General features: G+C 36.8%; 3 protein-coding genes and 3 long non-coding RNA genes across 8 annotated transcripts; 4 read left to right on the forward strand and 2 right to left on the reverse strand.

Annotated features, from left to right (window-relative positions):
- The first annotated feature begins 21,228 nt into the window (after positions 1–21,228).
- Positions 21,229–29,301, forward strand: LOC149923276 (PI-PLC X domain-containing protein 1-like). Its single transcript, XM_090163263.1, has 4 exons — positions 21,229–21,332; positions 22,452–22,599; positions 24,230–24,734; positions 28,458–29,301. The coding sequence occupies exons 2-4, from the start codon at positions 22,476–22,478 to the stop codon at positions 29,299–29,301; spliced, it is 1,473 nt and encodes a 490-aa protein (XP_090019389.1). The 5' UTR covers positions 21,229–21,332; positions 22,452–22,475.
- A 29,073-nt stretch (positions 29,302–58,374) lies between these two features.
- LOC149923277 (uncharacterized) lies at positions 58,375–65,976 on the forward strand. Its single transcript, XM_090163546.1, has 3 exons — positions 58,375–58,397; positions 59,762–59,945; positions 64,859–65,976. Exons 2-3 carry the CDS (start codon positions 59,763–59,765, stop codon positions 65,879–65,881), a joined length of 1,206 nt encoding a protein of 401 aa, XP_090019672.1. The 5' UTR covers positions 58,375–58,397; position 59,762; the 3' UTR covers positions 65,882–65,976.
- A 24,176-nt stretch (positions 65,977–90,152) lies between these two features.
- On the reverse strand, positions 90,153–91,889 carry LOC149923278 (uncharacterized). The gene is made up of 3 exons (XR_016477276.1): positions 90,445–91,889; positions 90,313–90,374; positions 90,153–90,247 (listed from the first exon to the last, which is right to left on the reverse strand). It is a non-coding gene; the product is annotated as an uncharacterized LOC149923278 (long non-coding RNA).
- Positions 91,890–92,326: 437 nt separating this feature from the next.
- Positions 92,327–98,711, reverse strand: LOC149923279 (uncharacterized). The gene is made up of 3 exons (XR_016477277.1): positions 98,635–98,711; positions 97,381–97,533; positions 92,327–92,528 (listed from the first exon to the last, which is right to left on the reverse strand). It is a non-coding gene; the product is annotated as an uncharacterized LOC149923279 (long non-coding RNA).
- A 30,080-nt stretch (positions 98,712–128,791) lies between these two features.
- LOC149923280 (diuretic hormone receptor-like) lies at positions 128,792–225,000 on the forward strand. The gene is made up of 14 exons (XM_090163530.1): positions 128,792–129,338; positions 207,025–207,306; positions 208,474–208,596; positions 210,926–211,023; positions 211,571–211,671; positions 214,979–215,096; positions 215,447–215,597; positions 216,155–216,239; positions 217,237–217,303; positions 219,193–219,278; positions 220,756–220,888; positions 221,829–221,870; positions 223,023–223,306; positions 224,687–225,000. Exons 2-13 carry the CDS (start codon positions 207,129–207,131, stop codon positions 223,296–223,298), a joined length of 1,458 nt encoding a protein of 485 aa, XP_090019656.1. The 5' UTR covers positions 128,792–129,338; positions 207,025–207,128; the 3' UTR covers positions 223,299–223,306; positions 224,687–225,000.
- A 4,540-nt stretch (positions 225,001–229,540) lies between these two features.
- LOC149923281 (uncharacterized) lies at positions 229,541–233,828 on the forward strand. Of its 3 annotated transcripts, none has more exons than XR_016477441.1 (3): positions 229,541–229,694; positions 229,766–229,885; positions 233,482–233,828. It is a non-coding gene; the product is annotated as an uncharacterized LOC149923281 (long non-coding RNA). The 3 variants fall into 3 exon arrangements; XR_016477443.1 differs by having other exon boundaries at positions 229,541–229,691; XR_016477442.1 differs by lacking the exon at positions 233,482–233,828 and adding an exon at positions 232,831–232,910.
- The last annotated feature ends 19,135 nt before the right edge of the window (positions 233,829–252,963 follow it).

Here is a 252,963-nt window from a genome sequence, read left to right on the forward strand (position 1 = left end):
TTGCCTGACATATCACTTCTTCCATACGTGTCAAGAGTCAGTGATTTTGTGATGTACAAGTATGTGAAATGGTCAAAAACGAGTTTTTCTGGTAATGCACTAAGTAAATAATAACAAATATAGTACGTTTCATTACAAGGAATTCATTGTGCCTAAAACGTTTCCGAAAACTCGATGACAGAATTAATTGGGGAAGAAAGTTCACTACAGTAAAGATTTGGAAATCTTTCGCAATGAATACCAAAGCAGGTCCGGACTGGGACCTAAAACCGGCCCGGGCATTTTAGAAACTTCGGCCCCTACTTCCCACAAAAACACTACATTGTCATGCTGGCTAGATGGCCTCACGGCCCTTTGACCACACCGGCCCATCGGGCATTTGCCCGATCTGCCCTATGGCCAGTCCGAGCCTGTATCAAAGAAAATAATGACACTCAAAATTAGGTGATTTAGTTCGAGGGAGTATTAAAAAAAGGAATTTAATATGTTATCTTTACAGTTTATCGAAGCATGATTTAAAGAAAACTAAATTAGCTTCAAAGGAAAAATCTAAAAAAATTGTTAAGAGAAAAGATGCAATAATAAAACTAGTAAAAAACCAGAACACCACTCAAACAATGGCCTGTTCAGCTAATGTGATAAGCCCAGACAAGAGCTGAGAGAAATCTAAGAAGGAAACTTCAAGATTCTTTCATTTTCTAAACAATAAAACCTGTTTTATTTTTATTTTTGTTAGAAATGAATAGCAAAACCAAAATAAAAATTTGATATTTCTTTCTTCGGAGAAGTATATAAAATATAGATGAATATTTTTTTGGGTGAAGAAGAAAGAGCTTCCGAAATTTAGAATTTTTACGATTTCAAAATCTAAAATGTCAAGGCCTACTTTTCTATATTTAGACTCCGCATTTTGAGATGTATTTGTACATGCTTTGATGGCCATTTTAGTACTTCAAACTAGTTAATTTTCCTCCAGATATATACTTGGCTTTACTGAATACGGTTTCAACAGCTAATCCATTAATTCTTACGAGGTACACATATTTTGTTTGATTTCTTTCAGTAAATCCAATTTAAAGCCATTAATTGAAATTCGTAGCAATTCCCAGGTTTTCCAGGCCAAAGAATGGTCAGAATTACCCCTGTTTACCCTTTGAGCAGCCCACTCATTGAAATACTCTAAGCCTTCGAGCGCTACCCGTTAAACATCGCTCTTGATCTTTAAAAAAGTCATTTTGTTGAACATGATTTTTCCAAGCTTTTCTGAACGCTACACCATAGTGACCAAACAGCTTGTTTTTGGAACTTGCCATTTCAAATATGTCATCTAAATCTGTTTTCCCTTTCGAATTTATTGTGGTTACCAATCCTAGCATTTCCTTGTTTTTCGCAAAGCTCAAGCGTAGTATCTATTCTAATAGTACAATTTTTCTGTTTAGATTGGTGTGCGCGACAACGAGAACCACGTTAGTGGGTTTGTTCCTTAGTCGAACAGAATGCAGCTGATAATCAGAAATTTGAACCAAGCCATTTAGTTTAGTTATTTCCATCTGTTCCGCAGATTTTTGGAATTAAGTTTTAACGTTAATGGTTATATTTTCTGAAAAAAAACCAAATATTTTAAATAATTTTTTTATTGTTTATAAACCCATGGTATAACTTAAACGTTTGGACATACCTATGATTGAAGTTTCGTATTATATAAAACATTATTTTAATTAAAAAGACAGAAACTTTATTCGTTTTTCTCCTTATTCATATAATCAAAATCCGTTGTTTAGCTCTGTGGGTCCATCATTACGCCACTGTAACTAAATTTAGTAAATTATTTTACGCAAAGCTAGCAGGCGCGGTTCTAGGGGCTGGCCCAATGGGCCATTGGGCTATCCTATTCACCACCGAAAACTACAGCTGAGCCACCTAGTCACACTGCCTAGAACTATATTTGGGTGATACGAGTAATGGCGTTATGCGAAAATGCGCGTTTTATAACATCAATTAAAACATTTTACTAACGATTTTAGCATATTTTTTAAAGCGTGTTCGAATATTTCGTATTAACAAAGGTGTATATACTATGATAACTAAGGGGAATATTTTGAACTGAAAAAATCTAAAGGTCTATCTCTAACTGAATTCGGTTAATGTAACAACGCGTAATGACGAATGCGAGATACAATTAATACAAACTTTATTTACAAAAAGAGGAAACTAAAATGTTACAAAAGGGGTCTACAAATTAATTCGCCGCGACTGGTTTTATTAACGTACAATAATACTAGTTGCAGTTTTCATTCCGAGTTCGCGGGAGAGAATTTTGGGCGCTGTTGGCCTGTTGCTGTTTTAGCGTGATTCTGCCTTTTTTCCTCTCCAATTTAACAAAAGGTAGCTCGTAAAAGATGCTTTACAAAAGGTGGGGCAATATTTCCAAGAAAAGCGAAAGGGAAAAAAACCGAAGCCGGACTGAACGCTACTGAAGCTACTTCGGGTGGTAAAGGGGAACGAGTGTCCGATCGTCACCGTCGGCTAAAGAACCTGCCCGCGAAAACCGGCGTTGGAAAATGCACGCTTGTAAAATACAATGTGTAGGTTTTTGTCGCAAACGTGTAAAGGGTGATATATGTATATAGATTCACAAATCAAATTTAGAAAAGAAAAATAGTAAAAAAAAGGGGGGGTTTGTTTTAACATATACGACATTTATTTATTAATTTTGACCTGTCAATAGGTATTGAATTCGTAATAGAGAGTTTAATAACACTATGAGTAGGCCTTGGAGAATTCATACACGGGATCAGTTTGAATTTTAAAGTTTTAGAGGTATGTAGGAAATTTATTATTATTATCTTCTCATTAGAACAAGCCCAGATTGTTCTAATTTCATTGACTACACTGTTAAAAAAATTCGTTCAGAAGACGTTCAACTTAGAACAGTCTGTTCAAAAATGAACGATAGCGTTCTAAAGGTTTGTAACAGAGAACGTTGTGTTCAAGATATTTTATTTCGTTCAAATAAGAACGAATGCTCTTTCGCCCTCTGGAGGAAGGCTTGTAAACTACACAATAAAATAAATTAGTTTCAATAGCTAGGAGATCGTTCCCCTTAGAACAGGTTTTACCATAAGTTAATGGTTTTACACACAATCCTATATGGATTTCTTTGTATTGTCTTCATGTACATGTACTAGCATATAAGCGTGACACTTTCAACGTATGACCAAAAGTAACAAATAAGTGTGACACTATTTTGCGGAAAACGTCGTAAGGCCAAAATTAACAAATAAATGTGACACTATTTTGCGGAAAACTTCGTATGGCCAAAAGTAACAAACAAGTATAACATCCATATAGTAATAAATGAGTGGTTCAGAGTGCGCTTTGTTATAGGTAGTTGTTGTTTTAAGTTAGTGTACTGGTTAATTAAACTATTACTCGTAGTTATTTATTTACAGGGTGAGTAAGAACATGTTGTAATGAAGTTGTTTTTGTAGTTGTATGTACAGTATGTTTGTAAATTTACCGAAGATTCAATTTCATTGTTAGAGCGTAGCTCCTTTTTTTTTAGTCGATTGTGACGTGTGGGACAATTCAGACCTCTCGTCCATTTGATTAATCAGGGCGAGATAAGTGAAACGGCCACGCCAACGGGGGGGATACGTGGGGACAGGGGTGAGGACACCCGTGGCGGAAATATTCCGATCACCCGTTGGGGGATTGGTGGTCTTCCTCAAACGGCCATCCACAAACTCTGCCTCCCAGACGCTTGGGATAACAGGAGAACGCCACTACTCCCGGCAAGCGTAGCGACTCAAATGGAGTTAGGTCTGTAACGCTGTTTCTCAGAAACTACCCCACCTATTGAAAAGAAACTTCACACAAATAACGAAATAAATAACCTCCGTGTCCTAACGAAGTGGAAAACGAAAAAGGGTTGTGAAAGGTCCGAATTTATAGGACACGCACCGTTTTTTTTAAGTATATTTTTATTTGATTGGCAAGGTAGACGAAATTCGTTCGTATATGTAATTGCCCAAGTTCCAGAATTAAAATTTACAGAAAATATTTCGTAACATACTGCAATTTGGTTTGACGTTTTTAGCATAGAAATAAATTCTAACATCGTTTGTCACCAGTTCTGGGCCTTTAAGCTGAGAATAGAATGTAATACCTTATGCGCGTTGAAAAAGGTTTTATTTATTTTACGCATATCGCTTACGTGGTAGATATTTTTAGCTTAATAAGATGATTGTAGTTGAGGAAACTTGAGGTTGGAACTCAATTCAAATAATCTAGTTTTATGCCTGGTTTTCCAATTCGGTGGGCAATGGGTTAGGTTAGGTTATTTTCATTAATTTAGCATGATGAACTGCCGACAGGAGACATGAGCTATAATTTAAAAAGCAATAACGATAAAGCATTCCAAGTCGAAAATGATCCACGGCGAACGACAAAACGTTCTAATTTGAACAAAGCAGGTTTGTTCAATATAGAACATCTAAGTTCAATATTGAACCATCAACCATCGTTCTTTATCGAACGAATATTTTTTGTTCATATTAGAACAAAATGACGTTCTGTTACAGGGACAACCTTCTGAACGGCAATTTGTTCAAATAAGAACAATTTTTTTTAACAGTGTAGTAGCTTCAGCATTTTCAAATATGATGTATAATGTATTTTAAATAATTTTATTTGGTATTTTAGTGAATCGCTCCATGCTTGAAATTTTTAAGTATATTGGAGAGTAGTCTTGATCCATAGAAGGTGTGCGGATGCTTAAACGAAGTCTGAAAGGATCTTTGAAATTTTTTCTTTCGAACGAAGAAGATGGACTTGTTATTATTGAAGGATACGCAATACAATCGAGCCAAACAAAAGGGGAGCCACATTCTTCAAAGTTAAAAATTGAAGTCAGTGATGGAAAACACAGCATTGAAAGTGTCCATTGTTTATGCAATAGAGGGTAAATATATTTTTTTTATTAAAACCCAATTCGTTAATATAACCTGTTTTACTTATTATTCTAGAAATTCAGGCCTTTGCAAACATGCAGTTGCTGGTCTATTTTATATATAAAGATACTGAGAGCTATCCGAACTTTCTGACTTTAGAAATGGGGTAAAATAAAGGAAAATAACTAACTGTGCCTTCGGTTTTGTACGGAAATAAAATGGTTAGAGTTGTGAGGGTTAAATTTGCCTGGCTTAAAAAGGTGGATGTACTCTTATTTGGTCACTTTGTTAGTCTCAAACATTTATTTCTAGCTTTTAGTCGGGATGAAATATTTGTGGAGGGTCCATTTGTAGCGAAGATAAAATCAATTGAAGAGGCACAAAAAAAACTAAGTTGGAAAGGAAGGAATTTATCTACCGGCTAACGACTCTAGAGGCTACTATGGAAAAATTCCGCTAGGCCTTTTCATTTTTTTCTATTCTCTCAAGGGCTATTTTTAATTGATATTAAGAAAAACATTGTCCAAATATATAATTTTTATTTTAGATTTTAGTTAAGGTAAAGTTATATTTAAATTTACACTTCTAGTCAAGGAAAGTTATATTTTTAATATGTTAAATTAGTTAGCCAATTAGTATTTGTAGATAACAAATGAACTGAACTATTTATGTTATGAATTTTCTACTCAAAGTCAAAAGTGTTAACTAAAAAGGCAAAAACAAATGTATTATAGAATTCATTCGAAGTTAAAAGCAATTTAAATTCATTGAAGAAACCACTTAATTAGAAATTACAATAGAAGTTATTATAATATCAATAAAAATGTTAAGATATGCAAATAAGTATTAAAAATAAAACCATTTGAATTGACAGTATTATTTTTAATCTTATTAGGATCTGCGGCAATAGCTCGAAATGTTATTAATCAACTCGAAAACTCATACCGAATCATCAGGGTGGCAAAGATAGGAAAATTGGGGTCCAATACAAAATAGAAAAATATGCCCTTTTAACGCATAATTTTGTGGGCCTCAATGTAATATTTTCCAGCGATAATGACAATCTAACGGCTTGACATAAAATTAATTTAATTCATTAGCATTTCCTTATTTTGCAGTATATAATAAAACAGATCACCTTTAAAACGATTCACAAAACGTAGGGTCCTCTCTTTTCATTTAGTTACAGTGGATTTGTAATAAGTCTACTTGGTAAATTATTGCTTGGAATGGCACTGCATTTCATGCGTCTCTTGAACTCTCTTCATCTAAATGACAGTTATTATGATAAATATTTAATAATATTGACTTTAAAATCCGTAATAAGTAAAATTTGTGTCTCACCATTTCTTTCTAAAAAGTCTATCTTTAAAATGGGCGCTGCAAATCTGTGCCCACTAACTAGGCATCTTCCCTGATTTTATATTAGTTAACCATACATTAAAAAGATTTTTGCATTTCGGAAAATTGTGAAACGATAACTCCAACGTTCTTTTCTCAGTATTACTACAAAAAGGTACTTCACCTCTGCACCTACAATCCGCCATATTATTCGTTTGTTTTGATCAACAAAGTACTCAGACAAACCAAGCTGCAGGGGTAGCGACTGCGGCGCCGCCAATACCCGTTTCGCTAGCGAATAGAACCTTGCCGACCCAAAAATTTATGTTTTTTATAAATTTCCATTAGATTTCCTCCCCTAACCCCTGTTACTTTCTGAAGTATGGGCCCACCTAAAAATAATTGTCTAGAACCGTGCCTGAAAGCTAGTTTTTCAATGTGCTCTTTCAAAATAGCTATTGGAAAAGTTGAAGGTTAATCAACGCTCTTTAATCGGTTAATAACTGCTAACAAATCATCATTGCCCTTTGGTAGACCTTCCTCGTCTCTTTTCCTTTATCATTAGATTGCAACAGTGGCGGATACAGAAAAAATTCAAGGGGGGGGGCGCTAAAAGACAACTTGAGCTATGGGTGTAATAATAAATCATCAATTCACATGCAAAGCTTAAGCCTCAAGGGGGAGGGGCGCACCCCCGCATGTATCCGCCACTGGATTGCAAAGTTAATACATTGGCACCTACACCCTTATTGGTTTTCAAGTTTTGGAAAGGTTTTTCCACATATAGTAAGTTTGATTGAACTTCTGTTGAGTTTGTTAGTTTAATGGTTAGGTAGAAACATATTCAACAGAAATTGGCTTAGATTTTTCTATTAAAGCCTCGCTAGTACCACATTTTACGCCATAGCTTATTGAAGATTTGCTGTCCCTGCTTTGTTATTAGCTAAAAAACATTTGTCGCTATTGGTCAAAACTAATAGGTCACTATGTGTCGTCTACACAACTTTCTGCTCAAGAAATCTCATTAAACACATAGCTAAAGGTACGAGAGCAAACAAGAGTGACATTTTTGGGGATACTTCAGAAGGATTTCGGAGTGTGAAGCTTAAGGGGAGATTTCCAAGTCAACTTCGATTTGCCAACTAGTCAAAAAGTTGAAGGGAATAAATTCCATGTTAAATGAATATCTTCAGGCCAGTTTATCTCCCCCGCAGTAATATATAATTTGCATTTTTCATTTAAACTTTTCAGATATATTGCTTTTGAAATAACCCCTAGAAAGAATACTTTACATAAATTTTCTATATACAGATTTTGAGGTTCAATTATTGTTGGTATAAAAGGTTGTTAGTTTCAAAATAGATTTCGATTGCTAAGCTAAATTTGCTTCAGCATTTTTACGGACGCTTTTACAAATATGAAAAAGTTATTATTTTAAACATTATTATCAAATTAAGTTGTTTTTCAGTAGTCTATTACCCAAGAGTTCCGCGGAAAGGCCACCGGGGTTCGGAGAATGCGCAGCGCGGCCATCTTTGTTTGTGTCAAAAGTCTTTTAAATTAAGTAAAAGAAATGAGTTGGGGTTCCGCCAGAATTAGGCGGATAATTTAGGGTTCCGTAGCAAAAACCAATTGGGAACCACCGCTCTAGGCTATCAATCTATCCATAAAACAAAAACCAATTTAATACAGGACCTGTAAAAGTAAATAAATAGCGCAAGGAGTCACAGGTCCATAGGACCTTTTTTCAAATCCGAAGAGCTGGGGATCATAGGCCCTTAGGACTAGTTAGAAAATAAAACGTATTTACAAGACTGCCCCTAACTTCAAGGGTCCCAACACAGTCGCGGATTTGCTGCACCAACGCAATTTAGAAACCTTTATCAACTTTAATTTTGGATTCTTCTATTTTTACCTTAATATGCGTCTGTTGGTCATTAGAAATAGTAAATCTATTGCATGCTCAAGCCTATGTTCTCCTTACATCTAAGTCATACCATAAGTAGCCAAATGGCTATGCTGCCTATGGCGGATATGCTTGTCCAAATAGACCTCTAGAGATATTTCAGTGGGGGAAAAAGGGGTATCAAATTTGTCGGATGCTTATATATGGCAAACTGGGCGCCTCGGAGGATCGGGTAGCCTGCTGTGGGGCGGCGGGTCTCCGTACGAGGCACAGTGGTCCTGTTTCCCGGCCTTTTGGGGCAACGTCCGGTGCCAGCTGTGCCGGGTTATGCGGACCGCTGTGTGCCCGTTGTCCCCCTTTAGACGCTCTTTCTGAAGGGTGTGGCTCTCTACCTCCGTAGTTAAGGTGTCGGTTGTAGTTGCTTTTGCATCCACTCTTATTCCCACTGCTTTGTGCGAAGTGAGGGGTTGGTCATCCGATTGTTGCACCTTCTGCTGGGTTGATGGTGCGACCGTCAGCGGTAGGGTTATCTCGCTGCCTTGGCTGTTCTGTCACCTGTCCGGGCTGTGGACGCTGTAGTAGGGCATTATGATGAGGACCTCCGGTGGTGCGCACTCTGTTTGCGGTACACCGGGCTACAAATCTGATACACATTTCTAAAATATGGCCAGTTTCGAACTGGTAATGGTTTGCGGAACTTGACATACAGAAAAAGCAGTTTACGGTCACCATTTTGTGCGGGTTATTTAGCTCGTGTTTATGTATTAACTTTTAGCAAGTTTTAGTAGTTGTTTTTTTTAATATGAATATGGCAAAACAACAGTTATCATATTACTTTGAAAATTTAAGTGATGATGACTCCAAACATACCTGAGCAAAAATTCTCGAACATACTTTTACTTTATTAACATCATCAAAGGAGCTAATCCTTAGCTTTATTAACCAGAGCCTTAGACTCTCGGACGATAATTCTTCCGTTTTTTCGTCTTGGTGTTTTAAAACGGATGGTATTTTCAAAAAACCCTATAACATCACGAATTTTAGCACCTTTTCTTTCGCCCTCGCAATTAATAACGCAACACCTTCTATGTTTACTCATTTTTAATAGTTAACTGCCGAGTGGCTGCACCCGCACAATATGGCGGCACCAAAAGAAATATTATAAATTCCCTAGATAGCAGCAGTATAGAGATTTTTATTTCCGTAAAAATTGTCAACCCCTTCTCCAATATGACGTTTCAAAAATCCGCGTTGAAATATCTCTATACTCTCTCCGCCATGTGTGTCAACGTAGCCTTAATATAAACCTGAACTGCCGGAGCCGACGTTTCTCTAATTCCGTTTGGTGCAAGGCTAGTTTGAACTGCCTCAAAAGAAAGAAATTTTGATATACCCTCGGAAAATCCGTTCCACCCGCATAGGAAAATAACCCTTTTTTTCCTTTGGTTTATTGGCCAATGAAAATAGCAGACAGTTTTAACGGGCGAAGGGGAGCGATGTTTGCATTTGATGTGTTGGAAGCAGTGCTTCCATATGAGGGGAAATTTTCCCTTTTCCGGGATTTTTCAACCTTCCAAAATGCTATAAGGGAATTTTTCCCTTTTCCGGGATTTTTCAACCTTCCAAAATGCTATAAGGAAATAATGCAATTTAAGAGGGAAAACGTGAAAAGTGAGGGAAAACACCATTTCTCGGGGGAAAATGTGGGCACGGGAAGAAAGGGAATTTTTAGCTTTTCTGATAACATTGCCGGTTCTAGTCTACTCTAATTGTATATTTAGTCCATGGATATGTTATGAGTCACAGATGTAAAAAATATTTTCTAGGAAACTATCGCAAAAGGGAAATTTTAGATATCAAATGTGGAAGCCCTAATTCAGGCTGGTTGGAAGTTTAAATTTTTCAAGTTATAATAATTTTATTATGGCTAAATGGTGTGTTAAACAAACTCAGTGCAATGTTGGAAAAGTCATCCCAAGTCGATTTGAAAGTGAAAACTTCAAAGAAAGGCACTCAAATGCTAGCGTTAAAGTTTTTAGAGCCAAGGCTTATAACTAATAAGTAAACTTTGCATAAATTTCTCATTAATTAAATGCGGTATTTCCGCCATAATTTTGTCTCTCTAATTCCCTTTCAATAGAAAAGACGGTTCTTACTCCACGCGAGCAGACGACACTAAAATTATCGTAATTAATTCTCTCTCCCGTTCCACCCCACTAAGCTCCGCCTAGTAAAATTAGCCCCTCCCAATATAGTTTCACTGTCGACCGCCCAGCAGCGCAGGCTCCGAGAGTATTTAAAAAATTTCATTTTAGCGGGAATAAACCATTTTGACCGTCGTATGGGGTAAAAGGGGAAATAAACTGATTCTGCGCAGACCGACTTTTGTATCAACTTTCGCCGTTTTAAATTGTTTGTAATGTTATTTCACGTAGAAGCTATACGGTACTATTTTCAATAATCAATTTAAAATGGTTGTATGTTGTGGTAAAAGTAAAATTATGACGGCTGGTATTAAGTTTCATCGATTTCCAAAGAAAATAAAACATCTTAGGACGAAAATAATTAATCGTAGGGATTTGAAACCGACTGGGGTTACACGTATATGCAGCGTTCATTTGGTATCGGGCTTCCCTGGATGGGAACCAGATGACCCAGACTGGGTGCCGACATTAAAACTAACAACAAACTGTAAGCCCCTTTCGGAAATAAAAGCTACTAACATCGTCAAAAGGAAACAACGTTCAGTTGAAAGAGATCAAAGACAGGTAGGTTTACAAATTAGCCCTAAAAATGGAGAATGCTTATTTTAACGTTAAGCCTTTGGAAGTAGAGTATGCGGGTTTCATCAAGGACAGCTAGTTCAAGGCCGGAAAAGATTGAAAACACCTTTAGGATTTCATGATTATTCATCAAGAACTATTAGTATGGAAGAAACTACCTCCCATTCTAGATCCATTAACTGCGAATGCTTCTGATTTGCTGAGCAACGTTGAATCAAATGGTAATGCAGATAGTATGTTTCAATAACCAACAATTTATATAACTCGCATCAATTTTTCTTACGCATGAAGGAGAACATATCAACTACAAACATTTGGTTTCGGTTGGGACGCAAACTGATTACATCGGCTTGGAAATTGAAAATAGAAGTTTAGAGAGTGAAATTAAATCTCTGAAGAAAACCATAAAAAAGATGACATGGAGAGTGGATACAATTGCGGGAAATGATGAAATGACAAGATTCTTCACGGGTTTGCCTACATATGTTGTTTTCATGTTGTTTTTTAGGTAATTATTCATAAAATTCTAGTATAATTATTTCAAAATAATAATTTTATTTTCATTACAGCTGAAAGGAGAACATATTGACCATGCCGTTTTCTCTGAATTAAACATAATTTCTACTAATATTCGCCATGGTAAATAATAAGTTTAATATATAACATATTGACCAGTTTTATGCAGTATTGGTTCGGATAAAAGTATATCAGCTTTGGCAATTAAGCGTTTTCCCAAAATTTTTTATCAAAAGTTATTTTTTCCCAAAAAATTAGGTGCTTCGGTATATATCACAAAGTCTGCCCATTTCAAATTTTTACACCCGCTTTCTCCTAGCACTTGAAAGTAATAATTTGATTTTCGGTCCAATTTAACAGTTCCACTAACATAAATTAATGATCTTCCATTAAAGTCCAGCCATTTTCTTTTACCATTAATTTGTAGGTATCTACATAAAATTTAAGAGCTATTGGCTCTAACTCTCTTCCCCTCAATAATGCGTAAGGTAATCTTGCATATCTGGAATAGGAAATATATTTCAATCTTTATAAAAAAAATTAAATTAATGTTAACTTACCTATTCATTTTCATGGGATTTAAAATTGTATCAACTAGCGAGGCTGGAAATTTTTTTCTTTGCAGCGTAAAATTTGTACCCTTAAGTGCTACTATCAATCATTCAATGCCTGACTATAGTTGTTAGTTCGTGAATGAAATTGACTAGCTCTTTAAGCACCAACTGACCTTTGACAAAGGTTTCCGCTACAGTCGGGTCAAAGTAGCAATCTTATGTCAGAGCTAAAAAATGGGAAGATAAACGTAATATTTTTGACATGTTTTCTTACATGGGGTGAAAATCAGTTTTGTAATTTCCATTTTGTTATCTTGAGTAAATTCGCAATTTATTTCCATTTGTACTTCGTATTATTATTTTTATTATTATTATTATTACTATTATTATTATTATTATTATATCATTCGTATCATCGTGAGCTATAGCTCTATTGAAACCAGTTTCAAATATCATCAAGTTGCGTTGCATCCAGAACCGTCCCTTGAGTAGGGCGAGCGGGGCAGTGGCCCAGGGCGCCAAAGTTTTAGGGGCGCAAAATCAAAGATTTTCATTTAAATTGGATATTGAAAAATTAAAAATTTCTACCTAAGGTTCGGGCGCGCCATTTTTTTTTTTTTTTGCCCAGGGCGCCATTTGGGCTAGGTACGGCTCTGGTTGCATCGCCACATCATTTCTCTGAAAATTACATTATTAATATTCAGCTACACTATAATTTATTGTTAAGCTTACCTCGAAAATATTTGTCGATTTCATTATTGAATTTAAGCTCTGCCTTTCATTTTGCCTTAGGGATTCGCTTTCGAGTCAATGTAGTGAAATTTTGCATGGACGGACCACAGTCGTTACTCAACGTATTAGCCATTACGTTCGTTTCTAACCCATGGTCGTAGCTAAGGCTTGCAATACTTTCTTCGTTTTCGGTTGTTATATCACCCTCACCCTTTTAGTTTTCGCAAATCCTATTTTTAAAGTCAATTTTCTTCCATTTAGACCTAAACTTTATATTTAAATTTAAACATAACCCTTTTAACTTCTTCACGTTAAATTTCTTTATACGTGCTCTATGGTTATCCAAATACATTTTTTTCGTCGAGTAGTCTGCTTTTGATACTACTTACATCGAAAACGTCTATCGGAGAGACAAGTTTTGACATCACGTTTGCTAAACAAATATTCAACCTTGAAAGGGCTTATTTGACTACTTTTGGGTATCATAAACTTATTTTCATACTGGTATTGGGTAGCTTAGGCTCTTATCAAGCACGTAGATATAGAAAGTCTAAGGTGGGGGGCGGGGGGGGACGGGTTATAACACAACCAGATGAAATCGCAAGCGCAGCGAGCGCGAAATTTTTCGTTAGCAATAACGCCTATTTAAAGTACTGGCTAGACTCGGGACGAGTGACAATGACATTTCCGTATCAAACGAAGTTTTTTAATACATTTGCGAGAAAATGATAATACAACAAAGAACAAAATGGATTTTGTTTTGAAGTTAAAAAATACAAAAAAAGAACAAACTAACGATAAAAGTCAGAAAACTTTATAATTCGACCCGTGGCGCCATCCGCTTTTAATATGACAAATATGTGATTTTCCAAAAGATAGATGGCCACACGGGTGAAATGACAAAGTTTTCTCGCCATTTTAGAGCAAACGGAACAAACTTATTTTTTGAAATTTGTTTCGCGAAATACTGACCGAAATTCCGAATTCGTAGTATTGAATGTACCTTCAGATTAATATTCCCAACTCAATGCTTCTACCTAATTACGGTAATTAGTACCACCGTTAGTTACACGAAGATGCCGCGGGACTCGTGCGTAATATTTTTGTATAGACTAGTATAATCTCTAGATTTTTCAATATTTTTGTTTTAAATTCTAAAGTTTTGGCTTTGCTACAAATGTTCTGGTCTAGGCGCAGTGCGGCGGAGGGCCCCGATCCTATTAATATATTTAATATTTTAATATATTTTACTGTGCTGCGTTGCGGATATTTCAATTCATTTTTACGTCTTACTGTTTATTTCTTAATGTTGCGCTCTTTTCGTAAGAAAGGAATTGAGTTCTAAGGGGGGGGGGGTTTGAACCCCCTAACCCCCCTTATATACGTCCTTGGCTCTTACGTGTAGAAATAGATTGGAATAGATAAGCATGTGCGAATATTTATTTTGGGTTTTCGGGTCGAGTATCGGGTATTAAAAATTTTGCTTTTCGAGTATCGAGTCGAGTATCTAAATTTTATCGGGTTTTCGAGTATTTAGGCTTAGATTAAAAAGTGGTTTTGAGTACTCGTGTAACCTCGGGTACTTGAGTAACTTCGAGTACTCGAATAATTATGCTTAGCTAAAAATTATGGTTCGAGTATTCAGTTCTAAATTTTATTAGGAAAAAACAAAGTTAACTTTCAAAACTGGTGAATTAACACTGAGTCATATTTAAAGCTTTTAAATATACTACACTACTGAGCCTAACTTTCCAAACTAAAATTAAACCGCCTACAAAAGGTTCGTGACTAGTGATTAACAAGCTACCAAAAAGTAATGGGAGGTGAGGGTACTTTAAGTTATGGTTAGGCTTTTAATTTCAGTTTCATTTTGTACCTTTACTTGCTTTTAAAACAATATCCAATCAGGAAGAACCTAAGAATTTATTCTGACTCTTCGACCAATTAGAGGGTTTAAGGCCAAGCCAAAAATATGTTTTTTTTTGGGAAAAAATCCATAAAACGTAACGGGTTTTTTTTTTCGAATATCCCGCCGAAAAATCGCGGGTAGGGCCTTTGCAAAAATTGGCCTATCGGGTACCCGAAAATCTAAGCCTATGCTTTTTCGGGTTTTTTAATAACGATTTTCGGGTATCGAGTCGAGTACCCGACTCGATACTCGATCGAGTACTCGATTAAAATCGGGTACTCGCACATGCTTAGGAATAGATAATCTACGTGTTTTTGGCGAGGGAACATTGGTGTTTGTATGTTATATGCGACACATATTAAAAATTGTAAATTTTGATAAACGTTTATGGTCCTTGTTTTTTAATTATATAATTTTGAGAGTATATTTATTCATATTATTTTATAGTATATTTCTTTTAATTATTTTTTATTTTATATGTTTTAATTAGTTCATAGTATATCTATTTTAATTATTTTATTTTATTATAATTATTTTATTATATTTATTTTATTTTCATTATTTAATTATCATTATTTTATTTTTATTATTTCAATTTATTTATTTTATTATAATTATTTTATTTTAATTTTTTTCTTTTCATTATTTTATTTCCATTATTTTATTTTCATTATTGTATTTTCATTATTTTATTTTCATTATTTTATTTTATTATTTTAGTAATTTTTTATGGTAATTTCTTTTATAGTAATTTATTTTATAGTATTTTATTTCATAGTAATTCATTTATTTGTAATTTATTTTTTTTAATTTGTTTTAAAGTATTTTATTTTATAGTAATTTATCAGAAATACATGAACCGAAATTATCAGCGACCTATAGGTGGTATTCACGAGAAGATGCCGGCTATTGCTCTAACGCTAGACCCAAATTCTCTTTTTTTCCCTTACTTAAACGAGGTATGTCATCCCTCCCTATTCAAAAAACGAGAATCTCCGTCTCCGGCGTGAGCGTTTGAATACGCCACCTGGTGTTGCCTAGGTAAACCTTTGTGATAATGAATGAGAATTTTCTTTTTATAAGTTATTAAAATTTAATACGAAAACCTTCAAAATGTCGAGTTTAGTGCAATTTTTTCTACAAAACAAGCCGAATATAATTAAACGACTAGAGATGTCAACGGCATTGAGTATACTTCAGAAGCTCTAACAGATATTTACATACATTTTCAGACTTCAATAAAACTAAAAATAACTCTCTTATTTCCAAGATAAACGGACGCGTAAGGTTTCCCAAATAACGGATTAATTTCTGTACGTTTTCCATTATTATAAAATAACAGACGTTGAGCTTACATACACTAAGCCTCGGTTGACAGACGACGTTTCTCGTAGTTTTTTCTTAGAAAAACAGAACCTTTTTACCTCACTAGATGGCGAACTAGACGAAATAAATGAAGGTAAATGTTCTAATCTCCCCCTGGCGTACAAAGAAAACTTATCCCCCGAAAAAAGCGCTCGCTGATAATTTCGGTTCATGTATTTCTGAATTTATGTTATAATCATTTAGTTTATAGGAATTTATGTTTTAATCATTTAGTTTATAGGAATTTATGTTATAAACATTTATTTTATAGGAATTTACTTTATAGTTATTTAGCTTAATGTAATTTACTTTAAATTACTTTCAATAACTAGAGATGTGCAAATACTATTTTGGGGATCGAATCAAATATTAAATTTTTATCTAGCCATATCACATATCAAATCGAATATATAAAACGTAGAATAGTTTAATCAAATATTACAGATGAAGAATCAAAATAGGGCCAATTAACCGATCAAATACCAAGTAGTATTTCGAATACCAAATAATTTGACGTATTGGATTTTTAACTATCGGATAAAAACCAAATGGTTTGCAAATTTGTAAAAACCAAACCCATTATTTTAAAAATAATAAATAAATAATAATAATAATAAATAAATATTATTTTAAATACCCAAGGCACCACCTAAGTAAATTTTATTCTATGCAATAGTTTCAATTTCATAATTTAGTAAACTCTGACTTACCATTGAAATCAAATCATCAAGATAGTATACGCCCTGCGATCTTTAAAATGCTATCAATTGTTGGTTTGCTTCAACCGTTTTCGCAGCTTGAGATTTGATTCAGTTTTTTCGGAAGTCGAAATTCCCATTAATTCCCACACCCCTATGTAGCCCCACCCCCAACGGAATCCAACGGAAAACATGCCATTATTTTAAGAATGAACTTTTCAAATTTAAATTTTATTGAAATTACAATTTTTAAACATTTCGGTTGTTAGGCCAGTACATTGTTTGATTGAAGTATTAGGAGGCGCCTGCTTTATGTTATTTCTAAAATCCCGAGATACACCAAAATACACTGCTCTGAATATTTTTTAGATTTCTATTGATAGTCAAAATGAAATATAGGATAAATACCCACAATCTGGCAACGCTGGTAAGAGTTGGTTTTAGTTTTAGTTTTATTTTACGCTTCTAGAAACTTTCAAAACACAGGCTGAACATAATTATCTAACAGCTGATAGTGTATACAGCCACAAACACAGCACCCCACACAAGGAGCATGCAACCATGAAAAGTCGTGCATTTTCTTGTGTACAATGTTCATTGGTTTGATGCTTTAGCGCCTGCTGCCGTCGGAAGGGCGAAATTCGGAAATTGTCTTCCCCCTTTCCGTAAAAAGGTTCAGCGTAAAGGCTCGTCGAATGACTTTTGTACACAACACTGTGTTAGCGTGTTTAAGGCTAGCTGCGTTGTCCTTGTGCTTGTTGCTCCTATATGTATAGGTACATACGACCTTACGCTTCAACACGTATTTGCTCCTCCAACGACGATTTTCAACGCCAAGCTTTGGAAATGCGCGATAGTTTTATGAGAAGAGGCTACAACGAGAATGTGTTAACATCGGCTCTCAATCGTGCATCCAAGACAACTAGAAACGAAGCTCTCGCAAACAAAATTCGTCCTGAACCAACAAATCGTCCCGCGGTGGTTCTAACTTACCATCCACAAGTTCGACAGGTCGAAAACATCCTTCGTAAGAACTTTCACCTACTACAGATCGACCAAGACACGAGGGATGTTTTCACTGAACCGCCCAGGTTCTGTTACCGTCGCGACCAGAATCTTCGGTCGATTCTCGTTTCTAGTTCGTTACCCGAAGATGATCCATCCGGCACTCATTCCGGCACCACGAGATGCAATCGCCCTCGTTGCTTATGTTAGTTCCGACTTGGTGGTTACAACCCCTAAATCGAACTATCATATTAAAGGATCCTTTTCCTGTATAACATCCAACCTCGTTTACTCTTTGTCTTGTAAAGTTTGCGACAAAGTTTACGTCGGCGAGACTGGTTGACGCCTCGCTGATCGTTTCCGCGAACACTTACTTGATATCAGAAGCAACCGCGACAAAAATCATGTAACTAGACACTTCAACGACGTCCACACCATATCTGCCGTTTCTATCCGCGTTCTCAAGGTTCTTAACGGTGACCGACCTTTTAGAGTTACTGAAGAAAACCGACGATTTTCAAATTCGGAACGGAATTCCCAGCCGGACTGAACGAAAAGCTTTCGTTCCGTTAAATTTTCTATTTCTGTAATATTTTTCCCCCTTTAGTTTTTCTGTGTAGTTATTTCTAGCTCTCTTTTTACGGCTCGCGTTCATTAGGCATTCCACCGCGCGTGCTTTTAATTTTTCAAATCTTAGTCTTCTTTCAAATCTTGTACCGCCTTGAAGGCATATTTTGCCGAAGTACTGCGATTTATTTTTATTAAATATACGGTCTTTTTTACCAGTTTTTTCGTTTAATTCTTACGCTTCAAAAACGGAACTGAATGCAGGTATCCTATTTTAAGCAATTGCAGCGCCAAACCACGCGTCATATTTTGGAAAATTACATTGGGTTATTTTACCAGTTTTAAAACTATTCGAAATACTTAATATTTCAACCCGCCTTTTCGAATATTCGACCGTTTATCAGGAAAATCGAATATTTGCGAATATTTTCAGGCTCTATTCGATTCGACGTATCGAATATTCGATTTGATATTCGATCGTATTATTTGGTGTTACCTAATATTTGGCACACCCCTATATATAAATTTAAAATAAATAATTTTAAAATAAATTACTATAGAAGAAATTCTTATAAAAGAAATTACTATAAAAGAAATTACTATAAAAGAAATTGCTATAAAAGATAATTACATTATTGTCCTGATCGACAATAGGAAAAATGGATGTCACGTGAAACTTCTAAATGTGGCCGATATTTAACGTTAACAAACATCCGCGGAACTTCATTAACTGGCCAATAGAAGGCCTTGTTTCAGCGGCGCTATTCTTAAATAATAACATCCACAAGTGCTGTAACCACAATCTCACTCAAGCACGATTAATAAATTACTGTTTTAGTATACGTAGAATAATCAAAAGTTTAAGTCCAATCGTTAGTCTTTGCTTCCAAAAAATTACGGCAATGTGTTACTTTATAATTTGAATTTTAAGATTGAAAATATTTGTATTAATATTTTAATTATTAACGAGCCCCTTAAAGCTCGTGCAGATAACAAAGAAAATGGTACACATTTGGCCTCAATAGACGGTAAAATAAATTCCAACGGCTTCCCAGCCTCTGAAGGGTTTTTGAATTTGGGGGTAGGAAAAAAGGGGAAACGTTTCGTGACAGCATGGCTGCCAGCCTCCCCACTTCACGACTTTAATTGTCACTGAAGTCAATTCAATCGTTTTTCACGTCTATTACGATTGATCTCAATTAATAATTTGTATTTTAATTTAAAGAATTCAAGTTATAGGTGAATTTACAGTTAAACAACCATTTTGTCTAGCTTTTATTCCCAAAATATAATGGTCAGTTTACTTAGATGGCGCCACGTGCTCTACGAAGAATCATGATTTAGATATTTTTTACTCGGCTACAGTTAAAAATTGGTCTCTGCGCATGCTCCAATACCAACCAATCCGGTGTTCCCTCCCTGGCTAGTGTCCAGTTTTTAAGTGGCAATGACGGTTTAAAATTCCACCCCCATTTATTTTACTGTCTATTAAAACTCTTGGGTGAAGAACGCATTAATACTTTTTTTTTATATCCAATGAACTCTATTCTAAGTGATGTATCGTGATGAAACTATAAACGATTTAGGCATGCAAAGAAAAAAGGCAAATATAATAATTTTCTGGGATTTTATATTTTTAAATTTCCTACGTTCAAAGCTGCTGGCGCCATCTGGTAGGGCACCGCGTATTAAACAATCATCCTTTAATGGCATTACCCCTGTGAAAGGAATTTCTCACTTTAGTGTATGTATAACCTAAATCTCACCTAATATTAGTTATGCTTAGGTCACAGTCCTTAAAAACATGCCAGATTGAATGCCAGTTTTGACCAATAAAATTGAAAGAAACCTGACATAAAATCTAGTTTAAAGCGATATGGTTATTGTACCTTAAACTTCAACATAATAACAGATAATTTAGGTCAAATTTTAACTGTGTACTATATAGTAAATTTATTTTGAAAAAGGCATATTAAATCTATATATCGGTGGCCGAATAATTGATTTAATTTTTTTTACGGTTTCTTCTTTACAAAGGCCCCGTATTTTGAATACCTTCTATGCAATTTCTGGTAAAAAGCCAAAGCCGCTGACGTCATCTCGTCATGTGACTCACAAACGGTGTCACGCGGATTAGTGGTTCGAATTAAATTTAGTTGGTCACGCTAGGTTTGGTTATAACAATTTCTTTAATTCAGGATAAAAAAGCTGTACACTTATTGGACCCTGATTCGCGATACAAAAGATACTATAATGAGTGAAACAAGAAACTATTTATATTTATATTTATACAATGATAGTGCCCGGAAATCGAAAATTAAAAACAGAATTACACAAAAATAAATAATAATAATTGAAATTAGTTTTGGGTATTATAATTTGGACTGCTAATCTAGTCTTTGGAACGTAATTTGATTTTAACAATCTGTATCATCAATTTGAATATACATGGGCTTCATAAATACGCCTTATCTTAAAGCAGGGATATTTACACGACCCCAACATATTTCAGTTATCATTATCAATTGTATACCATCACGCATTTTTTTTACTTTTATCAGTGTAGAAAATAAAAGTTTAAATATCAATAAACAAATATTTGGAAATATTTCAAGTATTTATTTTCCTTATTCCAGATGGTTCCACAAGGATTACTATTTCTATGGCCAATGGTTGATATGAATTGTAAATTAAATTATCTCTTGGTCAGATTTGGTCAATTGCGAATAAATTCCTAGCTACTCTATCTTTGTCTTTAGCGATAGTAAGATGCTTGTCTTTATCCGCGTTGTTTCAGAGTTCAAATAAATAATTCGAAAGTTCACGTGTCAACTTCTAAGGGCAGATTGCAAAAGTAAATCTTCGAAGAACTATTTGATTTAGAGAGATATACGAGAGTTGCAGTTTTTAAGACGTTCAGTGTTCAGGGAGAACCTTAAATCGGCAACGCGTTAGTTGCTGAACAATAATTGGTTTGGAGCCAGTTATTCAGAGCGTCTAAAAGGTAATAAATCAATTTTAACTTATTTCTTAAAGTTTTTACAAAGAAAATTTAGCTAATTTAAATTAATAGTACACGTGCTAGGTTTTTTAGGGTTAGGTAAGCCCCTATTTTAACTTTTTGACCCTGTTAGAAGGATTTTGCTTCTAATTTCTTATTTCCTAAAGTAAAGAAATGAATGAATCCCCAAAATATCTAAGCTTAATTCTTGCAATTAATTTCAGTAAATTTTAAAGTTAAGAAGTTAACTCCCCAAAAGTGTTCGATATTTTGAAACATTATTGGCCCTTTGAATTGAGGAAGCAAAATATGGTTATTTATCCTCAAAATATCAATTCTATGCTCCTTGTTATTAATTTCAATATAATTTTAAGTAATTTAGAGTATAACTCATCAGATTGTTAGCTAATTTTATATGTTGGAAGGATCAAATAGCTTTTATTAGCTAATCCACAGACTAGGTTGATCAAATTAAACTTAAGATTAGACCTACCGTATATTACAGTCATAGCAGACGAAATTTTATAATAACGTTAAAGCCAGTGTCGGCTCGACGTCATTAGCTCTTTTTCAATAGATGTCGCTGTAGTCGAAACCAGATAGTTAAGCTACATTTTGACCCAAAAGGAAATACTTATAGGTACTCCTCGCGTTGATTAAATAGTTAATAAGTTGGTCAATAACATAAATTACAGTAATTTAAACAATATTTTTAGATGGGATACATTTTTTAGGTTAAATCCCACTAAAAAGTGTTTAAGTTGTTTAAATATAATACCCTACAATGGCTCTCTGATGACGTTATCATTTGGATATTTCGAATTTTAGCTTCCTTTGCCATAATAGATGGCACCACGCTCTCCATTAAACTCATTTTTTCTCCGAAGAATTTGATAGATTCGTGGCCATCTCTAATAACAGGGGCCTTTTCATAATACAGGTGGCAATGATAGAGCCAACAATTGCTTTAATGTCATCTTAGATTTTTTCGTGGAACCACCGCTTAGCAAACGATATTTTGTTTTAGTTCATGGTTCAGTAATAAATCTAGAGATGGCGCCATGACATAGCGGGATCGACTATTGCGTTTCATATTTCGTTATTGTTTTGTCTTTTTCTCAGGTACGAATCGTGAACAGCCTTGCGATGTTGCTAATCACTAGTTGGTGGACGAAATTGATCTTCCATGTTCTAATTTTCGTCATACTCAGCGAAAATATTTGTTGCACGAAATTTAAATATTATGGGAAACCAGTTGTAGTTCAAGATGGTAAGTGTGAATTTAAAAAAAAGGTTTTGTGGGGTCCGTTCGGGGTTTGAAATATGCCATCTAGTTTCGACAATGATTTGAAGGCTTTTAAAATTAATTTTGCTCGTAAAAATTTGTCTAAATCCTATCGGCAGCTAATACACTTTTCAGTTGAGGTATTTAGAACCGTGTTAATTAATACAAAGTTAATTTTTCATAGATATTTCAATATCAAAATTTTGGTTTTATTTTACTAATTGGAATGTTTATAGGCCTCGTTAGGATATTAAATATTATTAAATTTAATTAACTTAGGTCTCAGCTCCATCAAAATATTTTAAATATTTTGTGAAAAGAGACTTGACTGCCATCTCTTGGTGGCAGAGTATACTAAAATATCGAATATCGAAAGTAATAATTATGCAGAACTTATTCTCGGGATCGAATCCTAGATTATATTTAGCATATAAAACAAAGAATGAATTTATAAATAATTAGGAAGAATCTTAGCTGTCAATTTTTTTAGATCAGGTAGGTCTAAAAAAGGCCCCTATTTTATTTTATTTTAGTTACTTAGAATGATTCTGGTGCCCCATTTTGTACTTCCTAAAGGTCGCCAAACTTTCAATTTCTAGAACCAGGTTCACACTTACCCCTAAAATCGCTTCGTTTTAGATAACTAGTTTTTAAAACCAGCGTGAGAAATCGCTGGTTTTTAGTAAAATTGCTCGTATTTTCCAAAATAATGGGAATAAAATTCTAAATAATGTCCAGTAAAATTACTGTAAGTTTAGTAAACATGATTAACTAATTGTTTTGGGATACATTTTAGTATTTTAAAATTTTTTGTCATAATTTGAAATGATGGTAAGCCTTGGCTATAAGCGAACCGGGGTGAAGCGATTTTGCACGTGTGAACCGTATCGTTGGTGGTCAAAACTGGCATTCAAACCGACCTAAACTGGGTTTTAAGCTCTAGTGTGACCTGTGTCCTGGGATGAATTTCAATTGAATTTGAGTAATTTAAAAGTTAACCTTCAAATTGTAATGCTTTTGGACCCCTTTAAGATTTCAAGGTGGACCAAGGCGTACCCCACTGGCGATTTTCCAATTTTCTGCTTTTGTCCGAATCCAGCTAAAGTTCTAGCAGTAAACTTATCCCCTTAAAGAGACTTTCAAGAAGGGTTCGAATATAAAAAACTCGTACCCATTTCAAAAAACCCACTAAAACAACCCACTTTTAAAAAGTGGATGGTTTTTTTATTTAAGAAAGACTCAGTGTTCACACTCTATCGCCATCTAATGGTAAACTTTAAAAACATTTTGATATATTTTGGCGCGATATTGAAAATTTTTAAATATATGGTTCATAGATTTTACTAGAAATGTCCAAAATAATAATAATAATAATAATAATAATAGTAATCAGCTCGGCTAATACCAAGGCACCACCTTAGGCCTAAGTCATCAAGCGACTTTTGAAGCCATTAGTTCAGGTGGCCGAGTGACAATGCGTAAGAGCGTGGTGGCAAGCCCTTCATGCCACGCGAGCCAACAGCTCCCTACACTAACTATTATCGTTAACCTCAACAAATTTTTTTATTATTAAAATATAGCTTTTCAAAAATCGTAATCCTTTTCTCTTTTTCAGAAATCGACTGCAACGCGTTAAGTAAGCCGCACCTGTACTTCAGCGTGAGTTCCCTGGCCGAGACGACCAAGTCCGGCCGAATTATTCAGCGACAACTAGAACTGAACTGGCGCAAGATCCTGGGCACGAGCCGGCTGTCTTCTTTACCGGGAGACACAGTCGCTATCTTCGACAAAGACCCGCTGATTTCCATGATGAACCCGATTGAATACTACACCATCCAAAGTTTCAACGAGACCTTCCACCGATTCGACATGCAAATGCCATTGGTCACTTTCGGCAAAGGGAACTTGACCTCCGACTGCTTGGGTCTTTGGGGCGCCTACATCCAGCCCAAGAACCACATCGTGGCCACTACTTGCGTGCGAGCCAGACCCTTCTGGATGGCGGAAACGAGGCCGTATATCGGGAAGTTCAGTCTCACCAACCTGATGATTCCTGGAACGCACGATTCTGGAAGTTACATCCCATACGAAGGCGCAAAGAGTGAAAAAGTTTTTATCAGGTAAATGGACATACAATATCTTTTTCGATCCTTATGAGGGAAGTAGACAGATAACAGTGAAAGAACCGCTACTGTTTTAGGCTAATTATTATTACTTCATTCGTCCCTAATGGACGCTTCAATAAAAGATACTCGGTTTCTACTCCCCTCTCCAAATTCTTCTGGGAAGGAGCTATTTCCGGTCGGTCAGTTAAACGGTTAGAATGGCTAGCCACAAAGTCATATTTAAGCCAATTGGAGACGCGTTTTTGCCCTCATGAGAATTTTGCGTCCGATAAAAAACGCGTCGGCTCACGTGTATAAGGAACATACTAATGTTAATTTTCGATAATATATTTTAAGGTAACATATATAATGTTTTTAAAACTAAGTATAAGAAGATAATATTATTATTATAATCATCCTCTTATGGTATAAATAATTAAAATTATATGTAATATTTTTATAATACCAGGCAATTTTAAAGATTCTCATGGAGGCAGAGTTAATTCATTTCGTATAAAATTATCTTTTGGAAAAAGATGAAAACTCATTCCTTTAGAACTAAACATATTTCGTTTGCAGTACGGTATGCAACAAGTGTTTCCTTTTAACCAGGTAACTTTTTTGGCATGTTAAGGCTTAGCAAAAAACTTATGTTACGTTCGAGAAAGTTTCCAGCTTTCTAATATTTCACCAAGCACTATATAAATAATAACTGGCTGTCGGAAATATTACTTCTTGGCAATTTCTGGGAAGATGTTTTATTTAAGCGCCTATTGACCATTCTATAAAATACTACTTATGTGGTTATGTACTTTGGTGTATAGAGTAGCAGAAGGTTTGGCCCAATTTTTCAGGGAGTCTCAAAAAAGCATAATCTGGCAAACCTGCCAATCTAGTTGTCTGGATAAATAGTGGATTTTTGCTAAAACTCCTACTCATTTAAAGGTTATAAATAGTTAATTAACTATATCTCATTTTGTAAATAGTTCAGTTAATTACTTAATTACTATATTTTGAAATATATTATATTTATGTAGGCTACCTAAGCTATATTTGAAAACAATCTTTTTGGATGACGCTTCAATAAATATTAAAAAATAGGACTGACCAAAGCAGAATTTTTACAACCAAAAAATTAGTAAATTTGCAAGTCCAAATGAAATTGCGCTATGTGTTGTTGGTGAGAGTGCATGGCCTGTTAAGCTAAGAATTTAATTAATTAGAATATATCCTATTTCGCTAACGACCACAACAATTTTTATATTTATGGTCATAAGTAACATAAATAAAACAAGTATAGCAATTAACAAACATCACTTAACTCATATTCACAGCTATTTTGAGATCAAAGTTTAGTTCAGCACAAATACCCCTAGTGTCTTTTTATGCAGCAAATAAGGTTCAGTAAGAAAATTACAATTATAACAATAGCAAGCTTCATACTTATGGTTTTTATGTTACTTATGATACGTTATATATTTTAAAACACTTTTCATAAGCTTAAGTCAAAAACTGTAGCGGTAAACTAATAATATATTAAATGATAGGCTTGAATGACCAGGGTTTGCATTTCAGGGAAAACTGTTTAAAGGGAATATTACCTTCAATGTGTTGTGAGTTGTAAGCTAAGAAAGACAAAATAAATAGTACAATCGGCGCAAGGATGCCTCAGATCGTTTCCGGTCATTCCACCGCGCGAAATTTGAATTTGGCCATTTTACGGTCAAATTCGAATTTTGCTCTTTTTGTCGTCTTTTAGCGCCATCTAGAGACCGAAATTGGAATCTTTATTTTTTAATTTCATAATTGTGGTGGCGAGCAAATTTAAAAGATAAGGCATTCCTCTCATCCTTAAATTTAAAATAGTATGTATAATTATTTAATTTTGTAAATTTATTTCTACGTCTTACCAGTTAAATCGGCAGTTTCTTTTAAAATAGTTACCACGCTTTCTTGGGGGTAACGTTGTCTTAATGAGCTATAGACGTTTAAAATTATATTTTTATCTTTACCTGTTATCATGCTTTTTATAGAAACCTCTTGGGCTATTTAAAATATTTGGAGCTTCAATTATCGAACCTTCTTTAGCTGCATTCAGTATTGAAACTCATGACAACATGAAATTAAAAAAAAGATTCCTATTTCGGTTCCTAGATGGCGCGAAAAAACGATGAAACTCACTACTAAGCAGCGCTAAAAATGCCAAAAGCCACTGGAGAGAGAAATTGGAACTGTAAGAGTTGATAGTCAGATAAGCTAATACCGAAGGCACCACTCTAGGGCCATCTATTTAGGGTGCTTCAGATAAAGCAAAATGAGAGTAAACTGCTGTCAAAAAATTGTAATTCAATTTCACATAATTAAAATTTTTTAATTAATTCATAATACGCATTCAGGGTGCCCTATATATGTGATGTCCCGTCCGCTGAATGCGATAGTTGTAAAGAATTTCACTATACATTGCGATGAACTGTTCACAAATTAGATTTACCATACGTAACATAATAACAATAAGTTTGCAACTTCCTATTGCTTTAATGCTAATTTTCTAACCGAACCTATTTTCGGCACTGATACTCTCTTGAAGCTGTGACTTGGACTCGCGATTTACCGTTTTGGATGACTAGTTTTTGATAAAAATTTAAGCCTAATATCGGAGAGCGCGTTCGGAAGTCACGAGGGGCTTTGGCTTTATTTGGAAGCGCGCGTGCGAATCACGCGTGATAAAAAACATGAGCTCGTGGCGCCGAGAAAAACTATTTCAATTTTTATAATTTTAGCCTAATATTCCGCCTATCTATCGGAAACCAGATATTTCGGCTTAGCGGAAGTCTCGCGTATTTTAGACACTAGAGGGCTCTGTGCTGAGAAAACATCTTGATTACGCAATAACTATGAAAATCAGTTTGATTGTAAATATCGTTTATTGTCATACTTATTGTTATTATGTTACTTATGGTTTTTCTGATATCGGCAGAATTTCGAGAAAAGCCAGAGTTCCTACACAGTACTGTAAAGGCGGGTTTATAAAGGAGCGAAAAAATCAAAAGAAGCTTGTGCATAAAGCCGAAAGCTAATCGACGCTATCGGAAAAAGCTTTCGGAATCTGCCTCTGCGCAGTAAGCTACTATTTACAAAAGCGCTTGTTGTGCTGAGTCCGTTGCGCAACTTGACGTGATCACGTGGTTGGTTTAGTATTCATGGCGGCTACGAAACAAAGTCGAAATAGTGTCGTGCTGAATACAATTTTTTTACTATTGCTTCAAAAACGAAAAATGCTAATGTTAAAAAAGATATATAAATTAAATAAAAAAGGCAAGAAATCCACGAAGGTCATAGAAAGGGTTGCCTTATTATTGGTTAAATACGACCACGTGATTTCAAGCGAGAGCCGAGACCTGAAAAACACGCGAGAATATCAAACGGTGATTGATGCCGCCAGCGTCGGAATTCGGCGTAAGCTGTCTGCTACAGTAAGTAGGAAATCGGCTCTCGCTTCTTTGTAAACCGGTCTACTGTTGGAATCTCTGGCTGAAATTTTTACTTTTGATATCGAAATTCATCAAATATATTAAAATATAAATTATTCCAATATTGGTAAAATTATTTTTGATATAAGTTTTTATTATAGAGGCAATTTGTTTTTTTTTATGAAATCCCTTAATGCTACCCTTTAAGCCTCTTTATAAACAATATTTTTAAAATTTAACTTAAAATTTATGATGATTTAAATTGCAGGTATATGTACGCCCAAGACGAAGACATTTTTAACCAGTTAGTTTACGGTATCCGTCACGTGGATCTACGCGTTGCGTTCTACGAGAAAACTCCAGAGCGATTTTGGATTAACCACGATATTTTCCAGACGAACAACACCGTGGTCACGGTCCTCAATGACGTCAGACGATTTTTAACCCTAACCAAAGACGAAATAGTAATTTTGGACTTCCATCGATTCCCCGTCGGTTTTGAGCACGAAGAAGTGCACAACGAATTCATCACCATCGTTGAGCGGATCCTTGGACCGTGGCTCATACCGAACTCAATGGGATACTCGGCTACGGTCGACCAAATACTGGACAGTGGGAAACGCGTTTTAGCGGCTTACAACAGCCAGGCTCGTCAAGGACACGATCTGCTCTGGCCCGATGTGCGACAGAAATGGGGAAACGAACGGAAACTCCCGGCTTTGAAGGAGTATTTCGAACGCGTCTTCAGCTCGCCCTTACCGACCACGCCGTGGTCCGCCATGGCCGAGCTGACCCCGACCACTTCGGACATTATATTTAATCCCAAGAAAGGACTTCGACATTTCGCCGATGTCGCCAACAGAGAAGTCAGCGAATGGTTTCGCGGTGATTGGGGACAAAGGGCCAACATTGTCGCCACGGACTTCTTTCTGGGAAACAGCATCGTCGAAACGGCCATCGAAAGGAACGTCATGAAAGCGATCCGATGCCCCCGATCGGACGTCTTTCTAAACAGGATCAAGTGTTCCGATTTGTTAAAAGCATTGGGCACTGGTAGATCTGCCGAACTCAAGTTTAAATATTTTATTTATAAATTTCAATGGTGTTGGTAAACGACTAATGATTGATTGATTGATTGTAAAGAAAAATCTACCATTTTATTTCAAAATAAAGTCTTTAAATTCTTTATTTTTTGTGCGTTCTTTATAGCGTTGATTAATTAACTAGTTTCACTTAAGGTTTTACCTGAACGTGGAAATACGTTAAGCTGGTGTTTCGAACGCCAACTAATGGAATGTGGAATATTTAATTTTGATCATAATGGTTACGAATCCACTTCCGTTAGCTTCAGCGATACCACGGGTGGTTAGCACTTTCTCCTGGTAGCAAGAGGAGCCGGGTTCGATCCCATCTTGTAGCACTGGGTGAAAACTCGGAGTTACTTCTTCCGCATTGAGTTTGTAAGTTCCTAGATGACTTGGGCCTAAGGTGGTGCCTTGGGTATTAGGCCAGCTAATTATTATTATTATAAAATATGACCCAAAAAAATATAAATTAACAGTAGAAGACTATTATTTGAGGTACAATATTAAGTGAAGCTTTATTAATTTATTAATTTCTTCTATGCGCTTTACAGACTAATAAAGAGAACTAGCTTTGATCATCGTCATGGAGAGAAAGTAAGGAGTTGTGGTAGCAAGCAATTTTAACGGGTCACCAACGTTTGCAGCTCTTGCCTTTGACTTTAAAATTTTAAAAATTGAAAGGTTATATTCCCTATAAAAATGTTATTTATCTTAAAATAAAATGTACTTTGAATGTTCAATTGTTGTCAGGTGTAAGATGCAGAATAGGTCAACAGGATCACAATGGGTAAACCGATATACCGAATTAAACATTCCATATAAAGCAATGTTACTAAATATTTTGCATTTATTTTTGATATAATATTTTATTACAGCTTTGAAAAATGGCTAGCCTGGAAGCTCAATTTGATAGCCATAAGATATGATCCTGTAAATACAGCAATGTTTTCTCTTTTTTTATTGAGAGTTTAAAAATAAATTTCGTTGAATAAGTTCCGTCGAGCTGTTAGCATAAAACGATTAACTCAAAAAGCATTATGGAATGCATTTTATTTTATTTTTGGACGAGTATTTGATAAAAAAAGAACTGAAAATTACAATTTCACGTTTTCTCAATTTTTAGAAAAGTTCAAAAATTATATTTTCCAAACTTCCCATAATTCGAATATTACAAGCTAAAACAGCACTACGCAAAAAATATTTTTAAATTCAAGATATTAAAATTAATTTACTATTCGCTAAATTTTATAAATAATATTTGTTTAGAAACTTCTCCCGTAGGTTCACTAACGCGTGCCAAAAGATACTTGAGATAATAAAATTTTAACAATTTTAAGGTAGAAATTATTACCCCACTTAACTTCATTGGGTTCAAATTTAAATAATCAAGAAATTATTATTCCAGTGGCCAGTGTTACAGAGATAGATTTTTATGGATTGTAAGACATTTTCCTCAGGATATTTCTAAAAATTAATTATTTTAATTTTATTTATGATAATCAGCTAGGCTAATACCCAAGGCACAACCTTAGGCCTAAGTCATCAAGCAACTTTTAAAGCCATTAATTAATGTGGCCGGGTTACAATGCGTAGGAGGGTGGTGGCAAGCCCTGCATGCCACGCGATTGAGCCAACAGCTCCCTACACTAACTATTACCGTTAACCTCTACAAGTTTTTATGGAAAGGGAAACCGATGAACTCGGGGGAAAACCCCTTAAATCAGTGGGGAGAGTCAACCCAGTGCCACAAACTGGGATCGAACCCGGCTCCTCTTGCTGCTAGGTCAATGTGCTAACCACTCCGCCACCCCACCCTAACTTGAAGCATTGGGGGAAAACATGGAAAAACTCCTTCCGCATTGAGTTTGCAAGTTCTCTCCCCACTGCTTAAAGGGGTTTCCCTACGAGTTCTTCGGTTTCCCCTTCCTATGAAATTTGTAGAGGTTAACGGTACTAGTAAGTGTTGGCTCGCATGGCGTGAAGGGCTTGCTCCGACGCATTGTAACCCGGCCACCGGATTAAAGGCATTAAAAGTCGCTCGATTACTTGGGCCTAAGGTGGTGCATTGGATATTAGCCTTGCTGGTTTTTATTATCAATATTATCGTTTTTAAAAAGTACGAAACCAAAATGAGAGAAAAGCAGTTTTCGATTCTCATATGAGCAAGTTTATATTTATAAATAAAATATAAATTATATGTTCATAAATTAAAAAATATAAAGTATTTAAATCTTTAGTTTTGGCTTAAATGTAAAAACTGTAAGACCTGTAGCAATGAAGAAATCCAGACCTTGATTACAAAACCAATTAAATTTATCTACTCGCATTTGATTTTGGGGGGTTTTCCAAAAAAATAATTTCAACCTTCAATTTAAAAAAAAAATATCGTAAAAGCGCCGATACAGTTTTAAAGCAGAGTGGTGAATTTTTTTATTTAAAGTTTTTTTTTCTTGACAAATTTTATAATCACGTGAGTTCAACGTAAACTAAATTTTAAATTAATCATCTTTAAATGTAATTACTAATTAAAAACCAAGTATTGACACAAATGACGTAAAGCGGCTCCAAAGTTCGGTGGCAAAAAAAGAAAATTGAGCATGCTTTTCCTTCCCCCAGCCCCTCACTCGGCCTTGGCAGAGGCGGGCAGAGTTAACCGTAAATTTCGCACTTTACTGACTTTACACACATTTTGCCACCGAACTTTGGAGCCCCTTTAACTAAGTGTTACAGGGGGGAAGTGGTCTTTCAAATGTTACGTCACATATCATAGTTCTTTAAAGGGAATATAACCTGCAAAGAAATCTGTATGGAAAACCAGTGGCGCCCATCGCTTTTTTCCCCAATGGGGGCCGAAACTCACTAATAAACTTGGAATGAGGCTGCTGGCAACACTTTTTTGCTACGGATGCTTAAAAGTAAATGGCCTTTAACAATGGCGGTTTTACCAATGGGGGCTTCAGCCCCGCCGCCCCCATGGGATCGGCGCCACTGTGGAAAACCCCTTCAATTTTTCAAACATTTCTAAAGCCAAAGGCCAGATCGGCCAGAACTGCAAACGTTGGTGTTCCGCAACAAATACCTGAGGTTATATTCCCTTTAACCCGAACCCACATTATCAACTATTGTAACTTGCAATAGTTCCTGTTTTTCTCATTTATATAACAGTATGATTAGTTTTCTAGAGCTAAACCCATAAATTATTTTTGAAATAAATTTAATAATTTTTGTTTATTTTATTTTCGAGTAACCTAATTAGTGAACAGCCCCATGTTAGATGTTTTGTTTCTTTTAAGAGTACTGATTACTATACGTAGTTAAGCTAAATTTTGACCCAAAAGGAGATACTTATAGGTACCCCTCGCGTTGATTGAATTGTTTGTAAATTGGTCAAGAACGTATAGATTACAGTAATTTTAAACAATATTTTTAGATGGTATATATTATTTGGGTTAAGTCCCACTAAATAGTGTATAAGTTGACTAAATATAATACTCTACAATGGCTTTCTGACGACGTTATCATTTGGCTATTTGGAATTTTAGCTTCCTTTGTCATTAATAGATGGCACCACGCTCTCCAGTAAAGTCCTTTTCGAAGAATCGGATAGATTCGTGGCCATCTCCAATACCAGGGCCCTTTTCGTTGTACAGGTGGCAATGATAGAGCCGACAGTTTCTTTCATCGACGGTAAAATAAATTCCTTTAGCTTCCCGCAGTGGAGTAACCAGGAACTCCGGGGGGCCCCCGCGAAAAACGACTCGGGGCCCTTTTAAATAGCACAGATTTTAATCATAAACGTTTGGGGCCCCCCTAGTTCTCGCTCCCCCCCCCCCCCGCGCCGCGGGGTCTTCGGGGGCGCTATTTACGCCACTGGATTCCCGGCCTAGGAAGGTTTTTGAAGTGGGGGGGGGGGGTAAGAAAAAGGGGAACATTTCTTGACGACATGGCTGCAATCCTCTTGGCTTCGCGTCTTCAATCGTCACGGTTGTAATTTCCACCGTTTTCCACGTCTATCATGATTCATTCAAATAATAATTTGCGCTTTTAAATTAACGAGTTCAAAGTTACAGTTAAATTTCTAGTCAAATGAGTAATTTTTCAAGGCTTTATTTCCGATATATAACGGTCAGTTTACTTAGATGGCGCCACGTGCTCCACGAGGGACCGTTACAGGTAATAAAGGTCTCTGCGCATGCTCAAACATCAACCAATCTGGTGCTCGCTTCCTAGATAGGGTCCAGATATGAAGAATCAACGATTGTAAACTGTTTAACATTTCACCCTCATTTATTTTGCCGTCGTTTGTTTTAAAATAAGAATTTTTTTAAAGATATGTATAAAGTTCTATTTAAATCAAATACATACAAATACGAAACAATATTACGCTTGAGACAATAAAAATAAATTTGCCTTTTATAGCGAAACACCTGGAAGGCTTGCTGTAAAATCAAAAATGACAAAAAAAATATCTATCCGTCAAAAATGGCAATGCGCATGTGGAGAAGGGGCGGATATCGAAATATCAAGCTATCGATTGTTTAACTTGTAAGTTAAATTTTAAGTAGGGGCAGTATGTTACGCTATATCCGGTATTTGAGTCAAATCATAAACTAAATGCTTAAGCGGACGACAAATATCTGTTTATTTTTGGTGACCAAGGCTTAAATTGACACCATCGACCGTATGTCAAAACATTTCATTAAAATTATTAACATCGGTATTACAGATCACCACGATTTTGAATTTGACCAATACTATCGATGGTTTAATATTTCGATAGCAGCAGCTTCTCCACCCGCGCACTGTTATTTTTGACGAATTATGATTTTTTTTGTCATTTTGGAATTTTACAGAATAACCTCCCAGGAAATAAAAACTATTTTAATATAAATTTTAGATAAAAATAAATTACTTAATATTAATTAATATTAATACTTTCAAACTACACATGTTGCAGCGCTCTATAACGGCCGAAATAAAGCTCAGTTTCCTGCGAAATCTTTTTATACTTTGTCGCTTTTTATATTGATTTACGAGCTTGGTAAATATCGTTACACCTTCAAGCTCCATTAAGAAAAATAAATATCTTAAATGAACCGAAGATTTCTCGCCATTCGAGAGGTTAAGAAACCAAATTATATCCTGGATACACGGCGAGCATTTCAGATTACGCGAAAGCATTTTGTTAAGCCTAACAGATGTAGGGATGGAAATAGTTAGGCTTCGAGAATGCTTCGATAAAACCTCGAAATAGTCGACGTATTCTTAAGCGTATTTCGCGTTCTTCGCTTCTCTAATTTAGCGTACGAAATTGTCGAACAAACACTCAATATCCTTGGAAAATAGCAATTTCGGAACAGAAGCGCGACTAAGGCCTAAGTAAAACGATCCTGTTTCAACATCATCTCGGCTGCCACGGCTTCAACGGCACTTTTAGGTTTGCTTTTCTGTCTGACAAACAACGATATATTTCACTGCCTGAAGAAAGAAAAAGCAGAAGGAAATATTACACCTCTGCGTCTCCCCGAAAGAGGGCGCCACTATATCTCCATCTTCACTCAACTTCACTAAATTGCGTTGAAATTTAACTATAGGGGAGTTATAGCAGTTTTCTCGAAATAATTTCCGTCCTTTCGCAGCGTGATCTAGGACTCCTAATATACCTAAAATGGCTTCAAATGGTGTGCTTCGTCTAACGTTAGATTACACCAACAAGTCGGCCCAGGCCGTAATATTAGTTCCACATCAGTGTATTTGAATGGGCAAAGCCATACACCCTTAGTAGACACAGGTAGGCAAACGAATACAAAGCTTTTGAGGCTTTGTGATTTCTTATCGTTGGATATATAAATTGCCACCCTAAGTGAAAGGGTGGATGCCGCCCACCATCAGGAGACCCGGGTGGACAAACTAATATAAAAACTGTTGAGCCCATGTGATTTCCTATAGTGAGATATACTATTTACCATCCTATGTTAAAGAGAGGCCACCGCCCACCCTCAGGATACATGGGTGGGCAAACCAATTCATAAGCTGTTGAGGTCATTTATTGACTTAACTTGCAAGGTAATTTGACAAAAAGCTATATTTTAAATTTCGATCTATTTGTGGTAGAGCTATAAACGGGTAGTCTTAAGTGAACTTGTAAGTTAATATACCTAAGTTTTGCGAATGGTATACGGCAAAGATTATCGTAATAAAAATTTACCTTCATAGATATAAAACTACATATGCCCGAATGCCCACTCACTTTCGAGCGAGGCATCTTAAGCGAGTGTGCCCACCTACCACTGCTCACCACCCGAACATTTAAAATTTCCGAGCTCGTTTATTCGAGTACTCACTTTCGAGCGAGGCATCTTAAGCGAGTGTGCCCACCTACCACTGCTCACCACCCGAACATTTAAAATTTTCGAGCTCGTTTATTCGAGTACTCACTTTCGAGCGAGGCATCTTAAGCGAGTGTGCCCACCACACACCACCCACCACCCGACGCGAAGTTTGAGGTTCACTTGACCTTAAATTCCGAAAATATACGTAAAATAAGGCGCAAAAACGGACAAGAATTTCGACAACTTAACTAACCAACTCCCCCCGCGCCGCTAAAACTGACGAGAATACAGTAGAAGTTCCGAACATATTTTGGGAAGCTTCCAGTGGCCGAGAGCGTAAAGGCGTCATTAATCGTAGTTTTTGACTGTGAGTTCGAATCCCGGATTCGCCAAAGCTGCAAATTATTTTCGCAGCGCCATCTGCCGTGTCGTTGTTTTCCACACCAAACAAACAAACAAACAAACAAACACACAAACACACAAACAAACACACAACACTTAACGACAATCCGTCCATAACAATAGTCCCACTTCGATATATATATATCTCGATGTGGAACTAAAAAGGTTGATGATTTTCCAATACATCAATGGATATAAATTTTTTGTTTAGAAAATTGAGGGATAAACTTTTTCAATATTTCGTTAAGATCCAAGTGTAGTATTTTTTGGCAACATTGAAATATTTAGGTTTGTAAAAATAAATATTTTCGTCGTTTGGTTTAGATCAAAGTGTAGTATTTTTCGCAGCAAAGAAATATTTAGCTTCGTAAAAATTTTCAAACTGGAAGGTGTTTTTTCGTCTTTGGTTAAGATCGAAGTGTAGTATTTTTCGCATCAACGAAATACGAAACTTGAAAGTTCGTAAAAATTATTGTTTTGAAATTGAGTTATAAACTTCATCATCATTTGGCTAAGATCAAAGTGTAGTATTTTTCGCAAAAAAGAAATATTTAGCTTCGTAAAAATTATTATTATTATTTATTATTAAGGTATTTTTTCGTCTTTGGTTAAGATCAAAGTGTAGTATTTTTCACATCAACGCAATACAAAACTTGAAAGTTCGCAAAAATTATTGTTTTGAAATTGTGTTATAAATTTCTTCATCATTTGACTTAGATCAAAGTGTAGTATTTTTCCCAACTAAGAAATATTTAGCTTCGTAAAAATAAATATTTTCAAACTGGAAGGTGTTTTTTCGTCTTTGGTTAAGATCAAACTGTAGTATTTTTCGCATTAACGAAATACTAATTTCGTAAAAATAATTATTTTAAAATTAAGTGATAAGTTTTTTCACAATTTAGTTAAGATCGAAATGTAGAAATCTTTCCGCATCAGCTGATAAACTCCACCATGAAATTTGTATCGATCGATACGACGCATACTCTCAGAAGATTTAACTAAATTTTTGGGATAAGTGAGTATTTGGATATAGATTATAAAACTCTGGTAATGATTAGTACTGATGTCAGACACTAGATGGGGTAGCCGCTCCCACAGCTGTATCGCTATATTAGGATGGATTCTAGTCTAATATCTCTTTGTGAAAATAAATGAAAACCCATTTTTAAACAAAATAAGAACTATCCAGTGCCAATCATTTCTCTCTTAATTTAAGGCTTATAAGCACCTACAAAATGGTTGAAAAATATTTTCTAGCATTAACGTGTTGTTAATAAACTAAAACCCTCATTGATTTAAAAAAAGATTGTTTACTTTAAAGCACTTTGAAGTCAGTGGAGATTCTTCAGATGCCGTTAATAGTTGTTTAAATAAACAATTTATTCTTTTAGTTTTCAGCTTTTTAAAATAAATGCCAAATTACACGTTTATTTCTTGTTGAATTTTTACCTCTCCGAGGGGACAAAGACATGTAACGCTTCATTGAAAATTACAAACTCACTTTAGCGGAAGAGTATATTAAAAGTTTTTATTTATGAAATTTTAAAGGTCAAATCTTGTTTTTGCGCAGTCAGCAGAGATAAGAGGGTTAAAGGGTAGACCTGGGGTGGTCCACTTACAAGGAGACGACCCAAGGTGTTACACACCGATTTTGTTCAAACTCGAGGGATTGGTAGACTTTCATGTAACTTGAAAAATGCTTAAGGGATTTTATTCAATGGGCAACGGTTTTGCCATGGCAAAGAAAAATGTCTTTGACAACATAAAATGGAAATTTTCCCATTTTAAATAACATGGGATTTTGACCGATTCCAATGGTCCCCCCAGTAAAAACTTTTAAAAATTGAAAAAAAAAAATAAAATTACAAAAACTAAAAATTTTTTATAAAAATTGGCGAAAAAAAATCGAAATTGATTTATGAGGTTTTTTGAAGAACAAAATATTTATTTTGGTCAATTAGATCAAACTTGAACCAAATTGGAAAATAATAGATTTAAATTAGCCCAATTTTAAAGATTTCTAAAAATTATATAAAATAAACTTAATTCGACCAATTATATTGTTTGAAATATTTTTTTTTCCGAAATTGAAAAATGTTAATAACACTGAAACTATTGATTTTTATAATTTTCTTTAGTGTTATTAACATTTTTCAATTTTGAAAAAAAACTATTTCAAACAATTTTGAGATAGTTGGTCGAATTTAGTTTTTTTTTATATAATTTTACAAAACTTTAAAATTGGGCCAATTAGATCTATTATTTTCCAATTTTGGTCAAGTTTGATTATATTAACCAAAATAAATACTTTGTTTATTAATCCAATTTTACACAACTTATAAATTTCCGTCACTTAGTATCAATTTTGATCGAAACTACTACTACTACTATCAATATTTTTTCAATTTTATATATTTTTTTCAGTTTTGAAAATAAAATTATTTTAATCAATTTGGAAATAATTTTCTCAACGTTTGAATTTTTTATTTTTTTCTCACATTTTCCCAATTTTAGCCCTATCGTTTCATTTTCACCCATTTGGTTAAAACTGATCAAAATGTGATCAATTTTGATTTTTTACTCAATTTTTATAAATTTTTTAAAATTTTGGTATTTTAAATTTTTAAATTTTTTTTTAATTTTTCACAGGGGACCCAAGGAATCGGTCAAAATCCCGTGTTATTTTCAATGGGAAATTTTCATTTTATATTGTCAAAAACATTTTTCGTTGCCATGGCAAAACCGTTGCCCATTGAATAAATTCCCTTTAGGATTTTTCAAGTTACATGAAGGTCTACCAATCCCCGAGTTTGAACAAAATCGGTGTGTAACATCTCGGGTCGTCTCCTTAATTGTTAATTAGTTTTTGGTAATTTATTTACGGGTTTTATTATCGACTTAGATATAGTCGTTTATTGATATACGAGCTGTCGTGTAGTCAAGTGGCTTTCTGTGCTTTGTGATGGTAAGTTTTTCGCTTCTTGTTAATACATTTTTTATTGGTGTGGATATTTGGACATCTACGATTCCTAATGCAGTCATTGATTTCCTGGGTGTGCGAGTCATTATATGATATTGGAAATTAAACGGTATTGGTCTTTTTCATGCGGTATGTCTACAGAAAGTCTACGTGTCGTTCACTACCAGATGTCGAATATAGCTATTCTACCTTATCTTCATCAAGGGCGAGTGTTGAAATAAAATGAGCGTTAAAGATGCGGCAAGTATTTCGTAAGCGAGAAAAATACTAATACCCTCTGTAGATATTTCTTTCATTAAAATTGGCTTCGTATTATATTTAACAGATAATTTTGTACTGTAAATAGGGTTAAATTAAATTGTGCATTGTTTTAGTACATCTAACTCATTGTTGTAACTAATTAATTTATAATATTCTGAATAAATTAAGCTCGGTTGTTTCGTCTCAATTATTTTAATTAAAATTAAAATTTTATACTGGGCGGGATCGAACCAGGATTACGTTTTAATAAATAACTCTGAATTGCGGAGATATCTTTAAGGGTCATCTCGAGAAAGTAATACGGTTAGGGACAATTCTTCCGAGGATAGGTATATTTTGACTTGCCAACTTGTTATTTGTAGCTTGTACCGAATGGCGGGGAAGACACGTTTTGCCACGAAACAAAGTTTAAACCTCCAATTATATTTATATTCCCTTTGAGAACGCGTTGGAGATTATATTCCCTTTAAGAAAGCATTGGAGATAATATTCCCTTTAAGAAGAATTGAAGGTTATATTCCTTTGAGAACGCGTTTGGGGTTATATTACCTTTAAGAACGCGTTGGAGGTTGTATAACCTTTAAGAATGCGTTTGGGGTTATATTACCTTTAAGAACGCGTTGGAGGTTGTATAACCTTTAAGAATGCGTTTGGGGTTATATTACCTTTAAGAATGCGTTTGGGGTTATATTACCATTAAGAACGCGTTGGAGGTTGTATAACCTTTAAGAATGCGTTTGGGGTTATATTACCTTTAAGAATGCGTTGGAGGTTGTATAACCTTTAAGAATGCGTTTGGGGTTATATTACCTTTAAGAACGCGTTGGAGGTTGTATAACCTTTAAGAATGCGTTTGGGGTTATATTACCTTTAAGAATGCGTTGGAGGTTGTATAACCTTTAAGAATGCGTTTGGGGTTATATTACCTTTAAGAACGCGTTGGAGGTTGTATAACCTTTAAGAATGCGTTTGGGGTTATATTACCTTTAAGAATGCGTTTGGGGTTATATTACCTTTAAGAACGCGTTGGAGGTTGTATAACCTTTAAGAATGCGTTTGGGGTTATATTACCTTTAAGAATGCGTTGGAGGTTGTATAACCTTTAAGAATGCGTTTGGGGTTATATTACCTTTAAGAACGCGTTGGAGGTTGTATAACCTTTAAGAATGCGTTTGGGTTTATATTACCTTTAAGAATGCGTTGGAGGTTGTATAACCTTTAAGAATGCGTTTGGGGTTATATTACCTTTAAGAATGCGTTTGGGGTTATATTACCTTTAAGAATGCGTTTTCGGTTATATTACCTTTAAGAATGCGTTAGGGGTTATATTACCTTTAAGAATGCGTTTGGGGTTATATTACCTTTAAGAATGCGTTTGGGGTTATATTACCTTTAAGAATGCGTTTGGGGTTATATTACCTTTAAGAATGCGTTTGGGGTTATATTACCTTTAAGAATGCGTTTGGGGTTATATTACCTTTAAGAACACGTTGGGGGTTATATACTCTTGAAGAACGCATTGGAAGTTGTATTAACTTTAAGAACGCGTTGGGGGTTATATACTCTTGAAGAACGCATTGGAAGTTGTATTAACTTTAAGAACGCGTTGGGGGTTATATACACTTGAAGAACGCGTTGGAAGTTGTATTACCTTTAACAAAGAATTGGAGGTTATATTCCCTTTAAGAACGCGTTGGAGGTTATATGCTCTTGAAGAACGCGTTGGAGGTTATATACTCTTGAAGAACGCGTTGGAGGTTATATACTCTTGAACAACGCGTTGGGGGTTATATCCTCTTGAAGAAGGCGTTGTAGGTTGTATTTCTTTCAGGAACGCGTTGAAGGCTATATTCCCTTTAAGAACGCCTTGGATGTTTTATTCCCTTCCAGATATTTTCAATTTATAATAAACCATTTTCACTCGGTCTTGACGACAAGCCTGCAACAGCCGCATCCATGGCATCATCCATATTCATTGCTAAACTATTATTTAGCAAAGCTCTTACGATTATAGAATTTGTCGTCTGCTAAGTGGTAGTTCAGCCACAAATCTAGAGATGGCGCTAGCGTAATTTCCCATTTTCGTTTGCTATGAGAGAAATTTCCAGTTGAAAGCGTTTTGTTGGTTTGAGTAGAGCAGGTACAAATGTAAACTGACATTGGAAATACAAAAAAAAAAAAATATTTCCATAATTTTGCAATATTAACTTATTCTCCGTTTTCGAACGACCAACTTTAAAATATTCAAGATCGGCAGTTTGGTGGTCGAAGACCCGAATTCAAGGTAGAGATCACGCTGATCATAGTATTTAATAAGATTTTAAAATATTTTCGAGATCACCTCTGAAATGGTAGGGATAAACATTTGCAAAAGATCGAACATCCGGCCACGCTGTATTTAAAGATGTACTGTTCTTACTTGATGGTCTAGTGTAAATATGCCCAAAGCAAGGTGGTAAGCAATTTCACCTCCCAGCAAGAGGAGCCGGTTTCGATCCCAGCTTGTGGCACTGGCAAATCGAATGGGTAGTGCAACGTCTCCTTTAGAGGAATTTCATATCTCATATAGGTCTACATTAAGCCTGACTTTGAACAAAATCGGCAATAAACACCTCGGGTACTCTCCTTGTTAGAGCAAAATAAACAAATAGTAAGACAATGCGACTGGGTGAAAACCCGGAACAACTTCTTCCGCGTTGAGTTTGCAAGTTCTCTCCCCACTGGTTTAAGTGGTTTTCCCCCGAGCTCTTCGGTTTTCCCTTCCATAAAAAAAAACTTGTTGGGGATAAGCGTAATAGTGAGTGTAGGGAGCTGTTGGTTCGCGTGGCATGCAGGGCTTGCCACCACTCTCAAACGCATTGAAACCCGGCCACCTGAATTAATGGCTTCAAAAGTCGCTGGATGACTTAGGCCTAAGGTGGTGCCTTGGGTATTAGCCTAGCTGATTATGATTATTAAAAAACTACTAACAAGAATGACAAGATACTACTTAGAATAATAAATCACACGAATTATTCGGATCGATAGACGGGAAACTCGGACCAAATAAATACCCAGAATTTCTAGCGTTAGAATAATCCGTAAATTTCGGTATCATTTTAAATTTGTCTATGGTTTAAGTTTTTTACCTCTTTTCATTACGGTCATCTCTACCTTTTCGCGTAATTTATCGTTCTTGGAATTATAGTTCATAGATGGGCCTTATTATATTAAATATACTACTCAGTTCGCTTGCAAGTCCAAGTGAGAGCTGGGTGAGAGAGTCAGTGTCGATTAAGATCGGTGTATTAAATCAATAACGAGCGTCATACTTATTTCTATTATTTTACTATTGGCTCTAGATATTGCCGTTTAGAAAATGATCTGTATGTCGAGAAAGTCAGAGCCATTTAGTTTTAATACGAATACCCTAGTTACGTACGTTAAAACAGACGCGCGGGCTGCTGGCACGTGCTGCTTTACTCGGTAGCCGAGTCGCCTTGGTTACAGACGGAATTCAGAGATGATAGCGTTGCCTACGGTATTAGAAAGGCCAGTGCAGGCCTCCCGACCGGAGGGGCGAGTTTATATTTTAACCACGCGTTTCGTTGCTTCTGGAACACGAAAGATAGCTCTCCGATCTCGACTTAAAAAGTGGGGTTTCAAAAAGTTAACCTTCAAAAAACAACATTTTTTATTAAAATCATTTAAATTAACGAAATGTGACTCATCGGCGTCAGTGATGGGCACCGCTCCTCTCATTGAGAGCCCTTTTATTATAATGAGCGAAATTGAGCGTCAAAATGGTTTTTTAAAAGAGCGCGAAACGAAAATGAGAGGAGCGCTTATTTAACGCTCAAAAAAGAGTGGAAAGAGAGGAGCGATTATTTTACCGCTCAAAAAAGAGGGGAAAGAGAGGAGCGCTTATTTAACGCTCAAAAAAGAGTGGAAAGAGAATAGCGCTTATTTTACCGCTCAAAAAAGAGTTGAAAGAGAGGAGAGCTTATTTTACCGCTCAAAAAAGAGCGGAAAGAGAGGAGCGCTTATTTAACGCTAAAAAAGAGTGGAAAGAGAATAGCGCTTATTTTACCGCTCAAAAAAGAGTTGAAAGAGAGGAGAGCTTATTTTACCGATCATAAAAGAGGGGAAAGAGAGGAGCGCTTATTTTACCGTTCAAAAATGCGGGAGCGTGAGCGGATATTATGCTAGCGAGTGCGAGTGGTGAGTGAGCTGAGCGGCTCTTCAACAAAAATGCCCAACACTGCTCGGCGTTTTATTACTTAAATTTTCTACAACGCGACAGATGGCACTTGGTGAAATTGAAACCTCGTTGTTGCCTAGGCAACGGGGTTCAGAAATAAATAGAAGATGTTTCACGTGCGCGGGCGTTTATAGTAACCCCCAGAATCAATTTATTCGAGGAATTTTATTTACAAGTAGTGTTACTATTTTTTTAATTTATCTTTTAACGGTCACATGGCGTCATCTAGTGAGCAGAATCGAAAGTATTAATAATTTAAACTTTCCTGAATACAAAATTTTCTTAATTTATAAATACTTGCTGTTACGAAAATTTTTATAAACTGGGTTAATTTTAAAATATTTATAATTAATAAATAAAATAAAATAACGTTATAAATAAACAAGTTGACCCAAATTCCACATCGTATGGGTTAAAATACTTCCCCAGACATGTTTAAAACATTATTTATTTTCAATTTTATATCGCAAAAAAGAACCAAGTATTGTGTAAACACGCTAACAGATTCATGTTACTAATGGTTGTGCGTTACAAAGGTTAACTTAGTATCATACTTATGATTATCGTTACTTTTGATTGTACGTTACACAGCTGCAGTTAATGTCATACTAGTGGAAATTCTTACTTATGATTTTACCATTTAGTGGCGTACTTATGTATATTTATAACTTATGTTTTACGTTACACAGTTTCATTTAATGTCATACTTATGTTAGTTATGATTGTCCTTGCATGTTACGAGTCATTGCTTAGGCAGACAGATACTGTATAAAATCTTTCTCAAATTATTTACTGAGCCCAAAGCTATCAGCTTCTTAAAACGTTGCAAACATTAATAAACAACGCTTTGTTTGTTTGTTTCAGTTTCGTTTTTAGCCCTCTATAGGGAACTAACACTCCATAGCTTTGGCTGTGGCTGGCATGTTGTTTAGAATGTTTTTTTCAATAGGAAAAAGCATGGGTCGCATCGTGTGACGTAGAACTGTTAGCTCCCTCTATGAATGTAGCACACCCCATCGCGGCTGCCCCGAAGGCGGAGAGTAGGTAAAATCGAAACGTAATCATAATTATAATTTTACGAACCGTAATCAACAGCCTGAAATTAGAAAGCGGACCGCTCTAGGCGTCTACCAGGAGATAAAAACATCTCGCGCCTCGCAAATGGCCTTGAAGCTTTATTATAAGAGATTTTAAAGAAACTTCACACCGCGACGCACTACCTCCATCTCTCGGGCTGTAAAAACACTCATGATAATAAACTATGCTATAGTTATAACGCGTTTCAAGGTTAGAGTTCCATGGCCGTTCGCGATCAGCGGAGAGGCTCGGGATCGAAACCCGCTGAGTCTAGTTAAGAAAAATTATATTCACTCGTCTCTAACGTTGTCGTGGCACAAGACTTCTACTACTACTACTACTACATTTCGATCATACCAATAGTCCCACTTGATATACAGGGCGTCTACATTTGATCGGCCCAGGCATTTTTCTCAAAAACTATATTTTCTAGAAATGTGAAATTTTCAGTATGTACTCTCTCGGGGGAGATCGTTGTTATTTGTAAATTTCTGAAAAATCGTGAAATATTTCTTGGTTTTAGAAGTGTTAGTTTTTGAACGCTACGTGGTAGACGAAAAGTTTCAATAGGCAAGTTGTAGAGCATACTCGAAAACTTTTAATGGAATTAGTATGGTGGAAATCGGACATTTCGTCACTGAAATAATTGGTCATGAAAAACCAACAAAATTGAAACGCCTGGGCCGATTAAATTAAGACACCCTGTATATATCAATGTGCAAATAGATATAAATTAAAATATTAAATTATAAATTTTGTTTTATACGTGATATGCAAAAATTATAATATATAACGTATTTATAAAAACTTATTTTAATAATTAAAATAATAATAATGAGAGGAATGTATCGTGTTCCATTCAAGAGATGGTACTCTAGACCTAAAATCCTGATGGACGGAATATCACCGAAGCTATAAGCTACAGTTTCAGGCTCTTGGTAACGCAGTCAACGATTATAGATTAATGGCTAGGCCTAAAACCATTTTATTTCGCTATTGAAAACCAGCCTTAATCTTCGGCTCCGAATGTCTATGAGAAAACTACACTTAAATGATTTCCAAATAGTTTTCTGGCCTTTTGACCTTTCAATTTTTGGATGTTTGCTTTGGTTTTTTTTTGCCGTATGATTTATTTTCGATATGCTTTTCTCGCTAACGTATTTTACGATGGGGCACCCTAATATCTCTAGCAACGCGATTTTCTACTTCAAAGAGACTATTTTTTTATTTATCCCTGAAAACAAACGGACCTTAAATCGTTTTGCTATAAGCTATATATCAACAGATTCTACTTTTGGCCCCTCGCAACTAGATTCTAAACGAGGGGCTGGTTTCCATTACACCAAAAACAAAGCGACGGCAAGCGCTGACGCGAAAAAGTATACAGCTTGCGCGCGTCAAAACGTGTCCACGTTCCATAGTTGAGGCGACGCTCCGTCACGCGCTAGTGGAAACCAAGGCTTAAGTTCAGTTTTCACTAGCGCACGTACCGATTTTGTTGAAACTCGGGGGTTAGGTAGACCTTATGGTAATAGGTAAATTGCCAAAGGGAAAAGTTGCAATGGGCTTTAGTTTTCCTATGGCAACCGAAAATAATTTTGACCTCTCCATTTAAAAAAGCATGGGATTTTCTCGGTTACCCAAATTTTGTTAAAATTTAACCAAAATTGATCAATTTTATCCAAATTAGGTCAAATTCATCTTTTTGGGTAAGTTTTGAAAATTTAATTTTTTAAAATTTTTTAAGTTAGTAAGTACCCTGTAAAACAGAGAAAATCCAATGCTTTTTTAAATGGAGATTTTTTTAAATTTGAGAGGTCAAAAACATTTTCGGTTGCCATGGGAAAACTAAAGCCCATTGCAACTTTTCCCTTTGGGACTTTTCATACTAATATAGGGTATACCCGAGGGGCAGATCACTTTGTTACAAGGTGTCCTAATAATTATGATTAAAAAGTTAGTCATTATTTAATCATTTTTAATCTTTGTACAGCCAAAGCTACAGATTTAATTTTAATCTAATCTAATCATGATTTAATCATACGAGGGGTGTCCTAATAATCATTGGAGTTAGCTACCCCTCGGCTTTACCTAACCCCGAGTTTCAACAAAATCGGTGATAACCACCATGGGTAGTCTCCTTGTTAGTGGAAGCTACACTTTAGGTGGATAAAATTTTATAAAAAAATTATATCCAAGTTGGATTGTGATCAACATTTGGATCGAAAAATGTATTGTATTTGATTCAATTACAATCCATAAAATTCAACTTTATACCGGTTTCATCAAAAGTATTTGATCTAAATAAGATTGGATTGGTCTTAATTCAATTTGGTTTAAAATTTGGACATTGGATTAAGTATTTTTGTGAGGCAACGACGATTTTAGAAGTTGACTTTCGTTTTTGTCCAGCCCTTGGTGCGAACTCAGCTCGGAAATTTCATCTTTTTCAAAACAGCGCCCTCTGTGAATCGATTTCCAAGGATATGAAATGTCTGTCGTTGGCGTCATAAACGGCTTACAGCTTTTTATAGATTCGACTTAGCCACCTTTAATGCACTGGCAAAATACTCATCCCGGAACATTTTTTTCTGCCGTGAATATTATTCGACGCGATAAATACTTTTCGGCTATTCTGGGATTTGGAGGTAGATTAGCTTCGTGTGTATGACAACGAGCAATTATCACCTAACTGAGTTATGGCAGTATAGGGCCCCTAGTGTGTCAAATATTCCAAAACCGAAATATACTATTCACTTGAAAGCGCAATTCGAAGTCTAGGACGGTGACATAACGGTTCTAGCTTCTCCTATGATCTAGCGTCTGCTACAGATAAATTAAAAAGTCATAAGAATGTTTTCCTTAAATAAAACTTATCAAAATATAAACGATGCAAAAATTATATGAAACGCAAGTGTCATTATTTATTAAGTCAATTTTACGAATAACGACGAGGAAAAACTAATCGCGTCTGCTTTAGCCGCTACCTGTTTAGGTTTCAATGGCGAACCAAAGTGGGCGTAGCGATAGTTTTAGGTCGCGAATAGGCGAGAGTGTCGAAAGGGTTCGGTCTGAATATTAGCATTAAAACAGTCGGGAGTTTGATATTTATGGTTATTTTGTTACTTATCGTAGCTATGGTGCAACGCTTTGACGTCATTTACACCAGTTCTGTTCTTAATTGATAATAGTATGGATTTGGTGTAACTTAATCGAGGTAAAAATGTTTAAAAAAATTGTTAATTATTTTTGCTTGTTCCGGGACAAACAGTGTACACTCGTTACTCTTAATGAAATTATTCGGCTGTTAATCTACATCAATAGAGCATATCCAAAATGGACTTTTAAGCAGAGAAAACTCTGACTTCACAGACGGCCAAATCGAATTACTTCTCTTTACTGTTGCTTTTGGGAAGCAGTCGAAAATGTAGCGCAAATATACGGTGAACTTGTTATGATGAAAGTTAAAAGTGTGCACTTTTACACCAAGAATGAGTGTCCACCTGATATATTATTCTTCGTTCGTTTGTCCCCTTCATCCACGCATTAAGAATTACTGGTGCAATAAGAGTTACTGGCGCAATAAGAGTTACTGGCGCAATAAGAGTTACTGGCGCAATAAGAGTTATTGGCGCAATAAGAGTTGCTGGCGCAATAAGATTTACTGGCGCAATAAGATTTACTGGCGCAATAATTAGAGTCACTGGCGCAATAAGAGTTATTGGCGCAATAAGAGTTACTGGCGCAATAAGATTTACTGGCGCAATAAGATTTACTGGCGCAATAAGATTTACTGGCGCAATAATTAGAGTCACTGGCGCAATAAGAGTTATTGGCGCAATAAGAGTTACTGGCGCAATAATATTTACTGGCGCAATAAGATTTACTGGCGCAATAAGATTTACTGGCGCAATAAGATTTACTGGCGCAATAATTAGAGTCACTGGCGCAATAAGAGTTATTGGCGCAATAAGAGTTACTGGCGCAATTAGAATTATTGGCGCAATAAGAGTTACTGGCGCAATAAGAGTTATTGGTGCAATAAGAGTTACTGGCGCAATAATTAGAGTCACTGGCGCAATAAGAGTTATTGGCGCAATAAGAGTTACTGGCGCAATAAGAGTTACTGACGCAATAAGAGTTATTGGCGCAATAAGAATTACTGGCGCAATAAGAATTACTGGCGCAATAAGATTTACTGGCGCAATAAGATTTACTGGCGCAATAAGATTTACTGGCGCAATAAGATTTACTGGCGCAATAATTAGAGTCACTGGCGCAATAAGAGTTATTGGCGCAATAAGAGTTACTGGCGCAATAAGAGTTATTGGCGCAATAAGAGTTACTGGCGCAATAAGAGTTACTGGCGCAATAAGAGTTACTTGCGCAATAAGAGTTACTGTCGCAATAAGAGTTACTGGCGCAATAAGAGTTATTGGCGCAATAAGAGTTACTGGCGCAATAATTAGAGTCACTGGCGCAATAAGAGTTATTGGCGCAATAAGAGTTATTGGCGCAATAAGAGTTACTGGCGCAATAAGAGTTATTGGCGCAATAAGAATTACTGGCGCAATAAGATTTACTGGCGCAATAAGATTTACTGGCGCAATAAGAGCTAGTGGCGCAATAAGAGTTAAAACGCTTTTATGATCTAAAATTTCAAAATTAATTCAAACAATGTGACCTGCATGGTTGTTTATGACAAGACAATATAAATGTCACAGTATGAAAAGTATCGTTTAATTGCGTCTGTTCTTACTCTCCAGCCAGAAGATAGATATAAAAGATGAGCTACGTGAATAAATAATTTTTCAAAATATACTGATAGGGCCTATTATAAATGGGATAAAAATATAACAATGGTTGGTTTAAAAAAATTAATCGATAAATGAATAGGATTTCATACCCATATCTGCATAAGCGATTCAATCTATAAGTATCTACGTTTGGGTCAAAATGTGGACGATAGTGACATCTGATGAAATAAGATGATTAAGATCTACTTGACATCGAGCCTCCTCTTGCTAGTAAAGCAACTGTCGGCTCTATCATTGCCTTGCCACCTGTTTTATGAAAAAGACACTGTTAATGCAAGGATCCTATATGTTAGAAGGATATGAGGCGAGGGACAAAAAATGGCAGCGCCGTCGGTGGGTCATGCGCGATAGAGAATCCGTCTTTAGATTCCGTCAAGGACAAAACATGGAGGAAGCACCGCCCAAATTTGTCCTTGAGGGAATAGAAACAAGACGTCCCACGTTTAGAGGCTCTCTTAATATCGACGGCGCTGCCGGCGTTTTGAAAACACGCCTGGCCGGAGGGCTACCTATCCTTCTAACATATAGGAAATAGCCAATTGATAACGTCGTCAGAGAGCCATTGTAGAGTATTATATTTAGACAAATTATACTAGATTAAGTGGGATTTAACCTAAATAAAATATCCCATCTAAAAAATTGCGTATTTACAAACACTTTTAACCATATTACAGGGTAATGATGGATTAAATCGGTGTATCCGAAATGAATGACTTTGTTTATCATAAGTTCAATTTAATTTTTACATAATTTTTAATAATAGATTAGTAATAATTAATAAATAAAATATCAATTAAATTAGATTATAATGTAAATATTTTCCAATTCAATTTTCAGGGTTAAGATATCAAGGCTTAAGTGGGCACTGTAAAGTGTAAACATGGTCATTTGCATTGTTCCTAGTTGTCACGAATTTGAAAAAATTGGTAACGGACTCTTGACGATCGAGGAGAAAATTAGTTTTCATTTTGTTCCTAATAACACTGAATTAAGGAGAAAATGGATATGCTCATTTCTTGGAAAACAAATTGTTGAAGACATTTCTGAATATGAACTTTTAATTTCAAATAAGGGAGATGCAAAAGTTTGTAGCCATCATTTTTTGAAATCAGATTTTAGTGTGTCGACAAAGAAAAAAGACTCTCCTAAAAAGTTCAATTCCATTTACAAATACTGAAAATGTTTGCAACAAAATAATTTTTTTTTAAATCTGGTCCTTCTAAACTACAAAATAAAATTGTTATCTCCCCTATTGGGAATATAACTGAGCAAAGATGATTATTTTCCAAAGATAAAGTAAAGAAAACCCTTTTTGGGTTTGCAAGTGAAGAAAGTTTTAGAAGCACGCGGAACAATCAAAAAAGCACTGTTCAAAATATAATATTAAAAGACAGTGATTATGGTTATTGATCAAAAGAATGTGATGTAAATAACTTGTCCAAAGAAGTTCCTAACTCATCAAAAGACTGTGATGTTCCTAACTCGTCCAAAGTCTGTGATTAGAATCGTATACTACAACTATTTTAATATATTTTTCTGTGCCATTAAAATGTCACTGTGGTAATGAGGGCTTCTTAAAAATTATCCTTGAAAAATATTTAAGAGCGCTTTTAAATAATCATGCCAGAGATGCTACGGATCGAAAAGAGCGCGTTAAAAAACTAAACAAAACACCTTTATCCACGAAAGTTTTGAAAATTTAAAGCACTAAACCATTGTTTTTTAATTGTATAATAATTATTGATTTTAATATAATTTTATTTATATAAACCTCATTTTTATATTCATGGGGGGCACCCATCTCGTTTTTCCGTGTTTAAGAAAAGCGCGCGAACTTGGAGCGAAATATTTGAAAGTTCGAAAAAAGTGCGAAAGGGAGACAAACTACTAGGGGTGGTAGACCGTCTTACTGTCTACTATTGCTGATATAGCGCGCGCCGGCCTTTATGTATTTCGGAGGCACCGATTAAATAGAAGCTATGGACGCCTTAACAATCGACCGCCATTACCTTACAGTCTACGGGGATGGTGATGAAAAAACCGGTTTTGGGGGGATGAAATTCTGCGGTAGAGGGCTTGCTCGTTGGTTTTCTGTACGATAATGGCGGCGCCCAGTAAACGTTTCTAAAAAGAGTATAATCGGTTCAAAAATTAGCGGCGGCGATCGGAAAGAAATTCTGTTGGGGGCTCGGGCCTTTATTTTTTATCCAAAAATGTACAACTCTAAATTTTTATTATATTATTTTTCTAATATCTCGTCCGTCAATGAATTCAATACATTGATAACAAAAGTTACGTCGATATAGCTTCAGAAAAATCTCTAGATCATTAAGCCTTTCTTGGCCACAATCATAATTTACGCAGGTATTTTTGGCTTTTAGCATAACTTAAGATAATTGGGTAAAACAGGGTACACGACGTGGCGGTTTTCTGTTTGGACGAAATTAACGAAATCAATTTTACGCTTATTTTATCCGCAATCTCAAAATAACTTCTGTAAAAAGACTGAATTCGGACCAAAATAAATTCAGTAAGATTAGAAATTTTTCCCTGATTGCAATTTTTCGTTATGAGAAAGAAAAGTGAATTAAATTACATATTCATGTTCCAAATCAATATACAAAGATTTTAATTTTAAAGATTTAGCGCGATTTTTAAACAACTTAAGGTTTTTAGTTAAGGGTGGATACAGTTTTAAAGTTTTTAGTGAATACTTTTCTCATAAAAGATACGTTGTAATTTAAAAAAAAAAGTTTTCATTTCGAAATATTACTAAAAATGTTTAAATTTTATTTTTTGAAATACTTTACAAAGCTTTTAATCTAGAGTTACTTCTCTCGTAAGAGACACGTTATAAGCTTCTGGTAACATTAAATATCACTGTCAATCGAGTTACGTTGATTCTGATTTAAATAAACTTATCTATTCCATTTATTTGTTTAACAATCGCTTTCGCTTTCAGCAGAATCGAGGAAAATAAAATCGGAAAAATTAAAACCTCCGCCTCCCGCGCGCATCAGCATCTCAAATTTGATTTCTTTTCTGAAGTGCTCTGCAAAATCTCTCGAGAAGATAACGACAGAAATCCGGTGGTCGAGGGGGGCGAAAACTCGAGAAAGTTTTTCGATTTCCTCTGAGCAAATAAACGCCCGAAATACGAGCAGTGCCAGAATAAACACGAGAGCGAAAAAGCCCTTGAAAAAGCATTCCTGGATGCGTATGATATTATTGATATATATATACTCGCGAGCTAAGAAGTTTCGCCGCAGCCTGCAGCCAGTGATCTGTACTCTTCGCTTCGAACCGCGTCCGTTAGGCATATCTTTTCCGCCCGCCGATACCAAAAACGGGAAATTTTCCATAATGTCCGCTTGGTCAAACATTAATTACGGCAGAAGCTCGGCACGCCCGCGGGATAGACCAAATTTGATGTACAAATTAAGAGTTCACTTAATTCTTATCAACTTCTTATTTCGTACGCTTTGTCAAAATGATTTTGGTAAGATCGAGTTTCTAAAACTAATACATCTCGAAAATGATTTATTAATTATTTCATATTCCAACGCAGTGTGATGTTTACATTTTACATGGTTATTCTCCACCACACTCCCCCTTTTTAGGCTTTCCGTTGCTATGCAACGCGTTTTGAAATTTTTAATGTTTAGGCTTAGTTTCTCTTTTAGATATAACAGTCGCCAGCCAGATTTCCCGCACTGTACTGATGAGTTCCAAATAGAACGAAACTGGTCAAACGTTGGAATTTCTGGCTATTTTATTTAGTTTTTATTTAGGTATTTTGTAGTTTATTACTCGAAGATCTATTTGTTTTCTCGGAGACCGATTGGTACGAGTTATTAGTAAGTTTTTTAATTTCTTCAAATTTGTTTAGGATTTAGCTATATTATCCCTTTTAATTATGGACTAATCTACTTTTTCGCGTATTTTATCATCCTTCGCACAGTCCATAGGTGGTTTCTTCTAACTTAGGTAATGTAATGCTCCAGGGAAACTTTGAGCGCGGTTCGGCGGGGCTACATGTTTCATGTTTATGACGTAGGCGGATACTTTTCGTAAGAGATGTTTCATGAATTTCTGATAATTGTTTCATAATTTGAATTCCACTACCCATAAATTATCTTATTGTTGTTAAAATGAGCGTTATTTTTAACTAAGTGTTATTTTTAAGTAAGCATTATTTTGAAGTAAGTTTTTTGATGTAAGTGTTATTTTGAAGTAAGTGTTATGTTGAAGTAAGTGTTATGTTGAAGTAAGTGTTATGTTGAAGTAAGTGTTATTTTTAACTAAGGATACTTTTTAAGTAAGAAATATTTTAAAATAAGTGTTATTTTAAAGTAGGGATGTTAATTTTCTGGAAAAATAAAATGCGGAAAATTTTCCAGAAACGTTTCCGGAAAATTTTCCGAATTGCGGAAAATCAAAAAAATAAAAATTTGAAACATAAATTACCTTTTAAGGGTTTTTAATGTTTTTAACTTTTTATCGATATAAAATGTCTAATATCAGTAAACATACTACAAAACATTAATAGCGTTACATTGTTAATCAGTTTAAACAAAATGAGGCGAAAATACCGCTTTATTTCAATTTGCAAACAATATATTAGACTAATCATGGAATGAAAACTTTTTTTTATTTTTTTCGGAAAAATACGGAAAATGTTCCGGAAAAAAGGTCTCGGTCATTTTCCGGAAAATTTTCCGAGCGGGAAATTTTCCGCGGAAAATTTTCCGACGTACAACACCCCCTGTAGCAAATTTGAGTCGGGCCGACGTCGACGAATGTACTAAAATTTCGAAGTCGGCCAATATCGCTATTAACCGTCGAAATGTCCTAGCGCGTTTTTGGTCGGTCCGACGTCGACCGGCCTTAAAATCGCGACAATTTACCGTATCCAATCCGACTATAAATGTTCTGAAAACGTACTCCAAAACGTCGTCGGGCCGACTTCACAAAAATGATCATATCCCACTATTCAAATTTTACTTTAGGCTAATTCGTGTATATAGATATAAAAAATGTATGCACAATCTTTAACATATTAAAATATTTTATTATTGAAAATAGTTGTTTTATTAAAATATCTTTATTATTACATTTTAATAATAATCAGCTAGGCTAATACCCAAGGCACCACCCTAGGCCTAAGTCATCGAGCGACTTTTAAAGCCTTTTAATTCAGGTGGCCGGGTTACAAATGCGTAGGAGGGTGGTGGCAAGCCCTGCAAGCCACGCGAGCCAACAGCTCCCTACACTAACTATTACCGTTAACCTCAACAAGTTTTTATGGAAGGGGAAACCGAAGATCTCGGGGGAAAACCCCTCTAACCAGTGGGGAGAGAACTTACAAACTCAACGCGGAAGGATTTGTTCCGAGTTTTCACCCAGTGCCACAAGCTGGGATCGAACCCGGCTCCTCTTGCTGCGAGGCGAAAGTGCTAACCACTGCGCCACCCCACATCTTTCTTTAAAAAAAAATGTAAGAATTAGAGATGGCAATACTTACTTTAAAGCGTTACACTAACAATATATTCAACGGTTGTAACTAAACCTATTTTATAGAGATTAACACTCAATATTTCAACACTGAAATGTGGAGTTCTTACAATAAAATAGGCGGAACAACTGAGAACGTGCCAAAACATAATAATTCAGACTGAAATGGTTACCAAACTGATGCATAAATGGCGCAGCGACATTTGATGGCGCGTTTTTCAATTTATTTTTTAAGTTTTAAGACATCAAAGGTGAAATTATTTCTAAAAGAAAATAAATAAATAAATAACAACCTCTTGTTTTTATTAATAGAATTTATACAAACTGTGTATACCACGCGATGCTTTATTGCAGGGGCGCTAGAAATACAAGAGATTTACCGCAATGAAAAATCAAAAATTAAAAAGAAACAGATTGATATTATACCTTTCTTTTTCATATTTTGTCTTAATAAAACCTGAAATTTAATATATTAGGTTCTATCATATATTAAAAAGATATAAGGTATTTTTAACGTCGGAAAATGGTTAATTTATGGTCGGCAAACCGACTCAAAATAGTCTTAAAAACGATTTGCGAATTTATGGTCGGCAAACCGACTCAAAATAGTCTTAAAAACGATTTGCGAATTTATGGTCGGCAAACCGACTCAAAATAGTCTCTAAATGATTTGCGAATTTATGGTCGGCAAACCGACTCAAAATAGTCTCTAAATGATTTGCGAATTTATGGTCGGCAAACCGACTCAAAATAGTCTCTAAATGATTTGAGAATTTATGGTCGGCAAACCGACTCAAAATAGTCTCTAAATGATTTGCGAATTTATGGTCGGCAAACCGACTCAAAATAGTCTCTAAATGATTTGCGAATTTATGGTCGGCAAACAGACTCAAAATAGTCTCTAAATGATTTGCGAATTTATGGTCGGCAAACCGACTCAAAATAGTCTTAAAAACGATTTGCGAATTTATGGTCGGCAAACCGACTCAAAATAGTCTTAAATGATTTGCGAATTTATGGTCGGCAAACCGACTCAAAATAGTCTCTAAATGATTTGCGAATTTATGGTCGGCAAACCGACTCAAAATAGTCTCTAAATGATTTGCGAATTTATGGTCGGCAAACCGACTTAAAATAGTCTCTAAATGATTTGCGAATTTATGGTCGGCAAACAGACTCAAAATAGTCTCTAAATGATTTGCGAATTTATGGTCGGCAAACCGACTCAAAATAGTCTCTAAATGATTTGCGAATTTATGGTCGGCAAACCAACTCAAAATAGTCTCTAAGTGATTTGCGAATTTACGGTCGGCAAACCGACTCAAAATAGTCTCTAAATGATTTGCGAATTTATGGTCGGCAAACCGACTCAAAATAGTCTCTAAATGATTTGCGAATTTATGGTCGGCAAACCGACTGAAAATAGTCACAAAATCGTAGCTACAAATATATCCGCAAACTTTATTGAAAATATTTTGTAACTTTTTTGAGTCGGCATATGGTCGTCGACCTTAAAAAGACTTTGCGACCACTACCCGACCTTAAAGCGAGTTGTTTGTGCTACAGGGGAGTACTATTTTAAAGTAAGTGTTATTTTAAAGTAAGTGTTATTTTGAAGTAAGTGTTATTTTTAACTAAGGATTATTTTTAAGTAGGTGTTATTTTTAGGTAAGTGTTATTCGTACTTAAAAGCGATTACATTTTCAGTAACCCTTGTTTAATACTTGAACTAGGTTGTTGGCGGCGATTTCTAGGGCTTCATGACCTGGCTGTTCCAACGACTACTAACGACGAGTCGTCAGTCCTGAGCCACGTATTAGCGACAGACTGTCAATAAAAATTATCGTTGGGAGGATAGAAATCATCATACTTAGGTTGTTAATTTACTTATGCCTATACTGGAAATCAAAGTTTCTACCTGAAACGAGAACAATGGGAATAAATTATCAATATTACGCATCGGCGGAGCTTCATCAACTGATCGCTAGATGGGTCTATAGTTGGATGGCAGCGTTTTAAATAAGACTTACTTTAAATTTGAATTTTAAAGTTGAATTTTTTTTATTTGAATTACAATATTATATTTTTTAACACTCCTCTTAGAGTTTGTACTCCAGTTTTGTATCTGACAATATATTTAACCTAACTCTGATCCAATATTACATTAGTTTGATATCACATTATCTAGCTGATTATATTACCGGCAAAGAACGAAACATCCCAGTCTGTATAACTGTCTCTACTTTAATAAAATTTGTTTTTATTAATTAGCAATTATATATTCAATTAAGATTTACATATTAGTTATAAAGTATAGAATTAATTTTAATTTAGTACTACATATTTTAAAAATAATTCATATTAAATATATTAATTTTTTGATAATTATAATAATTATAGTTATAGTTATTATAATTATAGTTTGAATTACCCGGTATCGCTGTTAAAAGGGCCCCGGGTCTGTTGCGATGCAGGTTATAAAAAGTAGATTATATTATTATTATTATATATATAATTAAAATAATATTACACTGTTACACAAATTTAAATCGGAATTTATGGTGTAGGGGAATGGTAAGCGCTTTCGCCTTGTAGCAAGAGGAGCTGGGTTCGATTTACTTTTCAACACTCTTTTCTTGTTCAACAATTTTTTTAAACAATTGTTGCCGTCATATGTTTTAAAAGGAATTGAACAAAGTGCAGTGAATTAAATAATTATATAATATATTTCGTACTTAAAACTAGCGTTGCTAATTTTCCGGGAAAAAAACGCGGAAATATTTCCAGAAAATTTTCCGCAAATCGGAAAAATAAAAATTGAAACAATAATTACTTTTTAAGGGTTTTTAATGTTTTTAACTTTTTATCGATATAAAATGTCTAATATCAGTAAACATACTACAAAACATTAACAGTGTTACATTGCTAATCAGTTTAAAGCTGGTCTAGAGGTTTAGTTTTACTTTCAGATTCGAAAAAATTAGGCGACAATGCCGCTTTATTTAAATTTGCAAACAATTTATTAGACTAATCATGTAATGAGAACCTTTTTTTATTTTTTTTGGAAAAATACGGAAAATTTACCAGGAAAAAGGCCTCAACACAACTAAAAACTATTATAATTAAAATGAATGCTCTTAACAATAATAATAATAATAAGATCGAAAATGTGACGCAAAATACATCCAGGTTAACAGAGAAGAAAAAGCCGCAACTACAGTCTTTGTTCTCCTTTCACGCGAATACGTTCTTGTTTAACTGATGCTAAAACGAAAGTATTTCTCAATCGAATAGCGGTTACTATTTTATCGTTTAAATTTGATTCTAAAATGAAAGCAAATTTCCATTGTTCCGTCATGAACCGTTATTCGCCAATGAGTCGCGGATAAAATCGAAAAGAGAGATTAACTGGAGATTAGTAGATTGATAGGTATATATAAAACAAGGTCGGGAGGATTTCAAATAGGAGCCGTTTCGGAACCGGATCAAGTTGATATAAGGTAAGCGGAGTTTTAATTCATTAATTTCCTTTAATTTCTGTTATAATTCGTAAGAAAATAATTAAACATTTCGTAGAAATGCTAAAAGCACTGTAACCGATTTAACAGTGATTGGCTGATTAATAGATTGATTTCAAATTTATTGTTTTTTTACCATTGACTTTTATATTATCGATTAATTTAGTAAAATCACCCCTACCGATTAATCGAAGCTAATTACCGCTACTAATTTTTGCCAATTAATAGTAGCCAATTTCCGCTACTAATTTTGGCTGATTAAAAGTAGCCAATTTCCGCTATTAATTTTGGCCGATGAATAGTAGGAAATTACAACTAACGATTTAAATTATTTGTATTTCACCAAGTCATTTCAACAAATTATAATATTTATCGAAACGAAACACCGAAATCTGCATTGTTTAATATCTCAACTCTTAATTGGTGTTACTTTTGATTGAAAACAATATATTTTTGTCAGAAATCATAATAATTTTGATATCGTTACTTCATTAGAATGTTTATTTTAGTCCAACACCGATTGAACCAAGAACCCGTTTAAGTTACCCAGAACGTGCGAGGCTTAGCTTTTACAAAACTTTGGAGTAATACCAGCTGGGTCTGACTGAAAATCGTTGACTTGTTTATTATCTCCGCGATATTTGATAATCAACACCTAAGCCTAATCAGTTTAAAAACAGCCACGAAGCGGCCAAAACGATAAGTTAATAAGCTGATGATTATCGCTTCTCAAGTTGGCCGCTAAGTGGCTCACTGTCTGCTATTTACGATAAGTTAATTTAAGGAGATCGAAAAATGATTATAGATGGCACTGTTGAATTGGCAAAATTTAGTTTTCATTTCGACATGAGCTTAGTTAGTAAATCACGCAAGTGGTCCTAAATTTGGACTGGTATTGTTCCGCAACCTAACTAACGTTCCACTACGATAGCCAATAGACATAAACTCTATTTATGTCTAATGTCTTTTTCAACTTGTTAAAAATTCCACGCGCGTCTTGATATTTTAGCGTAAACGGGCTCGAGCGATTTCGCGCGTGCTCCCTGAAATAATAAAAAAGCGCGAGCCTTTTACGCTTAAATAGTAAAGAGCGCGTGAAATAATTTAACAAGTTGAACAAGACACGAATTAATATTCGACGAGTCGCCCTTTTTATAAAGATCTAACCTTCAAAACTGAACTGAACTTACTAAGTTCTTAAAGGGGAATTGTCACCAAAACCAAACTTTACGAGGTTTTTTTACAGAATGATAGAAAATATATTTATTATGTTTATGTCCCTGAAATTTGTTATTGGAAAAGTATATAAAAACCCCGTGCGTTCAAAATTCTTTTCCCGTTCACAGGATGGGGAAATCAAGTGCGGAAAAACGACAATGGAAAACGGACATGCAACTGGTAGAAGCGGCGCAAGACGGGGACAACGGGAGAGTGACAGAGTTGCTGGCCCAGGGCGAGGTCAACCCGAAAGCGAAAGACCAATATGGGTTCACCGCCTTGCACTGGGCCGCACGGAACGGATATTTGGAGGTACAACCAATAATGTATACACTCTTTTTCGCGCCTTTATTTTACCCCTCTTACTCGCCTCCCGCTCGTCGGCCATTGCCTCTGCCCTCAGCGGGGAGTCTAGCATCCACTCTTTCGGTATCCGTAATGGAGGATGGGGCTGAAAGCCTCGAAAGGGGGAAAACCAAACATGAACGCGCCCAAGAAAATACCCCGAAAAAGATTGTACACACGGAAAAATAAATAGGGGTAGAATTTTAAACGGTCACTGCTACTTTAAAACTGAACGCTAGCTACGTAGGGAATACTGGATTGTGTGCAATTTGAGCATGCGCAGAGACTGATCGTAAGAAAACTCACCGTAATCGTTATATTTCGGAATTAAAAGCTTGGCAAAAGATCGTTTAACCAGAAATGTAGGTAGAACTTGGAATTAATTAAATAAAAACTTAATTATTTATTGAAATGAATCATGATAGACGTGAAAAACGGTAGAAATGAGACTGGCTGCCACGCTGTCAAGAGATGTTCTTTCCCCCAACTTCAAAACACCTTCCGAGGCTGCTAATACGTCCAAAGACCAAGGTCTTACATTTGACGTTGCTTAAAGCAAGTGTCGGTTCAACGGGTAATAGCTCTTTTTTCAACAGATGTCGCTAGCTTCGAAATAAAAACAAGATAGTTAAGCTACATTTTGACCCAAAAGGCAGGTACTAATAGGTACCCGTACCCTCCCGTTGATTGGCTCGTTTGATCAATAACATAATTTACAGTAATTTTAAACAATATATTTCATATGGGTTACATAATTTAGGTAAAGTCCACTAAATAGAGTATAAGAGGTCTACATATAATAATCCACAATGGCTTATTGACGACGGTATCATTTGGCCATTTTAAACTTTAGCTTCCTATGCCATAAATTGATAGCACCACGCTCTCCGGTAAAGTCGTTTTTTTCGGAGAATCGGATAGATTCGTGGCCTTTTCTTCTTAATACAGGTGGCAATGATAGAGCCGACAGTTGCTTTAAGACACGCCCGTTTCTTCAAAGATCATCGTGGCACGGTACCAATGGATCTCTTGACACGATATTTAAAGTTCGTCTAATCCACCTCACGCAAAGTCATTCAAGTCTAATTTGTTTTCTAAAACGGTAGTCACACACGGGTGCCATTTTTCCTCCCCCCTCTTCTTCCGTGGGAACTAGACAATGGTGACCCTTTTTTTAACGGAGTGGCTATTCCGGCCGCATTAGCTCCCACTCTATTCCCGCCGAAACTTTCGGCCGGAATAGCTGAAGAATTGTTGGAGGCTATTCCGGCTGAAATTTTCCAAACCGAAAGTTTCAGCCGGAATAATCTTCCATCAGCAATCAGCTAATTCAGCCGACATTTTCCCGAAGTAAAAGTTTCGGCCGATTTATCCAGCCCAGTGAGGGCCGTCTAATCCAGCCGAAACTTTCCTTATATAAAAAAGTTACTAAACCTTAATTTTAATGGTAAATCGTGTATTATTAAGAATCATTGCTATTGAGAAAAAGAAGCAAATTTATCGAAACATTAATACTAACCATTTAACCGACTTTTTACTAGAGATGCAACGGATAACCGGAACCGGAACCGGAACCGAGAAGAACCGAGTAAATTCTAGGAACCGGAACCGAAACCGGAACCGATAATATAAAAATATGATAACCGTATCCGGAACCGGAACCGATATTTATAAAAAAATGATACCCGAAGACGGAACCGGAACCGAGTTTTTCATTGTTTTAAACGGTTTTTAAACGGTTCTATAACTTTATTTACCAACATTTAGCGCATGTTGAAATTTAGTAATTAAACTTCCTAATTTACTATTAGGATAAAGATGAGCTTATATGAAAAACTATCTCCGATAACTCTATGTGGGTTTCTACGTAACTGTCAACTGACACACCCTTCCGTATTCTCAATAGACGCCAAAAGAAATTATTCGCTCCAAAATAAAAACCGTCAAAAGGAAGGGTTTTTAAATTAAAAACGCGTGAATCTCGATGATATCGCCCATTTTTTCGTCGCACGTGTAATTATTTATTCTGATAATAAAATAGAATCACGTGGGCTTAGCAATATTTATCTGCATTTGTCTTAGCCAATAAGATTATCCCTTCCGAGCAAGCACGCGCCAATTTACACAATGAACCGATGAAGATTTTCAAATCAATTTCTTTTAAGATCTATTGAAAATGGGCTCGTACTGCAAATGTTTGCTTTAACAACTGGCATAATCCGGAAACCCGCGATGGTTTTAGTTTTATTTTCTTCAGTCGGAAAACTCGACACAATTTCACAAATGTAGCAAAGGCCACAAAAAATATCTGTCGTCTACTGCTACTAGTGTGCCTTCCGAGCAATTATTAAGTGGGGCAATGGGCAAGCATAATTTTTGATCCCCTTCGCAACCGACTTAGAGGAGAAACAGCGAAAAAAGCCAGTGACGTAAATAACGCCCCGGCAGACTCCGCAATGCGGGGGGGGGGGGGGGGGGGCTCCATTTAGGGGCCCCCAAATTGCCTATGGGACTGTGTACAGTCCAACCGCGCGAGGCCTCGTCTAGTTTTTTTCTCTTGTCAGCTCAAGTTAATGTTTTACTTGCTTCATATATTTCTTTATGTTTCAACAGGTGCGCCCAAAACTTTATAAATACAACCACAATAACCGTCGCATATATGTCCAAACAACGTACATAATGAAAGTAACACACTGAAGTTTGAAAAGTATCGAGACACATGTTTTATAGCAGATCGTTAAATTAATAACTAAGTTGTGTTTCTGAATTTAAAGTTTTGAAGGTAAGGCTAATTCGTTTGCATAATATAATCGCTGGCCTGGGTAGTTTTTGTCTAGAAAATCTAAAATTTCAACTTATGCATTGCTTACATTTCACAAATGACAGTGCTTATTGAACGAAATAATATGGACTCCATTTAGAACGATATACTCAACTGAAATCAAAACGAGTCATAGAAATCCCGGCTTTATATTTTTCAATGAAATGAGGCAGGGCGTAGGAACCAAGGGGGCAATGCCCCTCCCTAGAATTTTGCTGGGAGGGGCAACTAATGTTATTGCCCCTTCAAGTTTTTGGTCAGTTGAAATCTTCAAAAGCTTAAATTCTCAATTTAAAAGCATATAAAGCTTATAGAAGCTCAACTGTGTCTTTTCCCGCCAATTTACATAGTAGTCAAACAGTAACACATGCATTCGGTGAAGCTACACCCCTTTAAAAATTCAAAACCATTCTCATTTTATTATTGTGGATTTGTGTATCTTAATTTCATAAACGACTCTAAAGACTAAAATATACTTCGTACGATAACTGTTGTTACTGTTAATGCCTTAAAGACATTCGCGACCGATTACTCACTCTACATCGGGGGCTAAGCTCCTAGACCCCCGTTTCGTTTCTCTTTGCCCCCTCCAACTTCCAAAACGTTCCTACTCCCCTGAAATGAGGAGCGGAAGGGAAGGCAATGTCTCCCCAAAACTTGAAAGTACATCATTTCCCCCCCCCCCTCCATCTTGAAACGATGAAACCGTGGGAATTTTCAAACAGAAGATTTCATTTTTACTCTACTTTATTGAATAAACAAATAATTCGCTTACACGAGTTCCCTACGAGATAATAGTAGCAATAATTGTTTTAAATTATTTTACATTAAGTCATCTAGATCGTGATTCTAAATAAATCTTTTATTAACGATCTTAATCAATAACACTGGTCGGACTTGGGAGTCTGAACTCCAGACTTCCAAGTTCTACCAGATCCTTTGTTTTAAATGCTCCAGACGCTGATTGCCGTGATTTATCTTAATCGTTTCACTTCGGGCTTAAAGCCATTTTTAAGCGTTTTATATATTTAACATGAAAGTACGTGTTAAATCTAATTGTAGAAGGCGATACATGTTAGCCCTAACTCTAGATCGCGATAATCGCGACTCAGCCTTAATGATTATAAGGGACCCCAAAAACAGTTTCGTGGGAGGACCCCGAACCAATAGCTACGTCACTGAGAAAGCTACTATTTTTTAAATATATTTACCGAAAACAAATTTTATATTCTAAATAAATAACTGTGGTGGATTTTATTTATCTTTAACTTCATTTGAATTGCTTGTGTATTTAACTTTAATTAATACTAAACACACTGGAACCGTATAGGAACCGTATAGGAACCGGAACCGATCGGTTCTAAATTTTGAGAACCGGAACCGATAAATTAAAATTTTAAGAACCGGAACCGTAACCGGAACCGATAAAGCAAAAATTTAGGAACCGTAACCGGATCCGGAACCGAGTTAGTCCAAAAAAGTGGAACCGTTGCATCCCTAATTAGTACCCGCCTTTGGGTCAAAATGTAGCTTAACTATCTTGTTTTTATTTCGAAGCTAGCGACATCTGTTGAAAAAAGAGCTATTACCCGTTGAACCGACACTTGCTTTAAGCAACGTCAAATGTAATTATAATTAAGGTTTAGTAACTCTTTATATAAGGAAAGTTTCGGCCGGATTAGACGGCCCTCACTGGGCTGGATAAATCGGCCGAAACTTTTACTTCGGGAAAATGTCGGCTGAATTAGCTGGTTGCTGATGGAAGACTATTCCGGCTGAAACTTTCGGTTTGGAAAATTTCGGCCGGAATAGCCTGTAACAATTCGTCAGCTATTCCGGCTGAAAGTTTCGGCCGGAATAGTGTGGGAGCTAATACGGCCGGAATTTTCGCCCGGAATAGCTTCGGCCTTTTTTTACTAGTTATGGAAAACTAGACCTAGGTGGACGAGGATTAAGTTACTGTCCATATGTATAAATAAATACATAAACGATGGTTAATTAAAATAAAAATAAATTTTTGCTGTAGTTTAAATTCAGACTTTTCATTCGATTTCGTCAGGTCTGCCAGACTCTACTGGACAACTCTATCACGGCCAACATCTTGGATATGTACGGAGCATCGCCTTTGCATTGGGCTTCGCGTAAGAGTCACAAAGACATCGTCCTGCTTCTGTTGGCCAGGGGGGCGAACCCTAATTTAAAGAAGAACACCCGAGGTACCCCGCTGCACAACGCGGCTTTCAACGGACGCAATGAGATATTAAGGATTTTACTCGTCAACGGCGCCAACGTCAACGAATCCGGTCGGGAGAACAACACGCCCTTGCACTACGCCTGCCAGGAAGGGCATCTCGACACGGTTTCGATTCTTCTTCAACACGGAGCCGACACCAACGCCTTGAATGCGGACAAACACACACCGGTAGATCTCGCCAAAACCAAGGGTCGTGGTGATATTTGCAGCCTAATAGAAGTCAATAGGAAAGATTTAGTGGGTCAAACAGCCCTCTACTTGGCGGTCGACGAAGGTAGTTTAGAGAAATGCACCTCCCTTTTGAAAATGGGGGCTCTCGTGGATCCAAATTTAAACGATAGTTTCCGACCATTGCGAAAAGCGGCCGAAGGTGGGCACTTGGATATCGTGAAACTCCTGCTTGAATACGGGGCGAAAACCGACAACTTGTTCCCATCAGTCTACAAGGCCGCGGAAAAGAACCACGTGGACGTGGTTGATTTTCTGCTCGCTTACGTAGCCAATCCGAATATCCCATTCAACGGTGCCACGCTATTACACGTAGCGGCCAAAAGCGGTTACGACGAGCTGGTATCCCTGTTGCTCAAAAAAGGACTGGACCCGGAAGTCGTGACGTTGGAAGGAGAAACCGCTCTGCATTTGGCATGCGCTCGTGGGGAGGAAACGATTGTCTGGCTTTTATTGCAAGCTGGTGCAAACATCGAGGCTAGAAACGAGGGAAATATGACACCATTAGATGTTGCCCAGTACTTTCAGCGTCATAAGGTCATTGAGATGACTAAGGAATACACAAAGGTGGAAGTCCCGGCCAACGATTTGAAATTGTAGGGCTTTTAAGGTATTTTTTTATGCCTTTTTGTGATAAAGCTTATAAAACCCAATTAAAAATTAAGCTAACTTTGAATTTCTAAAACGAGTTTTAAATCGGCAAAAAATTAAATCAAATGTTTATTTTGCTTTTACGTTTATAATATAATGATATTTTTCAGTCTGTGACCCAAAAGTCATATCTGGTTCCCGTCAATTGATGGTATTCCACTATTTAAATAAATAATTCCTAGAATTTAGATTAAATCTCAAATTAAATAACGTATTAAGTTAATGATTACCAAATAAAATTTAAACCTTAATATAAAACTGAGTCGAATAATAATTTAAAATGAGTTCAAATGAATTATTGTACTTTCAAACTTTTAAATTATCATATATCTTTATAAAATGTAATTATTTGGCTTCTGTCTGTGGTATCGAATAAAACATTAATATTATTATACCAAGTGCGTATTTAGTTGAAAACCGGCCGTCTTTAAAATGTGTGTAAATATAAATTTTCATTCTAAATGTCTTAAGTCCGATGCAAAGCACCATGATGAAAACCTTTCAAATTGGAAACAATTCCCTAAATCCATTGGTTAGCGTGATAAACTTTGAATGACCTTGAACAATGAGTTAAAGGTCATCCGAGTTTGTAATTTCTAAAGACTACCTACCAGATGAATATGTCTAGCACATTTTGATACTCTAGCATTAGTATTTTTCGAGTTATTAGCCCTTCAAACTGGTCTCTGGTACATTATTTTCATCCCAACCGTCTAATGATTCTCGAGATAAATTTTAAATGACCTTGAACACTTGGGGTTCAAGGTCATCGAAATTTCCTTTGTCAAGTTACCACTGCACGTTCTATGTGTCATGAATGTTTCAAATTCCTAGCTAAAACACTTTTGGAGTTATGGCGTATCGTTTTTAGTTAACAACCCTGTGTAAAGGAAATGGTAAAAATTTAATGTTTACCATGACTCATTCGCAACAATGAAGTAGCGATTGTAGCTTGAGCAACTTGTTTCCAAGGCTGTTATAAGTAATATCGTCACAATAAAAATTACACTTTTTATCGAACCCTTTTCGACACTGTGCACTCTCGCTCAGCTCCGACTTGGATCAGAAATCGAATTGAGCACTATATTCACGTCCTTGGTAGTAGCGTATTTTGGCTTTGTACATATTTACTCACTAGGCGACTCTGTGGTTGATTAAACCTTGATGGCCCAATACCTCTGAAAATGAGTTCGGTGACTTACTTATTGGTATTACGTTACTTATGTTCCACGGATGCTGTCGACACTTACGTTAAAAGTGATTTATCTATTAACAGTATTTCCCTTTCTAAGGTCGCAACTGAGTATATATTTCGTGGTAACCAAGGAAACATACTCGGTGTCACCCCCTCCCCCTCGTGGTCATATTGAAAAGCGCGTCCGATTCCCCGCTCCATATTGTCCAGAACTCGAGAAAGCGAGGTTCAGGGAACGAGCGGGTTTCGCCGAAGAAAGTAATTTGAAAGGATACAGCCTGGGATAGGCAGGGTTCTAGACGCCGGCAGAGAAGTCGTTTTTCGCGTCACATTCTTATTTCGGCGAAATATTAGCTCCTAATTGCGTTTGTGGCCTCGGCTCAGTTTTATATTTGCTGACCGTCAAAATAAAGCTTTCTTTTTTAGCAACCACAAAAGGAGCCAAGGCTAAAGGATAAATAACGTGTTATAGCACCTTCCGGCTTATACAAAGTCCTAAATCCTCTTGTTTATTCTCCTTTTACGTAATATCGAACGGCGCTCTGGTTGACCAAAATAGAACACGAAGTTTTCAGATTACGTTCACACTTAAGCCTCGTTGGCGCCTAAAACAATTGACGACGGTTTTATGAAGTTCATCCATTTGCCGCAAAGTAAATTGGCGCTATGGGTAACTTCCAGGGCAACGAAGGTCAGGAATCTCCATCCCCAGCTAATTTAAGTTTCAGGCCAAGGCCCTCTAAAAATTAACAAGCTTTCAACAGCTAAAAAAAGGCTTAGTTTGGTAGTAAAAATAGCCTTTATTTCCGATAAATAATGGCAAATTATGGAATTGGTATTTCTCTCCAGCCATGCGCGGTAGATTCCAGATTTACGATTCGGTACAAGTCAAAATCCCATGTTTGGCTGTACTGGAATTTGACGGTAATCTAAACAGGAAGATGCCATTATGGATGATATCTGATGAACTTGAAACCGTCTGAAATGTTACTTTTATTACACTAACTTTTATACTGCCTACAAATAAACAACTATGGTAGCACTGTTTCAGTCATGCTGTGTACAAAATATTGGCATCCAAATTTTGGCCTGAAACAAAGTCCATACGCTTAACACAATCTTGATCGTTTATTTGTTAATGAGCCATCGCGTACTAGTTAGCGAATACTTGAAGAAATGCCTACGTTAATTAGAAGGCCGGTTCGTTTTATTTTGTTACTTTGGTTTTGGGCTCCTGATTCCCGAGAGGTGGCTCACTGATCTGGACTTAAAGTCAACTAATAAAGTTTCGTTATGTTTAATTAATTAAATTATTGAAATTTGAGTTTATTTGTCTTAAATTTAAGAAAAAATACATCCCAAATTTGTGTAAATGCAACAGTTGCAACCTAGGAGCAACAAACACAGCACCCCACACAAAGAGAACGCAACACGTCAAAAGTCGTTGATTTTCTTGTGTTCATCTTTCTTTGTAAAGACGCTTTAGCGCGTGCTGCCGTCGGTAGGGGAAAATTCGGAAATTGTCTTCCCCCTTTCCGTAAAACGTGCAGTGTAAGGGTTCGTCAAATGAAATTTGTACACAAAACTGCCTTTGTGTGTTTAAAGGCTAGCTGCGTTCTCCTTGTGTTTGTTGCTCCTAGTTGCAACGATATCCTTTTTGTGGGTTTTGCTCATGAAACATGGCCATTGCCGAAGCATCGCGGTCCAGATACGAGATAACCTCGTGGCATAACTTGTCAAACTAAAATTCCAAAAATAAATTGTAGAAATTTGCATTAATGGGTCTTTGTAATAACGTAGGCAACGTTTTAAGTATGCTATCAGAAATCCAAGGAGTCGATTCGCTTAATTATAGAGACGCGATACCTTCCTGCAACCCTCGTTATTATGGCCTAGGCTTAACAGACCTTTGCGTAAATCTAGTTTAATTTATGTTAAAATTAAAGATATTGATAATAATTTTTAAAATATAACAAATCAATGTAAAATTATAATCAGATGGAGCTTATAAACCTTTATAGCTTCAATATCATCCATCTTAACCATCTAATACCGCGTCCAATTTAAAGCAGAGGCGTAGTCAGGGGGGCACACTGGCCCCTAGAAAGATATGGTTGCATGTACAATTGTTATTCGTTCTGGTTTTATTTTTCAATTGTATGTGTCCCCCCCCCGAACCAAAATCTTGACTACGCTACTGATTTAATGTTTAGCACTTTCGCATCGCAGCAAGAGGAGCCGGGTTCGATCGTAACTTTTGGCACTGGTTGAAAACTTCCAATACCCTCCTACCTGATTTGAAGCCAATACAAACTGGCTAGATGCCTTGAGTTGAGGGTGGTGCCTTCGGTATTAGCCTAGCTGATTATTATGAATTTTTCGAAACAGTGCGCTATTTTATACTTCATTATTTACTCACCTACATACAACTTCCAAATGAAATTTATTTTTAATTTTCTTATTCGCTCTGTAGCTCCACCGAATATTATCAATGATTTAAAAAAATAAAATAGCTTGTATACCTTGTAAGACTAATCTTACTTCTAAAAGTACAATAATTAGCTTTTGCCACTTGTTATAAATTTTATCACATCACTGACAAAAACAACTGATCATTTTACGAAAACGATTTGGTTCAGGGACGATTACGGTTCGTCAGTTTTAAGGCTGTGACGCGTGTAAGCCTTTCCACAGCGCGTGAGTCGTGTGCCAATGCAAAACAGAAGCGGATAAGCCCCTAGGCACTATGTTCCGAAACGCCCAAAAAACGGCTAAAATTCCCCATAGAATATTTAAAAAAACTTTTTACATATTATGAATCAGTGTAAAATCAGATTTCACCCACAGAAATTTCTATTCTCTGCGACCCCTGGCGGCGAAACTAGCCCCCCTGGCGGAATATCGCAACAACACTTATCACAATCTGTAGTTTGCCATCGGGCTAGTCATTTTTAAAATTTTCAGAAATTTTCCACTGCCCAATTTGTTGCCGCCACCGTAAGAAAAGTTAAAAACCCCATTTTCGTCCATGTTGGTAGAGGTTTTCCTCAAAAACCCGCAGGTACCTTTTCAAAAGTTTAACGACGTCTCCTAGTACAATACCCCAACATTACGTTGTAATTACTTTCACGCGTTGATCTCCGCGCATTTTAAAGAAAAATTCGTTTGAAATTTAAAAAGAATATTTCTAAAATAGCCCAAAAACCGCCAAAGTTTTTGGCTAGCTTTGGCTGAAAACAAATAAGTTAGTTTTTTGAAACAAAATGTTTCATTCGTGTACCTGGCTTTATTCAGTTTTATTTTTCCATGTTACAATGTAAGGAGTAAGATTAACGCCTTATTTGCATATATATTCTTATTTATCGAGTTCCATTTCATCTTCTATTTCTAATAGAATATTATTCAATGTGTTTCTAGTGAAGTCTAGAATATATATGCAAATAAGGCGTTAGTCTTACTCTTTACATTGTAACATGGAAAAATAAAACTGAATAAAGCCAGGTACGCGAATGAAACATTTTGTTTCAAAAAACTAACTTATTTGTTTTCAGCCAAAGCTAGCCAAAAACTTTGGCGGTTTTTGGGCTATTTTAGAAATATTCTTTTTAAATTTCAAACGAATTTTTCTTTAAAATGCGCGGAGATCAACGCGTGAAAGTAATTACAACGTAATGTTGGGGTATTTTACTAGGAGACGTCGTTAAACTTTTGAAAAGGTACCTGCGGGTTTTTGATAAAAACCTCTACCAACATGGACGAAAATGGGGTTTTTAACTTTTCTTACGGTGGCGGCAACAAATTGGGCAGTGGAAAAATTCTGAAAATTTTAAAAATGACTAGCCCGATGGCAAACTACAGATTGTGATAAGTGTTGTTGCGATATTCCGCCAGGGGGGCTAGTTTCGCCGCCAGGGGTCGCAGAGAATAGAAATTTCTGTGGGTGAAATCTGATTTTACACTGATTCATAATATGTAAAAGTTTTTTTAAATATTCTATGGGGAATTTTAGCCGTTTTTTGGGCGTTTCGGAACATAGTGCTAGGGTTGTGTAGCGCCATCTTTAGCATAGTCGGGGTTAATATCTTCCTCATTTTCTAGATTACCATTCAAACACGAAAAATAAATATATCTACTTAGGCCTGACTGAAATGGCAACAGTAACATGATTTTTTGGAGGCTCACTTTAAATTATTTTTTCTGGCTACGAGATCTGAAAATAAAATATTTCGCTATTTAGCTTCGCTAAAATCGATAAATACACAATTAACCACAGCTTACGTTATTAATTACGTAGGTAATGCACTAACTAACTCAATGTCGAAATATTTATCCAATTCTCTTTGGATAATACCGGAATAAAGTTGAACTTTATTCAAAAATTTGATGTAATTCGAAAACCAGTTGATTACTGATATCTTGATGAAGTCCCGTTGGTAGAAGGTGTGGTTCTGTCGCGAGAAATACTTTGATAACTCACTATGAACGAACGGATGTCTCGGACTATATTTCACTCTCGATATGTACTCAGCGAAGACTGCGAAGTGGGAACAGTGGCTGATATCGATATCGAGAACCTTTCGTGATGGTTGGAGCGTCCACTTAAAGGGCTCTTCGGCGAAAGCAATAATGTTTGGTTTACTCTTTGACGTTCGCCCGCCGGATATTGGTCGCTTATAATTTATAGAGACGCCATACACTTTCATCCGAGATGGACTTTCTCGTCCATCAAAGTACATAAATAAGAAGCCCGGCCGAGTACATTAACTAAAGAACTTTTCAAGAAAATGACAACTTTGTTGATTCACCTTAAAAGCTAAAAGAGTAATACGGACTACTGGTCAATATTTAAACCGTTGCTTTAACCTAAAAGTACAATATACTTTAGATGTATGGAAACTATTTCGAAAATATTTACGTAAGGACAATTTTATACTTCAAAATATTTACCTGGGTCAGGTTGTGGGGAGTCATACCTGTAAACCTAAGAAAGATAAGAAATATACCAAGAATCAGCTAAGCTAATAGCCAAGGCATCACCACAGGCGTACGTCATCTAGTGACTAATAAGGTGTGATGAATTCTAATACACTTATGGTTTTACTGAGAAAGAAGGAGTTTAATTTTCATACGCTCTATCTCACGAAGTAACACGAGCAGCTTAATCGCCGAACGTTATCCAAGGTGGCTAACCAATAATATTGGCACGTGACGGCTGGCAACTCAAAATATTGAGACAACTTATCGTCTTCTGTGGTTTCGTCTGCAGCTGTGTTTTTACATGTCTGAATTATTGGCTCCTGACAGCGTAAGTTATTAAAATTATTTTGTAGTGGTTTCTTAAATTTGGTAGTTCTTTATAAAAAGAAAATATTATTGCTTGTGACGTTTTAATTTTTAAAGTAAAACCATTGAATTGGGAAGATTATATTTCCAACTCACATGTGCATGTATGATTGGATCATATTGGATAGAAGGGCAATTTTAATTATGGAACCTTTAACTGGCACTAGTCATTTTTAAATCCAAAACTGGAACTTGTCAAATTGGAAAATGTTTAGACTTAAGTTATATTCTAACTGTTTCGTTACAAATTTCATTTGAATAAACTTAGAAGGGCATTTTTAATTATGAAAAATAAATATATTAATATTATCAAATATAACATTTAAAAATTTATTAATATAATAATAATACGTATGAATAACGTTTTCTATATACCGTTCAAGAGATGACGCTCTTGACCTAATATCAAGATGGAGTCTGAAATTGAACGGGGAGTCGGTTTAGCCAGGGGGTAGAAACGTACGCGAAATGCGTTGTCTCATGCGATTCCCTAGTGGGAGAGGGAGGGGGGGTGGAAGTTTAGTCTGAAAAGTTTCAGCGGGTTCGTCTGCTTCGGTATCTGGACCTCGTTCGGGCCTCGGGCTAAAAAGGGATCACGCTTATTGTCAAAAGAAACAACTCGAATGGTTAGTATTACAATTTTAATTATCATCGATGTAGTCATAAATTTTTTTTAAATATAATTTAAACTTTAAAAAACGCTTCAAAATTAATATTTTTGCCCAATGAAGAGATTGAATCTCCTGATTTACCTTTTGTAAAAATAAGTTTTAAATGCTTAATTTCAAAGGTTTATGTATATTTTTATTCTTTTTAAACAGCTTTGCTTAGAAAAAAATTAAGGCAAATCCAATAAAAATGATGACAAATGAAGCATTCCATTACTTGTCCATATTTACAGTTGAAGCATAGACAGTATATATCCTATTCCTTAGGGATATATACTGTCTATGGTTGAAGGCACCAACGTATTAGTAAACTTCGCTACAAATTCAATTTAACCCAACTTATGATTAAAGATGATTTGAGATAGTTCTTACAACTCTTGAATTGGCATATTTAGTTTACCGTTTATTCCCATTCAACCGAAATCCCATTCGACCGAAAGAATTTTAAAATGTAGCCCAATTGGCGGGGTGATTTGGTATTTTATTTATAAGGTATGTACTATCGAAGATCCATGTTTAGGTTAGGTTAGGTTAGGTTAGGTTAGGTTAGGTTAGGTTAGAGTTGGTTAAGTTTACTATTTCAGTTTTGGTTCAGTTACTTTTCTTGACTAGGTGAAGATAAAAATATAATTCATGCTCATTCCAAAAGCCAATTTAAATAGCAGCGTTCGGTCGAATGGGACACATAAAAACCGCCTTCGGTCGAATGGGATTTCGGTCGAATGGGACTAAAGCTTAGTTTACACCTTGGTAAAATAAAATAAACCTTAGTTTAATATTATATCTGGTTAATGTAACTTAAAACAAATACCTTTGAAATACAACCAGTAAAATAAATAAAATTTACGCTTCAAATCAAACTTGTTCGAACCCTCGGGCCTCGTCCTCCAGTCCCGATATTTTTTGTTTAGACTGCCAGCTGCCAGCACCGACCGCGAATACGAGATTTAAAACTGAGCCGAACTGAATTTTTCAGACTTTTTCCCCCACGCTATCACATTGCCCCCCGCAACTAGGGAATCGCATGGTTAGACGGGAGCCCGTAGGAATCTTGCCGCATTTCCAATCTAGGGGTACGTACTCTAAATTATCTTTGGTTTAGCACCTGAGCTATTATCATTTAAAACACGAGGTTTTTGTTAAGAATAAATGAAACTGCAGTGCCCCAAGCCTGCTAAGCCCCTCCCTGGGATAAATAAAATGAGCTGAGTCATAAAGTCGTTCTTATCGCGTAGGTCATTTTTAATTATCCTAGTAGCCTAAGTCAACTTGTGAAGCCAAATAGGCAATTAGCGGTGACCGGGTTAATTCGTGTAGGAGGGTGGTGTCCAGCCCTTCATGCCTCGTGAACAAACAGCTCCCTATACACTCACTATTATACATTTCACCTTAAAATGTTTTAATCGAAAGGGAGAGAACTATCAAACTCATCGCAAAAGGAGTAGTTTTTAGGTTTCACCCAGAGCAGCAGCTACAAGCTGAGATCGAACCCAGGGCCGTCTTAAGACCTTTTGGGGCCATGGGCTAAATTATTTCTTAAGACCTTTGCGATTCCCAACGGTCAGCCTTTTTATGTCCGTTGTCTAAATTCAACCACACAATAATAAAACCAAAGCTTTTAATTTCAAAAGTATAACATAGTCCTACTGAAAATAAGATTTTTGCTGACAGTGACTCTCTGTTAGGTTTTAGAAATTGTTGGTACCGTATGATGCGCGATGTGGCGATGAGTCAAATTACTTTAGACGTAACTAAAAGAAACGTAATATTAAATGAGTATAAATAATATTTAATTAACTAATCCCTTATCAGGAATAAAATTAGATAGCAATTCTATATGCGTTGTTAAAATTTGTTGAGAATAAAAAAACTTCGTTAAATTTGCATATATGAAATTTTTAATTAAAAAGGCATTGTCTCTGAAGATGATTTGCTAAGCAGATCGAAACCGAGTAAGACAAGGCTTAATGCCTTTTTAATTAAAAATTTCATATATGCAAATTTAACGAAGTTTTTTTATTCTCAATAAATTTTAATCCCTTATCCCTAGAGTAGAGGCGGTATGGATGGCCTTTCCGGGGCCCCCAAACTGGCTGGAGGCCCTGGGCTGTAGCCCACTTAGCCCATGCCTTAAGACGGCCCTGATACCAGGCGAGAGTGCTAACCACTTCGCCACGCGGCCACCCCACTGTGCTGAGTTTTAATTCAATACTGTTATATGTGATAAATATAGTCACAATCGCTCTATTTTTAAAGCAGATAGTGCGGTAAATATTATACACATATAGTTAGTTACGGTCAAATACAATACGACACAAATTTTATTTTATGAAATTTAAATTGTAAGAAGACTGAAGAAGCCGCGAATAAACTACCAGTAATAGTTCTTACCTCTCTAGCCTCGTTGGCTACCTCTTGGCAAGTTCCGGCTTAAGACTAAACAGGTAATTGGTTAATCCGCTTTTGAACTTGGAAGACGATGAATAACGGATGTACACTATTAATGCGGAATTTAAATGGGCATGTTCTTGTGTATTTTCCTATTTTAACCCAAGAGCGATTTCCATACTTGGGCGTCCCCAACCCCAGAGACTAAAGATCTATAGCTACTACGAAAGAAACAACGATTACGGATAATACAATCGAAGAGACAAATGCGCAAACCCTATTTTTACTCCAAAAATATTTAAGTGGGTGTCGACGCTCGCTGGATAGTCTGAATGAGCGAAAAGAGAGGAGCTAAAATTTCCTCGCTGGAAAATTTAGAGTAAAGAGATGAACTCAAATTTCCCTGCATAAAATGAGAGAAAAGAGAGGGGATAGAATTTCCCTGCTTAAAATGAGAGAAAAGAGAGGGGATAGAATTCCCTCGCTCAAAAATGAGTGAAAAGAAAAGGGCTAAAATTCCCTCGCTCAAAATTGTCCGAAAAGAGAGTATAAAAAGTTTTCCCGGTCAAACTTTTGTGACGCGAGCGGTGCTTGAGCGAGGTGGTTCTTTAACAAAAGTGCCCATCATTGTCTTGTTGCGATATTTCTCTATTTTGTGAACGAGTTACCGATAGATGGCGATACTATTTCGATTTGAATTGATAATTTCAGTTTGTCCGTAGTTCTTGCCTAAAGGGCCACAGAAAAATATGAATTATGAAGGTGGGGCTACATAATGGCGTGTTTTGGGAAGGAAGTGGGTATGCCGAAATCACGTGATGGAAAGGGAGGAGCTATCTGAAATTCCACCTTTAAAGGGTCGATTCGTAGACTCGTAGGTCCTTAGTATTTTAAATAAATCCAATCATGTTTTAAAATTATTTCATTTTCTTCATTCGTTTCGCAACAAACGAAAACACGAATTACAGAATGAAGAAGTTGTAGCTGGGGAATATTTTATTTCGAAAGAAAACTTTCTTACTATTTGTTTAGAATACATGGATGTTTGGTTTAATATCACCGCTTTATTTTTAACTGTGTCACGAGGTGACTGATGACGTTTCAACCTCGTTAGGTCTTATTCGGATGCAACGTTGAAACGTCATCAGGTGAACAAGATACTTAAACCAAACATTTTGCGATAAAAGCACAGTAGTAATATTTTACTACTAGTTTCGGTTAAATCTTATTATTAATTATATCCCAAATTTTCATTTATTATTAATTTTATCCCTAATTTTAATTAATTATTAATTTTGTTCCTAATTTAATTAATTAATAATGTAGTTACTAATTTTAATTAATTAGTAATTTAGTTCATAATTTTAATTAATTAGTAATTTAGTTCCTAATTTTAATTTATTGTTTATTTAATTTCAAAAATTTAATTTATTATTAATTTCATGCTTAATTTTTAATTATTTTTAATTTAATTCCTAAAGTTAATTTATTTTTAATTTAATTCCTAAAGTTAATTTATTTTTAATTTAATTCCTAAAGTTAATTTATTTTTAATTTAATTCCTTAAGTTAATTTATTATTAATTTCATGCTTAATTTTAATGAATTATTCATTTCATGCTTAATTTTAATTTATTATTAATGTCTTTCTTAAATTTAATTTATTATTAATATCTTTCTTAATTTTAATTTATTATTAATATCTTTCTTAATTTTAATTTATTATTAATATCTTTCTTAATTTTAATTTGTTATTAATATCTTTCTTAATTTTAATTTGTAATTAATATTTTTCTTAATTTTAATTTTAATTTATTATTAATATCTTTCTTAATTTTAATTTTAATTTATTATTAAACTCTTTCTTAATTTTAATTTATGAATTATTTAAATTCTTAATTTTAATTTATGAATTATTTAAATTCTTAATTTTAATGCATTATTTTTTAATTCTTAATTTTAATGCATTATTTTTTAATTCTTAATTTTAATGCATTATTTTTTAATTCTTAATTTTAATGCATTATTTTTTAATTCTTAATTTTAATTTATTTTTAATTTAATTCTAAAAATTTAGCTTTTAAGATTAACTTCTAGCCCTAATAGTGGGCTAAATATTCCCAGAACAGACAGCGACGCGCAAGGTCTAGCATATTTGTCGACCAGTGATGTGCTCTGAAGAAATAAGTTCAGTTTATGGGAATATATTTAGAGATATTCTCGTTATTTGATTTCACGACTTTTATGGGATGTAAAAAACTCATAGTTTGATTTCATGTTTTTTATGGGCTAGAGTAATTATAGGACGTGACGTTTTTGTTTAAAGGACCTTGCCATTTTTAACCGAATGGTTTTTGGTGGATTTTACACCTTTTGGTTTTTAACAATATAAGCAAAGTTGTTATAACGTGACATCGAAGGATTATTATAAAAATCTTTCTTTATTTTCGTCTGCTGACGTGAAGCCAAACTTAGAAGACGAACTTGGGAGAAGATAGCATAGCAGACGACAGTGTGGGAAATAAGGCGGTGGCAGTGGGCAAATGACCAGTTTAAAAATTGCCCGGACCAGTTTATTAATTAAATCGGACGGGGGTTAGTGATCCACTGAACCACTTTATTAATTCGAGGCGTATTAATTTTTTTAAATGATTCAGCTTGAATATTTTGCAGTTGGTATGTCTTAATGTTATATTATAAGTCTTTGGATTTGAAGGTCTGTGTAACGGCGGTTGTGGCATGTTTCTTTACTCCAATTCGAATTCACTAGGGCTGTGCGAGTAGTGGTTTAGGCAATCGAGCCGGGTATCGAGTACGAAATGTTTTTCATCGAGTATTCGAGTCGAGTAATATTGAAGTCGAGTTGAGTAATCGAGTATTTGATTAAGGGGAAACTTTCTCTTATTCAAGTCAAGTAATTCAGGAAAAACCTCGAGTAATATTTTTAACGAGTAGGGTTATCAAGTATACTTGGTTAGGAGCTGGTTTTATTCGAGAAATTAGGAAATTAAATTTAAAATGAGTATAAACTAGCTTTCAATGCTGAAAAATATTCCATTAATTTAAATGAACCACAGTTTCCAGAACTTTAGTAACATTTTAGTGACTAGTGGGATATAAAAAGACTAGTGTATACTAGGCTACTAGCCTAATTATAGTAATTAATAGTAAAATAACCATACAATATAATTTTTTTTAATTATTAATGTACCATCTGTCCGTATATTGCTTAGGAAGTTAAGACTCCTAAGTTCTAAGAAAAACCGCGCAGGCGCACTATGCATTTGTTGTTTGTACGCCTTGTAGGTACCGTTTATTATTTCCACCCAAAAAAGTGGCAAAAACCCGTCTTTGAACTTACAGCAGCTTATTCGAGTAATCAGGTACCCGACTATTCGATTTTTTGGTACCCGATAATCGACGAGTGTTTTCCAATTACTTATTCGAGGTCCAGTTCGAGTGATCGATTTCCAAAAATGCCGAGTAATCGATGATGTTCGAGTACTTGCACAGCCGTAGGAGAGGAAATTAAGGGGTAGAGGGGGTAGGCAAGCTTGGCAACGTTAAACCATTGAACTTAATACAATATAGCCATCTAGCGGAAATAGTTTGAACTTAAGAAAATATTTTCGTCTGCTAGTTGTTGGCACGCCACGTGTTTTTATAGTTTTCACAATGAAACAAGGAAAAGCGTTCAATTTAATTTTCCAAGAACACAACTATGGGTACGTTCAACAACTAGGTAACGTTCATTCAACGTAATCTTAAAAAAAACTCAACGCTTCAACGGTGGGTATCGTGACGTCATCAGTTGTTGAACGGCAAAATAAATTCAACGCTTCAGCGTTGAGAATTTATTTGTTGAACGGGGGATGCGTTGGATTGTTGAATTTTTTGGGCGTCGTATTCAAAAGTCATGGAAAGGAAAAGGAAGCTTGCCTCTATAATTTTCGTTAATGACGATGAAATAGAGGATGATATATTGGAGTTACATTCAAAATCCCGGTTTAACAAAAGAGTAGCGTTAGGTTGGCAAAACTGATCAGACGCTTCTGCAGACGACCTTTTAGCGCACTCAACGTACTTACAACGTCTCCCTTAGGCGTTGAGTTTTTTCCTCAACCGTTGAGCATCGTGACGTCAATACCGGAAGTTCTAAAAGTCGTTCAACAACTTTCAACGCTCCAACGCTGCTACCGTTGACTCCGTTTCCTAGTTGTTGAACGTACCCTATACTGTTTCTCCAAAAGTAAAAAAGAGACAAATAATTGTAAATGTATATTGTTGTAATTAGAGATTACAATATTTTGCTACTAAAACCAAACATTCATGCAGCTTCATCCACTAATCAGTTTCCACTACAACTCAACCAAAGAAAAACCCGTTACTTCTTCTTATTTAGAACGTCTAGCGGACGAAATTATATATACACTCATATTATCATGTATGTTAATCTAGTAACACTGCCTGCCGTAAGATGGCACTACAGGCTTAGGTTATTTTTTTTTCTCTAGCTACAGGTCATTCACATTCCTAGCTAGAATTAACCCTTTTAAAAACGGTTGAAGTTAAAACACGCAATTCTAATGTAGCAGACGATGTGCACTGGTCATGGTCCAGTTTATTTATTCTAGGCCACGGGGGTCACTGGTCACCTGTCCACTTTAAAAAAAATCCTTATTTCCCACCCTGGCAGACGAGTTTTCTTTATTTTCGTCTGCCAACGTGTCTATATTTTCTTCTGGTTACGCGGACCCAAGCTTAGCAGACGAACTAAGGAGAAGATAGCCTAGCAGATAAACTTTCTTTATTTTCGTGTGCTAACGTGTTTTTATTTTCTTCTGGTTACGCGTAGCCAAGCTTAGCAGACGAACTTAGGAGAAGATAGCTTATAGCGTTTTCCATTGGGAACCTCCGAGTGTGATCCGGATTTGTTGAATGACGTCACTGCTCTCTGTAGGAGGCGCTCAGAGGATTCACCCTGGTAACTCCCAATGAAATACGAAACTTTTTCGGAGCACCTTTTTGGTTCCCTCCGACTCTTGAGATGGGGCAGCTGGGAGCACTCCAGGAGCACTCCGGGAGGGAGTACCTTGGTCAATGGAAGACGATCCTCCCTCTCGGAGTTGCCCCTTTTTTCCCAATGGAATACGATTTTGATTTTGGAGCACTCCGGGAGTGCTCGGAGGTTCCCAATGGAATACGACTTTGATTTTGGAGCACTCCGGGAGTGCTCGGAGGTTCCCAATGGAATACGACTTTGATTTTGGAGCACTCCGGGAGTGCTCGGAGGTTCCCAATGGAATACGATTTTGATTTTGGAGCACTCCGGGAGTGCTCGGAGGTTCCCAATGGAATACGACTTTGATTTTGGAGCACTCCGGGAGTGCTCGGAGGTTCCCAATGGAATACGACTTTGATTTTGGAGCACTCCGGGAGTGCTCGGAGGTTCCCAATGGAATACGATTTTGATTTTGGAGCACTCCGGGAGTGCTCGGAGGTTCCCAATGGAATACGACTTTGATTTTGGAGCACTCCGGGAGTGCTCGGAGGTTCCCAATGGAATACGACTTTGATTTTGGAGCACTCCGGGAGTGCTAGGAGGTTCCCAATGGAATACGACTTTGATTTTGGAGCACTCCGGGAGTGCTCGGAGGTTCCCAATGGAATACGACTTTGATTTTGGAGCACTCCGGGAGTGCTCGGAGGTTCCCAATGGAATACGACTTTGATTTTGGAGCACTCCGGGAGTGCTCGGAGGTTCCCAATGGAATACGACTTTGATTTTGGAGCACTCCGGGAGTGCTCGGAGGTTCCCAATGGAATACGATTTTGATTTTGGAGCACTCCGGGAGTGCTCGGAGGTTCCCAATGGAATACGATTTTGATTTTGGAGCACTCCGGGAGTGCTCGGAGGTTCCCAATGGAATACGACTTTGATTTTGGAGCACTCCGGGAGTGCTCGGAGGTTCCCAATGGAATACGACTTTGATTTTGGAGCACTCCGGGAGTGCTCGGAGGTTCCCAATGGAATACGACTTTGATTTTGGAGCACTCCGGGAGTGCTCGGAGGTTCCCAATGGAATACGATTTTGATTTTGGAGCACTCCGGGAGTGCTCGGAGGTTCCCAATGGAATACGACTTTGATTTTGGAGCACTCCGGGAGTGCTCGGAGGTTCCCAAAGGAATACGACTTTGATTTTGGAGCACTCCGGGAGTGCTCGGAGGTTCCCAATGGAATACGACTTTGATTTTGGAGCACTCCGGGAGTGCTCGGAGGTTCCCAATGGAATACGAATTTGATTTTGGAGCACTCCGGGAGTGCTCGGAGGTTCCCAATGGAATACGACTTTGATTTTGGAGCACTCCGGGAGTGCTCGGAGGTTCCCAATGGAATACGATTTTGATTTTGGAGCACTCCGGGAGTGCTCGGAGGTTCCCAATGGAATACGACTTTGATTTTGGAGCACTCCGGGAGTGCTCGGAGGTTCCCAATGGAATACGACTTTGATTTTGGAGCACTCCGGGAGTGCTAGGAGGTTCCCAATGGAATACGACTTTGATTTTGGAGCACTCCGGGAGTGCTCGGAGGTTCCCAATGGAATACGACTTTGATTTTGGAGCACTCCGGGAGTGCTCGGAGGTTCCCAATGGAATACGACTTTGATTTTGGAGCACTCCGGGAGTGCTCGGAGGTTCCCAATGGAATACGACTTTGATTTTGGAGCACTCCGGGAGTGCTCGGAGGTTCCCAATGGAATACGATTTTGATTTTGGAGCACTCCGGGAGTGCTCGGAGGTTCCCAATGGAATACGACTTTGATTTTGGAGCACTCCGGGAGTGCTCGGAGGTTCCCAATGGAATACGACTTTGATTTTGGAGCACTCCGGGAGTGCTCGGAGGTTCCCAATGGAATACGACTTTGATTTTGGAGCACTCCGGGAGTGCTCGGAGGTTCCCAATGGAATACGATTTTGATTTTGGAGCACTCCGGGAGTGCTCGGAGGTTCCCAATGGAATACGACTTTGATTTTGGAGCACTCCGGGAGTGCTCGGAGGTTCCCAATGGAATACGACTTTGATTTTGGAGCACTCCGGGAGTGCTCGGAGGTTCCCAATGGAATACGACTTTGATTTTGGAGCACTCCGGGAGTGCTCGGAGGTTCCCAATGGAATACGATTTTGATTTTGGAGCACTCCGGGAGTGCTCGGAGGTTCCCAATGGAATACGACTTTGATTTTGGAGCACTCCGGGAGTGCTCGGAGGTTCCCAATGGAATACGACTTTGATTTTGGAGCACTCCGGGAGTGCTCGGAGGTTCCCAATGGAATACGACTTTGATTTTGGAGCACTCCGGGAGTGCTCGGAGGTTCCCAATGGAATACGACTTTGATTTTGGAGCACTCCGGGAGTGCTCGGAGGTTCCCAATGGAATACGACTTTGATTTTGGAGCACTCCGGGAGTGCTCGGAGGTTCCCAATGGAATACGACTTTGATTTTGGAGCACTCCGGGAGTGCTCGGAGGTTCCCAATGGAATACGACTTTGATTTTGGAGCACTCCGGGAGTGCTCGGAGGTTCCCAATGGAATACGATTTTGATTTTGGAGCACTCCGGGAGTGCTCGGAGGTTCCCAATGGAATACGACTTTGATTTTGGAGCACTCCGGGAGTGCTCGGAGGTTCCCAATGGAATACGACTTTGATTTTGGAGCACTCCGGGAGTGCTCGGAGGTTCCCAATGGAAAACGCTATTAGCAGACTAAAGTTTTTAAATTTTAGCAGGCGAACTTAGGAGAAGATAGCTTAGCAGACTAAAGTTTTTAATTTTAGCAGGAGAACTTAGGAGAAGATAGCTTAGCAGACTAAAGTTTTTTAATTTTAGCAGGCGAACTTAGGAGAAGATAGCTTAGCAGACTAAAGTTTTTTAATTTTAGCAGGCGAACTTAGGAGAAGATAGCTTAGCAGACTAAAGTTTTTAATTTTAGCAGGCGAACTTAGGAGAAGATAGCTTAGCAGACTAAAGTTTTTTAATTTTAGCAGGCGAACTTAGGAGAAGATAGCTTAGCAGACTAAAGTTTTTTAATTTTAGCAGGCGAACTTAGGAGAAGATAGCTTAGCAGACTAAAGTTTTTAATTTTAGCAGGCGAACTTAGGAGAAGATAGCTTAGCAGACTAAAGTTTTTTAATTTTAGCAGGCGAACTTAGGAGAAGATAGCTTAGCAGACTAAAGTTTTTTAATTTTAGCAGGCGAACTTAGGAGAAGATAGCTTAGCAGACTAAAGTTTTAAAATTTTAGCAGGCGAACTTAGGAGAAGATAGCTTAGCAGACTAAAGTTCTTTAATTTTAGCAGGCGAACTTAGGAGAAGATAGCTTAGCAGACTAAAGTTTTTTTAATTTTAGCAGGCGAACTTAGGAGAAGATAGCTTAGCAGACTAAAGTTCTTTAATTTTAGCAGACGAACTTAGGAGAAGATAGCTTAGCAGACTAAAATTCTTTAATTTTAGCAGGCGAACTTAGGAGAAGATAGCTTAGCAGACTAAAGTTTTTTAATTTTAGCAGGCGAACTTAGGAGAAGATAGCTTAGCAGACTAAAGTTTTTTTAATTTTAGCAGGCGAACTTAGGAGAAGATAGCTTAGCAGACTAAAGTTTTTTAATTTTAGCAGGCGAACTTAGGAGAAGATAGCTTAGCAGACTAAAGTTCTTTAATTTTAGCAGGCGAACTTAGGAGAAGATAGCTTAGCAGACTAAAGTTTTTTAATTTTAGCAGGCGAACTTAGGAGAAGATAGCTTAGCAGACTAAAGTTCTTTAATTTTAGCAGACGAACTTAGGAGAAGATAGCTTAGCAGACTAAAGTTTTTTAATTTTAGCAGGCGAACTTAGGAGAAGATATTTTAGCAGACTAAAGTTTTTTAATTTTAGCAGGCGAACTTAGGAGAAGATAGCTTAGCAGACTAAAGTTTTTAATTTTAGCAGGCGAACTTAGGAGAAGATAGCTTAGCAGACTAAAGTTTTTTAATTTTAGCAGGCGAACTTAGGAGAAGATAGCTTAGCAGACTAAAGTTTTTTAATTTTAGCAGGCGAACTTAGGAGAAGATAGCTTAGCAGACTAAAGTTCTTTAATTTTAGCAGGCGAACTTAGGAGAAGATAGCTTAGCAGACTAAAGTTTTTTTAATTTTAGCAGGCGAACTTAGGTGAAGATAGCTTAGCAGACTAAAGTTTTTTAATTTTAGCAGGCGAACTTAGGAGAAGATAGCTTAGCAGACTAAAGTTCTTTAATTTTAGCAGGCGAACTTAGGAGAAGATAGCTTAGCAGACTAAAGTTTTTAATTTTAGCAGGCGAACTTAGGAGAAGATAGCTTAGCAGACTAAAGTTTTTTTAATTTTAGCAGGCGAACTTAGGAGAAGATAGCTTAGCAGACTAAAGTTCTTTAATTTTAGCAGACGAACTTAGGAGAAGATAGCTTAGCAGACTAAAATTCTTTAATTTTAGCAGGCGAACTTAGGAGAAGATAGCTTAGCAGACTAAAGTTTTTTAATTTTAGCAGGCGAACTTAGGAGAAGATAGCTTAGCAGACTAAAGTTTTTTAATTTTAGCAGGCGAACTTAGGAGAAGATAGCTTAGCAGACTAAAGTTTTTTAATTTTAGCAGGCGAACTTAGGAGAAGATAGCTTAGCAGACTAAAGTTCTTTAATTTTAGCAGGCGAACTTAGGAGAAGATAGCTTAGCAGACTAAAGTTTTTAATTTTAGCAGGCGAACTTAGGAGAAGATAGCTTAGCAGACTAAAGTTCTTTAATTTTAGCAGACGAACTTAGGAGAAGATAGCTTAGCAGACTAAAGTTTTTTAATTTTAGCAGGCGAACTTAGGAGAAGATAGCTTAGCAGACTAAAGTTTTTTAATTTTAGCAGGCGAACTTAGGAGAAGATAGCTTAGCAGACTAAAGTTTTTTAATTTTAGCAGGCGAACTTAGGAGAAGATAGCTTAGCAGACTAAAGTTTTTTAATTTTAGCAGGCGAACTTAGGAGAAGATAGCTTAGCAGACTAAAGTTTTTTAATTTTAGCAGGCGAACTTAGGAGAAGATAGCTTAGCAGACTAAAGTTCTTTAATTTTAGCAGACGAACTTTCTTTATTTTCGTGTGCTAACCAGCCTTGGAAATAAGGTTTTATTTTAAACTGGTCCTTATGACCAGTGACCCCCTAGTATATGAATTATTAAACTGGTCCTTATGACCAGTGACCCCCTAGCTTATGAATTATTAAACTGGTCTTATATAAAATGTTCTAATGTCATTTATAAGCCTAAAAAAACCTATACTACATGTTTAGAAGTTAGATTAGGTTGGTAACATTAACTTTACACGTATTCAAAATAGTTAACTTTATTTTACGAGTACCAGAAGAATAGTACAATATAGTACTATCTCACCTAAGACTACTACCATAGCCTAGAAGACCTTCGTAATTTACCGTATTATCTCTCTTTCTCTAGGCCCCGTAACTCCAGAGTCCCCGGTCCGTTACCGCGTAGCCAGGGTAGCCTACCGTACTTGGGGGAAAGCGAGACTAGAGGATTGAGGGTTTGAGGCCGGAGGGGGGTTAGACAGTCCCACTCATTTGAGGGATTCGAGCGAAGGGACTCTACATAAAACCTCGACGTGCGCCCGCGGCGGTAGTAAGCGGAGTCGCTGTACATAGAAATGCAGTGAATAGGGAAATCGAAATTGATATGAACCTTAAATTAATAGGTCATCTCCTATTATTTGGAATTATTAAACTGGTCACCTTCTGTTTTTTTGTTATTATTTCGAATTAATAAACTGGACACGGCGACCAGTGACCCCCAAATTTTGAATAAATAAACTGGTCTGAGCAATTAATTAACTGGTCTTTGACCACCTGACCACCGTTATTTCCAAGGCTGGTGCTAACGTGTTTTTATTTTCGTCTGCTAACGTGTCTTTATTTTCTACTGGTTACGCATAGCCAAGCTTAGCAGACGAACTTAGGAGAAGATAGCTTAGCAGACTAAAGTTCTTTAATTTTAGCAGACGAACTTAGGAGAAGATAGTTTAGCAGACTAAAGTTTTTTAATTTTAGCAGATAAACTTTCTTTATTTTTGTCTGCTAACGTGTTTTTATTTTAGTCTGCTAACGTGTCTTTATTTTCTACTGGTTACGCGTAGCCAAGCTTAGCAGACGAACTTAGGAGAAGATAGCAAAGCAGACCAACTTTCTTTATTTTTAACAGACGAACTTTGTTTAATTTCGTCTGGTAACGCGATACCGAGCTTAGCAGACGAACTAAGCAGAAGATAGCCTAGTAGACGAACTTTCTTTATTTTCGTCTGCTAACGTGTTTATATTTTCGTCTGGTAACACGAAGCCAAGCTGAACTGTACATTTTTCGTCGTAGCTCAAGAACTATAACAGATTCATTTGGTAGGCCTCAATGGGGCCTAGGCTGAAAATGTATCCCAAATTTCATTTAAAACGGTTAAGTAGCTTTTTCTGTAGAGCGATTTGCGAGGAGAAGATGGAAGAAAACGAAAGATTAAGCCTAACTTTGACTCATTACTACCAAAATTCGAGTCAATCCTGTTCGATGGAATTAGTATATGTATGTCGCGTGCCTTTAACCTTGAAAACGACACACCTCTTGTTTTGATATGACCTAAAGTTTTTGATATACGAGGGCGCAGAATCAGCTTCATTCAGGGGGCCTATTCTGTAAAAAATCGAATGGGAATCGACTTCGACAATTTGCATGGATTTATGCTTATTCGAAATCTTTACCGAATACCATTCGTCGAGATCTCGAAGTTTGAAATCTAGTTTTCGATCGAAAATTGGATTTCGAATATTTACAGAATAGGCCCCCTGGTTCGAGATCCTCGGGTAGCTACTCTATACCCGGACGTTGCATAGGGACTACCACTTTTTAAAGCTAAAAGCAGTAAAGCACTAAACATTTCGAGCTTAATTTTGTTATATATAATAATAATAGGAGTTTATTGTACAGAAAATACATATAGTTATACACTTATTGAACCCTGTGTAATGTGCAATGATAAAATAGAAGTAAAAACAATATTAAGAATTGCTTAGAAATTCTTAAAAGAACTCCATTCAACAATTAAGAGAAACAAATAAATTTGAAAGAACGGCAAATAAATTTGAAAGAACTGCAATTAAATTTTGGAAGAACGGCAAATAAATTTGAAAGAACTGCAATTAAATTTTGGAAGAACGGGAATTAAATTTGAAAGAACTGCAATTAAATTTTGGAAGAACGGGAATTAAATTTTGGAAGAACGGGAATTAAATTTGAAAGAACTGCAATTAAATTTGAAAGAATGGCAATTAAATTTGAAAGAGCTGCAATTAAATTTGGAAGAACGGCAATTAAATTTGAAATAACTGCATTTAAATTGAGACAAATAATTCAGTTTATTAGTTATATTATTTGGGGTACGTCCGAAGTCCTAAATAAATTAAATATTCATTTTATACCCCTTCAGTTGTAACAGGATTAATTTTATCCCTTTAAAAATTTATTGTTACTCCGGGTACTCGCATAACTGACACAATTGGGGTTAGCGAGATAATAACTTTTACTTGGCTCAAAAATCATAGGGATGTGTTTCGGCTTAGCTACGAAGGAAATAAAACTATTCATTGAGAATTGCCATAGGTAAAATTTAATAGTTGACTCCAGAAATTAATTGAATTAAACAAAACAAGAAATGGCGCAAAGGCCGTGAAAAGGTTATACACTGAGATACATAACAAATTAACCCGTAGGGTTAATGTCAGAGGCATATAAAAATGGTAACTTGACCAAGATACTAAAATAGCATAATTGCTACAGCTACACTAACAATGTTCTACGCCCGAAGGCCATTGAAAGTCTTTGGGTGCCATATTATCGGCTTATAACCCGATTACACACCGCTAACCATAGTTTGTGGTTAACGCGGAAGTAGCGACGAATCGCCATTATGAGTTAAAATTATACTCAAGTGAAATTAAATGCAGCGTCCAACGAGGTAGTCCGTCGAGATGGAGGATCGCTGGCTCCGGTTATCGCGGACCGCACATAGTTAGAGTTGGTGTCGAGGAACCGCTACCGAGAAGCACCGGTGAACACTTCGATGTCTTTATTTTAACTTTATTTTGGAGCGGTTGGTCGGTCTCTTTTGGAGAGAGAGAGAGAGAGAAACTCCAACTTCAGTTCTAGTTGTCGTTCTGATTCTCTAAATCACTGATTTCTGGTTTTAATCAATAACCTCTTGGCGTCCATATTTGAATTGCCCAATGTGCCAAGTCTAATGACCAAGGGGACACTTAGTCTTGATTACCCCCAGGGTCAGAGGTCGGGACCCTTTCGCTGGCAGTCGGTAAGGCCCGCACACGTCGCGCAAGATCCAAGGTCAGAGACCATAAATAAAAATAAATAACCACTTTAATTTTGACACATTCAATTTTTAAAAGCAATATAAGAAAAAATACTTTAACATGAAAGCATCGATACCGATGCACACATTTCTGGTTTTATGGCAATTCTCAATTCTTGGAATAAGAGTTCGAAATTAATAATGAAACTAAGAAACTTTATGGGACTAACATTTGGGAACGGGCGGCTTATGACAATGTCTCAAAAGAAAAACAGGGGAAGAACTATCGAACCAAGGACAAAAAAAGGGGGTCGGGGAATAGAGACTATGCGCACTAGTCTTCTAAACCAATTTAGGGACGACTCTGCTACAGTGCCTGGGGGCACCTTCGCGGAGGCCAAAACTTAATATTTGGGCATTACACAGTGGCGTAGCTAGGGGGCGGCGGGAGCGGCCCGCCCCGGGTGCTACCCGTTTGGACGTGATTTCGGGGTGACAGCCGACCGTGAAAAAATAAAACTTACATAAACAAGAGACTATTAAGTAGCACACCATGATATACGCCCCGGGTGTCACCCATGATATGATATCCACCCCGGGTGTCACCCCTGTTATGATATACGCTCCGGGTGTCACCCCTGTTATGATATACGCTCCGGGTGTCACCCATGATATGATATCCACCCCGGGTGTCACCCCTGTTATGATATACGCTCCGGTTTCACCCCATGATATGATATCCGCCCCGGGTGTCACTCCTGTTATGATATACGCCCCGGGTGTCACTCCTGTTATGATATACGCCCCGGGTGTCACCCCTGTTATGATATACGCCCCGGGTGTCACCCATGATATAATATACGCCCCGGGTGTCACCCCATGCTATGATATCCGCCTCGGGTGTCCCACATGCTATGATATCCGCCCCGGGTGTCACCCCATGCTATGATATCCGCCTCGGGTGTCCCACATGCTATGATATCCGCCCCGGGTGTCACCCATGCAAGCTACGCCACTGTGCGCCTTTCAGACGCTCATGAAGTTATCCGTGTTCAGTTTAATTTAAGCCAGATTTTATACAGTACTATTAGTAATCCAGGTTTTATGAAGGTTAACGTGCCATATCTGAATTAGATTTAGAGAAAATTCCACAAAGTAAAAAAAAAAATTTATCAAAGGTTACAGAAATGAAACAAAAATGTATTTATTTCTAAATGCCACAAAACAATTTGAGTCAATAAACGAACTTTGGTAGGATCTTGTCATCAATCACTAATTTTTGTTTAAAAGGATAACGATTTCACCAGATTCAGCTACTCTAATGGAGCGAAAACTGTATGACATATATTATTTATTTTATATTTATCCGTTTGCTAATCTTACTTTTTCGAGACATCAATCTTCCTAAGTTTCCAAGCTTTTTAAAAACATACCTTTGTGATTGTCTAGAAAAATAAATGACATAAATCATCGGTTGAGGGTTTAGAGATTTTACGTCGAGCAGAAAAATCGTACTCAAGTGGTAAATGTCTTCGCAGCATTATTAAATGGGTACGTTTGTAGACGTAGTCAGATGGAGTTCATTTTGAACCGTGATTCGGTGATTTCTTCCTCGCCGATTTCACGCCCTTTCAACAATTACTTTTGTCTAGACAAGAAACCAACCTTTGACAAAATAAAGTCGTATTCCAGCGGACAACTGAATTAAAAGTCGTTAGATGACTTGGGCCTAGGGTGCTGCCTTAGCTATTAGTCTAGCTGATTAATATTTTTATTATAATTTAGGTCTCTATAATTATTTTCATTATATATATATTGATCGAGGGATGTGTAAAATCGATAACTGTATTCTTTGAATTCAGATTTATTTCGGATTTAAACTATCGGGTTGGATTTTATACTCATTGATTTATAAAGTAAAATTAGATTAGAGTTAGGTTGAATGTATTGCCTGAGAGAAAAATGGAATATAATGGTAATAAAAATCAAGGCCCAAGTCATCTAGCAACTTTTATTGCCTTTAATTCAGGTGGCTGGGTTAACTCGCGTAGGTGAGTGGTGACATTCTATTAACTTTAACCTATACATGTTTTTTTTAGGTTTGGAGGGCTGGAAAAAACCATTATTTTAATTAAGTTATTATGTTTAAGTAAGAAAGTGACTTAAAGAACAAGGCAGCCGTGTTTTAAATTAACTTGTACCCAAAGACCAACGGATTGGACAGAAAACGATTATTTTTGCAATGTACATTAACATGCCCCTTTGTGAGCTCTAGTGCCAAGTCCGTAAGTTTTTCGATTTTGGTATCTGTTTGAGTGTTATTTTTTAAAGTAGATCGACCAACGCCATCTAGTGATTGCTTAAAGTATTTCGCGAAGGTTTATTAATTCTAAATGACGAACACTTTCGTTGGCCTATTTACTGGCTCCCAATATCGTGAGACAGTCAACCGGACAGTCGACTAAGTAAAAGTTTATGGGCTCCATTACTAGGGTGGGCCCCAAAGCACCACATTGGCTGCATTGGCGTATTTACGCCACTGTCGTACCGTCATCATAACAAGTATCTTATGTCTTTGTGATCGTAACAAAATCTTCGAAACTATCTGTAAAACAAATGTTGGCATAAATGTACTTTTTAGAAGTGCAAAACAAAACTATGTTTTGGTATAATATGTGTTTGCTGAAACGACGTGGTGGACCTTTAAATAAAATACTGTCTATGTTTATAAATACTTTCAAGAACGGATAAAAGTAACTGGGAACCATGGACTAATTAACAACAGGGACGGCCCAGATCCATAACATTTCCCTATAAAGACCACAAATAAAAGTGTTAACGCGTTCAGCAGCGTTGCCAGGCAAATATTTTTTATCCTGGTGATTCAAATGTCATAAACAGGAAACTGATTTTTAACGGTTTTAGCGGTTGTGATTTGAATTTTCAAACGTCTCTCATAACCATCCATGTTATCACGTTAAATAACTATAATTATAGTTATTATTTTAGTATAATTGGTATAGTTAAATGATACGTTTTCCACCTCCGATTCTAAGATAGATTCGAAATTATCTCGGAAATTGTTCATCATAAGAAAAGGTAAACAACTATTAAGCCTTGGTACAATCATTTATATTTATGAATAATATTATATTATGATAATAATAATTACCGTAACAAATTTGGGAATTGATTCCAGACGTTAAGCAGAATATTTTACTGTATGTACGATCGGAAAAGCTCGACATTCGAAATTTTTACGACGATTAATTTAAAAGACTAAAATATTAGCACCGCATGGTAATCTCGTGGCTCAACTTTTAAATTTCAAGCATTCCAAGGAAGCTTCTTTCCCTATTTTCTCCCCCCCCCCCCCCCGCTTATTTTGAATCACCAGCCTATACAAGCATTTCCTGTTATGCCCGCGAATACCGCTAGAGTGCGTCGTTGCTTGTTCTTTTTACTTTTTTTCCCGGGCCGGACCGTCCCTGTTGTTAATTAGTCCATGTGGGAACAAACGAAATAGTTATCCGTTTTTTCCATGGTGCGCTCTTTTTCGAATTTTTAAAGCGGAGCTTAAAGGAGAAATAGGTCGCCATCTGTGGGTCAAAAGAACTGTATAAATATTTAATTTTAATAATTATAAAAATATAATAGTGATGCAATTAAATATTAATTATTTTTAATACATGGTTTGTAACTAATATATAATTCGTAATCTTAATAATTGCTACAAAATAACACACTGAATACCGGGGTGGCGGAGTGGTTAGCGCTTTAGCATCGTAGCGAGAGGATCCGCGGGTTCGATCCCAACTTGCGGCACTGGGTGAAAAGTCGGAACTACTTCTTTCGCGTTGAGTTCGAAAGTTTTATCCCCACTGTTTAGGATGGTTTTTCCCTGAGTTCTTCGGTTTCCTTTTTACATAAAAACTTGTAGAGGTTAACGGTTATAGTTAATGTAGCGAGCTGTTAGCTCACGTGGCGTGGAGGGCTAGCCACCACCCTCCCACGCCACCTGTTTAAAGTTATTATAAGTCGCATGATGACTTGGGCCTAAGGTGTTGCCAAGGGTATTAGCCTTTTTTGTAAAAAAGATTTAACATTAGAAATTCCTTTTTTATACATAAAACTGACATATTAATATTATTTTAATGTAATGTTTAGTGGGCTAGGTCTGAGAAATAAAACGTAGATCACTCCACTACACCATAATGCCATGTTTGTTGGTTCTCAGTTGCTTCGATACGTTCTTGATTCTTTTGGAAAAAGGCATTCAATAAGTCACAAGATGCTAAAATAAAATTTCACACTATCGATCGCAGTCGACAGCAAATGGAAAGCTACGCTACTTTGACCTTTCTGGGCGACTTCAGTTAGCATTCCCAAAAGAATATCCGTCTCATAAGAGAAAAAATCATTGTGGTTTTAATGAAATTTCCTCCAAAATCGTTCTTTTCGCAAGTTTTTTTCACCGATCAACGAAACGGCATAAAGAAGCGCGATACAATTGGGGGTAAAAATGGGCGGTTTCCGTAGTAAATTATCGTTTTTGATATAATTAAATGAAATAGTTAAATGAAATGACTAAACGAAATGATTAAATGAAATAATTAAATTAAATGATTAAACGAAATAATTAAATGAAATAGTTAAATGAAATGATTAAATGAAATGAATAAATGAATTAATTAAATGAAATAATTAAATGAAATAATTAAATGAAATAACTAAATGAAATGATTAAATGAATTAATTTAATGAAATAATTAAATGAAATGATAAAATGAAATAATTATATGAAATAATTAAATTAAATGATTAAATGAAATAATAAAATGAAATGATGAAATGAAATGATTAAATGAAATGATTAAACGAAATAATAAATTAAAATAATTAAATGAAATAATAAATTAAAATCATTAAACGAAATAATAAATTAAAATCATTAAATGAAGTAATAAATTAAAATCATTAAATGAAATAATAAATTAAAACCATTAAATGAAATAATAAATAAAAATCAATAAATGAAATAATAAAATAAAATCATTAAATGAAATAATAAATTAAAATCATTAAATGAAATAATATATTAAAATCATTAAATATAATAATAACTTAAAATCATTAAATGATATAATAAATGAAAATCATTAAATTAAATACTTAAATAAAATACTTAGTGGATTAAATGTTAACAGATAAACTCGTACGTTTTTAGTAACCTAAACACGTATTTAATTCAATCCTCCGAATATTGAGGTTCTAAATAGTAAAAACGAGAAAAGTAATAATTAATAAGCTTCTGACTCTAGAGCATTTATTGACTAGTACGCTGAAAAATTAATTGGTGGTTTTTGAAAGAAAGCGGAGAAAAACACCTGAAAATTTAACTTATTTTCGTCTGGCCAAGAGCAAACCAAAATAAATAGGATATCGTTCTCATTTATGTTTAACAGCTGATGTAAAAATTTACAACACTTTGATTAGCGAAAAGATGAAGAACCTAAAATTTTAAAACGATATTGTATACGAAGTCTTTGATTTTGTTGAGGCGAGAAATTTCTACACTTTGAATTCCAAAATATAATTAATTTTATTATAATTATTATGGTGGACGTTAATCAGCTGACGTAAAATTAAACTATACTTTGATCTTAGACGAAAACCCTCATTAATATATTTCAAAATTAATCTTTTATAAAAAGTCATTTAATTTGTACAAAATTATGTACACATAAATGTTTTATTGTTTTGCAAAAAGACTTAAGCCAAAACCCAGATGTAAATTTCACTATTTTTGGAGAAATCTACCATAATTATCGAATCCGTGAAAACACAAATATACTTCGAGCTTTTATCTTCGACAAAAAGAACTACCAACCAATGAGTGAAATGATTTGAATGATTTTGTTTTGAAGACGTGAACCGAAATTTGGGGGCTTACGGGGTCACGACCCCTTTTATTTTCTACTTAGTATGGAGATTAATTTTATGAAATGCACGAGCCTCACTTCGGCTTCAATTCTTCAGAAATGCAAATGAAAGTCGACGGCGAAGGTTAACTTTATTCAAGCAAACTTTAATTCAAAGCTAGGTCGTCATAGAAACCGTATAAAGGATTACTCTTCTTAAACGGCGCTGCTAAATTTACATTTATTTATAAATATAATTAACGTTAAACTACCGTCAAGTCTGAAAGGTAAGAAATTGGGTCTAAACTAAACATATTCTATCGGAAATAGCAGAAGTATGTAGAAGGAGGTAAGTATTACCTTCCAATTACTAAACGCTTATCTTCACGGGTAAGCCTTTTTCAGAATGAAATATTACCAGGAATACATACGTTGAACTAGGAATGGTTATCCTGTCGTATTCCCTATGGGAGGATCTCGGGGACCGTTTTCGGTGACCTGTCTTCTCTCTTTAGGAGTTTTCACCTCCTATTTTTACAACTGCAGTTTTTAAGCCAATGAAACTCGCGAAAATGACTTAAATAAACGGTCCCCTAGATAGAGACGGAAATTCGGCCGAGATAAGCATTCCAAGTTCGAGGTATGTATTCCTGATATTACGCAGCAAAATACCTCGTATTGTGTTTCTAAATCGATTACAGCGGGGAAATATGATTTATAAATCGGAAAGTATAGTTTATAAATCGGAAAATATTGTTTAAAAATCGGAAAATATGGTTTAGAAATCGGAAAATATGGAACACTCTTAAAAAAGTTGGGTCAAATATTTTGGGTTGTTTCAATTTTAACCCAAAAATAGTCCAAAGTGACTAGTTTTGGGTTATTGCTTTTTTTTAAATTTGTGCTGGGTCGAATAACTGGGTCAAAAGGTCTAACCTAAAATCTGGTTGATGTTTTAAACCCATTCTGGGTTGTTATTAACTGTTTTTGGGTTACATCCTCTTTCAACCCAAAACTGGGTTAACAAATTTGCGCGAAAATTAATTATGACGTCATAAAGTTGCTCAAATTCCGTCAATGGCATATTTTTGGCGCAAAAGCAGCGGCGGCAGTCCGACAGTCCGAGTGCTGATTATAATATTTTCAATTAGCCTTTTAGGTTTACATAGAGCCACGTAGCGGCCAAAGCAAGAAGCTTAAAAACTACTGGATTTTCGTCTGCTAAGCAGACGCTTTGGTCTTTAATTAAGTAAAGTAGTCTGCTTAGCAGACGAAAATCCAGTAGTTCATGAGGTTCTCGCTTTGGCCGCTACATGGCTCTATTTAAACCTAAAAGGCTAATTATAGGGTAAGGATTGTTATTTTAAAGGGAATATAACCTTTAAGAAGTATATTGTACATCAGCTTTATTATAAATATTTAGGGTAAAAGTCCAATCTTATTCGCCGTTTCAGTTCAGTATAAACTATCCCAACTAGTAAGGATAGTTAAGCCTTTGCTTGAATGGTTCTTTATTCAAAGGGTTATTTGACAAGCCACAATCATAGTATTTTATCTAGTTTAGGCTAAGTTATATTCGTTGAATCCTGAATAACAAAAAACTAATAATACAAATTGTTATGTTTATGTAAAAAACTATTTAACCTACACCGTATTATCTTATCAATTATACACGCTGACCGCAGACTATAAATACGACGGGTCATTTTAGATAAGCATCAGTCGACTAGATCTCCTTTTACTCTTTAAACCATCATGTAAATATAGTCTTCATTAAAAAGCTATTTTACATACCTTAATCTTGTCATGGTTATTATGTTGGAACACAACACAAATAAATAGCCCTATGCGCAATTACACAAGCAGATCGTGTTTTAGTAAACTCTTCAATTTAGCAAGTACGCCTAGATTGTGGAATTAGATACATGGCATTGTTAACATTATCAAAAATGATAATACACAATAACCAAAAAAAGAGCCCAAATGGGGTTATTGTTGTAACCGAAAATGGGTTCTTTGGGTTAAAAACGAGCCTAAGTTGGGTTATTATTGTAACCCAAAATGGGATGGTTGTAGTAAAACAAACTCAAATTGTGTCATTATTGTAACCCAAATTGGGCTATTATTTTAACCCAAATTGGGTTTTAACACAGTTTTGGGTTTTTATTGTAACCCAAATGGGTTGTTATAGTAACACAGATTGGGTTGTTTCGGTTATTAACACGGTTTTGGGTTACAAATAACAACCAAATTTGGGCTATTCTTGCAACACAACTTTGGGTCAAAACGTAGTAACACAACTTTGGGTTGGACGTTTTAACCATTTCTGGGTTAAAATTAAAATAACCCAAAAAGGGGTAGGGTAAATACTGACCCAGTGTTGGGTTAAAAAATAACCAATTTTGGGTCGATTTTGACCCAACTGTTTTAAGAGTGAAGAGTACTAGTAGACTTGGTTTTCTAAATAAACTAATCTGAAAATCGTTAACCAAAGCTAGTTTTAAAAGCAATATTCGTAGTTTTTGATTACCTGCTTAAAATTGACACAATAAAACATCACAAAAAGTTATTAATGCAGAGTTTCTTCTCTTTATTGGTCCTTGAGAAACGATCCTAGAAAGAAAAGTCCAGGAAAGGCGGTGACGTTCCCTTCATTTTGACCTCGCCAAGGAATCGAATTCTCCTGTCTCGCGAAGAGAACACAAAGTAAACAAAGGTCAAAGGCAGAAAGTCTGGAACAGGCCGCATATTACGCTGAGGTTGACATGTTTTTCAATGAGCTCAAGAAATAATGACTAAAGAGTCGATAGAATTTGCCTCAAACTCGAGGCCTTTTCCTTAAATAATGTGTGTCTTCTTAGAGGCTTATGGGCCGGGAAGTGCTTGGGTCTTCAGCAGCCCTATTAAAAGCATATTTGAGTAGAATCGACCCTTGTAGGAGGGTGCGGGCTGTACACTCCAACCAGCTTCCCCAACACGTTTTCTAGAGCTGCCATAACCTGTCCATTTCTAATAACTCTAATCTCTTTCATATTCAGATACAGTAGAGCACGCTAAGAAAATGTATGGTAGATAGACGAAACTATGGGTAGTTTATATTCACTTCATACCTAGAAGTCTCAAATGAGCTAGATTTAAATCTATTTGATATATTTTAAATGTTTAAAGAAATGTATAATCAGAAGAAAATAGGGGAAGTACGTATCTGTAGCTTTGAGCTGTAGAAGGCGTCGTGTGACCCACGAAAACACCTTTTTACGCATAATTAACCAAAATGAAAAAGTAGTTCCACTTTTGTTTTGTTTCAACACGGCGATAAACGACGAGAGTAAAGACGCCTTAGCTCATTTAGCAGATAATGAAAAGGAAAATATGTTACGATTGTTCAATTTGATAAAAAAATTTATTATTTAAACGATGTATTCATCCGCGATTTCCCGCCAAACCGTTCTGGCGCGAAAATTCGTGAAAAGTGACGCCTTTCCAATGCTGACTAGAAGCGTACTTCCCCCTATTTTCTTCTGGTATAATGTAAAAGAAGCGAAGTACACGTTGAAGGGTTTCGCGGAAGGGAATTGAAATCTTGAGAAAGAGTTTGACCTTCAAAATATCATTACTTTTCTATCGTGTTTCTTTTTGAAAAAACGGTGTCGTTTCTAGATTTGACAACGTTTTTAGACTTATCTCCGAGAAGGGGCTTATTCTAGAATTCTGTAGTTGCGTACGCGTAAAATTCTATTCTAGGTAATAGATTGCGAGACAATACTAAAGAACGGAATCTTACCGGAGAAAGTGTCAACTTAAATTTTCTCTCTGATGCTTTTAATCCTCTCTTAGCGAAAGAATGGAGGTTAGGCAAGAGCGCTGGATTGGGGAACTTTCTCATTAGCGCCCAGCGAGAACAAAGATTAGCGCGTCTGTTCCGTTCACACACGCTTATCAAATTTGACAAGCGTTCATTGTGGATAAATCCGCCCTAAGTACCCCCTTAATGCCTTTGTAATGAACTTGTTAACAAAAAACTTCAATTACCCTAAGCGAGATTCATCTATTGATTAACTCTAGTTGGTGTTATTTTTAAAATGCCACCGGGGAGGAACCATTCACCCCTTCCCTACTTAAACAACACTGTCAATTTAATATTTCTTTGTTATAGGTAACAATTGATTGATTGATCGCTCGCGAAACCGATAACGCCGTTTTCAATTAGTCGCTATGTTTAAACCGCCTGTTTATGGCTTCGAGCTGATTGCCATCGAGTATATTACCTGCACGCGGTTTTTAGAAAAGAATTGAATGTGCATTTTTATTACGATGTTTTTTAGGGAAATCAGAAAACCTTTGCGTAAGAATATTCGATGAGGAGTCCCAGAAAGGACTGGTACAATTTGGGTAAAGATAGCAATACTCATTTACGGAATTTAGAATTTGATTGATTCAAGTTCCCGTTTATCAGTGCACCTGTTCGTATTATCACAATTTGGATAAATATATTAAACCGCGTATCACCTCGACTGAAAGCAAAAATTACGTAACGTTTTGACGAGTATTTTAGAAAATATTGATTTATACATTTGAAAGGGTAAGTCATTTCTATGCACGTATTTCATAAAGGTTGATATCTTAGTTACTATTTGGTTTCAAAATTCTTTATGAAATTGAAGTAACACGTTAAAACAAAAACGAAGTAATTCATATTACTTGGTTTTCGCTTTCAGATGACCATTATATTATATCGATTTCTCTTCTAGAATTTTTATCTTTCTAATGTTGCCACTCAGTATACAGGGAGTAGATGATTAACTGTATATATTTTATAAGAGCTTTAACGTAAAACTGCTTACTATAATCACAAGTAACATAAAATTTTACAGTATGACACTTTGCTAAATATTTTACTCAATCTTTAACTAACGAGTCAAGATGTTTCGAAGACCTGGTGTTGTTGAAAACTGTAAATAGTTCATTAGGGTATTTCACGAGTATCTAGATATTCTGCCATTAATATTCTTTCTTGAGATATGGTCTATTTATCCACCGAAACAACTACACGTGGAATTATGTTAATCCACAGTGGGGATTTCCTCATTATCCCCAAGTACAACTTAGCAGGTTTGGTAAGGGTCTTCTTACAGAGCCATTTCTCTTTCCAAACTGTCTTTCTTCAAAACGAATTAACCTCAATCCTTTGGTCGATTACAGCTGTGGTTGGTTCCAGCTTGATATATTCACACATCGTGATGTTGTGGAATATGTAACCACCAAGTTCCCTCTTCAGTGACTACCAGGATCCGCAGACCTGATAACGCTTGAACCAGTACGAGTAAGACAGACACCTGTTACGAGACAGAAATACTTATGACAGAGTAAGCTTCTTATTTCTGTTCATGATTATCCGTCTCCAGGAGACATGACTCCTGCTGTGTCTTATTCTGAAATTTAGACTTAAGTCCGTATAAATGTGTGGTCATTTAAAAAATGGCGCTTACTAAACATTTAACATGTGGACGTTAGGCAAGCGACGAGCTTATTAATATTTTTATTATGAACTTATGGCTTACAACTTGTTCGTGGCAGTGACGATGAGACAATACACCAGGCATAAGAATCAACATTTAAGTTTATTTAAAAGAACATACTTCAAGGAGGTTACAATCAGTGTTTCTTTCAGAAAATTTTCTTCGGGGGGGTTTCCCAGACATCCGGGGGTGCCGGTATCCAGTGGCGAGCGTAGCACTCCATGCACGCCTGGCAGTGGCGTCGGAAAAAGGGGAAGCTCCGGGGGGGGGCGATAGACTTTTACCGGGGGAGCTTCGCCCCCCCGGAGAGATGCCTGAAAGAAACACTGGTTACAATATTTAGCGAGGGGCTAACCACTCTTAGAAAGTCTGTACACCGGATTACGCTAAGATTACCACTGCCAAAGGCAGGGACTTCAAAGATTACGCGTAATCCCATTAGTACAGTCAAAGGTACGGCTCTGTACACCGATTACGCGGAGTGATCAGCCCCTCGATATTTAGAGCTCATCTTTTTCCCCCTTTTCCACATCTGCTGCGCGTATATTGGCAATTTGCCGGTTTGGTCGTGGAAGACGTCAACTCAGTTTTAGAGACTTTTAGGATTTTTTTGGGTCGCGCTCTAACCTCAACCACTTGTCGTATTTTAATTCTGTAAACGGATTTAAAATCAGCGTGTTTCACTTCATAGGCCCGTCTTTTCACGATTCATAATTTAATCAATAACGCCGAGAAAATATAAGTTTTTGAAGCCAGGAAATTACGGTTTCGAGGCATCCATTTTCCCTCTTAAGTTTCAGATTGGCGCGCATGCGCAACGGGAACGGGAGAAAGTCGGAAAAAAATTGCGAACTTACCGACACGGCTTCGTTTTGATGGCCGTTTTGATGGCGGTTTTAATGCCGCGTGCCCGCGTGAAATGTTAATTTTCATATTCTAACATGTTTAAACATAATGATTTAAAACGAACAAATCTTCGATGATAAGAGGTAAATAATATAGTTGGCTTTCATTTCAACCTAAGTTTTGTCACTTTACGGTATTTGGTAATTCTAAATCGATTTAAATAAAAGTTAGGTTAAAATTTTGGGCCTTTGGTATTATCACTGCCATAATTTTGGAGCCCGACTTTTCGGAATTTCGCCTGGAATTCGGTAACAGCTTCATGTAAAAGCACCGTGATTATCGTGATATCGAATATAGGGTACGTATTATCTTTGGTGGAACTAAACTATCAGTATTTTTTGAATGTTTAATTTTTTGACAGCTGTTAAGTTTGACAACTAATAATTTTCGAGCTTTAAAATTTGAAATGCCAAAGAAACAAAAGCAAAAGGCAAAACGACGGGCGGAGTATTTGCGCAGTAAAGGTAATAATTTTTATGTGGTTGAACTAATATAACAATATTTTTTGAGTTTTTAATTATTTTTCTATGCAGGCCTTAGTTCGGCACTTTTATTAGAGATACTACAATCATGTAATTTTTAATTTTAGAAATCACTAATTTTTAAAAAAATTATAAAATTGAAATGTAATTCTTGTAAAGCACCACGTCTCATAAATGGGCATATATTATAACAAAAACAGTTCTTCGAACCGAAAAAACAGTTTAGAGCTCGTTAAATGTGCAGCCTTAAAGGGACATATTATTTTTATTGTTGATTAATATGTCAAATTTATTTAAAGTATTAAAAAATATTCCTATGAACTACAGAATGACGTCATTCCACCTTTCAAATCACAGTCCACTGCTCCTCAAATTTTTAACACAAAATCTTTGATCCAATTTTGCCCACAAAGGTATCCATATTTATATTTATTTTCTTCCCTACACATTTAACATTAAAATTTTAAAATGTATTATTATTATTATTTTATTTTTTGTTGCAGATTATTGCAATAAATAAATAATACATAATAATAATAATATTTAAAATTTTTATGTAAAATGTGTAGGGAGAAAATAAATATAAATATGGATAAATTTGTGGGCAAAATTGGATCAAAGATTTTGTGTTAAAAATTGGAGGAGCAGTGGACTGTGATTTGAAAGGTGGAATGACGTCATTCTGTTGTTCACAGGAATATTTTTTAATACTTTAAATAAATTTGACATATTAATCAACAATAAAAATATTATATGTCCCTTTAAGGCTGCACATTTAACGAGCTCTAAACTGTTTTTTCGGTTCGAAGAACTGTTTTTGTTATAATACATATAGAGAACACATCTGATCGTGAATTCCAATGGGAATTTCTTAACTGATCTACTTCTTAAGATACATACTCAGATAATCAAACAGGTATAGGCGCATTCACATATTGCCTACAGGGAAATATGCAAAAAGGGGCGAAATCCACCCGAGGTACCTTCCTATTTAATAATTTTTGAGGTAGATGGTGACACTATAAAGTTTATGAAAAATAAACTTTTTTAAAAAGTTATTAATTAATTATTAATTATAGTACTTTAAATCCCTATTAAAAATATATAATTTTTGTAATTTAAATTAACGATTAATTTTAACAATTGTTAGCACTCTCCGCCATAGCTAGATGGCACTATAATACAACTTTAAACTATCCAATCAGGGAAGATAATTTTGTATTTTAAATCTCAACAAAACCGTCCTCCATTAAAAAGTGAAAACTTTCAACCAATCATTGAAAATTATGACGTCATGTTGCTATCAGAGCGCCATCTACTAACAAATAACGCCATCACCACGTTCCCTCGGATGAATTTTACCCCTTTAAAGTCGTCTTTGCCCGTCAAAAATTGTAAATCGATCTATTCGATGCAGATTTCAGAACCTTATTACGCGTCCATTTTAGTAAATAATTAACACATTTAAAAAAGGTTTTAATTTTAGGCTAAAGCGACTGTTTTTCAAAATCATTACCTAACGTAATGATTGTTAAAACCTTTGATTTATGTTATGATATGTCAAATAAGAAACAGATAATAAATTCCGTTAAAGAAAACGGATGAATTGAATTTTTCTATTTTTATTCAAATTACAATGAGAAAGCTAATTGTAATCGAAAAATGGTTATATCTGATTTTGGTACAGTTGAACAATTCTTACTGTTATAAGACAAATTAACTATAATGGTTGGAAACAGTGCTCTATAGGCCAAAAAAACATCCATAAACACTTTTTGAGGTTAACGGTAATAGTAGAGTTTTTAATTTTCCGGAAAAAATTCCAGGAAATTTTCCGCAAATCGGAAAAATAAAAAATTTAAACATAAATTACTTTTTAAGGGTTTTTAACTTTTTATCGAAATAAAATGTCTAATAACCGTAAACATACTACACAAAATTAAAAACGTTACATTGTTAATCAGTTTAAACTAGTCTAGAGGTTTAGTTTTACTTTTAGATTCCAAAAAATTAGGCGAAAATGCCGCTTAATTTAAATTTGCAAAATATTAGACTAATCATGGAATGAATTTTTTTAATTTTTTTTTGAAAAATACGGAACTTTTCCGGAAAAAAGGCCTCGGTCATTTTCCAACTTACAACACAGAGTAAGAGTGAGAGTAGAGAACTGTTATAACCCTGCCCCCGGTATCGCAGCTTGTAACTCCGGATATGATACAGAGGTTATTTGGAAATATTCAAAACATTTTCTGACAAGTCTCCGTCAAATGTTATTTTGGTTCGTACCAATTTATTTTTCCATGAAATATAGCCTTCAAAACGTAGTGACCAATATAGCACTTCTTAAGGAACCACCTTAATTTGTACGTATTTGGGTATGTACAAGTGTACTACTTTATCATTGAAACCTACCGATCGGTGGAAAAATAAACTTTTCATAATCGCAAAAATATTTTTAAATTTCAGTAAAATTTACAATTTCAAGAAATTAATAACATATGCCTGGAAAATTTCGTAATTCTAGATTATAAAGATTTGGTAAAATGGCCTAATCTAGAAATTTGAAATTTCCTATATAAATTATTATCAAATTATATAGGAAATTTCGCCTAATTTAATTCTTTAGAGATAATATTCGCGCAATAAAATAGATATTATGATAGGAAAAATATAGTGTCTTTTTTGCAGTAGGCTTAAGGATTGTGCCAGCGGAAACGCAGATCTACAAAAATGACTATTTAGATAGCCATCAGTAATTTCCTGGAGCGCTCCGAGCGGCGAAAAAGTGAGAAAAGCGAGAGAGAGATAGCGATTAAGGGGAGACGGTCATTGGGTCACGCCGCTCTATTGCGGGTAGTCAAGAACTTACTTATGTTACCGAGAACGGTGAAGTAATTCTAAGGCGATGCATTTACACATTTCAGTCGATTATAAGGAAGCTTCGCTCGCTACGCTCGTTCGCTTCAATGACTAGAGCTCAGCTCTTAAGGCAAGTGCAGGTTCCGTAAGCCACACTATAAATAGCCTCGGAAACACGTTGGTTAAGCTATGATATTTGTAATAATAAGAGTTTATTTTACAGGAAATTCAAAATGCATCGTATCCTGTGTCTTGCACAACACCAAATTTAAATTAAAAATAATAAATATAAATAAGTAAATGGAAATCTTAAAAGAACTGCATTCTAAAGGTACTTGAATCGGGTGCTCTTGTTGCTGATTTGCTTTTTATTAATATCGTGTTTACATATATTACAGTAACGTTGACCATATATTTATAATCTGCAAAAGGTTTCTACATGGAGCCCTTATTATTTTGGATAATAGTAACTAGTTACTTTTCACTTAGAATTGCTAGAAAGTTCTTCGAAGTAGAAACACTTTATTAAAAATATTTACAGCGCTTGTATTAAAGGTACAAAAACCGTTTGCTACTGTATATTTAGTCTTAAAAGGAAAACTAATTGGAATATTTTGGTTCTTTGGTGCCGAAAACATTATTGAGACTTTTATTGTAATTTTTGTAAACGTTTTGCTGTTCAACTGTTGTAAATACCTATATTGCTTGATTTGTATAAATGGATACCACTTTTAATGGTGGCGAAATATGTTGAAGCGAAAAGTAACTGTGCTTTGATCTTAAACGACGAAGAAGCTTTTTATTAATTCTAATAATATTATTTTATACGAAATATTCTGTTTTGAACAAAACTAATGATTTTTGATGAGACTATCAATTTGACCGGTAATATTTTAGTTTTATATATCTACTGGAATACATTTTTGTTACTGGTAAGTGACTACAAACGACAACGCCGGGTTCCACCAGCCATGATAGATAAGAAACACTTGTCCCCACTTAGCTAATTGGATTTTAGTATCGGTAATCCCCGTCAAAGGAGAATGGTGCTGCGTACTAGACGACTTTATCCGTCGTTCTCTCTCCTCGGACAAAAAATACACGCCTTTAAGAGGCATGTGGTACCATATATAGGCCCCGCCCAAATTTTAGCCACGCCTACCGTGTAAATGAAACGGTTATAGTGAGTTCCTGTAAAAATAGTTAAGTAAAGAACGAATTCTAGTATACAGGCATAATTATTTTCTACTTAGGTATAAAAAGAATTGATCTATTTATATATAGAGAATGTTTATATTCCGTCAGTCGCGACGCATCGTGAACCAGGGGAATCAACTAAAGGGGAAAGGAAATGGAAAAAGAGGCGTTCTAATTTAACGCCTATCGAAGCGGATATACGTATATTACGTCAATCGCGTCCAGAGGACGTAATATTTAGGGAACCAATAATGCGCCGCCTGGAGTTGATTGAATTTTAAGGGGAGGGGCCAGGCTCAGATCCTAGAGCTGCAGCGGGAGCGAAGAGAAAAATTGACGGAATATAAACATTATCTCTCTATATAAATAGATCAATTCCCTCCCATGCTCTAATCGTAAAATCCTTCCACCTGAACAAAATCAAACCAGCTCCAAAAACTTACGTATTTTGACGCTAGGGGGTTTCTTTTCACCTGTTCTCAGACTAAAAAGTGTACTCTTTTTACCCTAATAAGGTTTATTCGCCTGTTCCGGGGATGATAATTCCTTCCCCCCATAAATTATTCACTTGTTCCGGAGAATTAAGGCTACTCCAAAGACAATATTAGCTATCGCTACAGCTAATATAGTCTTTGTGCTACTCTTTGTACTCCTTCTGAAAAGGAGGTGTAAATATGTAAATCGGATTTGGTCGACTGCTAGCCAAAATTTATCTGCTAAAAAGACCACAGGCAGCCATTTTGGAAAAAACGTTTTTACTCCGACTCAAACTACATGTATACGCCACCACAGAATCGGAGTAAAAAGACCCTACTTCGAAATCCCGGAACAAGCGAATAGAAACTACGTAATGACGTTGTTCTTTCCCACTTCTGGTGCCAGGGCAAAACTAGACCACGATGGCCACGAATCGTCTCAACACACTCATTGTCCCTAAGTACAAATTAATACATTATTGATAAGATCGATTACTTTTGATTGACTTCATTTTGGAAAATGGGGGATCCCATACGAAAAAAAACCCGAGTTATATGTTTTAGCCGATTTGTCAAATGGTTTTTCAATTTGCCAGTTGTCTATGCTGTTTGGAATGACAATTTTCAGCCATTTTCCAAAAGCTTTTTCAATCTTGTAATTTTTGATTTTCGAACTTTCGAATAAAATAATGTCTTTTGACGGCGTAAAAGTTTGTTGCTAAACGTTGATCTCGCGAAGCTCTGAAATCGAAATAGGTTTTCGACGTTATTTAACATTTATACGCTCCTAAGTAACAAAAATATATTGTGATGGTGTCGGGTAATACACATTAAATTGCTTAGGCAAAAGAGAGATACGCTAAACTTCAGTTTATTTCACATAAAAAAGTTTTTACTTGGAGCCATTTCTAGCATGACCACAAAGACTTGGTGGACATCAGACCATGTCATAGGGTCTAACTCTTTGCGTTAATTTGGTTTTACATATTTTTCTACATTGGTCATAAAGAACAACAATTTCTTTTAAATTTACATATTTTTCTCCATGTAGGCCCTTATGTTTTAGGTTATGTCATTACATACATAAAATTCAGTAATTATTATGACTAACAAAACACTTCTGGAACGTAACTATTGACTTATTCTGTAACTTCTAGGTAAACAGATACTTTACGCTTAGCCAAAAGACCGAAAGCGGTACTAGGACTGTTTGGTGAACAAATATAATAATAATGTAATCATATGTAACATAATTACTCATAAGTATGCCACTGTACCTTTATTCCATTCAAAAATCTTCACTAACGGTTTGTTTCACCACGAACCAGTAAAAAGGTGGACTACGATAGATTTTAACCTTTTTATTCATCCTTATAATTTTGGAAGTCACACTATTGGCTACTAATATAAGTTTTTAAGCCAATGGAAAACCTCTAAATTGAGTAGGAATTTTTGGTGTTGGAATTTTAGTCAGCCCAATGTAGATTTATTGAAATTTATAAACCAGCTCGGTTTGAAGTTAAATAATGAGTAGTTTAGAAAAATAAAGGTTGGGGAAAATGACCAATGTGGTTAAGTGATCGCTTTCCGAAAATGGAACAAGTCGTCGAAGTGGGATAATTCACCAGCGTTATTAAAACCCATACCAATAATAATAATAAAATAACCCATACCAAGCTTCAAAGAGTTAGGCCTAGCCTCAAAAGAATCCGCAAAGACTCCAACCTTGTAGATGCCCAAAAAAGCTCAACCTTAATTTTAACTATTTTATTTTAGAACCTGAGTCTCCGAAAGCTTCATTAATTGCTTTAACAGCACTTGACAGTATATTGTAGTTTATTTTAGCTCCTAAGACTTGGTTGTTCAAACCGGTTTGTTTACTAAAATAATGGCCGTCAGACGTAGAGCTAATTATACGACGGCATAATCGGCATTTGAGATTCGATGACGTCAATTATGACATCAAATATGACGTCAAATATTACGTAGGGTACGGATGACGCAATATCTGTGAAACAAACCGTTAGTGAAGAAATAGAGCTAGTGGCATACTTATGAGTAATTATGTTACATATGATGGAATGTAACGTAGCCTGACTTGACGTGCCGTAACGTGACATTATGTAAAGTGTCGTAACGTGATGTTACGTGATGTAACGTAATGTAAAGTAAAGTAATTTAACGTAATATAATAACGTAATATAACGTGATGTAACGTAATATAACGTGATGTAACGTAATATAACGTGATGTAACGTATTATAACGTGATGTAACGTAATATAACGTGATGTAACGTAATATAACGTGATGTAACGTAATATAACGTGATGTAACGTAATATAACGTGATGTAACGTAATATAACGTGATGTAACGTAATATAACGTGATGTAACGTAATATAACGTGATGTAACGTAATATAACGTGATGTAACGTAATATAACGTGATGTAACGTAATATAACGTGATGTAACGTTATGTATACGTGATGTAATGTTATGTAATGTAATATAATATATATTTCCATAAGCTTAGTGTCTGTCTGTCTGTCTTTCTGGATATAGGCGTCCAGACTGTAAATTTACAACGGCCAAAACAGCCACAATTTACAAATCCCAAATCTTTTTTATTATATCTCCCCGTTCGTTTTTGTAATGTGGTCTGAATTGTATATAGAGATTTAAAAACCGATCCATTAAAAACAGATTTTTGATCAAATTTGCAAGTTTCATTTATTCGTTCGGTTTCGTAGTGTGGGGGGAGCGGATGGATACGCCGCGTCGCCAGAGCTCGCGACAAAAACTGTCGCTTAAGAATCAGTGCACTGAATATTCGGAATATTGGAAATCCGACCCCGAAATGTAAATTGCATTCTTCCTCGGTTTGTTGCTAAAAGATTCTCAGAATTTCTTTTCGACTTTCGGCGTCTCAGGAAGGATGTGGGCATCTCGGTCGCGGGATTGCGAATGCCAAGATGCTTCAATTACTGAGAGACGTATAAGTTGGATATGGGAAAGACGCTCAGCCTGCCAAGACCAGTACATTTTCTTCAACTCTTCTTCGGAGTCGGGGGGGGGGATATAAATCTCATTGTTTTCTGCGGGGAATTCGACGCCTTCGCTATTACGATCATCATGTTGCGAAATCGTTCGGTCGTTCGAGACGAGGAAATGGCTCCGGGAATTGGGCTTCCGAGCTCCATCTCTCGGCGACCGGCGGCGTTAAGGGAACGCGCGCTAGAAGACGTAGATATCGCGCGCTAGTTTTCGTTGTCTTGGCAACGTCTTCATTCCATCGGCGAAGTGAGAGGAGCTGTAATCACACTTCTAGCCTCGATATGATAGAGATACCGAGATACACGCGTGTCGTTCGGGCGCTTGGAGGGGCGCGTCCGAAAATGAGCGAGTGATGGAGGGCGCGAAAGAGAATTCCCCGGGAACATTCCATTCATTCCGCGACATCAATACCGCTTTGCTCTTCCTTCTCCTCCCATTTATGCTCCATATCTTTCGGATTACAAGAGACCCAGAGAGAGAAATACAGCTTGCGGTTTCGACACCATATATCTTTGTTTTTCAAATCAAATTTCTCCTACAATTAGTATTTCGAAACCATTACTACACCTTCGATCTAAAACGGGTCGGTACCTGAGTTTAAAAACATCGTAACTCTATTTTGAACACTTTTAAAAATATATTTTGGAGGATTTCTTCCTGAAAAAGAATATAACCTCGGGTATTTGGTGTGCAACACCGACGTTTGCAGCTCTGGCCGCTCTTGCGTTTGGCTTTAAAAATAATTGGCGCCATTGTACAGGGAAATTTGAAAAATTGAAGGGGTCTTCCATAAAGATTGCTTTGCGGGTTATATTCCCTTTAATTTTCTTTATTTCTGGCAGGCCAAGTTTTTACCTCTCCGAGGGGACTATTCCCTAGGAAGGGTATTACAATCACGGTGTCTGTCCGTCTGTCTGTCCGTCGGGGCTGCGAACGCTTTCGGGGCAAAGTGCAATCACCGCGTTCGCAGTTTTTGGGATTTCGTAAAATGTTTTCTAAAACGCCTTTATTTCCAAAACTACGTATCTCTTTTTTTGCGGTTTGTTAACATAGTTATGCGGTTACGTTGTTTTGGAAGTATGGAAGCGCTTTTTTCATTGCGTTCGATATACATTCGTGTATTGTAGTAATGTGTCTTGTGGTTTCTCGTATCATGTTCGTGAATGATTTTTGAGAGGTTGCCCTATTCAGTGTAGATTTTACAATAATTTTGGCCCTTTGAAGGTCGATACAACAATTTTGAGAGGCGAAATCGTTATTTTCTAGGTTGACTTTTACTAAATACAAAATATTGCACCAACTCTTCGTGATAATGCTTGTTTTCCACTGGCGCGCGTAACGACGCCTTTCTCAGCTTTGAAACGTTCAAACGTTTTTACGCGCGTAAAGAAAATAACAATAAACAAGCTTAAGAATAGTGCTTCTAAATGTTATAGGTTTTGGCTGATCACATCTAGAATTTTTCCACTGAATCAAAATCAAAACAATAACTAATTTTTGTCACTGTTAATATAATTAAATATAATTTATTTTTTAAATTACCGAAAACTCATAAAATAATTATAAAAACTATTTAAATTTCAGATTATACTAAATAATAAAAGGCCGTGATGTTGAAAACTAACATCAATATAGGCTTCGACTCAAAGTTTCGAATCTAACTAGATTTTTTGTTGTGCCCAGTGTTTTGTACCTTATTATTAACCATTTTAAACAATAGTTTTAATTCAGCCTTGTTTCTATTTATTAGGAGGTGGGTTATATAAAAATATCAAACCACGTCGGTGAATTTATGTTTCATTTTATCAATATTATCTCTTTATATAATTTTAAATCGCCCAATTTGATTACCAGTATTTTTCGGCTATTTTTTCTTTAAATGTATGGTTTTCAGAATAGATATTTCTTTATAAGTTAAATTAGTAGATAGTACTTTGACACCATCAGAATAACATTTGATATTTCGCTTATTTATTACAATTTTTGTAGTGTTCTTAAATATATTTTTTGTGTTGTACCTTTCTTATTCACTATATTTAAGTTAATGTTTTATTTTAGTTTGCGTAAATTGCATTGTTAGCTGGATAATTTTCTAAAGTTATAATTTTGATGTCTAAAAAAAGGCGTAAAATTATCTTGTTTTATTATTATATGAGACTATTAAAAATTTTGTAAAACATTAAGAACACAGTGTGGGACGTCATTGACAAATCGAAATCATAAAATCATAATTTGTTTGAATATGGAATCCTAAACATAGCTTATTTAGTAGCGTATGCCATTCGATCAAGACTAAATAATGTTACGAATTTCCATTCGGTATAATATTGAAGGTTTTCTTCATTATAATTATTTAGTAATATTTATCCTTCTTTACCATTATTTACTGATATTAACCCTTCATTACGATTATTTACTTATACGTACCATTTTTTACAAATGTGATGATGGCAGCGTAAGACGCAACGCCGAAACTGGTTGAATCGATTTTTAATTTTTGTCTTTTCAAAATTAAAGTTTTTATAGTGCATTTAAATACGTTGTTTTTATTCAATTTAAACTATATTCATAGATAGCTCAAAATTATATTTTCTATTTTCAGGTAGCCCAAAACTTAAATTTGATATTTTCAGATATCCTAAGCTATTTTAACTGGCACAAAACCTTTTTTGTTATTGTTAGTCATCCCAAAACCTTTATTTGCTATTTTAAGCTGGCACAAAACCTTAATTTTTTATTTTAAGCTGGCCAAACACCTTTATTTGTTATTTTTAGTTATCCTGAAACCTTTATTGGCTATTTTCAGCTGGTACAAAACCTTTATATGTTATTTTCAGCTGGCCAAAATTTTTTTTTTTGTTATTTTTAGTTATCCTGAACCTTTATAGGCTATTTTCAGCTGGCCAAAAACCTTTTTTTTGTTATTTTTAGTTATCCTGAACCTTTATAGGCTATTTTCAGCTGGTCAAAAACCTTTTTTTTGTTATTTTTAGTTATCCTGAACCTTTATAGGCTATTTTCAGCTGTCACAAAACCTTTATATGTTATTTTCAGCCGGTCAAAAACCTTTTTTTGTTATTTTTAGCTAACCTGAAACCTTTATTGGCTATTTTCATCTGGCACAAAACCTTTATTTGTTATTTTCCGCCGGTCAAAAATCTTTATTTGTTATTTTTAGTTATCCTGAAACCTTCATTTGCTATTTTAAGCTAGCACAAACCTTATTTGTTATATTTAGTTATCCCAAAACCTTTATTTACTATTTTAAACTGGCACAAAACCTTCATATGTTATTTTCAGCCGGCCAAAAACCTTTTTTTGTTATTTTTAGTTATCCTGAAACCTTTATTGGCTATTTTCAGCTGGCACAAAACCTTTATATGTTATTTTCAGCCGGCCAAAAACCTTTTTTTGTTATTTTTAGCTAACCTGAAACCTTTATTGGCTATTTTCATCTGGCACAAAACCTTTATTTGTTATTTTCAGCCGGTCAAAAACCTTTATTTGTTATTTTTAGTTATCCTGAAACCTCATTTGCTATTTTAAGCTAGCACAAACCTTCATTTGCTATTTTAAGCTAGCACAAACCTTATTTGTTATATTTAGTTATCCCAAAACCTTTATTTACTATTTTAAACTGGCACAAAACCTTTATTGGCTATTTTTAGTTACCCAAAACTTTTATTTTTATTTTAAATAGCTGAAAACTTTTATCTATTACTTTTAGAGAACATAAAACTTGTATTTACTATTTTAAGACTAAGACTTAAGTTTTCGAAATATACCGGAGAGCTGGGTTTCAAGACCCCCATTATTTACAAGTCTAAGCAAAAAAACCCTTCGTTGACTGCTGACGTCAACCAACTAGGTCCTCTAACAAGTAAAATGGACTAATTTGCATAGTGGGGAGTTTTTCTTTGGTTGCAAACCGGCAAAGCTCGTCTATAAGATAATTTGGTTGAGCGACCAACGCTTTTTGGTTATGATTAATTTGGATATCTATTTGTCGACTACAACAGATTCGGGAGAGTAACGGAAACAAGGATTTCCCTTTCGTCGGCAGATGTCCGCGCGAGTGCCAAAAACCAAATTTAAAACATCTATTTTTCTTACACACTGAATAGACCTTATTTGCGCCATGTTCTCTCAGGGAGCGAACCGCGGTTGAGTATGAAAGAGAAACCCCGGATCAGGGGCGTAAGGAACGTATTAATCATATTCCTGGTGACAACAATGCACTGGCTGTCTTCTCTTCCCGCGAAATAATTTCTGCTCCACTTAGCCGAGCGCGAATCATCTGTCAAAAGAAGGGCCGAGACGCGGGCCTGGCTCCGGCTCGCGAGGAATAAATACCCCACTTTCTGCAAAATAATAGAGTTAGTTCCCGCGCGGAGCCATGGGGCCCTAGAGAAATATTTCCGGATCAAATTGCCGGCTTCGACTCTTGGGAAATATCAATTGGCTCGCTTACGCTAATGTTCATACTGGCCTCCTAGAACGGCGATTTTTAAAGGCGCGTTAGAAGCTTTTCAAAACATCAGCTTATTTGCGATCTAAAAATTATATAAGACGCACACTAATTTAAAAACACTTACACTGAGTGAACAAATACATTTTGATGTTGGTAAATTGTTATTTTCATTTCAGTGTCAATAATTATTGTTATAAAATCCGCGCCATTTTGTTTTAAAACAAATGCCCTACTCACAGAGCCACTCGGCGGAGGACGAAAGAACCAGACTTATATAGGACTAACACCCGAGCTGCTGGCACGTGCGACTTCACGCGGCAGCCGGTTCTGCGTGCTTACGGAAGAAAAATCAAAGAAAGCAATTGATTATTCGTCAACGTTTCCGCTCGCTCAAAAATGAAAAAAAAAGACAAATTTGAAAACTTAATTAGAATACAACCGCTCAATATTTTTTAACACGGTTTTCACTTTAAATTATGTTGCAGCTTGACAAAATAACCTTTTCAACCCTTCAAAGGGAATATCACCTCCAAAACTCTTATTTAGGGAAAGCCATAGGATGGAGTGACTGATATCGGTCCTTTGAAAAATGCGATTTCAACTTGGTTTTAGCGAGTGCAACACCAAAACTTGACTTTTTTGGGACAACGTCGGGTGATCAGACGCGGTTGAAAGAGATAAACAAATAAACACAATCTTTCTAGTTGGTACTTGGCTGGTTCTTACGGGTATTTAAGAAAATTATAAAGTTTCTCTGCGTGATTTAGATGGTATTTATAAATAATTGTACACGATTAAAGGTAGCTCAATGAGTGGGAATTTATACCACATCTGCTTGTTTACGCGGTACTTCGACCATGAGTGAAACCATTATTTTTTAATTTATAAATATTTACTATGGAAATCTGGCTAAGCCTTGTACATACAACCGGTATACAATTACAATGCAGTCGTCGTATGGCGTACATTGCTCAAACTCGCCGCAATCTTAAGACACGTATTAAAGAACACGAAGCCGATATTAGGCTGAAAAGATTTGAGAAATCGGCGGTAGCTGACCATACCAACCAGCAAAGTCATACGTTTAATATTAGGGACGTCGCACTCGTCAAAAGTGCAAAAAACAGGTTTATGCTAAACACGCGTGAGTCCATTGAAATGATAAAACTGAAAAAAACTAATAAACAAATGAACCGTGAAGATTGTCCACTACAACATCGTATATCCCCTTACAAAACCCTTTTATCAACTCCAGCCCTCGCCAAATGCGCATAATTAGTATTGCTTTCCTTTATAATTATCATTGGTATTTTTCGTTCCGTTGTTGCGAGGAAAGATCTATATCGTTTGTTTCTTAAAAATAAAAATTATGAGTTTTAATGCCTGACGAAGACTTGTGCGATCGAGTTGAAACGTGCGTAGGGCGTAAATAAAGTTTTCAAAATGTGGAATAGTGGATTTTTTTAAAAATTGATATAAATATTTCTCAGTTATCTCGGCTGTACCAAGGAAAAACTTAGTAAATACCATTTTTATATTGGAAATCATTCAGTTTCTTTATTTTTATTAATATTATTTCTGATGATATTCATACTGTAAGTGATATCTACTGGTATATCTCATCCATAATTTTTTGGTTGAAATTATTCAAGTAGGTGCACTTGAATTTACTACTAATTCCAAATTTACAGAATTGGCGTTTATAAGGTTTTGCCGAGGGGCTGATCACTCCACGTAATCGGTGTACAGAGACGTACCTTTGACTGTACTAATGGGATTACGCGTAATCTTTGAAGTCCCTGCCTTTGGCAGTGCTAATCTAAGCGTAATCCGGTGTACAGACTTTCTAAGAGTGGTTAGCCCCTCGGGTTTTGCCTTTGGACAACAGAGTGTTGGCTACGCTATCTTCAAAAAGGTCTCGGCTCTATCAAATGAAGTAAAACAAGTCGGCCCAGGCCGTAATATTAGTTCCACATCAGTGTATTCGAATGGGCAAAGCCATACACCCTTAGTAGACACAGGTAGGCAAACTAATACAAAGCTTTTGAGGCTTTGTGATTTCTTATCGTTGGATATATAAATTGCCACCCTAAGTGAAAGGGTGGATGCCGCCCACCATCAGGAGACCCGGGTGGGCAAACTAATATAAAAACTGCTGAGCCCATGTGATTTCCTATAGTTAGATATACTATTTACCATCCTATGTTAAAGAGAGGCCACCGCCCACCCTCAGGATACATGGGTGGGCAAACCAATTCATAAGCTGTTGAGGTCATTTATTGACTTAACTTGCAAGGTAATTTGACAAAAAGCTATATTTTAAATTTCGATCTATTTGTGGTAGAGCTATAAACGGGTAGTCTTTACGTGAACTTGTAAGTTAATATACCTAAGTTTTGCGAATGGTATACGGCAAAGATTATCGTAATAAAAATTTACCTTTATAGATATAAAACTACATATGCCCGAATGCCCCTAGTTTTTGGATGAGTATGGGAGTCCAATAATTAATAATGGCGGTACGTAAGTGTGTGAAGGGAAATAGTGTCTTCAATGCTTTAACTTTTTAAGCGTACGCGTGTTCTTAATAATATAATACCTTCTCCCGATAGTGACTTCAATTTATAATTGTTTCTCTATGGTTCTATTGCTTTTATTACCCAAAAGGAAGTTCGTCAGTGTGGATTGAACTCGTAGTTTGTCTTGAACCTTTTGTTTGGTGTAACGAGTGATGAAGTTTTTTAATGTCTCTTATTGATTTATTTAAATAAGAAAATAAGTATCTCATTGTGGGGCTTTTAGAGCATTTATAAGTACATATGGGGAAGAGGGCATTTAAAATTTTCGAGCTCGTTTATTCGAGTACTCACTTTCGAGCGAGGCATCTTAAGCGAGTATGCCCACCTACCACTGCTCACCACCCGAACATTTAAAAATTTCGAGCTCGTTTATTCGAGTACTCACTCTCGAGCGAGGCATCTTAAGCGAGTGTGCCCACCTACCACTGCTCACCACCCGAACATTTAAAATTTTCGAGCTCGTTTATTCGAGTACTCACTTTCGAGCGAGGCATCTTAAGCGAGTGTGCCCATCACCCACCACCCACCACCCGACGCGAAGTTTGAGGTTCACTTGACCTTAAATTCTGAAAATATACGTAAAATAAGGCACAAAAACGGACGAGAATTTCGACAACTTAACTAGCCAACTCCCCCCGCGCCGCTAAAACTGACGAGAATACAGTAGAAGTTCCGAACAAATTTTGGGTAGCTTCCAGTGGCCGAGAGCGTAAAGGCGTCATTAATCGGAGTTGTTGACTCTGAGTTCGAATCCCGGTTTCGCCAAAACTGCAAATTATTTTCGCAGCGCCATCTGCCGTGTCGTTGCTTTCCACACCAAACAAACAAACAAACACACAAACAAACACACAACACTTAACGACAATACGTCCATAACAATAGTCCCACTTCGATATATATATATATCTCGATGTGGAACTAAAAACTGATATCAATCGGTGGCGATGCGTCTAAAAACTACATATACAAAGTAAATAATGTGCGAGAAAAAGTAGAGGTTAAAAATTTAACAAATTTTAATACAATTATGTGAAATTTAACTTAAGTTATAATTTTTATCTAAAAAAGGTCCAAAGGTTTTGTAATGTGAAGACAGCATTTGCAAAGAGCCAATCAGCAAGTACGACAGCCGATTTCAGTCGCGCTTGTAGCTTGAACAACTTGCTTCCAAGGCTGATTTTAATTGTGCCTTGGATAAAGTCGTCACTCGTTTTAAAATAACGCTGGGTCAACTAGATCTTATCAGTGACAACGAGTGGGCGTAGGCAGGGTTGGCCATGACGATGGTCCTCCTAGGAATTTTAAAGGGCCTCAAATATTAACAAGGGGGCCCCAAAAAATTAAAATAATCTAAAACTTACCTGAAATTACTATTGAAATTGATTAAATTTTTTAGTATAAATTGTCATATTTTTCTACCTTACGAAATAAATAAAGATACCCTAAAAATAATAATAATGGTTCCCACTTATACTTGGCCAACCTAAGCAAAATATCTTGTCGCCACCAGCGGTTGTTGTGCCTCCGACTTAACTGGTCTTAAATTGTTTTTTTTGGATGTTATTGGGCCAAGGGTCCTTAGTTTGGGATTCGGGTGACCACAAATTGACTGGAGATTGAGGAACTCCGGAATGGGTTTCCCCACAGCTCAATTTGTGGGGCTTCATTACAAGACCCTTCACAGAACCGTTTCCCATTGCAAAGGCATTACTTTTCATAATAAACAACAATTTGATGTAGGTCACGCTAATTCTCTTAAAGGGGAATGGCCAAATATCGCCTTATTTGCATATCAAAAGATCAACGAGACGTTTAATATGCTTACACGTACCTTTTTTGTCTTGAAAAAATAGTTTTTGGCCTAAAAAGCTGAAACGCAAAATAACGCCAAATATTTGGGTTTGAATTTTCGACGCCATCTTAAAGTGTATCGCCAGCGCCAGCAGCACCTTAGCGAGCGATTTGCGAACTATCCTAACTTTTAAAATCGCGCCATTTAGGCTTAGGTCTAAACAAATTTTTCGCGTCTTCAGCAGCGCGCGCTTCTATGTTGTTTTTCTGTCTCACCGATTTCTCACCAGGGCGCTTTTCAATTTCCCGAAATTTCTTTATTTTAATAAAAATTAACAACTTAATATTTTTTATGCGGTTTTCGCCATAAATTTTAGTTTTTAAAGGGAATATAACCTTTGGTGTGGAACCGTAACGTTTGCAGGTTTAGCCACTCTAGCCTTTGACATTAAAAATGTTTGGCGCCACTATACAGGGAAATTTAAAAAATTGAAGGGGTCTTCCATAAAGATTGCTTTGCAGGTTATATTCCCTTTAACGTGCTATAGGGCTATCTAACTGGTGAAAGCTTGACCGTTCCCCTTTAAGTACGAATACAAATTGAGCCAGCCTTGGAAATAAGGTTTTTTATTTAACTGGTCCTTATGACCAGTGACCCCTTAGATTATGAATTATTAAACTGGTCATTATGACCAGTGTCCCCCTAGCTTATGAATTATTAAACTGGTCTCATATAAAATGTTCTAATGTCATTTTACAAGCGTAAAAAAACCTATACATGTTTAGAAGTTAGATTATGTTGGTAACAATAATTTTAAACGTATTCAAAATAGTTAACTGTATTTTATGAGTATCACAAGAATAGTACTATATAGTACTATCTCATATAAGACTACTGCCATAGCCTAGAAGACCCTCGAAATTTAAAGTATTCTCTCTCACTACTCTAGGCCCCGTAGCTCCCGAGTCCTCGGTCCGGGGAAAGCGAGACTAGAGGATTGCAAGTTTGAGGCTTTGAGGCCAGAGGGGGCTTCGACCGTTTGACTCATTCGAGGGATGCGAGCGAGGTACTCTGCAATTCCTCGACGTGCGACGGTAGTACGCGGTACATAGAAATCCGGTGAATACGGAAATCAAAATTGATAGAAACTTTGAATTAATAAACTGGTCATCTGCTATTATTTGATATTATTTCGAATTAATAAACTGGACACGGTGACCAGTGACCCCCCAAATTTTGAATAAATAAACTGGTCTGAGCAATTAATAAAGTGGTCTTTGACCACCTGACCACCGTTATTTCCAAGGCTGGTCACAGCGTGAGAAAAATCTTGATTTTGGGAAGATTCTCAACCAAAAAATATTTTGATCCCTTTGATTTCCGCAAGTACTAACACCGCGATTTAGTTGAATCTGCGAGTATGTATCGTATAGAATATAGATAGATCCATTTTTAATGGTGAACGGGGCAAAATATGTTTTGAAAAATAACTACACTTTGATCTTATCCCAATTAAGAAGAATCTTATTTATAAATTAAAATAATATTTTACAACATAGACTAATTAACAACAGGGACGGCCCGGATCTATAACATTTCCCTATAAAGACCCAAAAAAAAAGTGTTAACGCGTTCAGCAGCGTTGCCAGGCAAATATTTTTTCTCCTGGTGATTCAAACGTCATAAACAGGAAACAGATTTTTAACGGTTTTAGAGGTTGTGATTTGAATTTTCAGATTGTTGTTTACAAAGGAAACCCGAAACGTCTCTCATAACCATCCATGTTATCACGTTAAATAACTATAATTATAATTATTATTTTAATATAATTGGTATAGTTAAATGATATTTTTTCCATCTCCGATTCTAAGATAGATTCGAAATTATCTCGGAAATTATTCATCATCAAAAAAAGGTAAACAACTATTAAGCCTTGGTACAATCATTTATATTTATGAATAATATTATATTATGATAATAATAATTAGCGTAACAAATTTGGGAATTGCTTTCAGACGGTAAGCAGAATATTTTACTATAAGTATGATCGAAGAAGCTGGACATTCTAAATTTTTACGACGATTAATTTAAAAGACTAAAATATTAGCACCGCATGGTAATCTCGTGTTTAAAATTTTAAATTCCAAGCATTCCAAGGAAGCTTCTTGTCCTATTTTACTCCCCCCGCCTATTTTGAATCACCAGCCTATACAAGCATTTCCTGTTATGCCCAGTGCTTCCACTTTGAGGGTATTTTACCCTTTTTCTCGAGAGGGATTGTTTTTCGAGATTGGGGTAATGGGTTAAATGAGGGTATTTTGAATATTTCATGGGAAATTTAAGGGTATTTAAAAATTTTGAAAATAATCTACCATGAAATATAATTTCCCTTTTCGACAAAGTGTGACTAAGTTGGCCGTAAGTGGAAAACTGGTTTTGCTTATGTCGAGACCCTTTTAGGTTCTTTCTCTGTTGTCAGCTTTGCCGATTGGAGCAGACAAAAATATTGTTTTCGTCCCTTAGTAAGCGAATTTCATACCTACCATTAATACAAGTGTCTTCTTCTTTATAAAAAATAAAGAAAAACTTATAATTTCACTACATTTTTTAAATTGTTGTTTTTATGGGAATTTTCAGGGTATTTTTAAATTTAAAATGGGTAAAAGTGGGTATTTTATTGTTTGATTCTTGTGGGAATTTTAAGGGTATTTTTGAAATTTGGAATGGGTAAAAGTGGGTATTTTTCAGCTTATGTCTGGGTAAAATGATCTTTTGGAAGTGGAAGCACTGGTTATGCCCGCGAGTACCGCTAGAGTGCGTCGATGCTTGTTCTTTTTACTTTTTCCCCGGGCCGGACCGTCCCTGTTGTTAATTAGTCCACGTTTACAAAGTCGTTGATGCAAAAATACACTACACTTTGAACATAGTGAAATGAAATTTAAAAACGTAACAAAATAAAATATGAAACTTAAAAAGTACTTTTCAGAATTACATCCAAAACTATACGGAAAAGAAAATTGATCAATTGATTAACTGCTTTTCGTAAAAATCTAGCGTTAGTTATCGCGTCACTGAGACAAAAAAAAACAATACTTGAAAAAAAGATTTCGATACTACTCTCTTCGCTCGTTTGCTCAAAAATCAAACTGTGATGATGCTAATAGATGAAGTTCGGGAACTGCTTGAAGTAATCAATATTTCTGTTGCATTATCTATCAAGGAAGTCCTCCACCAGGACCATTTCTTGTTTCTGTCTGTAAGGGACATTTTCCACCATTTGTCCAGGATTAAATAGGAATTTTATTCAAAACCGCCATTGTCCTCCTCGGCAATTGTTAAAATACATCTGCGAACAAAGGCACTATCTTTAGCGATCTCAACCTTGAAAATGGCTACATGTCAATCTTCAAAATGGCGATCTTTTAAATTATAATTTTGGGGTTTTATCAAGCTCCAAAGTACATAATTATCTTAACACCACGGACCTAAATAATTGTTATATTTATGAACACAATTTTTCCTATCTTTTGACTTTCCTGTAAATGTTGTCTCTTTATCAATAATTACTACTCTTCAAAACAGCTTCTTCCACCTGGCTGGACAATTTTAAGGATCCCTTTTAAGAATTGTAACATTCTCAAAGTTGTGACGTATCCCTCCAGCCGTAACTGTTGTTTCGTCTGCACTTCCTTCAAATAATTAACGCAATTATTCGAAAACATCGTTGCCTTTCTCATATCTAAAAGGGGATTTATAGTCAACCCGAATTAAACTAATAACGGTTCAAAAATTAAAAGATGTTTCAGCTTGATCATTTAGTAAATTAAAAATTAATAGTTTTAATGGCTCGCTCCAAACTTTGATTACGATTCAAATATGTGTAAGCGACTGAAGTTTTAAATGTTTGAAATTTACTTATTATGGAAAAATAAGGATACTTTTACCTAAAATCTATACGAATGTCCCATAAGTGTGTCAGTTAGGCGAAATAATAACTAACCGAATGATCACGCGCGGGTCCTACGCCTTGGCACAGCTCACTGTGACGACTAGGCAAAGAGCACATAATGGGTCATTAAAACTTAGTTTCAAGTCCTACAAAAACCTTTGGTCATTCTAGAACTGGTTCTTCGTAAAAAAAATAAAATTTGGAAGATAGCTAAAACGAACAAAATACGCTTACGGTATCAGTTAACCTTTATTTCACTTATGAAACATCGGAAAGAGGTTTAATATTGGCATTCCATTTCAATCATCTCAGAGAAAAGGGTCCCTTCGTTGTCTTTATTCTTTGACCTGTAGCCAGGAATTTCGGGCCCTAGGAAAAACCCTACCAATTAGCCCCTCAAAAAATCATTTACGCTATTTTGAACCAAACCATCTAGGAGAAACAAACACAAGGATAAAGCAGCTAGCCTTTAAACAAGCTAAGGCAGTGTTGAGTACAAATTTCATTGGACTAACCTTTACGCTGATTGTTTTACGGGCGGGGGGGGGGGGGGGTGAGGAAATCTCGGAATTTTACCTTTTCGACGGCAGCTGGAGCTAAGGCGTCTAACCAATGGAAACTGTACACAAGAAGGTAGACCACTTTTGACGGGTTGCGTTCTTCTTGTGTGGGGTGCTGTGTTTGTTGCTCCTATAGATTCCATAGTTGGAACTTCAACACAACTCACAAGCGTTTTAATGAGATGGAACTGTCACCTTTTATAGCGGTTTTTATCGATTGAACGAAGGAAGTGAAGACTGCAATTTACGCGTCAGCAAGAACGCAAAAAAACCTTCGTATTTCGTATTTATAAACCGACATGTTATTTGTTACTGCTGCAGAGTGAATGAAGAAACATACACGTGGATAAGCCATTAAAGCCCATTTCATTCGACCTTGTCGGTTGTCCTTGTTAAATCGAAGCTTAGATGTTACTCACGGAGGCGGCAAATTTCCACGAAATATCATTTCAATTTTGAGGAGAAATCATTTTGGCCAGTGCTTTCTCAACCGGGGGGCGTAGTCCTTAGAGACGGGGTGGGGAAGTGGTTAGCAGCTTGTGGCACTGGGTGAAAACTCAAAACTACTTCCGCCTAGAGTTTGCAAGTTTTCCCCGAAGCTCGTGTGTTTCACTTTTGATAACAAACTTGTTGAGGTTAACGGTAATAGTTAGTGCGATGGGGAGCTGTTGGCTCGCGTGGCACGAAGGGCTTTCCAACACTACGCATTAAAACCGGGCCACCCAAATTAAAGGCGTTAAAAAGTTGTTAATTGACTTGGGCCTAAAGTGGTGCTCAGCTGATTGTGGAAGTTTCTTTTATTCGGAGCGAGTGATTAATTTTCGCCGCTTTATCCATAGGAATTTAAAGATATTACTATGATTTTTTAAAGGTGTACGGTATATCCCTATCATTTGTATAAAAAGGCAATAAAAATCGCTAGATGACTGAGGCCTAGCGTGATGCTTTCGGTATTAGCCTAGTCGATTATTACTATTAAATAAATAGCACAATAATTACCACGGTTTAGAAAAGGCATTTTGATAAAGTTTTTCTTAAAACCTTGAAGTCTAATTAGTTATCTTACGCGAATACACTACATTGTATTCTATATATTTTGCAATATATCTCACCACAATGTTGAATTATTTTCTACATATTAAGAAATTAGCTATTAGCAATCTACATGTTGTTACTTGAGACGGCTATTAGCAATCTACATAACATTGTTACCTGAGACTGCTATTAGCAATCTACATGTTGTTACGCGAGACTGCTTTTAGTGGTCGGCAATTAACATTAACAAAGATCTAGTTGGTTTATGGCACGAGTAGTCCACCATTAATTTAAAGCCGTTATTTTCAAATAAGAGCATCCATTCAGCAACAAGTTAAGGACTTTGCACTCTAGCTCGCGAAGAAAAACCTACGTGTTAATTGACATAGAAAAATCCAATGTTTTCCATCCAGTCGCTAATCTTTGGATACATATTCTTTTAAAACCATTTTGCCAAATTCTTTTCATATATGTAGAAGCGAATGTTATCACGAATAACGATGATCGAGATCATTTTTATTTAGATTTAAATTAGAAGTTTGAACGAATTTTATTTTAAAACCATATTGTTTTGCTCAATTTTTATGTCAGACAATATTTTAATCGTAGCTCTGATCTTATATTACTTCGGAGCGATCACTTGATAGAAAAATCCCCTCTTCACTTGTATAATAAATATTCTTACCAAAAAAGCAGCCGCCAAAAACATTCTTTTGGATATTAATGCGAATGATAATATTGTCGTCTGCATGTTTACGATAAAAACAGAAATAGTTTTGTCAAGTACATTTATCCACGATCGTAAATTTTGTAGACAAACAAAAAGCGAAAATTCTCGAAAGTTAAACAAACAGCTACAAGCGGTAGCGACGTTTCGTAATAAAATACATTAAAATCACGTTGAAATAAATTCCACTTAGGCTTTCAGGGTGCACCCCCCCCCCCCCCCGTGCCTATGACAAATGGCCCGAGCAAGGCTGGAGAGAGCGGAGGGCGCGAGGGATGTATCGAAGCTTATGTAATAGAGAGGATTACACGTACTCGGAACCAAGATATCGCATCTGCAAAATTACAATTTATAGTAGCAGCGAGAGGAGCTGGGTTCGATCCCAGCTTGTGGCATGCGTGAAAACTCGGTACAACATTTTCCGGGTTGAGTTTGAAATTGATCTTCCCACTGCTTTCACTTACAGGGCTTTCCCCGAGTTCTTTGGTTTCCCTTTTCCATATACCTTGTTAAGGTTAACGGACATAGTGCCATGAAGGGCTTGGCACTACCCTCCTACGCATTGTAGCCCGGCTACCTGATGAATCAAAGAATTAAAAGTCACTAGAAGACTTGGGTGGGGTGCCTATAGCTGATTATTATTATTGTTAGAGGGCAGTTTTGAAGGTCCAGTCACCCTATTGATATTTGGGAACTGTTTCTCCTTAGACAGACGTAAATATGTTTGAAGAAGGACGAACAGTTCCTCAGTCACGTTGGATTTATTTATTTATTAAATTATTTGTGTTATTAGGGTTTTAGTTCTAATTATGGTGTTTTTTTAAGATTTTTTTATTTTTCTTTCGAGACAAACGTTTTCGTGGTCGAAATCACTAATTTAAAGATTTGCTTCGCTAATTTGAAGTGTTAGTTCACGATTTTCATGGTCAAGATTGCCATTTACCATAAAAACCTATTTGTGCCACCCTGATCGAAGCTTTTCAAATTATAGCAGCCTGGCTAAATTCAGTACATGTAATGTCTCTGGAAAATTAGCAGCGTGGTCCATTTCAGTACATGTAATGGCTCTGATAATTTAGTAGCTTGGCCCATTTCAGTACATGTAAAGTCTCTGGAAATTTAGCAGCTTGGTCCATTTCAATACATGTAATGTCATTGGAAAATTTAGCAGCTTGGCCCATTTCAGTACATGTAATGTCTCTGGAAAATTAGCAGCTTGGTCCATTTCAGGACATGTAATGTCATTGGAAATTTAGCAGCTTGGTCCATTTCAGTACATGTAATGTCATTGGAAAATTAGCAGCTTGGTCCATTTCAGTACATGTAATGTCTCGGGAAATTTAGCAGCTTGGTCCATTTCAGTACATGTAATGTTTCTGATAATTTAATAACAAATGGACTATTTACAAACGCAATCTTCAGAGCCAAATTAATAGATTTGCCGGTGGCGAAATTTTGAAATAACACCAAAAGAAACATTGAGATTCTAATATAAGTATTTTTAAGCCTATCTTTTATAACATGGGTGTCCAAATTTCAAATGGTAAAATTTTTGAAGGTCGATATCACCATTTACTAAAAATTAGTATAATTTCGCTTCTAAAATACAGTTAATGTTGGAAAGTCTAAAGTAAAAGTCGTCTGCTACTTTAAATTTAACATCTGGAATCTTAAGACGAAATATTATCCCTAGACATTCGACTTTCGAACAGATTTTAAAATTTAAGCATATAACATTTTAGAAAAAACTTTAAGTTTATTTATTATTTATTTATCGAAAATAATACCAATTGCTATATATATTTTTTGAAAAACTGGCACACTTATAAAACATAATTATAGATTTATTGATATATCTTAGCAGTCTATCATCTTAAATTATAGGCAAGAACCACACCGTAAATTACTACATATTTTTTTTAAAATTTGGTAGAAATTTTACAATTCTAGTGGCTCTGAGTTTCATGTCATTATGTTCACTGGTTTGGCTGCTTAAAAATTAGTTTCTGAATGACTAGCATTTTTAAAATAAATTTAATTCCTATAGCATGGTATTTCTAACGAATGCGGTCACCATACACCATATTGGGTAAGTATTCCATCAACATCATGCTGTATTGACTAATATAGGGATATAACCAAAAGCCCCTAACCAGAAATGCAACTAAGGACGTACAGTTTTTTTAAATCGACTATTAATTAATAAATATTTGAGTTGTTAAGAAATTTAAAAATACAAGTTTAAGTGTTGTAACGGTTATAAATAATATAACACAAGAATATTTTAGGCGCTATCAGACTCGAGAACGACGGATGGAGTGTGATTTAAAACGCATATTTCAAATAATTAAATGATTTTTAAACCAAAGGATATTAATTTGAACCGATTTTAAGCTATAACCTATTTAACAAAATGATATGAGCATCTTCCATTATTAATAATATATTTAAACATATGGCTTTGAGTTGGTCAGGCAAGTTTTTGGTCCATGAGAACAATACCTAGCGTTTTAACCAAAAATTGATTTCTGGATAAATTAAAGACTACGCATCATAGTTTCATACAAATATGAAATAAATTGTAACATTCACAGGGTTTTCCTACGGGCAAGTTTCGGCTCTCCTTAAACGCACTCTCGCCAGCTGAATTTTCTCACATAGGTAGCTTTTAGTTGTTTTATTAAAAAGAGATGGCGATGGAGTCTATCGCGACGCGTGCTACGAGCTATTCCAATCTCACTTCAATCTTTATTGCGAAAGTCGAACCTTAGAGTATAAGTATATGTGGGAAGGAATGAACTATATGCCCAAAAGAGTTAGAAATCAGTTACTCCCGGGGCTGAAAATCCTCTCTCCGCTACCTTTGGCTGTACAGCGTAGTTAGAGAAACCTCCGCTACTCTCATTGCCGCTACTATCTAATGGAAAAAATTGAAAGAAAATAAGTAGTCCCGAACTCGAAGCTAACACAAATTTTGAGCTTGCGAGAGTGCGTTTAAACGTGCGAAAGCTTGTTTCCAACCCTTCTACTGGTCAAAAAATGCGTAAACCCCTCTGCTCATGGCGAATTTTCATGTCCATTCGCTGCTTTGCTTATTTTCCCCAATTGAGGGTTTGCCATGGAAACGTCCCTCTATTAATTACTTCATAACAGCCAACCGTTAACGCTGCAAGTGGATTTCCCCATGTTTTAAAGGCCAATTACCCAAATTGGGTTCGTGTTTTCTCCCTTCAACACGGATGAGAATTTGTTGCGTGGCTCGCGAATCATCAAGCTTGCTTTGGAGATTATTCACAAAATGCTCTTTCAAAATTTGGACTTACGGGTCTAACCGAGTAGAAATCGAAATCTCATCCAGCGATATATAAACCTCGTTATACATTCATTGCCAACTGGAAAATAAAGTTTCTATTCCTCTTGTGAAATTTCTTGGAAATCATGAAACTTATCGCTCGTTCTCATTATAGTTCAATTTAAAAAATATCAGGTTTACATAAATTCCAAAAATTGCCTTAAATAATTTACAACGAAGTAAATGTAACTCGACCGAACTAGAAATCTGTGTTGTGATAATCCCAAAGACTCTACAGGAAAACGATTTCAGAAATTTAAAAATAATTTATTTCACAAAATATCAAAATTCGAATACATATCCGGATATCAAAGGAAAAATCCGATTTGAAAGGTACACAGAATTGATTGAAAAATATAGGACGACACACGGGACTTAGGCACACCTTATCGTTTTCCAAAACACGATAATTTAACCCCGCCCTCAAAATTAACACGATTCTGGGTTCATAATTTAATATTTTTCGAAAATCCAACATAAATCTAAAATCCCGTGATCACAAACGTTTAAAGGAAGTATGAACTTCCGTACTTATTTCTTTTACCAGGTTTAACATAAACTAGGAGTAAGTGGCGCTTATTACGTAAAAAAAGACCTTCCAAATGGCGGTCTCGACCTTCAAAATAATCTCCAAATTATACTAAAATAATAATAATAATAATGAATTTAACCATGGCGATCTTGAATGGTGACCTTGACCTTAAAAAAGGCTATATTTATAATCTTAAAGACGGTCACTCCATGTGCTAGTAGTCACCGTTTCGATTCAGTTCCGTATTTCCTTTAATCCCGGAAAGTCTTTTAAAGCAAAAACGCAACATTTGTCAGTTACGACATGATTGCTGTGAGAAGGATCGAAGAAGGTCTGGTGGCGGCGGGGCGTCAGTCGCCCAGCTCGGAAGTCAACAGGAGTCGCTGGCATCGGCTGCGCGATCTTTTAAAAACATAAACGGCCAGGACAGAGCGTCCACACGTCTCCGCCAGCCCGCAGCCACCGACAGAAAGAATTTCATTCCATCGCCGCGTAACGAGCTTTTAACGTGCTTCGGATTCTTAATGCTCGAAAGAGACGCGCTTTCTTATCGTACAAATATCAGAGCAGCGTCGATAGTAGCGCCGGTAAATCTTGGCTCTTTTTGTCTCGCCTTCGAATTAACCAGCGTTACGAGTCCGGAGGCACAATTTTGCTCTACTATGACAAGGATGAATTAAAAATAGTGTTATAACTTTCTTTTCCCTCTTACTCTGTGGCCCAGTGTCTCGTAAACCATACTCGAAGGTCGAATCGAATCCCGGCAGAAAACGCGAAATAAAGACCTTCAATTCTCAAGAATTTATTACTTTCGTAAAAAAACATTTTTGAGATCTTGTGAAAAAACAGTGCTGCTAGTGGCCGAATTTGTTTCGGGAGCGCGAAAGTTTTAATATCTCATTTCCGCGTTCAACAAAGACAAGCCCGGAACTATTTCGAAAAACTGACACTCGTGAAATAATAATAACATTATCTCTGAAGATAAGTGGACAGGGTAAGTGAAAAAAAACTTTTCTTTTGGATCTTTTCCAACTTCTTATTTTGGTATTTTTTGGTATCCTTCAATAAGCGGAACTGTTATTGCCTTATTATCGCGCTCCAATGACGTTACGGTGTTTCTCTAACGGAAATGTAATCTTTATAAATTTATGGTATTCATAATTTAATAAATATAATTATTGTAAAATCTTTACCCAAATACTGCTTTTAAGTAAATAACAAACATTTAATTTAGGACTTGAAAACGATTTGACCATTTTTATTTTATAATTTAAATAATTTTAATAATAAATTATAACGGATTTTAAATTATCCAAATATTTTTTAGTTTTATTAAGTAAAATTTAGTTTAACTAGATTAAATTCAATAAAAATTATGCTTTCTGGAACTATAATTAATTAACAAAATTATATTAATAATTAAATCACAAATCAGTATTTATAATAACAATACTTTAATAATATTAATAATTCAATCATTATTTAGTATTTAATGTCAACGAGCGTATAGCTCTTAAGATAATTTTAAACTAAGGACCACAAAATCAGAAAAGGGTAATTATTAATTTAATAATCAATATTCATAATTGGGTTCTGTTTAAACACTTTTTAATATATAAATATAACGATCAGATACAATTATTTATATAATAAGAGATTGCCCAATCTTAAGATATGACTCTTGATAAATGAATTGCGTTACAAGTACACCACATTACTCATGGTTGAAGAACTATTTGGAATATAAATATACGAATAATAATATTGTTTTAACGACAAGGTTAGAGTTTCTCTGACGTCAACATAACCAAAATTAGTTTAGCAATAACCGCGCACATTACAGAAGCTTCAATACTTGAATAGTAAAACTGTATTTTTTAAAGATATTATATTCCTAAGATTTCATTTTTGATCCGCGAGTCGATCAGTGAAAAGCCGGTTTTTCTACAACACCGTAGATGCAGCAAAATATTTCCGATGAAATAGCAAATATTCTTTATTTCATATAATTTTTTTATTCGTCACAATGAATGAAATATAAATAGGTACAGTTTAATACATGTATTTCGTTTTACTTAGACGCTTCTGTTAATATGGTAATTTAAAAGATTGTTGAATTACAGCGATAAATTATAGATAATCTGCATATGAATTATGTTAATTTACCAATGATGAAGAATAATCTTTAGCTTTTCAAATCTAAAGAAAAAGCTAAAGTCTTCAATTTTGCCAAATCGTGCAGGTAGGCTGTGGACCCGGGCTAGACTGCCCTGCCACTGTCCGACAAACTGTACTTATGTCCAGAATTCATGTCATTCTTAGAGCTCTATAGACAATATTAAGTTGCAATGAAAGTAATATTATTTAATTTAATATATTTTTTAATAAATTAGGATATAACTTTGATGTTGTAGATGGGAAAAATCCATTGATCAGTTAAATTAAAAGAAAAATTTAGTATTTTTCTTCCGGAAGGAAATTTGGGATTTGTTATTTTCGGATAAGTTAAAAGTAATTTACGTTAGCAATTTACCAATTTCTAAGACTATGCGTATAAGCAAAAGTTTATAATAAAACATCATCCTTGGGAAGTATGCCACTTATGTTCAAATCTAGTAATGTTAGTTTACGATAATTAATTATAATATTATGAATAATATAAAACTAAATTAATAATAATTAATATAATGTTAAATATAATAATGTTTAAGATGTATTAAATAAAAAGTGAATTGTAATTAACAAATAAAAAATTAAAAGAAAATTTAAGATAAATACACAGTTGTTATGAAAACTAAAGCCGGCCATTTTCGGTGTATTTCTGAATCTGGCCGTCTAGGAAACCTTTGACCGGTAGCCCTGTTTTTTCCTCACCGAAAATTTAAGATTATTGAAAACCTGAGTAGTGGCGTACTCCAAGGGCGTATCCAGGATTTTATTTCAGGGGGGGTTTTGAGGGAAAAATTTCAAGGGGGAGTGCTGACGGAGGTTTCACTGATTTTTATTAGACACCACCAAAGTCATCAGCATTTCGGGGGGGTTTGAACCCCCAAACCCCCCCCCCCCCCATAAATACGCCCTTGGCGTAGTCCTGTAGTCCCAAGGTCTGGGATGCAGAGTTTGTGTATGCATGGACGTGTGAGGACAACTACTAATCCCCCAGCGGGTGGTCGGAATACTTCCGCCACGGGTGTTCCGTCATTATCCCCAAGTATCCCCCCGTTAGCGTGGCCGTAACACACATCTCACACCTGATCAGATGTACGAGCGGACTGAATTGTCCCACCCGTCACAATCGCTCATGACCAGTCTTGGAAATAAGGCATTTTTTAAAACTGGTCCTTAGGACCAGTGACCCTTACCATGATTTTTTTTCTATTGGTCACATTGTAAATTATTTTTTATGGAATGTGAAATGTGGATAGAAACCATATAAATGATTATAATTCGAGAAGGCGTGAATCGTGAATCGCGCCGCGGAGTTTTTTACTGCATTATTCATTTTAACTTAATACCACTACTAAAGGTTGCTGGTAACTTCGTATGCCCTTCATCTTACAAGTTAGTCTAGAATCTCTAGTGTGACGTTTATTGTGTTAGAAAGAAAAAAGGCGGAGTAAAATTGGAAGAAATCTTGAATTTTTAAACTGGTCCCGCCTCAATGCCCATAAAAAGTGACTTATTAAACTGGTCCTACAGGCCAGTGACCCCTAGTATTTTAATTAAAAAACTGGTCCAAGCAATTAATAAACTAGTTTTGGACCAGTGGACGTGTGTTATTTCCAAGACTGCTCATGACGAGTTTAAAAAAAGGCAGTTTTATAACAGTTCTTAGCAGGCAATTTTTATTTCATACTTTAAAGAATTTTAATAAAATGGCAAACACGAGAACCAAAAATGAACTCAAAAAAATATCTTTTGACGCGAGGAATAAAATTCAACTGCCTAATTCCGAACACTTTATTGAAATGTTCAGCAGTCTTTCTCCCTTTAAGGGGCTCTGCTGCAGCCACGAAAGGAAAAAAAAACCCCTCCCATCTCCGCACATTAGTTGGGATAATTCCCGCCAACGGAGAATGGCGCTTCAGACCAGTCTCATTTATTTGGTATTGTCCCATCATCATTCTCTCCTCGGACCGCACCCGGAAGGTGGCGCGTGTTTCTGCCTTTCGTGGCTGCGACGCGTGATTTTAACAAAAGCTGTTACTTCCAAGCGTGGACCGGACTTTCGTACTATAAATTTTAATGTCGTCACAAATTTAAACCGCACCGAAATCTGGTGACGGCTGGGCGAACGATAAATTTGACATTAAATGACGCGTAGACTTTGAGAGGTTAAGAACGATAACTAAGGCTAGAAAAATATGTCCAATATCAAGCGCTCTGAAAACCATTTATTGGAAATAACACTTATACGTCGCTATTAACGGAAGTACTGCTTAAAGGGAGTATAACCCCTCTAGGGTGCGCTTAGGCTATACCAAGTTGCTTCCTTAACCCTTCCTAGCGAGGGGCGGCAAGGAGTGGGTTTGATCGGGTTTTACCCCCAAATTCCGAAAAAGGTTATACCCCATAAGCAAACTAACTCCTTTCCACCCCTCGGTAGGAAGGCTTGTGGAACCTACTTGGTATATAGTCTAAGCACAACCTACCAAACAAGAGGGGTTAATTGTACTCCCTTTAACGGCACTTCGGGGGAAGGATCTAACTGACTATTCTACCTTTATTCAAAAGGTATACCGATAAAAAAATTAATCTTTGTAGTATTTTGGCAGTTTTTCGGATCACGAATAACAGAGCTCCAAAATGATTTTTCGAGTAAAACGGGTAGTTATATACTTCCCACCAAAGGGGACTACAATACACGTTTCCAACAGCTTAAAAGATGGCGGTTGTGTTTTTAGATTGGTTAAAAACGCCAGTAGCGGCGCCAGGATTTTTGGGGAGGTAGGCGAATCATTTGGAGGCCCCCCAAAATTATGGAGCCCCCCAACCACAATTTTTTCAAATTCGTCCACATGGATTATTTACTTTTTTTTAAGCAAGTGGTGCAATTTTTGGGTAAAATGGGTACGCGACGAAAAAATTAGAAGTAAAAAATAAACTACTGTTAGAGATACTCGTACGTTTGGATGGAATATATAACCAGCAGTGTCGTTAAGCGAATCACTCGCATTGAATATTGAAAAATTAATAAATAAATAAATTATTTCGCAAACAAATTACAGAATTTTCTGATATTAAATAATTTGGGGACCCATATATTAAATTTTGGAGGCCCCTTAAGACGACTTTTGGAGGCCCCAACCAAAATTTCAAGTAGGACCAGGCCTACCCCGGCCTGTTGCGAGAAAACCTCGTTGGGAGAGCTTATAGGTTCATTGGCCCTGGAAGATTAACTCGTTCGTTCTCGGTAACTTACAAACGTTCTTGCTAAAACATGAACAGCGCTTTAAACCATAAAATTTACTTAAACTCTAGTTAATTTTATTAGTCGTCTTTTCAAAAACAATCTTGGCCTTTTCAATAAAAGTCGATAAAAGCGTACATTGCAACTCAGAGAGCGGCTCGCTTTTATGGTTTCATTTTCTTTGTCATTGTTGAGGATGTGAGTGAATCACCGAACATTGGGTGGTCGACTCGAGTTAATTAGGGATCCACAATTCCCTTCACACTTAAATATTTGTTGCGCAAATAGTCACCTGAAAGCCAAAACCACGTAACAGGAATTATGTTGCTTTTGCTCTAACAAGGAGAGTACCCGAGGTGTTTTGGCCGATTTTATTCAAAGTCGGGCGTAATGTAGACCTATATGAGATATGAAATTTCCCGAATGGAGACATTGCACTACCCATTCGACTTGCCATGGCAACCGAAAATGGTTTTGACCACTTAAAACAAAAATCAGATTTTTTCCTTATTTTACTCAAAACGTGTTCCAATTTTACCAAAAAATGTTCCAATTTACCCAAACTTGATTAAATTAAAATACGCGTAAAAGTAGATAAGTCCATAATTAAAAGGGATAAAATAGCTAAATCCTAAACAAATTTGAAGAAATTTAAAAACTTACTAATAACTCGTACCGATAGGATTTAGCTATTTTATCCCTTTTAATTATGGACTTACCTACTTTTCGCGTATTTTATCATCCTTCTCACAGTCCATAGGTGGTTTCTTCTAACTTGATTAAATTAACCTAAATGGGGTCCAAATTACCCATTTCGTGACTTTCAATTTTTATAAAACAGTCGAATTGTTGGTAAAAAACTAAAAATATTTACTTATACACTCTTTACCTCTCTTCTCTGTCTCCCCCCCCCTCTCCGAAAATTGTCCACCATTACTGAAAAATCCGTCTTTAGTCAAATGTAAAAGTTTAAAAAGAAAAATATTCGAACTTTGCGTCGTGTGAACCTAACTCTAAATACCTTTATAATATTCCGTATATTACTATTTTAAGAAAAAATAATTATTTTCGTCTACAAATGTTTATGTATGACGGAAATGCTGCTATGATTGCCATAGATATGTGCGGAGATTACAAATTTGATTTTCGCTCGCACCATGGTTGAAAAAATTCGAGTTGAAGTATTGACTCAAATTGGAGCTCATATACCTCATTTGGTCTTTTTTAACCTTCGAAATACGTCAATTTACGCGGATTAAGTGCAGTTTCGTGAATAATAATTGAAATAATCCTAGAATTTAAATTAGGGAACGAATCGGAGTTCTTTAAAGCCTTTTCCCGGTATAATTATTTTACGAGTGAACGTCGTTAATTTTCTTTTTCTGCGGCTGAGGCTTGTTACCGAAGGCGACCAGCCAATTCATTTGTTAATCCGTGTTGCGTCTTACATCTCACGTGGCTTAAGCTCGATAGCAATAGAGCCTTAGTTACTCCTAGTGTATTAATATATAATTTAAAATGCTGGTTTTTTTTCGTTTTTAAAGTTGATGAAATTATTAGGATACACTCGTATTAAATATGATTGAAATCAAATTGGTTGCTTGGGCTACAAAAATATTAAAAATTTAAAAATGATTAAATCATGAATACCGTTTTTAGGACACTCTGATATACCTTTAGAGTGAAAAAGAACCAAATTAATTAAAACCAAAATGCTTTTACCAAAGCAGTTAAAGGGCATATTTAAGGGAGGGGGCTAAGTTGCGACCTATAAAGGATCAGATATTTTAGATTTAGAGAACTTTTTGGTGGAATAATTTAAAAAAATAAGTGTAGTTTAGTTTATTTCATAATTGTTTGAAAATAATTGTAATCAATTTTCTTCACCTTTTCGTAAATTGATGTACGTATTAATCAGATGGAAATATATATATTTTAAATCTCTTCGCTTAAATGTGAGTCTTGAAACCATAATAGTTAATTTGATAAAATTTTAATTTGTTAAGTGTTACGACTAGGTTTTATATGGCGTATAAACATATCAAACTCAGTTTGTAGCTAGCGCACTTGAATACCAAAAATTATCCATACGCCCTCTTTTTGTGGTCGTCGAAAACTATAGATATGTAACTCTAGATTTCCGTTATGGAAATCTTATATTTGTCCCTGTTGTGCCTTGTTGGTAACATTCGGGAAGTCGCCATCCGCTATACGGTCGTAACCCAATTGAAGACGAAGTTTCCAGCAGTTTTGTGTAATAAGAATTTAACTTTTAATGTATTCATTTCAACCCCGTATATCGAACTGCATTAGGTAGTCTGACCTCAGTCGCTAGGATTTGAGGGGCTTAGATGTTAGGACTTTGGTTACGCGCTGCCGATCAAAAATGTTTTTGAAGGGCAATATTTTGAAACTTGACTAGCTTTTCGTGCCAAGGCTTAAAGCGAAATTTTGTATAAGAAATTTTAGTACACATCTTTTTGATTGAACGAAAGTAGGTAAGAATATTAACAATAAATTCCTTTATCTATGATTATCTAGTAATTTGGTTAGACTAGTGAGAATCGCGAGTCGTTTCCTTCTCCGGTTATATCGGGAAATCCCAACAAAGCGATTAAGTAAAACGTAAAAACGCACCACCCATCTTAGCCCCAAATTGTAGAAAGAGTAATGCTATAGTTCGATATTCATGGTTAAAATAAATACATTAATGGGTTTAATAACAAAATTATCATGGGTTTAATAACAAAATTATCAAAGGTTTAATAACAAAATTATCATGGGTTTAATAACAAAATTATCATGGGTTTAATAACAAAATTATCGTGGGTTTATTTTATTAAATAAAAATTTTGGCTTATTAAACGGTTAAGGAGTTTCAAACGTAATATACAACTGAAGTCCATAAGTTTAAAAGTTATGTATCAGAACAAAATTTCATTTTAGGTATGTGTTAAAGTTGTATGCAGTTTTAAAGCTAATTTTAAACGTCTAGCAGGTTTAAGTAATTTATATAACGTTTCTGTTCATATTTTTTATAATATATCAATTTGAAATACATCTTACAAATTAATTGGTGTTATTAGAGAATAGTTTTTTAAATTGGATTTTTTTTATTTTACTTGCAATCTGTAGCTTATTATATTGATAATTTTTTTTTATTACGCAGGAATTAATAATTTGAAGTTTTTTTTATTTAAACCAAGGAATACCTCTGCGTATTGTTGCATACCAGAGTGACTGAGAAAAATCACAATGTAGCTTATGATGTTAAATGCTTCTGAGTGATCATCAATCAATTTTCAATGAATTGTTCGCATATTTGATACTTTGGGATTTTTGATATTGCAAAAAAACATTAAATTGTGAATCACTCGTTGCCTTCCTAAATGTATTTTTCAAATTAACTCGGATACCAAAAATGTGGGATCTGTAAACTCCATATAATGAAGGATATTAGATTTTTTTGTCAAAGCTTATAATCTACTGTCAACTAACATTCGTTTAGTAATGCAATTTTATAACGTTTCCCGTTGAAGTCGACAGTAGTAATGAAGGTTGTTAGCTTCCGTAGTACTGAATCTTGAGTTTGAAAAATGATAAATAAATAGTGAAAAGTCTTAATGTTTTAGAGGTCCGACTATCAACTTTCCCGCTTTTGGGTGTACTAATTTTCGCCATAGAAAAGTTCGCGGAGGCCTTATATAACTTTGCCCTAACTAACGTTTCTTAGTCAATTTGAATGGAAATAATAATAATAATAATTAAATGCTTTTTATTGGAACACCTTTTAAGTTTTACACTTGTTTACAAAAGGGTCCACCATCGATTAATTTAAAACTTAATTTAAATAAAAATAAAAGTAGTGCCATTTTATTTTAATAGGCACCCTACCTACAGCACCACTCGGCGGAACACGCTTACACCAATACTAAATACGATAACTTAGTTTAAAAAATGGTAATTCTAACTTTATTGTATCCCAAGTTACGATGTTTTGATATTTTGGCAATAGCTACAAGCCTTCTTCTCGCCGTGGTCGAGGTACCATGGTTACAAAGGCGGATTGAACCCAACAGGGCTATATTTTAAAAAAGTGGGCGCTAAAAATGTTTTTTTTACTAAAGACTAATAGTTAATAGTGTTAACAAAACCGAATCGAAGAAGGCTGTGGAGCGCACTGAGAAGCTTAACAACGTAGAAGTTTTATTTGGAAGATAATCCTCCCAAAAGCTTCTTAAGCTTCGAAATTGAAGTTTGAAAATCAATCAGGCGTGCTAATTGACAAAAAGGAACGTTTAAAAAATTTAGAAAGTTAATCTCTAGAGTCGATAATGAGAGTCGCCAGCTACCATTGCCGCCTTTCGATGTTCACAAATTGCTTTTCTCATTCAATTTTAAACCGCTTTCAATCTTTTAACGAATTCAATTGCCAAAAGGAAGAAGATTTTCGTGTATTAATAATTAAACGCATTCATTAGAATTGTCGGCTTTTAATAGCTTATTACCAAATACTTGGACTTTTATCGATTTGAGTATGCAGTAGCTTATAATACATCTATTCCATATCATATATCCATCTTTGCTAATCACATGAAACCAGTGCCGTATTTCCGCCTAGGCCAACCTTAAAAGGATGGGCCCCTAGGCCCTAGCGGCCCATCCTTTTAAGGGGCCCTCCAGTGACCGTAATTACTGTATTCGAAGGCATAAATCTATGATATCAATTGTAATTTATATTGCAGAAATTCCTAGGTAGAAGATTTTGTTTTAAAATTAGCAAAATATCTGCCTGGCAGTTTACGGACGCAGCCTTAAATCGAAATGTTGCATAATTATCGCGTATTTAGTCGACGATTAGTTAAGAGCTTTTATTTAGTAATATAACCGTAGAGCTCAGACTTCTACGCTGAATCAGGGAAATTCAGGCACAGCCTAGTTCCAGGGATAAGAGTAAATGCAGCGCCTGAAAAGGGGGCCCAGACTCCTTATCTGCCTATGGGCCCAGGATCTCTAAGTCCGGCCCTGCATGAAACGTTGTTCGTTCTCGCTTTATCGATTTAAAATGTTAAAATGAAACTGTGTGCGAATATTCACTTATTTATTAAACACATTTTCTCAATTTAAATCATATCATTAAAAAGGACAACCCGACCGCCTGAATTAATGGTTTTAAAAGTCGCTTGATGACTTAGGCCTAAGGTGGTACCTAAGCAGCCTAACTGATTATTATTATTATTAAATAAGTTCAAAAATATGTGCTTAATTTTTAATCAATGAAATAAAATTTTAAATAAATTTAAACTTAAATTAACGAGGAAATTGTAGACATTTTAGAAATTTAGCGTTTCATTTACTTTACTATATCTCCGTTAAGACAGAACTATACTTAAATTAATTAGATTTTTTCACACCACTTCAGACCAACGGTCGATCACTTCTTTGTTGATTATTTAGAACAAACGCTTGAGCCAGGCACGTGATGTTCGCCGGATGAATTGCGGGGAAGACGAACGTCAAAGTTAGTTTTTCCGTAATTAAACCTGATTAGAGACGAATTTTAAAGCAAACTTCTATGATTTATCATATTACTGATACAGACAAGCTTATTTAATAAGAAATATATATGAGGTTGAACTTTCCTTTAATTAATTTAATGTGAAAATCAGCACCGTATCAAATTCAATTATTTGTTTTCATTAGAATTAACAATTCCTATTTTAAAGGGTCAAGTCATCAAGGGACTTATAGTCCTTGTTTTTGACAATTATAATTGTTCAAAATAAATATAAACCGGGCTGTGGAGAGCGGGCCCAGGCCCCGGTAAACTAAAATATTTCGGGCCCCAAAGAGTGCCGTTAAGACTGGAGATAGTTATCCTTTGTCTGAGAGCAACCCAGGAAAAGTATTCATTCTTGGTTCAAACACGGGCCTCTAAGCGGCACGGGCCCTGGTAATTTGTAACGGCTTTTCTCCCTCTCTGGTCGGGCCTGAATATAAAATAACGGTCAACTTTTCGAAGACCTATCGGTACGAGCTATTTGTAAGTTTTTAAATTTCTTCAAATTTGTTTAGAGTGTAGCTTTTTTATCCCATTTCATAAAATAATAAAGTTTATTAAACAGGAAAAGAAAGTTTACACTTATTGCGCCCTGCTTTAGTAGGGAATGGAGATAATATAAAATACCATAATGGACTATCTACTTATTCTGTGGTTCCTTTTAACGTTACTATTTGATACGTAGCCAATCCTCGAAAACGTGTTGGCGAAAATTATTTATAAGTGTAGTTTTCTCTACACGTTTTCTAGCGCTTGCTTAACCTGCTTATTAAGGATTTCACCAGCGTTTTAAAATTAGCTTCTATTTTTGATCCTAGTTTCTGTCGGAAATGGGCATTTTTTCAATTCATTATCAACTCACAAACCATTCATTTTAACCTGACTTATTTGTCATTTCTAATAACTCTCCCTCTCAGTAGACGAAAATTCAAATTCACTTTCACACTCTCTCTGATCAAACGTGTTTACTCATCTTTTCGTTCGCTCAATTTTCTAATTTCCACTTACTTTCTAATCGAGGGGTAAGACTGTCTCAGATAACCTGTACACCGAGTTCGTGCATTTAGCACTGTTAAAGGTACATATTTTCAAGTGTTCGCGAGTTCCATTTAGCACTGTCAAAGGTACGGCAGTGTACACCGAGTTCGCAGAGTGTCTAATTCATTTCAGCTTGCGCTCTCCCCGCTCAACTGAAGAAACCAAATGGAGTCCTCATGTGTCATCAAACAGCTCACCAAACATAGAAAACAAATAAGAATCCTGTAAAACTACTCAAATCATCACCTAATTTAGGAACCATACAAATTTTATAAATAACAAAATAATATACCACTATGAAAATTCTACTTCCAAGTCCAGAAAACCCAGATTTTCGCCTAATTATCATTCACTCATGTCAATTTGCCAATAGTTGGAGCGTTAAAAGAAAGCTGGGTTCTTCAAATGCTCAATCTTTCTAAATTCAGAGCCGGCATTGCTTTTCTAAGATTTATTATTTGATAATGTCTCGCTCATTCTAAATCCAAAGCTCTCAGCAGGCTCTAAAAAGAGCGAATCGTGCCCATCACTGTTTTCTGTAGCCCACCGGAATACGGCACTTGGGGACTGTAGCATTCAAACGCCGCTGACGCCAATCTATCTTGTTTTAAATTGTTGTAAGAATTGTGTCGCCCTTATTAATTTTTCAAGGCCGTTAAATTGATCATACGAGCCTAGTTCACGTTCCTCTTACAGAAGTCTACGTCAGTTTTTACGTTACTTATGAATTAGGGATTCACGTCACAATTTAGTTAGGCGATATTTTTAAAAAACTGAGTTTTTTTAAGTGTAAAGCAGCTTTATTCGTAAAAATTGTGGAAATTTAGTCATTAAAATAAAATAAGACTTCGAAACATCTAAATCTGACAAGTTGCGAAAATTACATTTTTAATAACTAATAAATATGTCACGTGATTTTGAAAAGCTAATTTTCTAATTATTGCCTAAATTTGAAGTCAGATTATGCAAACTATAAGAGTTGTGATTGCGAAAATTATAATGTAATACTAATAATTAATTATGCAGGGTGTTTTTTTAAGTTTGGATTGGTGATTAATTTTTACGAAAACTACTTTAGGTAGAAATTTGAATAAAATCTGCCTAAATAAATACATAAATAAATTTCCTCGTTTTCTGAAACATTTCAATTAAATTCAATTCAATTCAATACAATTTATTTTGCTTTTTTTATGATTTACAAAAAACGTTACATATTTTTAAGGGCCAAGTCATCAAGCGACTTATAGCCCTTCATTACAGCAATTTTATTTTTTATTTTTATTTTCAAATAACATGACAAACATAAAAATTTAAAAGTTAAAAATAAAATAAACTAAACAAGTGTAAATATACACAACAATAAAATCTAACTACAAAATATTTAAACAAAACTGTTTTAGTATAAACATTATCATCTACTTAAAACATCTTAAATTATTTGAAATCGTGAACTTTTGATTTTATATATTTTTTGACAGAGCTAAAAAATTATATTTTACCACTAGGTGCTAGATCAATTTTGTCAAAAAATAATATGTAGAGCATCATCTGTAACATATGAATACCTTTTGTTCAATTAAAAAAGACTTAATTATCACTGAAAAACACGACTTGGAAATTTGACAAGTTGGGCCAGCCAAAACTAACTTGTTTGATCCTGGAAAGAGATAGTCGCGCACTTTATTAAAATTTCAATATTGTTGTGATCCGTTTTTTAGTCTTTAAAAAACTCGGAAAATGATTTTGAAACATTTAATTAGACATAAATGGTTTGAAGTTCACGTATATTTTGCTATTTAATTGGAGCATCATCAAGATCGTCAATCTTTCGAATGATGGTTCATCATTCAAGAGCGGAGTGTACCTTAATTGCTGGCCTGTACTTTGGAGAAGGTGTGAGATTTCTCAAGATCGACATCCAAACCGAAGACCGTCCCTAAATGTAGTAAAGCCAGTGGTCAGTGACTTCAACAGTTTGGTAATGTAGAACATAGGTTACGTCGATTGGGTCAGCCTAATTTCGACTTTGAGAACATTGTTCAAGACGTTGCGCGACCACGAGTGCCGATCTATGTTGCAGTAAAAACCGTGTTTGGAAAATTTTACGCAAATATATGTACCATCCATACTAAGGACTGATTGAAGGGATTTTTCAAAGACGTGACGACTTCTGCAACTGGCGGCTCAATGCGGTGAACGACAATCCCCAATTTACGCGCCCTGCTCTCCACACCGACGAATGTTCTTTTTCTAGAGATGGACCTTTCAACCATCAAAATAATCACCTATCGCCGGACGAAAACCCTCATTGGGGATTCAAACATCGTCACCAAGTTCAGTTCCAGCGCCTAAATGATTTTGTTGGACATTAAGAAAATCGTTTGATTGGCCCAGTGTTCTTGAATCAAAACAGAAGGAGTTTGCAGATGAAATCAATGACCTTCCTTTGGCTGAAAGACGCCGAATTTGTTATGAGCAAAATGGCGCCCCACCACATAATCATAGAGAGTTGACTGAATTCCTGAGCAACGAGTTTCTTCACAGATGGATTGGAAGAAACGGTCCAGTTATTTGGCCTGCAAGGGCCCCTGATCTGACACAGCTAGACTTTTTGTGGGGGTTTATCCAAGAAAGGGTTCGCGCAACTCTTATTGAAACGAGAGTCAAACTTCGCAAGAAATTGCCTGTCAAGAAGTAACACCAGAAATGATAGAGCGTACATTTGATGGTATGATTGTCCGAGCTCAAGATTGCGTTGCAGCGGATAGGGGTATAATTGAACCCACTTGGTAAACAATTATTTAGCGTGTTTGAAATAAATTATTGTATTAAATAAAGCCTGAATACTGTTTTTGAACGTTCAAAATATTCGGCGTGTGTGGCATTTATATTTGATTATAACTAATACAGGTATTACTTAATTGGAGGTATCCGTCGATTCCCAAGATACGTGAATGATCAGTGCATATCTTTGCGATCTCGTTCTAGATTATTTTGGCTTGCCCAACATGTCAAGTTTTCAAGTCGTGTTTTTCAATGAAAAATATGTCTTTTTCCATTGAAGTTAAGGTTTTCGTAGGTTTCAGAGGACGTTCTACAAATTATATATTGACCAAATTGATCTAGCACCTAGTTGTAGAAAATAATTTTTCTTACATTAGGAAAATATTTTAAGAAAACGATGATGAAATTTTACGAATCAATGTTCCCCGGTTTATTTACTTAACCAACAAAATTTCAAATATCTACCTTAAGTAGTTTTCGTAAACCATTACTCGTTCGAACAAAAAAACACCCTGTGTATTTACAATTAATAGTCTTAATCACTTAACTTGGTTATTAATAAATTAATATTATCTATATAGTGCAAACAGTAGACAACACTGGTTTAAACAATAGACAACACTGGTTTAAACAATATAATGATACTTATAATAATTAGCTCCACCCAAGACTCGAGACATCTAGCGACTTTTAATTCCTTTAATTCAGATGGCCAGGTTACACTGCGTAGGCGGGTGGTGTCTAGCCGTTCATGCCAAAAGCTCCCTACACTCAATATAAACGTTAACATCTACCAGATTTTTTGAAAAGGGGAAACCAAAGAACTCGGGTTAAGACCCCTTTTAGCAGAGAACTTGCAAACTCAACGCAGAAGAAGTTGTTCTGAATTTTCACCCAATTCCACAAGCTGGTATCGAACCCGGCTTCTTTTGCTGCGAGGTGAAAGTGCTAATCAAGTAATAGTGTATTGTTAAGTCTTAATTAGCCTTTTTAGGTTAAACAGGGTCAACGGGAAAAGTTCATAAGCTGCAGCCTGCACGTTTTTCGTCTGCTAAGCAGCATATAAATCACAAAGCGTCCGCTTAACAGACGAAAATCAAGCAGTTTATCGGCTTCTCGCTTGGGCCACTACGTGGCGCTATTTAAACTGAAAAGGCTAATTTTTGTCCGTCGTCTTATAGACAAATAATAAATTGAATACAGGATATCCATTCAAAGTAAAAAACTGTCTCCTCAACGTAGTACCTATCATTAGCGCCATCTAGAGAGAAAGTTGCGGAGGTGGCAATATGTCATTTGGGTTATTCTTGGAAAAGCTGCACGAAGCGAAACAGGAAAGTATAATACTCGATTCCGGTTCCTTCCGTATAGACGCCATTTATCTCGTAGGAATACGTTGAATAGGCGATAGGCCTAGGCCTGGATGAAATCTATTATTTGTCTATACTTCCTTAATCGAATTCCGTAGAAGCCAATACTGTCGCCATTTCGACTGGCCGTTTGGCGTAGCGCGCGTCAGATAAATGGACTAAAGTTACAGTCTTCTGTGTTTTTAGGGCTCGCGAATAATTTATTCAAACAGTGACTGATTCCGGCAACAATTATATTAGAGCAGCAGCGAAGCAGTCCGCGTCGAAAGAAATATTTTGTCTAGATCATATCAAACAACGTCGTAAGTTACGCCAGTGGTCAAAATAGAGAAATAGCCACACGTAGAACCGTTCTTCTTATACGAATACAGGGTGCTCCGTTTAACCTTTGCACTATCCCGCACTTCCCCGCAAAACACGGGTGTATTGTAAGGTTGGGGAAATAAGAACCACAGGCTCCCGCCCACCTGTGTTCGTTGAATCCTTTTCGATTGTTCCTGGATTTGAAGGTATAATAGCTAGTTTAGCTCTTAGATGTTGATGTGGATGTTATTTAATCCAATTCTGGCTTCGCTAATAGTTAGGTTACGGTAATGCAGGCAATATTTCATAGCGGTTTTTGTGGTATTACCAGGGCAGATTTTCCAAAAATGTGTCTTATATGGTGTAACATTATTTCCAAAAAACTGCTATACCAAAAGAGCAGTTCCAAATTCAGTCTTTCTTTTGAGAAAGACCCACGTTGCACTTCGACATTCGTATACCATCCAAATTTGCACCACAGGAACCGGCGAACTGTATGATTTATGGCAGATCAATTCTTTGGTTTGAGACACCACCGTCTGATTAAATCATGATTAAATCTGATTAAAATCAATTCTGTACCTTCCGGTGAATTAAGATTTAAAATGATTCAATCACGAATATATTTTTAATCTTGTTTATTTGAACACACTGTAACAAAGTGGTCCAAACATTTTTGGTTGCCATGGCAAAACGAATGGGTAGTGCAACGTCTCCTTTTGGGAAATTTCATATCTCATATAGGTCTACATTACGCCCGACTTTGAACCAAATCAGCATTAAACACCTCAGGTACTCTCCTTGTAAGTTAAATCACAAGTGAATTTTTCGGGTAAGCGACGGTTGGTCCAACTGCAAAAACAGCACCCTGTTTATTTGTAGAGAGCTCACGACTTCCAATACATATTTCGTCCGTGGATCCATTGGCTTTACGCGATTAGGCCAAAAAAGAGACGCCGAAGAAGATTGAAAGTAGGCGCCGATGCCTCGCTGTCTTGCGTTGACGGAAAGAAATGGTCAGATACATTCCGGGATGAAACGTTGTTTCCTGGAACGGAATACGGCCAAGCGCTTCTTATAAATTGAGAGGCGTCGCGCGGATAATTATTTCGCAGATCTACTTTCGTTTTTGAATGATAGTTCCGTCGTCGGTATAAATTTCAGCGCGTCTAATCTGTCTGGAAGTTCGCTGAAAACAAAATAATGACAACAAAATAACAACAAAGGCCGAATAAATGGCGGAGTCATAAATAAGTGACTGGCTTAATTTAACGCGATATAATGCCTAGAGTGCATGGAAGCTAAAGCGAGAACGAGCTGGCCTCTGCTTTCATGATTTATGGACTATAAGCTCCGCCTACTGGGTGAAAGCTGCGTGCCTTGCCCCTTAGCTGTCTTTTCGCTTTAGCTAGGAAAAGGTTAGAGGCGTGGTTTATCTTAGGTACGTCATGAGGCTGCCTTCATATTATCAGCTAATTTAATTAATTCTACGAAAACGTTAGGCATGTTAAGTATAAGTAAAATGATGGGTTCGAAATCTATTATAGTTATCTTAATTAAATGGTCAATTTAAAGTAATATTTGGTTAGAGATCGGCGGAACGAATAAATTAACCGGCAAAATTTCGATTAATCATAAAAATCTTGGTTAACTGTTTATTTTTGAACAATTTATACGAATAAACAACGATTAAATATGCAAAAATAATGGGTTTTTATACAGATATTTTTTGGATAATTGTCGGTTATGAATAAAATGAATAATTGGATAATTTCTTATTCAAACGCCGATCTCTAGAGATAGGTAGCTTGTGGTAGTCTCGGATTAAAAGTAATAAATAAAAGTATATTCTGGCTGCCCCATTGGTGACGCAAGAATGAAATATGACAGGCTTTTAAAGATATTATTATTTAAATAAAGACATTTTGGAACTAGAAATTCAAATTTAAATTGACACAGTGACGTAAGAATATTGACCTTCGACCTGTTTAAAAACATGCACCCAAATAGTAATTCACTATTGGACAGAAAACGTTTTGTTTCTATATTAATTAAAGCGTTGATTTTTCTCAGCGAGCTCAAGTCCCCAAGCTACGAGTTTAAAATTGCTCCACAAAAGAAACTGGAGACGAATCACGCCATCTACTGAGCAGGTAATGAAACGGCGATGATGTTTATTAAAACTTGAATGGCGACGACCTTAGTAGTTTCAGCTAGTTACAGTGGCTCTGGGTGTTGAATATGCCGTTATATTCATTTTATCTAGTGTTTTTTTCTAAGAAGTCAAACAAAGATAAGACCAGTCAATGTTTAATGGAATCTAACCCTAATCTCTTGTTTTTGACGAGTTTAATCAAGATACCAATTCAATGATTGTACTTGGTATTCTCACGAGTATCAAAACACCGAATTAAGTTGCTTACTTATTTTAAATTGAATCGCTAAAATTTTAACAGCTTAAATTTCTCCCAGAAATCGATCAAACTGACCGAAATATTTTTCGGACTTACAAGAGCTGCATTATCATGGCAGATTAAAAAAAATTAAAGTTGCTTAAATATGACAATTGTAATGATTTCTTATAAGATTATTTAGGATTTAAATGTAATTTGGTTTAAATAAATTAAAATTAAAATTGGTTTAAATGTATTTAAATTAAAATGGGTTTTAATGTATTAAAATTAAAATTGGTTTAAATGTATTTGAATTAAAATTGGTTTAAATGTATTAAAATTAAAATTTGTTTAAATGTATTTGAATTAAAATTGGTTTAAATGCATTAAAATTAATATTGATTTAAATGTATTTAAATTAAAATTGGTTTAAATGTATTTAAATTAAAATTGGTTTAAATGTATTTAAATTAAAATTGGTTTAAATGTATTTAAATTAAAATTGGTTTAAATGTATTTAAATTGAAAAGTTGCAAAATATTTAAATCAAATTGGTTTGGAAAATATTGAAATGAAATTTGGTTTGGGAAATATTTAAATTTAATTACGTTTGAAAATCCTAAAATTTAACTTAGTTGTAAAATATTAAAATTAAATTTGGTTGGAAAATATTAAAATTAAATTTGGTTGGAAAATATTAAAATTAAATTTGGTTGGAAAATATTAAAATTAAATTTGGTTGGAAAATATTAAAATTAAATTTGGTTGGAAAATATTAAAATTAAATTTGGTTGGAAAATATTAAAATTAAATTTGGTTGGAAAATATTTATATTAAATTTGTTTGTAAAATATTTAAATGAAATTTGTTTGGAAAGTATTTAAATTAAATTTAGAAAATATTAACAACTATATATTCCAATGGAATAACATAACCTTTCAGAAAAATATTCACCTTTCACAAAATATTTTGCCAGTGTGATGACTATACAAATTCAAACATAATTAACCACGAATATCTAGTTAAATTCTTTTTCGCTGAATCAGAAAAATATTTATAAACAGAAGATTGAAACCTTGGTCGCGATTAAAAAGGCGCAATAAGATAAAAATATAACAAATGGATTCAGAGAGCGTTGTGTGCAGTATTGAATGTCTCAATAAATGTCAACCCTGTGTTGCTTGTTTATTTAATTAAAATATCCGATTTTTCGGCTTTTGTACAGAGTAGAAAAACCATATCTTATGGAGTGGAAAAAGTACGGAAAATTGCCTCCATGATTTTATATATTTCTAAAATTTTGAAGTTTATTAAAAAAAATTCAGTGAAAAAACTAATAAATTCACAAAATCATTAAACCCAAATTAACAAATACATAGACAAATCCAAAATGCACGAAACATTGTTCAATAATTATGTTCTGAAAAATTCAGAATTTAATGAAAATCCACAAAACGTAAATCCAACAAAAATTCAAATCCGTGAATTTTTAAACAATACAGTTGTATTTTGTGGATTTTGGATTTGTTTAAAATGGATTTATATATTTATTTATTTATTGAACAACAACTGCGAAGCTAAAGGCTGGCTCATGTGCAGAAAGACAAATAATCAATATAACAAAATAATATAAATATAAAAAAATACAACAAAGAAAATATTTTAAAAATCGACGTTGTAAAAGAGGGACAATTTTGAGCGGAATTTGAGAACTTTTTTTCATTTACAATGAAAGAGAAAAATCCATAAAAACCAAAAAAAAATCAAAACGTCCAACGAAATATCGAGAAATTGAGGGACCAGTGGCGTAGCTAGGGGGGGCACAAGGAGCACATGCCCCCCCGAAACGTATGGTCGTACGTACAAATATTTTTATTTTTTACTTTGTTTTCAATGGTATGCCCCCCCCCCCCCCCGAAACAAAATCCTGGCTACACTACTGTGAGGGACAAATCGAAAAATAGTTAATTTATCTGTGAATGTCAGACCCCTTGGTAGATATTTCATTAATAATATTGATATAGGACTATTTTGAATTATGAAGGTTACCTTTATAAATCGCATTTCTTTAAAAATACCAACTGAAAAAAGCAATTTCGAGAAAAAAATAAATATCGAATAATAGATGGCAGACCGTATAAGAAAAAGTTACAAAATATCAAATTAAAATATCGTAGTATGTGAAGTTTCGCTTATAGTTAGGGTCAATAAAATCAATAGATTTTAAGCTTAATCTTTTTTATCACCAAAATTAGTGGCCGCCATTTTGCAAAACTATGCAAAGATTTGCACCTAAATACGAAAATAGCATTTAATTACAGCGTTTCGATTTTTCTTCTAGCCATAAAGTTAAATGTTTTTACAAAGATAAGGTAACCTACGTGGAGATAGTAGGTTCCGAAATATAGTGGTATTATAAAGGTTATACTTACACAATCAATGAAAATTGGTTATTTCACTGAATACAAAAGTATGTTAAAAAAAAATTTGCCGATAAAAAGTAAAAACATTGGAGAAATGGTGCAAAATAACCCCAGATACAACGAGGGGTAAGACACTGTGCGAACTCGGTGTACACTGCCGTACCTTTGACAGTGCTAAATGGAACTTGCGAACTCTTGAAAATATGTACCTTTAACAGTGCTAAATGCACGAACTCGGTGTACAGATTATCTGAGACTGTCTTACCCCTCGAGATACAATCATTGTGAGGCTGGGGAGCTGTTTTCTGTTTTAACAATTGGGTTGATTTCAAGAATATATTTAAGGGTAGCAACATGAGTCGAGTATATTCCAAAATCAATCGATATTTTAATTGTAATATTTACAATACTATATTTATACTACGGTTCATTTAAAAACAATTCCGATAAAAATTAAGAAATAAAAGCAAAATTAAAAATTACATCAAATGCCTACTAACAAATAACCATGATACCAAATTGCCCATCTTGTTTTGGATTAAAATTCCTTAAGCGATGCGCTGTTATTAAAATTATATTTTAACCACACCCATTAACAAATAGGTACGCAAATATTTTCCAAACAACAATGAAACGAATTATTTGATTTCACTTAAAGGTGATTTTGCATGATTAAAAATTATGAATACAATTCCCGCGATATTTGCGAAGTCAATTGGCGCAATAAAATGTAATAAGCGTAACGTCGCTCTGGCAATATCTCACACTGAGCCGTCAATTGATCCCCAATCGCGTTCAATTAACAAGAGGCGGAGAGATAACCAGAGGCGAGTCTGGTCTGCTCGAAACTGGCGCTTCCAGAGATGCCGCAAGATTTTAATATAGATAAAAGATAATCCTGACGCTGTCGAAAAATAAACAGAAACGGACCACTTAATTACTCGAGTCTGTAGCCGAAAATAGGAAGGCAATGACTTACAACAATCTCACAGTTTATAAATTAGCGGGAATTCTTATCGTTAGCGACGGTGTCAAAAGGCCAAGTTTGGTTTTTAGAAGAAATACAAAGGTCAAAATGTAGTCCAGCGCCTACGTCGCCATCTAAATTCTTGAAATCAAACAATTTGGTAAGAAACACTAATATTATTTTAATATTAATTTATTATATTTGAATTAGATTTATATTTATTTCTTAATTCTAATTTAGCACTAATTTTATTCCAAAAGAACGCTTTCAATTTTAATCTCCAACTCCACGAGGTAGAGGGCAGACAACGACGAAGCGAAACGAAAAGCACTTCATAAATTATCACCTGGAGCCTTTTTATAAGTATTCAAGGGCCCTTCTACCTTTGGCAATAGTGTCAACAAAAACGAAATTTATGAGAATTGGTTCCTTTATCAGAGTACAATTCATACGCTATCTATATACGGGAACTGCTGTCGATGCGTCAGTGTCGTTATTAAGAGGAGTTCGATTTTCAAGCTCATTTGGAAATTTAACTTAGAGCGTTAATAAGGAATTGTATTCAAAAATTTCAAACAGTGGTGGTGCCAGGGGTAATAACAAGACCAATCGAGGGTCGGAAAAAATGTAAAATACAGTTGATTTTTACTATAATTTGCGGGTACTTCAAAAATCAACTTTACACAGTAAAATATGAATTTTTGGATTTTTTCCAAAATTGTGCTGTATTTTTAAAAAATCTACGAATTTATATTTTTACGGGAATGGTGGATTTTCACTTTATTTGTGGTTTTTTCACTGGATTTGTATTTGTTTTACTGGATTAATAGTTTTTTTCGCGGGATTTGTCTTTTCACTGGAAATGTAGATTTTTCAAAGGATTTGAAGTGTTTTAACTGGATTTCTGTTTTTTTTTCACTGTATTTGTAGATTTTTCACGGGTTTTTTAGATTTTTAATGAATTGTAGATATTTCACTATATTTCTTTTTTTCAGTTAATTTGTAGATTTTTCACAAGTCACTAGTTGGTAGTAGCTTTGCTTATCATTATTCTTCGGTTTCCCCTTAGCATAAACACTAGTTGAGGTTAGCCGTATTAGTTAGAATAAGGAATCTGTTGGCTCGCGTGTCACGAAGGGCTGGCCACCCCCACCAACGCGTTGTTTCAAATTAATGATAAGTTTGTTTCGTCAATGACTAACTAAATCATTACGACTGATAACTTTTACTAGTCTTTGAAAGTGTCATGTCTGTTTATATGATCAGCCAGGACAGTTGAAAAGCTTTCGACTAAAAATAACGGTTACTTGCCACCACCCTCCTACGCCATGTAACCCGGCCACCTGTTTAAGGAATTATAAGTCGCTAGATGACTTGGGCCTAAGGTCGTGCCTTGTGTATTAACCTAGCTGATTATTATTATTATTATTAATAATTGCATTTTCCATATGGGATCTCGCTTTAATTGCGTTTTTTTGTGTCACGCCTTCATAGCTCCAATATCGCTATCTATAGCGACTAGAAGTTGATGCCGTGTATTAACCACAATTCCATAGTGAAATTTTTGGGAGAAATCGAAGGGGTAGGGATTCAGTATGATTTTAATTTCCCCGCGTTAAGGAAAATGCCTTTTAAAATTTTGGCACTCTCTAATACTCATTTACTTCTGTTATGATTAATATTAATATTATTAATAATATCATTGAAACCCTGGTGCATGTACTGATCAATACTGATTTTTGATTTTTCCTAATTAAAACCATTTTAGGTAAAACAATCTGTCTGATTTCCACTTATGTTAAACCATTTATGGTTCTAATTCGTAATACTTTCGGTTAGATTAAAATGTTAGCCAGTGATTCTTAAAGTAAGAAAAAATCTGACAATAATAGTAAAACAAATACAAAAATATTTCTTTTGGATATTTATAGTGAAATTCTTCACAATTGTTACATGTCGGTTCAATCAAACAAATTATTTTTCGGCATTCGAATAAATACAGCAAAGTCAAAATTTCAGAAAGCACTTTTAATGAAATTCTTCGTGAAATTAACAACGACGTTTACTCTATTTGTGAGCAAAAAATATTGAAGAATTTATCGACCGAGGTAAAAATCTGCATGAAACAAATAAATTTTTAAGAGTACTTTAACGTTTCGAGTTATTGATAAAGTAAAATTTTAGTTTTCAGACAAACGTTTTCACCAATTCCTGGCCATTCTGTGCCCCTGAAAACAGTGCCGGATTAAGACCATTGGGGGCCTCTAGGCACTAGGCTATCGGGGGCCCCTTTAATATAAGTAGAGGACTCAAGGATGGAGTAAGAGGGTAGCTAAGCAAACCAACTTTTTCTAGAGTTGACACAATGACCATTTTGAAAATGGGAAATGGTTTTTTTCCATGGGCGCCCGCAGAGGTGGGCAAACGGGGAAATTGCTCCACCACCCCTTTCTTTAGCCATACCTCTTTTTTCCGTCGAACTTTTTGGGGAGTGCAGTGACGAAGAAGAGTGATCCAGTTACTTGAAATGTGTGTTACATCAATTTCGGGAAACTTATATCCCTATTCCTACTAAGCTTTAGCTATAGCTCGTCCATTTATCGGATCGTTGTGTGTGTAAATGTTGTATATTTCATCGGGCGAGTTCGCTATATGACCTGAAATTATTTCTGCCGTCGTCCATGCTCTCAGTAGCGTAGGGGGTGGACTTGCCCCTTGGTCCACCCATCTGGCTATGCCACTGCATGCTCCTCTCTATTTGAACTCTGTTTGAACCCAAAAACCAACCTTTTTCTATTTGACTAGGCAAAAACCTAACTTTTCGCCCTACCACTCTAAGACCAAGCACTTAATTACATACGTTCCTGAATTCCATATGTGACAATTCACAACGTAACTTAAACCAAAAAATAAATAAAAATGCCATAGCACCCCCTTAAAGGAAGTAATAACTGGACCATGATTATCCAAATTATAGTTCGACTATTCAAATTTGTTTAATGCTGGGAAAATGTTGTCAATTCAAATACTAACGATGTTTATATGAAAGACTATGTTGGGGCCAAACAAAATGAACAGGGGTGGGGCTGAGCGGCCTGATACGGAGTCACAGAGTGGACAAGAGATTGGTTATGCAAGGTTACAAGGTAGTCGTTTTGGTACGGTTCTACCTCTATAGATCACCGTAAAACGAAATAGAGGCTACGCGGCAGTGGCGGACTGGGTCTAAAAATGTGGACTGCCAGGGGTCAAAGGGGGCCCACCCAAAACCAGAGGCGTAGACAGGGGGAGACACCCTCCGAAAAAGGAACATTCCCCCTGAAATATTGTTTTATGTTAATAATTTTTTCGCTTTAATTATTTTTACTCAATTGTGCGCGAACTACGCTACTGCCGAAAACTAGAAGGATAAATGCTGAAATATTTTTAATTAAATCAAGGAATACCACTGGGCATGCCTCAGGCTGGAATCAAACCAGCGACCTGTGGGTTGCGGTCCCAACGCTTCTTCCAGTTGGACTACCTAAGCCCTCAATAAAGGTGTTCCCTTGTTTCGCGTAAAATATATCCCGATTTTTTATTAAGCCATAGCATTTTATAAATCACCTAGTTGTAACAGTTCCTTTCAATTGGAATACTCTTTGAAACGGCAACTCATAGGTCGCTGGTTCGTCGCCATTTATAGCGATATAATGTTTTTAATAATTACAGATAACATATTAAAGGCAATATACAGTCGATACTAAATGTAAACATAATTATACAGATTGTTATTATTAGTTTATATTTTAGACAAATGCTAGCTTTTTAAATAGGTATACGGTGCCGAAATTTTACTTATTAACCGGTTGTTTAAAAGCATATTTCATGTTCCACTATATTTTGAGTAATCGTTGGAATACACTAGATGACTGTGCGAATCTGCCCATAATTGCTTTTACATCCAATTCATCTAACAATTACAAATACTCGGGCTTAGAAAAACTTCTAAAAATGTGTTAAAAATGGTTAATATTGTTTTGAAACAGAATCCACGCTGAACCGCCAGCGCCTCGGCACCCCGACGATGTCATTGGAACTTTTTTTTAAAATAAAATATTAAGTTTTAGTTTTATTCAGTAAAAATAGAATTTAATATTGAAAGTTTTGGAACTTCTATTATACTTTGAAGCTACTATAATGTTGACATATTGTTGAAGGTTTAAGGTGTCCCACTGACCAAATTTATCATGGGGCCCACCTGCCATCGGGCAGGCCCAGTCTATGGCCAGTCCGTCACTGCTACGCGGTACCTTATCTCGACTTACTCGAATTCGTTTTTTAGTGTTTTTGAGTATTTCATATTTCATTTATATTATAAATATTAAAAAAATAATCAATATAGTTTCAAAGTTATTGAATGTTTTCATTTTGAAAAAACATGCCGTAAAACTGTTATTAAATTTAAATAAGCTTAATTTTTTTTCAAATAATTTATTCTTTGAACTAGCGTATTGACGTGGGATCATTCGGGGCCCCCTGACCCTCGGGGGCCCCTAGGCAAGTGCCCAGTGTGCCTAATTCTTAATCCGGCACTGCCTGAAAATGTCAAATCCTGTTTTAGAACGTTTATTGCGCAGTTTCCAAACCCTTAAGGCCATCCTCATATATTTAACACACTTAATAGACAATTTTAAAACTATTAAAAACTTTCTTACTCCACGACAGATCATTATTAAACGAAATTTTTAGTGATAATTATTTTAAATATTACGTAAATATAGAGAAAACAACAATGTTTATTATGACGGAGATATGATCTGAAAAAGATGAAAATAATGAAACAGTTGCGCCGTTGTCAGCGCGTTTGAGTTGCTTGCGTAGAAATAAATGTGGGCCACCCAGACGAGAAACACATTGCCCATCCAATCGACATCCACCAACGAAACGCCGTTCGTTTTCGGTTCATCTCCCTCGACGTACACTTGCACCGTCGCGAACCGTAAAAATAGACGCGCAGTCAGCCCACAATTGCGCTAACGGTATTTCGCCAACGAACAGCTGTCCAAGATAAGGTAATCCACATCTCGTCAATATCATTTAGAAACAACCGCATCTTTCTGCTTAATTGGGTTTTGTTCCATCTGGTCAAATCTCCCGACGTTCTACAAAGTTTAAATTTCAGCAATAATTAAATTATTTCTAGCAGTAAACTATACGTGTGCGCAATTATTAGGAATGCGTCAGTTAGTAATTATCCATTTCCACTGCGCTGCGAAAACGGGGCGAGAAATGGGCGGGGCTTAGCTACGTCAAATGTAAGACGTCACTAGGTTTTTTTTCAAATTGATTAGCACTCACACTGGATAATAGGGCTTTCTATAAAGTAACATTGACCTTTTTGTTTTGATGTTATTGCTGCATCACGGGTGACGTATCTATGACGTTGAACTAGGAAAAGCCCTGGACATAAGAGTAAATTCGACGAGGCACCCTGTTTTTAAGCATTAACTGAACTGAACTTCTACGTAAGTCGTAACGAATGAGCTACATAAAAACCATTTCGGCAAGCGTAGCTTATTTTATAGAAAGGTTTTTGGGTAAAGCAGGTGAGTGAATTTCTATTCGACACAAGGCTTTATGTCGATGAGGAGCCACGTTTCTATGAGAAGAATTAGGAGAACTATTGGCTTCCTTAGACATTCCTAGTGTATACATATGTAGATTACTGTTTCTTCTGAGAATGTTGAGGCAATCCTCGAGCATCTAGAAAGGGCTAGCGGTGTCTCGGTCTGTTTTAGGGAGTCTTGAGATAGCGGTTCGATTTGATTGGAGCATACTGTTAGTACGTGAGGGAGATTTGATGAAGCCCTCAAATTATTTTCGACGTAGTAATTCTCCCAATAATATATATATAGTCATACATTCTTGGTTTAAGTTCAGGGTTTTAGTTAATTCAACTTTTATTTCACCTGAAATTATCGGTTTAAATGATGAATTTATTATATATGTATTTACTATTTAGTTAGTTGCCCAGAATTTATAAATTTAAAAGAAATCCGCAGCAGATGGCGTTACAATTTAAATTTAAATGGAGGATTTGTATATTATCATTAGTACTAGAAGTTTATAATCATTTTTCACATAAGTGCGTCTGTTCCTTATTTTACGCGTGTTAAAATTTTATTGAGGGCCACTTCTAGAAAGACGACACAATTTAGTAGAACTTCATAATAAGTCATTAGGCCTCATATGCACTCTTTACCTTGTCGCCATAGTGCTGGGAAAATCTGAGTCATAAGTTGTTTGCAAGTTGCTTATTTTTCTAGCAAGAAGCGCTTATCTTTTTTGGAGTAAGACATCACAGTAATTATTTTTACTAACAGACACAATTATGGAGCATAATAACGCCTTGCCAGGTGCCAAGAAACAAACCGTTAACTAACAAACTCCTACGGTAATAGTGTTGACGGAAGATCGTCGAACGTTTTGGTCGCACGTGATACTTTCCGGGTCTTTTTGGTGTCATACGGAAAAGAATCCAAGGGGTCACTTTGAAATTTGAATTTCAAGTTCAAAAGTAATAATAATATTTAACAAGCCGTTTGAAGTTTTGTAGTCCATTTTCGTTTCAGACAATGTATTCCACTTTCCATTTTTTGCGATCACTTGATCTAGAGTGATTTCGAGCGTATTTATTTTTTATTCAGGACGCTTGTCAATTTAATTTTCCTTTACGCTCAGAGAAAATCTATCCTGGTATTGTGAATTCGCAAGTTATATTTCTCTTTGAGCTGGGCTATATTTACCAGAGTAGAACTGAAATATTTTCTCTCGCAAGATTATCGAGAGAACGGCAAATTAAATATTGATACTTTCGAGTTCGTGTCTTACTTTAGGCGTTTTATTGCGAAATGCTAAGTTTATTCAAGTAATTGACTCGTTAATGATAAAGGTACGTAAACGTAAAACCAAGAACGTGCCTAGGTACCGAGAACATGTAGGTATCAATGCTAAATACTTACTGAATGATGCTTCGAAGATAGAGAATATAGAAGTGTGGACTTTTTACCAGCTTTCTAGTCTTTTCTTTCGCTTACTGCACTATTGAGAAAGTATTTATACTTTGTACTCGCATGTAGGGACGATTTTTATCCTTGCTTCCAATCCCCTCACGCTCAAAAATAAATCTCCCCCCCCCCCTCCCGAAATAATCAAATCAGCCCGTGGTATCTCGTTGGGCTCCCTATACCCGAATGGAGCACACGCCGGTGACAGATTTCCTTTCCCCCCAATAAGGCAGGGAAATAATATCTTATTATAATAAATACTTAGTATTATATCAAAGCTCGTTCGTTTTCGTTAAGTGGCTAAAATTTCAAACATCCTCTAGCGTCCTCCAATTTTTACGAAAACATCACTTGTTTTAATTTACAAAACGCCATCTAGTTTCGTTCGTAAGAACGTTTCATTTTTTCTTCAAGAAAACGTATATAGAAGATCGATTTGTAAACTAATTTAGTTCATGCTAAATAATAAGTAGATCGTAGATTATCAACTATAGTGACAAGAAATAATTAATTTAAAATATTTCCGACCCATGCCGTTACTTTTCTAATTTGAACTGGAAATTTAAGTTAGGCCTTGGTAGTTCTTCATACTTCCGTAAACGGGGTGATTCCAACGCTCTGGACAACCCAAATGCGTCCTTGCTTAAAATCGTGTTCTGGTAGCCGAGGGCTATGCCGTTTAAATGTTAATCCTGTAACGTTGATGATTAATTTGAAAGAAAATATACACTAATTATTTAGTAAGCGGCCGTCTTATGCACGTGGTATTATTTTTTATGATTTTATGTTATTAGGTGCAGTAGGACACAATAAAGCGATGGTGGTTCGACAAAACTAAATTGAAGTCTCATTATAACAAGTCCAGGAATAATTTGAGGTCATCTAGATTATTTCCATAGATTTAGTAATTAATATACTAACGTCTTGTTTTCGACATTTTGGACGCGCACGAGAAATTTCATGATTCCTTTTAAGTTGAGAAGGCACTTAAATTTCAAAGTTTCTAAGGCTCTTTTATTTTGAAATGTCACAAGCAAAGTTTCCCTTAGTCGATAATTGGGTGATTAAAAGTCCAATGCACGCGTACGCAGTCGTTAAGCGGCAAAAGCGACGGGTGCCATTTACAGGGAAGCTAATTTGAACGCTTTTAAAATGAAGATTTAACACGATATTTAAAGCGAGTGTCGACTGCATCCGAGACACTATAACAGCCTTGGAAACAAGTTGCTTAATATACAATCGGAAGCCCTCGTCAAGAATGTAATCAAGTGAACGGAGAATATGCTGGCAGCACCTTGTTCACCTCGCTATTCCCGGAAGAAAAACCACGCCCCCTCTTATCCACGGCAAGCTCTCTCTGTGTGTAGGCATGATAACAGTGGCTATACATATTATATGTTACACTGAACAAATTCTGGAACTCGTACACTCTTAAAAATAAAGGTGTTTAAGGGTGTTATAATGGTTTGAAAGGGGTGTGAAAATGGTGTATAGCCTCTTTTTAAGGAATGAAAAAGTCTCCAAAGGGTGTTATAAAGGAGTGCGATAGGTTTAAACACCATTATTACACCTTTGTGGGAGTTACACTACACCCTTTATGGCAAAAGTAAGGTGATAAAAGAGAATATAATAAAGATGTTTTATCTTACAAAAAAGGTGTTTGGGGACACCTTTAAAAGCGCCCTTGTAAAGGATTACCTCTACACCCTATACTACGAATATCGAAACATAAATGGTATTAAAAGTACCTTTTAGGAAGGGGTAGTTACTCTTTTTATACCGTTAAAAACACCCTTTTGAACATCGAAGTGACACCCATAAATGATTAGATTACACCGTTTATGTTCTAATTAACACCTTTTAAGATCTGAATTAACACCTCTCGATATCCCAATTAACACCGATTTGCCAAAGTGTTAATACGCCTTTTTAAGAGTAAATCACACCTTTAAGAGTGTAAATAAGCCCTTTTGTTAGAGTAAAATCACACGTTTAAAAGTGTTAATACGCCTTTTTTAAGAATTAAATAGCACCTTTTGAGGTGTTAATAGACCCTTTTGTTAGAGTTAAATAACACCTTTTAAAGTGTTAATACGCCCTTTTTAAGAGTTAAATAGCATCTTTAAAGGTGTTAATAGGCCCTTTTGTTAGAATTCAATAACACCTTTGAAAGTGTTAATACGCCCTTTTTAAGAGTTAAATAGCATCTTTAAAGGTGTTAATAGGCCCTTTTGTTAGAGTTAAATAACACCTTTGAAAGTGTTAATACGCCTTTTTTAAGAGTTAAATAGCATCTTACAAGGTGTTAACAGGCCCTTTTGTTAGAGTTAAATAACACCTTTAAAAGTGTTAATAAGCCCTTTTTAAGAGTTAAATAACACTTTTAAAAGTGTTAATGCACCCTTTTTAAGAGTTAAATCACACCTTTAAACGTGATAATACGCCCATTTGTAGAGTTAAATCACACATTTAATACTACGCGTTTAAGCACATCGTTAACTAGGGATTTTTCATATTTATTTATTAACTAAAACATGATGTAATTGTTACCATTTTACACGGTTAGGTGTAGATAATCAGAATAAGGGGTTTTCTAGAAAGATAACGTTTCTGTCAAAAATGAATTAAATGACAATCAAAAATCGAATAATTGCACATATATAGCTTTATAATGTGCATTTTCATTAACGCATACTGAGCCAAAATGTTTAATTGGGTGTTTAAAATATAGGTATTTTATTTAAATATATATATTTTGTAAATATTTGTGAATAATTATCTGTTTTTAAATGTTATTGGAATTTCAATTGGTATAAGCAAGAAGTGTTAAAATTTCATTAAAATGCGAATTAAAGAAGAAATAATGACCATTAAATATCATGTTTTTGATTGATAGTGACACCTATTATCACGTTAAGTCCAACCTGGGCTTTAGTGTCAATTTTTGAGTTCTTGTTTGGAAAATCTACAACGCCTGGGCCAATGAAATGATCCACAACCCCAAATTTCCCTATTGCGCAAAGCGTATCAATTTCCGCGAATTTTATATAACAGAGCTGTTCCGAGATGATCAGCCATTACGCCTAAAGTAATATTTTCATCGAGGGTGATTAGTTAAATAAAATACGATAAAGATATTTTTTCGTGCTTAAGCTATCAATAAGTTTTTTATACATATTTTTCTCTCCGTCATTCGGTTTTTTAACAGATAAGAATCCTTTTTTTACACGTTTGGTTTTCGGTATAAAACACCCGGGCATTATTGTTCTTTGTCGCCTTAGGTGTAGCCGGTTCGTTGAAGTATTGCTTTAGTAATACTGAAATTTTTAAAAATTGTCTCGATCACGGCAAGTGCTGTAAACTTTAACAACTTTTTCGAATTAGTTTGATTGCGACCATGTGAAATGAAAAATTATATATTAATTTTAAAATAAATAACAATTTGTATTCAACTACACTAGTTTTTTTTTGTGTTTTCACTGTTTCTATTGGTAAAATAGTATTTATTAGAAACACAATTTCTTTAACAATCTTTCAAGGGTGTTTTTCAAACCAATAAAAGGTGTTATTGAACACTTTAATATGGCATACTAAAACCATTACAATTGTTAGTGAGCTATTAGGTGCAATGTACATTTTAAAAGGTCATTTAAACAGATTTATAGGTTAATTTATTTATTAAAGGTGTGATTATACTCTGTAAGGGGCATATTTACACCTTTAAAACAGTGATTTTACTCCTTAAATAGGCATATTTATCAATCTAAAGGTGTGACTAAAGTCTTACCAGGTGCAACTAAACTGTTTTAAAGTGTGCATTTAGGGCCATTGAAAGTGTGATTTTACTCTTTAAAAAGCCGTATTTACACCTCTGTAGGTGTTATTTATCTCTTACCAAGTGCAATTTATCTGTTTTAAAGTGAGCATTTACACCTTTAAAAGAGTGATTTTACTTTTTAAAAGAACCTAATTACACCTCTGTAGGTGCGATTCAAATCTTATCAGGTGCAATTTTTATCTTTTAAAATGCGCATCTACACCTTTTAAAGTGTGATTGTACACTTTCAAATGGCGTATTTAAACCTCTAAAGGTGAGATGTAACTCTTACCAGGTGCAATTAACACCTTTAAAAGTGTAAATTTTTTATTTAAAGGTGTTCTATAACTCTTTAAAAGGGTTTTGAACTCCTTTTAAGACATGATTTAATGGTCAAAGGTGCAAAATGACTCTTTAAAGGTGTATTTTCGTAAGTATTTGGAAGGTATCATATTTGTGGCGAAGAAAAAGGTGTTATGAAGCACCCGTATTTTTAAGAGTGTAGATTGACTTTAAATAAATGACATCTTACCATAAATTACGGTTACTTTTGATCGTATTTTTATACGCGAAAAACAATTTTGGATAAAATCCACTTTGTTTCTTCAACGGTTTCTGGCTCCATTATAATTTTGAATATTCTATATTTTTAGTAAGCCATGCCACCAATAGATGGCAGACGGGTCCATTTTTTTTCGAGTTACTGGAAGTTGCTTCCACCTACAATTACTTTCTTTCGTGAAATCTGGTTAACGGGATATGAGGTCAATCGCCTCACTTCCAACTCCGTGACGAAAAGCACGTCATTAACTTTAAAGATGGGAGACGGAAGTTTGGTGAAGAGAACACACAGAATTCCTCGCACGTTTCTGGCTCAGACAATCTATTCTTAAGTAGCGCCTCGCAATCACGAAATTTTCTTACCTTGGTAACCTATTTAATAGTAATATATAATTTACCCATTTATGGTACAATACTTGTATATTCCACTTTAAACAATGTCACTTTAACTATTTTCTAAGGAAATGTTATATAACTTATATGTTAAATATGGTAAAATTTAAACCCAATCGTCTTAAAATAGCACAGTTATGAAACCACGATCGACCCATTTGATCACATTTGTTGGGTAAACAAAATACAATTTCGGATAAATGGGCTAAACATACCGCAGTTTTTATATCAAGAACGTTTAGGGTTTTTAATCCGCCATTTTCCAAGATGGTTTCGTATTTTAATCACAAAAATATAACTTACCTTCTACCACTTTCAACATTTTTAGCATTATTGTTCTGATTGGTTAAACTAAGTGACGTATTTAAACTTTGGCCCGGCCACCAAAATTAATGGCTTCAAAAGTCGCTTGGAGACTTAGGCCTAAGGTGATGCCTTGGGTATTAGCCTAGCCTAGCTGACCTTTTTTTTAAAAAAATATATGTATTTTTCTTGGTGAGTTGTCATTGAAAGGGCATGGCCTGGATACTTCTGAATACTTCCGCGCAAGTTTCCATTACAAAGTGAATGAGAAAAATCTTATAACCTCGAGATGATTTTTCTCAGTCTCTGGTATGGAAACTTGAAGTATTCTTTAACAGAAGTATTCTTTGGTTAAAAGAAACTTCTATAATTTTATTAATTCCTGCTTTCATAAACAAAACGAACTCCCCCCCCCCAACGCACGCGCAATACGAACAGATACAACACACGCACAGTACAAACCCCCCCAACACAACACCAGCCCACGCCAATGCAAACGCCTACGCCCCACGAATGCACCCAAGGCAACTGCAATACCGCCTCTAGTATCTCAGACCACTTAATTGGAGCGGTAGTAAAAGAAACGGCGAACACAATGATAATACTTGTCCCGGATTGCCAACTACGAACACTCTGCTAACCCTTTGCATCCAGTTGCCAACTGCAGACACAGGTCCTGAGAGGTTGTTCACGTAATGTTAATCCCAAAATCCTCTTTTTCGACATCCCTTCCCCTCGTAACCAAGGGTACCAAATGAAACGACCGCCATTTTCTAATTAACGTAACAAATACTCTCCTAAGAATTATAAAATGTATTTTAAAACAAACCATTTATTTATCGTTTTACCACTAGAAAATTCATAATTAAATTTATCGTTTTACCCCTAGAAAATTCATAATTAAATTTATCGTTTTACCACTAGAAAATTCATAATTAAATTTGAAACGAGATAAATAAGTAGTAAAATCAGATTGTAATTGAAAATATTTGTTTATTTAGGCATAAGGTTACAACAAAAAGTCATAAAATGTTACGTCACATTCGGCAGGCTCCTGCCTCATACTGCATTACGTAATTTTTGAACGGTCTCTTAATATATGATTTTGCTTCATGCATTTAACTCAAAAGACACAGAAAAAAAACCATATCAGGAATGAGATCTCTAGCGAGTGGGTTAGTTACTACGATTTCATTACAAAAGATTTCATTAGGTAAAAAATGTATAAAAGACCTGTCCAAGAATGTATTTATTTACACTCAGGGAGAATGAATATGTCGAGACTATCGACGGACACGTTGAGGCCCTAACCCCGTCACGCTAAGGGATGGGGAGAAAAAAGGAGACGGTCTTATTTTTTGCATCCTCGCAGCAGCGTTAATCGCGTCGAAAAACGTAATTTTTAAGAACCAATGAGATTGCAGTATTATTTGATTTTATAAAAGCGGAGGAGCATACCGGGGGCCCAACGGGTGGATTTGGAGAAACGCTAAAAATAATCTCGACATATTCATTCTCCCTGAGTATAAATAAATACATTCTTTATTTTATTTAGTAAGCAATATGACTAGTAAGGGATGTCCCTAGTAAGCAATATACCTAGTAAGGGATGTCCCTAGTAAGAAAGGTCCAGGCCAGAGATTTCCCGAGCAATGGAGGTCCCGAGTGAGGGAGTTCACTAATGCTGGAGGTCCCAAGCGATAGAGGTCCCGTGTTTATGGTAAGTAAGAGAGTTCCCGAGTTAGAGAGGTTATGATTAAGAGAGGTCCCGGGATAGAGAGGTTACGAGTAAGAGAGGACCTGAGTAAGAGAGGACCTGAGTAAGAGAGGTCCCGAGTTAGAGAGGTTATGAGTAAGAGAGGTCCCGGGATAGAGAGGTTACGAGGAAGAGAGGTCCCGAGTTAGAGATGTCCCGACTTAGGGGGGTCCCGGGATAGAGAGGTTACGAGTAAGAGAGGTCCCGGGATAGAGAGGTTACGAGTAAGAGAGGTCCCGGGATAGAGAGGTTACGAGTAAGAGAGGACCTGAGTAAGAGAGGTCCCGAGTTAGAGAGGTTATGAGTAAGAGAGGTCCCGGGATAGAGAGGTTACGAGGAAGAGAGGTCCCGAGTTAGAGATGTCCCGACTTAGGGGGGTCCCGGGATAGAGAGGTTACGAGTAAGAGAGGTCCCGGGATAGAGAGGTTACGAGTAAGAGAGGTCCCGGGATAGAGAGGTTACGAGTAAGAGAGGACCTGAGTAAGAGAGGTCCCGAGTTAGAGAGGTTATGAGTAAGAGAGGTCCCGGGATAGAGAGGTTACGAGGAAGAGAGGTCCCGAGTTAGAGATGTCCCGACTTAGGGGGGTCCCGGGATAGAGAGGTTACGAGTAAGAGAGGTCCCGGGATAGAGAGGTTACGAGTAAGAGAGGTCCCGGGATAGAGAGGTTACGAGTAAGAGAGGTCCCGGGATAGAGAGGTTACGAGTAAGAGAGGACCTGAGTAAGAAACGTCCCGAGTTAGAGAGGTTATGAGTAAGAGAGGTCCCGGGATAGAGAGGTTACGAGGAAGAGAGGTCCCGAGTTAGAGATGTCCCGACTTAGGGGGGTCCCGGGATAGAGAGGTTACGAGTAAGAGAGGTCCCGGGATAGAGAGGTTACGAGTAAGAGAGGTCCCGGGATAGAGAGGTTACGAGTAAGAGAGGACCTGAGTAAGAGAGGACCTGAGTAAGAGAGGTCCCGAGTTAGAGAGGTTATGAGTAAGAGAGGTCCCGGGATAGAGAGGTTACGAGGAAGAGAGGTCCCGAGTTAGAGATGTCCCGACTTAGGGGGGTCCCGGGATAGAGAGGTTACGAGTAAGAGAGGTCCCGGGATAGAGAGGTTACGAGTAAGAGAGGACCCGAGTAAGAGAGGTCCCGAGTTAGAGAGGCTATGAGTAAGAGAGGTCCCGGGATAGAGAGGTTACGAGGAAGAGAGGTCCCGAGTTAGAGATGTCCCGACTTAGGGGGGTCCCGGGATAGAGAGGTTACGAGTAAGAGAGGTCCCGGGATAGAGAGGTTACGAGTAAGAGAGGTCCCGGGATAGAGAGGTTACGAGTAAGAGAGGTCCCGGGATAGAGAGGTTACGAGTAAGAGAGGACCTGAGTAAGAGAGGTCCCGAGTTAGAGAGGTTATGAGTAAGAGAGGTCCCGGGATAGAGAGGTTACGAGGAAGAGAGGTCCCGAGTTAGAGATGTCCCGACTTAGGGGGGTCCCGGGATAGAGAGGTTACGAGTAAGAGAGGTCCCGGGATAGAGAGGTTACGAGTAAGAGAGGTCCCGGGATAGAGAGGTTACGAGTAAGAGAGGACCTGAGTAAGAGAGGACCTAAGTAAGAGAGGTCCCGAGTTAGAGAGGTTATGAGTAAGAGAGGTCCCGGGATAGAGAGGTTACGAGGAAGAGAGGTCCCGAGTTAGAGATGTCCCGACTTAGGGGGGTCCCGGGATAGAGAGGTTACGAGTAAGAGAGGTCCCGGGATAGAGAGGTTACGAGTAAGAGAGGACCCGAGTAAGAGAGGTCCCGAGTTAGAGAGGCTATGAGTAAGAGAGGTCCCGGGATAGAGAGGTTACGAGGAAGAGAGGTCCCGAGTTAGAGATGTCCCGACTTAGGGGGGTCCCGGGATAGAGAGGTTACGAGTAAGAGAGGACCTGAGTAAGAGAGGTCCCGAGTTAGAGAGGTTATGAGTAAGAGAGGTCCCGGGATAGAGAGGTTACGAGGAAGAGAGGTCCCGAGTTAGAGATGTCCCGACTTAGGGGGGTCCCGGGATAGAGAGGTTACGAGTAAGAGAGGTCCCGGGATAGAGAGGTTACGAGTAAGAGAGGTCCCGGGATAGAGAGGTTACGAGTAAGAGAGGACCTGAGTAAGAGAGGTCCCGAGTTAGAGAGGTTATGAGTAAGAGAGGTCCCGGGATAGAGAGGTTACGAGGAAGAGAGGTCCCGAGTTAGAGATGTCCCGACTTAGGGGGGTCCCGGGATAGAGAGGTTACGAGTAAGAGAGGTCCCGGGATAGAGAGGTTACGAGTAAGAGAGGACCTGAGTAAGAGAGGTCCCGAGTTAGAGAGGTTATGAGTAAGAGAGGTCCCGGGATAGAGAGGTTACGAGGAAGAGAGGTCCCGAGTTAGAGATGTCCCGACTTAGGGGGGTCCCGGGATAGAGAGGTTACGAGTAAGAGAGGTCCCGGGATAGAGAGGTTACGAGTAAGAGAGGTCCCGGGATAGAGAGGTTACGAGTAAGAGAGGACCTGAGTAAGAGAGGTCCCGAGTTAGAGAGGTTATGAGTAAGAGAGGTCCCGGGATAGAGAGGTTACGAGGAAGAGAGGTCCCGAGTTAGAGATGTCCCGACTTAGGGGGGTCCCGGGATAGAGAGGTTACGAGTAAGAGAGGTCCCGGGATAGAGAGGTTACGAGTAAGAGAGGTCCCGGGATAGAGAGGTTACGAGTAAGAGAGGTCCCGGGATAGAGAGGTTACGAGTAAGAGAGGACCTGAGTAAGAGAGGTCCCGAGTTAGAGAGGTTATGAGTAAGAGAGGTCCCGGGATAGAGAGGTTACGAGGAAGAGAGGTCCCGAGTTAGAGATGTCCCGACTTAGGGGGGTCCCGGGATAGAGAGGTTACGAGTAAGAGAGGTCCCGGGATAGAGAGGTTACGAATAAGAGAGGTCCCGGGATAGAGAGGTTACGAGTAAGAGAGGACCTGAGTAAGAGAGGTCCCGAGTTAGAGAGGTTATGAGTAAGAGAGGTCCCGGGATAGAGAGGTTACGAGGAAGAGAGGTCCCGAGTTAGAGATGTCCCGACTTAGGGGGGTCCCGGGATAGAGAGGTTACGAGTAAGAGAGGTCCCGGGATAGAGAGGTTACGAGTAAGAGAGGACCCGAGTAAGAGAGGTCCCGAGTTAGAGAGGTTATGAGTAAGAGAGGTCCCGGTATAGAGAGGTTACGAGGAAGAGAGGTCCCGAGTTAGAGATGTCCCGACTTAGGGGGGTCCCGGGATAGAGAGGTTACGAGTAAGAGAGGACCTGAGTAAGAGAGGTCCCGAGTTAGAGAGGTTATGAGTAAGAGAGGTCCCGGGATAGAGAGGTTACGAGGAAGAGAGGTCCCGAGTTAGAGATGTCCCGACTTAGGGGGGTCCCGGGATAGAGAGGTTACGAGTAAGAGAGGTCCCGGGATAGAGAGGTTACGAGTAAGAGAGGACCTGAGTAAGAGAGGTCCCGAGTTAGAGAGGTTATGAGTAAGAGAGGTCCCGGGATAGAGAGGTTACGAGTAAGAGAGGACCTGAGTAAGAGAGGTCCCGAGTTAGAGAGGTTATGAGTAAGAGAGGTCCCGGGATAGAGAGGTTACGAGTAAGAGAGGACCTGAGTAAGAGAGGTCCCGAGTTAGAGAGGTTATGAGTAAGAGAGGTCCCGGGATAGAGAGGTTACGAGGAAGAGAGGTCCCGAGTTAGAGATGTCCCGACTTAGGGGGGTCCCGGGATAGAGAGGTTACGAGTAAGAGAGGTCCCGGGATAGAGAGGTTACGAGTAAGAGAGGTCCCGGGATAGAGAGGTTACGAGTAAGAGAGGACCTGAGTAAGAGAGGTCCCGAGTTAGAGAGGTTATGAGTAAGAGAGGTCCCGGGATAGAGAGGTTACGAGGAAGAGAGGTCCCGAGTTAGAGATGTCCCGACTTAGGGGGGTCCCGGGATAGAGAGGTTACGAGTAAGAGAGGACCCGAGTAAGAGAGGTCCCGAGTTAGAGAGGTTATGAGTAAGAGAGGTCCCGGGATATAGAGGTTACGAGGAAGAGAGGTCCCGAGTTAGAGATGTCCCGACTTAGGGGGGTCCCGGGATAGAGAGGTTACGAGTAAGAGAGGTCCCGGGATAGAGAGGTTACGAGTAAGAGAGGTCCCGGGATAGAGAGGTTACGAGTAAGAGAGGACCTGAGTAAGAGAGGTCCCGAGTTAGAGAGGTTATGAGTAAGAGAGGTCCCGGGATAGAGAGGTTACGAGGAAGAGAGGTCCCGAGTTAGAGATGTCCCGACTTAGGGGGGTCCCGGGATAGAGAGGTTACGAGTAAGAGAGGTCCCGGGATAGAGAGGTTACGAGTAAGAGAGGTCCCGGGATAGAGAGGTTACGAGTAAGAGAGGACCTGAGTAAGAGAGGTCCCGAGTTAGAGAGGTTATGAGTAAGAGAGGTCCCGGGATAGAGAGGTTACGAGGAAGAGAGGTCCCGAGTTAGAGATGTCCCGACTTAGGGGGGTCCCGGGATAGAGAGGTTACGAGTAAGAGAGGTCCCGGGATAGAGAGGTTACGAGTAAGAGAGGTCCCGGGATAGAGAGGTTACGAGTAAGAGAGGACCTGAGTAAGAGAGGTCCCGAGTTAGAGAGGTTATGAGTAAGAGAGGTCCCGGGATAGAGAGGTTACGAGGAAGAGAGGTCCCGAGTTAGAGATGTCCCGACTTAGGGGGGTCCCGGGATAGAGAGGTTACGAGTAAGAGAGGTCCCGGGATAGAGAGGTTACGAGTAAGAGAGGACCTGAGTAAGAGAGGTCCCGAGTTAGAGAGGTTATGAGTAAGAGAGGTCCCGGGATAGAGAGGTTACGAGTAAGAGAGGTCCCGGGATAGAGAGGTTACGAGTAAGAGAGGACCTGAGTAAGAGAGGTCCCGAGTTAGAGAGGTTATGAGTAAGAGAGGTCCCGGGATAGAGAGGTTACGAGTAAGAGAGGACCCGAGTAAGAGAGGTCCCGAGTTAGAGAGGTTATGAGTAAGAGAGGTCCCGGGATAGAGAGGTTACGAGGAAGAGAGGTCCCGAGTTAGAGATGTCCCGACTTAGGGGGGTCCCGGGATAGAGAGGTTACGAGTAAGAGAGGTCCCGGGATAGAGAGGTTACGAGTAAGAGAGGACCTGAGTAAGAGAGGTCCCGAATTAGAGAGGTTATGAGTAAGAGAGGTCCCGGGATAGAGAGGTTACGAGGAAGAGAGGTCCCGAGTTAGAGATGTCCCGACTTAGGGGGGTCCCGGGATAGAGAGGTTACGAGTAAGAGAGGTCCCGGGATAGAGAGGTTACGAGTAAGAGAGGTCCCGGGATAGAGAGGTTACGAGTAAGAGAGGACCTGAGTAAGAGAGGTCCCGAGTTAGAGAGGTTATGAGTAAGAGAGGTCCCGGGATAGAGAGGTTACGAGGAAGAGAGGTCCCGAGTTAGAGATGTCCCGACTTAGGGGGATCCCGGGATAGAGAGGTTACGAGTAAGAGAGGTCCCGGGATAGAGAGGTTACGAGTAAGAGAGGACCTGAGTAAGAGAGGTCCCGAGTTAGAGAGGTTATGAGTAAGAGAGGTCCCGGGATAGAGAGGTTACGAGGAAGAGAGGTCCCGAGTTAGAGATGTCCCGACTTAGGGGGGTCCCGGGATAGAGAGGTTACGAGTAAGAGAGGTCCCGGGATAGAGAGGTTACGAAAAAGAGAGGTCCCGGGATAGAGAGGTTACGAGTAAGAGAGGACCTGAGTAAGAGAGGTCCCGAGTTAGAGAGGTTATGAGTAAGAGAGGTCCCGGGATAGAGAGGTTACGAGGAAGAGAGGTAGAGAGGTTATGAGTAAGAGAGGTCCCGGGATAGAGAGGTTACGAGGAAGAGAGGTCCCGAGTTAGAGATGTCCCGACTTAGGGGGGTCCCGGGATAGAGAGGTTACGAGTAAGAGAGGTCCCGGGATAGAGAGGTTACGAGTAAGAGAGGTCCCGGGATAGAGAGGTTACGAGTAAGAGAGGACCTGAGTAAGAGAGGTCCCGAGTTAGAGAGGTTATGAGTAAGAGAGGTCCCGGGATAGAGAGGTTACGAGGAAGAGAGGTCCCGAGTTAGAGATGTCCCGACTTAGGGGGGTCCCGGGATAGAGAGGTTACGAGTAAGAGAGGACCCGAGTAAGAGAGGTCCCGAGTTAGAGAGGTTATGAGTAAGAGAGGTCCCGGGATAGAGAGGTTACGAGGAAGAGAGGTCCCGAGTTAGAGATGTCCCGACTTAGGGGGGTCCCGGGATAGAGAGGTTACGAGTAAGAGAGGTCCCGGGATAGAGAGGTTACGAGTAAGAGAGGTCCCGGGATAGAGAGGTTACGAGTAAGAGAGGACCTGAGTAAGAGAGGTCCCGAGTTAGAGAGGTTATGAGTAAGAGAGGTCCCGGGATAGAGAGGTTACGAGGAAGAGAGGTCCCGAGTTAGAGATGTCCCGACTTAGGGGGGTCCCGGGATAGAGAGGTTACGAGTAAGAGAGGTCCCGGGATAGAGAGGTTACGAGTAAGAGAGGTCCCGGGATAGAGAGGTTACGAGTAAGAGAGGACCTGAGTAAGAGAGGTCCCGAGTTAGAGAGGTTATGAGTAAGAGAGGTCCCGGGATAGAGAGGTTACGAGGAAGAGAGGTCCCGAGTTAGAGATGTCCCGACTTAGGGGGGTCCCGGGATAGAGAGGTTACGAGTAAGAGAGGTCCCGGGATAGAGAGGTTACGAGTAAGAGAGGTCCCGGGATAGAGAGGTTACGAGTAAGAGAGGACCTGAGTAAGAGAGGTCCCGAGTTAGAGAGGTTATGAGTAAGAGAGGTCCCGGGATAGAGAGGTTACGAGGAAGAGAGGTCCCGAGTTAGAGATGTCCCGACTTAGGGGGGTCCCGGGATAGAGAGGTTACGAGTAAGAGAGGTCCCGGGATAGAGAGGTTACGAGTAAGAGAGGACCTGAGTAAGAGAGGTCCCGAGTTAGAGAGGTTATGAGTAAGAGAGGTCCCGGGATAGAGAGGTTACGAGTAAGAGAGGTCCCGGGATAGAGAGGTTACGAGTAAGAGAGGACCTGAGTAAGAGAGGTCCCGAGTTAGAGAGGTTATGAGTAAGAGAGGTCCCGGGATAGAGAGGTTACGAGTAAGAGAGGTCCCGAGTTAGAGAGGTTATGAGTAAGAGAGGTCCCGGGATAGAGAGGTTACGAGGAAGAGAGGTCCCGAGTTAGAGATGTCCCGACTTAGGGGGGTCCCGGGATAGAGAGGTTACGAGTAAGAGAGGACCTGAGTAAGAGAGGTCCCGAGTTAGAGAGGTTATGAGTAAGAGAGGTCCCGGGATAGAGAGGTTACGAGGAAGAGAGGTCCCGAGTTAGAGATGTCCCGACTTAGGGGGGTCCCGGGATAGAGAGGTTACGAGTAAGAGAGGTCCCGGGATAGAGAGGTTACGAGTAAGAGAGGTCCCGGGATAGAGAGGTTACGAGTAAGAGAGGACCTGAGTAAGAGAGGTCCCGAGTTAGAGAGGTTATGAGTAAGAGAGGTCCCGGGATAGAGAGGTTACGAGGAAGAGAGGTCCCGAGTTAGAGATGTCCCGACTTAGGGGGGTCCCGGGATAGAGAGGTTACGAGTAAGAGAGGTCCCGGGATAGAGAGGTTACGAGTAAGAGAGGACCTGAGTAAGAGAGGTCCCGAGTTAGAGAGGTTATGAGTAAGAGAGGTCCCGGGATAGAGAGGTTACGAGGAAGAGAGGTCCCGAGTTAGAGATGTCCCGACTTAGGGGGGTCCCGGGATAGAGAGGTTACGAGTAAGAGAGGTCCCGGGATAGAGAGGTTACGAAAAAGAGAGGTCCCGGGATAGAGAGGTTACGAGTAAGAGAGGACCTGAGTAAGAGAGGTCCCGAGTTAGAGAGGTTATGAGTAAGAGAGGTCCCGGGATAGAGAGGTTACGAGGAAGAGAGGTCCCGAGTTAGAGATGTCCCGACTTAGGGGGGTCCCGGGATAGAGAGGTTACGAGTAAGAGAGGTCCCGGGATAGAGAGGTTACGAGTAAGAGAGGACCTGAGTAAGAGAGGTCCCGAGTTAGAGAGGTTATGAGTAAGAGAGGTCCCGGGATAGAGAGGTTACGAGGAAGAGAGGTCCCGAGTTAGAGATGTCCCGACTTAGGGGGGTCCCGGGATAGAGAGGTTACGAGTAAGAGAGGTCCCGGGATAGAGAGGTTACGAGTAAGAGAGGTCCCGGGATAGAGAGGTTACGAGTAAGAGAGGACCTGAGTAAGAGAGGTCCCGAGTTAGAGAGGTTATGAGTAAGAGAGGTCCCGGGATAGAGAGGTTACGAGGAAGAGAGGTCCCGAGTTAGAGATGTCCCGACTTAGGGGGGTCCCGGGATAGAGAGGTTACGAGTAAGAGAGGTCCCGGGATAGAGAGGTTACGAGTAAGAGAGGACCCGAGTAAGAGAGGTCCCGAGTTAGAGAGGTTATGAGTAAGAGAGGTCCCGGGATAGAGAGGTTACGAGGAAGAGAGGTCCCGAGTTAGAGATGTCCCGACTTAGGGGGGTCCCGGGATAGAGAGGTTACGAGTAAGAGAGGTCCCGGGATAGAGAGGTTACGAGTAAGAGAGGTCCCGGGATAGAGAGGTTACGAGTAAGAGAGGACCTGAGTAAGAGAGGTCCCGAGTTAGAGAGGTTATGAGTAAGAGAGGTCCCGGGATAGAGAGGTTACGAGGAAGAGAGGTCCCGAGTTAGAGATGTCCCGACTTAGGGGGGTCCCGGGATAGAGAGGTTACGAGTAAGAGAGGTCCCGGGATAGAGAGGTTACGAGTAAGAGAGGTCCCGGGATAGAGAGGTTACGAGTAAGAGAGGACCTGAGTAAGAGAGGTCCCGAGTTAGAGAGGTTATGAGTAAGAGAGGTCCCGGGATAGAGAGGTTACGAGGAAGAGAGGTCCCGAGTTAGAGATGTCCCGACTTAGGGGGGTCCCGGGATAGAGAGGTTACGAGTAAGAGAGGTCCCGGGATAGAGAGGTTACGAGTAAGAGAGGTCCCGGGATAGAGAGGTTACGAGTAAGAGAGGACCTGAGTAAGAGAGGTCCCGAGTTAGAGAGGTTATGAGTAAGAGAGGTCCCGGGATAGAGAGGTTACGAGGAAGAGAGGTCCCGAGTTAGAGATGTCCCGACTTAGGGGGGTCCCGGGATAGAGAGGTTACGAGTAAGAGAGGTCCCGGGATAGAGAGGTTACGAGTAAGAGAGGACCCGAGTAAGAGAGGTCCCGAGTTAGAGAGGTTATGAGTAAGAGAGGTCCCGGGATAGAGAGGTTACGAGGAAGAGAGGTCCCGAGTTAGAGATGTCCCGACTTAGGGGGGTCCCGGGATAGAGAGGTTACGAGTAAGAGAGGTCCCGGGATAGAGAGGTTACGAGTAAGAGAGGACCTGAGTAAGAGAGGTCCCGAGTTAGAGAGGTTATGAGTAAGAGAGGTCCCGGGAGAGAGGTTACGAGTAAGAGAGGACCCGAGTAAGAGAGGTCCCGAGTTAGAGAGGTTATGAGTAAGAGAGGTCCCGGGATAGAGAGGTTACGAGGAAGAGAGGTCCCGAGTTAGAGATGTCCCGACTTAGGGGGGTCCCGGGATAGAGAGGTTACGAGTAAGAGAGGTCCCGGGATAGAGAGGTTACGAGTAAGAGAGGACCCGAGTAAGAGAGGTCCCGAGTTAGAGAGGTTATGAGTAAGAGAGGTCCCGGGATAGAGAGGTTACGAGGAAGAGAGGTCCCGAGTTAGAGATGTCCCGACTTAGGGGGGTCCCGGGATAGAGAGGTTACGAGTAAGAGAGGTCCCGGGATAGAGAGGTTACGAGTAAGAGAGGTCCCGGGATAGAGAGGTTACGAGTAAGAGAGGACCTGAGTAAGAGAGGTCCCGAGTTAGAGAGGTTATGAGTAAGAGAGGTCCCGGGATAGAGAGGTTACGAGTAAGAGAGGACCCGAGTAAGAGAGGTCCCGAGTTAGAGAGGTTATGAGTAAGAGAGGTCCCGGGATAGAGAGGTTACGAGGAAGAGAGGTCCCGAGTTAGAGATGTCCCGACTTAGGGGGGTCCCGGGATAGAGAGGTTACGAGTAAGAGAGGTCCCGGGATAGAGAGGTTACGAGTAAGAGAGGTCCCGGGATAGAGAGGTTACGAGTAAGAGAGGTCCCGGGATAGAGAGGTTACGAGTAAGAGAGGACCCGAGTAAGAGAGGTCCCGAGTTAGAGAGGTTATGAGTAAGAGAGGTCCCGGGATAGAGAGGTTACGAGGAAGAGAGGTCCCGAGTTAGAGATGTCCCGACTTAGGGGGGTCCCGGGATAGAGAGGTTACGAGTAAGAGAGGTCCCGGGATAGAGAGGTTACGAGTAAGAGAGGTCCCGGGATAGAGAGGTTACGAGTAAGAGAGGACCTGAGTAAGAGAGGTCCCGAGTTAGAGAGGTTATGAGTAAGAGAGGTCCCGGGATAGAGAGGTTACGAGTAAGAGAGGTCCCGAGTTAGAGAGGTTACGAGTAAGAGAGGTCCCGGGATAGAGAGGTTACGAGTAAGAGAGGACCCGAGTAAGAGAGGTCCCGAGTTAGAGAGGTTATGAGTAAGAGAGGTCCCGGGATAGAGAGGTTACGAGGAAGAGAGGTCCCGAGTTAGAGATGTCCCGACTTAGGGGGGTCCCGGGATAGAGAGGTTACGAGTAAGAGAGGTCCCGGGATAGAGAGGTTACGAGTAAGAGAGGTCCCGGGATAGAGAGGTTACGAGTAAGAGAGGACCTGAGTAAGAGAGGTCCCGAGTTAGAGAGGTTATGAGTAAGAGAGGTCCCGGGATAGAGAGGTTACGAGGAAGAGAGGTCCCGAGTTAGAGATGTCCCGACTTAGGGGGGTCCCGGGATAGAGAGGTTACGAGTAAGAGAGGTCCCGGGATAGAGAGGTTACGAGTAAGAGAGGTCCCGGGATAGAGAGGTTACGAGTAAGAGAGGACCTGAGTAAGAGAGGTCCCGAGTTAGAGAGGTTATGAGTAAGAGAGGTCCCGGGATAGAGAGGTTACGAGGAAGAGAGGTCCCGAGTTAGAGATGTCCCGACTTAGGGGGGTCCCGGGATAGAGAGGTTACGAGTAAGAGAGGTCCCGGGATAGAGAGGTTACGAGTAAGAGAGGTCCCGGGATAGAGAGGTTACGAGTAAGAGAGGACCTGAGTAAGAGAGGTCCCGAGTTAGAGAGGTTATGAGTAAGAGAGGTCCCGGGATAGAGAGGTTACGAGGAAGAGAGGTCCCGAGTTAGAGATGTCCCGACTTAGGGGGGTCCCGGGATAGAGAGGTTACGAGTAAGAGAGGTCCCGGGAGAGAGGTTACGAGTAAGAGAGGACCTGAGTAAGAGAGGTCCCGAGTTAGAGAGGTTATGAGTAAGAGAGGTCCCGGGATAGAGAGGTTACGAGGAAGAGAGGTCCCGAGTTAGAGATGTCCCGACTTAGGGGGGTCCCGGGATAGAGAGGTTACGAGTAAGAGAGGTCCCGGGATAGAGAGGTTACGAGTAAGAGAGGACCCGAGTAAGAGAGGTCCCGAGTTAGAGAGGTTATGAGTAAGAGAGGTCCCGGGATAGAGAGGTTACGAGGAAGAGAGGTCCCGAGTTAGAGATGTCCCGACTTAGGGGGGTCCCGGGATAGAGAGGTTACGAGTAAGAGAGGTCCCGGGATAGAGAGGTTACGAGTAAGAGAGGTCCCGGGATAGAGAGGTTACGAGTAAGAGAGGACCTGAGTAAGAGAGGTCCCGAGTTAGAGAGGTTATGAGTAAGAGAGGTCCCGGGATAGAGAGGTTACGAGTAAGAGAGGACCCGAGTAAGAGAGGTCCCGAGTTAGAGAGGTTATGAGTAAGAGAGGTCCCGGGATAGAGAGGTTACGAGGAAGAGAGGTCCCGAGTTAGAGATGTCCCGACTTAGGGGGGTCCCGGGATAGAGAGGTTACGAGTAAGAGAGGTCCCGGGATAGAGAGGTTACGAGTAAGAGAGGTCCCGGGATAGAGAGGTTACGAGTAAGAGAGGTCCCGGGATAGAGAGGTTACGAGTAAGAGAGGACCCGAGTAAGAGAGGTCCCGAGTTAGAGAGGTTATGAGTAAGAGAGGTCCCGGGATAGAGAGGTTACGAGGAAGAGAGGTCCCGAGTTAGAGATGTCCCGACTTAGGGGGGTCCCGGGATAGAGAGGTTACGAGTAAGAGAGGTCCCGGGATAGAGAGGTTACGAGTAAGAGAGGTCCCGGGATAGAGAGGTTACGAGTAAGAGAGGACCTGAGTAAGAGAGGTCCCGAGTTAGAGAGGTTATGAGTAAGAGAGGTCCCGGGATAGAGAGGTTACGAGTAAGAGAGGTCCCGAGTTAGAGAGGTTACGAGTAAGAGAGGTCCCGGGATAGAGAGGTTACGAGTAAGAGAGGACCCGAGTAAGAGAGGTCACGAGTTAGAGAGGTTATGAGTAAGAGAGGTCCCGGGATAGAGAGGTTACGAGGAAGAGAGGTCCCGAGTTAGAGATGTCCCGACTTAGGGGGGTCCCGGGATAGAGAGGTTACGAGTAAGAGAGGTCCCGGGATAGAGAGGTTACGAGTAAGAGAGGTCCCGGGATAGAGAGGTTACGAGTAAGAGAGGACCTGAGTAAGAGAGGTCCCGAGTTAGAGAGGTTATGAGTAAGAGAGGTCCCGGGATAGAGAGGTTACGAGGAAGAGAGGTCCCGAGTTAGAGATGTCCCGACTTAGGGGGGTCCCGGGATAGAGAGGTTACGAGTAAGAGAGGTCCCGGGATAGAGAGGTTACGAGTAAGAGAGGACCCGAGTAAGAGAGGTCCCGAGTTAGAGAGGTTATGAGTAAGAGAGGTCCCGGGATAGAGAGGTTACGAGGAAGAGAGGTCCCGAGTTAGAGATGTCCCGACTTAGGGGGGTCCCGGGATAGAGAGGTTACGAGTAAGAGAGGTCCCGGGATAGAGAGGTTACGAGTAAGAGAGGTCCCGGGATAGAGAGGTTACGAGTAAGAGAGGACCTGAGTAAGAGAGGTCCCGAGTTAGAGAGGTTATGAGTAAGAGAGGTCCCGGGATAGAGAGGTTACGAGGAAGAGAGGTCCCGAGTTAGAGATGTCCCGACTTAGGGGGGTCCCGGGATAGAGAGGTTACGAGTAAGAGAGGTCCCGGGATAGAGAGGTTACGAGTAAGAGAGGTCCCGGGATAGAGAGGTTACGAGTAAGAGAGGACCCGAGTAAGAGAGGTCCCGAGTTAGAGAGGTTATGAGTAAGAGAGGTCCCGGGATAGAGAGGTTACGAGGAAGAGAGGTCCCGAGTTAGAGATGTCCCGACTTAGGGGGTCCCGGGATAGAGAGGTTACGAGTAAGAGAGGTCCCGGGATAGAGAGGTTACGAGTAAGAGAGGTCCCGGGATAGAGAGGTTACGAGTAAGAGAGGACCTGAGTAAGAGAGGTCCCGAGTTAGAGAGGTTATGAGTAAGAGAGGTGCCGGGATAGAGAGGTTACGAGGAAGAGAGGTCCCGAGTTAGAGATGTCCCGACTTAGGGGGGTCCCGGGATAGAGAGGTTACGAGTAAGAGAGGTCCCGGGATAGAGAGGTTACGAGTAAGAGAGGACCCGAGTAAGAGAGGTCCCGAGTTAGAGAGGTTATGAGTAAGAGAGGTCCCGGGATAGAGAGGTTACGAGGAAGAGAGGTCCCGAGTTAGAGATGTCCCGACTTAGGGGGGTCCCGGGATAGAGAGGTTACGAGTAAGAGAGGTCCCGGGATAGAGAGGTTACGAGTAAGAGAGGTCCCGGGATAGAGAGGTTACGAGTAAGAGAGGACCTGAGTAAGAGAGGTCCCGAGTTAGAGAGGTTATGAGTAAGAGAGGTCCCGGGATAGAGAGGTTACGAGGAAGAGAGGTCCCGAGTTAGAGATGTCCCGACTTAGGGGGGTCTCGGGATAGAGAGGTTACGAGTAAGAGAGGTCCCGGGATAGAGAGGTTACGAGTAAGAGAGGTCCCGGGATAGAGAGGTTACGAGTAAGAGAGGACCTGAGTAAGAGAGGTCCCGAGTTAGAGAGGTTATGAGTAAGAGAGGTCCCGGGATAGAGAGGTTACGAGGAAGAGAGGTCCCGAGTTAGAGATGTCCCGACTTAGGGGGGTCCCGGGATAGAGAGGTTACGAGTAAGAGAGGTCCCGGGATAGAGAGGTTACGAGTAAGAGAGGTCCCGGGATAGAGAGGTTACGAGTAAGAGAGGACCTGAGTAAGAGAGGTCCCGAGTTAGAGAGGTTATGAGTAAGAGAGGTCCCGGGATAGAGAGGTTACGAGGAAGAGAGGTCCCGAGTTAGAGATGTCCCGACTTAGGGGGTCCCGGGATAGAGAGGTTACGAGTAAGAGAGGTCCCGGGATAGAGAGGTTACGAGTAAGAGAGGACCCGAGTAAGAGAGGTCCCGAGTTAGAGAGGTTATGAGTAAGAGAGGTCCCGGGATAGAGAGGTTACGAGGAAGAGAGGTCCCGAGTTAGAGATGTCCCGACTTAGGGGGGTCCCGGGATAGAGAGGTTACGAGTAAGAGAGGTCCCGGGATAGAGAGGTTACGAGTAAGAGAGGTCCCGGGATAGAGAGGTTACGAGTAAGAGAGGACCTGAGTAAGAGAGGTCCCGAGTTAGAGAGGTTATGAGTAAGAGAGGTCCCGGGATAGAGAGGTTACGAGGAAGAGAGGTCCCGAGTTAGAGATGTCCCGACTTAGGGGGGTCCCGGGATAGAGAGGTTACGAGTAAGAGAGGTCCCGGGATAGAGAGGTTACGAGTAAGAGAGGTCCCGGGATAGAGAGGTTACGAGTAAGAGAGGACCTGAGTAAGAGAGGTCCCGAGTTAGAGAGGTTATGAGTAAGAGAGGTCCCGGGATAGAGAGGTTACGAGGAAGAGAGGTCCCGAGTTAGAGATGTCCCGACTTAGGGGGGTCCCGGGATAGAGAGGTTACGAGTAAGAGAGGTCCCGGGATAGAGAGGTTACGAGTAAGAGAGGTCCCGGGATAGAGATGTTACGAGTAAGAGAGGACCTGAGTAAGAGAGGTCCCGAGTTAGAGAGGTTATGAGTAAGAGAGGTCCCGGGATAGAGAGGTTACGAGGAAGAGAGGTCCCGAGTTAGAGATGTCCCGACTTAGGGGGGTCCCGGGATAGAGAGGTTACGAGTAAGAGAGGTCCCGGGATAGAGAGGTTACGAGTAAGAGAGGTCCCGGGATAGAGAGGTTACGAGTAAGAGAGGACCTGAGTAAGAGAGGCCCCGAGTTAGAGAGGTTACGAGGAAGAGAGGTCCCGAGTTAGAGATGTCCCGACTTAGGGGGGTCCCGGGATAGAGAGGTTACGAGTAAGAGAGGTCCCGGGATAGAGAGGTTACGAGTAAGAGAGGACCTGAGTAAGAGAGGTCCCGAGTTAGAGAGGTTATGAGTAAGAGAGGTCCCGGGATAGATAGGTTACGAGGAAGAGAGGTCCCGAGTTAGAGATGTCCCGACTTAGGGGGGTCCCGGGATAGAGAGGTTACGAGTAAGAGAGGTCCCGGGATAGAGAGGTTACGAGTAAGAGAGGTCCCGGGATAGAGAGGTTACGAGTAAGAGAGGACCTGAGTAAGAGAGGTCCCGAGTTAGAGAGGTTATGAGTAAGAGAGGTCCCGGGATAGAGAGGTTACGAGGAAGAGAGGTCCCGAGTTAGAGATGTCCCGACTTAGGGGGGTCCCGGGATAGAGAGGTTACGAGTAAGAGAGGTCCCGGGATAGAGAGGTTACGAGTAAGAGAGGACCCGAGTAAGAGAGGTCCCGAGTTAGAGAGGTTATGAGTAAGAGAGGTCCCGGGATAGAGAGGTTACGAGGAAGAGAGGTCCCGAGTTAGAGATGTCCCGACTTAGGGGGGTCCCGGGATAGAGAGGTTACGAGTAAGAGAGGTCCCGGGATAGAGAGGTTACGAGTAAGAGAGGTCCCGGGATAGAGAGGTTACGAGTAAGAGAGGACCTGAGTAAGAGAGGTCCCGAGTTAGAGAGGTTATGAGTAAGAGAGGTCCCGGGATAGAGAGGTTACGAGTAAGAGAGGACCTGAGTAAGAGAGGTCCCGAGTTAGAGAGGTTATGAGTAAGAGAGGTCCCGGGATAGAGAGGTTACGAGTAAGAGAGGACCTGAGTAAGAGAGGTCCCGAGTTAGAGAGGTTACGAGTAAGAGAGGTCCCGGGATAGAGAGGTTACGAGTAAGAGAGGACCTGAGTAAGAGAGGTCCCGAGTTAGAGAGGTTATGAGTAAGAGAGGTCCCGGGATAGAGAGGTTACGAGGAAGAGAGGTCCCGAGTTAGAGATGTCCCGACTTAGGGGGGTCCCGGGATAGAGAGGTTACGAGTAAGAGAGGTCCCGGGATAGAGAGGTTACGAGTAAGAGAGGTCCCGGGATAGAGAGGTTACGAGTAAGAGAGGACCTGAGTAAGAGAGGTCCCGAGTTAGAGAGGTTATGAGTAAGAGAGGTCCCGGGATAGAGAGGTTACGAGGAAGAGAGGTCCCGAGTTAGAGATGTCCCGACTTAGGGGGGTCCCGGGATAGAGAGGTTACGAGTAAGAGAGGTCCCGGGATAGAGAGGTTACGAGTAAGAGAGGACCCGAGTAAGAGAGGTCCCGAGTTAGAGAGGTTATGAGTAAGAGAGGTCCCGGGATAGAGAGGTTACGAGGAAGAGAGGTCCCGAGTTAGAGATGTCCCGACTTAGGGGGGTCCCGGGATAGAGAGGTTACGAGTAAGAGAGGTCCCGGGATAGAGAGGTTACGAGTAAGAGAGGTCCCGGGATAGAGAGGTTACGAGTAAGAGAGGACCTGAGTAAGAGAGGTCCCGAGTTAGAGAGGTTATGAGTAAGAGAGGTCCCGGGATAGAGAGGTTACGAGGAAGAGAGGTTCCGAGTTAGAGATGTCCCGACTTAGGGGGGTCCCGGGATAGAGAGGTTACGAGTAAGAGAGGTCCCGGGATAGAGAGGTTACGAGTAAGAGAGGTCCCGGGATAGAGAGGTTACGAGTAAGAGAGGACCTGAGTAAGAGAGGTCCCGAGTTAGAGAGGTTATGAGTAAGAGAGGTCCTGGGATAGAGAGGTTACGAGGAAGAGAGGTCCCGAGTTAGAGATGTCCCGACTTAGGGGGGTCCCGGGATAGAGAGGTTACGAGTAAGAGAGGTCCCGGGATAGAGAGGTTACGAGTAAGAGAGGACCCGAGTAAGAGAGGTCCCGAGTTAGAGAGGTTATGAGTAAGAGAGGTCCCGGGATAGAGAGGTTACGAGGAAGAGAGGTCCCGAGTTAGAGATGTCCCGACTTAGGGGGGTCCCGGGATAGAGAGGTTACGAGTAAGAGAGGTCCCGGGATAGAGAGGTTACGAGTAAGAGAGGTCCCGGGATAGAGAGGTTACGAGTAAGAGAGGACCTGAGTAAGAGAGGTCCCGAGTTAGAGAGGTTATGAGTAAGAGAGGTCCCGGGATAGAGAGGTTACGAGGAAGAGAGGTTCCGAGTTAGAGATGTCCCGACTTAGGGGGGTCCCGGGATAGAGAGGTTACGAGTAAGAGAGGTCCCGGGATAGAGAGGTTACGAGTAAGAGAGGTCCCGGGATAGAGAGGTTACGAGTAAGAGAGGACCTGAGTAAGAGAGGTCCCGAGTTAGAGAGGTTATGAGTAAGAGAGGTCCTGGGATAGAGAGTTTACGAGGAAGAGAGGTCCCGAGTTAGAGATGTCCCGACTTAGGGGGGTCCCGGGATAGAGAGGTTACGAGTAAGAGAGGACCCGAGTAAGAGAGGTCCCGAGTTAGAGAGGTTATGAGTAAGAGAGGTCCCGGGATAGAGAGGTTACGAGGAAGAGAGGTCCCGAGTTAGAGATGTCCCGACTTAGGGGGGTCCCGGGATAGAGAGGTTACGAGTAAGAGAGGTCCCGGGATAGAGAGGTTACGAGTAAGAGAGGTCCCGGGATAGAGAGGTTACGAGTAAGAGAGGACCTGAGTAAGAGAGGTCCCGAGTTAGAGAGGTTATGAGTAAGAGAGGTCCCGGGATAGAGAGGTTACGAGGAAGAGAGGTCCCGAGTTAGAGATGTCCCGACTTAGGGGGTCCCGGGATAGAGAGGTTACGAGTAAGAGAGGTCCCGGGATAGAGAGGTTACGAGTAAGAGAGGTCCCGGGATAGAGAGGTTACGAGTAAGAGAGGACCTGAGTAAGAGAGGTCCCGAGTTAGAGAGGTTACGAGTAAGAGAGGTCCCGGGATAGAGAGGTTACGAGTAAGAGAGGTCCCGGGATAGAGAGGTTACGAGTAAGAGAGGACCTGAGTAAGAGAGGTCCCGAGTTAGAGAGGTTATGAGTAAGAGAGGTCCCGGGATAGAGAGGTTACGAGGAAGAGAGGTCCCGAGTTAGAGATGTCCCGACTTAGGGGGGTCCCGGGATAGAGAGGTTACGAGTAAGAGAGGTCCCGGGATAGAGAGGTTACGAGTAAGAGAGGACCCGAGTAAGAGAGGTCCCGAGTTAGAGAGGTCCCTGGTTAGAGAGGTTACGAGTAAGAGAGGTCGCGAGTGAGGAAGGTCACTAGTGCTGGAGGTTCCAAACAATGGAGGTCTCTACCAAGTAAATAAAAAGGTCCCGAGTAAGGGACGTCTCTTGTTAGGAACTTCCTTTGTTAGGAACGCCACTTGTTATGAACGTCCCTTGTTAAGAACGTCCCTTGTTAGGATCGTCCCTTGAAAAGAACGTTTAATTTATAAGTTTTAATTAATTAATAAAAATGTTATCATGCCTGTAAAAATAGGCACCATTTTCACTTTAAGTCATTTACCTTATAATTTATAGTGTTCTGAAACTTAAGCACTGAAGAAATTCGCTCTAAACGTTTTAACGACAAAGTTCGGAACCCAGGCTTTCACGGAGTATTAATTTTTACGTCTTAAAGGAAATATAACCTCAGGTATTTGGTGTGGAACATCAACGTTTGCAGCTCTGGCCGCTCTTGCTTTTGGCATTAGAAATGTTTGGCGCCAAACACAAGGAGAACGCAGCTAGCCTTTAGACACGCTAACGCAGTGTTGTGTAAAAATTTCATTGGACGAGCCTTAAAGCTGAGCGTTTTACGGAAAGGGGGAAGACAATTTCGGAATTTTCCCCTTCCGACGACAGCAGGCGCTAAACCGTCTAACCAATCAAAAATGCACGACTTTTGACAGCTTGCGTTCTCCTAGGCGCCACTGTACACTCTTAGAAAAATTGGTGTTATGTAACCGGAAAAAAGGTTTTTTACCGATGTCCCTTATTTTCAACCCGTAAAGGTGTTATGTATGGCCCTTGTTTTGAGGTTTCATTTGGCACGGCTAGGGGTTTGATTATCTTCCATTTAAGGTTTTTATCTTGTACCGTCAGGAGTTTTTCATACATCTTCTTTCGGTTTTATCAACAACCCTTTTAGGTTATATTGGAACTATAGAAAGTTCTATGTAACTCCAACCTAGGTGCTTAGTTAATCCTCCGTAGCACCTTTAAGGTTTTACCTAGCCCCGCCATGGGTTCTATTTAAATCCATCCACAAATTTAACTACCTCCGCGTGGGGCTTTCGTTAAAACCCTTCAAGGTTCCATCTAGTAGCCTTAAAGGTTGGTGTCATATCTTTCCTAGGTTTTATCTACCACCCAATGAAGCGGCAAAAAATTTGAGAAAGTGCGGCGTGTAAGGCATTTTAAAAACACGATAAACTACAATCTACGAATATAACTCGGTTAAATAGCCAAGGATAATGTCGTAGCAGACGACAGTTCCGACCGAAAAACGATAAAACCGGGGAAAATAATAATTCGTTCACGAGATGGCGCTGCGAGTAGGTTCAACCAAGCGATTCTGAGATTCTCGAGTCGGGGGTAGGGAATTAAAACACGAAATTTGGTTGTTAATAATAAATCAAATACTGGAAATATTAACATGAAATTTTTGTATAACCATTTTCGGACGTCCTCTATTTAAATGGTTTTAACCAATTTTAGGGTGGTGACAATTCCCCTTTAAGGGTCAAATGGAAACTTGATTAAGATATATTTTAATCTTCCACAATAAATAGCATTAAGTTGTTGAGATACCCAAAGGTTCAAATATTAAATATTTGAAGATCTAGAATAAACCCATAATTGGTCAACAAACACCGTACGCGGTCAACAAACACCGTACGCGGTCAACAAACACCGTACGCGGTCAACAAACACCGTACGCGGTCAACAAACACCGTACGCGGTCAACAAACACCGTACGCGGTCAACAGAAAACCCTACGTGTTATAAAAAAAACCCTACCTGGTCCAAATAAAACCGTTTGTAGTCAAGATAAAACCCGAAGGTTATATGCTAAACCCAAAGGATAAAAATAAAACCCTAAGGTTGTATAAACAACCTCTTCGATGACTAAAAACTCATTAAAGTTCTACAAAGAACCCGGGAGTTCTAGGAAAAACCCTCAAAACACCCTTTTTTCTAAGAGTGTACAGGGAAATTTAAAAATTGAAGGGGTGTTCCATACAGATTGCTTTGCAGGTTATATTCCCTTTAAGAAAACGTTTATGGCTTCAGCTCTTGTTTTTCAAATGAAACCACACGTAGAAATATTTAACACTGCAGTTATGAAGTTATAGGAAAAAGGGGATATACAGGTAACCGTGTGTCAGCTTACTGCGGTCATGAAGGGACAGGTATTTGAGAGGATAATAAATAGTTTGAAGAGGAAATATTTTCGGATGTATTTTGGTTAGTGTGTTACTTTAAATTTAAATTTTTAGTTATGAAACCTTTTTATTAAAATAAAAATAATAAGAATGATTTATAAGACTCTTGAAGATAGTAGTTAATTTTTGTGCCTGACAAAATATTTAATTTAACTGTGATGTCAAGTACAAATGAAAACGTTGTAGCAACTCTATATTTTCATTTCCAAAATCCTATAATTGAAACTTTTCAGAGTTAGTATGAAAGTTACTGTACTCTCCATGTTAAAAAATCGCGAACAATGGCGTTTCACCATAAACAATACATATACCGCCATGAAGGTAAGTTGAACAATAAAGAAGTTGGCAAGCCAAAATATACCTCTTCTCGGAATAGTTTCTAATTTTCAGTGAAGCGTAACATGTATCCGTGGTTCTGTGGTAGAACGTTCACATGTCGTACAGGAGGGCACGTGTTCGAACCCCGCCCGATACTAAAGCCAATGTAAAATAAACTTATACTACAACTAATGGCAAAAAGAGGGTTTTTTGGAAAAAGCTTTTCCCTAATTCCAAGAAACTGCGAAAGCAGTGATAACACTTTGACCCGAACATGCGTACGCGATCGCAGCCGACACAGACAGGGTGATTTTAAAAATATATTAGTGTTTTCTACAAAAATATGACTACACAAAAATGCAATTTCAATCTTTAAATGACAAAAATGTAGTTTTAATGACTAAGGTGTAATAGTTAACCTCGAAAAGGTTTTGTGATAGGCTTTTACTTAATGAGCAAAACATAATTCTTGGTCAATTATGAACCAGAGAAAAGCCCCTTCAATTAAAATACAGAGAATATAGGATAAACAACTTGCGCAGGACCTAAATTAACTCTTAAATATGACTCACTTTTCAAATTGAAAAATACCAAAACTATAAATATAATAATATTTCTCCTTACTTTTTAAATTTCGCACCGCTAGTATAATGTTCGAGCAGATGGGCATTTTGTAGAAAGACCCGCTCATCTCGCACTCGTTGGCTTGACATCCGCTCACGCTCTAGCTCATTTGAGAGGGGAAATCGGGGCTGCTCACTTTACGCTCTTATTTTATTTTATTTTCGATTTCGTGTTTTTTAACACGCTAATCTTCCGCTCAATTTCGCTCAAAATGTCAGAAACTGCGGAAATTTATTGTTTATTTTTGCAAAATTATCCAATATTACTTTTAACGCTCATTTAAAGTCCAATTTGGTTGATCCTCTCTTTTCGCGCTCATTTGAGAGGCGAAATTGCTGCTCGCTTCATTTAATTTTCGCTCTTAAAACGATAATTTGACGCTCAATTTCGCTAAAAAAGGAAATCTCTCAAATGAATCGAGCGATGCGCATCAATGATTTTTCGTCTGTAAACAAGCTTGTAAATTCTAGTCGTGTTTATTCTATCGATTTCTGGAATTAGCGATGTTTACCTGGTGCAAACACCGAAGGATCTTTTGGGAGCCTGTATTTCTCGGTACAGAAATCGATACGTTATAAATAACTCAAAACATATACAAACAGTAATTGCTGTGAATAATTTACTAAATATATGATTGAGATGTGTATATTAAGTTCGAATCTATAATAAGAAACATTCTGGATAAATCTATTCAGTCATTTGCAAATGTCATATAATTAATTGCATTTTTGAAGTTCAATATGAACTCGACGTCTCTTGTATAGTTTCGAAATTATTACGAGTAAGCTATAAATAGCAATCGATCACGTGCGACTTCAACGCGTTATGCTTGACAAGAGCACGTAATTATTTACAAATTAAAGTATCGAAAGACACGTTATAGATGATTTGAATGAACCGAACGATGACCTAATCGTTAAAATAACCATAAGTCTATAATTACGTAAGTAGAAGAATAATCAGCTAAGCTAATACCCAAGCTACCACACAGGCCTAAGTCAACTAGTGACTTGTGAAGGCAATTACCGGTAGCCGGGTTAAATTGCCCTTCAAGCCACGTGAGCCAACAGCTCTTTACACTTACTATTACCATTAACCTCATTGGGGTTCTGTTCAATTGTTACTCTTCGTAACGATTTTTTTGCATTTAGAATTTTCTGAACAGTCATATTGTAGAGTGAACCTCAGATGAAGTATTACTTATTAATATTAATAATAATTAATAATTAATAATAATTAATAATTAATTATTAATTAATACTTATTAATTATAATAACCAACGTGGCTTTTCATGATTTTTAACACCCTTATGAAACGTAATAGTAATTAGTTAGTAGACACCTGTTTAAAGGCAATATAAACCCCTAGATAACTGGGGCCTAAGTTAGTGCCTTGGGTAATAGCATGGCTGATTATTATGATGATGATGATGATTATTATTATAGTAAATACTAAATATGAACTTGATACAACTTGACTGAATTAATTTTTGATAATTTTTATCACGCTTATGAAACGTAATTATAGACTAATGTTAATACCAAAATATGAAATTGATTGACTTACTCTGATTTTTTGAAACACTAATGGACTTATTTATAGACTTTTGGTAAAACTAAAAGACGAAATTATTACAGCCTGACCGAGGTGGTTTTTCCATTGTCTCCCGACACCCTAATAGAACTTAATTTTAGACTTATAAAGAAAACTTTACAGAATGTGTCATCCTAGTATTTTGGTCCAAAAATGCAACTTCTGAAAAATCACTTGAAAACTGAAGGAAAAGAATTCTTATTTTCCGTTTTATTCCACGCTATGAATTTAATATGAAACCGAGAGAAAGAGGGTTGGAATTCTTTTTACTAGACAGAGATTAAGTATTTATCGTCGAACGACAACGCATACGCTTCCTCGATGCCTTCTTAACCACGCGAAACTTTTTGGCGTTTGAGGTTCAACCCTCATAGCTCAGTCGCTCTGATTTGGTTCTATTTGAGGAGGTCGTACAAACAGAACGTGCTCGCGCATTCGAGCGCTAATTTCAGGGTGCACCGTTCACGCTCTACGTCTGCCGCCACCGCTCGTAAATATCGCAAATAATATCCTCCACGACCAAGAAGAATACGATGCCTAATTAGAAAGATATTTAATGCGCATTTGGGCAATCGAACGGTAGTGAAACGTCTAAGATGTCAAGACTTAACTATTTCTCGTAACTTAATAACGCGGTGAAATGCTATCCTAGAGGTCAAGCCTCTTTAAAAATCAGGATTGGAAAGTTTAAAAGTAACTGTTAAGAAACAATTGTTTGAACCAACCATTTAAACAAACTTCAATATTTTTAAAAACATTTTAAACAGTTTGGAAAAAGGTTTTATTTTAAGATACCAGAAAAAGTAAATTTTTCGCAAATAAGAAATACCAGAAAAAGTAAATTTTTCGCAAATTAGAAATACCAGAAAAAGTAAATTTTTCGTTAATCAGGAATACCAATCAAATTTATAATATAAACGTTTTAAATGTTTAAAAGTGACAATAAACAATTTCCTTTGAAAGGTTAAAAGAATTAATTGGATAAAATTGAAACGACCAGATTCTATATAAACAAAATCATCTAAATGGAGTTTCGATAAAACTACATTGTTATTCTACTCCGATATTTGTCGCAAAATTTCGATTTGAGTTAATGACTTAATGATTAAATAATTTTTAATCTTAAACGGCCACAGCCAACAGCGCCAATCCTGGGGGGCCAGGGGCATCGGTCCCCTCCTGAAATAAATCCGGGGGGGGGGGGGGGAGGCTAAGCCACCCTGGGAACACGTCGATCCTAAGGCGCCATGTGATTATTTACATTGTAAAATGTAAAAAAAATTGAGACTGAGAGACAAAGCTTTTGTTGCATATTTAATCAATAGTGTGATTTGAGTTTGATTTTTAACTTACTACGGATACCGAAGTCAAACTAGCTCAAAATGGCGCCAAACCCAGAACTAATTTGATACAAGATAATCTCTGCGGGAATATGTTCATCATTACGAACTATATTCTGAAAAAAAGTTGCTCGATTTTGCAAAAGGGAACATGTCTAAAAATGGCCGCCATTTTGTCTTGTTGGTTTTAGAGATAGAAATTTCTTGACTAGGATCATTGTTGTTACAAATCACATTATCTATCGATTGATATACATATCAACTTTGTACATATAACAGTAACATGTGTATATAGAACAGCTCTCGTGCGCCACATGGAAAATGTACAAAATGCAGCGTTTCGGAGTAATTTTGACAGTTTTCCACTAAACTAATTTGTTACAAGCTAATATCTACGGGAATATGTTCATCATTACGAACTATATGCTGAAAAGAAGTTGACTGAATTTGCGATTGAGGAACGTGTCTAAAAATGGCCGCCATTTAGTCTATTTTTTGTTTTTGGGCAATAACGCAACACCCGATAGAGAAAAATGACAATTGTTGTTACAAATCGCGATCTTTATGCTGGAAAATAATTTGATTGGTTTTGCGATAGGGGAAAATGTCTAAATTTGGCCGCCATTTTGTTTATTTTTGGATTCGCCCAATATATATATTTCAAAAAAAAACAATGAAATGTAGGAATTTAATTGGATTTATTTACATTTTTAAAGAAAATAAAAGACTTTAGTGAGAAACGTATGCTGCAATATATTTAACTCCTGAATAATATCAATTTCATCAACAAATTCGTCGTCTTTGTACGAGTTTAAACACGAAATCTCATTGCACTCGGTACACATAGCAGAGCAGTTCATGCGAGTTCATGCCATATTTTCTGCGGGAACACGACTTACCGCAATTTCTACTTTCCCATCCACAAAAATTTAGATGCAATATTCGGTCTGGAGCTTTTGGGTTTTGACAAGGAATCACTTCCAAGTACGAACCGTTTATCTTCCATCCCCAATGTTCAGGATTTAATTTTTTGCCTAACCATTCTCGAGTTTGATAGTACACTCTGCTTACGTGATGTGTTGCAGCTTCAGATGTAGTTCAAATCAAATGATGATTTCAAAAGTTGTTTAGAAACGAATTTGTTGTAAGCTATATATGGTTGCTCATTTAGAATTTTTGTACGTTTCTGAGCATTATAGAGAATAATAATTATTTTGTCTCCAGCTAAGTTAAGCTGTTCTGGGCTCGCACTTTCTTCGTTAAATGATGGATCTACAGAGTATCGAACTATCCGCATAATCCGTTTCCGTTAGACCGACTAGTCCCCACAAATTCGTATTTGTATACAGATGTATTTATATTTATATTTATATTTATTTTCGAGTTTTAGTTAAATATTTTCCATTTAGGTACAATTGTAGTTAACTGGTTCTGCTCCAATTATAACGTATGATTTTTGTCTGAATATTTCAAATAAAATATTAAAAAAATCTAGGTTCGCCGGAAGTTTGATAAAACATTATTTTAATATTTGGCCAAAATTTAGTATAATTTTGTATTTTCTTTTATTGTCGCGAGTCCTACTATAACGTGAATCTAGTTTCTGCCACAAAAATGCCACCTTTTCCAAAATATTGTTATTTAAATGTAATTTTGACACAAAACATTCAACCTTTTCCAAATATAACTTTTTACATTTTTCCGACGGAAAGACGAGAGAAAACAAGATTTCGCGTTTTAGTAGGACTCGCGACAATAATAGAAAAAACAAAATTACACTAAATTTTGGCCAAATATTAAAATAATTTTTTATCAAACTTGCGGCGAACCTAGATTTTTTTAAATATTTTATTTGAAATATTCAGACAAAAATCATACGTTATAATTGGAGCAGAACCAGTTAACTACAATTGTACCTAAATGGAAAATATTTAACTAAAACTCGAAAATAAACATAAATATAAATACATCTGTATAAAAATACGAATTTGTGGGAAGTAGTCGGTCTAACGGAAACGGATTATGCGGATAGTTCGATACTCTGTAGATCCATCATTTGACAGTTGACACTGACATTTAAATTTGTTAGTTATGTTTATTTTGTTTTATTATTACTTAATTAACTTTATATGACTTTGATAATGAATATCGTAATTGGTTAACACAGTTTAATAATTAACCGTTTAAAATCAAAAGAACCAACCGTGGTCCATTGGTGGACGTTACATAATCGAAAGTGAAGGCAACTCAAGTAATTCAAATGCGTGTCCGAAAAATACGAAAAACCCAAAGTTCCAAACACAATGGAGTAAAACATTCACATGGCTTTCTTACCAAAAAAAATGTTGATAAAGTTTTTTGAAAAATTTGTCAACCTACTGAAACTGAAAAGGCTATTGTAGGTAGTATTTCTTCCACGGAAAAACAAACTATAAATGCGTTTGTTAAGGGTGGATTTTGCAATTGGAAGAAAGCTACTGAAACGCAGTACGTTTCACAAAGCTGCTGCGCTACAAGTACCGCCTTGACTAACAAAAAGTAAACGTTTCTACCGCATTATCAGCCACGAAACTTCAAGACATGAAACAAGCTCGTGAAGCCTTGATGAAAATTTTTACTTCTATTTTGTATTGGTCTTAGCAAGGTTTACCCTTAAGAGGACAAAAGGAGCAAAATTATAATTTATACCAACTTCTACTTTTACGGTCGGAAGATGTTCCAAATCTGAAGCAAAGGCTAGAACGGAAAACGAAGTGGATATCACACGATCATGTGGTTAACGGGATTTTTTCTCTACTCTCTAAATCGATTGTTCGACAAATAATAAGCGATATCAAGCAAGCCCAATATTTTAGTATTTCGATTGACGAAACAACTGATTTATCAGTAAAAGAGCAAGTGGCTTTCTGTTTCGTATCGTTCATGAAAAATTTGTTATTCAAGAGTTTCTTGTAGGTTTCTACGAGACATCGTAAACATCAGCTGAAACATTATTTTCTATACTAAATGATGTACTAATACGTTGCGAACTCGATATCACTAACTGTCGAGGGCAGTGCTATGATGGAGCTAGTAACGTTAGTGCTTATTTGACGGGTCTCTGAGCTCCGGTGTTAGAAGTAGAGAGTAGAGCGATATACGTCCATTGTTGCGCCCATAACCTTAATTTAGTGGAACAGGATTCCCTTGAAAAAATAGCTTATATTATAAATTTCCTGTGTATTGCTAAAGATGTCATAAATTTTGTTAAAGGGTCGGCGAAAAGAGTTTCGGCCTTTAAGACTACTCAAACTAATGACGAAAGCTCCGACACCGAAAGGAGAAATTTGCGCTCTTTTTGTACAACTAGATGGTGTACTTGAGTCGCGTCCCTTAAAGAGCTTTTAGTGAACTTTTCATTTCTTATTGAGTTTCTTGAAAATATACTCAAAACTGAAAAGCTCCGGGATTTTTAAAATGTATTAGGAAATTTGGTTTTATGTTTTATTTAAAAGCGATTATATCCATTTTCGAGCGAGTAGAGGTCTTAAATTCGGAGCTGCAGAAAATTAATCTAAACTTCCATGAAGCTCATTTAAAGATTGACGAAATTCAAAGAATTTTAAAACAGAAACGTATGGACGGATTTAATGATTTGTGGAGCTCAACTTGCGCTATTGCAAATAAACTAAAACTTATGTACGTAAACTTTTATAATTTAATTTAGTTTTATATATTATAGAAAAACAAACTGATCAAACATTCAACATTAACAGAATACCGAAGTCACATCAAGCAACTCACGAGGGTCACGCCGGAAAAAGGTACCAAAAGGATATGAGTACGACGATGGGATTAAGCCAAGTAAACTCGTCACTTTGACACTAAAGGAAGCCTACAGAAGGGAATTTCTTGAAGTGATGGATCAAACAATTGCAAGTTTGACGGATCGATTCGCACCAAAGGTTACGAATCGCTTAGAGAACATTGAAAAGTTCATTACTGGAGATCAGAACGTTAACGAAGATCCTATATTGGAATTTTATGGAAATGACTTCGATAGAGTTCGATTGGTTTTACATCGAGACATGCTCGTAGATGCAGCAGCTTCGTAAAATATTAAGCTTTTATGTTGAGGTGATGTTATTTCTTTTTTAGTTAAGCGCGTGGCTCTTAAAAGCATGCTTCCCGAGCTAAGAAAACTAAAAAGAATAGCTTTAACTATACCGGTGACTTTTATTGTTTCTTTTACTGTTAGTTGTTATTGTAAAGCTGATTAAACTTTATTTCCGAAATGAATTGTATTTGGAATTTATCCTCAAAATATAACAGAACTTTATTCATCTATCACTCTTTCTGGTTGGGCGGGAAGTTGGGCCCCCCTTTAAAAAATAGTGAGAGGCGCCGCTGGCCATAGTTACTACTATTTCCGGTTTCATAGCTTTTTTCTTTAAAAAAATGTAACTATTTCCACAAAATCGTTCGAATTTCGACGGAGGAGTAACAGAACCAGGTGTTTGGAGCTATGAAGTGAGGTGGAGAAGTAGTTAGAGGAGCCGTAATCGATCCCAACTTGTGGCACTGGATAAAAACTCGGAACGACTCCTTCCGCGTTTAGTTTGTAAATTATCGCCCTGCTATAGAACTATGTATTTGTACCCCGCCTTTCCGTTTGATCACTACGGCGGCCTACGAGACTAATCAGGCCGGGACAGAAAGTGCGCTTGCGAAACAACGTTCGGCCAGTGAAAACGCAATCGTGACTGCCTCACATATAGCAAACAAACCCCTCATCACGGCCCAACAAAACGCGAAACCATGTGCTGCCCGAGACCCTCGCTCGCCCAACTGAGGACTAGAGTGACTTATTCTTCCACTGCAAACTACCTTCCCCAGTAGGTTATAGAATGACAAGTATGGAACGGCCCTTATGGTCCAGTGACCCAGTATACTGGGTGTAGAACGCCTTTTAGGGCCCAGTGACCCAGAACTCCGGGTATGGAACCCCCTATGGGCTCCAGTGACCCCATCAAACCACTAGATAGGGACAGTGGGAATCCTGCTAGATACAGAAGACTATGTATTTATACCCCGCCGTTCCGCTGAGCACTACGGCGGCCTACAAGATTAATTTTTCCACCGAGCGCTTAGGTTTCCTCTTTCCATAAACACATGCTGAGGTAAACGATAATAATAGATACGTCATTTAGCCGGCCACCGGTAGATCTGTGTTATTTGACCAAAGGGAAGGAGCTACGTGAAATTCGCAAGAATTTTTCAAAACGATTCGGTGGAAGAAGTTGCTCAAACTACAAACTGCTGAAAACCGTAACCATTGTAGGGCTCGACGTTCGGTTAAGAAATTTTCCGCTCATTTCATTTATATCCATATCCGAAAATTATCCGAATAAATCTTATATGTTTCATATTAAATCGTATAATAATCGCGATTAATATCCATAAATAATTAACTGAAATTTTGGCGGTTAATTTATCCGTTTCCCGGTGCTCTAAACGCTTGTTGATTATTGGCTATTTGTAAATGCCGTCTTCGCATAAATTACAAACATATTCTTTATATGGAGAATAAAGTAAACGCTCAGGTGCCACACTAAGAAACCTTTTTGAAACGTCAACTACAATATATGTTCCCTAGGTCTCGTAGGGAAAGGATTTTTGGAAAATTCTCTAATTATTTGGTTTAAAAATCCGAAACGTAGAGGAATTGCTCAAAAACTAAATATTAGTGAATTGTACGGACAGCTTTGTGTGAGATGGAAGGTTGTGGTTTAGTTTAGTTCGTTAAATAGATATTAAAATTTCCATTTAGGACTTTAATCCATTTTTATAAAATATTTTACATAGGCTTGTAAATAGTACACTTTAGCCGTCTTTTTCGACATGAATATCGCCTGAAGAAATGTGTTAACTCAACTTTTTTAACATTTCAAAATGTGTGACATGCATTTCATTTTATTTGAATTTACTTTCTTTACGGCGGATGACACATATAAAAGATGAGGTTTTAGAAGCCTACAGGTTTTATTCGCCTCTGATTTGACATAATTTAATTCATCCTAATAAGGCAATACAGTGCGAAGCTGCGGGAGCGCTTACCCCATCTAGCGTCAGACACTAGTACTAAACATTTGCAGCTGTGAAATTTGGAATAAGTGGGTACTGAAATATCTAAAGGTCCATTTAAAAAAAAAATATTTACTGGGTTCGTAGGGCCTAAATGAATCCGGATCATAACAGAATCAAAAAACACGACCACTGTTCGGAAACGATAATAAATAATAAATAATAATCAGCTAGGCTAATACCCAAGGCACCACCTTAGGCCTAAGTCATCAAGCGACTTTTGAAGCCATTAATTTAACACCAAAGCGGAAAAATTTTATAATTTTAAAATCTTCACGCGCGAAAAGAAAGCGTACACCAAAAAACATCGACTCTCTCTCTCTCTCTCTCTCTCTCTCTCTCTCTCTCTCTCTCTCTCTCTCTCTCTCTCTCTCTCTCTCTCTCTCTCTCTCTCTCTCTCTCTCTCTCTCTCTCTCTCTCTCTCTCTCTCTCTCTCTCCTCTCTCTCTCTCTCTCCCTCTCCCTACTCTCTCTCTAAGCATGTGTCTTCTGAAAAGATAATATATTTTATATAGGCGAATATTCTAATACATTTTCTTATAAACGGATTTTACAAAGTTACATAATTACCATTTAAATATGTTAAATTCTTAAAGGACCAATATCAAAGAAAACCACAAACATCTTTTAACAGCAGTTTTTCATTTTAACATCCATTTGTTATGGTATAGTTTTTCTTATTATTCTACTCTCTGTTACATTATTATTTTGGATACTATGTAATTTAGCACGCATGGCCAACCATAGAGGCAAACATAGTCCAAACGAGTGACTTTTCGCTCAGAGTTGCAGGAAGATGCCTCTTGGCAGAAAGACTTTCCTGATTTCATTATTTTTATAGAGCCGATATTTGCTTTGGGGGTTTCCCTGAAGGACTGTTTTTCCCATTGTGTTGAAACTACATTGGTTTGTTAGAGCGCTAACCGATGGGCCGTGACACCTTTTAACAAATAGACTATACTAAGTTTTGTCCACTTTTGACCGCTGATACTGGACAAACTATAAGAGCTAGGGAAAAATGGCAATGGGCAATTTTGCTCCTTTGATCAAGCTTAGCAACATGTTTCATTTTGAAAAAAATCTGTCGAAAGCCAAATCCCATAGAAGAAGTGCGATGTCCTTTCAGAAAATTTTGGTCTTTAAGCGGCGGACCCTCTAAATCCAGTTTAAAATATTTGACCTTTGACCCTGGGCTTTTATTTTATTTTTATATTATTTTCGAATTCCCAGGTAATTATTTTGCACAACTCGTTTCCGTTAAAAATCGTATTTATTCGTTACATGCTATTAATGACCTAGACCCCTAAAACAGGTGGAATCATGGGCTTTTTTTAATTCTAAAACGCGCTAATAAGTAGTTTTCAGACAAAACTGCAATAATATTTAAGTAGGACGAGGTTACTTGGTGGGTCCATGGAATGATGTTTAGTAGTAATTTTAGTATTATTTTTTTAAATAAATAAAACCCAAAGTTATAAAAATTTAAGTTATAATTATACGTATTATATTATATTTACCACATTGTATATTTATTTATGATTAGATACAATAACTATACTGAAACGTTCATGGTCTAGATTCCCTCCCGCCACAAGAGGCCGCCACAAGTGAAGCAGAAGGAAAAACAGCAGTTTTATTAAACCAATGAGATTCCGAGCTGGTTTGTGTATTAGGGGGGGGGGAGTTTCGAGCATGAGCGCGATTAGGAGCCACACTTAAAGTCGTCTCAACATAAATGCATACTTTCTTGTTGGTAATCTAATATATAAAGCTGAATGTTTGTTCGTTTGTATTGGTGTATTATCTCATGGTACCCTGACTGTGGTTTTTGACGGTTACGGTCGGCAAAACAACTTTAATTAATTGAATTATTTTAATAATTATGTTATACAAATTGGCATATTTCCCGGCCGGGTACCCCAGCTTGATTCTACACTTTGACCTTGGCCAAAAGATTGAGTTTCTTAGTTCTTTAGGCCTACACACGAAAAAAGCTAAAATTATTGCAATTGTTTTTAAAAGCCTTCTTCTATAGACACTAGGTTGTATTATAAAAGGGAAAATATTATGTAGACAACGTAAAATTGGTTTATATTGTTAATAACCAGTTGGTTATATTGGGTACTCTGCCATGCGTAGAGACAGTTATTGCCGCTTTCTATTTACGCTTTGCATGTGTCGGAGTTTCGCAATTGGTGCTTTATCTTGGTTATACATATAAACGTAGCACCCCGGGAAATACCGGTTATCCCAACTAGTTAACAAGTAAAAATAAAGCGAAATAGGTCTAGAAATTTTGCTCTAAAGTATATATGTCAAATACAAATAAAATGAATTTATATTAAAATTATGTTAGACCGCCTTAAATGGACATGTTTGCTTGCAATTTCAATAATTTTTATATAAAATGGAAAGGATATTAGCTATTCGTTTGAAATAGGTCCGAGTTATCTCTTAAAAGGTTACGAAAGGACGTGATGTCTGCCCTACAAATCCTACCGTTGTTTTAAAACCTCCGAAACTTTCAGTTTGAAAACAAATTGAAAGAAGGAAAAGCTGATTGTAATTTAGTAGGCGACTAAAATAGATCTTCTTCGGTGGACGGACGTTCTTCGCTCGTGGCGTGGTGTCAGAAGCGTCGCCGTAAATCAGCAATTCCCGTAGTGCGCGTCTCTCGGCTAAATATCAGGACGGATATTCCGGCCATTTAAAAGGAAGAAGAGAAACCCTCGCGGGGGCGATTAGTCTTTTCTCCCGGATTTATCGCTTCGGGGCTTGTTTGTTTAATATTTTAATTTGAAGTTCGTAAAGTAGTCGAGACGGTGGAAGGCGGCGAGGCCCACTAAATCGAGCGTCGACTTGGAAAAAAGGCCGCGCAAAAAGTCATTACTTTCGGCCTCGATAATACTTATCCCTTTCCTTTCTCTTTCGTTAAACCTCCCTTTTTGGAGTCGTTGATGGAAGACCACTGAGCAGTCGACTCCAGTAAGCCCGAACCCCTTACCCCGAGCCGTTACGCAGCTGCAAATCCCTTCGTGGCTTCAGCCGTCCAGGGTCTCGTTTCCACTGTTACGACCGCGCGTTCGCTGTTGGCCTTCTACGGACATCGAACGAAGAAAAGATACATCGGAAGTTCATTTTTAGGGCATTCAAAATTATATTTTCGCGGGATAGATGCCTTTTTAATGGGAGCTAATTTACCGCCAAACTCTAAGTTTGATGTCTGTATTACTCCGCGAAGGAATTTCGGTTGTCAAAATTAAACGTAGAAATATTTACTTATTTAAATTTATATTTTATTTCACCAAGTATTTTAAAAAAAAATCGGTATCAAGCGAAAACCATTAATGGTATTATTAGATGGGTACTTTTCTCATACGACAAATATTATAAACTTTATAAACTTATAGTAATATGAAGAACCTATTTAACTTTCTGAAAATCCGCGTTTCAACCTATTGAAATAAGATAGTTGATCTACCTAGGTAAGATTTAAAAAATAAATTTCAATTAAATGAATAACGCCATCTGTACGGAACTGGTATTAATATTTTTTTGCGATATAATAAATGATAATCTACGATACAAGTAAATATATAAGTTTTTGGGGAAAGTAGAATATATCACACCCCAAAAAGCTAGTCTTGTAGTAGGCCAATGAAGACGGGATCACTCGTAGAGTGCCAAGCCAGTTGAAAGTTGATTAGACATTAGAGTCACAATCGGTCACGCTTGAATAAGTAAAGTAAAAGCATCGAGATGGTGAGCAAACTAAGCTTCATTATGGGATAAGACCGTGATTTCATTTAACAGCGTGAATATTCAACTAGCTTATTCTCTCTTTGATTCCGAATCTCCAACTCCGATTCGCCCTTTAAAACGAATTCGTGGTACTTCCAGCCGTGGCCTCGGTCGCCAGCAAAAATTGGCGACGTAGACTCGGTAACAAAACACGCGGACAGTGAATATTTTAAACCAGCTTTCTTCTTATAACAGACTCGTTTTCCAAGTACGGAAAACAGTCCAGACGGAAGAAATAAGTAATCAATAAACTTTTCAAGTAATAATGTCAGCGCAATCGCTTCGTCAGCTATCAGAAATGCTTAATTTCATTTCTTTTTTCTTCTTAAATAGGATAGACTTTCACTTATTTCCGCACTTCTTAAATAGGATGAACTTTCGAGAAACTGCTGACGGAATCCTTTTTCGAAGCGGTGTAATTAACGCTTAATCCTCGACTGTTTGACTTTCGGCTTAGTTAATTCATTAGGAGTTGGTTTAATTTATTAGTAATATATTATTTTGGGGAACAGAATTGAGTGCGAACTATCCGTCGCGTGTATATTTGTCTTCGACGTTCCGGGTGCGCGTGCTCCTTCGCGTAGAGAGAGACCTCTATATAAAGGCGAATGGGTTTCAACTCTCAACCCGCTCTGGCGTGTACAGTGTTTCGCCTGGAGGGAGGCGCGTCCGCTCTGCCAGGGAAACAAGACATTCTCATAATGGCAGAAACACGCTCGTTGCTTTCCATCGCACAGAGAGAGTCTCCCTGTTTCTCGGCGAGATCTCATTTGTCAGCCTGCGGTCGGCCCTTCGTCCGCCCGTTCTCGACTCATTGCCCTCTTTACCCCGCGGTCTCTCACCGCTTGCCCTTTCGCCTGAGTTTGACTTTACGTCGTTCCAACGATTCTGGCGCATTTTTATTCGGTGCCGTTGAATTAGCCCTTTTAAAAAAATACCGACGAATCACCGCTCTTTGGAATGGTCGTGTACGTCGTTCATTCTACGAAGAATGAGGAATTCGCGCAGTTAGTCGTCCGTAATCAAAGGCGAAGTAACTTATTGATGGATATTATGAAATATTTGGATTTAAATTGATACTTAAAAAAGATTTAAACATATATTGAAACTAGATTTAGATATTTATTGAAAAAAAGCTTTAATTATTTATTAAACAAAGCTTTAAGTATTTATTAAAAAAAGCTTTAAATATTTATTGAAAAATTGTGATTTCAATTTATACTGAAAAACAGTGATTAAAATATTTATTGAAAAATAGTGATTTAAATATTATTGAAATATATTTTGATTTAAATATTATTGAAATATATTTTGATTTAAATATTATTGAAATATATTTTGATTTAAATATTATTGAAAAATATTTTGATTTAAATATTTATTGAAAAATATTGATTTAAATATATATTGAAAATTAGTGATTTAACTTTACATTACAAAATAGCGATTATTAAATATATTTTTCCAAAAGAGCGATTGAAATTTTTATTACAAAATAGCGATTATTAAATGAATTTTGCAAAATAGTGATTTAAATGTATTCTCCAAAATTGTATTTCAATTATATTCAGAAAAATAGTGCTTTTATTATATTTATAAAAATAGTGCTTTTATTTTATTTATAAAAATAGTGCTTTTATTATATTTATGAAAATAGTGCGTATATTATATTTATAAAAATAGTGCGTTTATTATATTTATAAAAATAGTGCTTTTATTATATTTATAAAAATAGTGCTTTAAATATTTGTTGAGTATTAGCGATTGAAATATTTATTGAGTAATAGCGATTGAAATATATACTAAGGAATAGTGATTTATTTATTTATTAAAATAGTGATTTAAATATTGGAAAACATTGATTGAAATATTGGAAAATTGTGATTGAAATATTTCAAAATTGTGATTTAAATATTTAAAAACAGTGACTATTGCAAAGTAAAAAGACTTACTTATAATAATCAGCTACCCCGGCACCAGCATAGGGACAAGTCAGGCTAGAGGGTGTTCGAAAGCGAACCAATAGTTTTTATGGGAAATGGAAAAACTCTGGAGAAACCTCTTTAACTAGTGAGGAGATAAATTGGAAACTCAACGTGGAAGCTGCTGTTCCGATATTTTAAGCCATTGCCACAAGCTGTGATCCAACCTGGCTCCTCTTGCTGCGAAGCGGCACTTTTACCCACTAAACTATCCCATAGATTGGTGAGATTGTAGGTTTCGTAACTGGCAGCAGATTTCATCAGATATTTTATATAACCCTTTAAAGGAAATCAACGTAATTTATATGTTACGTGGTTTTGCTTTCAGAAGACGTTTTGATAAACCCTAATTCCATCGACCATATCAAGCATAGTTCAGGCATTTGCAATGCCTATCAACTTCTTTCTTCGCGTATCCATAGGCTTAGTTAATGTCTTGAAAACATTAGGTACGCTTGACGTATTATCTAGGCGTTTGCGTTGAATGAGATATTAGCGAAGTTCAGAAAACGAAATACGTAAGCCATATCAGGCATATTTTCAGGCATTTGCCAAGCCTAACGAGTTCTTCTTTCACGTGTTCATAGGCTTAGTTAATGCTTTGAAAAATCCTACCACGCTTGAAGTATTCTTTGGACGTTGTCTTTGCTCTCTTAAGCTCGGTCGTTTTAAAGTAGCTTTCAACAGTAGGCCTGTATCACCCGCAGCAAGCTATTGTGTTTTATGTTGTTCTTTTGCAAAGAATCACGGACCCGTGAATTTACTGTCCGCTTTTTAACGGCTCCGCGTTGTGAACGGCTGTGGTCCCCGTCAACCACAAAAGCTGAAATGAGAGAGATATATATTTTTAAGCGGTAAATATAGAACTAAGCAAGCTCACAAAAATTACACTGAAACTATATTAAAACCTTTTTAATGGATCTTTTGAACCGTTAATAGATGCGAAGAAAATTTATTTATTTCATATTCTAAACAAATTTTTCACTTTCATTTTTGTCAAAAGCGACATATGACCCAAAAGCGTGTCAGTCCTACCTTCACACCTTACCTCGACTACAAAGCCAACCAGAGAGGCTAGTATTGGAGGCGTTCTCTTTGCTCTATGGGCTAATTGATCTTGGCACGATTTCATCTCGCGCATAGAGATACGTTCTAAGACGCCATGCGGGGTGCTGAAGTTGTGAAAATGTTCAATTTTGATAACGTATTCTTGACCTCCCTTTTGTTATTGTCGTATGAAACTGAGTAAGTTATCTAAAATTTAAATAGATGGATAAGACCAATTTTAAATTGCCACGAAATAGCAGTCGTTTACAAATATTTTAAGTAAATTAAAATTAAAAACGCGCTTAAGTTTAATTATGAATATTGCTAGTCCCTTGCGCTAAATTATTGAGTTTATGATAAACAAGCTTTTATACCCGGCTTCACCCGGGGTTTTAGTTTTAATTAATTAGATCAGATTTGTACGTAAGAAAAGTAACGCTCTAGCAAAAACGAAACACGCGTAGCATAAAGTCCTGAACAACTTAAAAATCCCAACTAAACCTCCCCCTTTACGAAGTCCCATTCTTTCACACTAACACCCCTTTTACTAATTTAACACTAACCCGTTAAAAAAGTTTGAAGGTCGGGACGGGCGCAAGGAACTCAAGAGATACGATAAGGGGGGCAAAGGGGTGGAATTCGAGAAAAAAAATTGAAAGCCGAGACCAGTCAGAAAATAGATAAGGGGAGCAAAGAGGCGAAAATCCAAAGTCGAGTAAATTAAAATCGAATTAGATTAATAACCGTGTCAGATATTTGAAATAAGACGCGCTTAGTTGAAAATCAAGCCCTGAACATTGAGTTAAAAATTCAAAGCTCTAGAGCTAACCGTTCTCGAGTTTTTAGGAACATGACATACAAACCCAGGTAGCAAAAGCACGTGTATTTATAGTGGAATTTTCGTAATTTTCGTGGATAATACGTGTTTGAAAATTACACACGTGTAGAACACGTGGAATTTAGGGTTAATAGCTCACGAAACACAGTTCGTGTAATTTAACACTTGATCTCCTGGTGTCTTAAAGGTTTTTAACTCACGATGATTTTTTGGTGTGAATTTACACCTGGCCTAAAGGTGTTTTTTAAATGATCAGTTACACGAAAATCGGTTCGTGTAATTTCACACGTGATCTCCGCGTGTTTTAAAGGTTTTTAACTCACGATGGTTTTTTGGTGTGAATTTACACGTGGCCTGAAGGTGTTTTTTAAATGTTCAGTTACACGAAAATCGGTTCGTGTAATTTCACACGTGATCTCCGCGTGTTTTAAAGGTTTTTAACTCACGATGGTTTTTTGGTGTGAATTTACACGTGGCCTGAAGGTGTTTTTTAAATGTTCAGTTACACGAAAATCGGTTCGTGTAATTTCACACGTGATATCCGCGTGTTTTAAAGGTTTTTAACTCACGATGTTTTTTTGGTGTGAATTTACACGTGGCCTGAAGGTGTTTTTTAAATGTTCAGTTACACGAAAATCGGTTCGTGTAATTTCACACGTGATATCCCCGTGTTTTAAAGGTTTTTAACTCACGATGTTTTTTTGGTGTGAATTTACACGTGGCCTGAAGGTGTTTTTTAAATGTTCAGTTACACGAAAATCGGTTCGTGTAATTTCACACGTGATATCCGCGTGTTTTATAGGTTTTTAACTCACGATGTTTTTTTGGTGTGAATTTACACGTGGCCTGAAGGTGTTTTTTAAATGTTCAGTTACACGAAAATCGGTTCGTGTAATTTCACACGTGATATCCCCGTGTTTTAAAGGTTTTTAACTCACGATGTTTTTTTGGTGTGAATTTACACGTGGCCTGAAGGTGTTTTTTAAATGTTCAGTTACACGAAAATCGGTTCGTGTAATTTCACACGTGATATCCGCGTGCTTTAAAGGTTTTTAACTCACGATGGTTTTTTGATGATAATTTACACGTGCCCTGAAGGTGTTTTTAAATGTTCAATTACACGAAAATCAGTTCGTGTAATTTCACACGTGATCTCCGCGTGTTTTAAAGGTTTTTAACTCACGATGGTTTTTTGGTGTGAATTTACACGTGGCCTGAAGGTGTTTTTTAAATGTTCAGTTACACGTAAATCGGTTCGTGTAATTTCACACGTGATCTCCGCGTGTTTTAAAGGTTTTTAACTCACGATGGTTTTTTGGTGTGAATTTACACGTGGCCTGAAGGTGTTTTTTAAATGTTCAGTTACACGAAAATCGGTTCGTGTAATTTCACACGTGATACCCGCGTGTTTTAAAGGTTTTTAACTCACGATGTTTTTTTGGTGTGAATTTACACGTGGCCTGAAGGTGTTTTTTAAATGTTCAGTTACACGAAAATCGGTTCGTGTAATTTCACACGTGATATCCGCGTGTTTTAAAGGTTTTTAACTCACGATGTTTTTTTGGTGTGAATTTACACGTGGCCTGAAGGTGTTTTTTAAATGTTCAGTTACACGAAAATCGGTTCGTGTAATTTCACACGTGATATCCCCGTGTTTTAAAGGTTTTTAACTCACGATGTTTTTTTGGTGTGAATTTACACGTGGCCTGAAGGTGTTTTTTAAATGTTCAGTTACACGAAAATCGGTTCGTGTAATTTCACACGTGATATCCGCGTGTTTTATAGGTTTTTAACTCACGATGTTTTTTTGGTGTGAATTTACACGTGGCCTGAAGGTGTTTTTTAAATGTTCAGTTACACGAAAATCGGTTCGTGTAATTTCACACGTGATATCCCCGTGTTTTAAAGGTTTTTAACTCACGATGTTTTTTGGTGTGAATTTACACGTGGCCTGAAGGTGTTTTTTAAATGTTCAGTTACACGAAAATCGGTTCGTGTAATTTCACACGTGATATCCGCGTGCTTTAAAGGTTTTTAACTCACGATGGTTTTTTGATGATAATTTACACGTGCCCTGAAGGTGTTTTTAAATGTTCAATTACACGAAAATCAGTTCGTGTAATTTCACACGTGATCTCCGCGTGTTTTAAAGGTTTTTAACTCACGATGGTTTTTTGATGTTAATTTACACGTGCCCTGAAGGTGTTTTTACATGTTCAATTACACGAAAAACAGTTCGTGTGATTTCACACGTGATCACCGCGTGTTTTAAAGGTTTTTTAACTCACGATGGTTTTTTTATGTTAATTTACACGTGCCCTGAAGGTGTTTTTTAATGTTAAATTACACAAAAATCGGTTCGTGTAATTTTACACGGGATCTCCGCGTGTTTTAAAGGTTTTTAACTCATGATGTTTTTTGTGTGGATTTACACGTGGCCTGATGGTGTTTTTTAAATGATCAATTACACGACACAAATTATTTTACTTTTACTTAACCTGCTTTTTGATTATGTAATTAAGCTTTGAAATGAAGAATATCTAAGCGTATAGGTCGAACATAGATGACGCTTCTGCTATGTCGTCCGGCACTCATAATCTCAATCAAACCTTAAACGTATGGCTATTTTAAAAAATAACGGTTATCTTTTCGCCGCCCCGAAGGATCAAGGAGGTAGAAATAGGCCTCTTTTTTATTTATTTCTTAACAAAAATCTAAATTATTTGATAATTAATAATAAATAAACATTTCAAGCTCTTACTAATTTACACTATTCGTCCGACCCGTAAGTGTTTTAGTTTAAACCTTTCTTAGAAGAAACGTTCAACTTGAAATTTACACCTCAAATTCACAACACTAGATGTAACAATCAATTGTAAATATGTATATATGTGTGACCGTGGATATATTTTGTTTGTGATACCGGCGTTGCAGGTTGCTGTGAATAGCTCAAACAAACTTAACGCATTAGAAGGATTGTGTGTATTCTGACCGTCGTGCGTCTTGTTCTTGCCTATACTGTTGGAATCTCTGGCCTAAAAATTTTCACTTTTGATTTAAAAATCTTAACGTTCGAATTAGACGGAAGCCCGAGCGTTAAAGATGTCTGCTGAATAGCGACCGCCATGCAATAATTGGTGAAGAATTTCACTATAAGTTGCAAATGACTGCTCACATATAGGGCACTCTGAATGTTTATTAGATATACTGATATCGGCAAATTTCCGAGGACAACCAGAGTTCCTACGTAGTACTGATAAGCCCCAATATTTTTTAAATGGAAAGTTTATAAATAATATTGGACATAAAATTTATTAATCCTATTTAATATTTAATTTAAGGCGAGTTATAAAATTTAAAATAAAAAAGTTGTGGGTGTTTTTAATTAACAATAACGCAATATTTTCATTTATGAATGTAGGAGAATTATTAGGGTTAAAGAATGGAAGTTCGATGTTCGTTTATTGTTACTACGGTGTTTGAACACGTACAATTAAAGTTATTATACAGGAACAAAGTATGTGTTCGAACACGTGTATTGAATGGTACCCTAAACCTTAATTACCGGTGTTAAACCCGTGGACGATCAATATATGATCACGTGAACGATTCGTGTTTAAACACGTGCATGGTACGTATTTAGACACGTAGCGATTGATACACGTGGACGGTCGGTGTATGCACACTTGCGAAAAACGTAACCAAATCGTGCTGTAACACGTGTTTGACGGTGACACGCTCGCCGTTTTCCCCACGTGAACTCCACACGTGTACCGCACTATCATATTACTCGTGTTTAACACGTGTTTTTGCTACCTGGGAATAAATAAATAAAAGGACAAACTTTAAGACTTATTGTTAAATATAGATTTTGAACTTTGTTAAATCTATAGAATGTGCAATCGTAATCTTTCATCATTACAATGCAGAGAAATAAGCAAAAGTGCGACAGTAGTTTTGTTTTTTGCTACATCCTTTCTTCAGTGACGCGAAAAAATTTAAATGAGAGCCACTCACAAATTGTCAGTGGCGAGTCCTTGAACTCTACATCCGTGTGTTTAGGACCAAGGCAGAGCTTAATGGTAAACCCTGCTATTATGAAACCTAAAATAACTTTGGGACAAAATTATTATTATTGAATCTACAATTGCTTCATTACCAACCTTGAAAATGTTGATCCCACGACCTCCAAAATTTCAGTTTATAAAATTTAAGCACTTGATCTAAACGAGGATTTTTATTGCTTTTCCCTAACAGGTTATTGAAGAGCCAAAAAAATATTAATCCTCTTGAACGCAAGCAACACCATGACAAAAATGTCACTTCCGTTTGCCAATGTGTGTTGATAGATTATTCTCAGAATGGCCAAGAGCGAATCAAACGCTTCACCCAGTTCAGAGGTCCGATTTGCTCAAGCGGAAGAGTTAACGCCGGCTCCATTCCAAAATGTCTCCCACAATATTCTCGTTCCAACTAACACATCCTTCAGTTCCGTCGACATAGAATGCTACCTGCAATTTTACGATTACAATGAAACAGGTGAGTAACTGTAAAATTTGTTGAGGTCAACGTTAATAGTAAGTGTAGGGAGCTGCTGGCTCGATCTCGTGGCATGCAGGGCTTGCCACCACCCTCCTACGCATTGTAACCCGGCCAACTGAATTAATTGCTTCAAAAGTCGCTTGATGACTTAGGCCTAAGATGGTGCATTGGTTATTAGCCTAGCTGATTATTGTATTGTATAATAGTGTACTTTTATAGCGAACTTTTACCAAACTAATTTGCCACGTTGTATGCTTGACGGGTATTATGAAGACGAGCACCAAGAACGTATCGGAGAAACTGAGAACGATAAAGAAATTTTCCTAAAGTTTCATTATATACTCTTTTTTATATTTGGTGGGTTGAGCTTATGTTGATGGTCAATAATACAAATCATATTTGTTATATTGTAAATTAATATCATTTTAAAATTGTAAAAATACCAATATTTATAATTGAATAAATCGGTTAATATTCGCAATAGAAAAATATATTAACATTTACAATAGAAAATATAATATTTATTATTAGAAATTACATAATTAATAGTTAAAAATTAAATTAATATATTAATTAATTAATATTTTTTAATATTTGGTATGTATAGTTATTAATGAATACTAAAACATTATTATAACATTTTAAAAGACAACAGTAGAGCGCCACGAAATATGTATTAGACGGGGTTTCAGAATTTAATAGTAGATCAGACCTTTACACCTCAATTATTTCTTTATTGGTTCTCAGTTCATCCGATTTGTTTTGTGAAGATTTAAGTTCAACGACAAACGATGAATGTTATAAATTTTCTTATAAACATTGACTTATCGAGCGCTTAACTTTCGCACAAGGTAATTTACATATAGATGTGATAAATTGATCTACCTTTTGACATTTAACAAAATTACATCATCATAGTGGTAAGTTTAAATATTTGTAAAATAATAACTATTATTGCATTTGGTTTAATAACAATTGAGAATCTTAAACGTATTTTGCAACACTCTAAAATAAATATTTTCAGACCCTTTCTAGTCGTTGATACAAATTGCGAGTTGCAATAAGCAAGTTGAACGATTCAAGTTCAAACGCTTTGTGGAAAATTATTTTTACCCTTCTCTATTGATCTTAAAATAAAATACATCTGTCTGTTATTATTTTCAGATGAAGCCGGTTCTTGCCTCAGCTACCATGATCAAATCATCTGCTGGCCTCCGACGAAACCGGGGACGTTGGCCATGGTGCCGTGCTTTGCCGAATTTAACTCCGTGCCATATGATACTACACGTAAGTAGCTACAGCCTCTTTTTTGCTAAGGAGAGGAAATAGAATATCGATATCTCCTACTTCTAATAGTAGATGGTGCGTCTGTCATTATTTGTAAAAAGCCACTTCAATATAGTTGTGCTATCATCTAAGGTAGTTTTTAGATAGCAGATTTTGCTTAGGCAGTGGCGGCGCCAGGGGTATGCTACGCAGGCTACAGCCTCCTTTTATTTCGCTTGTAGGGGCCCCAAATCTAGATGAAGGGGCCCCGAACAGCCCCCTAAAATGATTTGCGAAGCTAGAAATATCAAAATCCGAATTAAAAGCCTACTGTTTTTAAGTTGCGAACGCTGAACAGTGATTTTTAATATTTTTTCGAACGCAGCCTTGATTCGTTGTAGTTGCTAAACTAGCTAGTTCAAAAAGTGCTGCATCGTTAGACAGATGATAAATTGGGCGGTTTTCCGACTCTCCGAGTCCCAATTTCCAAAATAAAGATAAAATACGTGGCAACTGGCAGTCTGGCAAGTGTTATTGCAACAATTGTAAGTGAAAATGGAGAATAATGTTGGAGGATGTTGCCCATATGTGCATTGTTATGCTCATCGACTAAAAAAAAATTACTTCCATAGTACATTTAAACAGTCGTGTACATTTCTTTTGTAAATTATTAAAAAATAAACCGGTTTTGTCACAGTTTTGTTTAGTTAGTGTATGTAAAGGTGGGGCCCCCAAATTAAAGAATTAAGTAGCCTACCCATAGTAATATCCTGGCGCCACCACTGTGCTTAGGCTTTGTAGAAACGGCGTAAAAAATTACCTACCAAGCATTTTGCTTTACTGACTGTACTACTACCAAGATTATATTTATTTGTACTTAGGAAGAAGGCCTATGTTGAGACAAGTTCAAGTGTTGTGCCCAGTCCGCGTTCATACTTGAAGAGTGAGCTCTCAGTGAATCAAATCAAATCAGCCTGGTATAGAGTTGTCGGAAAATTTACCGTATTTTTCCAGAAAGAAAAAAGATTTTCATTCCATGATAAGCGTAATATTGTTCGTAAATTTAAATTTCGCCTCATTTTGTCGAATCCAAAAGTAACTCTAAACCTCTTTACGGAAAATTCACAACTCTAGCCCAGTATTTCATTGCCTCTCTTAAACTGACGTTATAGGTGGATACATTTGGTCACAGTATATAGCTATTTAAGTCTATTGATCACATTGTACTCCAATTCTGGACTTGGGGAGTAGTTGGCGTATCATGGCCGGCCGAAAACATTTTAAAAGACGAAGTTGATACTAAGTCCTTTTCGCCTGTTGTGGTACTGAAAGTGCACGCCTTTCACTAAAACCAAACTACTCGCCTGACAAGCGAAAAGAGAAGCTCCAAACTTCACTTTTAAGCTTGGAAATACGACTATTTCCGAGGGGTCCGATATTTGCATAATATGAGTACGGTATTTAGAATTTTAAAGTGACTTCAGAAACTAATTTTGATATTTCAGAGCACAATTTTCATGTTGATTTTGGATTTTGTTTCACCCAGATTTCGGGATTTTCAAGTTCATTTCAAGATTTCTAAAATAATTTTTCTCTAGAGTGTCCGGGATTTGTACGAATGTTGGACCTTTTGATAATTTATATTTACTCTGGCCCTCGAGAAGGAATAGAAAATGTATCCCAAATATTTGCTGAACTTGGACAATAGTTTTACCGTGTTGAGTCATTCTCGCCACCGATTTAAGGTAGAAAGCGTACACTAAAGTGCCAGAACAAGCAAAACGTATCCACCTACAGTGCTTTAAAACACCAACAAAAAGTTTACTTGATCGTAAACTACCTACATGTAGGCTCAAATTTAAGAAGTAGAAAGCGAGTGAAACTGATGCACGGTTAACATATCACTTTTTAAGCATTTCAAAAAATTAGACTGATTTTTGATATCTAGATACATTGATGGCTCAGAAGTAATAATAGATAAGAGCTAAGTAAAATATATTTTCTGATTCTGATAAATGTATAACAAACTTCAAATTGTTTGTAAGAAATACTATTATTCGAAAATGGAAAATAAAGTAACACACTATTGTAAATATCTCGACAATCGTCATTCATAATCACATCTATGTTTAAAATATACATGGAAATCCTGTTTTGTTAAGTGCTGCTGCCTAACACTAGATGGCGCTGTATTACCTTGTTAAGATAAATTAAATTTTGTCCAAACACAGGAAAATAAGATTTTGTTCGCTTTTAAATCCTCAAAAACTGTGATAAAGGAGCTGCAGGCTAAACTTTCAGACGATTTTGTAGCACTTTAACTCTCAATCTTTTGTTTCTCCTATTTTAGATAATGCTACAAGATATTGTTACGAAAATGGTACCTGGGCTGACCGAGCCAGCTACGATCAGTGCAAGCCACTCGTCACTACAACCGATGTCATTGAGGTAAACACCATTCCAGAACTCAAAATAAGGGCGACAAATGGTGAACCCCTCGAAATAAATCATTAATATGGGGTCAACGGTCACCAGGGGCATCAAATTAATTAATTTAAAAACGTGCCTTGAAAATTTTAAAGAATAATTGAAGTTATTATTTTTCTTATTTCTGAAATTCTTCCACTCGTCATTCAAACACTAATCTATTTCTCAATATCTTAATATTGATATTTATGACACCGTTGTGATAATTATCTAATTGCCCCTCCTACGCATTATAACACGGCCACCCGTTTAAAAGTATTAAAAGTCGCTAGGTGACTTGGGCCTAAGGTAATGCCTTGGGTATTAGCGTAGCTGATTATTTATTATTTACCTTTATTTATCATCGGCTGTTCTCGGGCCAATTGGACAGAAGCACGTATATTCTATATCTATAGGCGCGCATGAATAAATTCATGCTTCATTCACTGTCTTTGATCACAGATTCCACCTTTTAGCGTAATTCTAATCTTCTCTTTCTATTGTTTCAATTTCGTTTGGTGATTTGTAGAGCTACTGGAACGCCAAAGACGCAGAAACCATTTATTGCGTTGGATACGCCCTGTCGTTGGCGGCGTTGCTTGTGGCTTTGTGGATATTTGTCTATTTCAAGTTAGTGATTTTTATAAATTTGGGTTTTCTTTTCTTCGGCGCCATCTATGATAACCGAATTCATTTGATAAATTTCGTTTTGGTTGACACAATTACCATCTGGGTTCAATGGTAAAGAGACCGGTATTTTATGTAGAACTTCGTCGTTATTTGCTCTATCAATATGGAGCCACTATTTTAAGGTGCTGGAGGTTAAATTTACCAGCGTTATTTTAAATTTTAAGTTCACAATTAAATTAGTATTAAATTAAACTTAATAATTAAATTTGTATTAAATTAAACTTAATAATTAAATTAGTATTGAATTAAACTTAATAATTAAATTAGTATTAAATTAAACTTAATAAATAAATTAGTATTAAATAAAACTTAATTATTAAATTAATATTAAATTCAACTTAAGAATTAAATAATAAAATAAAAATAAAATTAAGAAATGAAATGAAAATTAAGAAATGAAATGAAAATTAAGAAATGAAATGAAAATAAAGAAATGAAATTAAAATTACGAAATGAAATTAAAATTAAGAAATGAAATTAAAATTAAGAAATGAAAATAAAATTAAGAAATGAAATTAAAATTAAGAAATGAAATTGAAATTAAGATGTGAAATTGAAATTAAGAAATGAAATTAAAATTAAGAAATAAAATTAAAATTAAGAAATAAAATTAAAATTAAGAAATAAAATTAAAATTAAGAAATAAAATTGAAATTAAGAAATAAAATTGAAATTTAGAAATAAAATTGAAATTAAGAAATAAATTATAATTCACCTAAAATAAAAATAAAAATATAATAATATATAAATTCAATTAGGACTCAAATGATAACAAATACAAAAATAAAATTAAGACTCAAATTATAATTAATATAAAACTAAATTAACACTCAAATTAAGATTAATATATAAATAAAATTACAACTCAAATTGTAATTAATATAAAAATAAAATTAAGACTCAAATTATAATTAATATAAAAAATTGAGACTCAAATTATAATTGATATAAAAATAAAATTAAGACTCAAATTATAATTAATATAAAAAGTAAATTAACACTCAAAGTAAGATTAATATATAAATAAAATTACAACTCAAATTATAATTAATATAAAAACTAAATTAACACTCAAATTAAGAATAATATATAAATAAAATTACGACTCAAATTGTAATTAATATAAAAATAAAATTGAGACTCAAATTATAATTAATATAAAAATAAAATTAAGACTCAAATTATAATTAATATAAAAAAATTGAGATTCAAATTATAATTGATATAAAAATAAAATTAAGACTCAAATTATAATTAATATAAAAAGTAAATTAACACTCAAATTAAGATTAATATATAAATAAAATTAAGACTCAAATTATAATTAATATAAAAAGTAAATTAACACTCAAATTAAGATTAATATATAAATAAAATTGAGACTCAAATTATAATTAATATAAAAATAAAATTGAGACTCAAATTATAATTAATATAAAAATAAAATTAAGAATCAAATTATAATTAATATAAAATAAAATTGAGACTCAAATTATAATTAATATAAAAATAAAATAAAGAAAAAAATAAAATTAGGGATTAAGTTATATTTGATATTAAATTACTTAAATACAATTAAGGATTAAGTTATATTTAATGTTAAATTTATTAAATACAATTATATTTAATATGAAATCAATGAAATTAAGTTATTATTTGTGTGCTATTTCATTTTTACTACATTTTGCCTTGGGGTGAACATGTTTCAAAACTTAACGTATTTATTTAAACGTAAGAAGAGTCACTGACTTTTAAACTGGTCTAACGAATGTTTGGCACCATATTTCAATGAGCGTAGAATATTTAAGCGGTTTTGTTTCGTCCCAGGAGAAAGATTGGGAAGTATACTTGAAACTCGTTATTTCCTAATATATCTCGATTGAAGGAATACCTAAAGAACCGTGAATACGAAATGGTTTTCAGTTTAATACTTGGCCATTGCAATATTGTCCTACACAAATACACTCTTGGGAAGTTAACTAGGTCGCTCGAACGCGGACGAACGTAATATCGCTTTGGACGTCACGACATTAAATATGTACCACGCTTTATTACACTTGAAATTTTGAAGGGCTCTTATAACAGCGTATACCAATTATTACTAGAATTTTACTTCAAAATTAGAAATAAATATTTCAAATAACAAGATGTCACGGTCATTTGAGTACACAATATTTTTTTATCGAAGGGCTTGTCACCACCCTCCTACGCGATATTACCCGGTATTAACGGCATTAAAAGTTGCTAGCGGACTTGGGTGGTGGTGCCTAGCTCATTATTACGTTTTTCTTTAGAAATACTACGTCATTATAGAGACCCACCTACCGTAAATACTTTTCATAATAGACGAAATCTTTTAAATACACTACCACTATTGCTATATTCGTTGTAAATTCGTTTCAGCAGACGACGATGATAATCAATAGTTCAGCAATTAATCTAGGGAAGGCGCCACGTTTGGTGTTGCAGCGTGCAATGACAGGGTAGGATAGGTCTATTCAAGGACAGTAGATACAGGGACGAGAAAGCGAGGGAAAAAAATTTGATTTTAAACGTCTTCATATTCACGGGGAGTTAGATGTAAACAAACCGCGGCCATTGTTAAGACGTGGTTCACCATGGACAGTATTATTGTAGTTAGTTTTTACCATTTTGATGTTAAATTAAAAATAAAACTACGAGCGTAAATAAAAAAATGCCCATTTGTTTTGAACACTTAAGCCTCGTCAAGAACCGCTAAAATTAGGTGACCGCCATTTTTTTTGTTTACAACTAACTCTACTTGCGTTTAGGTCGTTTTAGGTGATATATTCCAACAGAGGCCGCCAATACACTTTCTCGTCCCTGTATCTACTGTCCTTGGTCTATTGTAGGTTGCAATAAGAATAATAATCAGCTAGGCTAATACCCAAGGCACCACCTTCGGCCCAAGTCAGCGAGCGACTTTTAACTCCTTTAAACAGGTGGTGGCAAGCCCTTCATGCCACCCTATTACCGTTAACCTCGACAAGTTTTTATGTGGAGGGGAAACCGAAGAACTCGGGAGAAAACCCGTTTAACAAGAGGCGAGATAAATATAAATATATAAATACAATTTGCAAACTCAACGCGGAAAGAGTGGTTCCGGGCTGTCACCCAGTGCCACAAGCTGGGATCGAACCTCGTTCCTCCTGCTGTGGGGCGAAAGTGCTAACCACTCCGCCACCACACAAGTGTTACAAATAGTGAAATACGATTTCTATGGCAGAGATCTTCGATGCCTACGGAACACCATCCACACGAATCTAATGGTGACGTACGTCCTCATCGATATCATTTGGATTATCACAGCGATACTTCAGAGGAACACGGATCAAACCCACAAGGTCATTATTTTGTTAACTTTAAAAAAAGTTATTTTCAAAATTGATCAATACACGAAAGGGAAAACGCCATTAAAGGTTCGAGCAAAGTCGTACTATAGACGGCTGCATCATTTTGCAACGTTGAATTTTTGGGTTCTTGTTTTAGATAACCACTCGTCTAAAACAATTTATTTTCCTCAGAAATGTCCAATATTTTATTACTTTACCACAGTTGGCGCCATCTGCTCGAAATTAAATAATTAAATTCAAACCCCTAAAGGCGTTCCTCTAAATGTGTGTTCCCCCGTAAGAAATTTGTGAATCGTTCTATATCTGAACATGAATAATTGCGTATATTTGTGTTTATCCAGGTGGCTTGTATCATGATTATTTTCCTAACGTACTTGTTGGTGACGAACTTCTTCTGGATGTTCGTGGAAGGGCTTTACCTTTATATTCTCGTCGTTAAAACATTTTCCATAGAACTAGTCAAATTTTATACGTACGCCCTCATTGGATGGGGTAAGTTGCTCATTTTATTTTACAAATACGTCATTTCGGTATTTTATGTGGCGCCATCTACGGGAGCTCATAGGAATCAAATATAATGGGAATTTTGTTGTAATGGGAAAAACAATATAAACAAAGCGTTATTATTTTATCGTAATAGATGGCGCATCAGTCACTGCGTTTGCACAGAGTGTAGTAAGCCAATTTGGTATTTATTTTGTCGCCATGCACGTTAGTTTTGGGAAGCTAATTCCTCTTGGGTATAGAAATGGGATAAAAGGAAATTTTGTACTAAGAATTTACTTTTCTGAGAGTTGGTGGCGCGGCAGTCACTGCGCAAATCGTGAAGTTACGTAGCACATCACTTTAGTATTTATTGTAGCGCCACCTACCGCAGTCGCTGAGAATCAAATACTATTTAAGTCTTGCAGAATCGGGAGAAACGGAAATTGATTACTTTCTAAGGGTAAATGACGAGTCGGTCACTGCGCAGAGCGTGTCACCAAAAGTGGCGTAGTAATTACGAAAGCATGTGAGTGTATCTCTTACCGAAAGTGTTTCCTTTGCAGGACTGCCGGCGGTTTTCGTAATAGTGTGGGCGGTGGTGAAAGCCTACTGCGCCCAAGCGCCCAATGAAGACTATTCGCCTGACAAGTAAGTGCCCTGATTTGGATGAGTGATTGTTCACTCTTTGAACATTGTATTTATGTTGAACTTGTCTTAGCTTTTAAATACTTATAGTCTAAGTTTTCACTTTTAATCGAAAGAACCGTTTTTAAAAAATATAGATGATTTAGTTGCTACTAGAAACAAACTTTTAAAAATTAATTTAGAATACGTTTAACGTGTTTATTATTGTGCGCATTAATTATTTTACATATTATGTCTCATCAGTCTAAAAATCAGGGGTATAAGAAAGAAAGAATGAATTTAGGTTACTGAGAATCGATCTTCTAGCCCCTTGTACATTTTCTACTAGATAAGGTCCTCCCTCAAACGAAAACATTCAAATTGTATCACGCCATCTAGTGTGGCACTATCTTTTACTTCAAACATTTAAAAAAACGTTTATATTTAGTTATATAAAAATGCATTTAAATATTAAATTAGTTCTTGCAACTTAATTTTAATTCCGATTTTCAATCCGGTCTTAATAGTACTTCTCATTTATCTCTCGACTCTTACGTCCTCAGTAACCTAAATATGTTCTTCATTAAATGGATGAATGCAAAATATCTACACAAAGTAAACACCAAAAGGCCTTTTTTATATGTTAGTAAAAATGTTAAATTAAATTAGATTTTATTTTTGGTTCAATCGCAATGCTAAATAGAGATTTCCAAAGTATTTTGTTCTTCGAAGTCCTTTCTTCGGACAATCTAGAAGTGAAGACAACCAATATAATTAAAAGGATTTAAATCAGTAATTTAAATAACAGGTGGAAACAAATATAATTTTTAAATTGATTTCAATCGTCTGTGATATTTCAAGTGCAATTTAATTTTAATTAAGATCAATTAAAGTTTTATTTTACGTCACCATTGCACGGAACATAACGATAAATTTCCTAGTAAAAATTAAATACGAAAAATGTAAACAGAAATGAAAAAGTTAGAATTTTAGAATTACAGTTACTGATTATTTCTTGCAGTTGTGAATTTCAAATTGGAGATCACTATGACTACATATTCCAGTGTCCTATCATTTTAGTCCTTGTAGTAAGTTTTAATTTTCTCATAACCGTTCCTGTTTAATCTAGTGGTCCTTAATATTTCCTAATGTTTCATACAAATGTATTTTTTTATACTTCGGAAAAACTTATCGGTGCTCCAATCCATCTCATGCTCGAAGAGGAAACTATTCTCCTATAACAAAATAAAATCGACCGCGTATCTCTAAAATAGACGTCTTCCGGAGCGATTGAAGCACCCGCTAGTGTTCTATTCCCTTCCCCCATATCGTGCCGGTGCTAGATTAGAGCATGAGGCCCTCTGATCGTCTCAACATCAAAATGCTTGATGTAAACTTGTAAGAAAAATAAATGCCCTTATTCAGGTAACTCTTTATTAGGTTTGCAAGTGAAAATGACAGCGCGCAACGCACGCCCGGTTGCTCGTGTTAAATGGGGCTGATTTTTATCCGAAGTATATGATTTATCCTTATGAAGCGTACATTTTACATTGGACAAAAAGGTTAATTTATTCCTACACTTTGTATGCTGTAAGCCTATGAGCTTGTGTCTTTCAAAGTTGCATTGATAGAAATAGCTGCCCAATAAGTACTATTAAATTATTAAAACAAATCATATTATTTCAGCCTATATCCAGGCTCAATCACTGTCATCACCATCACACCCTCAAAAGATTAAATCTGATTAAATAATTAAATAATTATTGAAATGATTCAAATGATATTGAAGTGATAAAATCCATATTGTTGCGAAATCACGCTGGAGTGCGATGGCCGCTGCAAGTCATTAGACAAGTTAAGCTCGCGCTCGAAATCGTGAACGGAAAACGTTTGTAGCTGTTAGCTTGATTGCGTACCATCTACAACCGTACAAATTCCTCCAATACGTTTCCGACTGGTGGCTATAGTCTCTGTCTTCCATAAAATTTCGAAACGTCAATCGGGTAATGACTATAAGGGGCAGTGCCGTATTCACCCATGGCAGGGCCCCATGGCTTCCAGCTTCTTTAGGACCCTCAACCCCTCAACATCCTCCTCCCAGTTTGTGACGCATACGCACGTGCTTGGTCCCTGCTCTTGGTGGTTCCCTAGTAACCCTTATGGATAAGGCAGCACTGATGAGGGGTATAAAATAGCGAAACAAAACCAACAGAAAGAAAATGGGTGTGAATTTTGTCTTCCCAATCTTGTAAAGACTCGATTCCACCGCGTCATAACGTTATCCGTTCCGTTGTTTTCTTTGACAGTTTCCTGAGCTTAAAAGTATGACGCGGGGGAAGAGTCTTTTCAAATTAGGGGAAAGAAATTTAAAACACTGAATTTCGGAGTCGACCTATTCCGTTATCAGGCGTTATTTTGTAAAATGAAAGTATGTAAAAACGCAACAATAGACATAAATATGTCAGATCTCTTATAAGGAAACAGCGCCCATTTCACTTCTCTAAAAAGCCAATCGTGATGTTAGCAAAAGGTAAGCCTGGGTTGCTGCCTAATCAAGTTACTGTCTTTACAGAAAGCGCCTCAGAAATCCAAAGGACCACTTAAGTTCGAATAAGGGATCTCCAAGATAAATATTAAAGGTCAAGGACCAAACAAATCTGCGATAATGTTAAATTTGGACAGAATATTATTTTATATCTTTTTTCTGCTGTCTTCTTATAGTAGAGCTTTTGGCATCAATTTAGTTGAATTTTTAATTTTTGAGTGACACAGAGTACACGACGGCGGAATATGCTTTTTGGATAAAAGTGATGCTAGAATCTACTCCATTTTAGGCTTAGACCTATTTTTTGAAAGTGCAACGATAATACACCCGTGAACGCATTTCGTTGTCTTGTAAATATGGATTTAAGATCCGTTTACCTATAGGAGTAGAGAATACTGTTCATTTACTCATATAAAATATGTGATATTTCAGATAAATATATTTTTCCTTGGCCAAATTATGTGGGTATTAATTACTAAATTGAGGGCTGCTACAAGCGTCGAGTCCAAGCAGTACTGGTAAGTACCAACCATTCCAATAACAAAATTACAAATAATTCCTAATTAATAATTGAAAAATAAACTTGATCCTAATCCCATTTCGAGTTAAACAAATAAAAGCTTGCTAATTTTCTCAAACTCCAAATACGAGAGATTCGAAAATGTCTAGTAATTTCGCAATGATTCCCAAAAGCAGACGACGACGGTACTTTGACGTCATATCTTAACATATCTCAGTGAACGAGGACGTCAACCTAGGATTTTGCTTTGTTTCAGAAAGGTTTCGTCCTAATAGTTATTTTTTGATAGATGTCGAAGTGATTATTGAAACTTGCTCATAGCTATTTAGTCCAACGAGTTTTTTTTTAGAATAACCTATTACTGCAAAGACATTATTGACCCAGTAATAACTTATGTAGTTACTAATGTTAGTAGAAATTCTTTAACAATTGATATGTAAAAACATTAGAAGCACTTGGTATTCAATGAATCGTTCAAAACATTCGATCTGAATTTCAGGTAGCTCCTAATCTTTTGGCAATTGACTCAGGGCTTCGTTTTCGCTTCCCAAAACACGTGAATATGAGCCCGAACCTCGAACTTCCAACGATTCTCAAGCCCATTAAGTGTTAAATACTTTTGTATTTGATATCATACAAATTTAATATTAAAAGTATCTTTGTTTTGGAATTGCACACAATTATATTTAACTCAAATCAACTCCTTACAAAAATAACTTGATGCACTGTTCAAAACTGGATTAAACTTGTATCAAAACACGTCCCATTCTGTTTGGATCAAATAATTTTATAAATCGGGTCAAAGTTTATCCTTATTTACTCAAATATGCCAAGTTTTATTCCAAACTTTCGCAGATCTAAATTCGATTTTGATCGAAATTGGGATCTGCCTAATTTTGGAATAAAGTTTGGTCTAAGGTATTCGGATTGCCATAAATTAGGAACAGCTTATAATCATATACATTATTGCATTTGCATTGCGTGTGATCGAAACGTAAATTTGTTTGTGGTGAATAACGTAATGCAGGTGTGATTAAGTATCCAACCCTAAAGATCGAAAGAAATATTCTTTTAGGTCGATATAACCATTTTTAAGGTCGAGATAAACAATTTTAAGGTCGAGATAAAAAATTTTAAGGTCGAGATAAACATTTTTAAGGTCCAGATAAACATTTTAAAATCGAGATAAACATTTTTAAAGTCGAGATGAACATTTTTAAGGTCCAGATAAACATTTTAAAGTCGAGATAAACATTTTTAAAGTCGAGATGAACATTTTTAAGGTCGAGATGAACATTTTTAAGGTCGAGATAAACATTTTTAAAGTCGAGATGAACATTTTTAAGGTCGAGATAAACATTTTTAAAGTCGAGTTGTCCATTTAATAAATATCATACATTTGTGAATCCCTGGTGTAACAAACCAAGTCAATTGAAATAAATTTGGTGGTAATTGTTTTTTGTGTGATGGCACAGGAAGGCAGCCAAGGCCCTGCTAGTACTGATCCCGCTGCTGGGGATCACCTACCTTTTGGTCCTAGTGACTCCAACGCAAGGACCGAACAAATTCGTTTTTACTTATCTCCAAGCAGCTCTACTTTCAACACAGGTGATACTTATAAATATGTTACTGAAAACGTACTAGCGCAATTCCAATAGAAATAATAACGCCATCTGTTGGGAATTAGTTTTAAATTTTTGTTTCTTAAGTCAATGACACTATCGTTCAATTCAATTCAGTTTAAATTAAACTTTAAAGCCCGTTACATCAAGCAGTAAAGGGGGGAGGAAAGTTTGTAAATATCGTGATTAAATATGACAGAGGGAAGCTAGGGGTGCGGTTGCTGAAATGTTACGTCACATATCAAAGTTTTATACCAAATAAAATTCATAAAGATGAAAAATAAATTAACTAAATTTAAAATTTTAATGTTTAGTACAATTTATGGGTGGGGTCTTTTTAATAAGCCTGTTCAAATAGGCATTGAACTCCTTGTTTAGATGTATTGGGCGCGTCACTCGTGACGTAAAAGTAACGTTTCACTATGATAGCCAATTAAAATTCGACGAGTCGCCCTTTTTATAAAGATCTAACCTCCAAAACTGAACTGAACTCCTACGCATCTCGTGATGAAAGCGATACATTTAAACAAGTTCAGCAAGCGTAATGACTTTATAGAAAGGCTTATTCTATCGGACGCAACCACAGCTAGGCAACAAAGCTTACGAGAATGGTACATAGACGTCATCATTCAACGTGAACTCGGTGAACTATGACGTCAGCTTAGGCCTTTCCTCTTTGTGAAAAGTATCATTATAATGGTTATTTTTGAAAACGATAGATGGGGGTGCAGTTATTGAAACTAGCTCATTGTTACACGCATAATCTTAAAAGACAGACTAAAACTTCCTTAGGGACGATAATAGATGGCGTTATATAATTAGGATGAGAAATGTGAGGTACGAAAGTTGACTCGTCCGTTCTCAGTAACCTAAATACGTTCTTGGTGGTAGTTTATTTTAATGTCTGTCCTAATACTATTTAATAGGGACTAAATGTGGCTATCCTGTACTGCTTCCTAAATGGCGAGGTAAATATTTCAAAATAACACAATTTTTAAATGATTGAAATTTAGTGTGACGATTTGTGGTTTGTTTTCAATTGATCCGCTACCGAATATTTAATTTTGAATAGTATAATAACATGATAACAAACTAATATAAAATATAAATATAAATATATTGAATACTTATTTATTTATTTATTTATTATATTATATTTTAAATATTTTAAATTATATTAAAATTTTGAAATCATCTAAAAGATTATGAACAAAAACTGTAGTACAATGACACCTGAATGTTAGACTAAATATTTTAAAAGAAGTGACCAAAGAAACAAACTCAAATCTCAAAAGATTGGATACCTGTTTGTGGTTCTTAGTTATTATAGTTAAACAGAAGTAGAGGTTAAGAAGACGTTCAATAAATGTTTGTTTACATTAGTCACCTATGTTTTAAGAACCGGTAATAGATCCACTTTCTCAAAATGTAACCAGACAAACACTTTATATTTAAAATATTGTCGATTTGACTTTGTACCTGTATTAACCTGTAAGAAAAACTAATCCAAATATATTACTTAGTTTGACAAACTATAAAATAACAATAGAATATTTTCAAAATAGAAGTATTTGCTTCCAATATCTTAGGAGGTATTGATATAATCTTTAGAATATCTAAGGTAATAACTTGGAAAAGGTTTATTTTGGCTCTAAAGAATATTCTTTAGACGAAATTTTAGAATAATCTAAAGACCAAGTCTTTTAAAACTCTAAAGTAATCCTTGGAATTTTCATAAAAATTGTTTCCTAGTAATTGGCGGTTAACGATAAAAATGGTTAAATCGAATTCACCCGATTCCATAGTTCAGAAGAGTGGTATTGTTTCAAATTTTTGCTATTTTTTGTGATAAAAACGAAAAGATATATTGTTTTAATGAAATCAATTTTTTTAATTCATTGATTTTCTCACTTTTTTTCTGGAAATTTGATTAATAAATTGTGAAAATTTTTAATTCACAAATACATTGAAGAATTATAGGTTATTAAAAAACATAATTTAGTTTCAATCGTGATTGAAATAGCTGATTAAATCAAGGTCCTAATTTTAAACTTTCACGTCTAAGTACTTTTCCAACGGTGAAATCTTAACAAGTTTTGAAAATGTCTAATTTTGGTAAGGTTCGTAATTCCCTTCGACACCACCTCGAGCGGTGGAAAACTCAGCGAGGCATCGGGAGGCAGCAGTCCTCCTACAGAACCTCCCTCCAAGATCGAGAATGTCTGCGACTGTACAACACCCGCGGATATCGCGAGAGAGGCAGTTGCATGAGTTTCACTACGACCACCACTTGCTTGGGCAGTAATTGCCACAATTGCCACCAATGTTCGAATTCTGGACATTACCACAGTAACGGATCCTACGGACCAGTACCTATCAAGGACGAAAACGTTTAATGGAAGAGGTAAATAAAGCTATTAAGTAACACTTACATGTTTAAGTTGCAGAGAACGTACGAGTCTACCTCGCTAACTGAACGAAAAAAGTCTAAAAACCAGCATTAATAGAAACGTTTTTTTGGTTTTATAACTACATTAATACAAGCATATGTAACATAATCACTCATAAGTATGCCATAAAAGCATTTTCGTTAATGAAACCTTGTTCACGGGATATGACGTAAATTGCGTCACTTACAACTCCGGGACGAAATACGCGTCATCAACTTTACTGATTGGAAACGGAAGTTAGTGAGAATTCTTCGCGCGTTTCTGGCTTTCCCATGTCAAGTTTAGCTCGTGCCTCGCGATCACACGATTTCATTTCCGTGGTAACCTTTTCAATAGCGCATGGATAATAAGCATTTTTGCATTTTTGGGTCCGCTCAATGTATGTTCCGCGTGAAACAAGGTCGCATTGAATTTTTTTCAATGGAAATATTATACAGAGGCATACTTATGAGTAATTATGTTACATATGATACAAGTAATAATGTAACTACAGAAATATAGAAAGAAAATGATATAAAATATTGGTACAAAGAAAGGTATTTCGCCTTTTTTTTTCGGGTACCGTAGCTCCTAGCCTGCTCTCACAAACGAAAATTGTTAATTATCCCAATTGCGTAGTGCCATCTAGTATCGGTCGCGTTAACGTTTATCTTTAAATTTAATTCGAGCTACTTCATTAAATCCAGAATTTTTCAATTTAAAAAATCGCCATTTTGAAGGTCGAGATTGTCATGTTTATAGCTGTCATTTTCATAACTATTTAGTATATTTTCGAGAGAAACAATTTGAAGATCGAGATAATACTAATAATAAAACTAAATACTTCGTTAATTCTAAATTGGGGTTCCAGGAAGTATACATTCTAAATTACTGTGCCAAGAAGCCAAGATTCTAAATAAGAATGCCAAGAAGCATAGTTTCTAAATTAGTGTGCCAAGAAGAATAGATTCTAAATAAGTGTGCCAAAAAACATTTATTTTAAATTAGTGTGCCAGAAGCGTAGATTCAAAATTAGTGTGCCAAGAAGAATATAATCTAAATTAGTATGCCAAGAAGCATAGATACCAAATTAGTGTGCCAAGAAGCAAAGATTCTAAATTAGTCTGACAAGAAGGATAGATTCTTAATCATTGTGTTAAGTAATATAGATTCTTAAATTTCGTGCTAAAAATACTTTAAAGCAAGTTCCGAAAAGATGGAGTTACTAGTTCAATTTGAATTTGAATTTTCGGTCTTTCTATGGCTCTTGCTTTTGTAAACGGATGTAATCGTATGTTCTCAGCAACGTTAATACGTTCTTTTAAATTTAATTAATTTTTTTATCTTACACATAGGTACGCGTTTATCGGTTAGGAGCGACGCCAATTGGACACATTAAGATCAATTCGCGAATTAGCGGAGTTTCCAGCTACTTGGCATTCAAATAGGACCGTCATTAGGAAGTCAGAGACTCTTTTTAATTACAGCCATAGAATTGGAGACGAACCGAAATGACTTCCGTAGCCGGAATTTCCGTTCAAGCAGGATTGGACGCCACCAGATCATTTCGACTTAGTTATCAATTTCAATTGTATTTAGAGTTGACAAGAACTTTATTTCTATTGGTACCCATGTTTGTTTTGCCTCTTAATAAACGTCGTTTTTCATATTGAGAATTTCTAAATAAAACCATAAGTTTATAATTATTTTTCACATAAGTGTGTCAATTTTACTATAGAGACTCATTTTTGAAATCACCACGCACTTCACTCGGAATAAAAGTCCTTCGGCCTAAGCATTTTTAACATAAATTATGGTAAACTTGGGAAACGACTCCAGCTAAAAAATCCGGGTGTCAACCCTTTTTCGTGTAACTATAAATTTGTGTTATATAGTCGTGTGGAGAAGCAGCATCTGATACTTTGATTTTAATAGGCGCTTATCATCTCGGGTATGACGTCAATTCTACGTCACTCAACACATACCTATCACTATTCATTTCGAGTAGCTGACACACTTATAGAAATAAATATAGACTTATGATAAAACCATATTGTAAGTTAAATCTTTAGAACAAGTAAACTGAGTAGGCCAGCGCTAGGCGAAGTGTTCGGAGGATTCGTGGTAAGTCCATTCTGTGCGCAGTGATAAACCAACGTCTGCACAAGTACAAGTTTCACAGCTTATACTCTCTCTTGATGCATTTTTCACAAACGTCGTCAAGCAGGTAGGGGGAGGGGGTTCGAACCAAAGTTTCAAATTGTTACATGTGGGAGGGAAGACATTTGCTGATACAGCGCATGTTTTATACCCTAAAGGTGACCAATTTTCTATACCTCGGAGGTGACCAATTTTCTATACCTCAGAGGTTACCAATTTTCTGAACCTTAGACGTGATTAATTTTCTATACCTTAGAGGTGACCAATTTTCTATACCTCGGAGGTGACCAATTTTCTATACCTCAGAGGTTACCAATTTTCTATACTTCAGAGGTTATTAATTTTCTGAACCTCAGAGGTGATTAATTTTCTATACCTCGGAGGTGACCAATTTTCTATACCTCAGAGGTTACCAATTTTCTGAACCTCAGAGGTGATTAATTTTCCATACCTCGGAGGTGACCAATTTTCTATACCTCAGAGGTTACCAATTTTCTGAACCTCAGAGGTGATTAATTTTCTATACCTTAGAGGTGACCAATTTTCTGAACCTCAGAGGTGATTAATTTTCTATACCTGGGAGGTGACCAATTTTCTATACCTCAGAGGTTACCAATTTTCTGAACCTCAGAGGTGATTAATTTTCTATACCTTAGAGGTGACCAATTTTCTGAACCTCAGAGGTGATTAATTTTCTATACCTGGGAGGTGACCAATTTTCTGAACCTTAGACGTGATTAATTTTCTATACCTTAGAGGTGACCAATTTTCTATACCTCGGAGGTGACCAATTTTCTATACCTCAGAGGTTACCAATTTTCTATACTTCAGAGGTTATTAATTTTCTGAACCTCAGAGGTGATTAATTTTCTATACCTCGGAGGTGACCAATTTTCTATACCTCAGAGGTTACCAATTTTCTGAACCTCAGAGGTGATTAATTTTCCATACCTCGGAGGTGACCAATTTTCTATACCTTAGAGGTGACCAATTTTCTGAACCTCAGAGGTGATTAATTTTCTATACCTGGGAGGTGACCAATTTTCTATACCTCAGAGGTTACCCATTTTCTGAACCTCAGAGGTGATTAATTTTCTATACCTTAGAGGTGACCAATTTTCTGAACCTCAGAGGTGAATAATTTTCTATACCTGGGAGGTGACCAATTTTCTATACCTCAGAGGTTACCAATTTTCTGAACCTCAGAGGTGATTAATTTTCTATACCTTAGAGGTGACCAATTTTCTGAACCTCAGAGGTGATTAATTTTCTATACCTGGGAGGTGACCAATTTTCTGAACCTTAGACGTGATTAATTTTCTATACCTTAGAGGTGACCAATTTTCTATACCTCGGAGGTGACCAATTTTCTATACCTCAGAGGTTACCAATTTTCTGAACCTCAGAGGTGATTAATTTTCTATACCTTAGAGGTGACCAATTTTCTGAACCTCAGAGGTGATTAATTTTCTATACCTGGGAGGTGACCAATTTTCTGAACCTCAGAGGTGATTAATTTTCCATACCTCGGAGGTGACCAATTTTCTATACCTCAGAGGTTACCAATTTTCTGAACCTCAGAGGTGATTAATTTTCTATACCTTAGAGGTGACCAATTTTCTGAACCTAAGAGGTGATTAATTTTCCATACCTCGGAGGTGACCAATTTTCTATACCTCAGAGGTTACCAATTTTCTGAACCTCAGAGGTGATTAATTTTCTATACCTTAGAGGTGACCAATTTTCTGAACCTCAGAGGTGATTAATTTTCTAAACCTGGGAGGTGACCAATTTTCTATACCTCAGAGGTAACCAATTTTCTGAACCTCAGAGGTGATTAATTTTCTATACCTTAGAGGTGACCAATTTTCTGAACCTCAGAGGTGATTAATTTTCTATACCTGGGAGGTGACCAATTTTCTATACCTCAGAGGTTACCAATTTTCTATACCTCAGAGGTGATTAATTTTCTATACCTCAGAGGTTACCAATTTTCTGAACCTCAGAGGTGATTAATTTTCCATACCTCGGAGGTGACCAATTTTCTATACCTCAGACGTTACCAATTTTCTGAACCTCAGAGGTGATTAATTTTCTATACCTTAGAGGTGACCAATTTTCTGAACCTCAGAGGTGATTAATTTTGTATACCTGGGAGGTGACCAATTTTCTATACCTCAGAGGTTACCAATTTTCTGAACCTCAGAGGTGATTAATTTTCTATACCTTAGAGGTGACCAATTTTCTGAACCTCAGAGGTGATTAATTTTCTATACCTGGGAGGTGACCAATTTTCTATACCTCAGAGGTTACCAATTTTCTATACCTCAGAGGTGATTAATTTTCTATACCTCGCAGGTGATTAATTTTCCATACCTCGGAGGTGACCAATTTTCTATACCTCAGAGGTTACCAATTTTCTGAACCTCAGAGGTGATTAATTTTCTATACCTTAGAGGTGACCAATTTTCTGAACCTCAGAGGTGATTAATTTTCTATACCTCGGAGGTGACCAATTTTTTGTACTTCAGAGGTGACCAATTTTCTAAACCTCAGAGGTGACCAATTTTCTTTACCGCAGAGGCGACCAATTTTCCAATTATAATTATCAATTTTGTTAAGGTCGAGTTGGCGATTTTCAAAGTCTAGTACAGTACTTAGTTATTTTTATTATAAAATTTTAGTATGTTTTAGAGATCATTTTCACGGTCAAAATCTGTGTAGATGACCCGTTTGGGTACACTTGCTATACTAAAACTTACACTTTTAATTTTATATCTGTGATTCTTATTTACAATATGATTAATTTGTAAAAATTAAAAGTTTATCTTTAACTAGCCATTCAATTAATTTCAGTCGGATCAACATTTCGTGGAAATTTATTCCAAACATTTCAATATTAATATTAAAAATTAAAAATTTATATATAAGTTACTCGAGTTAAATTAATTGTTTTGGTTACAAAAAATCTTGTTTTTGGAAAAGTTCACATTATAATTTTCACTTTGTTTTCCACTTTGTATGTTGATCTTAACGGTACCACCCTCATACGCTGATGGACTTACGCCAAAGGTACTATTATTACTATTAAAGGAAAAGTCGTTTGAGACCAACTCAGCTTATATAACATTTCCGATGTAAAGAATCAGGTCAAAAGTGTTTGTAAATTATATTCATACAATCAGCAACAAAGAACAACGATTGCACGAGGTTTTGGAACTCGAGCAACTTCTTTTGAAGGCTATTATAGTACTAATGCTAGCTACAAGCTTTAATTTTGATTGTTAAAGCAAGTGTCGGTTCAACGTGAAGTAGCTCTTTTTTCAACAGATGTCGCTCGCTTCGAAATAAAAACCAAATAGTTAAGCTACATTTTGACCCAAAAGGCGGGTACTAATAGGTACCCGTACCCTCCCGTTGATTCGCTCGTTTGATCAATAACACAATTTACAGTAATTTCAAACAATATATTTTATATGGGATATATACTTTAGGTTAAAGTCCACTAAATAGAGTATAAGAGGTCTAAATAAAATAATCCACAATCGCTTATTGACGACGGTATCATTTGGTCATTTTAAACTTTAGCTTCCTTTGTCATTTATAGATGGCACCACGCTCTCCGGTAAAGTCGTTTTTTTTATGAATCGGCTAGATTCATGGCCATCTCTAATAACAGGGGCCTTTTCATATTACAGGTGTAAAATGAAAAAATATATATGCAGTATCAGGAGAAAATTGATATCGTGAAGTTATTAGAAAACAAATAGTAATGTAGTAAAATTGTAGTATAAACGTTTATTTGTAGCATTTGTAAATATAAATATTAGTGTGGAATATAATAGAATAGAAAAGAGAAACTGTAAATAAAATCAATTGTTTGGAAACTTTCAGTCTAATATTTTCGAATACAGCACGTGAAAACTGTATGTGTTTCGTAAAGAAGAGTTTTATTTTTTATTGTTAGATACGATTTGCTGTAGCTCGAGACAAGACGTTTTAAAATTTGTATCTCGTGATAATTTTAGTTTTCAAAAGGGACTTGTTTTCCGTTAGTAACAGTCTGTTCGTCTCACACCAAACTGATCGGTGTTTCAGTCCGCCGAAAACCGCTCTCCCTCACTGATTCCAGGACCTACTTAAGTTTCATTACTTAAGGTAAAATAGTGGGAACTAAAGACTTCAAACTCCCAACAACAGGTGGTAATGATAGAGCCGACAGTTGCTTTAAACTCCCTGTACGCCTATTCTCTTCAACAGTATCTTCATCTTAGGTTTCTTCTTTCTCGTGTAAGTCGCATCTCGCGTCCGGCGTCACCAAGGAAACGTGTCACGGCCTCTAGACTTGGTCATTCTGAGCTTGATATTGAAAGGAGGACCTCTGAGTTGTGAGCGTAAGCATCCCTTTTCATCGTCGAAGAACTAATTTGAAAGGATAGAGGGGGGGGGATGGACGGAGGACGGCAAATAAGTCGTTTTACGCGTCACATTCTCATCTCGGCGAAATATTAGCTCCTAATTGCGTTTGTGGCCTCGGCTCAGTTTTATATTTGCTGCCCGTCAAAACGACGCTCTTCTTTTTGCAGCCACAAAAGGGTCTGAGTCAAGCCGAATAAATTGCGAATATAAATAAAGGCGTCTTGGCTTTTAGTGATGGGCATTTTCCTTTTAGAACCGCTCAGCTCACGCACACGGCTCGCTCTCGCTAGATACCCGCGACCATATCTTTTCACTCTAAGTAGAGATAAAAAAATCGCCGCTCCTCTCATTTGCGAGATATATACACTTTCTTTTGCGCTCATTTGAGAGGCCAATTCGGTGCTCCTCCCATTTTTCTGTCCATTGAGAGGTCGAATCAGCGCTTTTTTGCTTTTTGCGCTCATTTGAAAGGCCAATTCAGCGCTCCTCCATTTTTCTGTCCTTTGAGAGGTCGAATCAGCGCTTTTTTCTTTTAGCGCTCAAATGAGAGGTGAAAAAGCGGCTTTCATGCTCATCTCTTTCCCCACTTATTTATGAGACAAAACAAGGGTTCCTTTTTTGATGTTAATTTCACAGATTAAATCGGGGTCGCGCTTATTTCAGCTAAATTGAGAGGGAAAATTGGAGTTCCCGGACTCTTTTCATACTCGTTTGAGAGAGGGAATCAGAGCTCTCCTCATTTGGGTCTCGTTCTTTTGGTAAACGGTAATTTCGCACAAATTCGCTCAAAATGAAGAAACGCTCGGAAATGAGCTGAGTGGTGCCCATCACCAGCCAGCTTTATCCCAAGACTTATCCAACGCTTTCGGACTTTTTACTCCGCCCATCTTCTGCTTTTTATTCGCCTTTTATGTAATATGGAGCTTCTCGGTTGATAAAAATAGGGCGCTTTTCGTTTGGTCATAACAAAGTGACTATTTTATGGGCCATTTGTGTCGCCTGCGTGCGGGGGCCAAGCAGGAAAGGAAGTATCCCGGGGGTAGGCAATACTCAGTATATTTGCTCTGTTTACAAAATGATCTATCAGTTGACAACATTTTAATATTGACGACCTTCCTTTGGAAACCCATATTATTTTGTTAGAAAACCTTTCGTTACAATTGAGGTGGCCGGATGACAATGCGTAGGAGGGTGGTTGCAAGCCCTTCAAGCCACACTAACTATTACCGTTAACCTCAACGAGTTTTTATGGAAGGGGAAACCAAAGAGCTCGTGGGAAAACCCCTTAAGCCAGTGGGGAGGGAACTTGTAAATTCTACGCAGGAATTGTTCCACGTTTCCACCCAGTGCTAGAAGCAGGGATCGAACCAAGCTCCTCTTGCTGCGAGGCGAAAGTGCTATCCACTCCGCTAGTCTATCAAAAGTATTTCCAAGAATCATTCGATTTAGCTGAATAAATAAAAAAATCAGCAAGGCTAATACCCAAGGCACCACCAAAGGCCCAAACCAGCTAGGCTCATTAACTGCTATCATTACAGGTGGCTGGTGACATTATACCACACGGGCCAACAGCTACCTTATCTCACTTTGACCCCTAACCTCAGAAAGACTTAATGGATAGGGGAAGTGTACTTGAAAACAGAAATGAAAGATTAATGGCAAACGTGCGGAGATGTTTAATCGCTGAAACTACTTTTCAATTTTCGATTAATACGCAAAATTAAAAAAATGGAAACAAAAAATACTTTATTCTGATAGTAACTAAACGACGAAAATTATTATTAATTTATTAAATATATTTATTAATTGATTTAAACATATTTTTACAAAAACCTCAAATTTCTACAAAACAAAATATTTTAAGATATGCCTATCTTAAGATTTATTTAAGATATATAGCCATAAGTTTGATTTACATGTCAGATTTTTATGTTCCACGTGTTAAATTTTCACTAAGAAAACATTATAAAATGAATACACATTTTTGGTGACTGTGAATGTTATGATTAATGTAATTATTGGTACCATACTAATACTAATACTTTGATAGGAAATTTAAAATTTGTTCAGATAAACCTTTTAGTTACTTATTAAAACAATTCTTAACTTGGCAAACCAAGTCAAAAACCGAAATTTTGCAAATGTTGAATACCACTCTTTATGAGATGGTCTTTATATAAATAGAAAAGGTTTGTTTTATTTTATTAAATAGGTATTACCTAAAAAACTTATCAGGGTACATTTCTAATTCAGACCTTTAATTATTTTATAAAAATTAACTTACATCGGGTTTTTAAATCACATTGTTTCCGATGTTTTATCGCTAAATAAATCAGGTTCTTACTCATTTTAAGCTTTCAGCACTAATTTCATTAAATTTACTTACTTTCCGGCGAAGATATGAAAAAATTAAAATTTGTTACTTGGTACTGTACAGAATATTTTTAACCGACGATTGAAAAATAATCAATCGCTACGGTCAATTCTGTACAACGTTAAGCTAAGGGAAAATGATTTTCTTGCTAGAGACGCTATCACCATCTAGCGGGTTTTTACCGTACTAAACATAGATAGGGTTTCCCCGTAAGATTTAGCATCTTAAGTTTTAGAGTCTCACGAATGGCGACGAGCGACACAAGCGCTACCTAGCGACCGATGCAAGCCTCTACAGATTAAATTTGCGTTGCTTCGAAAATCTTGGGAACTTCATAGCGGCTATAGAATACCTTTGACGAAAGTTGTTGCGCTATATACAGTAAATTTAAGCTTATATTATTCAGCCAATGTAAAAAATTGCGCTAAATTACAATTTTTGAGATAAAAAATGTGTGGAAATTCATTCGCAAATATTTTAGTTGAACGAATTTAGTGCTTCTTAGAAAACCTCCAATTTTTACCAGCGTATTATTTTTTATCTTAGATGCTATATCCAACTCGTTCAACTGTATCAAAATCAGTCCAATCCCATTTCCCCACCATCTGCAGATAACACCTAGCTGGTTTACAGTAATCTGAATAAATTGATATAAGAAATTCCGTTTTATTTAACCGAATTTACGATCTGTTTCTTATCCGAGATATCACTTTAGGTAATAAACGTAACGTTTACTTCAGGTGAATTAATGCTTTTGATAAAATCGTATGACCTAAAATGAATTAAATTTTTGAAATCTGTAGCGGGTAGCTGTTTGATAAACAGATAAAAAGATTATTAGGCCTAATAAAAGGGGTCATTTTTGGAGCTTTTTTTGGTGACCTAAAGCGGAATTCACGCTCGATGGAAAATAGTTCTTTTTGTAAACTAACTTGGCCTTCTTGTTTAAATGTTGCTCTTACGTCACAGCCTCTTACTTCCACAAGCCTACTAGCGCGCGCTACAGTCGCGAGGAATATAGGTTTTTCTAGCGCGCACGTGCAAATCGCTCGTGCGCAAAATATACTAATAAAGCTGTGTCTTGTGACGTAAGAGCAACATTTTAACAAGCTGGGCAAGACCACTTTTTATTTTATAAAATCAACTATTATCCGCGCAACGTTGATCGTCCACGGCATAAAATGATTTTCCGCACAGTGTTTTCCCCTCGTTTCCGTCGAATGCGAAACCAGCTTGAGAGTGTCGGGTGTAATATCTCAGCCTAGGCACTTCGTATCTGACCGTGGACCATGAAGGGCTCTTGATGTCGGTCGCGGGTTCGAGTTTCAAGAACGCACTTACAACGTTAGAGGACTCTCCGAGGACCTGTTCACCGATCTTCAATGACGTTTGCTTTACTTTGCGGCGTGAGGCACCCGGATACTGCTCATCAAAATTATAGAGATACCGCTTTCATCAGAAGTGTATGAAATAACGGTTACGCTGTTAACACGAAACATCTACCTAGGTAGGCTTGACGTACTTTTCAATGGCGAACTCTGTATCAAGACAAAACATATTATAGTAATAAAATTTACATTGATATTAATTTTATCAGAAGTGTATTTTATGTGTCTTTGGGTTGAAATACCCATTTAGGTCACTTAATTGAAACCCGTTCCTTCGCACCAAGGCTCAACATTTGCCGCAATGGGAAAAAGTATCATTAAACTGTCTTGGGTATTTTTATGAAACATATTTTCTTGGTGTAATTATCATAGAAAGCTATTATATGATGTATTTCATCCCACACAATGTTTTCTTCCGAAATGCATTTTCAAAAGTCACTTACTCCCTGTAGCAATACACTAAGTGGAATCCTTATGTAATAGGTATATTTTATACTTCTGCTGTCATTCAATATACTATAAATTGTTATCTTCCATCAAAGTATCAAAGTATTAAAAACAATATCCCTTAGAACTTTAAAGATTGGTGCGAAAGAGTCTTCAATGTCAATAAAGATGTCTTTTAAAAACATATTACCTTAAAAGCTTTATCGTGATATTCAACTGACATTTTCAAAAGCAAAGCAACAAATAAAAGCCTTCGATATAAAGAATTGCCATTTAGGTATTTCATTTTAGTTTAAAAGGGTTGTTCGTATCCTTGATGAAACCAGGGGCGTACCGAAGAGGGCTGATCTCAAAAGTACGTACATTTTCAGAGCCATTTGGTGAGATGTTTATTTGACTTGTTATTAAGAAATTGGTTCATTCAAAATTAAAAGGGCCTCTCCAGTATCCCCTCCAAATAAACGTCCCAGAACTCAAACTGTGAGGCGACCAGGATAAAGTTACGTTTTGAGTAACTTTTATGACTTTTCCCTAAAAGGATTGTTTGAAAATAGTTTTAATAACACAGTCTTAGAGCCCAAAGCAAATTTAAAAACGTCAATTTGATAGTTAATTCAATGGAAACGATGGATCGGATACCAACCCTGAGAAAAATACCAAATCCGCATTATTTTTTAAATACAGTAAACAAACTAAGAATTTGCCCATTTCTTTGATTCTTAACCTGTAGATAATTAAAAAATATCGACTTTCGATATCATTTGGCAAAGGTTGACTTAACGCTCTATTTATACCAACTTTCCCAAACTTGGTGAAATGTTACATTAGTTTAGAAATATTTTCGTTTTCATTGAATATAATGACAAACCAATTATAATTTCATAGTGGATTATGTCCATAAAAAGGATATATGCAATATTGTCATATTTGGAAAACCAAAAATTATCAAGATATTAACAAATTTAACACCGAAATAAACGTTCTTTTTTGATCTTGCAGTAAAATGAAATCCTGTAATATTAACGTTATCACCTTTCTGGTAAGTACAATTTATAAATAATAAAACCTTTAAAGGCGAATTTCCCGTATAATGAAGGAAGCGATTTACAACAAACACGTTTGATGTCATACATTTTCTTTGAAATTGCCCTTGTTAAATCTGTTCATTCCACCGTGTGCAGATCATTCAAATATTTTTCCGACAAATTGTAAGACCACTATTTGCTAACGTTACGTAAAAGCTAGATTTCCAAAGGATCTTCAACGATCAAAAACGTGGGATTTCAGTGGTTTACCGAACTTCGTCTTCGAGGTTTTTTAACAGGCCACAGAAACGCAGCTTTGGGGCCTTTGACGGAACCTAAATTATCAATACGTTAAAAGTACCGTTGTAATTAAAAAGTTATATTTTATCATCTATAATAGTATGTTTAGTTTTCTTTCTGTACAACAATAAAAATAGACTGAATATTGAAAGAAATTGAATAATTTTATACTCAGCTAATATATTATCTTTAAAGATTCATATGGCGGTCTGTTATTCCAAAAGATACAAATTAATTTCTGGAAATGGGAGCAGAAGAGCCGTTTTCAAGCAACTAGGTGAAACAAAGGTATATAGAGTTTCATTATGGTCTTAATAAGGCTACTGAGAAAGTACTTCAAAGTATTACCCAGGGTGAACTGGAAACCGCTAATCAAATTATAACAATAACGCCATCTATCAGGGCCTTATTTCAAAAATATATTTTCAGCATAATAGCTAACTGAGAATTAAAAATTTAAATTTTAAACTGTTTGGTCTTGGAAATTGTTTGAATTTTTCTCTAAAATCATAACTGAAAAATTTAACCAATCTTTCTTTAGTTCTTAAGAACCGTTATTGACTGCAAAAATTAAACGTTTTCTGGAAGAAACTTGGAAAAAGTGTTCAAACCTGGGCCCTCGAGCTGCACGGGCTCCGTTAATTAACCCCTCTTTAGTTGGGCCTGCTTTATCCGAAGACCCTAACGACTGTTTCAATAAGTATAGTAATAACATAAATATGACACTTCCAATTGTATTAATTTCAATTTTCTTCCCGAACCTTTTTTCGACACTGACCTTCTCGCCCTTCTCCTATTTGGACTCACAACTAAACTCTGTAGTATGTTATCGTCCTTAGTAATAGAATATTTCGTTTTGTACACTAGGGGGCCTTGTTCTTAACTAAACCCTTTTGCGCCAAAACTCTGATAATCAGTGTGGTGATAATTTATGTTTTTCATACTTACTGCTATTCTGAATTTGCGCTGTTATTAATAATATTTGTTTGGACTGGAAGGATGGAATGTGCTTGTGGCCCACGGAAATCATGGAAAGGGATCCAGCAGATTTAAATTTCAGTACGACCGAATATTATAAGTATGACACTTCCTATTGTTTTAATTCCAAATTTTCTACCGAACCTTTTTTTCGACACTGACCTTCTCGCCCTACTCCTATTTGGACTCGCAACCAAACTTAGTAGTATGTCCTTGGTAGTAGAATATTTCGCTCTGGACACTAGAGGGCTTGGTGGTAAGGAAAACCTTATTGTGAACTACCGCTGTTATTAATAATATTTGTTTGAACTTGAAGGACGGAATGTGCTTGTGGCCAACGGAGATGATAGAGAGAGATAAGACAGATTTCAACCTAAGTTCATGTATTCGTACATTGTTCTAATTTCGAATACGAACCTAACTGTTGATGATGGCCGCTTGACTTTTATCGGGAGCACCGTTTCCAGCACATTCGGTGTTTGTATATCCAGCAACTAATTATGAACTATAGACATTTTTCCAAAGTATCAAAAAACACTATTGTTCCGAGTTTTTGGCACTGGGTGAAAACTTGGACCAACTCCTTCCACGTTGGGTTTGCAAGTTCTTTCCGATTAACTCACGCAAAACAAAAATGAAACAATGTTTAATGAATAATTTACTTATTTCGGTAACATTTTCAATTGGCGACATGGTTCTCACGAAAATGGTGGAAAGCAGGATTCAGTAGGATGACAATAGATACATGGCAGGAATCTTCCCAAATCCCCACCTACAATCACTGCTAGGTGGGCAAGAATGGCGGATATAGTGAAGTGCAATGGCGGCCACGGCAGTACCTATGTTTTGTCACGAAATAAAGTCTATAAGTGGCACAGAAATATCTAAGCCCACAATCTAAGAACCAGATTTGGCAGTCACAATTCTTCATACTAGTACAATAACACGAACTTATGTGTAATTTAAGATAAAAGACTAAAATATAACATTCATCATAATACTTCACACATGGACATTAATATTTAATCTAAAAAATAGTTCCCAAGACTTCGTTTAAAAATTCTATTACAGCAAAAACCTTTATTCGCACAAATTGACTTTGTTACAAAGTAGAAATAAATGCAATTTCAGGTCAAGTGCTTGACCATTATATATTATTAAATGCATGTTATTAATTTATCTTAAAGGAAAACCTGGAAATGAAAAAGCTGTGCAAGCTAATAGAGTTTCAGGAACGCCAAAGAATGAAATCCTCGAAAAATAAATTATTTAAAATGAAATTGATTGATTCTTTGAAAGCGGGGGAAATTTGTGATATCAATTTTGCGTTGATGGTGTTCGAATATGATCAAACGAAAGGTCCAGCGAGTACTTTCCACATCAGTAAGGGCCAATACATGAACAAACCCATCGATTTCTTTATCAACGCTCAAATGAACATCAATTCCCGAAGACTCTTAAACCAAAGGTATTGTTTATAATTTAAAGGATCTTCGGGCTCCACTGTAGTATCTGGGAGGTACTGTTTTCGGAATCCATCATCCTATATATCCGATTGGTTGAACAGCTCTCTATACTATAACCGTTAACCTCAGCAAGTTTTTGAGGAAAGGGGAAACTAAAGAGCTCGATCGAAAACCTCTCTAGACAGCAGGTAGAACAATAACAAACGCAACTTAGAAGGAGAGGTTCAAATCGTTTTACCTAGTGCCACAAAGCTGTGATCGAACCCAACTTCTTTTGCCGCGAGGCGAGAGTGTAAACAACTTCAGCCCCCACTTTTGCATATTCCGAATAATGCTCTATTAACGTAGGTCAAATTAGTGGTATACCAAATATCGACGTTCTGGTTGCTGCGTTAGAAAATAAAAGTTAAATGGTATTTAACTTACTGTGCCATTTGTACTACCACCATACGACAGCAGCGTGTCATGTCACATTTCTTTTTAAATTTCCACCCAATACAAATCAATGGTCCTACTTTTCAATATCTCGTTTGGTATCGATACATGGAAAGGAAAGTGGGTTTCGTCAGCGAATCGGAAGACGAACCAGACGACAGAGAAGAAATCCTTTTACTGTTCAATTTGCAGGATTTATTCCTTTTGTGCGTTTTACTTTACGCGTTCTGTTTGACTGCCGTTTTTATCGAATCGTTTATATATTTTATCGTCGGAGAAAAGGAGAAACCCAGTAAAGTCGGTGGCAATTATAATTAGAGCAAATACAGAGGGAAAATATTGACTTAAGAGGAGAACAGAATAAGACTTTATAAATTCAATTAAAGCTTCGATAAGACCATTTTTTGTTAGAGGGATTACTGGACAAATATTTTCGCTTCGATCTGTTAAAGTTATTAACAAAGTTCGTAAATAAATATTTAAATTATAATGAAAAGTTGTGTCCTTGAGCTAATAATATCGTTATTCTGTAGCTAAAATCAATAATGTACTTATATATATTGATGGATAATGTCTAACTTGAGACGATCGTTGGGCATCGTGGTCTAATTTTCCCTCGGCGCGAGAGGGGGGAGGAAACCCGTTACCGACGTGCGCTTCAATGGCGTCGGAAGTCGAAGTTTTTGGGAACCAATTGACTTTCTTAAGGAAGGAGTTTACTCTTCGAGAATGGAAGGGATTATTGATTAATTAGTAAATTAAAAATGTCTTTGATTATATCTGTTAGTATAATTTATCAAAAATATATAAGAAACTTTATAGCGCAAAGTATCTGAATTTCCATCTGGCTAACTTTATCGAAAACGTTAAGCCTGTAAAAATGATGGCTTCAACCATAATCTCGGAAGTGACCCTTCACCTGACAGGAGTGGGATTACCTTTGTACACTTACTTTGTCTCGTTTGTTGTTCCCGAAGCGAAAAAATTACTTCGGAATTCTCCAATTTGTATCAATTAATTATTGTATAACTTGGTCGTAATTCCGTACTTTTTATTTTGAACATGTGTAGATAGACAACTCGAAAATATTTGACCTTTTGCAAAAAAGCAGGGTTCTTAAGATTTGAAGATTCGACGCAAGTCACTCAACCCAGCAGATGATGCAACAATAGGACGACCAACACCCTACAGCACTGGGAATAAGAGCGGATGCTCTAGCAACTCGAACCGACAACCTACCTACGGAGGTAGAGAGCCACTCCCTTCAGAAAGAGCGTCTAAAGGGGGACAACGGGCACACGGCAGCCCGCATAACCCAGCACAGCTGGCACCGGATATCCCGGTGGACTCCAAAAGGCTGGGAAATGGGTCCGCCGTGCCCTCATACGGAGGCCCGCTGCCCCACAGCAGACTACCCAATCCTCCGAGGCGGCCAGTCTGCCTGAACCCTCTCCGTTAGCCTGAGCCGAAGCTCAGTTATCAGCCCACACCTGACCGAAGTCGGAGGTGGAGATAGGACCATTGCTCGAAGCTAACATGTTCCAGTGCGCCACCGCCCTTTTGGGTTACAACAACGAGACCCCGACTCCCCGGTAAAGCCACCAGTTATTACACACTGACCTCTTGAGGGCCAACTTTTATCATAAGTAACGTAATAAAAATTAATACGACATTGACTATTGTTTTAATGATAATTTTCCTACCGAAGTTTAGTTCGACAAAGACACTCTCGCCCAGCTCTCAGTTGGACTTGCACGCTAACGAAGTAGTATATTATCGTCCTTGGTTGTCGTATATTTCGCTTGGGCGCTAGGGGGCTCTGAGCTTAAATAAACCTTGATTGCCCAATTAACTTGAAAATAAATTCGGTTATAAATTATGTTCAATTTCATACTTATGTTATTAAGTTACTTATGCTATTACAGGGTTGACACAAAATTTTCAGTTTAAAATTATCTGACCATTTTAAGATATTTCTCTGACTTTTTAAGGTAAGAAATATATTTTAAATTTAATTTTCATCAGAAGTAAATAAATTTAAATTTAAACTTTTTGTAATGTTAAAAAATTAGCCAAATTTTAAAGGAAATAATAGATGATCAAAGAAATTGTCATAGATCTAGAATAAAATTACCTTCAAACAGCGTCCAGAGAAAATCTAATTCCCTGACCTTTACCTGATTTTTAAGCCAATTTTTAAATTACCTGATTTCCCTGACGTGTGGCAACCCTGTATTATAACCATCAATTTAAATTTAACCAATTTCAATTTAAGTAGTTAAAATTAAATACGGCAGCCGCGGGCCAACATCTTTCCCGGGTATTACAGTCGTTTTTAAACGTAAAAAATTATTCTGCTATAAATGTTGCTACTTTAAATATTCTACCATTCGATAGAAGGTGTATCGTACAAATATTAACGTAATTTTGAACTACCTTGTCCCCAGCAAACGCCATTTCATTAATTTGAAATCCCTTTTGCCTAGGACCATTAGCAAAGGCAGATATTTCCTGGCTTTCTCTAGATATATTGATCGGTGATAGGTTAGATATAGAGTTTGTCTTAAAAATGGATTACAACTTTCATTGAGACAATTCGATTATTAAATTCAATGAGTAAAAATTTCATCCCCATTACTTTGTGAAGACCCACTTTCCTAAGAACTTAATAAAAAAATCGTCTGCTAACGCGCTACATCATTTGTATTTAACGTAACTAGCGCCAATCTTAAAAGTGTTAATTAATCCTGGTGGCAAATATGTTAAATTCGTTGATTCATCCTTAATACGAAAGTTCATACTCCTTTCAAGGAGAGACGACGGAACTGAAATCGTTGTGACGTAGATAAAGTGAGGTAACAGGGACGAAATTTTCCACCTCTGAATTTTGGAAATTTAAATAAAATATTTCCTAATTAAACATTCGTCTTTAATCTAACGTAACCATTTCGATCATCGTCATTAGTAACAACTTCCGGTTGAACGTTAAAATGAACATGGCGGCCAACTTGTTTTAAATAAATGTAAACATAAAAGCTATCGTTTGGATCGAAATCACTTGTTCTTTCAATGTAATACATTGACTTTTTAGCGAGCTTGAGTGCAGTTCCTAAGTTGGAGATCGTTTTTGCTATTACTTGAAAATACTGTAACGTGGAATTTTGGGATATTTTTCAAAATTTATTAATTTTATTTCAATTAACTACAATTTCTGAGGATTCAATGGTCAGCTGGGTTTATTGAGTTGGGAATATTAATCTAGGGGTCCAATCAAAACGTCGGATTTCAGTATTACGCGAAACAAGTTTTTAAAAATAAGAATACTGTCGTCTGCTCCCAAATGACGAGAAAACGTTATCATTCTACCCGTGACGCCGTCTATCTCTTGGAAAATCGAAAAATAGTCTGTCTAGCCCTATCCTCTATGGTCTTGCTCAATGTACAATCGTGGAAAAACTTAAATCGATTGAATAATAATTAATATGTTCTTTTAATATAAAAAAATGATAATGCTGAATCTAAAATACAACTATTGACCTTTGAACAATATCAATTTGGTAAGTTGTTTTCTTACACATTCTCTCATTGAAATTTTTGGCAATTTTTCTCAGCCTGAAGTCTGTGTAAAAGTAAATAAATTTCTTGACCAAGAAATTTAAATGATGGTTCCAGCCAATCTCTTGATCAAACATGTGATCATTCAATTCTGGGAAAAGTGTCTCATGATTGAGACATCTTCTGACGAGCAACTCAATTTTTAATGTAAGGCCCTTATTTGAAGAACCGTGATATTCAAGGTTTAAGCTTCTAATACACTTTTCAGTAATCTGAAGGATTGTGACTATACTCTCCGATAGATAAATTAACCCGCCAGAGTCACGTAAAAGTATGAACCCCTTTGACGTCAAGCAATAATCGTGGAAACTGCTATTTGTGTTTCCTTCTAGACTTTCCTTGCATGTTTCACATTTTAGGATTTTAAGGAGTTTTTTTTATCACAAATCCTCCTACATAATGAATGATGTTGTCTCTTAAAAGATTGGAGCCATCAAAATAAAAATCCAACTCGGTTTCATCTTCCAAATCACTTAAACCAGAAACTTGTTCATTTGACACGCTTGTTTCGGAGCTTAAAAAATTTGTTGACATTTCGCACATTATGACATATCTGGTATGGCTGTATCGTCGAGAGCTAGTACATTTGCACAGCCAGATGCTTCAAGTTTTGCCATAAATGTGCTCTTGTACGAGGATTTAAGCTGCGCCACAGTTGGATTATTATTGAAACCTCCCTTCGATCGTATTGTGCGGAAGAAAAGCTCTAGATGATCTTGGGACAGTTTGTACGTTGCAAGGTATCTGTAAATTAAGTTAAGATGTTATTCATGTTACTAATTTTAATATTAAGAAATTTGCACACTTTAGGGGACCATCAGGCTTTACATAAGTGTCAGCCAAGTACAAAACGCTTGTAACTGCCACAGCAAAACCAAGAGGTCCAGTTTTACGGTTAGATTCGCAAATCAAATTTCCTTCTGAATCAGCTAAGTTCAACATTAGTTCCTTAACTTCATTCAAATGGGCTCTCTTAATTTCTATATTTCTGATATTTATTGGAGCTTTGTATCCTTTGGCAAAAGGATTACGAGAATTAAGGATATCAAATGCCCTGAGAAATATACAAACATTAAAATCATGTCTACATGGTAAATTTAAAATATTTTTTCTCACCTATCAACTGTTTCAATGAAGTTAACTGTGCCATCACAATTTTTAAACTCTTGAACTTTAATTTGTTTAAGCAGTTTCATTGCGCTGGCTACAGAAGAGCTCAGAGTTTGAGCTGCTAGTTTCACTTTCATCTTTTGAGTTTGAAATCTTATGTGAAAGCGGCTGAGCTTATTGGCGATACTAATGCACCAATTCAAGTAATACGACCAATGCCCAAAAGATATCCTAATATATTTGTTTAACTTAGAAACTATACGTTTACATAACACTTTACTATTATTATGTTATGTTGTAACTTTTTTCTCTGGGTTAGCTATTCATAAAAACATTTCTACGGTTAAAAAGTACAGTTTGTCTAATTTAATTTAACCATTTACCAGGATTTGGAAAAACTGATTTAATTTCAGTTTTATTCATTACAACTCCCAGTCTTTGTGCCATAGCGATGTTAGATGAAAGACCACCACATATTAGAGCCACACATACAACACCCGTGTAGTGTAGAAGCTGAAAAGCTTCCTTTACCAATGTGTCCAATAACCAAGCTGGGGAGCCATGAATGAGGAAATGTCCAATTGGTAATTTCCAGCTTTTGTTTAGAGCAACAACCATGAAAACTAAAGCTGAAGTTGCTACTTCATTGTTGTCAGAATTAGTCTCTATCCATCGAAGGATTTACCCTTCCATCTAATCTCTTTCCGAGTGGACCTTTCATCTAACATTAAAGAGACTAGAACAGGGTATTCAGAATTTTTGACTTCTTTTTTTAGAAATTCAAAACTCTGTCTTGTAAAACCTGGTTCACCATTTATTTTAGAAGGCCAAAATCTGAGGGTGTTTGGATGAGGCAAACATAAAGAACGACGAAATCTATACGCTTTAGGACTATAAAAATGGAGCGTGATAGCAAATTCTCTTTTTGCTTTTGTTTTCTAGTCCCGCTTGCTTTAAGTGTTGAAAAATTTATTTTGAAGTAGTCGAATATAAATCTTCGAATTTTACAACATTTTCTTCAAGCATAAGCTTATCTTTTCTCAATGTTGAAATTAGCTCTTTAAAGTAGTCTATCTTTTTATTTATCCGCCTCATTTTTTGGTTTGTTATTCTAAGTTGCTTTTGGATGACCTTTGTTTTCTTAATTTGACTTCCAAGTTTTCTTTTAAGTTGTGTGATTTCACGGTCTTTATTATTAGCAAGAGCTCTTTCAAGTTCTATTATTTGTTGCTCATATTTTATGATATGTCTAGGATATAAGGTGAGGTAAAATTAGGGTTCCTAAAACTACAAAATTCATAATTTAATTACATGAAATGTTCGCAAGGAAAATAAAGCTTCATTTTGGTCTTTGACAGGTGTATCTACTTCAGTACTGCATTGCATGGTGTGGGATATTATACAGTCAAATTCCAGATCAACTACGTCATCCTGTAAACATGGTTCATCTTCAGTGCTGGGTTCTTTGGAGTAGGAAGTATTGGATGCGTCAAACTCTGATTCATTATCTACTGCACCAAATTCCTGTGGTGGTGTCTTGGTGATGCATGTGGAATTGTATGCTATGAAGTAAGATAAATTTGATGAGTTTTCGAATGATTCATGGTGAACATCAATATCCTGCGGTGGTGATTCCTCCTCTGTGTTTATCTCTGATGAACGTGAAGATATGCCTACTTGTGAGTTGTACTGACTGTTAGTTTTCTGTAAATAATTTTAAATTGACTAAAATTGAAACTTTTTATTTATAATTAAAGAAATTTTACAATTCCTTCCAAGTCAGGTTCGTCTGGATTAGGCAAGTGTAAAGTAGGAACCGCATTTTTCGTAAGTAAGCATATTTTTGAGCCTTTCTGAAAGTCCGATTGATCAAAATGATCCCCGCAGATAGCATCTTTTAGTTGTAGAAAACACTCAACATTACCAATAGCCAAAAGCCATTTTTTAAGTAAATCTGGCTTTTTAACTGGGAATCTTGATTTTAAAACATTATTTTTAAGATAATTAAATAAATCTTTAGTTATATCCTTACTTATGCCACGAAACCTTTTTATTTCTACCTGTATTTACACAGTTTTTAACGAAACATTTTCGTCCCATTGTTTTATAATTGTTAAAAACAATTAATTCAAAACAATATTTTACATTAAAATAACTTATACACCAATAATGTTTCCAAAAAATTATTTCTCTTCAAAGTACCTTTCGAAACGCGTTCGAAATGCGCGGTTCGTTCAAATATGACGCGTTTTCCGGCAAAAAGATTTTTTCAAAATAATTGACGGCGCCACGGGTCATATGATAACGTTTGCTCGTCATTTTAAAGCAGACGGCACATTCGTATTTTTCAAAAACTTGTTTCGCGGGGAGCAGATTCGATTGGATCTCTAGATTAATATTCCAAACTCAATAGCTAGGTTAGGTCTAATTTAGTCGTCTTCAAGTGCGGGTCGCTTGGACGCAGTAGCTTGGGTTTGAACTTAATCGGGTGATTGCCAGATGTTATGATTCCGGTTCGACTACGGTATCTTCGGAAAATTGCCACACTTCTTAAATTTTTAACAAACGTTTTATATGAATACGAAGTGATTGTTTGCGTTTGTTTTGAAAAGTGTTAGCGATTGAAACTTAACAGATTGAATCTATTTGAAGCTTTAGTTAAAATCCATGACCAGTCGCTAATTGTCGAAGACATCCGATTCGCAACTTAGGACTCACCTGTTTTCACATCATCTTCAAAAATGGAACAAAATATCCGTCGGACGATATCTTCGAATACTACGCTCACATAATTCGCGTTGAATCTCGCAAAACGCTAAAATTTTAGGGTTTATCAGAACTGTGGGGGAATCTGGTTCGCAACTACCAAACCTAAAAAATTAACTTAGCAACGGAAAGCCGAATAGGACGACAAAATACGCTGTACCGATGACCTATTGGACCGAGCAACTCGTAAATTTTGTAATATCTTCCAATTCGTTTGAGGTTTAGCTGCTTTGCCCCACTACATTTGGCATTATTTATATTTCTTCAAATTTCAGACCATCGGTGGTTTGTGTAACTTAACTATGTATCCATACCTACAATTGTAAAATAAAAGTGATGCCAACCTTCGATGCGTTGCTGGAGTATTAAGTAGCTCGCGGCGTTCTTCAAACTGAGGTTTTCTAAATGGAGATTCAGCCAGATATTCAAAAATTTCAACCATTGTTACAGGAAGAGAAAGTATATTTTTTACTGGGATTCGCATTATTAGGACAGCATTTTCGAGTGTGACCTTGCTCAAGGCTCATCGATTACCAAAGATTATTTATTTAATATTTTTAATACTTGAATGAAATTTGTTTTCACATGTCAAAACTGAAACCATTGGAAATATTTCCAGGTATAAATCTGACTTTAATGTTTAATATATAAACGATGACAATAAACAGTAACAAAAAAACGATACCTTCCGCAAATAACAAAATCAACGTTAACATATCTAATAATGTAATCTTTACATTGGAAAATGTTTTTCGGAGAATTATAGTTAAGGAAATTTCTCATCAAAGAATTACGCGTTGAAACGCTTTCAGAAGGCGAAGCGAGTAGTTATTGTCGTACGTTCGAGCAACAAAATATGAAAAATGAAATATATTTGACATGGTTTTCATAGCAGAATAATGTACTCCCGAAAAAAGCACTTCTACGCGTATTGGCAGGTACAAAATGGTTTCTCAAATATTTCTTGTTCGTACGCATAGAGGATGTCTTTCCTTTCGGAAATCAAATCTTCCCTGTACTTTTTGGCGTCTTCCACGGACATGGGCCAATCTAGGTAACCCATAATTTTTTCGAAAATGTGCGGAGGCAGGTACGAAAACGGCTCAATACTCCTCAGTCTTTGCTCGAACCAGCTGCGCTGCTGAGGAGGCACGTTCTTGGTAGACACTATCTTGGTGTTCGGATCAACCAAGAAGAAGGATAAAATCTTCCTGTGGCCGGGTTTGCTCGGATCGACTAGTTTGAATGGAGCCACTCTGTGCTGAAAAATGTTCGGATACGCCAAGAGACGATCCTGCCTCATCTCCACCGATCCGAGGGACTGATTCATCGGATAGCCGGTTCTAAAGTCATCGAACACCATCTGAGGGTCATAATCATCATGATAGCAAAATGGTTGACGGATAGCTTGCCTGAACTCCAAACGGGATTCGGTGATGTTTTCTGAGGAGTAACAGTAAATTCCACTAGCGACAATGCGCTCGCTCTGAACTCCGTCCACTTGCCACACGCCCCCTCGTACACGGGATTCTCAGGAGTTAGTCCAATATTATTCTTTCCTTTGAGGTCCACAACTGACTCTGGTGCAGACGGTGCTTTAAATTCCTCGAACGTAGGCCATTTTATAAGTCGATAGAGGTCCCGAATCCCCGAACTGTCATAATAAAGACAATTAAAGGCATTGTGGAAAAAATCTTCGGGGTAAATTTCAACCCGACGTCAGGTAGGGTTGTGAAGGTCTGTTAAGACGCGATTGAACAGAGGAACGAACTTCTCGAACATTTGGGCAATGAGCGGGTACAGACGAGCGTGCACTTCAGGATGCAGGTTGTTGATGTACGATAATATGGATACTATTCCATTCGAGTTGACTTGAAACTCGGCGGGGAGCCACTGATAATTAATTATGGGATCTTTTAACTTAGGTTTACAACAGTGCTTATACACCTTCCATCTTCCCTTTGGTGAGTTCGTGTTCTTTTTGGATATCTGATCTGCAGCGCCGAGGTATAGCAGAGCTGGAATGGCGTCGAAGCTAGTTTCACGAGAGACGCTGTAAACGAAGCAATACAAAGATGGATGAACGAGATCTAACACGAGATCCTTACTGCATGGATTGCGTTTATGATGGTATATTTCATTTTCAAGAACGTCTTCCAGCAGCTCTTGAACTGCGTTCTTGAAGGCCGTTTTCAAACAGTCTTCGACGTCATTATCTGCCTGCCATACTCCGTCAACGATGGACACTTCAATAGCTCCATCGATTAGAGATTCGTAGTAGTCCAGTTCGTCGATGATGTACTGGAATGCATCTTTGCGAAAGACTTGGGCAACTGCTTCCGGTTCCCATTTGGACACTGTGGGTCTTTACGATCTTGCCTCCATCCCTTCTTGGAGCGAATCCCTTGACTTACACGAATCATTCGAAGTTCAATAAAGTTTTTGGGTTTTTTTCCGTCTTCCATATCAAATGGAGTGAGATGAGGCCTATTGCTAATGGAAGCGCCCATTTTAAATTTCGATCTGAAAAAGGTAATTAATTTTGTAATTATTGGCCACCTTAACACCTTAATTTTGTAGACATTCGAAACTATTTGGCCCCTTTTAAATTTTATTAGTAAAATCGTCTGCTAAAACGATTTAAGAAGCGGAAATTTAGTTTCTGTTTGATCTGTTGCCAGAAATGTAATTGTTTGATTCAACAGGGAAATTTATACTCTCTTTAACGCCTTAATTACACAGATAGTGTTGGAATTTATTTGGCCATATTAACGACTTAAATATATATTAGTTAATTAACTTTAAAACAATACGAACATCAAAATTCGTAAATTGTTTCTAGTTCGCTTCTACACTGCAAAAAAAAATTATACAACTTTGCGCAAAATCATGTGCAGAGGGCTGACTCTGAGAGGGCACAGTTTTTCGACCAATTATGCACAGAATTTTTTACGAGCTAAAGTGCACAGAAATGTGAGTGTGCAAAATTGTATAAAATTTGTGTAACGTTGAACATTTAAACCAGACAAAGAAAGCTAGAACACCTCGCAACTTTGCATAAAAATCAAAACCAATTCGCACAAAATACCGACCAACTTTACAAAGAAAACGAAACTTCTTTGCACAGATAACCGGCCAACGTTTCACCTCACACCGAATAACTTCACACGGAAAACCGCAGAACTCAGTACAAATAACAGACCATTTCTGCACTGAAAAACGAGTAACTTTATTTGGAAAACTAGACAAATTTGCACGGATTACAAGCACAATTTGCCCAGAAAGCCAAACATCTTTGCACTGAAAATCGAAAAACTTGACACGGAAAACCGCAGAACTTAGTACAAATAACAGGCCATTTCTGCACTGAAAAACGAGTAACTTTATTTGAAAAACTAGAAAAATGTGCACGGATTACAAGCACAATTTGCCCAGAAAGCCAAACATCTTTGCACTGAAAATCGAAAAACTTGACACGGAAAACCGCAGAACTTAGTACAAATAACAGGCCATTTCTGCACTAAAAAACGAGTAACTTTATTTGAAAAACTAGACAAATTTGCACGGATTACAAGCACAATTTGCACTGAAAACTAGACCACTTGATTTAAAAAACCAGACAACTTGACTTGGAAAACCAGAAACATTTGCACAGATATAAGGTCAATCCTGCACAGAAAACCTACCACTTTTACTCGGAGAACAGATACCTTTGCACAGAAAATAAGTCAATTCTGCGCAGAAAGTCAGACAACTTTGCACAGAAAACAGATAAAGATAACTGAGAGAAGAGGTCAGTTTTATACAAAAAGCCAAACAACTTTACTAGGAAAACAGATGAATTTTATTAAAAAATTCCAAAATAGTCTATTCTTAACATAGTTTATTCATAGCATTGATATTTTTTCACTGCTAATATTAAATATAATTTTTTGAATATACTCTACATTCTTTTGCAGTTTTACAGGATATTCCAATTGAAATGTGTAAAAACCAGAAAACAAGGAAACCACAGCGTCAGGAATACTTTTAACGTCGAATGTAACACCTTCGATTTCGACTGCGACCGAAGCACTTAAAACGTCTGCACTTGAAAATACCATCATCCGGGTAGACAATTTTGGTTTCTGAATAAAAAACATAATAGTAAACAGTAAACACTTAACAAAATATATATTAAAGGAGCTGCTACTTCATGTATATAAAATGTGTTTATTAAAATTTGGGAGCTTTCAGACCGTGGTCCTTCGTCAGCCGATTCGTCGTTAATTCTGTATTAACGACGAATCGGCTGAAGAGAACAAACCGCGAGGAAAATGGAGGCATTGCCAAAGCTACGGACTCAGGAGTGACGATTTGTATTCCTCTGCGTAGCATCGGCGGGCACTTCGTATACCCACTACACCCAACTTTTACAAAAGCGTTCAAATTTAAGGGCCTGTAAATTCAGACCTATGCTTCGGAGGTTGCGGATGCCTCAAAATATTACACGCGAAATAAATCCGTTAAAAATTATCACATGACTATCGCTGTTGTCGTTAAAACTTCTAGAGTTCCCTGCTCAACCTCTCTAAAAATGTTTAGAACGGTGTCAACGAGGTTGAAAATAACATTATTATAGCTTTCCAAAGCCGAAAACCTTTGTTTCTACCGTGGGCGTTTTCTACGTTTTACCCGCACACAAAAAACTTCTACTACCCTTCCATTCTAAAATGTAATAGGAAAATTAATAACAGAGTGGCCAAGGCTTACATATATAATTTAATAAAAAAACAAATTTTAGTTCGAAAACATTTCCGTTATGTTTGATGTAATGAAATAAAAGTAAACTTCATATTCACCTTTACGCAAACTATTAAATTCAACTAAATTACTTCCTAGCATTCTGCGAGGCAAAATCGAAACCGCAGTGTCGTCGACTCGTCGTGGCTTCGACTCTTAAACAGTGTTACCACACAGGCTATATTTTTTCCCGTTCTGGGCCGTTTTCAGTAAAAAAAGGTTTATTTTCGTTTTTAGACAGCCTTTTCCCCGCATTTACCTGGTTGCTTTTCCTCAAGGTTCCTAGAAATTAATTTACGCTAATATAGGTTGGCTGGTTTGGCAGCATTTCCTATGGGCAGTTTTGAGCGCGTTCATTGGCTGTTCGATTGACGTCATCATGAGACTTGGAGAATTTCTTTAAGTTTTTCCCAGGGCCTTCAGGAAGCTAGATTTGGTATCAGACGGACAGCGCTTTTGCCTAAATTATGTCATAATTTATGAATTGTATTAAGTAAGTACATTTTTTTCAACTTTATTGTTATTTAAGTATTAGATTTTATTATTTTATTTATTTTGGATTATTTTTAACCAAAGTTAGACGTAAATATATTGCAATTTTTAAAATGCATGCCATTATGACTTAAGACTAGGCCGTTTTTATTTAGGTTTTTCATTTTTCATATCAATATTTATTCTTTTACATGGTTTCCAAAAGCTAATAGGATGACTGGTACAAGATATGCGGTTGGAGTGTGCCAAAATTGTTGAAAATCCACCAAACAATCTGAAGAAACCCAAAATATAACATATTATTGATTCCGCAGAAGGTGTGGGTTGTGCGTTGTAGAAGGTTAGACAAATTTAAGCCAGAAACATCGCGTATTTGCTCAGAACATTTTAATTTGGAAGACTTCAAAAGGGTTTTCCAATCAGAACTGACGGGGATTTCTCGAAAGAGAATCCGAAGATAATAGTAGGAAAAAGCACCAAAATTGTGACTTAACATTTCACAGAAATGTTCGACAATTTCATTAACATTATCCTAAAATGTACTTAGCAGCTTTACAGACAATGACATAAAGAGTAAGGAAGTGTGTAAAGGATATTATTATTATTTTTTGCCCCTTGATAAGAGGCCATATTAACATATCCGAAGATCACTAGCTAGTCTTTCCTCAGTTATTTGGTTCTATATAATTTGTAGAGGAAACTGATCTCGGTTATTTTTAAATTCATTGACAATATAAAAAAAATGCTTTAACAAATAAATGTAAAAACACAACCAGCCAAATTAAATTCAAAAATTTCAGTTTTAGAAAACATACCCAGGTTAACTTTTTATTTCTAAGTTGAAAAAATAACGGTGATATTTTATATCAAATTGTTGACTAGATTTCAAATCTGACATTATTGAATGAGATTGGCGTTTTAATAGATAAATAGTTGAATCTCAAAAATACAACGTTTTTGGCATTAAGTTGTAAATGATATTTGTGATGTTTTATAGAAAGTCATTTTTGTATATTTGAAACAATGGTATTGTTTTTATAAAACAGTAAAAGTTTGAAGATATTATTAATTTTAATATTGACATTGCAAAATTGTAAAAGATATTTGTGATACTTTATAGAAAGTCATTTTTGTTTTGTTTGAAACAATGGGTATGGTTTTTATAAAAGGGTAAAAGTTAACTAGTGAAGATATTATTAAATGGATTGAGCTATTTCTGATATTTCATTGAAAAATTTCGTTTTTAAATTTTTGGATAACACAACACTTGTATTTGTTATATGTAAAATTCTAATTGTAATGTTCAGTTTAATTGGAAAATGAATTTGTCCAATAAATTCTGGTTTAAAAAATATTTTTTTTAATATCAATAAAACAATTTACACGCCTTCAATTTTTGTAAAAAACTTGAAAATAACCGAGAAATTTGCGGCGGTAGAGCGCTTAGCGAGAGACACGGGACGGGATGGGAGTCTCATGATGACGTCACAAACGCGGACGACGAGAGAGTGAAAATTTCCTGAGATTTTAGAACAGCGAACTGGCCCCCCTTGGCTTTTCCTCAGTTCCAATACAAAGTAAATCAACAAAATACATTAATTTCGTGAAAAATATATATGAAACATCATTTTACACAGTACATTTAACCAGTGGTTTAGACCTAAAAATAAAAGAACCAAGGCGCTACTTGGGTACGGCCAACTTCGATTTCGCATGTGATCGTAATGGACGCTTCAATAAAAGATACTCGGTTTTTTCTCTCCTCTCCAAATTCATCTGGAAAGGAACTATTTCCGGTCGGTCGGTCGGTTAAACGGTTATAATGGCTAGCCAAAAAGTCAAATTTAAGCCAATTGGAGACGCGTTTTTGCCCTC

This window comes from Leiobunum rupestre, chromosome 11 (genome assembly GCF_980474605.1).
Source record: "Leiobunum rupestre chromosome 11, qqLeiRupe1.1.hap1, whole genome shotgun sequence".
Classification (NCBI taxonomy): domain Eukaryota; kingdom Metazoa; phylum Arthropoda; class Arachnida; order Opiliones; family Sclerosomatidae; genus Leiobunum; species Leiobunum rupestre.

Bases quoted from the DNA above. Each gene is read 5' to 3' on its own strand.
- LOC149923277 (XM_090163546.1), top strand. From the start codon at position 59,763: ATGGGGAAATCAAGTGCGGAAAAACGACAATGGAAAACGGACATGCAA. The intron at 59,946-64,858 runs GTACAACCAATA...CGATTTCGTCAG, and splicing joins CACGGAACGGATATTTGGAG to GTCTGCCAGACTCTACTGGA.
- LOC149923280 (XM_090163530.1), top strand. From the start codon at position 207,129: ATGGCCAAGAGCGAATCAAACGCTTCACCCAGTTCAGAGGTCCGATTT. The intron at 208,597-210,925 runs GTAAGTAGCTAC...CTCCTATTTTAG, and splicing joins CGTGCCATATGATACTACAC to ATAATGCTACAAGATATTGT. The intron at 221,871-223,022 runs GTAAATATTTCA...AATTTTGGTAAG, and splicing joins ACTGCTTCCTAAATGGCGAG to GTTCGTAATTCCCTTCGACA.
- LOC149923276 (XM_090163263.1), top strand. From the start codon at position 22,476: ATGTTGCTAATCACTAGTTGGTGGACGAAATTGATCTTCCATGTTCTA. The intron at 22,600-24,229 runs GTAAGTGTGAAT...TCTCTTTTTCAG, and splicing joins ACCAGTTGTAGTTCAAGATG to AAATCGACTGCAACGCGTTA. The intron at 24,735-28,457 runs GTAAATGGACAT...TTTAAATTGCAG, and splicing joins AGTGAAAAAGTTTTTATCAG to GTATATGTACGCCCAAGACG.